At 42.6% G+C, this 288,358-nt stretch overlaps 4 protein-coding genes and 1 pseudogene across 11 annotated transcripts in view; 4 read left to right on the forward strand and 1 right to left on the reverse strand.

Annotated features, from left to right (window-relative positions):
• Positions 1 to 1,419: 1,419 nt before the first annotated feature.
• On the forward strand, positions 1,420 to 61,108 carry Usf3 (upstream transcription factor family member 3). Of its 4 annotated transcripts, XM_085685590.2 has the most exons (7): positions 1,420 to 1,647; positions 31,191 to 31,305; positions 33,182 to 33,246; positions 34,664 to 34,692; positions 37,482 to 37,564; positions 45,160 to 45,256; positions 49,041 to 61,108. In XM_085685590.2, the coding sequence occupies exons 3-7, from the start codon at positions 33,200 to 33,202 to the stop codon at positions 55,484 to 55,486; spliced, it is 6,702 nt and encodes a 2,233-aa protein (XP_085541716.2). In that variant the 5' UTR covers positions 1,420 to 1,647; positions 31,191 to 31,305; positions 33,182 to 33,199; the 3' UTR covers positions 55,487 to 61,108. The 4 variants fall into 4 exon arrangements, with proteins under 4 accessions (XP_085541716.2, XP_085541718.2, XP_085541717.2 ...); XM_085685592.2 differs by lacking the exon at positions 37,482 to 37,564; XM_085685591.2 differs by lacking the exon at positions 31,191 to 31,305.
• Positions 61,109 to 73,335: 12,227 nt separating this feature from the next.
• Positions 73,336 to 165,331, reverse strand: Sidt1 (SID1 transmembrane family member 1). Of its 2 annotated transcripts, XM_085685594.2 has the most exons (26): positions 164,499 to 165,331; positions 133,752 to 133,873; positions 132,545 to 132,715; positions 123,587 to 123,632; positions 120,287 to 120,388; positions 119,601 to 119,684; positions 117,122 to 117,209; positions 115,329 to 115,400; positions 114,641 to 114,734; positions 106,211 to 106,254; positions 100,009 to 100,074; positions 98,256 to 98,401; positions 97,042 to 97,115; positions 95,693 to 95,759; positions 93,563 to 93,636; positions 92,551 to 92,674; positions 92,261 to 92,378; positions 90,305 to 90,441; positions 89,000 to 89,108; positions 87,142 to 87,156; positions 85,863 to 85,939; positions 82,555 to 82,601; positions 77,692 to 77,797; positions 77,498 to 77,608; positions 76,122 to 76,235; positions 73,336 to 74,794 (listed from the first exon to the last, which is right to left on the reverse strand). In XM_085685594.2, exons 1-26 carry the CDS (start codon positions 164,718 to 164,720, stop codon positions 74,732 to 74,734), a joined length of 2,493 nt encoding a protein of 830 aa, XP_085541720.2. In that variant the 5' UTR covers positions 164,721 to 165,331; the 3' UTR covers positions 73,336 to 74,731. The 2 variants fall into 2 exon arrangements, with proteins under 2 accessions (XP_085541720.2, XP_085541721.2); XM_085685595.2 differs by lacking the exon at positions 87,142 to 87,156 and having other exon boundaries at positions 164,499 to 165,330.
• Positions 165,332 to 171,819: 6,488 nt separating this feature from the next.
• Positions 171,820 to 174,863, forward strand: LOC125392710 (elongation factor 1-alpha 1 pseudogene; annotated as a pseudogene).
• A 5,348-nt stretch (positions 174,864 to 180,211) lies between these two features.
• Positions 180,212 to 227,085, forward strand: Spice1 (spindle and centriole associated protein 1). 3 transcript variants are annotated; one of them, XM_048422471.3, is made up of 18 exons: positions 180,212 to 180,318; positions 188,070 to 188,165; positions 188,868 to 188,915; positions 189,801 to 189,944; positions 197,159 to 197,261; positions 198,100 to 198,206; positions 199,154 to 199,269; positions 208,423 to 208,562; positions 208,762 to 208,899; positions 209,245 to 209,507; positions 211,867 to 211,998; positions 215,416 to 215,566; positions 216,697 to 216,921; positions 218,693 to 219,177; positions 221,798 to 221,981; positions 224,274 to 224,376; positions 225,150 to 225,237; positions 226,297 to 227,085. In XM_048422471.3, exons 2-18 carry the CDS (start codon positions 188,070 to 188,072, stop codon positions 226,348 to 226,350), a joined length of 2,577 nt encoding a protein of 858 aa, XP_048278428.1. In that variant the 5' UTR covers positions 180,212 to 180,318; the 3' UTR covers positions 226,351 to 227,085. The 3 variants fall into 3 exon arrangements, with proteins under 3 accessions (XP_048278428.1, XP_048278429.1, XP_048278430.1); XM_048422472.3 differs by lacking the exon at positions 180,212 to 180,318 and adding an exon at positions 180,439 to 180,548; XM_048422473.3 differs by lacking the exon at positions 180,212 to 180,318 and adding an exon at positions 185,446 to 185,468.
• Positions 227,086 to 234,901: 7,816 nt separating this feature from the next.
• The window catches only part of Cfap44 (cilia and flagella associated protein 44), an 84,277-nt gene continuing 30,820 nt past the window's right edge, over positions 234,902 to 288,358 (forward strand). The window contains exons 1-25 of one of the 2 annotated variants that reach the window (XM_048422712.3): positions 234,902 to 234,978; positions 242,633 to 242,719; positions 244,523 to 244,651; positions 245,082 to 245,235; positions 247,843 to 248,005; positions 250,752 to 250,854; positions 252,057 to 252,273; positions 254,469 to 254,583; positions 257,581 to 257,745; positions 259,577 to 259,732; positions 260,043 to 260,090; positions 260,553 to 260,652; positions 261,920 to 262,014; positions 263,133 to 263,342; positions 264,038 to 264,148; positions 266,018 to 266,176; positions 267,071 to 267,316; positions 269,623 to 269,768; positions 271,996 to 272,266; positions 273,482 to 273,537; positions 273,702 to 273,864; positions 275,392 to 275,522; positions 277,080 to 277,276; positions 280,742 to 280,916; positions 284,139 to 284,316. In XM_048422712.3, coding sequence (XP_048278669.3) covers positions 242,638 to 242,719; positions 244,523 to 244,651; positions 245,082 to 245,235; positions 247,843 to 248,005; positions 250,752 to 250,854; positions 252,057 to 252,273; positions 254,469 to 254,583; positions 257,581 to 257,745; positions 259,577 to 259,732; positions 260,043 to 260,090; positions 260,553 to 260,652; positions 261,920 to 262,014; positions 263,133 to 263,342; positions 264,038 to 264,148; positions 266,018 to 266,176; positions 267,071 to 267,316; positions 269,623 to 269,768; positions 271,996 to 272,266; positions 273,482 to 273,537; positions 273,702 to 273,864; positions 275,392 to 275,522; positions 277,080 to 277,276; positions 280,742 to 280,916; positions 284,139 to 284,316 — 3,570 coding nt within the window. In that variant the 5' untranslated portion in view covers positions 234,902 to 234,978; positions 242,633 to 242,637. The remainder of the gene's footprint in view (positions 234,979 to 242,632; positions 242,720 to 244,522; positions 244,652 to 245,081; positions 245,236 to 247,842; positions 248,006 to 250,751; positions 250,855 to 252,056; positions 252,274 to 254,468; positions 254,584 to 257,580; positions 257,746 to 259,576; positions 259,733 to 260,042; positions 260,091 to 260,552; positions 260,653 to 261,919; positions 262,015 to 263,132; positions 263,343 to 264,037; positions 264,149 to 266,017; positions 266,177 to 267,070; positions 267,317 to 269,622; positions 269,769 to 271,995; positions 272,267 to 273,481; positions 273,538 to 273,701; positions 273,865 to 275,391; positions 275,523 to 277,079; positions 277,277 to 280,741; positions 280,917 to 284,138; positions 284,317 to 288,358) is intronic. The other variant, XM_085685583.2, reaches the window with a different exon arrangement.

Raw genomic sequence — 288,358 nt, forward strand, 5'->3', positions numbered from 1 at the left:
CAGTGGGATCCTATCTCAAACACCAAAAAGCCAAGACATTTGATTTTAACTAAGAATTAATGTAGTTCAGTATGTGTACCCTGGATTTGGTATTTGTCACCCATTAAACCTTACATTTTTACTAAAATGGAAATCATGTAGCTGGACATATTAACATTATAGCTTCATGGATGTGTTATTAGTATTACTATTATGACTCTGAGTCACAAAGTCTCTGCTGCGTGAACTTGGGAATGACAAATCCACTCAAAAGCTAATTAAAACTCACTGCCCTGGCCCAGATGTCACAAGGAAGTGAAAAAACAAAATTCAGACTGCTTATTAGCACCAGTTTTGAAGCAACATTAAAGGGCTATTTCATTACAGATTTTCAAAACGCGTGGTAAAAGTAAAACGGACTTGTCATTTACCTTTTTCACAAAGCAAGGTCTGCTTCCATTATGTATTTGCCATATACATAGATGTGACTGTATCTTGTGTAGAGCTCATGAATCTTTCACCACCACTAGGTGGAGGACCCGACACCTGTCTCAGGCAGACTGGCTTGTGAAATGAAGCAAAACTAGAAAAAGATAGTTAGGGACCACGGTTCAAGAGCTCCAAACGCAGCTCAGAAGAGGTCTTGGGTTCTAGATACAAGTGTCTAGTAAGTTTAGGCAAGCCCCATCTCCCAAAGACACACTCCCTCCCTTAGCTGGGACTCCCGGTCATTTCTGAAACTGGCCTTCATGCTGTCTGGCAAATAAAGGACGTCAGCGAGTCTGTAGTATAAATTTCAACAGCCTTGGGGCTGAAAGGATCTTGCACCGAAAGGAAAGTCCGGACAGAACTGAATTCTCCACCACCGTTTCCCGCCTTCTGATCCTCCACAGGCTAAAGGGACCTGTCTATCTCCGAAAGCCTCTGGTAACTTCCTCCTCTTCACTTTTTTCACTTGTAAGCTAACACTGACATATTCCAAAAGCTCAGTAAAGAACAGAAAGCAAGGAAGTTTCTTAAAACATCGCTTCTAGCTTCTCAAAGCTTCCCCTTTAAGGAACCAGGCCTACCTTTTTCTCATTCACCTACTGGCTTTCCTTTCTGCCCGTCACTCTACCTTTAAGAATATTTCCTGTTCTTTCAACCCAACTTGCACACCTCCGCCCCCCGGCCGTGTTCATTGGGCCGCCTGAGGCCTGTTCCCTCCTAGCTTTTCCCTCCGCCTCCTCCCGCCCTCTAGCTTAGCGCAGCGGCATTCCGGCTGCCGATTGGCTGGCACGGCAGCCTCCCCAGTACCGGATTGGCAGGCCGGTCGGCTGGGGCGGGCGCGCGGCGCATCCAGGCTAGGCTGTGCGCGTGCGGAGCGGCGGCCGCGGGAGGGGCGGGAGGGGCGGGGGGAGGGGGGCTGGGAAAGTTGAGGCCGTGCTGCCGCCGGGTCTCCGGCCTCGAGGGCTCGGGCTCGCTGCGGCGGCAGTGGCCGCGAGGAGAGGCGGCGGGGGCGGGGGGAGAGGAGGGCCCGGGCCCGCGCTCCCCCAGCCCCGCAGAAGCAGGCGGCGGCTGCGGACTCAGAGGCTCGCCTGGCCGGCCAGACACCGCTGCCTTCCGCTCCTGGGATCATGACCCAGGCGGGGGTCGCCGCCACTGCGGCCGGGAGCGCGTCGCCGGCGGGTGAGTGGCCGCGGGAGGGGGCGCTGACAGCCTGGGCCGCGGCTGCGGGGGCGGCTCCGGGGGGCGGCTCCGGGCTCAGCTCCACCCACCCCTTCTAAGCCGCGGGAGGTGAGGGCTAAGCTGAGTGCCCCTGGTTCCCGGGGACCCCGGAGTGCCCACCTGGCCCGGGGCGAGCGCCTTCTTCGCCTTGGCCTGCCCGCACCCTCGGTGCCAGGCCCGCGGGGGCTCTCCCCGCTCCGGTTCGCACGGGCGGACAGAGGCCCCATGCTGTCCTGGGTGCATAAAGAACTGGGCTGCCAGATCCTCATCAGGTGGCCTTTACCCGCCTCCTTCACCTTTTGCCATCTCTTCCATCTCTTTCCTGTCTTCTGACTTTCCTTCTGACCCACTCGTCAAACTCGTGCTGCCTGCCTTTGTAACTTTCACCCCTGTGTCGGAGAGTTAGGATGGTGTTTTCTTTTTAGAAGCTCGTCTTTTTGCTTCTGAACAGCCCTGGTCCAAACGAATGGCTAGCTCGTCTGATTTTCTATTTCCTGAACAAGCATGAGTTTTCTGGGCTCTTGCTGAGGTTGGACGCTTTGACTATTGCGTTCTCTCATGGCTTTTTTTTTTATTGACCTCGTCTGCAGATAAGAGATCACATAAAACTAACTGCCAAATTCTAACGAATGTTCGAGTAACATTTTACCCACTAAGTAGAGTAAAGTAACATGCAGTACAGTTCTGGCTAACTTTACCAGTAGCAGTGGGCAGATTGCTTAAGGAAACTATGATGAGTGGACTTTGCAGCACCTTTTCCTCATGGCCAGTCTGCCCTGCTTTTTGCGGTCTCTGCCCTCTCAACAGTCACCCTAGTGACGTTTTCCTTCCCCAGTACTCTTGATTTGCTGTGTAGATACGGTGTTTCCATTTGTTTGGGAAGTACACTGAAAGTATTTGTTGCAAAATAAGTAAGATACATTGTAATCATTCCACTTTCTGAAACCAAGCGTTGTAAACAAAAGCTGTGTCAAGCTTGTCTCACCAAAAGGCCCGTGTGAAGGCCGGTGTGACCCATAATAACCATGAATGTGGCCCAACACAAAGTTGAAAACTTATTCAATACCTTAGGTTTTTTGGTTTTGTTTGTTTTGTTTTGTTTTGTTTTTAATCTGATCATGTGGCTCCCTAGGGTGACTGTGTAAATGGCAAGGTTGTGTCACAATGTCAAAAGGTTGGGCACTTAGTCTAAATAGTATGAGATTCTCTGAGTACTTAAAAGTAGTTTTGTGAAGTTTGGGCATGGATGAAACGTAGGACATTTCCTTGCCTTGTGGTAAAGGCCACTTAGAATAGTTATTTTGTAGCTTAGTGTTCTATGGAACATCACAGAAGTTTTAAAAAAAAAAGTCACTGATTTTACAGTGAGCTGTTTGTGCAGGAAACACTATTTAACTCAGGTTGGAAGAGAAGCTTCCACAGGTAGCAAGCTCGGAACGACTGCTTTTAAACCCAGGCCTTAATGTTATCTCACATCGTTCCTTCTTGTGATCAAGCTCAGTGCTTCCAAAACTGGACTGTTTGTTATAATCACCCTGTTTTCAATTCGTAACCATTACCCTTGATCTGGAGGGAGGTAGGCTGTGGGTATACTTCTTAACACTCTTCAGGCAATTCTGCTCAGCAGCCAGGGCTGAAAATTACCTTAAGCTTGGTACAATGTCCAGACTGTTCTGCTTGTTTTCCAGGGCTTTCCATGGCAAACCTTCAGTTGTGTGTTCAACTGTTGCGCTAAAGCCTTCGGTGTGAACCTTTGGATCCCCTGACTCCCACAGATAATGCAATTTAGATCCCTGCTGTTGCTAACATGGGTGTTTCTCAGGATATGGATCCCTACTCTTTGTAATTCCCTTACCTATCAAAAATTTGTAGCGTAGAGTCTAAGTAATTGTGTAACAGACCTCTTAAATAATGTAATCTTTAGTATATACATGTACATATGTGTGTGTTGGTATAGTTGGTACAGGATCTCTTTTTGCTCCTAGGCTGACCTTGAATTTGCATCAATCCTTGTGCCTTTATCTCCCAGGTGTTGGGATTACGCCCATGCCTTCATACTCGACACCAATAGAAGTTTTAGTGTTTCATTATATTTATTGAGAGAGACAAGAAGGGAGGGAGGATGGGAGAGAGAAAGAATGTGCCCACATGTGTGTGTGAGAGAGGCTTGCTTTTGCCACAGTGTGTGTGTGTGTGTGTGTGTGTGTGTGTGTGTGTGTGTGTATGTGGCTCAGAGGATAACTTGAGAGTCACTTCTCTTTTCTGCTGTGTGGACTCAGATTGCCAGGCTTGGCAGCAGGTACTTGCTAAGCCATTTTACCAAGCAAACAAAAAATTTTGTTTTGTTTTTCAAGACAGGGTTTCTCTGTGTGGCTCTGCCTGTCCTGGAAGTGACTCAGTGGACCAGACCGGCCTTGAATTCTGAGATCTACCTGCCTCTGCCTCCTCAGAGCTCGGACTAAAGGTGCCTGCCAACACCTGGCTAACAACAAAATTTAAAATTTTTAATTAAACATTTTATGAAGTGTCTTCAGAGAGACTACCCTAATTTTTGTTTATTTTGTTTGGTTTGGGTTTTTTTTTTTTTTGAGACAGGGTTTTACTGTGTAGCCCTGGTGTCCTGAAACTCACTCTGTAGACCACACAGTCTCAAATTTATGGAGAATCACCTGCCTCTGCCTCCCAGGTGCTGGGATTAAAGATGTGCATCACCATCACTTAGCTATTTTTTTTAACTGAAATAGAATTTTATCACTTTTTCATCTCCTTTTCCTCTCTCTAACCCTTCCTAGCTTCCTTCCCTCAAACCCCATGTGCTCTATCTCAAGTTGATAGTCTCTTTTTCTTTATTATTGCTTATTACATACATATATTGTGTATATAAGTGTGTGTATATAGTGCACAGTATATATAAATACAACCTTCTGAGTGTGTTTTTGTTGTTGGTGTTTATATAGTTTTAAGTCTGACCACTCTGCATTGAATAACCAGTAAGGGGCTTCATCTCTGGGTGAGGCTAATTCTCCTCCCAGCAGCCTGTAGTTCTTCCTGTAGGGATGGGAACTTTTCTCCCTTCCACGTTAGCATGCCCACTGATGTTGCCATTGTTCTGAGCTTGCTTACGCAGCCATTTCCAGGAGAGACCATATCACAGCCGACTTCTGGGTCTTACAGTCTTTCCTACCCCTTTTCCATGGTGTTCCCTGAACCAGATGAGGAGCAGTGATGTAAATTGTATCCACTGGAGCTTGTTCCCTCCGCTTCCTCAGAGCTGTTGTTCTCTGCATTGTGTCCAGTTTTGTTTTTTTGGTGTGTGTGTGTGTGTGTGTGTGTGTGTGCATGTGTGTGTGAAAGAGAGAGAGAGATGGGGGGGGTCTCCAATGCTGTAAAGAGAGGTGTCTTTGATGAGAGATGCTAGCTACACTTATCTAGGAAAGATGGCTCCCACCTCTCGGCCTGTTTTTATGATAAACTCTCTTTAAACTTTCAAACTACATGTTGTTTACAAGACTCCCTTTGCCGCAGCTGAGGGAGGTCTCGTGACTAGCCGAGCTGGTAGCAAGCAGTTGAGTGGGGGGGAAGGGGGGGTTCTACAACCAAACGTGGGGCGCCAGATGAAGGCGTAAGTCACAGACAATCCCACACCAGTTTGGAATTATGATTAATATAATGGTTATTTATTCAAAGGGGAAAAAACTTACAGATTACCGTCCCAGACAACAGCCCCTCCGCGCGAACAGGAAAGGAGTCCAGGGGCCGGAAACGGAGCCGGAAGACAAAGAGAGAGAGGAGGACAGCCGCTGCTTTTTTTAAAGGGAGAGACCACGCCCCAATGGGCTGGTAACTCAGCGGCGATTGGCTGAAGGAGCTGAAGGAACTCCCACAGCAAACAGATATTCTTGTTTCTTTCTTTTAGAATTCAATGGTAAGGGGCATTTTGTTTTTGTGGCTTATGACCCTCTTGGACTCATTATAGCCATGGTTTTGAGACATTCCTGCTGTCTCTTAGCGGTGTCTTTCCTGGTATTCAGTTACTGCCTGTATGCATGGATGCAAAGGTTTGTTGTTGTCAGTGGTTGGTTTTTGTTTCATTTTGTTTTTTTAAGGCAGTGTCTCTCAAGTAGCCTTGGCTATCCCAGAACTCCCTATGTAGACCAGGCTGGTCTTAAGTACTTGAGATCTACCTGCCTCTGACTCCAAGTGCTGGGATTATGATTGTGTTCCACCATGTCCTGCTTTCAGGGTTTTTTTCCCCCTTATATTTTCCCGATTTTTTTCAGCAGGTTGTTTATTTTCTTTTTTGTGTCCCCAGTCCGCTTGAGTTTATTTCTGTGTTAGGACTTAACAGATGGCCACAGGTAATCTGTTTATTTGACTGCTAGTTTTCAGGGCCTCTATGTTCAAGGGCATGATCTGCATTGTATTCCTAGATGCAATATAGCAGAGCTAGAACATTGCACCCATAGGAACTGTGTCCTCTAGGAATGAATTTGTCATTTACAGACACACACACACACACACACACACACACAATTTTTTTAAAGTGTGTTAAATTTGACTGCCGTATTTTATTATATACAAAGGGTATATACACACATCTTTAACAAAAATTTAGTTGATTCTGGACATTGGTAGCACATGCCTTTAATCTCAGCATTTGGGACATAGTGCCAGGCAGATCTCTGAGTTTGAGGCTAGCCTGGTCTGCAGAGCTAGTTCTGGAACAGCCGAGGCCACACAAAGAAACCCTGTCTTGAAAAATAAAACAAAAAAGGTTGATTTGACATTAATTGACTTTGCTACTACATACTGTCTTAACTTCAGTTATAGATTTTTCATAAAGACCCCTTAAGGTATAGTCTTCCATATGTACATACACCTTGAACATTTTTCTCTGAGCTTATTATTTGTGAAACTCTTGCTAATAAGAAAACTGTTAATTGTTCAATTGGATAATTTTTCTTTTTCTCATTAAATTTTCCATGTGGGTACAATTGTGCTATTTCAGAAGGCCAGATCTTTTAATTAGATCAGTAGGGCATGATAAGTTGCTCCTATTAAAGTGCTAATACTGTGTTTTTAATTCGGTTCATCAAGTATTTATTGAGTACTTACATTTGTGCAACACCATAGGTGCTAAAGCGAACACTGAAATAGTAAACGCTGAGCTCAGCTTGTAAGAAAATTTGGGGAGGCCTGGGGAACATCAGATAATTAAGGGACTCATTGCAGCATTTGTTGGCTGCCAAATTAACTTGTGATATTGTAATAGTATTATTAATAATCATCATCATCATCTAGGAAAAACTCATCATTCTCTTTTGCCTGTTGTGTGGCTGATTGGAGCTCTAGACAGCTTTCCCTCCCATCCTTGGATCACCTGGTGAAAGAATTCTCACATTAGCTGCTGTAATTTCGTAAACAGCAGAAGCCACAGAGAATGGGGAGAGAAGAATAAAAGACGGTATGACTAAGAGAGGTACACTTCCACATTCAGGACTAATTTCTCTTTAATTATTAGCAACAGAATTTAACTTGGACTAATGTCCAAGAAAATAGAGATTTATGGATTGGGAAGGTTAGGAAATGCTCACGGGGCTAAGTCAGCCCCAGCCAGCATTCCTTCTCGTGCAGGGAGACTAGCTGTTAGTGCTGTGCCACACTTCTGATGGCAGCCCACGTTTGAAGTCCTGCTTGAGTTGTAGAGTGGGGTGGAGAAGCTCTTCAAAGGAGGCATAGAATATGCCACCAGACAGCTTGAGCTGCAGGTATTTTACACATGGCTGTGCTTGGCAGTGTTGAGCCTTTGATGAGCTTGCTGTAAGCAGTTTTTGGAATGAAAGTCAGCACTAACTTTAGAGTAGATGAAAAATAAGAGAAAGGGGAGCAAGTGTCAGTTCTTCAGGAAGCCTGGTACTCAAAGAAAAGGAGATAGGCCCAGAAAAGAAATCATCGAAGCCATTCAAATGGAGAAAAATGAGTAAGGAAATATTTTAATGGAAAAGCACCAATAGGGTAAGGAGAGTAAATTATCAAAAAGAGAAAAGAGACATGATGTAAGAGGTTACCAAGTAACCAAGATGTTACCGAGTAGAGTTGTGGAGTCCAGAGTACAGGAAGAGGGTTGGTGTTAGCTAGAAATACTAGGAAACTTTGTCTTGGACAATGAACTTTCCTTGGATTTTGAAGTATTGGTAGGAGTTGGACAAGCCACAAAAGATAAAAAGGTCATTTCAATGAGAGAAAAGCATGAACTTAGGGAAAAAGAGCAAATCTGAGTTGGTTAGGATGGGGAGTAAATGTCTGGATCAGTTCTTCCCCCTGCTCCTCTGTGTTGTGCCTGATAGATGTGGGTAGGTGAGACTGAAAGCCAGGACCCAGGTTTAGATGTGATGCGGTTAGGCAAGAGTCAGTTGTTCTTTGGTATTCAGGTAGAATTTGTTCTAGGGTTCCTCCACAGGTACAGAAATTTAAGTATCATTTAAGGAGCTAGACAGATGGCTCAGTGGTTAAGAGTATATACATTGTTCTTTTGGTGGACTCCAGTACCCATGTGCAGTGGATCACAATCATATTTAGCTCCATTTCTAGGAACCTGGCACCTCAGGTCTTCTGAAGCACCTGCACTCAGGTGTACATACCCTGCCCCACAGATGCACATGATTAAAGAAATTAAATCTTCAAAGTCTCATGCACGATGGCATAGTGTTTTCATGTTTGCATAACCTATGCACATCCTCCTATATACTTTAAATTGTTTGTAGATTTTTTATAACATTTTATATAAATTAAATGCTATAAAAGTTATATATTATGAAGATGGAATGCAGTCTGAGGAGTGTATGAAGGTAATTTTATTATTAGGTGGACATCGTGTGGTGTACTCTTACAAGACCAATAGAGTATAGCCTGTTAAATGTATAAGTCTCATGCTGTGCTCTGTTCTCCCGGGCTATAAACCTATCTACCACATTATTGTCATGAGTATTATAGACAGTCATAACATGGTGGTGCTTACATGTATAAACATGTGCAATCATAGTAAAAGAAGAGGTAATAGAAATCTTCAGCTCCATTCCAGTGTTAGGAGCCACTATTGAATATATGGATGTGAGTGACAAAACCATCATTATGCAGTGCATGGCTATATCTATTAATACTGTGATTTCTCTTGAGGTTTTATTTTGTGGACATCATCTTGCTATGTTAGGACTATCCTCACACTTTTTATGCTCCTGCCTCAGTGTCCCAAATATTACAATACAGGCCAGTATTGTATTTTACTTTAGAAAATAATAACAAGGGTGAAAATCAGTGTGTATATTCAGTATAGCTAAAAATTTCTTCCAATACTTTTGGTTCAAGAATTGTTGGGTTCATGGATATGGAACTCTGTGTATAGAGGGCTGATGCTGCTGTAAATTCTGGAGCATGAGGAACATGACGGATTTTGGTGAATTAGAAGGAAGAATCAGTGGAATGTTGGGATGAGTGTAAAACCTGTGAAGAGCAGGAAGAGGGTTGAGAGCAGACGTGTGAAAAAGGCCTGGACTAACGTGGTAACGAACAGGGAAAGTAAATGGGATAAAGATGACAACACTTGGTAAAAAGATCTGAGTTTATTTTTTTTGTTTTGGGAGTAGAGCCAGGTTAATTGATAAAATGGAGGCTTTGACTGAAGTAAATGTCGTACAGTGTGAGGCAGTCTGCTCCAATAGGCTTCTTCCTTTGTTCTGCATGTTCTAATTAGAGCTTTGCCTGTCTGCAGGTGTAGAGCACGGTGAAAGCTGAAAGGAAGCTTTGTATATATATTATATATATACCTATAATATGTAATATAATATATCATACAATATAAAGGAAGCTTTGTATATATATTATATATACACCTATAATATGTAATATAATATATCATACAATATAAAGGAAGCTTTGTATATATATTATATATACTCCTATAATATGTAATATAATATATCATACAATATAAAGGAAGCTTTGTATATATATATATTATATATACTCCTATAATATGTAATATAATATATCATACAATATAATGGTTTCAGTCAGAAAAAAATCAGTAACCTTTTATGGAAGAAAACAAACATAAAAGAGAGTAGTGAACATGGGAACTCAAATGAGAAAGAGACAAGGATTCCTACTAAGAAACGAAAACACTTAAGTGAGAAAAGAGTAAGACAGAATAGGGAATGGAATTTCAGGAAGATCTTTGGTTTGATGAAATTTGTCCTTGGCCTCCAAGAAAGTATTTCTATTGTCTTGAGTAATCCTAAAGTAAACAGTCATGAGCCAGGAAGGATTTGCCAGTGAAGGAGAGAGGAAGTTCTGTGGAGTGAAATGAAGTGGAAGGGTACACAGAAAAGCAGATTTCTTGTTGAATGTGAAGAAAATCTTTACATTTTTTAAGCAAAAGTTTGAATATAAAGGAAGCAATAAATTGTTGCTGAGGGAAGAGCTGAGAACTGAGAATTAGCTCTGGGGACTTACAGAGAGGTGAAAGGTTTATGGACTTGGAAAATTGTCCAGTGCAGGGACTCAGAGCAGCTCACACCTGTCTTTTCGTGGGGCTTGGGGGAGAAAAAGTTAGCTAACTTGCTGAGCGCCTGCTATGAAGTAGCTGTGGTGCTGGCCTGCTAACTGCACCTGTACAGTCACTGTTGTCTTCTGGGGATTGCGGAGAGTCTCCTGACTTCAAGCATGAGGATCTCGAGAGTGATGAGTGCTTGCTACTAGACTAAATGGCAAATGTCAGCCTTGAGATTTGATGCTGAGTCTGACATCAGAGGCTGTTTTCATGGCACTGTAGGGATCACTCACTGACATGGGTGAAGGATAAGTCCAGGATACATGATAGTAAATTGTATTAGTGAATGCAGTAGTAATGGCTCAGAACCATTTTGGGAGTTGTGGTTTTTTTCTGTGGTTTCTTGTTTGCACACGCCTAAGCACACATATATATGCATCTGAAGACCCAAGAATGACTTGGGGTATTATTTTTGGTTGTGCTCCACTGTTTGTTTGTTTGTTTGTTTGTTTGTTTGTTTGTTTTGAGATGGGGGCTCTCTTCGAACCTAGAGATAGATATACATGTTGATATCTCTCTTGTGCTGAGGGTTCGTGTGTTTTGCTTTTTATGTGGATTCCAGAGACAGAACTCAGGTCCTCATGCTTGCATGGCAAACACTTAAGTGACTGAGCCATCTCCCCAACCATTTCTTTCTTTGGTTTTTGTTTTTTAGTCATGTGTATCTTTGTGTATTATGATAATGCTAATGGAGGCCAGAAGAGAGTGTTGAATTCCCTGGAGCTAGAGTTACAGGCAGTTGTGAGCCACCAGATGTGAGTGCTGGAACTGTTTCTTAGCCATTTCTCCAGTTTCTATTATTTCTTTTGGTTAGGTCTCCCTATATTGTCTAGACTGACTTTGAACTCCTGGGCCCATGGTATTTCTCCCTCAGCTTCCTGAGTAGCTGTGTAAAACCTTTTCCCACATTTATTTATTTATTTAATTTATTTACTTTGTGTTTGTTTGCATGTGCAAACCATGTTGCACATATGGGAGGTCAGAGGGCAACCTCCAGAAGTCAATGCTCTCCTATCATGTGGGTTCCGGGGATTGAACTCTGTAAAAGGAGACTGCTCTTTTGTTTCCTGGCTGCCCAGACCTGAATAATTACACAGAAACTATATTAAATACAACACTGTCCTATTAGTTCAAGCTTCTTATTAACTAACTCTTACATCTTAAATTAACCCATTTCTATTAATCTGTGTATCATTACAAGGCTGTGGCTTATGGGGTAAGGTTCTGTTCTGGTGGCTTTCTCCTTCAGCAGCTACATGGCATCTCTCTGACTCTGCCTACTCTCTCTCTCTCTTCCAACCTGACTATATTCTGTCCTGCTATAGGTGGAAACAGCTTCTTTATTAACTTATGGTAATAAAATATATTCATAGCATATAGAGAGGAATCCCACATCAGAACTCAGGTCATCAGGCTTGGCAATAAGCACCTTCACCCGTGGAGCCAACCTTCCATTCTACAGATGCTTTTGAGTACCCACTGTATGTCCAGCCTATCAGTGAACCAGAACACATCCCGATGTAGCTTTTTAGCTGATCTGGATGTAGATCTTGATAATTCTGATGATTATTCTGGTCTTAGATTCATTGCTCAAAGAGTGATGATAGACTAAGATTGCAGAACACGAACACGACTTCATAATTGGGTTCCCTCCTTTGTACAGATGCATTCCCAGATACCCACTAACTCCAGGAAAATGTGCCTAGAAACTTTGCATTAAGGGAGCAGCATGAGATCGTGGAGTTGGATTTGAATTAGTTGGAGTCGGGTACACCACAGAGGATGCTTATTAATGATTATAATAATTTTTGTATTTGTATAGATTTAGCTATCTCCAACAAATAGTGAGTAACACACTTTAAGAAGTTATCCCTGTTATAAAGGCTCTTGGGCATGTGTGATATCAGTTGATCCATAAAAGAACCATGTGGGCAGTATGAACTAGCTACTCCAGAGTTATTTTACAGTGAGTTGAACAAATCTGAAAACAGCTGGAGACCTTGAGAGCCAAGTTCTCATCAAAGAAAGACACTACAAATCAGTGAGGAGGAAGACTGCACTGAGCCCTATAGTGCTGGGTAAGAACTGATGATATAGGTGGAATCTATCTGCCTTAATATACATGTAGATAGATGAAGAACTGAATATTGGTGTGTGTGTCTTTGCTGGCTGGTAAGCTGACATGTCCCTGAAGCAGTGGCTTTAGTAGAAATGAACACACCCAGCACCCAGGTCATGCTCTCTAAATTGCATTCTCCACTAAAAGGAGCAAAGTTTCCTTGGAGAAGTAGGTCATTCTACATCAGGGATGGAGAATTGGAAAATGTGCCTCAAGCATCTCATAGTGCCAAAAGGGAAGTATTAAGTGTGCATGTGTGTATGGAACACAATAGCCAAAACTTGAGAAATTTTAGCAATAAAACAACTTTAGCATTGAATTATAACTCAGCAAATAAGATACCCATAAGCCCATATTCATATAAACTAATAGTTGGATACATTCCTTATGGAATTCTAGAAAAGATATTTAAGTAGTCTTTTCTCTAAGAGGGAGAAATTAATTCCTTGTGGGTGTAAGCTGGCCTAGTAGTCATTGTTTGAACAGAGCATAGAAAGCAAAAATATAACATTACTTGAGAAGTGTTTCAGGAATTTTGAGGGGAAAATTGATGAAGATAGTATTTTATGATTTAAATCTTTTAGTATTAGCTGAATAATTTATTATAAATATATTTCATTTGTATAAGAAAAAGTGCTAGTTAAGTAATAAACAGAAAATGGAGCAATAAAGATGCACCTTAGTGTTTAAACCCTGGAAAGAGTATTTTGTGCATATTGAAAATACCTGGAATTTTTGAAAATTAGAAAGCGTGCAGATTCAAACTAATGATAAATCTTGCCTTGTAGAGAAATCTGTAAATCTCATTCATGCTTCTTGTAAGTTTTCTCAAATCAACTCTGGAAAAGCCCCAAAGCTAAAGATTGAAATTCAGAGTGCATTAAGGGTGGTGAGAAAGAACCCACTTACTGTGGATAACTAGGCTTCAAAGCAGCTATCCCAGGACCTGCTAAGGTTCTATGCTGGTTTCTTCTTACTGTCAGCTTGACACAAACTAGAGTTCCCAGCTCTTAATATAAAAAATTATTTGGATCATGCTGTACTGCAGGCATGTCTGTGGAAGACTGTTTAGACTGTTAATTGGTGAAGGGAGATCCAGACCTCTGTTGGGGTATATCATCTCCACAGGGGCTCCTGAGCAGAGTAACGAAGGAGAAAGCTAGCTAAGAGCAGCAACAGCCAAGCAAGGCAAGGATGCATTTGTCTGACTGTAGAGGTGATGTTGATGTTATCTGCTTCAAGTTCCTACCTTATCTTCAATGATGGACTCTGATCTGGAACTGAAAGCCAATTAAAGCTCTTTCTTCCCTGACCTGCTAGTTGTCAAGGCATTGTATTACATCAAAAGAGATGAAATAGAACTGGTACCTATTATAGCATGCCAGTATAAATTAGGGACACTTCCAGCATGGGCTTTGTAGAGCTAGATAGTATAGGTAGAAATTTCTGTCCTGCAAGCTGCTCCCAAATAGCCAATATGGAGACATATATGAATTATAAATGTTCGGCTCATAGCTCAGGCTTGTTACTAGCTAACTCTTACATTTAAATTAACCCATATTTCTTACCTATTATTTGCTACATGACTTGGTACCTTTTCTCAGTATAGCATGCCCATCTTGCCTCACTCTGCATCTGCTCTCAGCCCGCTTCTTTCTCCCAGCACTCTCAGTTTGGCTCTTCCATCCAACCTTATCCTGTCCAGCTATTGGCCAGTCAGCTTCTTAAACCAATCACAATGACATATATTCACACAGTGTAAAGGATGGGCTTTGTAGAGCCAAGGGGAACCTCATGGCCATATCTTAGAGAATTCTGATGCCACTGTGATCAGGAAAGCAGAGACACATCCGGCTGCTGACTTCTGCTCACATATTCTTCTGATCACTAAAATGCCTGTACTCAGCATACACATTCATGGCAAGGAGGAATGATTTTCACATATATTAAAACAGTGACATTTCTTCTGCTTCTGGATCCTATGTCACCTGTTTGTTCATGGAGTGTCTTTTCTGGCAGAATGTTTTCTGCTGTAGCTTCCCATCAAAAGGAAATTGATAAGAGAGGAAGCAAGGATCACCCATCAAAATGCACACTTGAGCTTAACTTGATTTTAATAAAATTAAAAAAAAATAAAACAGTGATTCTTGGGGCTAGAGAGATGGTTGTGTTTGCTGTTCTTCCAGAGAACCTGAGTTCGGTTCCCAACACCCATACCAGACAGCTCATAATTGCCTATAACTCTAGTTTCAGGTGATCAAACTCCTTCTGGCTCTGTGAGCACTTACAGTCATGTGACATGTATACACACAAGCATACATACACAAAACATAAAATATTTTATCAAGTGGTTCTTAGTTGAGGGGCATAGGCCTAGGGAAGTTTTTTTTGTTTGTTTTTGAGACAGGGTTTTTCTGTAGCTTTGGAGCCTGTCCTGGAACTAGCTCTTGTAGACCATCTGCCCGCCTCTGCCTCACGAATGCTAGGATTAAAGGTGTGTGCCACCACCACCTGGCTGCCTAGGGAATTTTTAAAGATAGGGTTTCACTGTGTACTCCAGGCTGATTTGAAAATCTCTATCTCATGGCTCAGTCTCCTAAATCTGGACGTTACAGGTGTATTTCGCCACACCCAGGGGAAGTATGCTTTTTACAGCTCAGCTGTAATTGATCACAGCTATGTTGGGAAAACCAATGCCAGTCATTGGTTTGTTAACCAAGAATTATTATGTATTTAAGGAGAAACAACCAGAGACCAAGCCAAAAAGATAAATTAATCTTAGAGAAATTAAATTGAATATAACATAAAGGAATTTTTTGTCCCAAAATATCCTCAGAGGGTTGAGAGACTGCTGTTTCTGTAAATAAAAAAGCAGTGGATTGCTGTGAAAAAGAAGTCTCTAAAAACCAGAAAGTTTTTAGAAACTTAAAGCAAACTTAAAGCAGCAGTGTGTATAGCAAGGCAAGGGATTCTTCCAAATTACTGTTCATAGAACAAAGAAAATACACGTGATCTTAAGGCATGGGCTATAGACCTAGGGGAGCTCTCACATTTAGTACTAAAATCCCAGACAGTTTTAGTGAGTCCCTGGCGGAAGACTGGTGGGCAGTTAGCTGATGGGCAGTAGAGTGTGTTAAAATTTTTATAGTGGCAGGGGAGGAGATTGTAGGTGCAGTTTGTTTATTCAAAAGTTTTGTTGACTTACATGTTTACTTATTTTAAGATTTATTTTTAATGTATGTATGTATGTATGTATGTATGTATGTATTTCTTGTGTGGGTATGTGCATGTGAATTCTGCTGCTCGCAAAAGCCAGAGGTACCAAATCCGTCTGGAACTGGAGGTATATGATTATGAGAACCTAGCCCAGGTCTTCTGCAGGAACAGAATATGCTCTTAATGGATGAGTCCTCTCCACAACATTCTTTTCTTTTTTGAGATAAGTTCTTTTTTTAAAACCTTAAAAATATTTTACTATTTATTTTATGTGCATGTATGTTTTGCTTGTGTGTACACCATGTGTGTGCCTAGTGCCCTGAGAGGCCAGAAGAGTGTTTCCGATCCTCTGGAACTGGAGTTACAGAGGGTTGTGAGACTTCATGTGGGTGCTGGGGACTAAAGGTCTCTGGAAGAGCAGCAGGGCGCTTATGGTTGTGCCACCCCTCCAGCCCCATGAAGACAGGTTCCTGTTGGATAGTGAGGGTTGGCTTGAAACTTTTTGTAACTCAGGCTATACTTGATCTCACAGTCCTTCCAGCTTAGCTTCTTGAGTGCCGAGGTTCAGAGGGTGCTTAGATTTCAGTACAGTTGACCTCTGTGCCTGTGTGTTCTGTACGTGTACATTTGACCAGCCAGTGATTCATCTGTATTGACTATGTATGGATTCTTACCATTATATTATTCCCTGAAACCACAAGACATACATATAGTCCACCTTTACCCTGTCAACAAGCTTGTATGATGTGCTCTAATTCTGAGACCCAGTTGCTGTTATTTGTAAAAATAAGTTAAAATAAAATAAAATCATCTGCCAAGACCTCTCAAAGACTGGTACAAGGAGCTCAAGTGTCAGGTTTTAGAGAAGTACACACCCACATGAGAACTGGGGAATTTTATGAAATAGAAAGAGCTAACAAATCTCCAATATGATAAGGTTTTAATTATTAATGGAATTTTTAATAAAAAGGAAAACTACTTGAGAAAAATAAAGAGGGGAATTTATTAGATACATACCTATAAAAATCATGTGGAAAGGGAACAGGTATATGAGTAAAACAAGAATTACAGTAAGTGTGACTGAAATAAATTCTCATTTCTTGAAAGTGTTTCAGAGTGTAGAGAAACAGACAGAATCTTCCAGATTGTGTCAGTTCGAAATAAACAATGCAGGAAGGTAAGAAATGACGTACATGTACACACAAGCCAGACATTTGTGGAACAAAAGAAAATGCACAGTAACATAAAGAAGTACATGTACACACATTGCAGGAATATATGGAAGGAAAGAAAATCCACGGTAGCATTGTTACCACAAAGCTTAACTTCAGGCAACAGACATTTATTTCTGAAATGTTTACTATGACTTTGTTTCAAGGGAACTAATAACATATACTCATTGCATATGTAACAAAAATATGTACAGTGGCTACAGGAAGTAACAATGTACTTTCCTTCCTATAGATAGGTCTTTTGCACACAATTTGAAACAGTTTCATATAAAATGTTAGTTTACTAGTACTACTGTAACAAAATACTGTAACCAGTGTGGCTTAAATAACAAGAATTATTTTCTCACAGCCCTAGGCTAGCAGCACCAGTCCAAGTATTGACAGAGTGGGTTTCTGATGCTTAACTTGCAGACTCGGCTTTTTTCTGTCTTTACAGCATCATTCCTCTGTTTGTATTGTCTGTTTCCTAATGTCCTCAAAAACAGCACCAGCCATATGAATTATAGTACACTCTGGCTCCATTTGACTACCTTTTAAAGGGCCCCCCTCCTTCCTTTTCTGCTTTTCTTTTGTTTTATTTTGTTTTTTGAGACAAGGTCTCAACTATATATATAGCCTGACTAACCTGACACAGAGATCTTCCTCCATCTGTCTCATGAATACTGGGATTAAAGGCGTGAACTACCTAGCTTGGCAAGGCCCTATTTCTAGAACTTCAACACATTTCTTGAGTAGGGGACACAGTCTAGCTCTCTCAATGGATGATAAATACCATTACATAGGGTCACTATGTTATATGGTAGAAATGCTAGGTTGAACTATCTGAAGCTCCAGTAAAGAAGCAGAAACAGGACTTAGGGGTGTAGCTCAGTGTAGACAGATTTTTCTTTGTTCTGTCAGTTCACCAGAAATGACATGGAGACTTATTAATTATGAAAGCATGGCCTTAACTTAGGCTTTCCCCATTAGCTCTTATAATTTAAACTAACCAATATCTTTTAATTTATGTTCTTTTACATGACTCAGTTACCTTTACTCTGTACTGCCCATCCTGCTTCCTCGATATCTGGCTGGCAATTCCTCCTTTCTTCTTCTCAGAGCTCTCTGTCCAGAAATCCCTGCTATACCTCCTGCCTAGCTATAGTTCATTTTGCTTTTTATTAAACCAATCATAGTGACATATCTTCAGACAGTGTAAAGGATATTCCACAACAGTTGAATGATAAGTCTTTCAGGTAATTTCTTCTCAAAATAATTCAAATGATTCTGTAGTGAATATCCCTGAATAAATGTGCTTTTTATTGTACATATGTGAATGTACTTGTAGGGTGAAATTCTTGGAGTTGCTGCATCAAAGAGAAGATAATTTGTTTCTGTTGATCATTTGTGAGCTGATCAAGAGGGAGCTGGCCTGGACTCTATGCTGTAAGCTTTCCTTACAGAGGCAAGGCTGTCTCATCAGAAAGGATTGGTGCTATGAGACCAGAGGCACAGAAGTTAAAGTCAGAGAGAATGGAAGGAATTGAGTGGTACCCACATCAAGGGAACTGTACCCAGATATTCTGAAGAGGGTTACTGTCATATAATTATCATCAATAAAGAGATTTGAACTGTTAGTGAAAAGTGCCTTATGCTATTTGACCTTTTTTTTTTCTTTTGAGGTAGGGTGTTACTGTGTATCTCTGGCTGGCCTGGAACTTACTGTGTATGCCAGGCTGTCCTCAAACTTAAACGATCTACCTACCTCTTACACATATGAACTTGGATTAAAGACATGCACTGCTACATCGGGCCATATTGCTTTAACTTTATGTGGACTCTTCTTTCAGTGTGACAGCTACTAATATGCACACAAATAATTGCTTGCACATATGTGAGAAAATGTCTGGAATTGATACCACCAGGTGGTTAAGAGTAGAGGGGCATTGGCACCTTATAAGACAGCTGTCTTGTTTAAAAATTTTGTCATGGATAAAATGGTGTGGGAGAATGGTCTGTATTCTGTCAATTATATTTTAACTAAACACTGATTAGCCAGTAGCCAGGCAGGATTTATAGGTGGGACAACCAGACAGGAAATAGAGGCGGGTCAATGAGAACAGCAGAATTCTGGGAAGGAGGAAGTCCATTCCTCTGCAGTCCTGAGCAGCCACAGAAGAAGCAAGATGTTACTGCCTCACTGAAAAAGGTACTGAGCCATGTGGCTAACATAGACAATAATGGGCTAATATAAATTATGAGTTAATAAGAAGCCTGAGCTAATGGGCCAATCAGCTTATAGTTAATATAGACCTCTGTGTGATTTCTTTGGGACTTAATGACTATGGGAACCGGGCAGGATAGAAACCCCAACAACAATAAGACAGTATTTTTACTGAATAAAATACCACAACTGAATTTTTGAAGAAGCCTTCAATTTAGTTCTCTTTGTTTAGTTATTAAATAAGTTTTGAGTTAAAGAGTATTTGTAGTCGCCTTTAGTCCCAGCACTCGGGAGGCAAAGGTAGGCGGATCTCCGTGAGTTTGAGGCTAGCCTGGTCTATAGGAGTTAGTTACGGGACAGGCACCAAAGCTCCAGAGAAACCTTGTCTCAAAAAAAAGTATTTGTAGTTTACAGTGATAAGAATGAGGAAAAGCTAAAATATGTCATACTGTTGACAATGGTTATCCCTGAAAAGTGGAGCTGTATAGCAAAGAAAATTTAACTTTATACATTTCTTCATGCTTTGAAAACATTTTTTTTTGTGTGTGCTGAAAGCTTGTTTGTATAGTTTAAAAATAAAATTTAGAAGTGTATAGAGGAAATTATGCTTTTGGCTTATTTCCTTTTTCTAGATACAGTTAGGTGAGATTCACCATGAAAGGCAGTTCTAGTCTGGGGGCAGGACTTTATTATTCCAAGTTCTTGTAACACGTGTCATAGCAGCTAAACTTTGACATTAATACCAAACATGATGGTGGTGTGATTGATGGGAAAGAGCCAACAGACACTTGAAATATGCAAGATCTCTCTCAGGACTTGAGACAGGCAGCAGTTACAGGAAGCAGAAAAGAGCCTGACATATCAGCCCTTGTGTTCCCTCTGGGGTGCAGAAAACAGCTGCGGGGAGCAGGTGTAGACAGAGGATCCTTTTGGTGGAAAAGCACCACTGCTTTGCACCTGCAGGCAAGGTTATACTGCAGAAAGTTATGCTCCACGGAGAAGTGTGGTCAGTGATAATCACCCAGAGATGAAGCTGTGTTCGTTTGCACAAATACATTTGATGGTGTTTGCTCCATGTCAAAGTCACTTAAGCATTTTAGGGCCAGAGTGTGTACTGGACATTAAGCAATATATGAGTCTATATTCAAAGACTTATAGATGGTGTGAGTTGAACCATGTGGAACTAGTAATAGCACATTCCAGGAAAAGGGTTTTTAACCCAAAATACTGAAGAAGACAACTGCAAATAAGCAGTTGGCCAAAGCATTAAGCTGGATGCTGAGTTAGAGCCTGTGTCTATGTGGGGTTGGAACTGTTGAATAACAGCTTTGAGTGTTTGGTAAAATGGAGAAATGACTTGTGTTCAATATAAGGAAAATGCAGAGTGGCTTATGGACCATGATTTGTGAAAAATTTGGTGCAGAAAAGAAGAAAACTTGCAAAAGAATTCACAGTAATTGTGTTGGGGGATGTGGTAAAGAAAAGTCTGAATGTTTAAGCAATTGATTCCTAGGCATATTTATTATCTTTAGTATAAGAAAAAACTGGAAAAACAAGGTCATCAAAGTAAGTAGACCTCATTTTTGTTATAGAGCAGAAGATTTGATTCAAATTAGAGATTGGAGTTTAGTTGTGACATAATTCCATGAGTTACACCATCGTCTAGTAGGGTAAAGGGATTCACTGAAGAGGAGTAAGGGACATGGGATGCAGGAAAAGACACACGAGAGTAGTGGGTAATTAATATGACTAAAGTACATTGTGTGCATTTGTGAAATGTCATAATGAAACCTACTATATACAATTAATATATGCTAATAAAATGTGTAATCATTCCATAAAACATTTTAAAATAAGTATAAAACCCTTTAAATGAGCTGAGCAGTGGTGGTGCACACCTTTAATCCTAGCACTCAGGAGGCAGAGGCAGGCAGATCTCTGTGAGCTCAAGGCCAGCCTAGTCTACAAGAGCTAGTTCCAGGAGAAACCTTGTCTCAAAAAACCAAAAAACAAATAAACAAAAACCTTTAGAATGGTCTAAACAACAGCAAATGAGAATTAAGTATTAAAGGCTGAAAAAGATTACATTTAAAAGTAAGATATCATAACCTTTATTTATTCATTCATTCAGTCACTCATTTATTTGTTTTTGTTTTGTTTTATTTGAGACAGGGTCTCTCTTCATAGTTCTGGTCATCTAGAACTTGCTTTGTAGACCAAACTTGGCATGAACTGACAGAGATCTACCTGCCTCTGCCTTCCTAGTGCTGAGATTAAAGGTGTGTGCCACTAAATCCAGTTTATTTTAAAGATTTATCTTTATTCTATGTGTATGAGTGTTTTGCCTGCATGTGCACCTTATGTGTGCATTGACCATAGAGACAGGAGGGCATTGGATACTCTGGAACTTTTTGTGTTGGTGAGACAGGGTTTATCATAGCTCCACGTTAATTCGCTAGCCAGGCTGGCCTCATACCCACAGTAGTGCTCCTGTCACACCCTCTAGTGTTGGTTAGCAGGCATGTGTGATCACAGCAGGCCTACTTTCCCTTCCCTCTCCTTCCCTCTACTGTCCTTCCTCCTTCTCTTTCCTTACCCCCTTCCCCTGCTTTCCTTTCTATTATTTATTATTTGTTTACTTATTTAAATTTGGTTTATTTATTTGTTTTTGTTCTTCAAGGCAGGATTTCTCTGTGTAGTCCTGACTGTCCTAGAATTCTCTTTATAGACTAAGCTGGCTTCAAACTCACAGAGATTCATCTGTCCCTGCCTCCCAAGTACTGGGATTAAAAGCGTGTATGACCACTGCCCAGCCCTTTCTATTAATTAGTTACATTTTGTTTCTTTTGGGAGGGTACTCTGCTGCCATGGTGGACATTAGAGGACAACTTGTGGGAGACAGGTCAGTCTCTCCTCCTATCAGGTGAGTCCTGGGGATCTAATTCAGAACTCAGGCACCTTCACCTGCTGAGCCCACCCCCTTCTCTCCTCTCCTTTCCATTTTTGGACAGGGTAGACCTGTGAAGTGTTTATCTAATTATTCTTTATCAATAAAAATTGGGAATCAGATATTGGAGTAAGAACCTGAAAAATCAGAGAAGCAGAATGCAGCCACCAGTTGTCTCCTACCTCTTCCATTCCTTCCTCCGAAATGACTGAGCTCCTATCTCAGCCTCACCTTACTAGTTCCTGTCTCTTATCTGTCTACGGTCCTCTGAACCTCTGTGGTTAACTTTGGTTTTCTAATGGCTACCTCTGTCCTCTGACTCAAAGTAAGTTTTATTTGTCAGAACACAATCAAAATATCACACAACATCTCCGCTTTTTTGTCTAAATAAAAGTAAAGGTTTAAAAAAACATAGTAAAACTATATACAATAAGTACAATGTCTATATACAAATAAATACAGGCAAAAATTATATTAACAAGGTCCCATCCATTTGCATTTGGCAAATTCAGAGTAAATATTTCATTATCTACCCTATCTTGCTGAGTCCAAAGTTTTGTACCTAATTCACTTACTATCCTAACTGACATTACTGACCCCAAACTATCTTTTTGTGATTCCTTATAAACTTTATACCTCTTTTGTGAGTTTCTTTTCTGAATTTGGTTACAAGGAAAACTATAACTATCTAGTTTTCAGCTCCACCAGAGACCCAAGAAGCAAATATTACATGAGTGTACAGGAAGTACAGAGCAAATAACTTCCACATTAAGAAATGGCAGAAACAGTTGGCTGCCTGTAAAGTCACCTAAGGTTCCTCTGTAACATTGGGGCATCCATCTTCAGCCTACAGGCCTATAATATCAGACAGACTTTCCATGAAACAGGGTTTTTAAAGGACTATTCCTCCTTGTCTTGGCAAAGTTTGGCAGTCACTTTCTTTTGTGTGCTGCTTGTCCAATTTGGACATCATACTGTCAGCAGTCAAGGCAAGGGCACTTTCTTGCCCAGTAGATAATGTTTGCAACAAAGAAAGTAAACTCCATATAGACTTTCTTTGTTGCCCATCATCTTCTCTAAAGTAGACTAGTACTGCCAGAAGCAGACATTTCTCATTTTCATTAAAAAAAACCTTATGTTATTGAAACATCTAAATGCCATAATCTGTAGATCTCTGAAGTGTTTGAAGATGACCTGTCTATCAAAAATGTGTCTCTGTTTGACCTTGAAAACTTAGCTAACATGACTACACATTTGATTGTGATAGGTGACTATTGACCTGTATTTCTTTATTATCCTAAATAGTTTATAATAACTTTAAAGGACTAAAAATTTACATTGCATTGTTAAATAAGCTGTATAGGTACAGTACCTTTAACAAGAGTAGATATGTATGTACAGTAGGTTCTAACAAACCCTTAAATTTGTATCAATATGCAAAAATATCTCAAGCAAGAGTAGAAACACATACAACATAACAAAAATAACCTCAAATTTGTATCAATATATAAAAATCCATACCAATGTAAAATATTTAAGATTAGTAGTTGCTCTTTTGGTTTAAATTAGATTCAGTAACCTACCCTTTTATCCTGTCATTTCTGTGTCCCCCTTTTTGTTTTCAGAACAAGATTCCTGAATCTAATCTCCTTTGTCCAGCTTTTTTCCTTACCATTACCAGTAACAACTTGTAGCCCATCCGCCTAAACACACACCCTTACAATTACTTCTTGTTGTCTGGAGTGATGGCATCCTTAGCAGACTCTGAAAAAAAGGGGGTTAATTGTCAAGTCCTGGGAGAGTTATCTTTAGTGTTTGTTGTGCAGGCTCTGTGTGATGGGAAATGAAGGGCTTATCTTAAGTCCTGGGTGGAGTAATCTGTTAGGCTGGATCATCTCAGCTATGCACCTTGAAATTGTCCTGAGCAATTTGTAGTTCAAAGCCATTCTTTGGGTGTTGTTGGTCAGTTTAGTGACGTTACCACAATCCAGGTGGAATCATTGTTGTGGGATTTCATTCTTCTTTTGGAGACTTCAAAGGTCACTGTTAGTCATGGTCATGGTTCATTGTAGAAAACTTAAGTATTTTAAATGTAGTATCAGCAGATCTCAAACAGGTTAAAGGACCATAATTTGTTATATACATATAGAATACAAAAACTTAATTATTAGTTACCTGATAGAGGCCCAAACCCGAAATCATGTACAGAAAGCTAGATGAAGCTTTTTTTTTAGAAATTTTTAGTACTCTATATGACCATTAATATCATGACAAAAAGCTTAAAACATAGATATATTAATTTTTATAAATTTTGAGATAATATTTATACCTTTAAAAAGTTATAAAGAGTCAAAAATAAAACCAAAGAATGATGAGGTTAGTGGCAATAGAATAGTCCCATAATTTTGTTTTTTCTTTTATCCCATATCAGGTGGCTCTTCTGACATGCATGAAACAGAGATTTTAGATTTTTCTTTTAACAAACATGCTTGGGTTTAGAGGAGGAGAGAGTCATGCTCCAACCTCAAAGCCAGCTTTAATTTTTAATTGAACTGGGACTACAAAAAGACCATTTGCATTATATGTCTGTAAAGAACAGCAGAAACAAACATTTGGGAAAATTTATGAACTTTTATTCTGTTGGAGATGTGATCTACCAGTAGGCCAGTTTACTCTTTTTTTTCAGGACATTTTCTCTGGCTGATTTGTGCTTTTTCTTCAAATGTCTCATTTGTCCAGTGATCTTCAGATTCCTTAGTTAGATGTCTTCATTTTCCTGAAAAGACAAAAACAAAACCCTGCCTCAACTCTAACTTTGGGGAATTTCCCTTTTGACAAGTTATATCTGATCAAATGAAAAGCATTTCTTAGTCTTTTAAATTAGTTTAGATTGAATGGTCACAGTCTTGGATGAACTATTGCCTTTTCTAATCAAGTGGTCTCTCTTGTTCAAATCTAATCTTCATCAATTTTGATGGTATCTATAGCTTTTCTTCTAGTGTGGAAACAAAAGCAAGACCTTTCCGGGTGGTGGTGGCGCACACCTTTAATCCCAGCATTCGGGAGGCAGAGACAGACGGATCTCTGTGAGTCTGAGGCCAGCCTGGTCTATAGAACCAGTGCACCAAGGCCACAGAGAAACCCTGTCTCAAAAAAACCCCAATGTAGCACATTTCCTGGTTTCCATTCTGAGGTCAACACATCTTTAATGTATACAAACTGATTTAATTCAGTAGTTTTTTTTTCTAATATCAAGTGTCTGTTCACAGCTGTCATTGTTTTCTCATTAAAATTTAGTAAATTTAAAGTTTCTGTCTGACAGACCTGTCCATTGGTGAGAGTGGGGTGTTGAAGTCTTTCAATATTGATGTGGGGGCGTTGATGTGTGGTTTAAGCTTTAGGAACATTTCCATTACAAATGTGGGTGCTCTTGTATTTGGGGAATAGATGTTCACAGTTGAGACTTCATCTTGATGGATTTTTTCCTTTGATGAATATGAAATGTCCTTCTCCATCTCTTTTGATTAGTTTTAGTTTGAAGTCTATTTTGATAGATACTAGGATAGCTACACCAGCTTCCTTCTTAGGTCCATTTGATTGGAAAATCTTCTCCCAACGTTTTACTATGAGGTAATGTCTGTCTTTGAAGTTGAGGTGTGTTTCAAGTATGCAACAAAAGGATGAATCCTGTTTTCATATCCATTCTGTTATCTGTGTCTGTGTACTGGTGAATTGAATTCATTGATATTAAGAGATGCTATTGACCAGTGATTCTTAATTCCTGTTATTTTTGGGGGGTTGGTAATGGTGGTGGTGGTGGTGTGTGTTTCTCTTCTTTGGGTTTTGCTGTTGTGAGATTATCTTTTGCCTGTGTTTTTGTGGTTGTAACTGAGTTTCTTGGGCTGGAGTTTTTCTTCTACTACTTTCTGTAATGCTTGATTTGTGGATGGGTATTGTTTAAATCTTGCTTTGTCATGAAAGGAGGTTGGGGGAGGTAACCGGAGAAGAGGAGGGAGCAGAAACTGGTTGATATGTAATATAAATTTTAAAAATTTAAAAAGATAAAAAATTTAATATTTTTCCCAGAAACATATGTTAATTTATGGTTTATTTCTAAGACTGGAGGACTGTTAATCTGGGTATTCCATTGCTGTAACAAATCACACCCCTATAAATTCATTGCTATGTTAGCCATGTATGGCTTTAATTTTCCTCTCTGTTCTTTAATTAATTAATTATGTATACAATGTTCTGCCTGCATGTATGTCTGAAGCACAGAGAAGGCACCAGATCTCATTTTAGATGATTGTGAGCCACTATGTGGTTGATGGAAATTGAACTCAGAACCTCTGGAAGAGCAGTTAGTGCTCTACCACTGAGCCATCTCTCCAGCCCCCTATCTGTTTTTCTGATCCTATACATTCTCATGTTTTACCTGATATAAAGGTCCAGTTCATAAAAGTTGAAACATTTATCTCCTCAAGAGGCCAATTTGACTTCAAGATTCTGGTGCAATTATTGTTACATCTGTCACTTTGTCTACCAAACCCTTAATTATAATGCCATTTATTCATATTTTTAACTTTGGTCTTTTATCATTTATAGAAGTTTGCCAAAATGTTTGCTTTGTGATTTCTTCTGAATTTTTTATTCTCTCTTCTTTAGCTGTTCTACTATCCAGAGCAGTATGGTTTCTTGCAATAGGCATTAGGTTCTTTAATTGGAAGAAGTTTCCTCTAGACTGAACTGGATTTGGCATAGGGGTCTGCAAGAGGCCCATCAAGGTGTTTCCCAATGGCGAAGGATTACCTTGAATATTTCTTACCCTGTTTCATTCATGTGTGTATTCTGTATGTTAGTATCGTTCCTTGGATTGCTCTGACTTTGTAGTCAGCTTTGAAACTAGACTCTTGAGCTTTGTTCACCCCCCAGTCTCACTTTTGAATTGTATTAGTACTAGAATTCCAGTTTCAAACTTTAATTACATGTAAAGTAAGTGACTTGAAAATTTTGTTGTACAAAAACAAAACAAAACAAAAAATCCCTAAATTAGATTGCTTCTGTGTTAATATGACTTTGGATTAGCTCATACCTGTAATCCTAGCACTTGGGAGGCTGAGGCAGGAACATCAGTTCAAGACCAAGTGGGCTATATAGTAGGTTTGTTGGCAGCTTGTGCTAGATGAGACGAGAGAGAGAGAGAGAGAGAGAGAGAGAGAGAGAGAGAGAGAGAGGAAAGAAAAAGATTATCGAGGTGTCATTTGTATACCTCCTTCACTCAACACCAACTTCAGTGGTTTAGGATGTCCACAGTGTCATATAGTCATTGTCACAGTAAAGTTTTAGAACACTTTTATTATCTAGAAAAGAAACTCCATACCCATTAGTTGTTTCGGGGAACCCAGTTTATGAGAGTCAGTAACCAAAGACAGCAAATGCAGAGACTGAGAGGCCAAAGAAAACTACAGGCAAACCCAGGATTTCACAACCTACAATGTGTTAGTGACCTACAATGTGTTAGTGATGTAGAGAGCGGAACCTGCCTTGGGCAGCAACAGGACAAGAAGATCCTGGCACCCTCACAGGCAGGAGGGATGGGTCCAAATACTAAGCTAGACAAAGCTATGCAAGGTAGCCTCCCTCAGAGCATGCCTGAGCTTTATTTTAGGGAAGAAATCCCCCATGCAACTAATATGTCCTTTGCTAGTTAGGAAACTGTTCAGATACCATCAACCAGCGCAAAGTGCTCAGCTGGCTGTCTTTCCTTACAGTGTTTATAATTTGTGCCTGTGGCATTCAGTGAACAAAGCGGCAATCCGTCAACAGAAAAATGGATAAAAAGCTAGTGTTACAGGTTCATACACAGTTTAGGTTCATCCTTAGTAAATAAGAAGCAGTGTATACTTTTACATTAAGCTGAGTGTTAGCTTGCTACAAAAGAATTTCAGCTAATACGTCTATATAACATCCAGAGGAGGAAACAGTATCATTACTTTTTAAACTGGGAAGGGGTTGACTAGGAAAAGCCAAGAAGGAACTTTGATAATATCTTTAGTTTGATGAGGATTGGGTCCTAGAAGTGTGTCCATCTGTCAAACCTCACTGCATGGTGTATTTAAAATGTTTGGAATTTGTGTTTGAGTTTTACCTCCTAGATCATGTGATTAGATGCATGAATTCTGAGAACCACCATGTATGAGCCACTGAGCTTGGTTGCTTTCCCAGTAATTGTTTCTTTCCACGCAGATATAATAACTCATAGATTATTAATATAAATTTTAGCATTTATTTTTAAAAATTCATGGCACTTTAACTATTTTAAGGAGTATGTTTATTTAGTCATATAAATATTGTATTAAAAATGCCATTTGGGCTGTGTATGTGACTCAAGTGGTCTAAGGCCCTGAGTTATTTAGCACTAGTGCCAAGAAGTGAAGAAAAGCCATGTCTTCATTAGTAGGTTAATTGGTAAGTAGATGACGAGTTATGGTAATGTAGTCCTTCATTCTTGTTGTTTTTTAATATCAGAAATGTAAATTGTGGAGGGTGGGGAGATAGCTGCATCAGTTAAGTGCTTGCCTTGCGTACTTGAGGAACTGAGTTCGCATCACCAACACCCGTGTAAAAGCTAGGCATGGGGCTCATGCCTGTAATGCTAGTGCCGAGGAGGAAGGGACAGGAGTACACTGGGCCCTGCTAGTCAGTCAGTGTCTGTCTCACAAACAAGAGTGAGGGAGGAAACCACCAGCATCAGCCTCTGGCCCCTCGCTTCTGACTCTGATACGCTCTCTCTATGTAACTCCAGCTGACCTGAAATTCATGGTGCTCCTGCCTCAACCCCCTCAGTGCTGTGATTATATCCATGTAATCACATACCATACCAAAGATTTTGTATTCTGCTGCTTTTCTGAAGTTATTTGTCATATCCAGATTGTGTGTGTGTGTGTGTGTGTGTGTGTGTGTGAGAGAGAGAGAGAGAGAGAGAGAGAGAGAGAGAGAGAGAGAGAACTCCATGGGGTTTTTAAGTATAGAATCATGTCATCTACAAATAGGAATAATTTAACTTCTTTCTTTCTAATCTACATCCCTTTTAGATCTTTTTGTGTGCATGTGTACATTTGTTGTCTGATATATGTATGTATGTGCATGTGTGGACATGTACACTTACCTGTGCATGCGCATATGAAGACAAGAGGTTGATCAAGAGTACCTTCCTCCATTATCCTTGACCGTATTTTAATTTTGTTTTGTTTCCCCAACCAAGGTTTCTCTGTAACAGCCCTCACTGTCCTGGAACTTACTTTGTAGACATCCGACTGCCTCTGCCTCTGGAGTGCTAGGATTAAAGGTGTGCATCACCATGCCAAGCTCTTATTTTAATTCTTTTAATATAAAGTCTCTCACTGAATCTGGAACTGTTGTTTTACTTGGACTTTGACCCTTGAGCCTGTGGGATCTAGCTGTCTTCGTCCGTCCAGACTGGGATTCCAGGCATGTGCTTCTCTCCTAGCTTTTTATGTGTGTGCTGAGAATCAACTTAGCTGCTTATGCTTGCACACCAGGCACTTTGCCCACTGAATCACTTCCCCGGCTCTAACTTGAAGTCTTTTGAGACGGCTCCACATTGATTTCCATAGTGGCTACAATAACACCCTCCCTTGAATACATTTCCACTAAAATCAGGAACAGAAGAGAGTGTCCACTTTCTTCACTCTTATTTAATACAGTTTTCAAAATCTTAGCTAAAGCAAGAAGACAAAATAGAAAGCTATGAAAGGGGGCAATCAAATGGAAAGCGGTGTCCTTCTGTGGCCTTCACAGATGGGTGCACCAGCACACTCATGTGTACACACTGCACACACGAGTGCATGAATATCCACACACATTAACATACAGGAAAAAAAACTAAAGGAGTTTCCATATATGTATGACCCATTCTTGATATATACTATTCCTGGGCATAAACCCAAAAGATTATATGTGCTCTTATTATAGGTACACTTGTGCATCCATGTTTATTGTTGCTGTCTTCACAATAGTAAGGAAATAGAATCAGCCTAGATGTCCATGAACAGATGAATGGTTACTGTAATACACACACACGGATTTTACTCAGTTGTAAAGAAAAATGAAGTTATGAAATGTCCTGAAAATGAATGGAACTGTAAAACATTTTAAGTAAGGTAAACCTAGGCTCAGAACCATAAATCCCACATGTTGTCTCTCACCTGTAGACTCAAAGACATATTATCTATGCCTAGGAAACATTGCCCTAAAACAGAGCTAAGTTTCTTAGACATTCTAAGCATAGAGAAAGAGAAGAAAGGGATGTCATCAAAGAAAATTTAGGATCCTAGACCCTCCTACAGCTCGTCGCTTGTCAGTCTGGTTGAAGCTGTAGAGTGTTGCTGCACACACAGTGCACAGGCCTTCAGCCTGTCTTACTACCTCTGCTCAAGTTTTCAGTCACTCCTACAGAAAAGACCGGGGCAGGAAGATGACTTAGCACTTACTGCACTTGCTGTGGGAGCCAAAAGGACCAGAGTTCAGATCTCCAAACCCCACAAATACCAGGTAGTGGCTCACCTGTAATTCTGGCCTCTGGAGGTAGAGACAAGATCCCCAGAACAAGCTGCCTAAGGAGACTAGCCATGTTGACAGCAAGCTCTGAGTTCAGCTGAGATTCATTGCCTCAAAAAGAATAGAGGGCAATCAAGATAACTGGACACCGGGATGTCCTCATGCATGCTTATTTACACACTCACATGTGCCTACACATACACATGCACATGTAGAGAATAAATAAAATTTTATGTAAGGGAAATAGGAACTGTAAAGTTAATTGTAGAATTGAGGGCTAGTCTTACTATTAGACATAACATGGAGGTCTTTAGAGATCCATGGGTAATGAGGGTCCAAGAGACCATGAGCAAACAGAATAGAAGAGAGCATGTCCACATGCCCTCCCTGTCTGTAAGACCCACTGTTTTTAGGGTAGAACATGGATTATCCATTGGAAAAGGGCTTTTGAGAGGAATTCCATTCACATGTTCTTCATTGGTGGGGAGCCGTCAGGATCACCGTGTTCCTCTCAAACATGCCTGCATGCCATTAGTTGCCAGCTTCACCTCATGCCTAACTGGTGCCTATAAACACTCATTGTTCTTTCTTTCTTATAGTAAGAAGAGAACATAACCTATAGAGGCCGTCTTTTGGCAGAAGATGGTAGATTTGAACGAGAAAGAGGAGTTGGAAGCTAGGAATCCAAAGTGAAGAAACTCTGCGAGCCCTTGGGTGAGAAAGGAAGCGGGTTGTTAGGGTCCTTACGTGCTGACTGCCCCACACCACTGTTATGTGGTTATCCACTGCGAGTGGTTGTCTGTAAGGAGAAGGTAGAACAGGAGCAGGCTGCTGAAGTGAGTTGTTTTTGAAAAAAAAAATCATAATGCTTCTTTTTTTGTGGTATGTGTGCGCGCGTCTATGACACGTGTGTGGAGGTCAGAAAACAACTTGCAGGAGTCAGTTCCTCTTTCTACAGTGTGGGTCTTGGGATGGAACTCAGATCTTCAGGTTTGGTAGCACTCTTACCCACTGAGCCCCCTTACCAGCCCTGGAGAGGAGTTTCGACTACACATTCCCCACACGGCACATCAGTCAGTGCCTTCTTCTTGTCAGTCCCTTGTCTACCTTCCCTCCTGTCGAGGGCTGGTGCTTGTTCTAAAATATCTTGCAAATATCCAGAGCTAACATTTCCTGCAGTCTTATTGCTTCCAGGCCCCAAGGTGTTGTGCCTTCCTTGTCTGACTTCATTCCCTTCTCAAAACAACCCAATTATGCAGATAAAACACCTCAGGCTTCAAAGGGGTAAACAGTTAGCCCATAGCCAAAAGCTAGGAAGTGGCACAGTCAGGTTTTAAACTCCTGCATTCTGAGTTCACCTCTGTACTCAGTACTTTCTTTCCCTTCCCAGAAGAAAAAGGGGGAGTTGCATTCGTACCTCCTCCCCTGTAGTCCTGCAGGCCACCTAGCTTGACAGCCTCTTCTGGAAGGTTGGTTGCCAGTTCCTGAGAGTTAAGCATTAATATTTACATAATCAAACTCTGGAAAAATCAGAGACGACTGAAAGAAATCACAGTAGTATCGCTGACGTTGCATGCCTGCACTTCATGTGTTAATATTTCCACCTCCAGGCCCTTTCCATTCGTGTGTGCATTTCCCTGTAGGACTTCATTTTTACCCGGGTAGTGGTGTAACTACCCAACACTCAGGAAGCTGAGACAGGAAGATTATAAGTTTTGAGATCATCCCTGGACTGTATAGTAAAATATAGTCTTCATATTTTAAATATCGGTAGAGCTTTCACTCCCACATTGTAGTGAAGTCTCCGTTGATAACATTAGACTGCTGGCACTTGGAAGCTAAAAAGCCTCACCGTGATTTGCATCTGCTGCTTATAATAGTGTTCGTCCTCTGTTGTTTCTGGAGGGTGATCTGGCAGTGTGTTCTTACAGTTCATGCTGGCCAAGCACTTCACCAGCCTTACCAGGGAGCGCTTACTGTGAAGCCAGGACTAGTTTGGTGTGGTGGCCTCGTGTTACTACGTGTCCTGTGGGATGGCTCACGAGCCGGGCAAGGGACTGGAGATTGAAACACACACACACACAGACATGGGTCACTCTTGAAACAAGAATGCTCCCTTTATTGTGTTCCCGGGCAGCTTATATAGGACTCTCCTTGGCCACACCCTAGCTCTCAGAATTTTTCAGCTGCAAGCCCACCAGAAACCACTCCCTGCCATCAGGAACTCATGAGGGTCTCGTGCTCAGAGCAGCTGGGCAGTTGCAGGCACAGGAAAACAAGCTGTTCACTGTGGCAGGCAAGGGGTCATAGAAAATTCAGGGTCTGGGGGTCCACAGTCCCCAACAGTCTGACACTTGCCATGTAGCTCAGGCTGGCCCTAAACTCATGATCCTCCTGCCTCAACCTTCCTAGTACTGAGATGTCAAGCATGTATCCTATTTTCTTAAACCCTTTTAATCTATGACAAGTGTTTTGTTTTTGTTTGCTTGTTTAGCTTTTTTTTTTATCAAAATCAAAATTGCCATTTGGTTTCTCCAAACTCTACAATGACTAAATGCCATGGTGTATCTGTCTCTTTATCTCTTTGTAGGTTCCTATTACTGCCACCATGCCAGAAATGACAGAGCATGAGACGCCAACGAAAAAACAGCACAGGTGTGTATCCACAGCCCCAGACTGTACCATGTAGGCAGAGGAGAAACAGAATTAGCTGCTAGTTTGCTAAACAACCCCTAGTGAACCTGTATTTAGATGCCTAGAAAATGATTAATCTCCAAACTATGTGTGGATGGACAATAAAATAGATTTACTAAAGGAGATTCATGGCTAAAATTTAGCTGTCCTTGTTTTCTCAGCAGTCTGACAAGTAAGGATGGTCACCAGTAGTACAACAGCAACCATAGGGGCTCACAGAGACTGAACCGACAGCCAGGGAGGCTGCATCAGACTGACCTAGGCCCTCTGCATGTGTGTGACAGTTGTGTAGCTTGGTCTTCTTGTGGGACTTCTAATGGTGGGAGTGGGAGCTGTCTCTGACTCTGCCAGCTTTTGGAACCCTATTCCTCATACTTGGTTGCCTTGCCCAGCTTTGGTATGAGGGGATGTGCCTAATCTTACTGCAACATCATGTGCCATGTTTGGTTGATAGCCATAGGAGGACGCAGGAGTAGATGGGGGTGAGCAGAGGGGAGGTAGATGGGGGGAGGGACTGGGGGGAGAGGAGGAAAGGAAAACTATGGTTGAGTTGTAAAAAAAATATTTAATTTTAAAAATTATACCAAATTTTTGTTATGTGTTTGCTTCCTAAGGACATTTTTACTGGTATCCTGAAACATCTAGATTGTACTTAGTTTGTAACATTATAATCCATTAATGACAGTATACGCAGCATTACTTTCATTTTCTTATAGCTCCTGTCCTGAGTTTCTAACATTTTAGGCAATGTCTGCTTAGAATTGTGTGGCTGCTGTTTTTCAGTAAGGTTGAAACTACTGTATTCTATTTCCTTACCAAAAAACTATCAGTTAATGCTAATGTGTTGAGTAATTATGCAAAATGGGGAAGTCTTTAGTATAAGTTTTTAAGGAAAGGTAAGAGTTGGAAAATGTGAATACACAGATGAGAAAGATGATGGTATGCAGGGGACACCGAAGGTGCTGCTGCCGCCACATCTGCCTTGCTGGGACTCACCAAGCTACACCTCGCTGTTGTACACCCTCCTACTCACTCCTGCCTGCAGTCCCAGCCACTTCCAGGCACAGCCACAGATAAGGAGCATTTTCAAAATGCTCAAAATTTCAAAATTTTCAAAGGCTTTCAGTGATCAATTCTGTTCTAGCATGTGATTTCTGGTATCAGTAGAGAATTGCTCTTTCTTCCGGAAATGCTTTCTATTGGATTTATTTGAAAGTATCTGCATTATGGTTCTCATGCCGTAATATGAACTAATTTTATTTTCTTTGGGTGTTCTTTATTGCTGCAACAAAGACAGTTTCATAATATTTATTTTTATGGTTAGGAAAACATTCTTTTTTATTATCTTCATGTTCCTATCTGTGTGCTTCTGTTTCAGAAAGAAGAACCGGGAGACACACAATGCAGGTGCGTACTGCAACTGGAACTCTGCTGGAATTGATTGTGCCATAGTTGATTATACATTTTTATGTTGTGAACATAAAACTATTTGTTATATTTTAGAAAGGGCATCTTTATTGTCTCTATTGACAAAATATTCCCAGAGCCTCACAGAGCTGACTGTAACACCTGATTTGCAGCCTACTTTGGATTAGTTATGATATTAGACTATTTGGGGGACCAGTGTTGGAAGGCTTTCACTCAGGACATTGGGAAAAGGTTTTAGAGGGGCAGCTCCCTAAGGAAGAAAGAGATGAGCCATGGACTCTTTGCATGTGCCAGTCTTACTTGTGAAATAAGAGTGGTTCTGTAGACCAGGCTGACTTCAAACCCACAGAGATCCACCTGCCTCTGTCTCCTCATTACAGGCTTGTGCTGCTATGCCAGCTACATGTGGACAATTCTAAATTGTATAGATTTCTATTATAGAAACAAATGTATAAAATTAATATGATCTTACCTCACGTGTTAAAAGTACAGGCTACCTCAGGGACATGTAAGATGTTTATTGTGTATCCATTTTCACTTTGACATAGTCTGTAACATTTTATTTTTAATCAGGGACTGCATTCTCCACTCAGAAAAAAATATATAAATTGCTTTCTGTTAATCTGTATCTGTAACTATAGCTATACATAAAAGATTGCTGGGGAGAGTTTATCCAGAAAGCTGCATTGAACACTGTTGGAATGAATTTATCACCTTTGAAATCCGCTCTTCTATAACAATGAGTACTATTGTTAGAAATTAATAAAGTAAACCACACTTAAGAGCCTACCCATCAGTTATTAGAAAGGAAGCCTTTAAGAGATAGCCAAGAGGAGTGTGTGTGTGTGTGTGTGTGTGTGTGTGTGTGTGTGCGCGCGCGCGCACGCGCGCCCACCGAGGTTTGGATCCCCTAGGAGCTAGAGTTACAGGTGATTGTGTACCATCTAATGTGGGTGCTAGAAACTGGATCTGGTCCTCTGGAAGAGCAATACATGCTCCCAACTGCTGAGCCATCTCTCCAGCTCTTAGGCATGTTTTTACTTTCAGCATCTTATAGAAATTATTTATATGAATTCTTGTGTACTCTTATTTAGTGTTTAGTATGTCAGTCTAGAACATTTTGGCAGTTAATTGACAAGTTTTCAGTAGCATAGTTTCATTATTTCTGTTGCCATGATGAAATGTCCTGACCAAAAGCAGCATAGGGAGGAACAAATATTTGACTTAAAGTTCTAAGTTACTGTCAGTCACCAAGGGAAACCCAAGCAGCTAGTCACATTACATTCAAGATCAAGAGCAAAGAAGCAATACGTTCTTGTTTGCTTTTAACTACCTTTCTCCTTTCTTATACCATTCAGGACATTCTCTTCTATCATTCTGGAGAATGGAGTCACCCACAATGAACTAGGTTTTACTACATCAATTTGCAGTTAAAACAGCCCCTCACAGATAAGACCACAAGACAACCTGATCTAGATAATTCTTCATTAAAATTATCTTTTTTTAAAAGGTGATCTTAGGCTATGTTAAGTTGATGTTATAGCTATCTTGTACTCTGTTTCTTAGATTAAAAAAAAAAAAAAAGATTGTACCTGGCCAGAGTGGGTGTTCCAGAAACTATAGAAAACCAAGCCAATACCTTTTCTTAGCTATCTTAAGACACACCCAACAGCTACTTCTATTTCAAAAGGGCCTAGTCATTCTACACAAGGATCTTAAAATTTAAAGAAAGGTCTCATTTACCCAAAAGAGACAGCTTTTTGGTAACTTATTAGTGGTTTCTTTCAATTTGGTTATTGGGCTGTTGTGATATAGCTCAGCAGGTGAAGTGGCTTGCCACTGAGCAGGGTAACCTGAGTTTGATAACTGGAACAGACATGATGGAAAGAATCATCATCTGACCCCTATGTATGTGTTGTACACATACACGCCATACACGCACACATGTGCACATGCATGCACGTGCACACACACACACACATGTAGTGGCATTTCATTTGTATTTTAATAAATAAAGCTTGCCTGAAGATCAGAGAGTAAAACAGCCCCACTGGTCAGCCTTACAGACCAGGGAGTGGTAACATGCACACTTAATCCCAGTAGCCATAGAAACCAGACAGTACGTGCCTTTAATTCTAGTGTTACACACATTTACTCCCAGCCCTAGAGAGGCTTATAAAACGGGAGGAGACAGCTCTCAGACACAGTCTCATTCTGAGATTCCTGGAGGCAGGATCATCATTTCAGACTGAGGTTGAAGTTAAGAGCCAGTAGCTGACTCTTTTGCTTTTTGGATCTTCAGGTAGAACCCCAGTTTCTCTCTATGAGTTTTTATTAATCGTGCTCTAAAATAAATAAATAATACATGAAACAAGATAAAAGTGAATTTGAAAAATAAATTTGTTATCAGTAAATCTCTACTAGTTATTTTAATTATAATGGAAAGATGACCTAATAATAATTATTCCTTTTTATAATTTAATGTTGTTATTACTTATGGTTTTCTTTACAATGTCTATCATTTTGATTTAAAATTTTTTATTCTTAGAAAGCTTATGTACAACCTTCCTTGTTTTGGGTAAATAATGATTTTTGGCCCAGGGTTCAATTCTCTTTCCATGTCCATGCTAGACAGGTGCTCTGCCACTGAGCTGCAGGACCCCCAGCCTCTTCTGTATTATTCTTTCCTGACAGTTCCTTTACCCTGAGAAGTTAGATACCTTGACCAAGTAGTATAAGGGTTGATAATGTGTTTTTCCTCTTTCTAGTGGAGAGGCACAGAAAGAAGAAAATCAATGCTGGGATAAACAGAATAGGAGAGCTGATCCCGTGTTCCCCTGCTCTGAAACAGGTAGGCGCCCCTCAGTCCTCTGAAATAGGGAGCCCCTCCCCTCCCCCAAACAGGTAGATATCCACTGTATTTCTTTTCTCTACTTGTTAGTAGAAAGTGCTCTCAATTATTTTAGTTTCTAGAATTATTATTGTTGTTCTCTGTCATTTATGAAGGACCAGGGGAGGTTTTAAGTTGATAGCTTTATTTTTCATTAATTTCATTTATCTGTATACTTTAATTTTTCTTGTGTTTCTAATAATCTCCTAGTACAGTTTTCTACATGGTCAAATGTACCATGTGGTTGCTAGACCTTTGTTCCTTTTCCAATTAGTCTAAGGTAGCCAATGATTAGAGTGATATGATCTACTATGTTTTCTAGCATTGCTTTCTGATCATTAATGTTCTTTATGCTTTTAAAATTCTTACCTAGAGTCCTTTAGGGATTTTTGATTTATTCCTCATGCTCTCCACACATGTCCCATCCCCTTTTTTTGAGCCCGGGTATTGCTATCTAGCTCAGAACTCAATATTCTCTTGCCTCAGGTTCCTTCACATCTGGTCTCTTCATGACTTATTAAATCCAATTATTAATTGTAAATCTCAACTTAATACATGATACCTTTCTCTAATGAAGATAATTTTTATTTCTTAAAATAATGAGAATAAAACTCATTGAATACAAAACAAATAATTCAGATAATATGTAATCATGAAAAAATAAACAAAAATTGACATCCCACTTTCAAGTTATGATCACTAATAAAATATTGTACATCTGTCTGGATATGGCTTTATCAGTGAGTGTCAGTTCTGCTTTGGAACCTGACTTGATCATTTCCACTCAGAGTCCATCCTGAGCTTTTAGTTGTAGATAACTTTCTCATATGATCACCTCTCTTTCATGACTATATAGTATTCCTTTGCAGTTGGACTCTGTGAACTTGTAGTAGTTTTTAAACTAATTTAAATTAAATAATCTATGTAAATAAATGTGTATATAGTAAATAGTATTAAAAAATCAGCATCCATGTTCTTCCTGCTTTTCAGCCTTAGCACAGCTTCCATAGACGGCTGTTCTCAGCTCTTCCCTTTGGTACTTAGTTTAGTTTTTCTTAGTTTTCTGTAGACTTTTTAAACTTTTGAGATTGTGCGTGTGTGTGTGTGTGTGTGTGTGTGTGTGTGTGTGTGTGTTGCCCACACCTGATGTGATGGCCAGAGGAGGACATGGGATGTCTTTCTTTATCATTCTCCATCTCTTAAAGATGTGGCATTTTAAGAGAATTTTAATTCTTTGAGAATTTCATTCATCGAACAATATATTTTGATCTTATTTACCCTCAACCCCTTCCCAGTTCCTCCCAGTTCCACTCTCTTTCCCATCTCCCTTTTTTTTTTTTTTATTGCAGGAGAAAAGTTTGCCTTCATGGAAGAGACTGGTGTATAGGTCTATTCGGGTGTGGTGCTTATTCAGTGACCAGCACCCAAACCTGTGCCCACTCATAATTCTTTCATTATGGATCTAGTCTGACTTTCTGGATACAACCCTGAGCTAGACTCCTCCAGTCACAAGGGTAGGATGGGGTGGTGATTCGTCTCCAAGCACTGGACCCAGCCTTCGGTCAGGGAGCTTGCCTTGTGCCTGGTTGTCCTGTCTCTGGCATAGAAAAGGAGCCTCGAGCTGGCTCACAATGGCATCTCTTTCTTTCCATGTTGAAGTTGTGGAGGCCTGTCTGACTTGAGGGACGGACACAACACCAGGTCACACCCACTCAAACGGACTAAAATTCAACCATTCTAAGTCTCAGTCTGAGGGTGTTAGAGATTTGTTCCTAACATTAGGAAACTGGCCTTCTAGGAGATGTCCAGACAGGGTTAGATACTCTAGAGCTATACACAGTATTTGCTTTGCCCCATGTTGACTTAGAATCTTTATCTTGGCTAGTTGTGTTCCACCTGTCCCTGAGGTTGAAATTTTCTAGTTCAAATTTCACAGAAAATAAACATACTTTGTGTGACAAGATCAGGAAGAGAAGTCATGCACTGGTTCAGGATGTGAATGTGGGGAGGTGCTGGCACCCTGCTCAATAAGCCTCTCATGGAGCCCCTCAACAGAGCCTGTACTCCACCCTCCTCCAATAGGATGATGGTGGATGCTTTTCCATGATGACATTGTGGGAATTTAAGGCTGGATCAGCTTGTTGCTCCACACTGCCTTCCATGACAGTTCAATTTCTTTTTATCCCTGCTGGATGGATTAAACTTTAATAAATATGTGGGGTTTTGTTGTTGTTGTTGTTGTTGTTGTTTGGTTGAGTTTTGTTTTGTTTTGATTTGTCTTTTAGAAAGTAGCCTGGTTTTCTTCTTCTGGAAGTTTCCTAGGTGTGCATATTGGGTCTCTATGGTGAATAACTGAAGCTTATTGAATCAAGCCTCTAAATCACAGTGATGGATACATGGGAGAACAATAAAGGATGGGAAATATCAATACTATGACTGGAGTAGAAGTTAGTAACTCAAGACCACATACTTAGTCAGAAGAAAGAAACCAGAAGTAGCCAGTGGATAGCTTAAATGTTTCTTAGTTATAAACTGGCAAATAAAAGGAATACAGTCGTTAGAGTCAGCTAGTCCCCAAATGTGATGTGAAAATGCCTGTAAGATACATCTTTAGTAAAATGTATAGCACGATGTTCATAGCATCCGTGTGTGTGTGTGTGTGTGTGAGAGAGAGAGAGAGAGAGAGAGAGAGAGAGAGAGAAGACAGTGGAGGTGGAGGTGTAGATGTGTACATATACGCAGGTGCCCGACCAGAGGAGGTCCTTGGGTGTCCTCCTTTGTGCTCCACCTTATTCCTTTGAGACAGGATCTCTCACTGAGAGATCTCTCCTGTCTCACTGGAGCTTGTTTGTTTTGTTGTTATTCGGATTTTGTTTGTTTTGTTTTTGTCAAGGCTGGCAACCAGCAAACCCCAGCAATCTTGTAGTTTCTGCTTCCCACCCTCAGCAATGGGGTTGCAGGCACACACACATGGATGCTGGGGATCCAAACTCAGGTCCTCATGCTTGTAGAGAGAGCTCTGCTATCCACTGAGCCACCTCCCCAGCAGCCATGTCTGGGCTTTCAAAGAACATAATGGCATAGATTATTTCTGGAAGGATATGCATACTTCACAAAGATTGTTTCTGGGATTGGATATGGAGAGCAAGTTCATAGAGATTTTTTTTACATTTTTGCCATATGCACATGTTTTTGTTCTTTGTATGTGTATTTTTATGTGATGTGTGTGTTTATGTGTTTGTGTGTGTGTATACATGCACTTGCATGTAGAAGCCATAGGTCAATGTTAGCTGTCTTCCTAGATTGCTTTCCACCTTACTTTTTTGAGAATTGCTCTCGCGCTGAACCCGGAGTTCAGTGACTCAGCTAAACTGACTAACCAATGATTTCCAGAGATCTATCTGTCTCTGTCTCCCAGTACTAAGACTTCAGACAGTATCTACCATGCCCCATGCTGGTGATCAGAACTCAGGTTGTCATGCTTGCATGGCAAGCGCTTTAGTGGCTGAACCATCTTCCAACCCCCACATTATGTTTTCAGTTCTAAAGTTTATTACGACTGTGGCACTAGTGAGATACCATATTGCTCTTGGAGAAGACTCCAGTTCTGTTCCCAGCACTCATGTCAGGTAGCTCACAACGACCTGTGACTCCATCTCCAAGGGATACAGTATCCTTTTCTTCTGAACTCTGTAGGCACCTGCACACAGCGTTTTCTCCCACATAAACACACACATATACACGTAATTGGAAATATAAAATAAATCATCAAAAAATTTAAGAATAAAAGCATGCTTTAATGTAAAAATTTAGCCTTTAAAAAAGTGTAGAAATATCCCTTCTCAGCCCATTCTTTAGGACACTTGAGGTTGTAGAGAATAATCTGAAATCTGACCTTTGACACAGTCTTGAAGACCTTCTGTGACCCCTTCTTCAATCTTTACAATATGCCTCATCAACCATTCCTGTCTTCACACACAAGTCTAGCATGAAAAATAAACACCCAGAGACAGATACAGGGGCTAAAGCTGAAAGATCAGAGAAGCAGAGCCGTACGCTACTAGAGAGACCTTTTACACCTACCAGTGCTCAGACCTAAGGGGTGATCCTCAGGCTGCCTAGACTGCACTGTATCTCCACCAAACCTCAGTCTCCACACTCCAGTGAGTTCCTGTGTCTTCCCCTTTATATTCCAGCCATATCGCTCCTGTCTCTACCTCCCTACTGCTGGGATTAAAGGTGTGTGATTCTCAAACACTGGGATTAAAGGTGTGAGCTACTACCACCTGGATCTGTTTCTGGATTGATTTTGTGTAGCTCAGGGAGATCCACCCACCTCTGTCTCCCTGGAATTAAAGGTGTGTGCCACCACTCCCTGGCCTCTAGTGGCTTAGCTTTGCATTCTGATCTTCAGGCAAACTTTATTTATTAAAATACAAATAAATCAAGGTCAACCCTGCCTAAGTGCCTTTGCTTTTTGACCCCATTGATAAGTATGGATCCCTGGTTATTGAGTATCCTCCACCGATGCAGTAAGCCAATCAAGCCAAATTAATAAGTACAGGTTTAATGAACAGAGCAAAGCAACTCCCAGGTGACTCTCAGAAAGGCGGGAGAGAAAATCTCGGTGGGTCTGACAACCAGATCTTAAATACCCTGTATGTGTGGTCTTGGGCAGCCCCAGGGGAGGAACTGACCCTTGATGGGCTTTCTTTGGGAGGGGTCTGGAGAGGGCAGCTCCAGGGAGCTGCTGCTTGTGTGCCTTTGGAATGGGGCCCTGAGCTGGAGATCCCCAACACTCATGACTTGGTTCTTCTTCCTCCAGAGAGCCTCAGCATATACTTTGTCCTTTCCAGAGAGGCCTTCCCAAAGCTTCCATTTCGAAAAACAGAGTGTCTTAGTACAGGCTCCTGTTCGAGTAACAAAGTATAACAGATCCAGTGACTTTACAAAAACACTTAACCTCACTGTTATGGAGACTGAGGAGTCCAAAATGAAGATTCCAGTCCTTGGGCTGTAGAGATGGCTCAGCAGGTAAAAGTAGGACCTACTCTTGCATGGGACCTCAGCTTAATTCCCAGCACCACTGTCAGGCATCTCACAGTGCCTGCAACTCCAGACCAGCAGGATCCAACAACTCTGTCCTACTTGGGCATTCATGTGCATAAACCCACATAAAGACAGAAATAAAATTAAAAAATAAAAAATCTTTAAAAATAAAAAAATCTAGTCCTAATTATGTACGCACATGGTAAAAAAAGAAAGATTACCACACTTTAAAAAAACTGATTTTTTTAAAAAACCAGTTAATCATTATTTATCTGTATGTGTAGGACACTGAAGAACCCAGAAAGACTATTGAAGCTATTGGAGTTAGAGACAGTTGTCAGCCCCTGTGTGGGTTCTGGGAAACAAACCCTGCTGTGAAACACTTGTTTGCAGGGTAAAAGAGCAAGCGACCTCCTCCAACAAAACCCAAATCTTCTGCTAGAACAATAAGTGACCTTAACTGCCAAGCCGTCTTTCCAGCCTGTCTCTTCATCATAAACGGGTGCTAATCTGCAAGAGCAGACCGTGTTCTTAGCTGCTGAACCATCTCACCATCTCTTTCTTGTTGTGAGGTGCTAATTCCATTCATGAAGGTAGAGCCCTTTCAGAGTTCAGCTCCAAACACCATCACATTACAGATTATAAGTGGTACATACAAATTTGACAGAGGAACCCAAATCTTCCACATACCACCATCACCAAGATCCTTCCTTGTTCTCTTCGATTTTCCTTTGTATTGCTTCCTGTGTATCCTGCAAAATCTTTTCACCTAATTTTGTGTGTGTGTGCGCATGCATGTGGAGGCCAAAGGACAACTTTAGCTATCATTCTTTAGGAACCAAGCATTTTGACTTTATTTGTATTGTGTTTGCAGGCATACGTGTGTGTGTGTGTGTGTGTGTGTGTGTGTGTGTGTGTGTGTGTGTATACATGCCCATGTGAAGGTCCGAGTACACTTCCTGTTCTGTTCTCCTGGGATACAGGTCTTCCACTTACTTTTTAAATCTTTTTTTTAAATTTAATTATTTTTTTAAAACTAAAACAAACTATCTTTTTTTCATTTTACATACTAACCCACTCTCCTCCTCCCACTTCCCCCTCCTACCTCTCCACTCCACCCCGCATCCATTCCTCAAAGAGGGCACATTGCTTTGGGAAGGTTCAAGGTCATCCCTACTATATCTAAGCTGAACAAGGTATCCATTCAGAGAGAAAAGGTTCCCAAAAAGCCAGTACAAGCAGTAGGGATAAATCCTGGTGCCACTGCCAGTGTCCCCACAGTCTGCCCCAGCCATACAGCTGTCACCCACATTCAGAGGGACTAGTTTGGACCTATGCTGTTTCCTTCCCTGTCCAGCTGGAGTTGGCTCATGTAAACTGTTTCAGTGGGTGTACCCATGGTCTTGACCGCTTTGCTCATATTCTCACTCCTCCCATTCTTCAACTGGACTTTGGGAGCTCAGCCCAATGCTCCGCTGCAGGTCTTTGCCTCTGTTTCTATCAGTTGCTGGATGAAGGATCTGTGGTAATATTTAAGATATTCATCAATTTGACTACAGGGAAAGGCCAGTTCACATACCCTCTCCTCTATTGCTTAGGGTCTTAACTGGGGTCATCCTGTGTATTCCTGGGAATTTCTCTAGTGCCAGGTTTCTTGCTAGCCTCATAGTGGCTATCTCAATCAAAAGATCTCTTTTTTTGCTCTCATCTTTGTCCTTCTTCCATCTTGACTATTCCATTCCCTCAAGTCTTTCTCTTCCCTCCTCTTCCCCTTCTGCCCTCCCTTCTACTCCCACCCCCATGCTCCCAATTTTGTCATGTGATCTTGACTATTTCCACTTTCCAGGTGTATCTATGTATGTTTTTCTTAGGGTTCATCTTGTTACTTAGCTTCTCTAGGATCATGATAGGCTCAGTATCCTTTGCTTTACAGCTAGCATCCACTTATGAGTAAGTACATGCCATGTTCATCTTTCTGGGTCTGAGTTACCTCACTCAGGATGTTTTTTTTTCCCATTTTCATCCATTTGCATGCAAATTTCAAGATGTCATTGTTTTTTACTGCAGAGTAGTACTCTAATGTGTAAATGTGCCTCATTTTCATGATCCATTATTAGGTTGAGAGGCATCTAGGTTGTTTCCAGGTTCTGGCTATTACAAATAAAGCTGCTATGAACATAGATCAACAAATGCCCTTCTAGTATGATTGAGCATTTTTTGGGTTTATGTCCAAGAGTGTATTGCTGGGTCCTGAAGTAGGTTGATTTCCAGTTTTCTGAGAAACTACCATACTGATTTTCAGAGTGGTTGTACAATTTGCATTCCCATCAGCAATGGAGGAATGTTCAGGGTCAGATGATTTCAGTGCAGAATTCTACCAGAATTTCAAAGAAGAGCTAATACCTATACTTCTCAAAGTGTTCTTTATTTAAATCTTTTTTAAACCTTTAAGTCCAAAGATTTTTACCTCTTGATTAAATGTTTAAATGTTTAATTTTCTTTTGCAGAGCAAGAACATGATCCTGGACCAAGCCTTTAAGTATATAACAGAATTGAAGCGGCAAAACGATGAACTCCTTCTTAACGGAGGGAACAGTGAACAAGGTAGAGTTGTGTGGAATCTTGCTGTCTCCTGTTTGTTAGACTATGCTTAGGTGTTTGTGTTGCAGTAACATGCACTTGAGGACATAAAAAGCTCCCCCAACCCTCAAATCAAAATAGACCAGCCTTCAAGGAACCCAAGAGAATAGCATTGCAAATGAGATCATTGTATCTGAACTCCTTCCTCCTCTGTGGTTGGTTAATTTCATCTTGTAGAAATACATAACTTCAATTTTGATTACTTCTGTGTTTCATGTTTGCCTAAGTCATGAAGCTAATAGTGTTCAATCTCCTTTGTCCACTTGGGTCTTGCAGTTAGGAAACTATCACAAGGCTCTGACTCATAAAGGAGTTCTGCCCAGTGTGACCTATAAACAAAATCAGAGGGTCAATATGGGCTAAGTTTTAACAATGTATTGACTTAGAGAACCAAAATATTCATTTCATAATTGTTTATATCAATATAAAGTATATATTGAACTTCCAGGTCATTTAACAATGTTTGATTTTTAGTCGTAACTTTCTTGCTGTGGGTTTGGATTTTTCCCACAGTATTGGAGAGAAGCTGAAAGGAGACACACTGCAGGGTAGAAGACTGTGGAGTGGCCACTTACTGTGGTTCTGAAAAGAACCTAGTAGACCACCTGAAATTACCTGGTGTGAGTGAGAAGGAAACATGGAACACACAACAAACCCACTTTGGAGTTTATTGGGGAGTGTGTGTGCAGGCCTGGTGAAGTTCGGTGTGCAGAGAGAGAGAGAGCGAGAGAGAGAGCGAGAGAGAGCACGCTGAAGATGGCGCATCCAGCTTTTAAGGGCTGCCTAGCACATGCATACAGGGGGATAACCTGGTTATATCAGAATCAGATGATGACGCTCATGCATGCACACAAGGACTCATGCAGCTGTGTCAAATGTAGGTGATGCAACCATGCCACATGTGGGTCATGCCTGAGGGCTTGTCAGCACATGCATGGCCCTGGAACCCGGAAGTGTCAGCCATATGGTGGCTGAAATCATAACACCACCTTAAAAGGAATAACGTTTTACTAAAGTTGGATGTGTTCTGCTATGCTGCCTGTAATGGGCAAGAATGGTTTTGGAAGCCATGTCTGGGAGGCCAGCATTCGATTCTTCCTTACATTCAGTTAAACAGTTGCTTTCCTCAGTCAGCCCTCTTGTGATGGTTTAAACCCTCATGGGTTGTTACAGCTGGTAGTTAGATATATTGATGTTTGGGAACATTGTGACGCACCCCTTAAGATGCTCTGAAGGCCAGAATGATCCATAGACTTTTCCCATGATAGCACCTTTGACTCAGAGCACAGAAGCTAAGCCAAACAGTCATGTTACCTTAGAGAAAAGGGAAGCTAATGAAAAAATACCAGATGCACAGGGCTTGGGAAAGGCCAGGGTGGGGCAGAGCCTGAAGCAGCCTCCTCTGGCTCTTTTGTCATCTCTGTTGTGATCTTTGTTTCTCTGGTTCTTTTTGTGCTATTTTCTATCCACTCTCTGACCCCCACATTTTGTTGTTGTTGTTGTTGTTGTTGTTTTGGTAGAAAATAGTTGATTTTATTTAATGCAGAGCAGAGGACAGACAGTGTCAGAGAGTGCTGTGCCGAGCTGTGTTTCAGGCAGGCTTTATAATAAAGTCTGTAGGGGAGACAGCTTTTGTTTTAGAGCATAATTCTGTCCAGAAGAGTTTTTAATAGACTCCTAATGGGACAATGGTATGCTTTGTCAGAAAGCTTCTAGCCAGATAGGAATCTTATAAGGTTTACATGCATACACACACACACACACACACACACACATGCACACACACACACAGAGAGTAATATAATATATATAACATGATTATATATAATATTATAATTTAGTAGTGACCTTCCAGTCACTTCAGAATGTCACTTCTTTACCTAGTACTAGAGATCTGCCCATTTCTTTGGCCAGTAATCAGAGTCCTGCAGTTCTGGTCCTTGGTTTAAAAACTATTGATTAGCTGGGTGATGGTGGTGCATGCCTTTAATCCTAGCAATCGGGAGGCAGAAGCAGGTGAATTTCTGTGAGTTCAAGGCTAGCCTGGTCTACAGACAAGTTCCTGGATAGCCAAGGCTGTCCATGGAGAAAGAAAGAAACTTTGTATCAAAAACCCAAAAAATAAATAAATAAATAAGCTGTTGATTATGAGTGAGAGGCTCATCCCAATGACCTCCAAATATGCTAATATCTATCTACCTGCTTCACATTACCTCCTCAAGAGATGAGCCCCTAAAGTCATTTAGGAGTTAGACATCTAGTTAGTCTGGCTACTTTGTTTGGACTGCAGTGGTTAGAATAATTTAAGGTTTCTGTTCTTGCTGACTTTGAGCTATATGAAGTTAGGATTGCTGCAGTACTGTCTGAGGATGGATTGACTGTAAACAAGAGGAGAAAAAATTAAGATAATTAAGTACACTGTCATAAGCCACATGTTGAAGTGACATCTTTCATGGTCCAGCCACAATGGGTTTGTACGTTCCAGGGTAGGAGTATGTGGACTAGAAATGTTAGACAGAATAGACAGAGATACAAAAGAAATGCAGAGACACAGGGCAGCACTGGGATAGCAACTTAGTGAATACTGAATCCACCTGCATTTATTTTTCATACTTTATATACCCCAATACAAAAGGGGGAGGGGAAGAAGGCAAAAGACTGTTTTAACAGGACACAAAGTGTAACCAGAACAGTTATTTGCTTCAATACTTGAGACATCAAGCCACCATTTCCTGAGTTAAGCATTCTGATGTTTTGGGCAGGATATGCAGTGAATACACCCTAGGCCAAGTATCCTGTAGGCAGCTACTCTCTATGTCAAACCTCCTATTTAAAATGAAGGAGCAGGAATAGGCTTGAATTCTCTGACCTTTGGTCAGAATGGAGCAGATCTACCTCTGTAATGTTCAAAACACCTTCATAATGTTCAAAACACCAAGTAACCACACCCTAGGTCAGAATCTCTTGTTTGTAGCCACACCTGTTGTCAACAACTTTGAAAGAGTAAAAATAAGCTTAAACTCTCTGACCTTTAGTCAAGGTGGAATAGTACTCACACCTGTGGACCCCTGCAGCACACAAGATCCAACTCTGAAAATCCTGAGGTCCCATTCCAAAGCTCTTTGCCGAAAGGGATGATAGTGTCTAACATGGTTTTAACCTGGTTTGTTAGTCAGATGGGACATTAGCAGAATTAAGAATTATACCAATCAGTTTTGATAATAAAACAAGTGTCATTCATGGGTAGCTGTGAGGATATCTATTACATTCTGGCCACCCTTGGGCTACTACATCAGGCTGAAGCCTGTTCAGCTCAGATGTAACCTTTGCATTCTGTATCATTCAATTTAAGAGGCCTGTCAGTTGTGGTAACCCTGAACTTAGAGAGAGCCCTGAGCAAAGAGCTTTCAGCTTATCAAAGGCATGTTCCCAGGAATGAGCCTGTATTCCCCTGTTTCATCTGTTAGCTATCTATGCTACTGGGAAATTTTGGATTGAGAATGTTGAGACTTGTACACTTTAGGAGATTTTTAGTGGTTGACCTTTAAAGGTATAGTTTAAAGGTATATAAAGAAGGCGTGGGGTGTCATTCTTAGGAGAAAACCTCAGCAGCAGAGAGCCCATGGTTCTGCTAAGGCCTTTCAAGGCTAGAACTGGAATTAGTGGCTTAGCACATATATTTTTGCTTAAGTTGTTATAATCACTGACATTCACCAGTAATTTTACATCTTCATTTCTAATATTTTAGCTGAAGAAATTAAAAAGCTACGAAAACAACTGGAAGAAATCCAAAAAGAAAATGGCCGATATATTGAATTATTGAAAGCAAATGACATATGTTTATATGATGACCCCACAATCCACTGGAAAGGAAATCTGAAAAACTCAAAGGTATCTGTTGTTATTCCGAGTGACCAGGTCCAGAAAAATATCATTGTTTATTCCAATGGGAGCCAGCCTGCGGGAAACAGCCAGGGGACAGCCGTTCAGGGAATAACCTTTAATGTTGGTCACAGCTTGCAAAAGCAGACCGCCAACGTGGTGCCAGTGCAGAGGACCTGCAAGCTTGTGACTCCTGTGTCTATTTCTGGAGTTTACCCTTCTGAAAACAAGCCGTGGCATCAGACTACAGTGTCTGCGCTGGCTGCCAACCAGCCTGTTCCCCTTTGTCTTCCCACTGCCATTTCTGCTCAAAATATTCTCGAACTTTCTACTTCCGAAAGCCAATCAAGTGTGCTTGGTGCCACTGGTGGCTCACTGATCACTGTTTCAGTTGGCCCTGACCCTCACCAACATCGTTCCTTGCACACATGCCTAAATGATCAAAATGCTTCAGAAAATAGCAATGGGCAAGAGAGCCCTAAATCATCAAAGCAAACAGTTGTGTGTGTCACAAGCACCTCCTCCTCCAGCAGCTCAGCAATTGCCTCTAAAGTGCATCATGGAACTAGATCTGGCCCGAGTGTGCAGGAGTTCAGTGGAGATTTGCAGAACACCATTGTTGTGTCCGTTACCACCACAGTAAGCCCTGGCCCTCCCAGGTCTACAGGTGATTCTTCTCTGGTGAGCATTTGCAAGGCAGCAGACTCAACAGCTACAACGACAGTGGTGGCACCAGCTCCCACCAGAGTAGTGAAGACCACCCTCCCAGTGAGCAGTCTTTCTGCAAATCCTTTGGACAGTAGTTGGACTCTTTCTTGTTCTTTGCCTTCTTCAAGTGTTAGTGCTTCAGATTTGAAAAACATCAATAGCCTTACCCGTATCTCTTCGGCTGGAAACACACAGACAACATGGACTACTTTGCAAATGGCTGGAAACACTATTCAGCCTTTAAGCCAGACACCATCTTCTGCTGTGACTCCAGTATTAAATGAGTCTGATACCAACTCTACCCCAAGCCTCCATAACCGTGTGGCTACAGCCATCACTTTAAATAATTCCCTTCCAGCAGATGGGCCGCCAATTGAGCAAGTAGTGGTCACTTTGCCTTCGTGTCCACCCTTACCTATGCAGCCACCAATTGCCCAGCCACAAGTTAAATCTCAGCCTCCAAAAAATATCCTTCCCTTGAATTCAACAATGCAAGTGATTCAGATGGCTCAGCCAGTTGGGTCAGCTGTCACTGCGGCTCCAGGTAACCAAAATGTTATCATTCTTCAGCCACCCAGCACAACCCCGTGCCCAGCAATGATGAGGGCAGAGGTTCCCAACCAAACAGTAGGTCAACAGATTGTCATCATACAGGCAGCCAATCAGAACCCATTGCCACTCCTCTCTGCTCCCCATCCTGGTCCTGTTCGACTTCCTGTTAATGGAGCCAGTGCTATAATAGGGTCTCATAATTCAGTGCAAAATGTGCCAGCCCCGCAGACTTTTGGAGGAAAGCATCTTGTGCACATATTACCAAGACCTTCATCTTTATCCACATCTACTTCAACCCAAACTTTTTCTGTCACCATGTCAAACCAACAGCAGCCTCAAACCATTTCTTTAAATGGGCAGCTCTTTGCTTTGCAACCTGTCATGTCTTCATCAGGAACTACAAATCAAAGCCCTATGCAAATTATTCAACCTACCACCAGCGAAGATCCAAATACCAATGTTGCCCTGAACACATTTGGGGCTTTGGCCAGCCTCAATCAAAGCATATCGCAGATGGCTGGGCAAAGCTGTGTACAATTATCTATTAGCCAGTCTGCTAATTCTCAGACTTCTGCAAACAGTCAGCCCAGCCCAGCTAACTGTGTGTCACTAACCACTGTAGCACCTACCATGACAGCAGATAATTCAGCCACACTACCCAGTACGTACAGTCTTGCCACAGCTTCCTCAGCAAACACCGTCACTTGTTTGCCCTCTACCATGAAATCAAAAAGACCGAACAAGAAGCCAGGTGCCAAGAAACACTTAGCAGCTAACAAGCCAGCATGTCCCCTGAATTCAGTCAGAGATGTGGGCAAGCTAGAGGGTCCCAGAACAGACAGTTCAGCAGAACCATCGTGTAATGATGGACTGCTGGACAGCCTCCCTGTTGGCCTCCCATCTGTTGCTGTGTCCCAGGCAAAGAGTGTTAGTATTTCTGCTTCACATTCTTTGGACATTCTGAATTCTGAATCAGTAATCCCCGAGTCTGTGTCCAAACCTAAGTCAGCAGGGGACTGTAGCTCATCCTCCCAAGAATCAGAAACAAACGAACAGTTTGCAGTGGCCCCAGCAAAATCCAAAGATTCTCCTCCCATCTTGCAAGAGACATCTCAGGGCACACCACCAACTACTGTAGCATTGTCCAGTGCTACAAACTCCTGTACTTCAGCCAATGTGTTGAGTCCATCTCCTATCGAATCCCAGATTTTGGTTTCTCAGGTTTCTGGTATGTCATCCACTACAAGCACTTCAAGTGCTGACTGTATTTCTGAAGTAGAAATTGTGGCAGAACCTTGCCCCATTCAGCAGGATTCACTGGACACCATGCAAGCAGCAGGACCTTTAAAGGGGCAAGGTCTAACAATGCTGCTATCTGATCTTACTAAAGAAAAAGACCTTCAGAAACCATCTCTTTCTGTTCAGATGGATCATCCAGATTTTTCTCCAGATAATTCTAAGATAGGTGATTCTAATGTTGATCTGCATCCCAAGCAGGAACTGTTACTGATAAACGAGGACAGAGATCCTCCACAGCACCACTCCTGTCTCCCAGATCAAGAGGTTATTAATGGTTCTTTGCTCACCAGTAGGCAAGCTGACTCTCCTATGTCAACAAGCTCTGGCAGTAGTCGTAGTTTCTCGGTTGCATCCATGCTTCCCGAAACAGCTCGCGAAGATGTGACCAGCAGTACAACAGCTAACACATGTGACAGCTGTACCTTTGCAGAGCAAACTGATATTGTAGCCCTGGCAGCAAGAGCTATTTTGGACCAGGAGAACACTGAGAAGGGAAGGGTTGGCACACAGACTGAGATGAGGGAGGTTACTTCCAAGTCTTCTGAAACCTCTTTAGAGGGAGAACAGCCTTTTAAAACACAGATCCGTAAGGAACCTTGCACAGGACAGGCAGATGCAACACCAAATGAATTTAACTCTCAGGATTCAGTGGAAGTCACAGTCAATAGGCCTCTCGAAAAATCGAGCTGTTCTCTGGGAATTAAATCATCAAATGCCTCCTTGCAGGTGCCAGCCTCTCAGCCACCAAGTCTGACCAGTTTAAGTGTGAATAATCTTGTCCATCAGAGTAACGTCAGCCACCCTCTGGTCAGCTGCACGGGGTTATCGCAGACTTCCGAGCAAACATCTATTCCTGTAACTGTTAATATGCCTGTTGTATCCAGCTCTTATAGCAGCCAGCCTCCTGCACCACCTCTGATGACAGACTATCCCCAGGAACAGCTGAGCAACATGAGTAGTGCTGTACCAAATCCACAGGCTCCAGAGCCCCGCTCAAAGCCAAGTCAAGAGAGCCGGAAAGATTCTGCAAAGCGCGCTGTACAAGATGATCTTCTACTGTCTTCAGTCAAACGGCAAAAGCACTGTCAGCCAGCCCCTCTGAGGCTTGAAAGTATGCCCCTGATGAGCCGGACTCCAGAAAGCATTCCTGATCAAACTCAAATGATGGGGAGTCAGATTCCCACCAACTCTTCAAACTCAGTTGTTCCTGCTAGCAACCCAGCTCATGGAGACGGCCTTACACGGCTATTCCCTCCTGGTAACAACTTTGTGGCACCTGCATTGAGGCAGACTGAAGTTCAGTGTGGTTCTCAGCCTCCAGTTGCAGAGCAACAGCAACAAACTCAGGCAAGTCAACATCTGCAGGCCCTGCAGCAGCATGTACCAGCTCAAGCGGTGTCTCACCTTCACACCAATCATCTCTATATCAAACAGCAGCAGCAACAGCAGCAGCAGCAAGCAGGGCAGTTAAGAGAGAGGCATCACTTATATCAGCTGCAGCATCATGTGCCTCATGCAGACAGTGCTGTCCACTCCCAACCTCATATTGTGCACCAGCAGAGAACTCTACAACAGGAAGTTCAGATGCAGAAGAAGAGAAATCTCGTTCAGGGCACTCCTGCCTCTCAGCTGTCCTTACAACCAAAACACCATGGGACTGACCAGTCGAGACCCAAGAGTAGTCAGCCACATCCTCACCATCAACAGATGCAGCAACAGATGCAGCAACACTTTGCAAGTTCCCAGCCAGAGAAGAGCTGTGAAAACTCTTCAACTGGCCGGGGCCACCATAACCATGCCCAGAACCATATCAGTCAAGAGATTCTGCACCAGCAACAAGATGTTGGAAGCAGACAGCAGGGTTCAGCGGTTTCTTCTGATCATGTATCCGGTCATAATCCAATGCAGAGGCTTTTGCCGCCAAGAGGCTTAGAGCAGCAAATGGTGTCCCAACCCAGTATCGTGACTAGGTCTTCAGACATGACCTGTGCTCCACACAGGCCAGAGAGAAACCGAGTGTCCAGTTACTCTGCTGAGGCTCTCATTGGAAAGTCATCTTCAACTTCGGAACAGAGAATGGGCATGTCGATTCAGGGTTCAAGGGTTTCAGATCAGCTTGAAATGAGAAGTTATATTGATGTTCCCAGAAATAAAAGCTTGGCACTTCATAATATGCAGGGTCGCATGGACCATGCAGTCCCTCTTCCAGATTGTCAGACATTCAAGCCATCTGGAGCCAGCCAACAGCCCCAGAGTAATTTTGAAGTACAGTCTTCAAGAAATAATGAAATAGGTAACCCTCTGCCGTCACTAAGAAGTATGCAGTCACAGGCTTTTCGAATCAGTCAGAACACTGGCCCACCACCAATTGACCGACAAAAGCGGTTATCTTATCCACCAGTTCAAAGTGTCCCGGCAGGAAATGCTGTCCCACCAAGGGACAGTGAGAACACATGTCACCAGAGTTTCATGCAGAGTTTACTTGCTCCTCACCTTGGTGACCAGGTCATTGGGAGCCAAAGGTCACTCTCAGAACATCCAAGGAATACACAATGTGGTCCATCTTCAACAATTGAATATAATTGTCCCCCAACCCGTGAAAGTGTTCATATTAGAAGAGAGAGTGAAAGTCAGAATAGGGAGAGTTGTGACATGTCTTTAGGTGCAATTAACACCAGGAACAGCACCTTGAATATTCCATTTTCAAGTTCCTCTTCCTCAGGAGATATTCAAGGTCGAAACACAAGTCCCAATGTTTCTGTACAGAAGTCCAATCCCATGAGGATTACTGACAGTCATGGGACCAAGAGCCACATGAACCCTCCTCCGGTCACATCCAACATGCATGGGGTTGCAAGGCCAACTTTGCCACACCCATCTGTGTCTCATGGAAATGCTGACCAAGGGCCTCCTGTACGTCAGGCTAACTCTTCAGTTGCCCAGAGGTCAAGACATCCCCTGCAAGACAGCAGTGGTTCCAAAATCCGCCAACCTGAAAGGAATCGATCTGGAAATCAAAGGCACAGTAGTGTCTTTGATCCAAGTCTTCCTCACCTTCCTCTCCCTGCTGGCGGTAGCATGATTCTTGGACGTCAGCAACCTGCTGCAGAAAAGAGAGGGGGTATTGTTCGTTTTATGCCCGAGAGTCCACAAGTCCCTAACGATAATTCAGGTCCTGACCAGCATACGCTGTCACAAAATTTTGGTTTCCCTTTTATTCCCGAGGGTGGCATGAATCCACCAATAAATGCGAATACTTCCTTCATTCCACAGGTTACCCAGCCTAGTGCCACACGAACTCCAGCTCTCATCCCAGTAGATCCCCAAAACACTCTACCTTCCTTCTACCCCCCCTATTCTCCTGCTCATCCTACCCTGTCCAATGACATTTCAATCCCTTATTTTTCTAATCAAATGTTCTCCAATCCTAGCACAGAGAAAGTAAACAGTGGAAGTTTAAACAACCGATTTGGATCCATTTTATCTCCTCCCAGACCTGTTGGCTTCGCTCAGCCAAGCTTTCCCCTTCTCCCTGAGATGCCGCCAATGCATATGGCCAACTCTCACCTATCCAATTTCAATATGACATCATTGTTTCCGGAAATAGCAACAGCTCTTCCTGATGGCTCAGCGATGTCACCTTTGCTCACCATAGCAAATTCCTCTGCTTCTGACTCCTCCAAGCAGTCTTCAAACAGACCTGCTCACAACATAAGCCATATCTTAGGTCATGATTGCAGCTCAGCTGTTTAAATCCAGAGAGACTAAATGCAAAGGTTTGGATTGAGTTGACAGCTGTTCTTCTATGTACACATGTGCATTGAGGGAGTTTGTGTAGGTATGTGTCTTTGTTTTGGATAACCATTTTTCTGTTAGCTTCTGATTATAAGGGAGCCATGTCAGAGAGGATGCATACACCGGGGTTGTCAAAACAATCACCTCTTATTTCTGAGTGATGTGCTTTCTTTGATCATCTAAATGATATACCTTTCCAAGTTTGACTTGTAATCTTTTATTCCCTAAGTACTAACCAACAAGAAGTTGAAGAGATCTTGGCACATGCTGGATGGTAGGAAGGAGTTGAGATTCTAAACTCAGTTATTGTTAAGTTGTAAGATAGATAGTTGAGATGGTTGGGTTGCAAATCCAAAAGTAAAAGCAACTTGAAAAAACATGACTCATCACTCAATGATGTCAACACCTAACAGTTCTCAGCCATGGCAGGTGATAAATTGATAGTGGGCTAAATTCCCATACATAAAATCAAGCAGAAAAAAAATATATGAAGTGTTTGACTCCTGAAATTGGTTACAGAGACTTATTTCTTAATTATAATTTTAATAAACTACCTAAATTTCATGTCTTGTTCTTCAAAATAGAGAGCCACATTATCCTTTAATGTGCCAAGATCATGGAAAGTAAAAGTCTTCCTTAGACAATGAGCCTTAAAATTACAAAGCTAAGACAAAATACAGAAATGTTTTCCACTTAGTACTTGGGTTTTGCATTAGGCCAAAGAATAACAGACATTGTATTGTGGCTTTTCCTAGGGTCACTAGTGATTAGTACTTCATCAGTTGAGTTGATGTAGTATTCTCTCTTCATTCTATTTATTTGGTCTTGAAATAAATTAATTTACAATCATTTAAATATTAGAACTGCTCAGTGAATACTGTGTTTAGAAGACACATTTGAGCCTTTTCAGATACTTCTGAATAGGGGTTTAAGCTGTCTCAGTATTTTCATTTATTGATTATTTATATTAAATATTGCATTGTAAATTGCATTATTGTTCTTCATAACAATTATAATAAGAAAATGAATTCATTATTTTTCTTGTAGGTATGAAATGGTGCTTCACAAAAACACATTCTCTATGTGTATCTGAGTTTATGAGTGTGAGTGCATGTGAAAGCGGGTTCCCAAGTCTAGCCTGTCCTTGCTATTGGAGATGCAGATCATGTTGTACATGGTAAATAGGCATAGTCTTGTCTCAATTAAAAGTGGACAGATTGGAAAAGACAGTAGAACTGCCATCTACAAATGGGAAATTGAGGCTTGCTCTACAGCAGTGGTTCTCAACCTTCCTAACGCGACCCTTAATACTGTGTTCCTCATGCTGTGGTGACCCCCAAACATAAAATTATTTTCATTGCTACTTCATAACTGCAACTTTGCTACTGTTATGAATCATAATGTAAATATCTGTGTTTTCCGGGAGTCTTAGGCAACCCCGTGAAAGGTTATTTGAGCCCCCACAGGTTGAGAACCCCTGCTCTAAAGCATGCTGTAATTTTTTTTAAAGATTATTATTAATATTGTTATTCTCTCATATATTACATCCCAACCGCAGTTTCTCCTCCATCCATTCATCCCATCCCCCCTCCTCCACCTCTCTGATCCTCCAGATCCACTTCTCCATTTCCCCTCAAAAAGGGGAGGGGGCAGGCTTCCCAGGGACATCAACCCAACACTGCATAACACGTTACAATAAAACCATGCAGAAACCCTAATATCAAGGTTGGACAAGGCAACTTGGTAGGAGGAAAAGGGTACTGCTGTAGATGTTTTTTAACACCACTGAATTAATAATGGATTTTAAAGCATATATTAAGTCTTGAGAACATAAAACTAAGAAAAAAAATTTATGTACTGAACTTTTTTCAAAACCATTTAAACTCGTAGCTTCAATTGTTGCTCCATTCTGGTAAAAACTGAATGGAGAGAGAAGGACAGATGCAGAGATGGCTTAGTAGAAGCGAGCCCAAGGACCACAGAGGGTTTGGGTTTTTTCCTTCAGTTTGTTTTCATTTTGTCAGAGCCCTGGTCAGAGCAGTCGCCACTGAATGCCTGTCTAAGGGCCCAGCAAAGGGCTGCTTGTGCCTTGTCAGTTTCTGTTGCCCGAAAATCACCCTTCCTGGTGAACAGAGCAAACCCGTGTTTCCTCCCACATAGTGTTCCTGGGGGGAGAACTTCACAGTTGCATTACTTAACTCATGAACACCACAATAGAAAGGATTCTGAGGAGAAAGAAACATTTATGAATTGCTTTAAGCATTAATATTCATAGTGTTCTTTGTACTTGGAGGCCCAGTTTGCCAAGTTCATTAAGGGTAGTGTTGTGTATGGCCATTCCTCCTCCTTCCCCGCTTCTCTTAGTGGCCGTCTTTCACACATGCGTCCTTACATCATGATGACTCTTGAGTTCAGAAGCGCAGGCTTGTGTTATTGGAACCAAGGTTTCATGCTATGGAGAAACTCCAGTTTTGTGTTGTGTTTCTGAGACAGGAATCTTGCTCTGTTGTCCAGACTGACCCTGAATTCCTGGGCTTAAGCAGAACTTACACCTCAGCCTCCTAGGTAGCTAGACTCAAGGTGCACCCCACCACCCAGCAGAGAAGCTCCATTTGTGACTGCGGCACTAAGTCCTAAGCCTGTTAATACTTTGGGTTATTGTTATTTGGTTGTCTGCAGCTCAGCTCTGTCCTGAGATAGCACTGGACTCAGATGAGAAAGAGTTTGCACTTGGTTTAAAAGTCTGCGTTCTTATTAGTGTTAATAATTAAAGCTAAATGATTTGGGGAGGAAACTTAAATGGTTTCTGGTAATATCAAGATAAAACTTTTGTTGAAGTAATGACAGAAAATGCAGTCAAATTTGGTTATAAGTTTCATGTTGTCCTAACCTTTTAACATGACTTTATAAAGCATTTCCACAGATAACTGTAATTTCTGGACGTACACAAGATCATGTCTGCCTCCTACGTGAGAGTCATTGATTAGCTCACTTTGTTCTGACTGTTGATCATACAGGATTGCCAAACATGCTCCGTTCCTTTGGCATTCCAAAGTTAAATTCTAATGAAGTGAAGAGTCTTAGATTTCTCTTTGTGTACTAAAATGAACTTGTTAAATATGTCAACTATAGATGAAATAAATCTATTTTAATGTTTTTAATAGACACTGGGTTTTTTTAAGTCTTGTATTTCTCCAGGAGTTCTGTTTCTGTTTTCACTAGCACAGCTCTGAGACGGCAGCAGTTGCTCCCCGTCAGAGTGGAGGGCAGGATTCCCAGTGGTGGCGGTGTGATGTCAGAAGGCTGGGGGTCTACACTCCAGCCTTGGGAGTCCCCAGACACTGGTTAGAATTATGCTAAACTGCAATGGAGGTTAGCTTTTTCCATCAGCCTTTTCGCATTTTAAGGAAACTTCTTTTGCCTTGCTCTTGCCTTCTAACGTTAGCCATCTCATGGAGAGGCTAAAACTTAAACTCAAAAAAAATGTAGACATACATTTTAATGGAAACATTAAAATGAGACTGTTGCTGTGCTTCTGGTTTGACCATTCCTTCACACAGGTGTGTAGGCTCTGGCTCTCTTTTAACTGTTCCACATCAAGCCGATGGCAGGCAGCCTGGCTTTGTCCACGAGACAGTTATGCCTCCATGTTGGAATGTGGTTGGGCCCATCTTCTCTATTAGATCAGTGTGTAGTAGTAGGTCCCAGGTTTTACCTATTGGCCACCCCTGTCCCTCTTTCTTAAACAGCAACAGTTCCTCAAAATGTCATTAGTTTAAAGTTGGTAAACTTCTCCCTTAGAGGAGGAACCAAAATAGAATAACTTTGAGACTGTATCTTAATGCCTGAAAGGCACTCCAAGTCTGTCATCTAGGTACTGATTGACTGGAAGAAGTGTGCCTTTGGCTGTTACATCTGGAGGGCAACCATAAGCCAATGACCAGAAAAACTAGTATGAACTTAATCTCTGAGTGGTTGTTTTGCAATGTGTATATGCAAATTAATTTTTTCTAGGGTTGCCTTTCAGGCTGAATGTCAGCATTTTGTTTTCTTTTCCCAAAGTTCTACCAAAAAGCAAGGGGTTTGTTTGTGGGTTTGTTTTGTTTGCTTGCTTGTTTTTTGCTTGACTATACTCTATATTCTGCTCGTGCTGTGCTGAATTCTATAGTAAAATCTAAGCTGTTCTTAGTAGCTCCCATGGGGCTCACAGTGCTCAGATGGAGACAGTCCATGTGAGCTGGGAAACACTGAGGACCTTGGGCAGAGTTTCTGGTTCTGACCCCACACCTCTCTGTTCTGGCACTGCCCTTTTCCTGAAACTGTGCCTCTGATTCCTGAGACCAGATCCCAGAACATGTCACCCAGCCGGCCCTGTGAAGCAGCTAAGGAGCTACAGGGATGGCACATGCCGTGTGACCAAACACCTCCTAGATGATCAGTGTGGCCGATGCTTCTCACTCTTGCCTTACCGCCTCTGAGCCATCGTTGACAAAGTAGTTAGCAAGTTGTGTAGCTGAACCTGTACCTGAGCATGTGAGGCAGGCCGTCCTTCCACATCCTCATTTCCATGTTGGCATAAACTCTACCCGGTAATTGTTTTTGTGGGGAGGGGGGTCACACATATGTCGACAGGTGCATCATAAACATAACTCAGCTTAGGCGAGAACACTGGGCATGATCTGCAAGCTGTTCTGGATGAATGCACAGCCTGTCATTAAAGTTCATGAGAAATAGACAAAACCTCTCTTGTAGCACATTTTTAAACAAAAAAGTTGTGTATACAGCTGTCCATGCAGTTTGTAATAGGAAATTAAAGTTGACTCATTTAATTTTGTCTTCACTCTTTCTGAGACCTCTCTTTCCCCCTGCTCCCAAAGTCTTAAAGTCATTTCCATCTGTAAGGTCACTGGGCACAGGGCTTGATGATAGTGGTAAATTTTCAGGCTGTTGAGCTTCTAAGAAGGGACCAGACAGTGTTGCTTAAGATGCTGCAGTTGTGCTAGTGTGAAGGAAAGATCTTCCACTTTCAGCAGGTTGTGTCTGTGTGTGTGCGCGCATGTGCGTGTGCATGTGTGTGTGTGCATTTTGATTTTTTTAAAAGGTTGAAAATTGAGGAGAACATGATTACTTTCACAGATTATTTATAGATACACTGGTTGTGATGCTTACTGTCGGCAAGCACCAGGAAAACACGAATTTTAGTGCTTCAGTAGTGTAATCTGTGTACCTGTGACAGGCAGCAGTCTTCTGTGCACTGTGTCCTATAACTGTAAACCACTTGGTTTATAATTCTAATGGAAACTAATTTGTTTTGTAATGGAATACAGAGCAGATATGTATAATAGGATCAGGATTGTCCTACAGTTGTAAATAAGAATAGGTCCTGTTTATTTTGACATCTTTTTACAAATACATTGTATTAGGATGTGAATATTCCAAAACATGCTCTTGTTTAAAGTTTTGAAATTTTTATTGTTAAATGTAACATTTTAATGGTTGTAATAATTATTTGTATGGATATGGATATAGTATTTTATTTAAGAAAATAAACTTTGCAATTTTTGCATTGTGAATTCTCAATTTTTTTCCTGGTCATTTCCCATTTCACTGCAGATCACCTTGTCTCACATCTGAAGTAGTATAGTTAAGTTTTTCCATCTATCTGAAAAGATCCCAGGGCACATTTCCGGTGGGCATGTGTTCCTAAGCATTACACCTCAAGTAAATCAGTTATGATCGGGGCTAACTATTAGAGCAAACTGCACACCTGTGCATTCCTTATAAAAAGTAAAATTAGGATTTCACATATGGAAGAGTATTCAGTGATGATTGAGGCTGAACACTCAGCCAAGTAGCGGGAAAAACTAAAGCATAGGAATTTGAGATGAAAGCTGTTATTAGGCCAGACAGGTGTCTTAGCTGAGAAGAGCACATACTGTTCTTGCAGAGGATCCCATGTCAGGTGGCTTACACTACCTGTAACTCCTGCTTGAGGGATCTAACGCCCTCCTCTGGCCTCCTCAGGCATCTGCACCCATGCTCATACCCACTTAGATGCACATAATTAAAAATTATATCTTCTAAAGAAAGTTGGGGGACCATGAATGGCGGCACACACCTTTAATCCCAGCACTTGGGAGACAGAAGCAGCCAGAGCTACATAGTGAGACCCTGCCTTAAAAACAAACAAACAAACAAACAACCCTGAAAGTTGGATATTTTACTCTAACTTTATCAACTGAGCTAAAAGCTTGCCAAGCATAATTTATGAGGGAGAAACAGTGAATTGTACAGTATAAAATATATACAAAACTAAAGTTGTTTTGTATAAACTTACATAAGCTTTAAATTGTTTTGCTTATGTTTTATACGTAGCCCTCACTGGCCCAGAAGCAACTACCCTCCTGCTTATCCTTCAAGCTGCTGCTATCAAAAGTATGTACCATTACATCTGGTTAAAGTTATATGAAGTGTAAGGCTGAAGCGTAGCTCATTGATAGGGGTTATGTGTGAGGCACAAGGCCCTGGGTTTGATTATCTACAGATCAATGTATTGTTTTCAGATGGGGGTAAAAATGATGCAAAATTGATCAATCCCCAATTCAGAACAAATTATATTTAGAAAAGAGCAACTTGCATCATATGAAGAAAAAGCACTTCAAAGGTAATGTGTTCACTTGCATTTGGGCAGCAGATGCTCGGGGGTTGGTCTCATTTATGCTTTGAATATTAGGATTCTTTGAGGATCAGAATTGATTGAATAAATCATGCATAAACACCTATATATGTGTACACACATATATATGGGGTAATTGGGAATTTATCTGGTTAGCTTACATGAATCATGCTTGGCTCTTGCACATCGGGCTGTCGAAAAGCTGCTCGGTCCAAGTGGCTGGATACCTCAGCAGTCTCAGGTGCTGTTAGCCACTGGTCTTCGCAATGGAAAGCAGAAGGGGCTGAGTTCTAGGGAACCAGAAGATGGCAGTAGCTGTGGCAGCCAGAGGGTGGATTCGCTCAGGTAAGGGTGAACAGGGGCAGATGAAAGGGCACAGCTTTTCACCAGAACCTCCCTGTAGCTGGGCCCCCACCAGGAAGTGCCTTCCCCCGCCCCCCGGGGAAGGGTCTTCTTCAGTTGATCATTTTAAGAAAGGTCTACACTAGTAGAACTGGCCAAACGAGTGTCTAATACTGATATCAGATCTCGTCAAGGTGACAGGATCGGCCATCACACCTAGTCTTTTCTTGTCCTGTGTTAACTATTTGTTACCATGACAAGTACCTGAGAAAACATTTTGATGAGCCTGCATCCAGACTGATGCAGAAAACCTCCTGCTTCAGGGAAATCCATGATTCAATTAGGCTAGATCCTAGTTTTTTTATTGATATTATAGAGTGGCCATGAAGATTCACATTTAATACACACTACACGTGTGTGTGTGTGTGTGTGTGTGTATGTGTGTGTTTAAATCTAGAAGATATCTTAATGCAAGAAGATTGGATAGTATGTTCTTGTTCTAAATCAAATTGTGTTGATTTGTTTTTCATCATTTCTGAACAAATTAGAAATATTTTGTCATCTTGCTGCAAATGAAGAAATATGGCTGGACAATGATGGAACATGCTTTTAATCCCAGCACTTGGGAGGCCAGCTTGGTCTACAGAGTGAGTTCCAGGACAGCCAGGACTACACAGAAAAACCCTGTCTCAAAACAAGAAAGAAAGAAGGAAGGAAGGAAGGAAGGAAGGAAGGAAGGAAGGAAGGAAGGAAGGAAGGGAGGAGAAGGGAAGGAAGGGAAGGAAGGAAGGAAGGAAGGAAGGAAGGAAGGAAGGAAGGAAGGAAAGTAATTTTTCCATTGTAGTTATTTCCTCTGCCTAAGTTTTGCTGAGATGAGACCACAACCTTATCGGATTATCGGAGGTGAGGGCAGGACCGAGACACCAATGCATAGATGGTCCCACCATGGACTGGACTTAGAGACATTGTCTTGTCCATTGGACTGACACAGCCATCTCAGCAGTCCTGATGGATGACCTTTGACTCTTGACAACTATTTGAGTCTCTTTTTTTTTTTTCCCCGGAGGTGTGGGGAGATAGATTTGAAACAGGGTTTCTCTGTATAAACTGTCCTGGAACTCGCTCTGTAGACCAAACTGGAGACGAACTTAGAGAGATCCTCCTACTTCTGCCTCCCAAGTGCTGGAATTAAAGGCATGAGCCACCACCCAGCCTTTTTTTTTCTTTTAATTTAGAAAAGCCACTACATTCCTTTGCTTTCTCTCTATTTTCTTTGTTTTTTCGTTTTGTTTTTGTTTTTCAAGGCAGGGTTTCTCTGTAGCTTTGGAGCCTGTCCTGGAACTAGCTCTTGTAGACCAGGTTGGTCTCAAATTTACAGAGATCTACCTGCCTCTGCCTCCCGAGGGCTGGGATTAAAGGCGTGCGCCGCCACCACCCGGCTCTCTCCATTTTCAATTTTACGTTTGAACCAGCAGGCTCCCAGTGGTAACCTGAAACTTTAAAGTGTGTGAATTTTAATTTAACATGAGAGCTTTTGGATCCACAGTTCTTTGCCAAGTATAATCACTGAATTTATATTTTTTAAAAAGACTTTAATTCTGAACTCTATAGGCTCTGTAATGGATGCAGTAATCCTCACATGAGTTCTGCTTTTCCAATTTAGCCAAAAATTTCCAAAACTTTAGTTTCATTGCCTGGCTCTCCAGTGACCTTGCAGGTTCCTTGTAAGCGAGGCTTCTGTAATAGCCACATATCCCTGGGTTTTCAGAACCGTGTTTGCTTTCTGTTAATAAGCTCAGCTGCTCGGCAGTTGTGTTATCCCAGGCTGTGTGTCTCGCACGTGTGGAAATACACCCAGAGAATGGCTGGATCTTCCTGTGGTACAATTGTGCCTACTCTCTTCTGACCCAAGTCACACTTTACAGACTGGAAATTCAGGTTACTGCAGCGGGTCCTTCACCTAGTGGTTTCTCTCAGCATCAGTTTCTCCTTGTGGGGAATGGCGAGATTTCAGGATTTGATCCAGTGATATGTACACTGTTGGCATGGTGTCTGATGGATGGGTGCTATTTGAATCATCTATTCTGCCGCTCGGGCACATCTGGGATGGAGTCAGGAGCTGGGGCACCAGTTGGCAGCGGTTAGGTCCTGCAGTGCTGGAGTGAGTGACTCCCGCCTTGTGTTTGTAGCAGGAGAGAACCTGGCGGTGTCCAAGTCTAGGAGGCACTGGTTTTGTTTATTTGATGATGAAGTAAATGCTCCCCACCCCAGATGTCCCTCTCTCTAGATCTCTGCTCTCTGCTGACACTGAACATGGGCTTTTTTTTTCATTTTTCTTATGAAATACTTGATGTCTCAAAGCATCTCATATTGGTTGTCATCACCCTGTTTGTTTGAAAAGACAGATGTTTTCTTCTGGACATGACATTCCAGGCTGGGAGAACCCAGTGGATGTCAGCTCGTCTGTTAGTCTGTATGTGGTATTTCATTTCTCATTATTTTGAGAGAGGTTCTTATGTAACTTGGAGTGGCCTCAAAATTGCTGTGTAACTGAGGATGACCGCGAACCTTTCTCTTCTAGTGCTAAGGACTAAGAATTATCGTAAGGAATACCAAGATGCAAACAAAAATAATAAACCGCAGAAACACATAGGATAGTATCGGACGGAAATTTCAGTGAGTACTGAAAATTCGTGTTTAATTTCCAAGAGCTTAACATACCCCTGATTTCAAAAGGTAGGAGTAGAACAAAAGGGCTGCATTAACATACAAATTGAAAATCATGGGGTACATTCACCTGCTCATGCCCTTGACTCTTGCCCTAGACCAAACACTCCGCAGGCCAACCACTCCCTGAATGGAATCCAAAATTATTTCCATAAAGGGAACAAGAACTTATTTGGCTTCTTAGACTTTTGTTTTAGGTAGGAACCAACTACTTCCCTATTTCAGGAGCCCGGGGTCTGGCAACTAGCCACACCTGTTTACGGTAGCCCTGAGAGAGCAGAACTCTGATTTACAACTAGGTGGGACCTTTGTTTGAGTTAAAAGCACAATAATCTCGAACAAGTCCCAAAACTCTCTGATCTTTGGCCTCTTTGGGCCTCCACGTACACGTAGTATTTTAAAATGCATCCTGTAGTAGCTGCAGGTCTCTGTACCTTCACCTCAGAGGAACCTGAGAGTCTGCCCACACCCCCCCCCCTTAATCTGCCTAACAAATTGAGACTGAAGAGTTGACTCAGCAGTTAAGAGCACTGGCTGCTCTTCCAGAGGACCAGGGTTCAATTCCCAGTACCCATACAACAGCTCACAACTGTCTGCAACTCCAGTTCCAGGGCATCCAACACCCTCACACAGACATACATACAGGCAAAACACCAATGCACATTAATTAATTAATTAATTTTTAAAAATCTACCTAACAGACTGGAGGTGAAGAGCACTGACTGTTCTTCCAGAGGACCTGGGTTCAATTTCCAGCAACCACATGCAGGCTCACAATCATCTAGAATGAGAGCTGGTGCCCTCTTATGGTGTGCAGGCGTACATGCAGGCAGAACACTGAATACATAATGAATGAATAAATCTTTTTTTTTTTTTAAATCTACCTACCAAACAGGTAAAACCTTCTGCATCAATAGTTTGCTCTTCTTCCTTTGGTCCAGCCACTCTTCCCTTACATGCATACAGCGTTCTCACTAAACATCTGCAGCTCTATCCTTTACTGGCCACTCACACTCCTGTACTCTGCTGCCTGGGAAGTTACAGTTTTTTTCCCTTGCATGTTACCTCTTTCTTTCTGTCACTCTGAAATCGTGTTTCCCTCCATGTCCCGTCTCTCTTGCTTACTGTGATGGCTAATCTTGGTTGTCAACTTGACCACATATGGAAAAACTATAAACCCAAGCAGTTGGCCATGCTAGGGAGGTCGGAAGACCCAATAATTCTAGGCTACACCTTCTGCTGGCACCCACATAACAGGACATGAAAGAAGGGAGACTTGGTTTTCTGCCTACTTGCCCTCACTTTCACTGGCAAGGTCATCTACGCTGTTCCTGAAGCGTCCCTTCACTGGTGTTAGAACCTACATTTTGGGATTCCAGTGTAGGCTGACTGTCAGCAGCTCTCTAGGGATATTCCAGGACTCCAGCACCGGGTTTGGACTGCGGAGACATCCAGTCTCATGGACTGAACAGCTACTAGATGTGTGGCCTTTCTGTCTTGAGAGGGAAAGAGAGAGAGAGAGAGTGTGTGTGTGTGTGTGTGTGTGTGTAAGAGTGTATGTGTGTATTCTATCCATTCTCTTCCTTTAGGCAGTCCTGACTAATACACTAACCCCTTTGTCTAAGGCCACTTTTCACATTGGAAGCTTTAAGGAATGTCTGAAGTTGAAATCTTACCTCCCCGTTAGGCCATCAGAAAACAGTACTTCAGGATGTTATACCTGTCATCTCGGCACTAGGGAACAACCATAGGACCATGAGTTGAAGACCAGCAGCTCTAGAGACCAGCCTGGGCTACATAGTAAGAGCCTTCCTTGAGGGGAAAAAGAAAAAGCAAGAGAACCAAGGCTGTTTGAACCTGCCTTCCGCTGGGCTTCCCTTCATCCTCCAATGTGGCATTTCTTATAGAGAACCATGGCTGCTTGAACCTGCCTTCAGCTGGGCTTCCCTTCATCCTCCAGTGTGGCATTTCTTCTCTTCCTCCCTAGCATTCCATCCACACTCTTTTTACATTAACCCAACACTCAAAAGTCATCCGGGAATTTTCAGGCATATTTGGAACCATTTTAGTGTGAAGCTTATGTCTTTAAATTCCCATTTTTAATCTCTCTCTCCCCACCACAGGGTCTCACTCAACATGTAACCCTGGTTAGCTTGGAACTTGATGTGTAGACTGACTAGGCAAGCCTCAAAATCATAGAGATCTGTGTGCCTCTGCCTGCTACATGCTAGAATTAAAGATGTACAACACCATGCCTGATACACCTTCTTCTCTCTGATGTTAAATACAAGGCACTGTTTTCATCATTTGTGATAGAACTGGGGGGGGGGATAAAGCATGCGCCCCCCCCCCCCGCCCAAAGAGGCCTTTGATGGAGAAGTAGCCGACCAAATAGTCCTTCTTGGGATGGAGTTGTAGAGAGATGCTAATAAGGGCTTTACATTCTATATTGAAAAGTTGTTAAGAATTATTTGGATTTATTTTCTCTTCTGTATGGATGCCATGGTGATTTGATTAAGAATTGTCCCCATAAACTCAGATATTTGAATGCCTGGTCATCAGGGAATGGCACTATTTGAAAGAACTAGAAGGATAAGGAGGTGTGGTCTTATTGGAGGAACTGTGTCTCTAGAGGTAGACCTTGAGGCTTCAAAACTCATGCCAGGTCCAGAGAGTGTTTCTGTTTTTTTCTCTGTCTCTGTCTCTCTCTGTGGATCAGGGTGTAGCTCTTAGATACTGCACCTGCATCTGCCTGCATTCTGCCATTCTCCTTTGGTGTGGGAGAATTGTCTGTATTCTGTCAATCATGTATTTTAATAAAACGCTGATTGGCCAGGCAGGAAGTATAGGCGGGTCAACCAGACAGGAAGTAGAGGCGGGGCAATGAGAATAGGAGAAGGCTAGAGAGGAGGAAGCTCCCTCCGCAGACCACCGAAGAGGCAGCATGTAACTTGCCCAGCTGAGAAAGGTACTGAGCCATGTGGCTAATGTAGATAAGGATAATGGGATAACATAAGTTATAAGAGCTAATAAGTAGCCTGACCTAATGGGCCAATCAGTTTATAATCTTATGGAGTCTTGTGTGTGATTTTCTTTGGGAATTGCCGGTTGTGGGGTACCGGGCAGGACAGATACCCCAACAAGCCAGGCCCTCATGTTACACTCCTTGCTATGATGTAGTGGACTAAACCTCTGAAATTGTAAATGAGCCCCCAGTTACATACTTTCTCTTATAAAAATTGCTTTGGTCATGGTGTCTCTTCACAGCTATAGAGCAGTGACCAAGACATGCTAGGCCACTCTGTTCTTTCACTGTCGCTTGTTTGTAATGAACACATTGTAACACTTTGTCTCTAATCCATCTTCTCTTTTGGATTGTAGAACACAGGGTTAAAAAGTCTGTATTTTTTTACCCATTGCTATGCCCTGACTCCTCCCACTGCCCAGTCCAAATATTTTCCAACTATTGAGTGAAGGGAATAGAGGAGTGGTAGGAAGAAGATAAAGGGTAATGCATGCCCTAAAAAGTAAATCCCCTCACAATTGTCCCATGTTTTAGAGGCAGAGCAAACATAGGCTTGAAGCTCTCCATGGAAGAAGCCTGCCTGGCCACCAGGTGTCCTGTGGAAGTTTGTACAAGCAGTATAATAAAAACCACAAAATGCAAATCAGAATCTTTGTTTGGTGGCAGCATTTCATTATCTGAAAATAAGATACTTTGAATCACTTCAGATAATCTTTTTTTTAAAGGACAGAGAATTTATCCACAAGGGATGTCAAGATTTAGCTTAAAGCGACCCAGAGCAGGATATGTGGAACTGACCACCAGATTTCTCTTCCCCTTTGTGTGATATACTAAGAAATGGGTGGTGGACATTTCCTTTAGCTCTGACAACGGTAGTGTTGCTTCAAGGTCATTGTGGTTACCATTGTTTGTAGCCAGGGAAGAGAATGAGCCTTGGGTCACAGGGACTCTGCAGAAGCCAAAGGATCTAGGAGACCTGAGGAATTTCTGGGTTGAATGTGTAGGTGCAGGAGTGGGTGGGAGCAGGCCACATGGTGCTGGAGGCAACCACCCTCAGAAGCAGGCGTGAAGAGGGTATCAGATCTCCCTGGATCTGGGATTACAAATGGATATAAGATGCCCAAATGTATGTTGGATGTGGCAATAATGTTATTATTAAAACATCACTTAGGTTCTAAGAGACTGAAACTTTTTCCAGACCTCAGAGTCACTAGTACACCTTGTGGGTCACTTCAAACTTAAACTTAATCCTACAGTGTACTCAGCCTGCCTTTATGAGAACAGTGTTGCAAACCTTAAATGATGCTCTACTCCATGTCCCTGATCCAGAGTACCACATGTGTATGTGTGTGTTAGAGTAATAAATGTTGAAAACAGCAAATAGATTGAAGGCAATCTTATGAAATGAATATCCACTATAAATGTTAAAGACAATATTCAGGCATTGATTGAGAGCCTTTGTTTGTTAGTCTGGGTCCATTGAGGATGATTAACTTAATCCCTTTAAAAACCCTGTTAAAGATTTCTGTAAGATACCCCCCCCCCCCATTTCTTCCCTATTTGATGCTTTCTGTGCTGCAGTAAATAGAGTACAAAAGCCCTTTGGTAAGGACACACACAGTCACAGGGACAAATTCACAAGACGGCCTTCAGGGAGGCACAGATTCAGACTCACACATACAACAGGGAGACGCGGAATAACCGAGAACTCAAATACGGGTCCTACTTTTAGTTAAATTCCATCAAAGGGAAATGCTTCTTTTCAAAATATTTCATCTACACTTTTGTCTGTGTGAGGGTGTCAGATCCCTTGGAACTAGGGTTAAAGAACTGGGGTGAGCTGCCATGTGGATATTAGAAATTGAATTCAGGTCCTCTGGAAGAGCAGCCACTGAGATTTTTTTTTGTTTTGTTTTCTCTGTGCAACAATCCTGCTGTCCTGGAACTCACTCTATATACCAGGCTGGCCTCGAACTCGCAGAGATCCGCCTGCCTCTGCCTTTCCGAGTTCTGGGATTAAAACTGTGCACCACCACCGCTCAGCACGAACAGGTATCTTAATTATTTTTCTTGTCTTTGTATCAAAACATCTGAGAAACGCAGTTTAAAGCCTGAGGGATGTGTTTTAGCTCGCAGTTTGAGGGCAGTCAATCTTAATGGGAGGCCATGGCCTCAGGAGCTTGAGGCAGCTGGTCACCCTGCATCTGCAGCCAGGAAGAATGCTGTCAATACTGTGCGCTCAGATCACTTCCCTGTTTTATGCAACTCAGCCTGGTATCCAGCTCAGGGACTAGCGCTGTCCACTATTAAGGTAGGCTTTCCTAGCTCATTAATCCAACCAAGACAACCCCTTACAGGCATGCCCAGAGTCTAACCTAATGTAGATAATCCCGTGCAGGTGTGGCCAGAGGCCTGCCTCCCCAGTTATTCCAGAGCCTGTCAAGGTGAGGACATTAACTATCACCTCGTCCTCTTTGTCTTCAGTCAGAAAATGAATCCTTCATGTCAAGAAGACTACACAGGTATGTGAATGTGTCCTGAGAATTCTAACAAGGAGGACTCTTTTGATAGGAGAATCCCAGCCAAACCAGCTTCTCTGGGATGCTTGTTAAGTTTGCCCAGATTCCCATGTGTTAGTGACCAAGATCCAAATAAGCACTGAGCCTTGTTGACAACGGTGACTTCACAGCAAGGGGACATTAAAGCTTAGCCCTGGTGGATGTCTTGCTTCCTCTAAACAATAGAAGTGAAAATGTCTGTTCTCCCTGCCGGGTGGAGTCATCGCAGAAGTCACTGAGGGAGTCGTCATGACCAGGCTGGGCCAACTGCAGGCTGAGAAAACCGTCTTCACGCCATGCTCTTTCTCCCTTTCAGAAGCTGAGTCATGGTGGGCCACTTGACCCTTGTCCTTCCTTCTAGGACCTGTTTGGGTACCTGAGAGGCTGAGGCTCCCTCCCCACAGGCAGTTTGCTTGCTAGTGGGAGCCCTGGCTGATGGGTAAGGAGTGTGGGGGACACCACACCTGACATTCACTAGACTCCAGTGGTAGCAGCCACTCCAAAGGACAAAAATGGGAGCTTTCGTTCCTCTGAGGCCCGGGGCCCAGATGGCAGTAATAAAAGCCGCTACTCTTTATAGCCAGACTCTCCACTAGGTCCCAACTTTGGAAGCATTAAAAATTTTTCATTGGAATTAAGAGGCAAAATGCAGCAGGAGATGTCAAGGGGCCTAGGATTGGAGGGTGATAATCTGTGCTTTGCCTCTGAAGGTCAAAAGGCTTCCCAACCCTAGCGTCACCTGCAGATGAGGGCAGGAAACTGGACTGGCCGCTGCCAGGAAGGATCTGAAAGGAGAGAAGCAGGACAGCTGAAGGGTATGCCGTTGTCCCATAGCCCTGTGGGTGGTAGGAGGTAGGCCCTGAGGGCCAGCCTCATGCTGACAGCATTCCCGAGCCCTTACCGCTTTGTGAGCTTTGGGTAACACCTGGAGCTGCTACAAAGACAGTCACAGTTTCAGCCGCTTAACCTCGGTCACCCAGCCAGCAGGCAGACACAGGACTAACGGTCTGCCTCTGTGATCTCCCTCACACTTGACCGCTGCTTTCATGAAGGTGTCCCTCGCAAGACCATTCCTGCCTTTCCCCGCAGTCTCCCACAGAGTGCCTGCCACTCAGAATGAGAAGCTTCTGGGCATTATTTGTTTCGCTGACGCACGCATTTTGCAACCCCACAGAACATTCTGCAGGGCGACCGGAGATACCGGGGAAGCAGCTGCAATAGCTTTCGGCACCGGTTGCTGGCTCAGGGATTGCCTTGAGTCATGGAAAGTCCCTTCCCCACATAGACTCCAGTTTTCCATTGGCTTCTCTTGCTGCTAAAATAAAACCAGGCGAATCTCCCAGGCATGCTGCGTGAACAGGTGCAGCTGCCTCCTCTGTGTTTGTCAGAGGCGCAAAGAGCTCGTATTTTACAGACATAGTCTTGCTCCCCTGGCTGTTGAATCTCGGTTTCCTTCCAACTGAGAAGCTCTCTTTACTTGTGAGTGTTCTCAGTCAAGAGCCTCCACCCTCCACTCTGTTACCTGCCAGCTTCACTCGGCCCTCAGAGTTAGCCTGGCCTTTGTTTTTAAGGAGCAAAGCACACGTGGCAGAGGGTTAGCATAAGTGTTGTTTTAGATCCCAGTGATGTTTGGAGGCTCCTGACATCCCCATTGGCCCTCCTCTACCCCAGCGCTCACAGTGGCATCCCAGATGAAGCACAACTAACGTCCAAGACCAGGCTGGCCTCAGACTCACAGAACTCCGCCTGCCTCTGCCTCCCAAGTGCTGGGGTTAAAGGTGTGCACCACCACCGCCCGGTGGAAATTCTATTTTTAAAAGCAGGCTTGGTCTGGGGCTTTTTGGTCCTGCTGCAAAGAACAGAAATGGCCGGGACATACGACATTATAGTACAACAAGACACAACAGAACACAAGAACACGGTGGCACAGTCGTCCTTCCTCTTCCCCTTCCATAGGGCCCTATCTACTGCCCTGTTTTCATTGACTCTCTGCCCCCGAAACAAGCTTCCAAAACAGGTAGTGTAGCTTTGTGTTTATTCACTCATGCCACAGGGCTGTTTGGATGGGCTTTCATTACTGGTTTATTTAGGATGCAACACCGAGAGGACTGCTTTGAAAGAATCCACAGTCTGCCATAAGCAATCAGATTTGAACTTGCTTCCTTTTGTTTGTTTGTTTGTTTTGAGACCTGGTCTCACTGTAGCACTAGCTGGCCTGGAACTCAACTTTGTAGACCAGGTCGGCCTTGGGTCATGTGGCCACCTGCCTCTGCCTGGGCTGGGATTAAGGGCTTTAGGCACAACATCTCACTTGTTTGCAACTTTCTTGCTTCCGAAAAGATGTTTGAGTAGGATGGCCATCTAACTGACAGTGTTCATAGGACCCACAGACACCAGCAAGTTCTGAAGTAATGAAGAATAACAGAAAATCAATTGCAAACATGAGATCGTTTGGGAAAGAAAGACAAAACACACGAAATTATTCATGGAAATTATCTTTCCTTTTTAAAATCAAGAGAACCTTGCCATTTGAACTTTCAAAGCACATGTTTGAACAGTATGCAGATAGTTGAGATAAAGAATAACAACCTTTAAAAAGAGGAATGCCCGATTCGCTTCCTTAATAAGTGATCAAGAACGCACGGATGAGGAGAGACTTCAGTTTCACAAGCAAATAGGCAGGTGTGCCTATTTTCTGATAACACCATACTCCAGGCAACCAGGAAGCCCGGTTAAATGGGGCTTCTCACGGGGTTTGCCAGACGATGTGAGAGAAGGGAACTAGAACGCTGAGCCTTCTACATCTTAGAGAGATGCAGTGTTAGGTGACCGGATCAGCTCTGATCGCTGCAACCCAAGCGGGGGAGGAACATGTGTCCATCCTGAGTGACATCTACATAAGTGACAGGCAGGAGGCTCAGGGGTGGAGGACTCCAGGGTAACATTGCTGGGAACAAGTCATTTCCCTGCAAAGGGCACACAGACACAGGTTGAGCTGTGCATGAGAGGACACCAGGCCCTGTTGCTTTGTTGAATTTGCTCCAGGATCCAGACTCCTTAAGCTGAGGAGAGCTGCCTGCCCAATGCTCAGGCACCTAGCACAGTCTGTCACTGATCTCGCTTCTGCTGTAGTTCCCTCCCTTCCTTATCCATCTTGGAACTGGTAGAAGTCTACGGAGAAAGGGGGCCCTTCTGAGAAGGCCGCACCAGTGTGCTGGGTCACCCTCCAGTGGTAAGATGAAGACACTTGGAAATCGGTGATCCCCAGACCTTGGGGCCAGCATTGTCCATTCGCTCAGAAGTGCTGGTGGCAAAGTCCCATCCTGAGCATTTCCAGTAGTGCCAGGAACCTGGGTGGGTTGTTCAGCATTCCTTCTGAATACTTGAGTTACCAGAAGGTCTGTCTCAGTTGGGTGGGGACTTGGTCCCATTTCTGCACCTTATCTGAGGATCACACCCTCAGAGGTTCCGGGGGAAGTGAGACGGTGCTTTAGGCTTTACAGGGGTGGCAGTGGCCACACCAGAGATTCTAGGTGGGAGGTACAAGTAGCTAGTTTTCCAGCCAATCAGTGAGGATGGAAGCGGCCGAGGCAGCAAGCGGGCCTGATGCAGCTTGTGTCCAGACTGAACTCTAAATTGCAGACAGAGATTCCTGAGCCTCCTGGCTTTGCCTCTGCGCACAGCAGGCCTTCCATTCTCCCATTCTTCTCGGGGTGCAGCTCACCCCAAGTTTGAGCCTTCCTGTGTGAATGCAGACACGGTTGACTCCCCAGAGACCAGTGGAGTGTCTGGCAGTGGACATGCTGCTGTGGTCATATTTCCCACGAAACAGCACCAAAGTGAACTGGGCCTTCTCGCCCTGTGATGCTGGAGGCTCAGAAGACAGGGATCTGGTCTCGGCGAACCACATCCAGGTCATCATCCAGGGTCAGCAACACCTGAAGTGAGAGGGTTGGAGATGGGAAGGGAACAAGTCCTGGCCACACCAAGTTCCCGCTTCCTGCCGTCCACAGACTGGAAATGGCATGGCCCCTCACTTGTTCGCATATTTTTGGCAGTGATCCACAAGGTCTTGCTTTTATCTGGGGTTTAGTATGACTAAATTGCAGCTCATGTGTAAATTTCTTGAAATACCCGTGAAGAGGGTTCTCATGTGCTATGCTTGATACTAGAGACACAGTCGAGGATGAAAACGGCATCCATCCCCTGCCCTAGAGCTCCCATTCAGGAAAGGTCCTTAAACAGGAAGGAAGCACATGAGGCAGGATGCAGTGTATTTCACAGACTATGTGTGAGGGTTACAACTAAACCAGGGAGTAAGTATCGGAGCTTGAGGTGGAGGATGGTAGAGTATTTGAGTAAGGTGGCCTGGGTAGTCATTACTAGAAGGTGACATATAAAATTCATCGGAAATGAAGTATTGAGGGTTTCTGTACAAGAAATGGACCATTCCTACTTCGCCCTAGTCCCTCCCCACATGAAATCACTAGCCCCACTCTGTTATCCCATTGTCGTCCTATCAGAAAAGTCCAAGTCACGGAGATTGGGTGTACTTCCCACTCTGGTCACTAGAGGGAAGCCCTGCTCCACTCTTGTGATTGCATGGCTGGCCTCTGGGGATGATAGGCACCTAATTATTTTAAATTAAGAAATTTTTAAAAAGGACTAAAGGATGCCGAGGATGGTCATCTTAAATTAGCATAACTACTAATGGATTCTGGGAAGGGCACAAGCAAATCCCAGGAACCCTAGATTAGGAACATGCTGGCTGGGTGGCTTCCTGAGCTTCTCTAGGAACTCAATCTTTATAAGATACACAGTGAGTCTGGAGGAAGGGAAGGAAGAGAGTCTATCATGAGAAGCAGCAACCCCACAAATTTTAGTGAATGCCTTAAATGGTTCCTGAGGGAATTCTGAGCATTTGATTCCAATAACCAATTCTGTCCCGGGCACTGTGCAACTCAGGGAAAATAATTTTGTCACTCTCCTGTGTGTGCAGAAAAAGTAGAGGAAAATGAAAGTTGTGGCCTCACAGAAGTTACAGTAAGAGAAAAAAGATACAGGGAGATGGTCAGAGCAGGGAAGTGGTCAGCGCAGGGAGATGGTCAGTGCATTGAACTGCGCAGGGTGGTGGTCAGCGCACTGAATTGCAATGAACAAATGCAGAGCGTAACTGGAGGGAATGGTAGAGGCTGAGGATGGACAGCAGGGAACGTGCAGGACTGCAGAAGGCGGGAGAGCAGCAAGAAGCCCCGAGTGACTCACTAGGAAGGAGAAGAACAGGGCCGTGGCAGAGAGGAAGTGCCAGATGTCGTGGTCATCAAAGAAGTCCAGCAGCACACACTCTTGGTTCTTCTCCCGGGATTCTGCTGGGGTTCCCTGCAGGAAGGGGATGCAGATGTGGGCAAGGTCCCACGGTTCAATCCTTTCAGGGTTTGATTTTGAGGAAGCACCCGGAACGTCAGCTGCTGAGGGTCGTGTCCAGTCGCTCTCAGCAGCGCTACTTATCCCAGAATGGAGACAGCCCAACTGTCCGGAGTGCACTGATACGGTTTCTGAGGGCTCAGTTTTCCTGTCCTACCCCTGCATTTATTGGAGGATGACGGTTTCTGAGGGCTCAGCTTTCCTGTCCTACCCCTGCATTTATTGGCGGATGACGACCACGATGGAAAGGAGGTGACAATATACTAATCAAGCATTAAACATCCCTGGGAACAGACCATAAAAGAATTAGTGAAGATCATATGTGCCGTGCCCCACAATGGAAAAAACCGCTCAGTAATTAGAAGACACGCTGGTGCAGGACCATAGCACGGATGACCTAGGAGTCATTACACTGCACTCTGCATGAATGAAGCCAGACTCGGGGGCCACACGACGTGTGGCTCTATCTCTAGGAAAGCAGTTCTCAACCTGTGGGCCGAGACCCCCACAGGGGACACATGTCAAATATCCTGCATATCAGATGTTTACATTATGATGCATACCAGTAGCAAAATGACAGCTACAAAGTTGAAATGAAATAATTTTATGGGTGGGGCCACCACGACACGAGGAACTGTATTAAAGGGCCACGGAATTAGGACGGTTGAGAACCACTGCTCTAGGAAGTGCTCAGACTGGGGACTGCACAGCCACGGAAGGTAAGTTAAGGCTGCTAAGTATTGTCGCGTCTTTGCGAGACAGAATGGCTGCTCGTGAGTTTTCTTTCTGTGGTCACGGAGATAGATGCTCTAAATTCAGATGTGCTGATACGGCTGTGGTAGAGAGTGGAGACATCCTGTTTGTGCTTCAGACACAGCACTGGTTTCTGAGGGCTAGCTTTCCTGTCCTACCCCTGTATTTATGGATGAACGGTGACTGTGCTGGGAAAGATGGTGACAATATGCTAATTGAGAACAGGCCACCAGAGACCTGGTGAAGATCACATGTGTGGCATCTCCAGGGCTTGCAAGTTCATGTAGCATTACCCTGGTCATGCTGACTACACGTCGCTTGCCTTTTCTCTCCCAAAGAAAGCTGTGAACTTAAACGATGGGGGAAAGATGAGAAGCAATGAATGCAGGGGAGGGAGAAGGTCCAAAAGGTCCAAAAGGCAGGAGGGAGTGAGAACTGCTCAGATCAAAGAAGGGGCCTCTTACCTCCCAGCTGCTGAGGTTCTGAAAGAAAAAGTACAGGGCCGCAGCCCACACCACCGCGGTGGCCACGATGCAGAAGAGTGGTAACGGGAGGATCTTTTCGGAGCTGCGGAGCTGCGGAAAGATGCAAACCACTGAGGCTGCAGCCCCAACTGTGGGCAGGCTCCCCGCACTGCCAGCTCCTCCCTTGTGCTCACCTTCATGATGATGTAAAAAGCCAGGTACAGCAGCAGGTTGAAGATGAAGATGCCCAGCATGTAGGATGCAAAGTCCCTGGGCCGGCAGAACAGTCCAAAGAAGGCACTGTAGGTGTGGTATAGGGTGTTGGCGGTGCGTGAGCGGATTGTTAACCACTGTGGGAGTTTACTAGTTAAAACTGCACTTTAAAATACAATCGTACGTTTTGGGATGACGGGGATACAGTCCGAGACATGCACGGGAGGTGAGCTTGGCATTGTGTGAACGTCATAGAAAAGCCAAGATGGCCATGTCACCAGGCCATACCATCTTTTGTGTACGTGTGGTCCTCTGGTAACTGAGATGTCTTTGGGTGGTGAGTAATAATTACACAACTTAATGAGTGATATGAATAACTTTCAATTGATCACTCTTTGCCAGAACATTCCTCTGCAGTGCCTTCACAGTGGTCTTGTGAGTAAACACAGTTATCGTTCCTCTCGGGGTGCAATGGTTTTCCCAGAATCCTTCAGCGTTTCATGATTACAAACAGCACTGTCAGGAATAAGGGAATGTTCCAGAATGCTGCCTTTGTTTTCATTTAAGTCCACTGGTTCCTCAGAACAGGTGGCTGCCAGTAGGATTACCTCAGTAACCGGCTTGACAACATTACCAAGTTAATGCCAGCTGTCCGTATTTAATTTAGCACTGAAATTTACTTTGACCGAGGGTGAACCTTAAGTCTGTTTAAAATTTCTACTCAGTATAACAAAATATTGATAACTTTTCCTTCCTGAGTCAGGGTTTCTCTGCGTATCCCTGGCTGTCCTGGAACTCGCTCTGTAGACCACGCTGGCCTCTGCCTCCCGAGTGCTGGGATTAAAGGTGCATCAACACCCAGCTGTAGCTTTCTTCATCTCCTTATTTGAAGTTTTTTCTTTAAATAAATATACGTTTAAGACCTACAGTGTGGAGGGTGGGTGGTACACACCTGTAATCTCAGCACTCCAGAAGCTGAGCCAGGAAGATTGCCAGGAGCCTGAGGCTAACCTGGGCTACAAAGTGAGGACCAAACAAGCCAGGTCTAGATAGAAAAACCCTGTCACAAACAGACAAATAAAAACAAACAAACAGTGTAACACAAAAGGAAACAACTATATCATGGCTCCAGGAAACAAAAAGCAAAAATTGACAAGTGGGATTTTACAAAATTAGAAAGCTTCTACATAGCAAAGAGTTCACAGAGGAAAGAGACAAGCATCAGAAAACAGGAAAATAGCTATTAACAATCCTGGATTAGTTAATCTTGGGCTAATATTTGTCCTCGTTAGGTTTTTGTCATTCTAGGGTCATCTAGGAAGAGGAACCTCAATTGAGAAAATGTCCTCATCAGGTTGGGCTGTGGTGTGGGCAAGTCTGTAGGGTACCTTCTTGATCAGTCATTGATGTGGGAGGGCCCAGTCCACTGTGGGTGGTGTCACCCCCGGGGACAGGGTCCAAGGTGTGCAAGAAAGCAGACTGGGTAAGCCAGTGAGCATTGCTCCTCTCCAGAGCTGCTATGTTTCTGCCTCTGGGTTCCTGCCTGGGTTCCTGCCACCAGCTCCTTCTAGGACTTCCCTTCACGATGGACCACAGCAGTGAGCTGACATCAACCCTCCCCTGCTTCCCTTCACGATGGACCACAGCAGTGAACTGATATCAACCCTCCCCTGCTTTTTGTTATGTTGTTTAGCACACCAATGGAAAAGCAAACCAAACAACATCCAAAATAGAAAAAAATTAAAAAAACAAGGAATACAATTTAAAAATGGGCAGATGTGGGAAGGGGATATGGCTCAGAGGGTAAAGTGCTTGCTGCCCAAACAGGAAGACCTGAGTTCTAGTCCCCAGCACGACAGAACACTCCAGTAACCCTAGAAGAGACAGGTGGACCCTGGAACCTCATTGGCCAGGCTGTCCAGTTGAAATACTGAGAAATATGAGGGGTACAATACAGAAAGACAGCCAATGCCTCTGACTTCTGCAGGGAGCTCCCTAGTGTATGCACCTGCATGCGCACACACACACAGACATTGAGGTCATTGGCTACAAGGGAAACGGAAATCAAACCCAAATGAAGGAAGACTAGTGAAGACTGGAAGTTGGGAAGTGGAGGGACAGATAAACCGAAGATGGAACACATGTTTTGAGATATCACACTAAACTACATTTGTGCATATATATAATCATCACGTGTTAATTTTAAGTGTAGTGAAATCTATATTGACATAGTGCTTCATCAGGATTTTTCTTGTCTCTGTTCTGTCTGCTTTCACTGTGCTGGAGGATTGAACCATTTGTATTTTATTAGATGTCCAGGCTGGCCTTGAACTTAGGCTCCTCCTGCCTTCCATCCCCATAGCCGAGTTACAGCGTGCACCAATCTGTTTCCATCCTCCTCATCTGACTCACCGGTTTACAGTTCTAATTTGGGATCAGTGCTTGCCTCGCTCGGTTTTATTTATATTTTAATATTAGATTGCCTTATTAGGCTAGCCTTTGTCAACCCCTGTGGCCCTCACACATGGCTATCTAAATTTAAATCAGTTAAAACTAAATAAAAATTGAAAAGTCCATTCCTCAAACACAGGGACCGCATTTCAGCATCGCAATGCCCACATGTTAGTAGTTCCCCTTAGGACTGTGCGGTACTGAGCATTTGTGTAACTCCAGAAGGCTCTATTGGGCTATGTTGGAATAGTTACTATTTTCTCAGCCCCTCCTTGTGTTAACCTTGCTTTTCAGGGACTGTTCACCCATTTTGTGATAAAAAAAAAAGCTCTAATTTGAAATTCACACATTAACTGGAGAACAGCTGTCTTTCTTCCACGCCAGGCCCTGACATCTCTCTCCAGTTGGTTAAATTTTCTTTTGTGTGTCCTAATAAGGCAATTGCATTTTCAGAAGAAAGACTCTGCCCGTCTCTCAAATTGTATTCCTAAGTATTTCAAGTGCAAAGCTGTTATTAATGGCCGTGAATTTTAGAGTCCAGCTGACTGTGCTCAAGATTATTCATGCAGTGCCATCCTTCCAGATTCTGAAATCCTCGGTTCACTTAAAACTCTTGGGTGGCCTTTCCTCAGATTCATCAATTAGCAATTTGATATGTGTGCTGTTTGGCTCTTTCTCTCTGTGCTGTCTGTGCGCTCTCTCTCTCTCTCTCTCTCTCTCTCTCTCTCTCTCTCACACACACACACACACACACACACACACACACTTACAGACCCCAAAGGTTTTCTTCTTCAGGGCCATGTGGGAATTATTCCTTTAGGGAAAAGACATAAATAAATAATGATCTGTAAATAGATGCTCACATTCATAAATATGGGATCTGTAAATACTGAAGATTGTCCATAGATTGCTTCCACTTGAACACATGTTCACATGTATGGTCTTATTAAGGGAAGTAGCATTCTAATAAGAAGGTAAGCATGGTCTTGGACTGGCATGCAGCTCTATGGAAAAGCACTTGTTTAGCATGCAAGAGACCCTAAGTTTTATCCACATCACCAAACAAACAGAAGGATAAAGGTGAGCCAGACACTGTAGCACATGTCTATGATTCCAGCAGTAAGGCGGGAACAAGAGGCAGCCTGGGCTCCTGTCCGAGAGCTATTCTTTTCAAATAACATTCATATTCAGTCACTCTATATACATACGGAACAGTAGAGAAAGAGATAGCCCCTCTTCCAGGGAAACATGGAATTATATTATGGGACATCAAACCTTATACCTTATTGGACCTGACATCCTACAGAGCTGTGTGAGGAAGACGAGGCCACTGATCTTGTCTTGTGAGTGAATTGTGTCCTTATGTATATCAGGAACGAGGGGGGAAATCAAAAGTCACAGAGCTAGAGAAACATATTAGCTGAGAGTCGTGAGTAAAAACAGCCGAAGTTACTTATTTTTGCGATACCAACGAAGCATTTCATGTGTTGGAAGTGAGGAGACTACATAAGACAATCTCAGCTAGCAGAGAATGCGCATCTGTTGCACCTCTGTTGCATCTGTTCACCTGGGAAACAGGACAGGAGGATGAAAAGGGACAAACTGCAGGAGAATGACATCACACACGCACACACACACACATACACACACCACAAATGAAGGAAAAAGTATTCTTATAAAAACTAATGTCTCCTCAATAGTTATTATGCAAAATTCTACAAGATAATTTTAAATTATGTTTTTTGGACTTATGGGCAAAGTGCCTTTTTTCCCCTCCCCCTTTTCTTTCTTTCCTTCCTTTCTTTCTCTCAGTCATTTATCCATCCATCCATCCATTCACCCATCCATCCAATCAATTTGTCCACATAGATATTTGTCTGGTTGGGCAAATTCTATCAATACATCAATGTTTTTGAAAAAGCCCTCACCAGTACACAAGAGCTTCCTAGTGCATTTATTTAATTAAAATATTTTACTTATTTACTTATTTGTATCTATGAGCATATTATGGTGTGTGTATGTGTGTGTGTGTGTAGGTCAGAGGACAGCTAATGGAGTTGGTTCTTGACTTCCACCGTGTGGGTTCTGAGGATTGAACTCATGTTGCCAGACTTGACAGCAGGTGCCTTTACCAACTGATCCATCTCTCCAGGCTCCTAGTGGGTTTTTTGTTGTTGTTTTGATTTTCCATTTGTTTGTTTATTTATTTATTTATTTAACAAATGGAAGGACTACCTAATACTTTTTTTTTTTAAATCAAGCCTCTGGGACAAACAGGTCTACAGTCTCCTTAATTTCAGATTTTCTTGTAAAAATGACAGTCCAAGAGCCCTAAACTGAGCGTTGCAGATATTAACAATGATAAGAACGTCACTTCTCGTAATTCTACTTACAAGGACCAGTTAACCAGATTCCCTACAATGAGCAGCACCATCCTGTCCTGGAAAAGAGAAAGCAGAGTGTTAGAATAGAGGCCGCTTTGCTATCTACTCACTACTCACTGCGGTGAAAGCGTCCCCCATGGGAAAACTGTGACTTTGTGGGAAGGACACCTTCTGGGGTTCACACTAATACTGAGTCAGGCTGAACACCAAGACCTGACCACAAAAGGATGTAGAGCAGCTCTGTGTAAGAAAGTGTGACCTGCAAAGCAGGGTTGGCTGTTCCCAGAGAGCAGCTGGACCCACTTCTCGGCAGGAGGTTGGTGACATGTACTCATCACTCAGTAGTGGGGATTCTGCTGTCACGTCCCCGTGGCCTGGGCTGCACAGTCAGAACTAAATGTAGGAACTAATTTTTACTCCTAAGCCACAATCTTAACCCTGAAGTTAAAGAATGGGGGTTCGGGAGATGCAGGGGAACTGTCCACATGATTAAGGTTCCTCCGAGTGAAACCTATTCTCCATCTTTTTCTGCCCCTTTGCGACTACTTAAAGCTTCTAGGTATATTTAATTATATTTGCATGTGCATAGCCACTATCTCTCATTTTTACCAATTCTCAGCTTCCCAAGTGAGCCATCCGATATAAAAGAAATGTCTTTTTTTTTAAAAAAAAAATCTTTAATCTGAGTTCTTATGAGGCAGAGGCAAGAGAATTCTGAGTTCGAGCCAACCTTGTTCACATAGCAAGTACCAGGCCAGCTTGGGCTACATAGGGAGACCCTGTCAAAAAATAAAACCAGACAAAAGGTTACTTACTTATTGGAATAGTGAAAATCTAAAACCCTGATTGGAAATGCTGGTGAGGATGTGGGACCATCAGAATAGTTTGTCCCTGATGTGTCGGAATACAAACAGGCTCTGCTACTTTGGGGGACAGCTGGCGTTTTGTTCTGTTTTTAACCCCAAGACTAAATACCTGTTTACCACCTCTTCCATCAATTTCTCTCCAGGATATGCGTCCCAATGAGTTGAAAACATAGGTTCAAGAACCCCCGCCCCCATGACTGCCATATCAACTTTATTTGTAATTGCATGAACCTGGAGGCAACAAGACCATCTTCAGTGGGTGCACAGATCAATACTTGGTAGCACTATAAGACCATGGAGCACTACTCAGAACTATAAAGAAAAGAGCTGTCATGTCATGGAAGCAACAGAGAGGAAATGTGAATGTGTGTTACCAAGTGAAGGAGGTAAGTCTGGGAGCAGGCGTCACATGACTTAAGTCCAGTCCCATGACACACTGAGAAAGGCAAAACAAGAAGGCGACCCTCTAGAAGCAGATCAGAGGTCGGCACTGCCAAAGGAAGGAGAGGTAAACAGGCAGGGTGCAAAGGGATGTTGGGCAAGCCAGACTGGTCTGCAGATGCCAGACTGGTCTGCATGATGCTGTGTACACTTGGAAGCTGCCATTAAGTGTTTGTCAAAACCCAAGCAAAGGACAAGGCAGGAGTGTGTGGCCCACAGATGGATGAAGAGGCCGATGCTGTTCCATGCAACAGCCTGATGAGAATGCTTGTAGTAGAGACAGCTATGCATGTGTAGGAGCCCTCAGCGTGTGGGGAATCTTGAGCCTTCTGTTCTGTTTTTGCTGTGAAGCTAAAATTGTTCTACACTTTAGACATTAATTGCCCCGCCTGGCCCTTAGCCCAGCATGCATAACTCCCCAGATACTTGTTCTAACGGGCTTTATAGTTCCAGCATTGAGAAAACCCCTGCTTCAAGTCTCTCAATTTTTCCTGCCCAAGTTTTGGAGGCTAAGGGGTCTCTGTATTTCTTGATGTAGAAATCCTTCTGGTTATAAGATCATTAACTGGGTTCTTGCTGAATTCTTGTGTTCCAGGGAAGAAGACAGCATCAGATCTGAGCACAGAACCATACAGAGACCAAGTCTTAGGGCTCAGAGGATGCTGGTTACTCTCAAGGTCAATGGCCTGGACTCTGAGGCAGGGCTTTGGCCCCAGTCTCTCAGGTTTAGTATAGACATGGATAGTATGAGAGCTATAGGGGAAAATTTAAAGAAATATTTCCAACCACCAAAACACAACCACAGTTTACCAATGTTCCTGCTGTCAGAACATACGGAGGTGAAAAGCTGGAAAGTTACCAGTTGTGCTGGGCGTTTTTCGTCAACCTGCTACAAGTTTGTGCCATCTGGGAGGAGGGAACCTCGACTGAGAAAAATGCCTCCATAAATGCAAGCAGGTGAGGTATTTTCTTGATTAATAACTGAGGTGGAAGGATCCAGCCCACTGTGGGTGGTGTCATCCCTAGGCAGGTTGAGCAAACCATGCGGAGCAGCCACCGAGCAGCATTCCCCCAGTGTCTCTGTTTCAGGTCCGACCCTGAGGTCCTGCAGTAACTGACTTTGATGAGGAGTACAAACCAAATTCACGCTTTCCTCCACACGTGGCTTTGGTCTAAGTGTTCCGTCACAGCAACAGTGAGCAAACTGACACACTAATGGAATCGGCCAGAAGGAACTTCTTAGAGCCATGCAGGTTCACACCTGCTGTCCTGGTAAAGCTATTAATAGTGTGACATTTTCATGAGGTCACATCTTTGGATTATCCGTAAAGACATCGTACCTCAATCCTCCCCACAGTCATTATCACCATTTAAAAGCTTGGTATATTCCAGCTGACACGCCAATATGGATGGGGTAAATTCCAAATGGTCTCACCCTACATGAAGAGCTATGGGTGGCCAGTGGCTCCCAGAAGAAAGATAACCAGTTTCCTCCACGGAGGAGCTCCCTTACAGGTTTCCAATCCCAAGTGATCAGCCCTGGACACATGTACGTATTGGCAGCACGAAATAGATTGAGTAGGCTGCACATGCATGTGTGTGTCTGTATACATCTACACATCAATGGAACAGTAATATTTGAAAAGGTCATGAATTTGGGAGGGGAGGGACAGAGGCAGTAATGTGGATGAAGTGCTCACGTGTGATGCTCTCAAAAAGGAAAATAAAACTAAACTGTATATACCACTTAAAAAGTTTGGCGTGTATGTGTGTGTGTTTTATATATTTCCTTTATAGACTAGCAAATATTTTTCTATCAAAGCAGGACCATGGTAGCTTGCCTTTTTAAAAGAATAGCAACGTGATTCTTTCCCCACTGACTGGACCACAGCCACCTCAGGCCATCTGGTTCTTTGGCTTTTTGGAGGTCTGAGTCACTGCCCCAAGCCTGGCCCTCCCCTGCCCCTCCGCTTTGGGAGCCGGCCAAAGAACACAGGAACATGCACATACCATATACAGAGGTCTGCTGCACTGCTGGACACAGTCCATGTAGAACACCATAACAGCCCTCCGGAAGATCCCCAGATCTGTGTTGACACAATTACATGATGAAAACACACTGAGAAAATACACATACTGGGAAGTGACGTGACCGTCATGTCTCAGATGACTAGGGGTAAGAAGGGTGCCATCGGCACTCGATCAAAAGGCATGAGACTGCTTTGCACCTGATAGGTGAGCAGTAAGTACATGATTAGGACAGCAGCTTTCAACCCACAGGTCTTGAGCACTTTGGGGGTCAAACGACCCTTTCAAAGAGGTCGCCTAAAACCATCTGAAACCACAGATATGTATATTAAGATTTGTAACAGAAGCAAAATTACAGTTACAAAGTAGCAACGAAAAATAATTGTGTGGTTGGGGCTGACCACACATGAGAAGTGTGCTAAAGGTCACAGCATTGGGAAGGTTGAGAACCACTGCTCTAGAAAACACTGTTGTCTTGGAGGGTGTGTGCCATGCCCGTGGATCATATAACGGAAAGGCTGCCAAGGGAAGTGAATGGCAGGCAGCTGCCACCCTTGTGCTTCCTTCGGCTAAGCTTAAAGGTCACTCTGGTGAGGTGTCTGTCAGTGGAGATGGAGTGGAACCCTCGAGTCTACCTTAAAACATTCGCTCTCCGTAGTGGGGATTGGGGGCCTTAACTTGTAAAAGTTTCAGCCTTCACTTCTCGGTGCAGTCATGAGTTGCTAAGTTCTGAACCAAGAGCTCCCGGGCTGCACGAAGAATGGACAGAAAGAGTACCAGTACGGAAACAGGATGCAGAACTATTAAGGGATGTAAGTTAAGAGGGGGCGAGAAACACAGAAAGGGTTTTGCAAATGTAGTCCTGCAAAAGGCATGGTCAGAATGGAATGGCTTCAGTGTAAGAGTTCTAGGTCAAAGGAAGGCTCTCTTCCTGCGAGCTATTCATGTCTTGACATCAAAAGCGTGACTGAGTGTACCAGAGCCAGCACTGCTGGGAGTGGACGTCCAGCTCTGTCGGGTCTCTCCCCTCCCCTTCCAGGTTAGTCTGTGTGTGAATTAACCCAGGAGAAAGGAGACTAGCCATGTGCTAGCCCAGAAGGGATGGACCCCAGCATGGTTTGTGATGCAGACTGCCTTCTGACCCCACCTTTGAATCCCCCTCCCATGCACTGCTTGACCTGGAAGGGAAAGCCAGGGGGCAGAGACAGTCAGGCAGGATTAGAAACAGTTCAGACCCCTACAAAGGGTCGCAGGGCATTACCTGTGTCAGACACATCTGAATCAGTGGGAAGCAGAGAGGAAAGAAGAGAGAGAGATGCTCTGTAAGAAGGAAGCCACACGGGTAAATCACCTCTCACTTTGTCTGTTTTCCTTAAAACAATGGGTTACTTCGTATTTGTAAAAGTGATGCTTGCTCTCCCATGAAGGACATGGACTCTACCTGTCTCAGACACTCAGAAAGCCCCTCCCTGAAGAGTAGGCAGAGGAACCTTTCTCTACCCTCCTACTTCAGGGACCCGTCTTCTCTTATGAACAACCCACGAGGTCTAACTCCTAGGATATGAGACAAAGGACACAGCAGTGGTCTGGACTTCTGTCCACCTATAACACGCTCTCCTTGCACTGCACAGCTGCCTTCTCTATGAGCTCTCCCGAGAACTGCGGAGAAAGGAATGTGGAATTAGAAAGCAAAGGTGTCGAGGAAATGCGTGGAGAGGTTAGAGATGGCTGAACCACTGTCTATCAAGGCAACCTCCTGCCTGTGGGCCAACTTGAGACAAAATCATTGGCACAAGGAAACAGCTGTTAGGTCACACAGCCCTCTAGTCCTTCCCCACTATCCTCCGGTCAGGGCACAGGTCACCTCTCCCTACAGCCTGTCGGGACAGACAGAGTGGATAAGCAAGCACGCTGTGACCTTCATCCTCCATCCGCCTTGCAGTTGCAAGCCCAGCCTCACCCGTGACAGGTCCGACTTCTAACTTTACCTTTATCTGGTGCCTTCCTGACTGGTAACTCCTAACACATAGGCTGGGTTATATAACATGATCTCCCACTCCCTCTCCCTCAAGCCTGTAAGAGCAAGGCATTTCCTTTGTCCTCTGGAACTGAAGGCCACCACCATTCAGAACCCTGCCCTAGACTCTCTCCTAATGAAATTCTTGGCATCCTGAAGAATCTCTCGCTTTTCAACGTCCCATCATGCTGCCTGTGGCCATGGTCCTGTAGCTGGCCTGCCAAAGCTGGCAGAAGAGCAACCCCTCAGGCCGTTAGACAAACCTGCCACCTGTTAATTCTAACAGCAGGTTTTAACTCTGCTACATCCAAAACTGCCTCAGGATGGTTCTTTGGGTACAAAACTTAAAACTAAACTCTGCCTTCCAGATGCCCTTCCCACTGTCATACACCTCTCTCCAGCACCCTTTGTGGAGGACCTCCCTGTGAGGCTGCATCAGACTGAACTTGTCTATCAATCAAAGTTCCTTTCAGAGGGACTTCCTCTCCGTGACGCATTCTAGGGACCACTTCATCCCTGTCCTTCTAGAAATAAGGACAGTGAAGGCTGCATTGCTATTAATCCCAGGTTGCCTGGGGAGAGACCCCTTAACATACCTCTCACCATGCATGTCTTGTGAATCATCATTTCATGAATAAATCTCCATGAATCTTTGTACGTAACAACTCTTTCCTGCTGTGACCCTCACAAATCACTGCATGGTCCTCACATAAACCAGTCCTTGTGTCTAAGATGTTTATGAGTCAGTGCTATATCACTGTTTGAACGTCACTGCCATTGGAATTACAGGACAGTGACAGGGATCATTACCACCACCTAACTCTGTGCTAATGAATCTGGGAGAAAGGAGAACAAGACTCAGAGTTAGTTTCCTTTTAGCAGTTTATATGACTTCCCAGATTTTGGTCTGGAATGATGAGAACGCCAATCAAATGCTCTTTGGAGCTACACTATCTAAGGCAGGGTAGATCTATAAGGAGGAAGACGTTCTTAGAGACAACCGAACAGCCCATGTTCATGCTGGTGAGCAGCACTGTCGTGGAGGACGAGTGATGATCCCGTGCTGGCTTCCCCGGGGAAGTTAGTGCCTGTGCTTACTCACCTATCTTGAAACGGCCCATGTAGTAGATCTGGGTGCTGAGGGCCAGAGAAGCAAGGATATGGACTGCAGAGAAGATGATCCAGAACCACACATCGTTTTTTCCAAACACCTAGGGATAAAGAAAGGGGTTAGTGTGATCTGGGGTTTCCTCCGAGAACTCTGTACACCCACTGTCTCCTGTTGAGGCTTATAGTAGCAAACCAAACTTCTTTATATGCAGTGGATTGCAGCTAAGGCGGAGACTCATAACTGGCCACCATCTGAAAACTGTGGGCATGCTGGCTAAATGAGACATTCTATAGACCAGCCGTAAGCCTCGGGGAACAACGTGGGAGTGTGTGTGTGTGTGGGGGGGGGTGGAAAGAGCACAAGAGCGGGAGGATGGTGACGAATGTCTTCTGGGCATGACAAGGCCGTTGTAGTCATGAACTGACTGAAGCCGTGGCTGTCTGCTCAAGACCTGCACAAGATCAGGCCAACCAGCCTTCCACTGAGCCTGAGGCGCTCAAGAGGCCCCACCCCTACATGAGGAGTTATTGACAGTTGCTAACTGTTGGGGGAGGGAGAGTCACCTTTTGGGGTGGTGTGTAGCCATCGGTAGTGTTCACACACGGGTAGATGGCCTTATACCCATTCTCATGCATACAGCACCAATTAGACTCAGTAGGTTATAAAAATATAAAACGAAGAAGATGTGAAGGTTTGGGTGGGAGGTGGGAATTGGGGTGGATGTGTTTGATGCATGAAATACAGGTATGAAACTGTCAAAGAATAAGTAAAACTATTTTTAAAAAGCCACCTAGCCCCACGTGCATTTTGTTTTCTTACCTCAAAACGCACAGGGATCTTTCTGTACAGTGGACAGAAAGAACAATGGCTATCTAGCCAAATGAAAACGGAGGAGGGAGAGATGGAATGTAATAGAACAACAATGGATGGACAGTTGGTCCAGAGCTGGGGAGAATGCTCTTCAAATAACCGAAGGTTGCCAGTAACTGCTGTCCACGGACATTTAAAAATAGTTTGTCTCTCGGGTTGGTTTCTCAATCAGCTTAGATTATTGATTCCAGTTTTGACATGATTCAGATTCCTCCATTTTAATATAAAAACCACCCTCAGCCTTTTTTTTTTTTTACAGGCGATTGTCACATGCTTAGAATCCTTCAGCTAGTAACCCAGCCAGAGTGCCATGAAGAGACCCAAATACACACACCCGAAGCCCCACAAAGAGACACAAACAGCAAATCCCCCCCTAAAGGGGACATGTCTCCAGAGCCAGACTGAGGCAGACAGAGAGGGACCCACCACTCCGAGGACCGTAAGTGTGATGACCGCCGCGAAGGAGGCGTAGGCAGAGTAGGCGCTGGCGTTGATGTCTGGGTGGCGGGCCTGATAGAGCTTCAGCATGCAGAGGCCCGCAATCATGTACATGAAGGAAGTGTCTGAGGACCCAAGCCAAAAAGTTCAGTGGGTGACAGGCCATAACACCCCAGGCTCTTCTTCAGCTTCTGCCTGGCCCCTGGCCTCAGTTAGCTGACTATTTGCTGCCATGTCCCCTATTTCTAACCCTTCGCCACCCGCCAATGTATTTTGGTTTACAGAAGGGAAACATCTGATGGGGTAGGTAAGCAGCTGCCTCTCTGGCAAGGGGATGTGCACTCTAAACTTTACATTGGACAACAGTGACAAAACAAAAAATCCTGTAATGGTGATAGTTTAGGCAGAGTGACAGTAATGAGGGTGTGTGTGGAGGAGGAACTGTTCTCAGCACTCCGAAATGTAGCCACGATCACTGCCATATCTCCATGCACAGCAATGCCAGGAGACAGCTACTCACTAAATGAGGCTAAGCTGCTGTCCTGTTATGGGGACAGGAGGCAAAACAATGAGGTGCCCATGCTACTCAGAACTTCTGTAAAATATGGACAAGCCTGTCAGTGGCCAGTGCTAAGGGCAATGTGGGAAATAAAAGCCCTCACACAGCTAGTTCAGGTGGGAATTAACATGCTGGGGAGAAATTTGTCAAACAGAAAACAGAAGGTGCACAAGCCAGGCGATTATGAAGTTCCGTAGGTGGTGGTAGCGGCAGCCTCAGCACCCAGGAGGCGGAGACCGGCAGATCTCTGTGAGTTTGAGGCCAGCCTGGTCTACATAACAAATTCTAGAAGAACCATGGCTACATAGTGAGACTTTGTATCAAAAAAATATAAATTGACTACATAAAATATCATTATATTTGAGCGTGAGCAGGGGTGTGCAGCTTTTATTTTCCACATTTTTATTCTCTTCTTCTTGTGTCTCTTTAGATGGCTCTCACTCTATGGAGTCTAGTAATGGAGGTCTTCTTACCTCAGCTTCCCAGAAACACTAATTTTACAGGCAGAGACCACCACTCTCCTTCATTCTTAATATCATTTTAATACTAACTTGGTATCTGCCATCTTTCCAATCAGAACTATACATCTTTCCAGACTCAAGAGAAGCTAACCCTACTCTTGGAAAGGATGGGTCTGACTGGTCCAAAGTTAATCCAATTTACTTTGCTGATGGATGTAGCAGCCTAGACCTGAGCTAACCATTACCTAGGGAATGATTCAGGAATGTACTATGACCATTAGAAATACTGAGGTATGAGGGAACGTTATCCCGAGGTTTCTTAGGAAGAGGTTTCCTCGCTCTAAGACCCCTGCAGGCCACCTTGAACCTGCTCTGAACCTGGAGAAGGAGACTTGAAATCAGGTTATGCTATGGATATGCTTGGCCATCGTGAGAGAAGTTACCCTTGGGAGAAAATCAACACACAGTATAGGGACATACAAAGGGTCACATGGGGAAGATAGAGGCAGAGCCCTCAAGTGAAGCAGTCACAATGCCCTTCCTCCCTCTGCCTTCCAGACAGAGAGCAGGCAGTGTGATGGCCTAATCGGTTAGTTGACTGTAAATGGAGCGTTCTGTTACTTTGCCCCCAGAGCAGGCTAACTACTTCACTATGTAAGTTACACCAAGGGAAGCCTGAAGGGCAGTGACATTTAGCTTGGCCACTGACACTGTGTTGCACCGTGGCATCAGCATTCAGTGCAGAACGAACAAATTAAAGGTATAGTATACAGAAATCTCACTCAGTGGCAAGGAACACTCGAATCATTTTAGCCCACCTCAAATGCCTTTTAGTTCTTGCAAGTATGAATTTGATGCTTTCAGAAGGGCTCCAGGATAAGACTCCTGTAACTTGAATCTATCACTGATATACGTTCTAATTACCGAACTGGAAGTTGGAGTAATTCGGGCAGACGTGGTAGCAAGCACTGAGGACGCCCTCCATCATCAGCGCAATGCCCATGGCATAGAAGAGACCGAAGTGTTTGGGAATCCCGTACTCCTGGAAAAAGGAGAAGCGCTGTCAGTAGGAAGACAATCCTGAACGGTGGCCTCAGCGGCTCTACACACATCCCCACATCACCAAGCCAGATGTCCCTCCCTTTGGTGGGGCCACTTGAAATCATGGTCCCTCCCAGTTTGTGCCTTTGGTTTGTGCCGCGGTTTCTCCTCACCATGGCAAAGATGTCTTTCGCTTCCAGGGCTTTTCGATGGAGGAGGTCCCGGCGCAGCACTATCAGCAGGAAGAGAAAGCCCAGGAGCACGTGGCCCAGGTTACTGAGGATATTATTGAAGGCACTGTGGAGAGGAGTGAGACATGAGTGTGAAAGCCCTCACGGGGACCCACGCAAAAATGAGCTGGGGACTTCGGCATTTGGTGCCTTTCACAACTGACTTTTCCCTGGGCCTTCAGGCTTGGACAATCGCCAGGAATCCTCTTTAATTTAACTTCTTGATTTGAAGGCGCTCATTTGACTTAACCTAACTGTATCTTCTCAGGGATGCCTGCTCACCATCCCTAACACCCGCCTGATCATCTCTTGTCCTCACAGCCCTGGCCTGAGTCCTGATAAAGAGCTGGTCCAGAGACAGACAAGAATTTATGCTCCACCTGTGACACTCATTGGCGGACCCACAGTGTGCCAACATTCAGGTCGCCAGCTGTGGATTTCAGAATAAGCACAGGTGCATCACTGACAGTGGCTGTATTTCAGGAAATCAAGTCTGGTTCTGCTCTGTAGCAAGAAGTTGGGTTCCTACCTCTCAGGAAGAAATTTTTTTCACCAGGTTCTGGGGGCTTTAGGTTTGTGGATGAACTCTGGCATTACGAAGAAATAAGGGAACCAAAGTCAGGAAACCTTACCTGTCTAAGTTTTAGCATCTTCATCTAAAATGGTGGCACTAATAATGCCTGCCTCTCACTGAGCAGACTGAATGAGAGCTGACCACTAACTCAAGTTCATGGGCATGTGCCACCCATAGCTGGGGATCTGGCTTTTAAAAACCTCAGCAGGCCGCTCTTAGGGATATTGTCTGGGAGAGAAGCGTACTTGGTCTCTACAACTGACTTTAATTCCTCTTTGTCCTGACTAGGGTACTTTCTTCAGTTGTTTTTCATGCTTTCAAAACCTTAAGTCAGACAGAAAGACTCTACTGCTTCATGAGGAACCAGTGGGCTGGGTTTACCTCAGGACGCCCCAGGGGTGGGCACAGAGGAAGTTGTAGTAACAGATGTCCTGGTTGCCAGTGACATTTACCACCTATAAAATCAAGTGAGAGAAGAGGAAATGTGGCTTTTCTCCATCCTCTGAGACGGCCCAAAGTCACCAAGAACAGAACGGGCTCGGAGGAAATGGAGACGTTCCATCCTCCGAGTGCCCCACCTAGCAGCCAGGGAGGAAGTATCTAGTTTTCCTTGTCTAGCTCCTTCTCCATCAAGAACCTACCCAAACCATAGCAAGCTGAGCTTCTGACAGGGTGTCGTGGATGGAGAGACTATTTAGATTATAAACAGTGGTGTTCAAACCTCATAGAGACTTTGTCTTCATTATGTAATGAGTATGAATGAACTAAATATTTTACATCACTGGCTTGGCTATGCAGAGAACTCAGGGGATTTCAACAACTGATGCACGGTTCTACTTCCTGAGGCGCTGATCTACTTGATGTGGGGCACCACCCAGGACCCCGTGATTCTTAAAAGTGCCCCATGTGATTTTAACACATAGTAAAAATTGAGGGACGGTGCATAAAATGTCCTTAACCACATATCATTCTAAATGGACCTTCTCAGATCTTATAATTTCTAGAAAATTTATACTTAGAAATATGGATCTCAATTAAATTTCTACTTTGGTGACTTGGATCCAGAGTTCTATGAAGGAGCAGTGGGCATTCTTCAGCTGTTTTAGTGTGAATTTTTTCATCAAATTTTTAATGTTTTGTTCTTGGTTTAATAATTTGTTAGTTTCACAAAACTGCTTTTAAACCGTTTGGAAAAGATTTATTTATTTTGTGTTTATGAGTGTTTTGCTTATATGTATGCCTGTGTACTGCTCATGTGCCTGACATCCATGGAGGTCAGAAGAGGGTACTGGATTCCCCTGGAACTGGAATTACAGACAGTTGTGAGCGGCCATGTGGGCACTGGGAACCTGGGACCTCTGCAAGAGCTACATGTGTTCTTAGCCGCAGAGTCACTTCTCTCCAGCCCCTTGTGAAGCCTTTTATAGTTTTACAGACTATCCCCAATGAGCAGGTACAGGCTAAATTAGACTTCTGGCCTCTTTTGACAAGTCTGGAGATCTTTTTTTTGTTTTACTTTCTGAAGCAGTTTCATGTTGGTTGCCCAGGCTGGTCTAGAACTCACTACCTGAGATGACCTTGAACTTCTGATCCTCTGGCATCTTTGTTCCTCTTGCTGGGGTCACGGCCATGTTACATTTGTTTGTGAGGTGCTGGAGTTGAACAGTTTCACGCCTTCTAGGCAAACTCTCCCCACTGAGCTACAGTCCAAGTCTAGAACTTTACTCCGCTTACTGTTTCCGGATGGCCACACACTCAGAATGAGAAATAAGAGGTGCTATGGATAGGCATCATGGCTGAACGACTGGTTTTATGTTGGTAAGGTCCAATATAAGGTGCCAGGTCTTTTGCGATGAAATAATTGGGAAATAGGCGGAAAAGGTCTCAGAGATGAAGTAGCTAATGGAGAAGGCCAATTGGAACCGGAATGGGAAATCTCGTGGAGGCTGGTGCATATGTCTTTCATCCTAGCACACGGGAGACAGAGGCAGACGGATCTATGACTTCAAAGCCAGCCCCGTCTATACATTTAGTTCCAGTACAGTAAGAACTACGAAATAGAGAAACCTTGCTTCAAAAAAACAATTAACCAAAAAATATAGCGCTTGCGACTGACGAGTGGCTAAGTTGGCTTAGTGGTTACAAGCACACACTGCTCTTCCAAAGGACTTGAGTTCCATGCACAGCACCATGGCAGGTAACTCACAACTGATTGTACCTTCAGTTCCAGGAGATTCAGTACCTATTGTTTCTTCAGGCATCTCTCTCTCTCTCTCTCTCTCTCTCTCTCTCTCTCTGTGTGTGTGTGTGTGTGTGTGTGTGTGTGTGTGTATCTTGCACTCACACACACACAGGAGATGGGGGAAATTTTAAAAAATCTTTAATAAATTAGTTTTTGAACTGCTCCCAAGCTAAACAGCTCCCTGGAAGCCAGAGTGACGACCTTCCCTAGGGAAGGAAGCTGGCGCCTGCGCAGCACTTACCGGAAGCTGGCGCCTGCGCAGCACTTACCGTCTGGTAGGTGATAACAAGCTGCATCACGGGCAGTGCGTAAAACACGGCGATGGTGATGATGTTCCTGCGACAGAATGAACCATACACGGTGACCCCAGGATAACACTGGACTCTGCTCAGCTTGTCCACCTTACAACTCCACACTTAGCTTGTAAAAGCAACAGAAGCTGGGGGTATGGCTCCTGATTCTGAAGTCTGCCTGTCCTTTCCTGTGCATGTGAACGTTTGGTAGACAGGATTTGGACCAAAGTGGACACAGGGAAGCAAATAAAACTTACCTGGGTTACTGCCATTGGTTTGGTTATAGCAAAGAATCCTTGCACTGTTAACTAAAATCATCGAATCATTCATTTATTTAATTTATTGGAGACGGAGTCTTGCTGTGTAGCCCTGACTGGCCTAGAACTTGCTATTTGACAAAGCTGGTCTTGAACCCACGGTGATTTCAAGAGCTGTGGTTCCGGACAAGCCCCCATGCGGACCTGAAATCAGTATTTTAAACTAACTATTGGCACTCAAGAAGCTAAAGTTCTTCCTCCTCCTCCTTCCTTCTTCTTTGTATAATCATTTGTAAAACAAAATAAAATCTACTTCTTATCTAACCATACCATCTATACAAATCATACCAAACATACATTGTTAGACTAAATATGGTTAGAGTGCAAGGAATCAGCAAGGAATAAATTGTGGGGGCTCTTGTAGACCAGGCTAGCCTCGAACTCACAGAGATCCGCCTGCCTCTGCCTCCCCAGTGCTGGGATTAAAAGTGTGTGCCACCACCCGGCTTGGTGGAGACTCTTAAATAACACTTAGTTCCAAAACATAGCTCAGCTATGAAATTTCATTTGGCTCTCTGACTTCATTCTAATGTCTGCTTCCAGAAGTAGGAGGATTCTCCAGAAAGTAAAAAGGTGTGTGTGTGTGTGTGTGTGTGTGTGTGTGTGTGTGTGTGTGTGACAAAAGACCACAGTTTAGAGCTTTCTAAGCAGAGGGAAGCCCCTCTGTAGGCAGCTCAGCCTCTTGACTGGGCAGAAGGACATGCCATGAGTGTGGCCACATTGCAGGTCTTTTTTGTTACAAGTTGGAGGTGTCGTCATCCACAGCAAGCCTTACTAAACACTAACTCCTCACGATAGAAGTGGTAATAGCTTTTACAAGGAAAAACTTAAATTTAAAGAATGCAGAGGCCGAGCCTGTAGCTCAGTGGTAGAGGACTCGCCTTCCCCAGTAAGTGTGGGCCTGGGTTTGATCTCTAGCACTGTCGTACACACGGGCATCAAAACAAACGGATTTAAGTAATTCAATATTTTTTAAGGAAACCAGGATCCCACTGGTCATCTACTTACCAAAAATAAATCTTCGACTTTTTGCTGACAATTCTCCGATCCTTCCTGGACAGATCCGACAGGTACAGGAATATCTAAGACATCAACAGGAAGAGAGTGCAGAGTTGAGCTTGGCTTTTCTTGTATAGGACACAGGGAGAACCTTAGAAAGTTCAGTGTAGCCCCCTGGGGATTAACATTATTCATCAAGATGTTTCCTTTGGTTTTGCTTTTCTCCAGATACTGCGATAAAAACACTCTGTAGGCCCATATTTCTATATGGTGGCTGCCAGGTGCTAAAGTCATAGGCCCCATCTGAGGTGGTCACATAGCCCTGCAGACAGGCTGTCACTGCCTAACAAAAGGTCAGGATGTTTGTTGCTTCATTCTTTGTAATTTGGAGGATGCCTTATAGAGATGCTGATTCAAGCCTACGTGACAGCTAGCACACACAGCAGACAGGTAGATGGAGACGTGACAAAATGCCATTCACCTGGTTGCCTAGGAGACAGAATGCTGGTGTATCCCCCCCCCCCCCCCCCCCCCCGCTCAGTTTATGTGTTGGTATAAAAGCTGCTTGGAGAATAAACGCGGGGAGATCTTCAGGAGAGAAGCCTGAGATGCCCTTCCATGATGACCGTGTAAGCTGTTCTGATTATTCCTTGCCTCTTCATACCAGTCCAGTTAGGGAAAATAGTAATCTATGTTGGGGCCCACAGGCTCTAACAACACTCCTATTCTTGGCACACCGAGGGTCCGGCTGCTGCAGGAATTCTACCTATCAGAAGTACTGGCGCTCAGCTTTCAGATCTGCTCACTCTGCCATTCCTGAATTGCATATGTTTGAAACTCTGTGATTTCTGGCTCATACCTTCTGGCAGGTAAAGTACAATATATTAAACATAGGCTGGAAAGAAATTGGCTTTGCTCTCACGTGTGGTGTGCACAGAAATGAGGACAGGTACTAGAGCAGCCCTGGGGCAAATCCCAGTCTCCATATGGCTGGGTCCCTGTTCACCAACACTCGGGTGCTGAGGCTGTGGAAGGCCTTGTTCTGCTTCGTCTGACGAAGAGGCGATTGCCTTGGGCTCTCGCTATGTTTCACCTAAATCCTTCAGAAGGTTTGACCTCCCTTCAAAGGAAAAAAATATTAAGGAAACCGAGGCACTGATGGCGTTTACTTCACTACCAAACCTTCTTCCATTTCAACAACTACGGCCAGGGAGCCTTGGTACCTTGGTCCGGATGATGTTTTTGTCGCTTTCAATGTCTGGCATGGTGTCGAAGTCACTCTCCTCCACGGAGCTGTCCGTGTCTGAGTGGCACGGCTGCCCGCCATGGGAGGGAGACATCTGTCTTCCGGGACTGGAACTCGACTCATCTGAAACAGAAAACTCTCTTAATCCGAGAACTGCCTATGCAGTCCCTTCCTCTGCAGAAAGCGCAGTCCTTAGTCCGGAAAATCCCGAGTTGGTCCCAATGAACTCTTTGCCAACAGGACAGGCCGCCCCTCTGCTGCCTTCTAGCGCGGCCTCCATTCTCTCTTTCCTCCCATTTCAGACCTGATGTGTCTATTCTAGGGCTGACTACAAAGAACAGCATGGCATCTGCTCATAGCATTGTGCTTGTGGTTCATGTTTCATCTTTTAAGGTATGAACACAGATGTATAAGGACACACATACAGGGTTATAGATAGCTTCTATCATGCATGTGGGTGAACACATACACATCCAACTGCTATACACTTTTCGCAGACTATTTACCGAGAGAAATCCCCCACATGGCATTTCTATCGTTACGTAACGAAAACAACATTTTCAGGAGGGACTCTTCTGTTCTCAGGAATGTTCTAGAGCAGATGGGCTCTGTGCAGCTCGAGTGCATGGGCTGAACCTACCTTCCGCTTTATTCCTTCTGTTCAGATGGTTTAAAAAAAATCCTGTTTTAACAGGACTAAAAATAAGCAGCCTGCACTGAGCCTACATGCTCAGAGTTCCAGAACAACAGAGCAGTGCGACAGGCCCTCTGGGAGGCTGTTGAAGACACACCATTCGTGGCAGGGGCAGGCAGCCCAGGCACTGCTGCCTTCCAAGGCAGGTGTGGAGGGGTGGTCTGGTTCCCTTTAGTCTGCTTCACGACATCTAGGCTTTGCCCAGTGAACAACTGAGTGGCCCTGAGTAGACTCGGTGTGAACTTAGTCAAGACTGTTCGGTTCTAGCTATGCTGACTCGCAGCAACTGCTTTAGTCTGCTAACGCCCTACTCCACTGACACCTGAGAAGGAAGTGACTCGGTCAGTGACAGTGGCTGGCTGTGTCGTGTCCTTTCAAGTCCTAGACTCAAGGGTAGAGGACGTTCTGTGCAGGCCTGAGGATCTGAGTATGATCCCACATCCCACAGAGTAGCAGAAGAGAGTGAGTTAGAAGGGTCTCTGACCTCTCCACTCATGTGCACCCGCACACACGACAGACACATGCACACACTACAGATAAACAAATAAGAGTTTCAGTGCCCAAGGGACGGGTGAGACGGCTCAGTGGGTAACAGGTGCCTGCTGCCACACCCACTGATCTGAGTTCAGTCTCTGGGGCCCACATGGTAGAAGGACAGAACCAAACACCGCAAGTTGTCCTGTGATCCCCAATATGCACAGCAGCACATGCTCCGTCCCCAAAACAAAGAAATAAAAGTGTAATAAAAAAGTTAAGTCCCAAGGGAGCCTTAGGCGTTGATGGCAACCACTGTAGTGAGTTCTGCTCAAGTATAGCAGATCCAAGAAGCAGAACAATAGAACCTAGAGAGGACTGGAAGGAACTTCCCAGGATACCCAGCCAGTACGTCTTTTAGATGTAAGAGCGGTTTCATCGGGCTGTTCCTCCGTGGGCTGGTTTGCTCATGCTCACAATGATCAGTGGCTAGAGAACCCAGTGCGCTAATCTCTGTAGAATAAGGACAGAGTTCTACACAAGGACTCATTGTAGGAAGTACCGATTGCCCCATAGTTGCTCCCTTCCGGTGTGCTGGCAGTGATGGGATGTGACACAGCCATATTTCCTGCAGCAGGAAACAAAAGAGAGAGAGAGATGGTTTAGTCTCAGCTGCTGAAGTAAAACCACACAACCTGAAGTAGGCGAATCACTAAGCAGCCATCTTTAAATTCGATTTTCTTCCCACTTTAATGTGGGAAATCATCACTGTGGGTTCACAGATCAGATACAGCCTGCCACCACTTTCTGTATGGTCCATAAAAGAAGACTTGTTTTAAAATCTCTTAGTTTGTGGAGAAAATTCAAAGGAACTATAATATCTCATGGCATGTAAAGCTTGCACAAAATTGAAATTTCAATATTCAAGAACAGAGTTGGATCGAAACATAGCCACCCTCATTTCGGTACAGATAGACTTTGGTTCTGCAGTGACATGTTTGGGTAGTTACAGCTTAGATCATCTGTCCCCAAATGTCTTACATGTGAACATTTGACTCTACAGAAGACAAGTTCACTTCGCAGTACAGCAGAGTTGTAGGAGCAAAGGAGTGTGGGTCTAGAATCACCGTGGCAAGTGCCGAAGAGACACAGCCACAGTCGTTTGGGGTTTATTTAAAGCATCCTAACTACAGGTAAGAAGGACATCACACCACTCACTAGAGCCAAGAGTGATGAGCACAGCAGTTGACAGCGTGGGAGAAGCCCACGTTATTTTGAGGGCTCTCAAGAAGGTTGATTAGGTCCATCTGCCGCTGACGGGTGGTTGACAGATTAAAGCAGACCCTAACATTCTCAGTGAAGCCCAGGGCTCCTGGTAACAAGGAGAGTGGCCCCCTGTCTCTGAGAGTCCAGGGGTGCCTCAGGAGTCACCCCACCACATGTAACAGGAAAGTCCCTGCAGTCTGCTCTGTGACTACCAGGAAAAGTGTTATTCCTTACGGTTAATCCGTTTCTGAGACTTAGGAAAAATGGGCTGAGAGCAGAGACTGCAAATTAGCAGCCAGCCAGGCAGCTTCTCTGACCTAGGGCCACAGGGTCTGCTGGAGCCAAACTCATCCCGGGAATCCGAGACAACATTCCTTCCCTGCCCTCGGAACTTTGCCGAGAACTTAGATATTGAACGGTTGGTGGGAGTTTTGAGCAGCCCCTCTTGCTGAGAGTTGCTCTCATCAGTCACAAGACTGACACAAGGGCTCAGAGTGACTCATTCTTTTTCTCTCGCTGCCTCCCTCCCTCCTTTTCCCTTCTATTTCAATATGATTTGGGGACGTGGATCCAGGCCCTTTCATGTTTCATGCAATCTCTCTACCACTTAGCCACATCCCTGGGGAACTCAGCGGTGTCTTACGCTGTGGTAGGGAAGTACTTTCAGTGAATGTACCTAATATTCGGAAACATCTGTGTGCATATATCTCAGTGACTTTACTGAAGACGTCATTTGTCATTACACAAAAGCAACAATGTGCCACCCACGTAAAAAAGATGCGAATGCTCTGAGCACTTCCTGGTCACAGTCAACTTTCCTCCTCCCACTTTCAGACTTTGCTCCACTGATGGACTCTCAAAAAGTCATAGCTTTTGAGGTCAACTCGCCAGGCTTCATTACATGTTTTTTATTTTTAAACTCATGGTGCCCCTATTGATTTCCGCCAGAGAAAAAAAACTAAGTGCCAATATATGTAAAGATTTTCAGACAGGCGACAAATCTGCCAGCCTGGGAGATTGATTTTTCTTTCTCCCTTCAGTGAACGAGCTAAGGGCTGCCTCAGCCGGTCTGTGAGACTTGGAGCTGATGTAGCGTTCTTGCCTGGCCAGGGTGTTTCCAGGGCCTGCAGGATGTAGACTCTGACGTTCAGCAAGCATGCTCCCTGGCATTGTTTCTGGGCTTGATATATTTATTATTTAGAGAGCTCAGGTCTCTGTACTTCCTTGGGTTCACTTAAGAGTACACAGCATGATGTCAACATCATGCATGCTTTATGCCCAAGTTCAAAGCCGAGAAACAATTCTCTTTAGACACATTGTATTGTATGGGGGCCTTGCATGTGATAGGCAAACACTCTCATTGAGCTATATTACCAACATAGCTTCAGACTCTTGAATGTTAAGAATCAAATTTGGCTGTCTCCTTCTCACTTGGGTCAGTTCTGGCTTCACTATAAAGCAGAGTTTGGCTGCGGTTCCTGCTCCTGTTGACCACAAGCACTGCTGTTACCAGAACCACCACCACTCCTGGTGGCCTCATTGCTGTGGCAGATGCTGCCATGACTCCATGCTGACTTTTCAACAGCCCTAAGAGGTAAGGGCTACTATTACCACCATTTTAAAGATGATAAAATAGAGGTGCTGAGAGATCAAGTAGTTTCCCTGGCCAGCCAGAAAATGGACAAGGGGCAGCCCGTTGAGCTGCAGCTACTAAAATTCACCTTCTTTTTGCAAAATTTATTTTGTTGTATATACTTAAGAGGATAACATATTTCTCTCTCTCTCTCTCTCTCTCTCTCTCTCTCTCTCTCTCTCTGTGTGTGTGTGTGTGTGTGTGTATGTGCGTACACACACACAGCAAAATAATGACCACATGCTGGCAAAGTGTCCAGCTTCCCAGCGAGTGGACAGTACAACACGAGAAGTCTCATGGGATTTCTTCCGCTTTGCGAACCTGCTTCTAGCATTTGCTCCGAGCCCAGCCCTCGGAGTCTTTCCTGTTGCTTTGAGCTTCTCACAGACAGTTGGTCTTGCTGATGGGAGAGAAAGACATTTCTGTAGCCTCACTTCCCCCCCAAGGTTCTGCCCCTGAGTGTCCTCTGGTAGCACACGCCTCTCTGGCTCTCTCCTGACAGATCTCACCAGGCTCAGCTCCAGAAGCCTGAAGGTCACGGGACACTGGCGGTGTTGCCAGCTCTGCCTGGAGCTTCTCAGCTCTCTTCCTGTTTCATAGCCCTCTGTGGCAAGCATACCTGTTTTCTACTTCCTGAATGGATGAAAACACCTGTTTTCTTTTATTTAAAAATATTTTATTTATTATGTATATAGTATTATTCTGCCTGCATGTGTATCTGCATGTCAGAAGAGGGCACCAAATCTCATTACAGATGGTTGTAAACCACTATGTGGTTGTTGGGAATTGAACTCAGGACCTTTGGAAGAGCAGGCAATGCTCTTAACCTCTGAGCCATCTCTCCAGCCCCCAAAACACCTGTTTTCTTTGGGTGTCCCCAACCTGAGGTCCGCGGCTGATGTACGCACATTGGTGACTCTCCAGTTTTACCCCAGGACGATATCTGGCTGTGGGTGACCAAGACACTTGTAGTTATCCCAAGGAGGAAGTGTACTTTAATCCAACAGTGTATAGAACATCCCAAACAACAAAGAATTATGAATCTTATAATGTCAATAATGTTGGTGTTGAGAAAAATTATGGTCTGAGAGAGAGAGGACTTAGTAATAATTCTAAAACTACATTTACTTGGCCCCCCTCTTTTGAGAGAAAGTCTCATGCATCCTGGGCTGGTCTTGAATTCACTATGTACTTCAAAGGATGATCTGGAAGACTTCTGATCCCCCGCCTCCACCTCCTAAGTGCTAGGATTACAGGCATGCCCAACTCAACCAGTTTATATGGTGCTGGGGGTTTAGCCCAGGGCTTAGGGGAAGATAGGGTGGTACTCTGCCACATGAGCTACACCCCAGCCATGCAACTATCGCTATATAGTGTCTTATTTATTTGACAATAAGGATACAGCTGGGCGGTGGTGGCGCACGCCTTTAATCCCAGCACTTGGAAGGCAGAGGCAAGTGGATCTCTGTGAGTTTGAGGCCAGCCTGGTCTACAAGAGCTAGTTCTAGGACAGGCTCCAAAGCCACAGAGAAACCCTGTCTCAAAAGAAAATAAATAAATAAATAAACAAACAAACAATAAGGATATGATACACTCTACACCAGGCGATCATGAGAAGAAGTTGGGGGGGGGTCTTCTGACATTGCCACAAAGAATATGAGCCTTGACCTGTCTCCCCCATTATCCCTCAGTGTAAAGGAAAGCGTTCAGGGGCTGACAGGGAAACAGATGCCCCTCGACCGAAGAATGGATAAGGAAAATGTGGTACATTTACACAATGGAGTATTACACAGCAGAAAAAATAACAACATCTTGAATTTTGCAGGCAAATGGACGGAGCTAGAAAACATCATTTTGAGTGAGGTAACCCAGACCCAGAAAGACAATTATCACATGTACTCACTCATAAGTGGTTTTTAAACATAAAGCAAAGAAAACCAGCCTACAATTCATCATCTCAGAGAACCTAGACAACAATGAGGACCCTAAGAGAGACTTACATAGATCTAATCTACATGGGAAGTAGAAAAAGACAAGATCTTCTGAGTAAATTGGGAGCATGGGGACCTTGGGAGAGGGTTGAAGGGGAGGGAAGAGGCAGAGGGAAAGCAGAGAAAAATGTAGAGCTTAATAGAACTCAATAAAAAATAAAGTATCACAGCCATGGACCAAAAAGAAGAAGGAGGAGGAAAAGGAGAAAGAGGAGGAGGAAGAAGAAGAAGAAGAAGGAGAAGGAGGAGGAGGAGGAGAAGAAGAAGGAGGAGGAGGAGGAGGAGAAGAAGGAGAAGAAGGAGAAGGAGAAGGAGAAGGAGAAGGAGAAGGAGAAGGAGAAGGAGAAGAAGAAGAAGAAGAAGAAGAAGAAGAAGAAGAAGAAGAAGAAGAAGAAGAAGAAGAAGAAGAAGAAGAAGAAGAAGAAAGCACCACACTCCCTCCACCCTAGAATCTCCCCTCCCTGGATTTGCAGACTGAGGATCCTCTGGAATAGAAGTACATCCTGCGGTGACCACCATTGCTGTGTGGATCCATGTGAACAGATGGATACACCTTCATCACTGGTGTCTGTCAACTGAAGGGTGCTTCTGCTTCTCAGCTGTCTGCAGTGTGCCTGATTTTCAACAACGATCTGGTTCAGGCCTGAGCCCCACTGATGTATGTTTCACTGTTTAAGGGATCCTTCTGAACATGAATTCTTGTAGTGATTATAGCAATCACAAAATTACATCATTTATACCTTGAAAGAAACAACAAACCTTCCATTCAGAGGGCACCTAACAAAATCGAACCTACTGGATTTAAGCCCAAATTCTAAAGGGCCTAATTTATTTTATATATTTTACATTTATGTTATGTATATTTTGCTATTATTAGCAAAACCTGGGGAATATGGTGGAAAAGATGAGGTCCAGGCAGGCGGACTGAAACGTTTTACAAACAACAGCGGCAGCAGAGCTTGGCCTTTTAGACCGCCAGGAGCAGGTGTTCTTTTCAGCCTTTTATATTGAACAGTTATTCAAACAAAGGGCCTGGGTGCAGGGAGGGGGCGCTGGAAAAACACACTAGCTGTTTCTTAAGGAAGACAAAGGTAAACAGCAAAAAGCCTTCCAGCCAAGGGAGAAAATCCTGCTGGGCGGAGGCAGCAGCCAGTTGGTATCTTTCTAGGATTCTCTGGACTCGTGTGGAAAGCACAGAACTAAATATTGACTACACCTGCCTTCAAATGAAGTCCATCCCATCTGCCATTTTCAATTCTCACTCCTTCTAAACAACCTAGGAGCTTATGGCTATCTGGGCTTTGTCAAACTGAGCACATGTGAAGTCTTAAGTTTCAGTAAAAAATACTGGACAATTAAAATCCTTTGTGGGAATTCGCAGAGTGGAGGGGATGGGTCAGGTAGGTATTTATACTGGGTTCCTCAATTATTACATCTTTTATTGTGCTTGTTAGTCTCAAATATTTTTATTTTCTAGATGCTCAAACAAGTACACAAAGGGAAGGCACACTGCATGAGGGTTGACATAACACATTCTCACTGCTTTTCCCAAGTCAGCTTAGGGATGCAAGCAGGTGTGAGCAGTCAGACTCATCCTAGTGCAGAGACAACGTCTGAAAGAGATGAGCAGTTGGCAAGGGCTCTATGAATAATTGAAGGGAATTCTGGGTACAGATTCTTTGTGTGGTCCCCACATCTCAATAGCTACCAACTATAAAACTGTTTCTCACTAGCCTGGCCTTCTGTAGAAAGCCCGTGGATGAGAGGATAAGAATCAAAGGGGGAAAGAGAAGAGAGGCAAAAGGTGCTCAAAAGGATGTGGCCGCACCTTGCACATCATTCGGGATTAGGAATTAGCCGAGGAATGCTCTTACCATCACTGGAACCAAAACTCCCATCAATGGATTTCCTCTGGAACCTGCAAGCAAGCATAGATACAAACACATCTGTATACACACCTGTCCACATCTGTATACACACCTGTCCACATCTGTATATACACCTGTCCACATCCTCTTAAGATTCAGCATTTTCCACTAACTTCCTATACATTCCATTGAAAATTTGTCTTCCACGATCACTTAAAAATGGCCTTTGGAGAAATTACTGGCAGGACTTTAAAATGGCACAGCCACTTTGGGTGATAGTTTGGCAAGTCCTCAGAGAGCCAAACAGACTGATCATATGGCCCAGTGAGTCCATTCTCAGGCATGTACATTGTTTATTAACATTCACTTATTTTCAGATATAAACTTAACATCACAACATGTGTCTTTCAAACACACAATTCAGTATGTTTTAATATATTCAAATACTTACGCAGTTGTCACCATGATCTAATTTTAGAATATTTTGTGCCTTCACCCCAAAGAGCAGTGTCTGTTACACTTAACTCTCCCTTCTCCGCCGTCCCCTAGCCGTTTTTCATCTGCTTTCTGTCTTTGCAAATTTACCTCTTCTAGACAATTTATATAAATGAAACCATTGTACACATGAACTTTTTTGACTGATTTCCTTGATATAGCACATTTTAAAGGTTAATCCATACTGTAGCATGTATTGGTGCTTCAATGTGTGTGTGTGTGTGTGTGTGTGTGTGTGTGTGTGTGTGTGTATATATATATATTCCAGTGTTTGTGTGTACTGTATTTTATTTGTTTTCCCTCGATGAGTACTTCCTATTGTTTCTGTTTGCTGTGCAGTAAAACAACACCGCAATGACCACTTGTGTTCATGTTTTTTTTCTATAGATACATCTTCACTTCTCCTGAGTATGTAAGTAGGGGAAGCCTGAGGCTACTCTGTGTTTTACTCTCCCGAACTGTTTTCCACAAGGACTGTAGAGAAAGCACCATTTCACATTCCACAGCCAAAGATTCCCACTTTTTTTCTACAACTCTGCCAAGTCTCATCTTCTATTTAAAAGTTTGTATTATGTCAAACCTTTGGAGTTGGACACGTCAATGCAGCTTTGATTTGCATTTCCCTGAGAACTATTGATGAATGGCTGCTCACATGCTTGTTGGTCATCCATGCATCTTCTTTGAAGTATCTGTTTAAATCTTTCACCCATTTTTTTTAACAATTTAATTTTTTAAACTTATGTGTATGTGTGTTTGTCTGAGTCCAGGTATGTGCACATGAGTGCAATGTCCACGGGGGCCAGAAGAGGGCGCTGGATCCTCTGAATCTAGAGTTAACAGGTGGTTGTGAGCCCCTGAACAAACTGGTGCTGGAAATTAAACTTGGGCCCTTTGGAGGAGCTGGAAGTCCTCTTAACTTCTGAGCTATCTCTTCAGCCTCTTAACCCGCTTTTAAATGATCTCTTTCTATTGCTGAGTTGTAACAATTTTTAGTATTGTCTAGATACTAACCACTTACTAGATTAGCTATATGATTTGCAATGTTTGTATCCCACATTGTGGACAACAGTATTACCTTATTGGATGGGATTGTTGAAGCATAGAGTGTTTCATTGCTCATTAAGTTCAATTTAAACATTTTTTATTGTACTTTTGGTGAGTAAGAAAGAATTACCTAATCCAAGACCATAATTTACACCCATATTTTCTCTTTAGAGTTCTATGGTTCTAGCTTTTAAACTTAGGTTTTTGATCCACGTTTGAATTAACATCTGTGTATGGTATGAGGTAGGAGCCAGCATCACTATTTCTTTTGTCATGTGACATCTAGTTTTAATAGCACCACATGTTGGAAGAAACAGCTTTTCTCTACTGAACTGTTTTGTAGAACACTGACCATTAAGAAAGAGGTTATTCACAGAGTTGTCATGAGAGCCCAATGGGCAGCAGCATTTGCTGCTGAGCCCAGAAACTTGAGTTTGGTCCCTTGGAAGCCAGGTCGTGGAGGGAGAGAAACACCTCCATAACTCCCACAAGTTATCCTCTGAGCTCCACATGTGTGACTTGTGCCCAGGCATGTGTGTGCATGCATGCACATGCACACTCAAAATATAAACATTTTCCCAGAAGAGTTTGTTTGTGTCCTCCCTCCTCTAGCCCACGGGGCTGTCAGCTGCAGAGTCTTGATTGTCAAGGCCTTGGAATAAGCTCTGATATCAGGAAGTGTCAAGTCCTCTAAATTTTGTTATTTTAATTCAAGATTTGGTTGTGTATTCTCGCTATATAGCAAAGGAAACAGTTAACCAAGCGAAGAGGCTGCCTATAGAATGGAATAAAACCTTGACCGGCTATACAAACGATGGAGGATTAGTATCTAAAATAAAAAAGAATAAATAAAAGAAAGAGAACGATGCAAACAACCAATCAACCCAATCAATAAATGGGCTAATTAAATGAACAGGCAGTTCTCCAGAGTGAAGATACAAATGGTCAATAAACACTAAAAAAACCAAAAAAAAACCCCAAAAAACCCCAAAACAAAACAAAGCAAACAAACAAACAAACAAACAAAAAAAAACAAAACAAAACTCAGCCTCAGTAGTCATGAGAGAAATCCAAACCAAAACACATTGAGTTTTCACCTGACAAAGTCATCAAGAAAACAAGCTGGGTGGTGGTGGTGGTGTATGACTTAATCTCAGCACTTGGGAGGCAGAGGCACACCAATCTCTGTGAGTTTGAGGACAGCCTGGTCTACAGAGGGAGTTCCAGGACAGTAAGGACTGCATGGAGAAACCCTGTCTTGAAAAATAAAAAGAAAAAAAGAAAAAGAAAAGCAAAGAGTAATAACAAATACTGGAAAAGCGCTGGACAAGGGAAATCATTATACCCTGCAGGGGGCTGAAATAAAGCAGCCCCGCCACTGTGGCGTCATCATGGAGGCTTCTCAAAAAACTGAACAAACAATTCTATCGACCCAATGACCCACCCTTGCCATTCCAAGTCTGTGTGTCCCAGAAACACCCTCACACCAGTCTTTATTGCTGCACTGTTCAAAATAACTTAGTTACAGAGTCAACCTAGGTGTCGAACAATGGAGGAACGGATAAAAAAATTATGAAATAACTTAGTTACAGAGTCAACCTAGGTGTCGAACAACGGTGGAACGGATAAAAAAATTATGACATATATACACAATGAAGAATGAAGTTATGCCATTTACAGGAAATGGATGCAATTGAAAATAATTATATTAAGTGAATTAAGCCACTCTCAGAAGGACACATAGCCTCTATTTTTTCACTTGTGGTCACCAGACTTGAGTAGATACAGAAAATAACATACGCGTAAATGAAAAGCTCTTGGCTATTCCGTGTCTTTTGCATCTTCATGTGTGTTTTAGGATGAATTTGCTAACTTCTATTTTGTTTTGTTTTGTTTTTAAAAAAATAAGTTGGTACTTGATAGGAATCAGCCAGACTATTCCATCCAGAAGGATGCTGTGGGGAAGGTCTTTCTGAAAAAAATTATAATTTATAATATAATATATTTAGAGTCATGAACTTTACCCATGCTTGAATTAGTTCCCTGGAACTTGTAGAGTTTTTCATGAGAGGAGTTAAGTAATTTTCACAGCTAAGGTGAGGAAGGAAATATCTAATTAGTACATTTAAAACAATAAGCGGGAGCTATGCTAGGCTGGCTGAGATGGACGCATGCACACGGACTATTAGTCTGGAAACTGGGCTAGCCTCATGACCCATTCATCCTCCAGGAGGTAAGGGGGAATACCTCTGAGCCTGTAACCTGAGGCTTGCACTTGTGTGCTTTCCTGAGGTCCCACAATCCCAGGCTGGCCTGCTGGAGTATTGAGACCGAGTGCCACTGAGGCCATTCTAGGATTGACAGTTTCTTCGACCTGCCAGCAGGTCACATTTCGTGACCATATCTAGCTGAGATTCCTGAGCCCAACTGGGATAAGACTAAGTCTCTGGATTGTATACTATGAAGACATGAATTGATGGTTTGTGTTGTTGTTTTTTTTTTCTCAAAGAAGTCATTTTTCTAGACATGTCATTTGGAGCTATCAATCAAAACAGAACCATTCGCTGACCCGTGGTCTTCCGCAACTGCTGTAGACTGTACATTTACAGTGACAACATGGCAGTGGGTTAAAGAATCAATGATAAGGATAAGTCCCCAGTACTGGGAGGTCAGACTTAAGAGAGTGTCGGGGGGCAGGGGTGATAAAAAAAAAGAACACATATTCAGTGCTTGACGAAGCCTGCACATCCACGGCAGGGTGATGATACAAGCTGAGACAGGAAGGACGTGGGAAGGAGAGGGTATTTGTGTGACCCTTGGGAAAGCGCTTAGCTCCCCAAGACCTAGGGTCATGTCCTACAAGTGTTTCTTCTGGACTCATAGTGTGGGCTATAAATCCCACGTGTGTTAATAATAAAACATAAGGGCCCACCGAGCAACGGCATTAGGCTAAGAGAGCTTCACAGAGTGGAGTGGAAATCTTTGCTTCACTCAGCCCAGTGGAGGAAAGGTTCTCTTAGCATTTTCCCTCAGTCTATCCCCTGTTTAGAATGCCAAATGGCTCTGTGTCTCCAGGTTTCTATTTCTGTTTGTCTCTATCTGGAAAGTGTCTACGCTTGTGCACTTGACGGTGGCAAAGTCATCTGCTGCGAACTTTCAAGCACAACGTTAGAGACTCTGCTCCCTTCAGCTGCCGAACAACAGCTTTGGAGGTGGTGGCAAACCGCGAGCCATTAGCTCCCATTTCATCTCTTTCCGGGTTGATGGCACATGGTAGCTGGCTAAAGAGAAATAATTCTGTTTCCTCAACCTAAAACATAAGAAGGAAGCCTTGCTGAGAGGCAGAATACTGGCTCTTTACTGGGACACTGGAACTGCGTGAGGCAAAACGGGAATGTTTTGGGCCCTCGTAGAATGATAGCCTTCTGAGGTATAGGCTGATGGTCACATTTCATTGGCCCGGGACTGTCATCAGTCACATGCATATGCCAAGACCCACTTTGATTGAGCCCGTTGAAGACGTTAGGCTCTAGAGCCAGGCCTCCTGAGCTCAGATCCTAACTCCTTCAGGGACTGGCTGTGAACACTTGATCAAATTGCTTCACCTCTCTGAGCTTCAGTTTCATTAAGCTTCCACATATTAACAACCACAGTAGTCCAGTGATAGTGGCTGGGGCATCAGATGAGATCCCCTGAGGGCTCAGCACAGTGTCAGATAGATAGGCAGATATATTCAACACGTTAGAAGTAGTAACTTTTAGAGTAAACTGGTACCCCTTCGTGTATGTACTTTCCAGATATGAGATTTGCCTACATCCCAAGCTTTTGTTTTCAACACTTTTTTCCTCCTTAAAGTCAGGATGTAGTTCATTTAGTCTCAAACAGACTATGTAGCCAAAGACAAATGACTTTGAACTCCCGATCCTCCTGCCTCCAACTCCTGAGTGCTGAGCCCTGGGATCAAACAGGTACCACCATGTCTAGCTCTGTTTTTAATTTTATATTTTAAAATAATTTTAAATTTACAAAGCTGTTTCAAGGATGAGTAGAGAAATGGGATATAGACTATCTACCAATACATCCTTTACCTAGATTCCCTACTGTTAGCCTTTCTGGTCCTCCCAACTCTCTCTCCTTCTCTCCCTCCTTCTCTCTGCCTGCCTCCCCTCCCTCCCTCTCTCCCTCCCTCCCTCCCTCTCTCTCCCTCCCTCCCTCCCTTCCTTTCTTCTTGGAAAGGATCTCACCCGGTAGCTCAGACTGACCTGGAATAATTCACAATCCTCTTGCCTGGTGTTAGCACGCTCTCTCTCTCTCTCTTTCTCCTGTCCTCTCCTCTCATCTTCTAAATGTATACCATGTATTCATCTACATATATGTTAATTTATAGTATGTGGTCATCTACATGTATATTAAATATCTAACATTTGTCATCTATATGCATATTAACTTTTCTGTACCATTTGAAAGTCATTTGAAGTTGTTATAGATTTTACCCTCAATATTTCTGTAGAGTGAGGAAAATATCAAATTCTTTCAATTCTGGGTATTGAGTCTAGGGCTTTGTGTATGTTAGCAATCACTCTGCCACTGAGTTATACCCCATCCCACTGCTTCCTTTTGGTTTGGAGGCAGGGTCTCCACAAATCGTCCAGGCTGGTCTTGAATCCCTCTGTAGCTCCGGCTGACCTTGAATTCAAGATCTTCCTCCTTTATACCCAGAGTAGCTGGGATTACAGGCTCTTTCCTCTACTGTTTGTCTCTAATTTCAACTGGCCTAAAACTATCCTTTATAGCATGCTTTTTCATTTGGTGCCAGAGCCAATCTGAGGTCAAGTGCTGGCTTAGTTTCATGCCTATCAACTCCTCTGAGCACATCCCTTGCCTTCCCTTTCACTCCTTTACCACAGGTTTTGTACCTAATGTTTCCACTTGATTAGATTCAAAATCTACATTGATAGGAAGCTACAAGGAGTAAGCTGTGTCCCTCTCAGGGTGGCATCACATCTGGAGGCACACATTGCTGACCTTGATAGCATTTATATTGATTGATAGGTCAGTGTATTTTATTTCCCCACTAAATACTTATTAATTTTTCCCACATGGCTTAGCAGCTTAGAAAGCCACACAAACACCCTGTTCCTCGTCTGACTCCCCACCTCAATTTAGCATTCACTGGTGACTTTGCTTTCCTCTCTTAGTGTTGGGGTTGCAGCTAAGGTTTAGCATGTGCCAGGCAACTGGTCTACCACAGAGCTACAGCCACGGACTGTTTTGGTTTTTTAACTTTTCATTTTGAGGCAGGGTCTCACTAAGTTGCTCGGGCTAATAAGACTCACTCTGTAGCTCAGGTAGCTCCTGAGTAGCTGAGAGGACAGGCTGTGCCACCAGACCTGGACCTATAGACGAGTCTTAACCTGAGCTACTGTTAGCTGTGATGTTTGCAAATGATTTTCCAACCCCAGCACTTTCTCTGTTTACTAGTCAGCTCTTGGTCTGCTATAGGCGAGATACATTCATTTTAGCATCAGTATTTGCTGGGAATGCCTTTCTCTGATGGACAGCTGTTGTTCTAGATTTGTTGAATTCACTGGATTTTTATTTCTTCCTAAATTTCCATTTTTTCAAATGATTTATAATGCATAAATGCTTAACTATTTTGGTGCTTAAATCCACTCAGGTTTGGCTGGCGGTGGACCTGTATTTGTTTAGGTTTTCAGTTGTGCTGCAGCTAGGACCCAAGACCCGTACACACTAGGGAAGCGCTTAGCACGAAGTCCCATTCCTGCCCTTGGTTTCCTGAGATAGGGTCTTCATGCTGTAGCTCAGGTTGGCCTTGAACTCTCTGTGTAGTTACTTCCCAGAAGTAGTAGTGACACTTCCCAGTCTCCTCTCCCTCCTGAGTGTTGGGGTGCTAGGCATGCTCCCAGGAAGGGAGTGGGGGATTTTGAAGGCAGTGTCTCAACGCAAAGGTTTTCTGAGAGTGTAGAAGAGAGTTGTTTCCGGTCTTGGCTGCAGAGATTGCTGTCGGTGAGTTCTTCTCACAGCTGGTGTGCGCCTTGCCTTGTGCGCATGGCTCCTTCTGCCTTTCTATTTTCTTTCTTTCCGTGCTTAAATCATTTGTTTATTGGAAGTCTCCTGCCATGCTTTTGTAGTTGTTTCTCAGAAAGCATAACAGAAACAGAATCCTCAAAGCTCAGTCCAGCTGAGAGAGGCAAAAAGTGTTGTAACATTTTATTTATTTGCTTATGTTTTTAACCAGGGGCTTCAAATTCTTAGGAAGGGGAATTTCTTTGATCGAATTGCAACATAGTTACTTCTCCCTTTTCTACAGAAGGAACGTTTCTCTGGGAAATTTGTGCACCTGGTAATATGTGTCAAAGCACATCACTCCTGCTACCGACTGTACCTTGAGGTTTATTTAGGCGTTAAACTTACCCTCTACAGAATGCTTAAGTCTGTTTCTAGACTCTATGCTGGGAAAAGCTGATGATTTCCTACAGTCAGTGTGATTGACAGCGAATATTCTCAGGCATAAAAACAATCTAGTTGCTTCATTGAGAACATTCGCTGTAAATCACAGGAGAAAGGTCACGTCCTTTCCAGTGGAGAAGGAAGGCTGCTGTGGCATGACGTTTGTGTCAGTTAGTGCTCCTAAAATGCACCCAATGCTGCATAGTGAAAACCCTACCAGCATGCTATGTGGAACGTTGACTTCAGATCTGCAAGTGAGCCAATTATCACCTCATTTCACAGACAAAAAAACCTTAAGTACGGGTACAAGAGGACAGGCAGCTTGCCCGAGATCTCAGTTAGTGACCAGTCAACGTGTTCCCAAGCCAGCCAGCGCTCTAAGCATCACGTGGAGAGACCAAGGAGATGAAGACACCATGGACCTACCTGACATGATGAAATAACACAGCGAGCAGGTATCCCATATAGAAACCCAAGAAGATGAAGACACTGAAGAGACTGGATTTCACATACACAGATCCTGGGGAGAAAGAAGCAGCTTCAGCCAGCTTGCCCGTGGGAACAGGACTATACTGGGAACAGCACAGCTTAAAAAATCAGCCGCCATCACATCCATTCTTAAGTCCCAATAAGATTTTCACTGAAGGCGCAAAACTATGGGAGGCCACCCTATGGTATCCACAAGCAGCTTCATAGTGATGGCTGTCCTTGGAAGCAGGGGTGAGGTGGGGTGGGGTGGGAGTAGGGGTGAGGGGAGATAGTATACAAGTCTAGAATTGAGTCTCTTTTTTTCTCCTTCTTCCCTCATTTCCTTTATTTCCCCTTCTCTCCCCTCTTCTTTCCCTTCCCGCATCCCTCTCTCTCTCTATCACACCCCCCCATCCCCACTCTTTTCTATGCTGGAGGACCTCATGCAAGTTAGGCAAGCACTCTGCCGCCAAACCACACCCCTAGCCTGCCTCTTCCTCTTCAGAAAGATGTAGTTCTAGCTCTAAGTTAAATAGGCTTTAGTATTCTTAGGCTGGCTCCGTTTGAGTGGAAGATTAATATCTAATTACATGACAGATCTCCTAACACAAGAATCTCTCCACCATACTCCAGAGCCAAAACCAACCTTCGATAGATGGGACAATGGTCACTTCCAGGTTCTTTGATCGTTGTAGATTCCAGGTCTGATTTTCATTTTCTGGTAACAACAACAACAACAACAAAAACCCCAAAGCACAGCAACTCAGATATTAGTCTCTCACCCTCCACCCAGAATGGCTGTGCTATACGACAACCAGAATCCGCTCTGACTGCTGAACAACAGCTGGAGCAAAAGCCATCTGACACCTCTGGGCTCCCTCCGGCTAAGACTCTCAGACTGGCCCTTGGTTGGTTGCATTTTAGGAGCACTAACTGACACAAACGTCATGCCACAGCAGCCTTCCTTCTCCATTGGAAAAGACGTGACTTTTCTCCTGATGTCCACAAACATCTCAAGAAAAATGTGCCCCGAACAGACAGCTATGTCCCCTTTAGCTTTCATTTTTCCTAGCCAGTGAAAATCTGTTTGTTTGTTTGTTTTTAACATAATCATCAAAGGCTCTAGAGGTTATCAAGGAACATTAGACACTGGCAAACCTATAGAACTACACAATTAAGAGAAAGGCACACACAAGCAGAAATGTCACCTGACCCCAAGGGAGCCTCTGTGTTGGTGACATATGACTCAATGGCAAAGGGTCTGTGTTCTCAATTAATGGTCTATTCTCTCTGGGCAACACAAGTATTTTCATATATACTGGAGCTTATGTAACCCCCAGTTACCAGGGTTAAGTCATCACATTTGGCTTTCATTCTGTCTTGTTAGGGACAATTTTGGCAACTGGGATGGCAAATTCTAGATTTTCCTTGTGTATTCTTGTGGAAGGGCTGACTGCTGATCCATATAAGTGTTTCCATATTAGGAAATGGAATTTTAATAATGTTTTTATTGCATCCATTCTCTTTCTCGTGTATGTGTGTGTGAAAGAGAGAGAGGGAGACAGAGCGAGGGGGGAGGGAGGGTAGGAAAGAGGGTGGGAGGGAGAGGGTGGGAGGGAGGGAGAAAGAGAGAGAGAGAGAGAGAGAGAGAGAGAGAGAGAGAGAGAGAGAGAGAGAACTTGTTGGAGCTGATTCTATCCTTCCACCATAGAGTACCCAGGATGGATGGAGGATGGAACTCAAGTCAGTTATCTTGGTTGTAGCCATCTCAGCAGCCCAGGACACAGACCCTTTGGCATTTACATCACAAAAGCAAATGAAATGCCAACTAAGCGAACTCACTCTATGTGGCCTGGTATAAGATTTCTGAATAGCCAAAAAGCTGCACAAAATCAAACCAATCAGTGTTCCAGCATTGGGGGGGGGCGAGGAACCCATGAGCTTCTACTCCTAACTGAGGACTATTGACGGTTGACGACTTTTATAGGAGGGAAAGACAGTTTTCTTTAAAAGTGGGGCCCCTGATAGATCGGCCATACTCCAGAGGATGGTCCTACACCCAGGGATATACAGTCATTAGAAAATGGAATCTCTGTGCTACGTAAGAAGTAAATAATAAAAAGGACGTGAAGTTGGGAGGAAGTGGAGAGGTGGTGGGTGAACTAGACAAGAGGGACAGAAGTAGGGGTTGAACATGATTAAACACATTGTATAAGATGCTCAAAGAATTAAAAATATTATACCAGATGCCGAAGGTACAACATGACATTTTGTAGTACCAATACTACCTTTAGGTATAGAATTATCTTCATTTTATTTTTTTATCCAAGTGTCTCTCAAGTGCCTTGTCAAGTAGCAGCTGCTATGCCCCCAGGAAAACTAGAGAGGAGCTTTTGGCGTCCTTTCCTTCATTCCCGAGTATCCCTCAGTGCCTCTTACCCTGGATGGAGAATGATCCCCCACACGCGTAATCTTCAGGTTTTATCACAAACACCACGAAGAACTGCTCATCTGGAAAATCCTTCTTCTGTGTAAGACATAACAACCTCATGATTCGCAGGGAAGAAAGACAGCCAGGAGGAGAGGGGCAGTAAGAGAAAGGAAGACAAGGAAAGTTCTCCCCTGTCTTCCGACTCCCCTGTCCAGTGGGGTTTCCACAGTCCTACTGTCTATTCCTGATGTGGGAGTCCCCTTTGTGTGCTGTGATCACCATTAATGAATAAAGAAACTGCCTTGGACCTATAGCAAGGCAGAACTTAGGTAGGCGGGAAAAATAAACGGAATGCTGGGAGGAAGAAGATAAAGTCAGAGAGAGACACCATGGAGCCGCCAGAGTCAGACATGCTGAATCTTTGCCGGTAAGCCACTGCCATGTGGTGATATACAGATTAATAGAAATGGGGAAATTAATATGAGTTATCCAATAAGAAGCTAGAGCTGATTGGCCAAGCAGTGTTTTAATTAATATAGTTTCTGTGTTGTTATTTTGGTTCTGGGTGGCCGGGATAAACAAGCAGCCTTCTCCTACATATTCCAGACAGACTGTCCATAAACATTACTTCAGCCAAGAAATTAGTATAAGTGGGTACATGGAGAAATTCAAAGTCTATGCCCACTTGAGGGTTTAGTACTATAATAAACACAATAAACAATATCTTAGATTTAGCAAAGAATATTTGTATAAATGCATGTACATATAAGCACATATATTGAAGATAGTCTGGTTCAGGTTGGCCTTGAACTCTTGATCCTCCTGTCTTGGTATCTTGAGTGCTGGCATTACAAGCACAAACTCAGGAGTGTATTGGTTTTATTTTAAAATCTAATAAGAAATAACTTCTCTAAAAGCATGCCATAAATATTTAATAAATAAATAATGCAGGTTAGGGAGATTAAGGACTTGGGAAAGAGGACTTAGCTATAGCTTTGGCTTTGACTCCTGTCTGTGTCCCCCTCTAGTCCTGGTTCAATTGGGGTTAACAAAATGACAATACATGACAGTTCCTTAACCCAAGCATTTTTGTCATGCTCAAATTTCTGAGATTGTGTTTAGGTTGCAGAGAAAATGTCTAAAACTGAAACACATGTCCAGAAGAGAAGGAGCAATTTATTGCCAGATACACAGAAGGTAGACATGGTGGGTATGGCTATGCCCTTCATTAGCCTGGTTTAATATAGTTCTATGTAAGCTTGACACAAACTAGGTTCAGCTGACGAGAGAGACTCAACTGAGAAAATGCCATCCTAGGATCAGCCTGTAGGTGTCTGTGGGGCATTTTCTTGAGAATGATTGATGTGGGAGGGCCTAGCCCACTGTGGAGAGCGCCCTGGGCAGGTGATTCTAGGTGTATTAAAAACAAGCTGGATGAGCCAAGAAAAGCTATCCAGTAAGCAGAGCTCCTCCACGGTCTCTGGTTCAGTTCCTGCCCCTTTTTTTTTTCTGCCTCCAGGTTCTTGTTTGGAGCTCCTGCCCTTGCTCTCCTCCACGATGAGCTATGGTGTGAAGATGTGAGTTAAAGAAAGCTTTTTTCCCCAAGTTGCATTTGATTATGATGTTTTATACAGCACTAGGAAGCAAATTAAAATACCCACTGCTTTTATTATTTTTGCATTTTATTATTTTGCATCCCCTTTTTAAATTGGGGATCACATCAATATGGTATGCTAAGGAAGAAATAAGCACAGGCAGCAGGACATTTGGGCTATTAAATCTGCGTTGTTCAAAACCTCAAGTTTGACTGACAGAAACTTGTCAGGTCCGATACCTAAATTACACTTAGCTTCTTTGCAGTTTTTGTCTATTTACTCAACAAGCAATGTTGTCTTATGCTACCCAGACCAAGTCACAGATTTCTTCAGTACTAACCAGAGACTGGGGTAGAGTGTCTGTTGGAATAGGATGACATTTTTTTTTTTTTGGCTAGGAAATACCACTGAAGTAACAGTTCAGTCACAAATACCAAAAGGGCAAAGTGTTGCATGAATAAGGCTCGTGTGTCTTTGAATCTGGTATTCTCTCCAGAGTTGAATCCAACTTTTGGTGACGGCTACAGGTAGAAATTATAATATGCTGAATTTCTTTAAATGACTGTAATAAGCTTTACCCTAATAATAAATTAGGAATAAACTGGAACCTCATCTGGACTTATCCCTGTAAGCGATCTGCCAGACATATGTCCTACTGCACTGTAGATTCCTAAGAACCCCCAAGGGGAAAGAACGCCTGAAAGAATAGCATTGCCTACCATGATCCAGGCACCAACTGCAGGCAGAATACTATTCACTTTTAAAATCAATCAGAAAGAAAAGAGTTCCAAGGTACCCGGTGGACAATCATCTCCTTTGGATGCTGGTCCGGTCGGTAAGTGACTGTTGGCTGAGCCCCACTGCTCTTGTGACTTCAGAGGCAATGTCTCACCTGTAGCGTGATGGCAGCTTTCTTGGTCATGGACTGATAGACACCATTGAATTCCACGTCGTAGTCCAGATCGTACACTGGACACTGAAGCACATGAGAGACAAAGAAGAGAGCATCAGTCCTGTGGCATGATGTCACTCCGTACACACGTATCAGGGCTGGGCCACCTGGCCACAGGCCGGGGTGGGAGAGATCTTCTAATCGTGACACCATGGGAGGTTTCTCAGAACAGTCAAGAAATGGTCCTCTTACAATTTGGTCTTGGTCCTAAGATGTCAGAACCACTCTATACAGAAGAGAACTATAAAAAAAGACTGCCTTAAAGTATGTAATATTTCCTAATTTTTTTTTGGTTGCTGTCTTGTGATACAGAAAGCATCTAACGCTGTGACAGCAATCTAAAAACAAAGCAGGTAGTATAAGCTTTTATTTCATTTTTCTCACTGAACCTACAGCTGGATGTTTTCTGTCCTGACGTAGTCTCCATCCCCCACCTTTTCTTTGTATTGATGAGATACGTCTTGTTTCTTAGCAATGTCAGCGAACATGGATTGCCAGTCAGGTGCACGAGATGTTGCTATCATCTGGCTGAGTGATGAATGGGAGAGGATGGCACAGCCCCTCCCCCATCTATTCTGGAACATTAGGATCTTACGTGCTAGAAGGCTGACAGGATCAGAGCTCACCATGATGTTCTGAACCGAGACAACTGAACAAGGATAAGCCTTCTCAGACGCCACCTTAATGATAACGGAGTCCACGTCTTCAGGAAATTTGTAGAGAAAATACTGAGGATGAGAAAAAGGGAGACATGACTTATCAACCTTAGGAAATGTCTATAGAAACACAAACCATGGGTGGGATTGCTTTCTCTACCACGATGTTTGGATTCCAGAGGCAAAGCTCAGGGTATGGCTACAGTCTTCCATTCATTTCGCACACGGTAAGCAGCAAACTGTTCTGCGCAGGTCTCAGTGCCCCACGTGGGAAAGGTAGCAGCGAGGGTGAGTGGCCGTTTACACAAGGCTGCCTTTTCATTTTAGGATTCAGATTCTCATCAGCTCCCTTAGACTGGGCTTCGTTCCTTTTTCCACTTAGGCACTCTGAGTGTCAGCCTCTTCCAAAGGCAGAGGTACACAGGATTTCACGTCAGACAACAGCTTTTGTCTGTGAAATACAAAGCTCCACCTTGAATGGTAGTAGATCCTTCTGTTTCTTAAGACCATCTTGTCAGAGGGAAGAATTAGCTTTACACCAATCTTTCCTCTAAACCTTTTGGCAAAGAATCTTTTCCCTAACTGAGATATTCTAAGAAACTATTTAGCTGAAAAGATTAAGTTTGATGTTGAGCCTTGAAATATGTTTGTGATTTGGGGTAAATTTATTTTTCAAGTATCGGTAGACTCGTGTGTGTGTGTGTGTGTGTGTGTGTGTGTGTGTGTGACATGTGTGTGTGACTGCACAGGCCAGAAGGGGATGTCTACTGAGACCAGAAGAAGGTAAGTGACAGGCATTTGTGAGTTGGCCAAGGTGGGTGCAGGCAACTCCACTCAAGTCTTTTGCAGGAACCACGTGTGCTCATGACCTCTGAGCCATCTTTCCTAACCCATAGGCAACATTGCTAACGGAAAGAGGTGACATTATTTCCTCCCTCACTTACGAATCCATTGGGAAAACATAATGACTCTTAGAACATTTAAATACATTTTAAAATGGGGAAAAGGAGAATTTCGTCCAATAATTTAAAGTGTGGCAGCTGTATGAGAAACATCAAGTTTGTGGTGAAGGCTGGAGACCCACCCTGAGGAGAATGATATCTTATAGACCTAGTAAGCACATCATTTAAAAAAAGGGGGGGGGGGGTAAAAAGTCACAATTTAACTTTGCATTCCAGTACCCCCTATACTAATGCTCTCTTGAGAACTAATTCAGTCTAAGTAGAATGTTAGAATTAAGGAATGGCACTCACATTCCTATTTAGAAATCTTTTCATGCCTTGTATGACTGCATTTTGGAGCAGGATTCAAATGCCCATGAAACAGGGTTATTCCAAAGGAGGACCCTAGAGGTCTCAGGGTGGTTTTCAGGACAGCCATACTTTATAATTCAAGAGCACTACTGTTAGCAATGAATATGTACTATTACCTTATTAACACTTATCAACATGTCCAACTATTATCAACTTTATCTCTAAATCACTACAACCCCAAAGGAATGTTTTAGACCCCTGCCTTAAAATATTCTTTATTCAGAAAGAGATACTATTTATTTATTTGTTTATTTATTTATTTATTTATGTTTTTTTGAGACAGGGTTTCACTGTAACTTTGGAGCCTGTCCTAGAACCAGCTCTTGTAGACTAGGCTAGCCTCAAACTCAGAGATCCACCCGGCTCTGTTTCCCGAGAGCTGGGATTAAAGCCTTGTGCCACCACTGCCTGGTAAAAGCTTTTATTCTTACTTTAGGTACATGCTTTGCCAGCATCTGTGTCTGTGTATTACAAGACACAGTACCCCAGAAGAAGGTATTGCATGCTCTAGAATTAAAGTCAGATATAGGAATGGGCCACTGTGTGGGCACGAGGAAGCAAATTCACGTCCTCTACAAGAGCAGCAGGCTTTCTTAATTACTGAGTCACCTACTTAGCCCCTCTAAATACCATTTGAATTTAAATGGTCCATAGCTATGAAGAAAAACAAATTATGCCCTGCGGCCTTTCTGGCCATTTGGCATCAATGTATAGGATGACTTTCACTGAAAGAAAATTTAAATCTCAGCTTTAAGGCCAGAGATGTGCCTCAGCTGGTAAAGTACTTGCTTAGCCTGTACAAGGTCCAGAGTTCAATCCCCAGCATCACAGAACAGAAGTAGGAGTTCATTTCTATGGGTTTTGGAGCACTGCTCGGTACATCTGTTCCCAACATGACCAGTAACATCAGGTCAGCCATTTGAAATCAGCCATGGTGGAGGAGTTTTTACCACATGCAGGGGAAAAGGTGCAAATCTAGTTTTGCCCTACCCCCCAAGAAGCTGTTAGATATTTACAAGCACATCAGTGATTGTAATAGCATCACAGAGGCCCATACTATTTAATCACCAGTTTACTATATTCAAAACAAAAACTAAGTAACCATTTGTGAGCAAGATATTACTAAAGCCTTCAACAAACATAGGCTATGTATTGCGGCATATAGGTGAGTCTTGTCTTTCTATGACTTGGTATGTAGCTGAAGCCGGCTTGGAACTTGCATGTAGCTCAGACTGACCACTCACTCACACTTCTCATGTCTTGGTTTGGTGTTTAAAGTGGTCGGATGAAGGTGTGAACCACTAAACAGGGCCAAAAACCTATTTTGAACTTCTTACAGCATAGAGTCTTTCAGAAACCATGAAAGGGGAGAAAAAGGTAGAAATGTCATCAGGAAAACAACGTAAAAAAAATAGTTTCGTGTGTCTATTCTGCTTGTGGTTATCTTTTTATGGAGGAACACATAAAACTAGCTAATTATTTTTACTGACAGGGAACACAAATCCAATCTGTCAATATTATGGCAGGAATGGAAATCAGTCTTATTTTTATATTTTCAGAACAGCCATTTGCATATCTGTCTGCTGTCAGCCTTCCCCACTCTGTCTCCCTGCGCCCTCTCAATCATGCAGACGTCTATCATCACAGAGTCTGTGATTGTCGCCTTCTCTTTCCCACAGCACCCAGTCCCATCTAACATCCCTCAGGACACATCAGATGCATGACTTTACTCAATGAAGCATGTCCCACAGAACACTGGAAATAGATATCAGGCCTCCTGTTTCATTCCAATAAAGGTGATAATATTAAATGTGCCCAAGACTTAAGTAACAACCAAGAAAACACAGAGTACAGTCAAGGGCGTTAATACACGTCGACTTTACTCTCCCTGCTCCAAGGTGTCTGTGTGCAGCACCAGCAGCTGGGCTCCCAATAACTGCTGGACATTTTCGCTTACCTGAGGTTGAGAGGGGCTGGCAGTGAAGTGGAAGGCGACATTCGTCCTGAGAAATGTAAGGGGGAAAAGTGAGAGAGAAAAAAAATGAGTTGGCAAGAAGAACTAGTTACTTAAAGGAGAGCCACTTTTTGAAGGACATTCGGTCCTGCGAGCGGATAAGCTTCAAGAAGACTTTGTGTTTTCAACAATAAAGAAGGATGAAGTTGAGGAAGAAGATTGCTTTCACATCGGTAAACATGCATGAGGTCATACCTATATACACACCTCATTTAGTGTTCTGGTTGCTTTTCTCTTTGGACTCTCTTAAGATATTACAATCAAGTAATATAATCAATCAGGCTGGATCATGAGAAGTAGATAGCAAGGGAGGGAATGCAAGCTTAAGTCCCTTTGAATAATGTAGGTATCCCTTCATGATAATGTTAATGGAGAACTGTGCTTTAAAAACAGGGCGGGGGAACAGATGGCTACCGTGGGGCAATCAGTTGGGGTCAGAATACATTCTTTTTGCCCCAAACATCTCCCCAGGCTCCTGCAATACTTGCTGAATTCTCCAAAATTTTCTCCTCTTTTGACTTTAGGCTCTGTCTTCTACGCCCATCTTTAACCCAGTGAAGTTATTCGATCTCGAAATAGAAGCTGACTGTGAATTAGTCTCTCATGTACTAAGAGAGCCAGGATCTAGGCACAACGAAAGGGAGAGAGCTAGAATTCCGTTAAGAAGGAAGTTCTGTAGCATCGGGTGCTGTCTGGTGTGAACATCTGTGCAGTGGTTCAACAGGCCGGAAAACACAGGGATGAGTGGGTTCTCTAGCAGAGCTGCTCCTTTGCACATGCTCTTGGTGGCTCCGCCCTCATTATTAGTACTGTAGACACTCGGTCAAGGTCACCACAGTTGAATCCCCAAGACTGACAAACCGATCACTCTCCCAATGTCCATCCCTCCTGGCATGGCTAAGTCTGAACCCGAACTTTGGGGCTCCTTCACCATCTTCATTCCCTAGAGCTCTCTGAAGACTTTCTTTCTACTCCCAATTTCCCTTTATATAAAAATTAAATGACTTTTTTTATTAAAAATATTTTACTTTTCACTTTTATATACCAACCCCAGTTTTCTCTTTCTTCCCTTCTCCTATCCCACACCTCTCCCTTCTCACCCCCCCCACCCATTCCTCAGAGGAGATAAGGCCTTTCTTCGGAAGTCAACAAGGTATGGTATACCAACTTGAGGAAGGATCAAGCCCTCCCCCTCCTCGCCCCCTTATCAAGGCTGAGCAAGATATCCCACCATAGGGAATGGGCTCCAAAAAGCCAGTTCATGCACTCAGGATAGGTCCTGGTGCAATGCCAGGGCCTCTCCCCAGCAGATCAAGTCACATAACTGTCACCCACATTCAGAGGGTCTAGTTTGGTCCCATGCAGGTTGAAAACAAAACAAAACAAAAAAACCCTCATTTTATATGCTATGAAATGCAAACCTGAATAAAGATTTAAATTTACACGGGGAAAAATTAAATAGTTTAAAACTTAACCATTTCTTTAGAAACGGCAGATCAAGACGTGTGGGCAAGGTGCCTATAATAAGAGGCATTCCTTAGAAGTTATACAATTTGAGTACCGTTTATAAAGATAATGGCTGTCTTTGGTCTGGCCTCTGAAATGAGCTCACAGAAACAGGTGCAATTTTTATATGTTAACTTTTGGCATAAACGGCTACCCATGGGGCTGCTGGCTCTACAGGAGCAAAATAGTAAACTTTTGAACTCAAGTCACCTAAAGACGACAACATCACTGTCAAATGAAGCGGAACATCCACTCTAGAGTGCGGGAGAATTGTCTGTATTCTGTCAATCATGTTTTAAATAAACGCTGATTGGTCAGGCAGGAGGTGTAGGTGGGAAAACCAGACAGGAAGTGGAAATGATGTAAGGAGAGCAGGAGAATTCTGGGGAGGAGGAAGTTGATTCCTCCCACTCCTACCCAGATCACTGAAGCAGCAGGATGTGAGCTGCCCCAATGAAAAAGGTACTGAGCCACATGGCTAACATAGATCAGAAAAATGGGTTAATCAAGATGTGAGCGTTAGCTAATAAGTAGCCTGACCTAAAAGGCCAATCAGCTTTATAACTTATAGAGATCTCTTGTGTGATTTTTCTCTGGGACTAAACAGCTGGGGGGCCGGGCAGGACAGAAAAACCCCCAACAAACAGGCCCCCTCATGTTACACTAGAGTCCACAGCCAGAGGAAAGTCAGGCAGTGCTGTGCTGTGTATGGCCTGGGTAGGGGCATTTTAATGGGAAGTGTCACCTGCTGTTATGGGGCAACATGGAGCCTTCAAACCTCTCAGAGGTCATGACTTTCTAGGTTAGCAACAGGCAGACTGCCACTTCCTGAAGCATTCTGTGAGCTTCGACTAGAAATGTGGATTTTATAAATATCTCTCGTGACTTAGATTCCAATTGGAATACTGGATCAACATAGACTTTCTAGGGGTTTTGCATCTTGTTTGTTTTGGTTCCTTGAGTTTTATTGTCTTTAAGACAGTAACATTTACGCCTTCTGGGTTTTGTGGTGTTAACAGCAGCTACAAAATAAACAGAAGGTGGTTGGGGATGGAGCAGTATCTGCCTGCACGGCCCTGATGGAGGCCAGCAAGCTGTGTTCTATCAAAGGTCTTCCCCAGTCAATGGCACAAAGCTAACTGAAATTCACCGCACCTTTAAGGGTACAGCAAGAAGCAGCCAAGTTTCAATGCATTTGTTTAGAAACTGAAACACAGGAAGCAAATGCTTAAGGCAAGAGGCTAAAACCCAGCTTTGGTCCCCTGCTTTAGCTGTTAAAGGAAGCGGGGAAGGGGAAAGAAAGACACAAGAGAGCCAAGAGAGGAGATCCAGATATGGACGATGGGGGAAGTAGAAGCAGAAGGGTGCTCAGAGAGATGGAAAAAGAGAAAAAAAGAGAAAGACTTACAGAAGAGTAATAAAGTAGAAGGAAGGGAAGATGAGAGGATGGCAGACAGAGACAAAGGTTCGTAGTTCTGAGTGAGGGGCCATAGGAGTCACAGGACCCTACACGGCTCCTGTCGTGAGCTCTTGTCAGGGACAGCTGCTGTTCCAAACCCCACTTCGTTTGCTGAAGAAAATGTGGTTGTATTATTGCTCGGCACTGTGGACTCCACATTCCTTGTTGTCTGCTGCCCGCCAACTGTCATGAGCTCCATTCCGACCACAGCCCTTCCTCCAGCCCCCCTGCTATCTCTCACCCTCCAGGCTTCATCCCTCTGGTGTGTGCAGTCTGCTCCCCCCAACACCTGCACCCGCTCTTTCTTCCTTTTTCTAGGACTTTGTGTCTACAAATATCAACTCTCTAATGAACCAACTTTACCTTTTTGCTCCTTCATTTAATAGGCTCCTGTCTTAATCAGTTCCAAATAACTGACAGATCAGTCCAACCAAGTTCTTCCTCTACTCTTCCCCATTCTCTCTCTCTCCCCTTCTTCCCTCCCTTCCTCCCTCCCTCTCTCCCATCTCTCTCTCTCTCTCTCTCTCTCTGTGTGTGTGTGTGTGTGTGTGTGTGTATACATGTCCATGTGTACCCCCACACATGGGAGACAGGAGGTCAGTCAGTGTTGAGTGTGTTTCTCTATTGCTATCCACCTCATTTTTCTAACTCTTTTATCCTTTGACAGTTTTGTAGCTGTGTACAATGTGTGTTAAATGCCTGCCCCTCACTCTTCCCCTTCAATCCTTGTCTCCTCCCCAAGAGATCTCCCTTCCAGTTTTAAGTCTTCTTTTTTAAAAAGTTAGCCTACCAAACATACTCAGTAATGCTGACAAGCACATGGCTGTGGGGCCACTGGGGCCTGGCCAGCCTGCTAGTGGCCACTCCTCAGGAAGAAGTGACTTTCCCTTCTGTAACAGCCAACCACTCCTCAGTTAGGGGTGGGGCCTCGAGCCTCCATGTTGGAAATTTTTAAAGATTTATTTTAAGTTTAATTTATGTGTGTATGTGACTCTGTGGGTGTGTGTCATAGGTAGAGGTGCCTCCAGAGGCCAGAAGAGGGTGTCAAAGTCCCTGGAATAAAGTCACTAAATATAATAATATAAATCACAGGTGGTTGTAAGCCTCCATGTTGAGTCTGGGACCCAAACCTTGCCCCCATAGAAGAGCGGTAAGCACTCTTGGGCGCTGCTGTAGTTTGAATGTAATTGCCCTCACCCCCAATCTCCCAGGGAGTGGCACTAATAGGAGGTGTAGTTTTGTTGGAGTGAGTGTTGTGGGAATTCATTCAGCCAATAGTCTTTTGGGTACCAGCCCACTAGGGCGTGGTCTGAGTTTCTACGTAGGACTAATAAGCACAGACAGGAAGCGTGCCAGCTCTCTTGGGTGGTAGTTGGAGTTCCGTTCTTAGCTTCCAGCACCCACAGAGCAGAGAACCGCAGCTCTCTATATCCTTGTTGTGAGTTTTTCCCCAATAAATATTTGCTATCCTTTATTCTGGGCTTTCGTGGACTTCCTTAATTACGCCTTCAAATGGATTGTAGCCTTGCTGGAAAAGGTCTGTCACTGTGGGATAGGCTTTGAAGTTTCCTATGCACAGAATGCCACCCAGTGTCTCAGACCATTGCCTGTTGCCTGCAAGGTGTAGGGCTTCCAGCTGCCCCTCCAGCACCATGTCTGCCTGCATGCTGCCATGCTCCCCCTCATGATGATATTGAGCTGAACCTCTGAAGCTGTAAGCAAGCCACTCCAATGAAATATTTTCCTTGTAAGAGTCATTGTGATCATGGTGTCTTTTCACAACACTAAAACCTTAACTAAGACAGGTGCTGACCCATTTCTCCAGCCTACCCATGCTGGAATGAGCACAGCCCTGCTCCCTATGCAATAACAGATTGTCTTGGAGACAGCTGGTAAAAATTGTTACTGTTGTGAGAAAGCAGTATCAAGATTTCTTCTGTATGTATGTGGTTTTGAAACAGGATCTGGTGTGTTCCAGGCTGGCTTCAAACTTTCTATGTAGCTGAGGATAACTCTGAACTTCTGATCCTCCTGCCTCCACTTGATAAATAGGGTTCTAGGCATGTGATTCCACACACTGTTTGTGCAGTACTGGGTGGTTAGCTCTGAGCGTTATGCATCTAGGCAAGCACCCTACTCCAACACTATGTGGCACTGAAATTACAAAAAACTGTTTCAGGTTAAGGCCTAAAAACAAAACAGAACCTACTAAAAACATAAAAGTAGTGAACGTAGGCCTGGGACAAGGCAATATAAATTAATGTCCATAAGACAGACTGGATAGGGAGAACAGGGAGCTTGCATTGAGATCCTGGGGTACAGGATCTGGAGAATGTGTCTGATACAGGGTTTCATGTAATCCAGCCTAGCTTCAAACTTGCTACATAGCTAAGAATAACCTTGAACTTCTGATCCTCAGCCTTTACTTCCCAAGTGCTAGAATTACAGGCATGTACCACCATGATAGGATAAACGTTTGATCATTCAGACACATCGATGAGATCACTAAATTCCTCAAGATGCTTCAAAGTCATTTTCACCATTGGCACTGGTTGTTGTTCTTCGCTGCTCAGACTCTTTCATCATCCTTTACCACTTCCTGCTGGCTACCCTCATCTTCATCACCTTAGGTCCCAGTCCTTAGCAGAGCTGTGTGCAGATGAGCCCCTACCCTGCCCAGTGTCTGCTTTCCTTGGGGAAGCTGTTCCTCTGTTCCTCCTCTGACTCATGGCTCTTCATCTCTGCTACTTTGACCAGTTCCCTTTCAGTGTTCTCGAGAATTCCAGCAGAGAATTTTCCTTTGTTTTATCTGGGTCAATTCCTTAATGGCCTGCAGGCCATCTTTCAGCTTTCTAGCTATAGAAGATCCCTGCTGTCCATTCTTTATTTTGTCCTTTTGCCAGGAGTTTGCTGAGACACCTGGGGTTTAGAGAGCACCACAGCCCGAGCAATAGGAAGAGGAGGAATGCATGCTGGGTAACTGTACCTCCTGTCGCTGTAATGGGGAGAGGTGGAGAAATGCACTCTGGTACCAAACCACACATCTCTGCTGAAGAATGCTTCCCATCTGTTTTTCCTTGCTTATCTTGAGGCTCTATTGCAGTAGGGACTAGATTAGCAGCCTGGGACCCCGCTTGGTCTGGGCTATGTCACCCTCTCCTAATAATGCACCCGGTAGCTTTTTAGTTTAAAAAAGAAACAGTTAAGACCCTGTTTCTGCATTGAGTTGGGTGCACACTCTCTTCCAAACACAAGAGTACGTTCCTCCTCCCCTTAATGATCATCCAGAATGGACAGTTTCTGTTATTCCTTTTGATCTCTGGTCCCTTTAAGGGGCAAGCCACGCCCACTCCCAGCGACTTCTGGCCTCTCATAGCCATCTTTCTTTCTTTCTTTCTGTTCCCTCTCTTGGCGTGTACACATGTGTTTTCTGTCTTTTCTCTCTCTCCTTTTCTCTGTTTCTGTCTTTCTTTCTCTCCCTCTCCTTCCCCCTCTCCCTTTCTTTCTCTGCCCCCTCCCCTTTTCCTCCATAACCCCGAATAAATATTTTAATCTCATTTTACATGTCCATGTCTCTGTCTCCTGCCTGCCTGCCCACAGCTAGCTCTGCCGCTCACTACGGGGAATCTGCACTGCTCTGGCAGCCTCTGCCTGGCTCGCGGTTGCTCTGCGAGCCTGCCGGGGTCACGCAGGCAGCATATTTTTTAAGGAATATTAGTTTCTATTTAATTTTTCTTTAGATATCTCTGAGTATGAACATGGGGTGTCCAATCAGGCCTGAATTACTTTTGGGTGCATGCACAATAAGGCAAACTGTGTCTTCTGAGTAAAGATTTGGGCCAAATCCCCTGTCTATCAACTTGGGTCTTTGCATAGTTGTACATGGTATGATTGAGATCTGATGCATCATGAGAAAGGACATGCACGGTGACCAGAGGCTTACATAGTCTAGGCCTGTCAATAAAAATAGAACAACCTGTGATATGCCCTTATTAACCAAATTCCTCCTTCTCTTGACCCCCATTCGAGCAAGCTCCAAATAATAATTGGGGTCTTTGAGTACTCTCTCACATGGTCTTCGTCCTTTGACCGCATATTTGTGATCTATACTACTTGTTTACTTTTGGATAGTTTTGTTGTTGCTGCTGAGTCTTTCATCTTAATATACCAAACACAGTCAAAGCCCTTAGGAACAGATTGGCCCACAGCTTTGCCATACTTCAAGGGAACCACCTCCACACTGGACTGTTGGATCACAGTGTTGAGAGTCCAATGAATTCATGGGAGTTCATGGTGAGGATACACTTTGTTGGGACTATTATAAGCCATGACATCTGACAGTCCCCATAAAGCAAAAATACGAAGCTGAAGATCAGAAAGTATCTGATTCTAGCAAAGCTCCAGTAACTTATACCCTTCAAGTGCTTTCTAACTCAAGGAGAGAGGGGAGGTGACTAACTGGGACCAGGGTTCTGTGTGAAGTAACTCCTTCTTGAGACTGGCCACACAGTCACAAACATTCAATCTTCATTCCCTCGAACAAAATGTGATGCCTTTCTTGACCCGCCCATTGCCCCCCCTCCGCCCCCGTCTTCAGATTCATTCAAGTTTTGTGCACTTCAACTCTTACACAAGACCCCTTCTCACTTTCACCTTGGCCATCACGGCAGCCTCCTAACGTCTCTGCAGCCAACATTGCCTCTGGCAGTCTGTTCCTCACACAATGAAGAGCGCAACATGGACAGCTGAGTTCTCAATGTCCTACCATGTCCCTCCTACCCCACAATCCAGTGGCCGCCTGTTCCTACAGAGTCCCCCTCCCACTGCTCCCTGCCTACAACTGTGATCTCTAGTGACAGAGTGGCCCATCGCTGTTGGGAGCTGCTGGGAAGATGGTGTTCCTGTGTGTGAAAGGAGCAGGAGGAATGTTTAGAGGCAGAAGCGTCTTATTTTAAAATCTGAATGTGAATAGATAAGTGCCTTGTGCAATTGAGAAGCATATTTATGGAGGATGGATTTAAGCAGAAAGAAGAACGAATATGTTATGAGGAGAAGTTAGAAGAGGAAGCCAGGAGCAGAATCCAGGCTTGATTTTGCCTTTTTCTGTCCTTGTGAATTTGGACATGGACAGCATCTCTGGACCTCAGAGTTGGGTGCGGTGATACATACCCCTAGCCACAGCTTCCTAGAAGGCAGAGATATGAGGACGGCTTGAGCCTAAAACTCCAAGGCCAGCCTGGCAGCATAGGCAGACCCTGGTCTCAGCTAAGAACAACAGAAGCCTCTGGACATCAGCAAAATGTGTTCTGTATGATTCTAGGCTGCCATTCCGTGGCTGCCATTGTGTGGCAGAAACTGCTGTGTCAGAGTTAATTCTCCATAGCTGGAGCCTGGTTCTTACCACAGCCCTCATCTGGACTCCATGACCACCAGCCTCTGGGTTTCTAGGTCACCGGCCAAGTTAGTGAATTGAGAAAGGAAGAAAACACGCATAGCTCAGCCACCATCTCTTTTCCGGGCTGATCTTCATCACATCCAAGCTCTCCTAACTCTGTGTTTCCTACTGTTAGCAAGGTCTGTTTGATGACCCACTGTCATATCACCCAAAGTGAAAACAGAAAACAAACGCGGCAGAACAGATTTGCAAGTCATTCGTTAACACTTTCACGGAGCTGTGACCCAAGGACTTCAGTTTCACAGTGTTCTTTCCCTGGGGACCAAATTACCTCACTCAATATCAGCACTGTAATTCACAGAGGTCAAAGCCAGCTGACAGCAACAGACCAAAGGTACCGCTGGCAAAGGCAAGGCTTCCCTGAAGGTTCCGGTCGAGCTTTCTGTTGAAGCCACGCCCAACTCATATTTAAAGATGGCTGCTGAGCTGACTATCCCCAGGCAAAACAGCAGAAAGCAAAGAGCAATGCGCACTTGCTTACCGGAGCTGGAAGTGTTTGATTTTGGTGACCAGCAGCTGGTAGTGGGCACCGTGGGGAGCCATGGATGCTACGTCTACGAAGATCAGTTGCTGCAGAGGGCCCGTCTCATTGGTTGCTTTCGATGGACAAAGAGTGCGGCTGACTTCCTGGTAGTTGTAGCTCCGCTGGTATCTGCAGAGGTGGTGTGGACAGCATCAGCAAGGAGATGCAGTGAACAGGGCCAAGGAGAATGATACCTTGCTCCACTCCTCTCTAACCTGTCTTGAAGTCCAATTTCAGGCTAAATCTATAGAAGGCAAACCCAGGGCACCTATAGTTGGCATCTGATATCTGACAGGGACATAGGGACTGCTGTGTCCTGACCAGTTTACTTAACAGTTTTACATCACATTCAGCCAGACTCCCAAGTTATTCAAGGAAAAACACCAAAATTCATGGGATGAACTCTCCTTGTTAAACAACCAATAAAGTCTTCTCTCTCTCTCTCTCTCTCTCTCTCTCTCTCTCTCTCTCTCTTTCTCTCCAGTTTCACCTATTTCAAGTTAAAACTATCAGAATTAGTATTTAACCCTCAAATTTTTGAACCTTTAAAAAAAAAACCACATAATAACACCTCAGTAGGTGCTCATTTCTCTCTGCTTTCTGGACTCTGTATTGAGGCCACAATGCTTCAATGAACTCTCCTTGGCAAAACAGGGACAAAATTGTCTCCTCTATGAGGACAGGGACTCCTGGTATTTTTCATGGTGTCTTCCCAAACTTAGCTCTGCCCTGTGGGCACTGCTGAGTGAAGGACGCATGGAAGAGAGGCCTTCTGAAGAGTGGGTTTGGTGCTGCTCATATATGGACTGCTGGACCTAGCCCACTATGGATATGGAAGGATCCGTTTTTCAAAAGGAGGGTGGGAGTAGAACATCATGATATATTTTAAGTAGCATAAGTTCTCCCAGGTGCTAAAAATCTAGACGGAATGCTTGATCTGAAATCCAGAGAGAATGGACATGCTTAGCACCGAGCAGCCTGGTGCAGGCATTCATTGCTTGCATTTGGGGTGCGTTAATCTGACGTTTCCATGTCTGAGTTCCCTTCCAGCTAAGACAACAAACAAACAAAGTAATCATAATAATAGTTAACATCAACCCATCTAAGTCTGAGGACATTGAAGAATGCCAACTATAGTGGCGCCGCTGGAGCAGAGAATACTTACAGTCCTTGGAAGAGCAGAGGAACCTGCCAGGACAGCACCGCTTTCTGCTGGCGGACCACGACGAGGACTGGGTAGTCCAGGTTCTCGGAGGAGCTGTTCACGTGCACCCGCACTGCTGTCACCTGTGAGGCAGGCGAACGCAAGCTCGCTGATTCCCGACGTTTCTGCTCATGACAAGCGACCCAAATGCCCCAGTTCTCCTCGACTTTTCATGTGCTATCCAGAGAGGGCCTCAACCCTGACCACAACTGAAGTTGCCCTTGGAAATTTCTAATAATTGACGCCGGGACACAGTTTGCATAAAACTCTGATTTGATTATGCTTGGATGAGACCAGGTATGGAGCCTTCAAATAGTAAGCTGAGGAGCAGGGGCTGAGCAGTCAGCATAAGGCTTCAAGAATAGCTCCAGGAGGGAATAAAAACATCTCAAGGGACTCTTTTCTTCTTTATAAATAAGAAATTTATAAATTTATAAGAAATTTATAAATAAGAAACTATAAAAGCAAATGCTATCAAAATCACAAACATTTCCCAAACTGCCTCACAGTCTACAAAACCCCCAGCTGATGGCAAACTGGGTATGGTAAATCATTCTGTTTCCTTTTTCTTTCTTTCTTTCTTTTTTTTTTAAATAGCCTAGGAGATGGGCTGCTGCTTCCCATCCAACTGCAGCAAATCCTGTAGGGCTGAGTCCTGCCTGCTCCAGGGTAAGTCTCTAACAAGCCCTTCTACACCAGCAGCTGGCCGCTCTGCCTGAGAGCACACAGTCTCCATCCTGTATGTGGGTGGGAAGCTAAGTCTGCTTCTGAGGTTTTGGTGTTTTCCTTAAAACTCTTACAGTACCATATAAAATACAGAAGATGATAAAGGAAAATACAGAAGAGTAAAAAAATAAATAAAACCTGACCGTCTACATGACATTTTTATGTATGGATGTATTGCCTTTATGTCCTCTTGAAAGTTTCTTTATTGGGGGCCAGTCAAATGGCTCATCAGGTCGTTAAGTGGCTAAGCAACCCCAGAACCCAAGTAAAATTCTGGGTGAACCAAGTCTCCTTCAGGAGATGGAGACAGGAGACCTCTGGGGCAGGCTGGCTAGAGAGACTAGCTAAATCTGTTTTCCATTTGACACTGCCTCAGTGAATAAACTGGATGAGGTATGGAGGCTGTCTCTCATCTACAACCTTACAACCTCCAGGCCTCCAGATACAAACATGTGCACACACACACACACACACACACACACACACACACAGAGGAAGAGAGAGACAGACAGACAGAGACAGAGGCACAGAAAAAGAGACAGAGAGACAGAGACACAGAGAGAGACATAAAGAGAGACAGAGACACACAGAGAGACAGAGACACACACACACACACAGACAGATAGAAAGAGAGGGAGAGAGAGAGACAAAGAGACAGAGACTGGAAAAATAAAAAAGCAAGTCCTGAGTTGAATCTGGCCGACTTGTCACACATTGAGGAAATGGGCTAGCCTGGGCATTGCATTCAGTGCTTAGTTCTCTGGGTTCTTCCCAATCAAGCCACTGCTTTCACATTTTTAATGTTAGCACAGGGGAAGAGTAATTTATTAATTTGGTAAGAAGTGCTTTTCCTGAGGGAGCATTTCCTGTGCCTACACTGTTTCCATGGAAATTGTGTTGCAGCTGATGCTGTACTTCTAGGGCAGCCCTCCTATTTGCTAAACTCTGGGACTCCCACAGGCCTCTTAAACACCACATGGCTGCATGGAATCTCCCACTCCCTTCACTCCTAACTTTATTTTCTTTACTTATTTTAATAAATGGCTCCATCACGCAGCTATTTATCTAAGCTTGAAACCTGAGGGTCCTGCTTGGTCCCTACTTCTGCCACTTCTAACTCCATACTGTTCTTATCCAGGCCTCCCTCCCTGCTGATGCTAAGCTCAGCCCTCACGGCCCTCTTGACAGCCTCCTTTCTCTACTGATTTGAGCCGTTCAGTGCTGCATCCCTTATGACGTCAGTGTCATCTGTCATTGTCCATGTCAAAGACAGCTCTGAAAATTTTTCAGTCTTATGCCAAAGTAACAATGGTGTAGGAGGTCCTTCTGTCTTTGTGTCGCTTTCATTGGAATTAAAAAAAAACTGCTTTGGGCCTTTTGATAGGGCAGAACTTAGGTAGGCAGGGAAGACAGAACTGAATGCTGGGAGAAAGAAGGGCAGAGAGAGAGAGAGCTGCCATAGAACTGCCAGAGTCAGACATGCTGAATCTTTCCCAGGAAGCCACTGCCACGTGGTGATATACAGATTAATAGAAATGGGTTAAATTAAGATGTAAGAATTAGCCAATAAAAAACTAGAGCTAATGGGCCAAGCTGTGTTTTAATGAATACAATTTCTGTGTGGTTATTTCGGGGCTAAGTTACCTGGGTGGCCAGGACGAACAAGCAGTCCCTCCTTCTAATATAACAGGAAAACTATAATAAATAGTTATGAAACATTCAGCTTTGATAACTACTGACAAATGTATTTTATTTTATTCATGCTTTCTATTTCCACACATTCCTTCACTGTATTCTGAAACACACACACATACACACACACACACACACACACACACACACACACACACACACACATTACTTAATCATCAAATAGCTTAAGGAATATCACTAACAGATTAGAGCCTCCTTAACAGAATCCATAAACAGGGCTAGAGAGATGCTCAGCAGTTAAGAGAACTTGATGCTCTTGTAGAGGACCCAGGTTTGGTTCCCAGCACCCACATGGTAGCTCACAACTATCTGTAACTTCATATCCCATGCCCTCTTCTGGCCTCCAAGGGTACCAGGCATGCACATGATACACATACACGTAGAGAAACATATATACACAATTAAAAATTTATAAATCTTTAAAAAAAATGTAAGCAGTATGACCTCACTAACTACCATTTTAATTCATTTAATTTATCTGATATTTATGTGGTGTTTGTAGCTTTTCAATTGTTTCAGAAATTGATTTTTCACGCTTCATTGTAAGGCAGCAATTCTAACCTCCTCTCAGCTGAGGGAGGTTTCTGATTCAGCTGATGAAGAACAAGCCTTATACTATATGTTTCTAGCAAATACTGGTGGGCAGCTGCAGTATGTGGCTTGGGGCCTACCCTTAGGAGGCGCTAGTCCAAGGCCATCTACTGATCTACTGCATGAGCCTACGTGTCACGGTGAGGTGCCCCGCCATGAGCTCAGCATCGCTACAGCAACCTGGAAGCTTTTGTTGTTGGGACTGCAGTGGGCCAGCACAACAGAGGCATCATGGCCGTATTATACCCCTCCAGGGCTCAACCATCTCCAAGTCTTGATCTTCCTGGTCTAGCTTTCGTAATCCACTTACTTTTTTCTCATTATTTAATAATGGCCTTACCAGCCGTGATAAAAACAAACTCAGAGATACTGACATAATAAATTGCACAAAAGATAACAGAGTGGGAGTTGCGCGACACTGGGCAGCTTTGCAAGACGAACAGATAATATATACCCAGAGGAGAGGACCAAGAGCCTTGCTCAAAATCTGCTCTGCCTTTCCAAAAGCTAATGAGCAGCTGAGAAAATTAGATTATGTCTACTGCAGGGAAGTAGGCTGTGTGAAGATAAGGCCTAATGAGGGTGGACACTGACCGTGCTGCATGGACCCTGACACCTTGGAATAGAGCATTCTCAAAGCCTACGATTTTCTCCTTCTGCTTCCACTAGTTTCCATAACAAAAAGAGTACTTTTATCACAGAGATTATGTCTCTTCCTGTATTTGCTACAAGTAGGGAATCACATTACAGGCAGGAGAATTGTGCAAGTATTTCTGCCTCTGATAGTGTATACAGATCATGTTTATGAAAGCTCTCGACCCCCTTTTTAATCTTCTATGTCAGCAGGGAAAGCTCAGATTTGGAGGTGGTACATTTTTCTTGCATATAAAGGATAAAAGTGAGTTTAATTTTAATTTGACTTTGTTTTTGATAAAGTAATGAGACTGCAGCTCTATTGCACAAAATCTCAGATTCAGACATAGAGGCTGTCGGTTTCCATCATTAAACATACCAGTGTATGCCCCTCCGACCTTGAACATCAGGTTCGACTTGTAAAGCGGCTATAGAGTGTTTGTGAATAGTCCTTTCGCTAATGTGTAACTGCTTCGCCAACTCTGTTGTGCTCACCAGGCTTTTATCTGCTGGTGTTTAGCTGCTCCCATTCTCTTGTTCTCTCTTTCAGCCCATGTTCCCACAGTCACTGAGCATTGACACTTGATGTGGAATTCCCCTCTGTATGTTGTGAGTATGTTTTTATTACCATTGGTCAATAAAGAAGCTCCTTCGGCCTATGACAGGGCAGAATAAAGCTAGGCAAGAAATCCAAACAGAGATATAGAGAGAGTGGATGGAGTCAGGGAGACACCATGTAGCTGCCAAAGGAGAATGATGCTAGAAGCTTACTGGTAAGTCACAGCCTTGTGGTAATACACAGATGAATAGAAATGGGTTAATTTAAGAGATAGGAGCTAGTTAGTAATAAGCTTGAGCCATTGGACAAAAAGTGTTATAATTAATATAATATAGTTTCTCTGTGTTTATTCGGATCTGGGCAGCCAGGAAATGAATGAACAGTATCTGCTTACAGACACTGACTCAGGAGCCCCAGTAGGGTCTGGAGATATACCAAAGGAAATCTTTCCACAAAGAAGGCATGCCAGCTCGTCAGAGTGTGGTAATGAGCTATGGGCTCACACAATGCCTACCCAATGGTTAAGTCAACCAAGACTAGAGGCAGGCTAGTCACTTTTGAATCAATGAAGGTGGCTCTTCCACACAAGTTCTGCTATTGCCTGACTGGTGTATACAACTTTTGTGTTCAGTGTTAGAAAACATCTGTCTGGGCAGATGACAGGGAGACCATCTATCCAGCTCTTTCACTTATACCTGAGAATCCTGAGACACAGAGGTGATGTGACTTTGCCAAAGATACTCAGGTGCTGAAGAAGTAACCAAGCTTCCTGTGACTCAGCTGCCACAAATGCTTGGTCAGAATATACTGCCTTCACTGTTTTTAATCATCGACTTCAGCAAGCACCACTGTGAATCTTGTGTTATTCCACCAGAAAACCAAGATGTTATAGAAGAACCATACATGATGCGAAGAGATAGCTGCATGCTAGGACATACATGTACATTGGCAACAGACTGGTATTTTAAGTAAAGAACTCGTAATAAACAGAAACCCTAACAATGGAAAATTGGAGTAAGGTTGTGTGGTGTTTTGCATAGAAATGACCCCATAGCATAAGTTCATTTATTTGAATGCTTGGTTATTAGGGAGTACTGTTAAATGACAGAGGTTAGGAAAGGTGACCTTGTTGGAGTAGGTGTGGCCTTGTTGGGTTGACTTTGGGGTTTCAAATGATCAAGCCCAGCCCATTTCTCTCTGTCTTTCTACTGCCTTTGGGTCCAGATATAGAACTCTCTGCTCCTCTCCAACACCATGTCTGCCTTCATGCTGCCATGATGACAAAGAACTAAACCTCTGAACTGTAAGCCAGTCCTAGTCAAATGCTTTCCTTTATAAGAATTGCCGTGGTCATGATGTTTCTTCATGGCAAGAGAACACTGACTAAGACAGGATGTAAGCAGTTTCTAAAGAAGGAAGAATGCCCTAAGAACATACGAAAACACATTCAGCACTTTTGACTCCTCATGGAGGCAAAACCTCAAATGTATGCCCTTACTAGGCTTGCAAAGCTATCGAGAAAGACAGGAACTCGTGCATGATGCTAATAGAAGTGTTGTGCCATAACAACCACTTCATGAAGCAAGTCGAAAATAGGAATCAGAGTTGAAGATGAATTATCTTCCCACTCCCAAGTTTATAGACAAGAACTCCAACACAAGTGCACACACACCCACACATGAAATCTTGAATAAGAAGGTTCACTGCAAGCAAATGAAACAGAAGTAAGCTATGCAACAGAGGAACAAAAAAATACAACTGTAAGAGGAGACTAGACACTGGTTAAATGTGAATGACAGGAATACAGATCAGCGCGGACAACGCTCACAGAGATGAACTGAGAGAGAGCAGGTGGATAAGGGAGGACATTGCATAATCCCTTTTAGGTGAACTTTGAGGGTAAGAAAAGCTATGCTATATGTTTATAGATATATGCATTTAATAAAATATACCTACATGAGAAGAATAAAGATCAAATGTGAGATGCTAGAATCCATAAACTTGAAAGAATCTGAGACTTTACCCCATTGGCCATGTTCAACAATACTAGGAAAAGACAAAATGTCCCCGTTGGAGATAAACAACCTGTCACCACACACAATATTAGCATTACTGCTCCTTGCCCAGTATTCCGAACGAGACATGAGAAGCCCAAATGGATGCCTATGTGCGTGCAATAAGTTGCTCTACAGGAGAGGAACCCCGTGATTAGAGTGTCTAAATATTTTACAACAGGCAAGAAACCTGCTTGCCTTTGTTTAGCTCTAGAGGGAGGCATTGTGAGCTTTATGATATTGTTTGCTAAGCAAATATCCTTAAACTCATGAAAAAAAGGAGGAAAATTTTCAACCAACCCTTTTGTGCAAGAGACCTACGAAGGACTGTCTCACACAGAGGTTGCTTAAAGCAATGGCTGAAGTGGACAAAAGCGATGATAAACAAAGGCATTCTAGTCTCTGCTGTCTCACACTGAGTCTTCGCACAAATGTTTGTCTTATCCTTTTTCTCTACTTGAATGCTTATCTACTGTGCTTTGTAATAACAGAAAGAAGCCTGACATTCTGGCCTTTGTGTTTGCTTCCCGCTGAGCAAAGGAGCCCCAGATGAAGCTTGAAGTGGATGTAGCAGCAGCGGCTTAGGCTGGATTTGGCATGGTTAGATTCGAGTCCTGGGATGACCACAACAAAATATCGCAAACCAGTTGCTTCAGGTAATAGGGATTTATTCTTTCCCATTTCCGGGGACCTGAAGACTGAAGTTAAGGAGGCAACAGGGCCGTGCTCCCTCTGAGAGGCAGGTAGAGTCCTTCTTTGTCATCTTTCGTTTGCAGCCCAGTGATCTTCCTGCACCCCTCCCCTCAGCTGGCAGACTCCACACGCCTCCGTACCTTCACAAACTGTTTTGCTTTCTATTCACATTTTCCTCTTCTCTAGGGGTCCCAGCCATCCTGGGGTAGGTCCCATCCTAATGACATCATCTTAACTCACCACACAGGCCAAGATCTATTTTCAAATAAGTTCAGGCTCACAGGTTCCTGGGCCATGAGATCACAAGATAATTTTCTGGAACAACGGATCAACCCAGCACTTTAGATTCATAGAATTTAAAAGCAGCAAGTCATTCCTCCGGACTCGACCTTTAGTCCTCACTGTCAGCTTGTCCTCATCCGTTGTTGTAAGAAATTAAAATGGACCCCAGACCTGAAGGAGCCCTGGGCAGACACAGCCAGGTAGATAGTATATGTGACCTTACCCTTCCTTGGTTTGTGAGCTTTACCTAAGCTGTTTGCTGTAGATGCCTAGAGAAAAGAAACAGGAAGCTTAAAGATGATCAATCAAGAGCTACAAACTAACTCATAGAAGAAGTGGCAATCTGTCAAGTGTTTCCTTTCCTTCCTTGTGTCCTTTGACCGAGCACTAAACCATTTCTAATTTGGATCCGGTGAATTGGAAACAGCCATCGGCTTCGATAACCTCTCTAGTCCTGTTTTGGGTCTCAGCTTGCCCAGCAACATGACCAACACTCTTGGAGTGTCACAGCGGGATGATGAAGACAAGACCCCCGAGAGAGTTCGTATGTGATTCGTGTGAGAAGGCTAACTCCAAGTAATGCAGCCTTCAGGCCCAAGTCCTGTTCCCCTAGAGAGTAAAGCACCACCTTCTGAGGGTGTCCTTGCCATGCTTCCCTTACCTGTGGTTGGACCCACTGCCTCAGTCACAGCGTGCTTCAGTATCAAACCGACCCCTGTGACGGTTATATAGGACTTGTTAAAAGTCTGCCAGCCCAATTCAGTTTTGGACCACTATCTTTTCCACTCTTCGGGCTCAGTGAAGAAAGATGCGGAGAGCAGGGTTTTACTTTTGTATTTATTTTTATGGCACTAACATCTGTGTGGCCTTGAACAAATTGCTCTCAAATTTCTGGGTGGGCCTTAGACTCCTCAAATATAGCATGAGAACCACGACAGCCAGACCCTTTACTTCCCTGGGTAGGGTCACCAATCGCATGTCAGATGGTGAGGCAGTATGTCTGACCCATAGGACACCCAGGGAGGAAGAAGGAGGAGGAGGAGCAGGAGGAAGAGGAGGAGGAGGCAGAGACACTCCACTGATGCTTGGGCTCAGACGGCAGAGCAGCCCTGGGCCATCAGTCAGTCACTAGTGACTATCTGTTGCCGAGTGGAGACAGGCTTACAAGCCCAAATTACAAAGGAGAAAGAGCCATCCCACAGAGGATCGCAGTTTCCGTCTATGGCCTGGCTTCTAGGAACAACTCATTCATCTCATTGAAAAGAGCAGTTTATCCCTTGGGGCCCACTTCTTCCACTTTCAAATTCTTAATGTTTTCGATCCAGAGCTCGTCTCTAGGAAGACTGCTGTATAAACCATGTCATTCTGGTTTCACTATGCCATCAATAACCTAGATAGGAAAACATTTCTATAAGCCTTCATCATTTGATTTATGGTCAAAATGTTATATTAGAAGCTTCAGTTCCGCACACTCAGGGAAGCTATTAAAGAGATGTGGGACTGTGGGCAGGCCAGGAATACTGCACAACACAGGCAAGCTGGCAGCTTTGGGATTGTCTTAGTTCATTCTGTAAATATTTGATTCCTTTCTGTGTGAGGCATTGTTTGGATAGCAGTGCAGACATAGTGACCCTCTTCGTGAAGACGGGTGGTTTGTATGTGGAGTGTTAATTCAACAAGTCACTTAATTTACTTGGAGGTAGCTAGGGAAGAGTATGGAAGGGACTTTGGGAAGGATATTTTCTAAAAGTCAGAAAAGTAGGGAGGGAGCAGAGCAGGAAAAAATGGCCAAAAAAAGGGGGGGAATGCCATTGTTGATAGAGGTAAGGGGGGAGAAAAGGGAGAGTGAGAAGCAGAAGAATTAAAAGCAAATTCAGTTGTCTGGGGCTTGAGATGCAAGCAGGGCTGTCACAGTTGGTACTAATGGGGTCCATCCTGTTAAGAAGGTTGGGGCATTATCCTAAGAAGAATTAAAAGACTTTGAAAGGTTTCAAATGTCACTGTCCTGTAGCCACCGACCCCTCTGGAGAACCACTGTTGGCTCTGCTGCTGCTCAAGAGATGGTTTGTAGCAGTCTCAGTTCTCAAGTGGAAGAGTGGGCAGGGCAGAGCTGGCTGGCAGCACCAAGGGTGGGCACATGCAAAAAGAGCCTAGCAGGATGGCAAGGGGGCCATGAGAAGTCGGGTACCTGTCTTCCATTCATGCAGAGGAAGGGCATTTTCCTCTAGATGGGTCTGCCGACAGTGATGGAGGAGGGTTATCTGTCTATTGTGTTATTTTCATTGGTCAATAAAGAGACTGCCTTGGCCCTTTGATAGAACAGAAAATTAGGTAGGCGGAGTAAACAGAACAGAATGCTGGGAAGAGGGCTATGAGGCAGACGCCATGGAGCCAGCCACCAGGTCAGACATGCTGAATCTTTTCCGGTAAGCCACCACCTTGTGGTGCTACACAGATTATTAGAAATGGGTTAATATCAAGATATGAGAGTTAGTCAGTAACTAACTCTCGAGAGATAATGGGCCAGGCAGTGCTTAAATGAATACAATTTGTGTGTTGTTATTTCTGGGACTAAGCTAGTCGTGCGGGAGCCGGGTGAGGCGAAAAGCAGTCCTGCCCGCAGGTCCCTACTACACGACAGAGAATGCCCCAAGCAAAACATGGATGCTTGGTGGTCAGTATGGAGCTAAGTTGCCCTGTACTTGGTACCTTCTTTGCGTGCAACACTAGAACTGTTGTTCTATGGAGCATACTTGGGAAATGGTGTCTGGGTATTTTTCTAGAAACTGGTATCAAAGAAATTATGTCCAGAAGACTGAAACCTGTCATGGGCCACCTGCCCCTCCCACTCCAAGAGCTACACCTCTCTGTCCCTGCCAGGCTCACTCGCAGGTTCTCATGAGTTTCTCAGCTCCAATGGCTTCCTGCTGCTTTTGGCATCTCCAAGCTCCATTTCTGCTTGAGAGCCAGCAGCCCATCCTGGCTGGACATCCTCTCACCGAGCTAAATTTGTTCATCTGCACATGGCTTTTTCGCATCTTCATTTTCCCTGCTCCTTTCTTCGCTTTGGTCTTGTGACAGCGATAAAGAGGTAAAAATAACTATTTTATGGTTTGAGACCAAACCCAGGGATCTATCCTCCGATTTTTTTTTCTATACTGACTGATTGCATTATAGACAAATTCCTTCTAGAACTATTTGAAGGCCTACTTAATTGATGCTCTGAAAACAGGACCTGCTAGAAAATTATTGCTATGATTGTGAGAGTGAGATGCTGATGTTTATCACCTTTTTATTCTATAGTAGAACTGCTCGATGGATGTCATTCATAACTTCCAGTAAGTATTTGTAAATGTGAATATTACTATGGAAATTGACATCTTTCTAAATCATATGGAACTGACCACCTACAAGTAGCTTCCTCTTCAGAAGGGACCTTAGAAAGGCCACATTGAAGAGCATAAATCACTTCTCACTATGCGGCGACATTGGGGCAGAAGTGACACATCATCCTTGGTTTCTTCTCTTACTATCAGATGACAGCCATGTCTTTAGTTGGTCATAGATAAGGTTGTGGCACCTCAGCTCCCTTCCTTGCCATCTGAATCTCTCTCTGTGCTGGGTCCGCACAGTCCAGCAAATGTTCTAGCCTGAACATGATCCACGAGGACTTGTGGTAGAGCCGGTTTCAAGCCAATACAGCATCCCAAACCACTGAGTGTTTTGATGGCACAATGTCGTATGGATTTTGTGGGTTGCCTAGGGTACCTAGGTTGTCAAAAGAGCAGATGCATGGCCCATGCTCAGTAGCCAGATGCATCTGCTTGGTACTTTAACTCTGAGCGAATGATACCATGATGAAGAGAGAGTTTATAGTGTGCTGGTGACAATGACAGCAACAGAGTGCATTGCGGTGACAGCCTCTAATAACAGGGAAGGCCTTGCCAAGCCGAGCTTCCCACTTAAACCACTATTCTTCTTCATGGTGGTTGCTGTAATATCTTGAAGCTTAGTCTTTTTTGGTCTCAAATAATGTCAAATGAACTCAGGTTCATGACCTATTCAATATCGTGTGTGTGTGTGTATGCATGTGGGCTCACACATGGGTATGGAGGCCAAAGGTCAACATTGAATGTCTTCCCCTGTCACTCTCCACCTTCTTTTTTGAGATGGCTTTTTTTTCTCTATACCTGGAGCCCAACAATCGGAAAGAATGGCTGGCCAGTGAGCCTGGGATTTGCTTGTCTCTTCTCCCTCTGGGCCCTGGGCTTTCAGATACTTCCTGCTACCCCCATCCTTCACATTGGGGCTAGGTGTCTGAACTCAGGACCTCATGTTTGTATGACGAATGCTTTGGAGACTGAGCCATTGCCCTGGTCCACCCTTCCTACTAATCTCTCTGCTGTGCTAGCCAGTTGGTTCTTTTCTTTCAGCTAAGAATCGTGCTCTCTCCCTTGTCACCTTTCTCCCATGTCATTCCCCTGACACCTCACAGATTCTTTGGAACTCCTCTATCTATAAATCTCTCCAAACTTCTGTATGCCTGGACTGCCCACTGTTTAGCTCTCTTTATCCCTCAAGCGCGGCCCTTTGTTACCCAAATAAACAGTGCTTTTCTTCTGAAACCTGTAATTCTTCCCTTTTGGTAGTGATACTGTGGAAGCAGAGGGAAGACAAACATGTGCTTCTTTTAACAAGTGGTGGAGAAGAGTAAAATAAAATTGTGACATTCCCATATCAGCGCCCATAAAATGTTCCCAGCCAGGAAGTCAATCAAAATAGACTTGAGGGGCACTGTCCGCAAGGAAGCTCATCTACAGGGATGGAAACACTGGGTTAGTCCTTTTTGTTATGGTTGTCTTCATAGCTGCTCAGTGAGGATCTAGAAATACTAGTTCTTAGGAATAGCAATCATGCTGAAATCACAGACTGAACGCACATGCCTACAACAAACCTCACAGGCCTTCACGGGAGGGGAAAGCCTGGAATGGCTGGAAACTGGCCTTCTAAGCTCTATAGGAGGCAGCAGAAGGTCGCAGATGACGCCGGCCACGGTTCTCTGAAACACTGAAAAAAATCTGTCTTTTGTACAGTTTGAATTAGTGTCTACCCTGCTTGTAGAGGTGTCCAAACAATCCAGGAGGGAAAACAATAGCCCAAAGCCTCTCGCTTCAGGTTCCAGTGAATGCCAGGAAGTCAGACACAAGGCTTTTAAGTTGCGTAATGAAGGGATGCGGAGGAAAGCCTGACCGTGGTATTTCGAAGTTATTTTCGTTGTTAACGATCAGTGTAGCAGCTGCGCTCTTCTGGGAGGTGGGAAGATTCTGTGGAAAGACGCTGAAGAAATGCTCTCAAGAATTCGAGTTACACTCTTGGATTCAAACTAGTTACGTGATTTTCTTTTTCGTTTTTGGAGGGGGTGGTGTCTATATGAAGCCCCAAGTAGCCTCAGTTCTTACCTCAGCTCTCCACGGGCCGGGATTGCAGACATGAGTCACCACAGATAGCAGTTCATTTTGGATAAGAAGTTATTAGTATCTTGCTTGCTTTAGTCTTTGTCCATGTCAAATGGGAAGAGATTGGATGACTTAAAATGTCCTTTGAGCCCTTAGGCTAAATCCTCTTTCTAAAGGTTTTAAAGGATGGTTTTAGTAAGAACAGAGAAATGGTGGGGCTGGAGAGATGGCTCAATACTTAAGAATACTGATTGCTCTTCCAGAGGTTCTGAGTTCAATTCCCAACAACCACACGGTATATCATCTATAAAAGGGATCTGATGTCTTCTTAGGCGTGTAGGTGAACATGCAAACAGAGTATATCATTAAAAGACATAAATAAATTCATGGTTTTTTTTTTTAAAAAAAAAGAAGAGAGAAAAGCCTCAAATGCAAGTCCAATGACATTTCTGAAGCTAAGCATACCTAATAGATAACCAAATTGAAGAAGTACCCATGCATGAAATCAACACAGACACTTCCTGACTGAAAAGGAAAGGTAATTTCCTTCCCCTGTCACCGGTGTGATTGAAACTCTGCTAGCAAATCTCAACAACTGGGAGACCCGCTCTGTTGTAAGAGAGCCATTCACCATGACTGTGAATGAAGAAGGAACAGCCAAGTAGCGCTGGCTCACGCCTTTAATCCCAGCACTCGGGAGGCAGAGGCAGGCAGACCTCTGTGAGTTCGAGGCCAGCCCGGTCTACAGATAAAGTTCCAGGACAAGCTTCAAAAGCTACAGAAAAGCCCTGTCTCGAAAAACCAAAAAAGAGAAAAGGAAAAAAAGGAAAAAGAAAAGAAGCGACATTTATCTCCTGGGATGAGCAAGATAGAAGATCTCTAAGAAAGCCTCACCCACTGGAAAGCACACCCAGAGAAGAGGGGGCACCTCCATGGCTGACCTTGCTAAGGAAAAGTTTAAAAGCCAAGAAGGATGAGCAATATACAGACATAAGACACAAAAGGGAAAAAGAGAAACTAGAGAGTATTGGTGCTCAGAGGTAGCGCAGCAGAAGAGGAGGCTGGGGATGGTGAGGAAGACCCCAAGCAGCAAGTGCTGGTTCAGTATTTTTTGCAGTAAACAGTGTTGGAACAACTGGGCAATGTGGGCCAGGTAATCCAGAGCAGTGTTTCTCAACCTTCCGAAAACTGTGACACTTTAATACCGTTCCTCATGTTGTGATGACCCCCAATAAAATCATTTCACTGACACTGCAGAACTGTATTTTGTTAATGTTATAAATCATAATATATCTGTGTTTTCTGGTGGTCTTAGGCGATCCCTGGGAAAGGGTCGTTCAGCCCCAAGGGGTTTGACCCACAGCTTGACAACCACTACTCTAGACAGAGCCCTTATAATATCTTTCATAAGAATTAAGTCACTTGGGTCACATAGCTAAATGTAAAATACAAAATTATAAAACTTCCAGAAGATAACATAGGATAAAATCTAGGTGTTTTTTGCTTTGTTGACAACTTTTTAGATATGACAACGAAAGTAGGATACTTGGCAAAAAAAAGGTTGATAAATGGTACACCATTAAAATTTAAAATGTATGCCCTACAGATGACAGTGTTGAGAACATAAAATGACAAATAGGAAGAAAATATTATAAAACACGTGTTTATCAAAGGATTGGGGTCTATCATTCACAAAATAAAGCTCAACAATATTGAAAATTTCAGTTCAAAAATAGTCGAAAGGTCTAAGCATCACCTCACCAAAGATGTTAACCATTTAGTAGCCAGGCTTAGAAACTGCTCAACAGCTCATGTTCTGAATTAGCTGCCGATGGAAATGACGGGCAGCACCGCACATCTATGGGAGAACTGGACTTCACAACACTGGCCGCAAACGTCCTGAAGGTGTGAGGCACTGAGGGCTCTTGTTCTACACTGCGGGGAGCACAAAATGATCACTTTGGAAGATGATGTTCACAGATTTTTCAAAGCTAAATATAGTCTGGCTGATCCAGCTCACACGTCCACGTATTTAAAAAAATGAACTGGCCAGCTGGTGGTGTCCGCCTTTAATCCCAGCACTTGGGAGGCAGAGGCTGGTGGATCTCCAAGTTCAAGGCCAGCCTGGTTTATAGAGTGAATTCCAAGGCAGCCAGGGCTACACAGAGAAACCCCCGTCTCCAAATAACAACAACAAAAGCAAAACAAACTGAGCAGAACACTTAGATCTACCCAAATATTTACAACCACTTTATTCATAATTGATCCAAATTGGGAGCAATCAACATGCCCTTCAATGAGACCACAGATAAATGGAGTGTGGTTTATCTAGATAACAGAGTATTGCTTAGCATGAGAAAGCCAAGAAAGACATGGGGAAACCCTCAATGCATGCTGCCGAGTGAAGGAAGTGAGTCTGGAAGCCTATACATTGAGTGGTTGCAACTGCAGATGTCAAAGTCTACCTTGGACATTTTGGGGTCCTGGGTGGGTTCAAGAATTAAATGGATGTATATAGATTAATAGTAGAAAAGCACACAATGTCAATTGCATTCAGTGATGTATGAAGGACCCCATGAATACACGAAGTTCTGAAGACACACTTCCAGCTAAGTGAATAGGTAAACTGAAACTGATTGGGTTTGGGTAGCTAGTCGTTCCAGCAAACTAGTGGATAGGAAGCAAGGGTTTGTCTACAATGTTTGTACAAAATTCTTCCTGCTTCACCTTCCATCCTTGATAATAAAGGCACTATTTTAAATACGAGGAGGGTACATCTCCCGTGGGATTTCATTTCCTGCTTTGACAAAATAGAATGAAGGTTCAGAGTTCAGGTGATCTTGCATCTGCTCTTTCTCAAGGGCCTCTAGCTGAAAAGAAAGGGACAGCATGCCGAAGATGCGTATTTTGAGGTGATGTGTTTGGCCCTCCTTTCAAAATGATGCTCTGGGGTTGTTAAACTTTAGAGATATTTGGGGGAAATATGCCAGTATTCCAGGAGTTTGAAGGAAGAAAAGAAAGCTATAATTGTCAAGACACAGGGGATATTTTTTAGGAGAAAAAAGAATTGTGTGTGATAACACAGCAGTGGATCATGACATTTCGGACTGATAGGAGGGACACTGATGTAAGCCATGGATCGGTGGACAGCAAGTGCAGTGATGTGGCAATATTGGCCATCAACCGGGCAACACATCACTGCAGGTTATTAACAGATGTCAGTGAGAAAGAAACTAGGAAGAATGCATGCGTTCTGTCTTTCATTTTTATGTTATTTTATTTTTGTTGTTGTTGTCCAGACAGGGTTTCTCTGTGTAACAGTCCTGGCTGTCCTGAAGCTCACTTTGTAGACCAGGCTGGCCTCGAACTCACTGAGATCCCCCTGTGTCTGTCTCCCAAGGGCTGGGATTAAAGGCGAGCATCACCACCGCCTGACTCATTTTTATTCTTGCAGGTCGGGGATACAAACTGCAAGTTCCCATAGCTAGAGACGGCTTTTATTCACTAAATAATGCTAGATAATCTCATCATCAACCATTTTTAGAAATAAAATGTTTTACCAAAGCACTTGGCATTTTCTCAAACCATAGGCGATCCGTACCACTTGCTATGGCAATTCTCTCCTAAGCATATGCTGTCACTTCTGACCAGCCTATATAGAGTTAGAGGCTAACTATAGAGAGCGGGGGTTGGGGTGGGGGGGACTGGGGGGAAGTGGGGGATGGGGGGGTCCGAAAGAGAGCTCTTGAAAATGGTGGTCTGAGTATTAGCTGCTAAAAAAGCTTTTCGGTCATCTAAAGAGAAAGGAAATGTCCCCGTTCTGGCAGCCGGGACACGGAAGTGAATCACTATAGCTTTCTTATCAGTAAAGACAGATTGTTTTCAGCATCCTCGGGCCACATTTGCAATAGAAGCCAGCTCCACTCCAGCTCCACGCTTGTTAAACAGTCATCTGAAAAGGCCCTGTTCAATCTTGTACAAGATCAGAATCTCCACGTCCTTCCTCCTAATAGGATCTGTTTCTTTGTCTCTGTTATCACGCAAACAGATTGAAGGGGTAAAAACTTCAGCAAATAATTCCTTTGTTCATCTTATCCCTAACAGTTTGTTGTTTGCCTGGACTTTTGAGACAGGGCCTCGCTCTGTACCCCTGGCTGGGCTAGAACACAATCTGTCGCTGAGGCAGGCTTTGAATTTGTAGCAATCCTCCCGCTTTTAAAAGCCTTTCAAGGATGGAGACTGTATTTAAGCGCTGCTAGAGGCCAGTTAGCTTTTAAAAATAATGCAAATCTGCTGCATAAGACTGCCGTTCAGTTTTACTTCCTCAGATATGAAATACTATCTTTACATTGCTGAGTACATTGATTTATTTGTTTGGTGGTTTGGGCATGCACAGGTTGTAGAGAGTGTGTGGAGGTCAGGGACCACCTTGGAGAGTAGATTCTCTCCTTCTACCATGTGGGTCCCCAGAACTGATCACAGGTTCTCATGCTCAACACAAGAGCCTTTACTTACTGAGCCGTCTCACCAGTGCCAAACACTGAAAATACAGATCTATTGCTTTTGTGTGAGTAAGTTTTATACACATTCCTAGAAACCGGCTTACCTAAGCCAAAGGATTTTACATGGAGGACTTAATAGAATTCGATGTTCTTACTACTGACTCTAATTTTTAAGTAAAATATATTCCCATTTTGCCTCCCCTACCCATTAAATAGCCAAGTAATTCATTAAGAAAAACTTTAAATTTTTCCATTTTCAAAAATTCCAACAAAAACTATAACGTTTATCAAAAATGCTTTTATAGATCTGGTTAAATGGATGACTGATTCTGCATTCCGTTCTGGCGGTCCCGGGAGACGGGTGACACTTCTCTGTGCAGAAGCTCTCTCTCAGGCAGGTCGTCGGCTCTGCCCTGCAGCCATTGCTGCACCACAATTCTACTGTGTACACATGGAACTTCTGTTAGGCCCTGAGCTAAACAATGCAAGAAGAGCCAGCCAACATACTCTGGGATGCTGCTGCACCACAACCCATAATAATATTAACATCAAGGCGTTAGCTCTCTTTGAAAAGGAGACAGAAACACGGGCATCTTCCAACAGCAAAGAGATTTCAAGGTGTCACATGTCCCTCCAGGTCTTTTGGACTGAAGTCAGCCAGGGAGGATGTAGAAAAGATACCGAAAGCAGCCAGCTGAGACCACAGCTGGGGACAGGGCGGTAACTCTTTGCATATTGTTTCAGATGTTTAAAATACGCTCTCAGAAGAGACCATCGCAACAGTGAAGATAAAACAAAGTGCAAAACCCCAAACAAACCCACACCATCCAAGCCTATTGATGTGCTGCTCAGCAGGACTGATAGCGAGAAAGAACAAAGGGACTGGAAGCCAAGTTCAGGCACGGGCAAGTGGCAGGGCCGCACAGAGGGAGCGAAGCGTTGGGAACCAAGCCTTATGGGCAGTGGGAGGACCTGTAGGAAGCATTCCAAACTGGAACACAAAAGTTAGAAAACAGTCAACTTTACATTTGTTTGATTAATAAAACAAAGAGAGGCTTTTGAGGGTAATGAAAGGGTTTATAAAGACGCAGCTCCCAAACTCTATGTTTTCCCCATGACTTTGCTTTCTAGTCACTTATTATATTTAGGTGTAAGTGGAAATATTTTCATTGTTCAATGTCTAGAAGATACATAAAAAATAGCTACAGCCTTAGTATCTCCTAGAGAAAATGCAAAGTTTATCGTATTTCAGAGACCTCACTAATAAAGACTGATATCATAAAAAGAATTCTGAGAATTCCATAATCCATGACTCCACTAGGTAACACCGTGCATCTGAAGTAGCTGGGGAATCCTTGCCTCAGCGGTCACAGAGAGAGGATTACCTGCACTAGTCTGGCTTTCACATTCTCATGGGGGGTGGGGGAGGAAGTGCTTGTCCTTTTAACTGCACATTCAAAACTGAAGCTTACCATGCTAAGTGGTAAACCTCCAAGCCAACCTCCATGCTCAGCCTCCAGGCCAGCTACCAAGTCCCAAGTACAACAAAGAGTACAAGGAGTTACAACTCGGTACAACCGGCAGCTGGCCTGGAGGACAAGATGCAAAGATAATCTCAATGATAACTGGTAATGGGAATCTTCTGGGTGATTCCTTGAAAACCATTGAAATCTCAAAACTGGCACAATGACAAGACCATTTGATAAACCAGCATGAATGGGGTAAACCTGACAAGGCCACATCCCTAGATAAGGAGCTACATACAGACAATTGATGGATGCTTACCAAGGGAGGAGCCCCCTGGCTGGTTATCTAATTCCCAGTGGTCAGCCCTAAACACATACACATGAGCAACACTAACTGGGCTCAGCAGGTTGTATTTGTGTGTGTGTGTGTGTGTGTGTGTGTGTGTGTGTGTGTGTATGTGTGTGTATGTGTGTGTGTATGTGTGTGTGTATGTGTGTATGTGTGTGTGAGTATGTGTGTGTGTATGTGTGTGTATGTGTGTGTGTGAGTGTGTGTGTGTATGTGTGTGTGTGTATACTTATATATAATAATAATTAAAGAAGAGGTCATGAAATTGAAAAGCATGGGGGGGCATGGGAAAAGTTGGAGGGGGTGGAGATGATGTAAATACAGTGCTTATGTGTACAATTCCAAAATAAATTTTTAACTAAAAAACAAACTTTTATGGAAGGTCATAAATTTATACATTACTACCAATGAAGAAAAAGAAGCGGGAGAATGCGCAGAGGACAGAAACAGAAGGCAGTGAATGAAGAAAACATAAAAAGGAAAAGACACAACTGCCCCTAGGTGTGGTGGAGGAGAAGGTTTATTGTAGATAAAGGGGAGAGCATGGCCAGAGGCAGGGACACCTGGGAGAGTCCAGAGTGAACACCACTAGACTGAGCTGTGCCATGTGAGAAGGGGGGGGAGGGGGAGAGAGGGGAGAGAAGGGAACCAGGGGCGATAGCCAGGAGTCCCAAAAGAGAGTAGACAAAAGGGACCAGGTAACCAAAATGATCGGATTACATAGGGAAGAGCAGCCCAGCCCCTGGACTGGAGAAGTTTAGGGGAGGAGATGCCAACCAGGAGGGCTCTGTAAGAGGTTGGGACTGAGGGATGCTGGGCGAACCTGGTAGCCAGCATTCACTTTGATATGTTAAATCAGCACCTCAGCCATTTGTCCCAAGGTTTGAAACCTAATGGTTAGACCTTCACTGCCACACGCTCTACAGATAAAACAAAACAAAAACCAAAACCAAACAAACAAATAAACAAACAAAAAACCTAACAAAGTGAATCAATTCTTAAACTTCACAAAGAGCCTAACACATTAACAGTGCCTCGTCACCAAAAGAACTTGCCGTGTGACCTTCGGCACAGCAGCTGGGTGGTGCTACAGTAGGCTCCGTTTACAAGGAACTACACAAACAGACTGTTCCTAGGAGCTGTATGGTTTGTGGTAATATTAATATCCCTATTTAAAACAGACGCTTTCTCACTGTGGGAGAAAGTGGATGTGTAGCCAAGCATAGCCTGTTAAGAACCGGGATTTGGAGTCTGAAAGGTGAGGTAGATAGGATATCAGTGAGAGCAAATGAAAACTCAGGTTTCCAAATCTGACTCGGACGTCACGATATTGGTCCACGATACAATGCATCCCTTAGAGCTGACTCGGAAGTCACAATATCGGTCCACGATACACTGCATCCCTTATATCTGACTCGGAAGTCACAATATTGGTCCACGATACACTGCATCCCTTAGAGCTGACTCGGAAGTCATGATATTGGTACACAAAACAATGCATCCTTAGATCTTCCCATGGAGAGGGCTTGGAAAAGTTGTTACCAACCGTGGGCAATGAGGAACTCTAGTTCTTGCACGGTGCTTTCTGAAAACTAGTTTTCACTCTGACTTGGCCTTCTTGAGCCCGTGCCTGATGGCAGGTTAAGAACAAGAGCAACTGTCATGAAAGCAAGCAAGAGATCATCCAGGTGTGGAGGCTCACACACTTGGAGCATCAGTAGCTCCAGGTTACTCTTGTCTACATAGTGTTTCAAAGCCATCCTGGGCTATGGGAGACTTCTTTTTAAAAATCAAAGCAACAAGCAAACAAACAAACAGACCTGTCAAAATAAATCAGAATCTAGCTTGAGCTGGCCTTCAAATCCCAAAGGATGGGTTTTTTTTTTTTTTTTTACCTTAAGGAAAAATAAAAGTAACAATGACCAAAAATGCATCAAGTACATCTAAACCAATAACTGATACGCGTGCAACCGTTAAGAGGTGCTAGGGAACAAAGTATTCTCAGTTTTGGCAAGTGAAGAATGAAGCACTTGTCTTGTGCTTTCTTTATAAGCAGCAACTTAAGCTAACCAAACAGCCAACAGAAGCTGCCCATTATAGGCCTAAAGCTTGTGATAAAGAATCTTGTCAGAAAAGAAATCAGGTTACTTGTCTGTGTCCAAAACGCCTTTCCCCTTCTTTCTGCTCCCAGATCATAACCTTTTGAAGTTCAGTTTCCTCCAACTGAACTGCATGCAGGATGTAGGGTTTCTCTAGACCTTAGTAGTTCTTGGCTCAGGGACATCCAATAAAGTTAAGATATGAGATATATGCCTGTTTAAATATCTGCTAAAAGTTGGGTTGAAAAGGCAAAAATGGATAAATGAAATTAACTTTATAAAAGCAATTTATTTGGGGGTGGGTTGGGTTGAGACAGGATTTCTCTGTGTAGCCTTGGATGTCCTGAAACTAGCTCCGTAGACCAGGCTGGCCTCAGACTCACAGAGATCAGCCTGCCTCTGCCTTCCAAGTGCTGGGATTAAAGATATGCACTACCACCGCCTGGCCGATTCAATCTTAAGTATCTAAAAATACTCCCATTTAAACACACACACACACAAATCAGGAAAACATTTGATATTGTTTTTATCTAGTCTTTGAAATCTAGTGTGTGCTTTATATATCAGTTCAGATTAGTCACGCCATCTACACGCCATTCTCCGACTCGGTCTGTAATCAGGCTGTGCCTGCCACAATATCAGCTCCATAACTGAAGTGATGTCAGCCCCTAAGCACTTTCATGACCTACTGATGTCATTTTCACAGTGAAAGAGAAATGGAGGTGATTTCTATGGACTGGATGCTTATGTCTCGCACCTCACTCCAGCTCTTCACAGGTTGAAACCAAATCCCCCCCCCAAATGATGCCTGAAACGTAGCTTTGGGGGAAGTAATTAGGTCACAGGATAAAATCTGTGCCTTTATGAGAAAAGACCTTGAGACCTTGGTTCACATGTGGCTTGCCTCTCTGCACTCTTGCCCCTTTGTGGATGCAACAAGAGAGTGGCTCTCTGCAGGCTAGGAAACAAGCCCTTATCAGACTCCAGATCTGCCAGTGGTATGTGCTGCTGCAGGACCGTTCATCCAGATAATGTGTTAATGAGATAGTCCTCCCTCCAACAAGCAGAGGTTCTGTCTAGGAGACTGTAGGAGGACAGCAAAGGTTTCTTGGCCTCAGTACACAATGAACCAGCATGCCCTGGCTCATTTCCAAGAAAGGAAGAACTGAGGCTACGACATCCAGGTTTTAATGTGTGCTGCAGCTGTGTGTCAGCACCCTTGATACGAATACACAGACCCCAGGGGTACCACATTCTGCAGATGCTTGAGCACCATATAGAAGATCCACACCATTTTCCTACAGCTCATGCGCATCTCTATATGTAGAAGGGAGGCTGTTTGTTCCTTTCCCCCGCTGCTCAGACTCCTGAAATAACCACACAGAAACTGTATTAATTAAATCACTGCTTGGCCCATTAGCTCTAGCTTCTTATTGGCTAACTCTTACATGTTAATTTAACCCATCTCCATTAATTTGTGTATTGCCACATGGCAGTGGCTTACCAGCAAAGTTTCAGCATGGCTGTCTGTGGCGGCACTACATGGCTTCTTTCTAAACTCCACCTCCTTTCTCCCAGCATTCAGTTTAGTTTTCCCCACCCACCTCTATTCTTGGCACAGGCTCAAGACAGTTTCTTTATTCATTAATGGTAATCACAGTATACAGAGGGGAATCCCACATCACATATGTATTCTTGGAATCACTTCTGCATTACTTAGAATCACCAATGCAGTACAAAATATTAATGGACAAAATTATACTAAACTGGAAAAAACAGATAATTTTCTTTAAAATATAGACCTTGAAACTGGTGTCCAGTGTTTTCACCCTTATTCAATATAGTGCTTGAAGTCTTTTCTAGAGAAGAGGAAGACAAAAACGAGGAGTACAAACCAGAAAAGCAAGTCAAATTATCTCTACTGAAGCAATACGGTTTTGTACTTTGGTGAAAGCTTTTAGAACACTTTATCAGTAAAGCTGAAAGAAACGAAATCACCAACAAAATGGTAGTTTTTCTGTATGTCAATAACAAACTTGCTAAGACAAAAAGTGAGAAAATATTCCATTCACCACAGCTTAAAAATACCTAAACAAGAACATAAGAGACCTCTTTACACACACACACACACACACACACACACACACACACACACACGCACGCAATGTAGTTTTAGTGAAAATTATGCTGTTTGTGTTGAAACCCCCACCACTACCACCACCAAGAGCCATTGACTATCTAATAGTCCCAGTGCCTAGCATGGGGGAACCTCCCTTCAAGTCACTGGTCAGGGGACTTGAAGACACTCCTCAAATAATATGGCCCACTGCTGTTGCCCTTGGCTGCCTCCCAGAACTTGAAGGTAAGACTCTAGTGCTGAAGACACCACATACTTTGGACAGGTGACTTGGAGGAATCCAGTTGGAATTGGAACTGCTCTGAAAGCCATCTCCCTGAGGATTAGCTCCATAGCATTAGAAGGTGCTATACAACCTGTGAGGGTAGAAAGAAAACAACAGTTCTACCCAGCCACAAAGTTACAATATGACAATCACAGCAAATGTCCCCAAGGGTACAAGATGGTACTTAATCCTTGGGGCATCTGATTGGACATAACAGGCATCTAAGTGGACTTAGGGTCTACTCAATGGGAGAGAATGTTTGCTTGGCACTGAAAACACAGACAGTTACCTGGTCATGGACCCAGAGGACTCACTGCTGATGCTCTATCAACTGCATTATAAATATTGACCCTTATACTCACAGGTAAGCCTAGTCCTCACCCCTCATGGAAGAAGCTCTTTTCCCCAGCAGATGGAGGCCATTACATAAAGCCACAACTGGTCAAAATGCAGAAAACAACTGACTGTGTCCAGTGTCCCACACTAGTTGATTTATCGACAACACCATCCCTGTATCTAACGGTCAGGAACATTACGGAAAAGGAGGCAGAAAGATTGTAAGAGCCAAGGAATCACAATGTCTACCATGAGGCAGTGTCCTTACATATGACAGGGAAGCTGAACCCGTGAAACCTTTAAAATATAGTCGCCTAAGTAAGACCAGTACAATGACACCATGAATGGATGAACTCTTACAAGGCCCCACCTCTGGATGAAGAGCTACAATTAATGGACAAACTAATTAATTTCTGCTGACAAAAGAAGAATTAGTCTTCTCCTGAGATGAGCACCCCTGGTAGATTATCCATTCCTACGCAGTCAACTCTAAACACACACACACACACACACACACACACACACACACACACACACACCCCAATTAAAGAAGAAGTAATGAGCCAGGTGCTGGCAATGCACATATTTAATTCCAGCACTCAGGAGGTGGAGGCAGAGGCAGGCACATCTCTGTGAGTTTGAGATCAGCCTGGTCTAGAGAATTAGTTCCAGGAGAGCCATGACTGTTACACAGAGAAACCCTCTCTCGAGAAAAACAAACAAACAAAAAACATAGTGAAATTGAGGGGGAGAGGGAGAGGGTATACAAGAGAGTAATTTTAGAGGGAAAAGAAGGGTTGGGAATGATGTAAATGCAGTACTTGTACATGAAATTCTCAAACAACTTAAATATAAAGTATTTCTAGAGTCTTCCTCCTCCCAAAAGTAAGAAACCAAAAAACAAATTGAAGAAGACACTAGACACAAGGTAGATGCTTATGTCTTATGCCTAACTCTGGGTAGGCAGAGTTAACTTGGTGAAAATTGCTATATTAACAATATGTCATCTGTAGAGTCAATAGACTACCCATGAAAATTTCAATGACAGTCTTTGAAGAATTAGAAAAAAATGGTAGAAGTTATGGTAAAAATGGTAAAACAAAAGACCACAGATAACTAAAACAATCCAGTGCAGAAAGAGAACAGCTGGAGGTGTCTGACAAAGAATATCAGATCTCAAATTATACTAAAGTGACAAAGAATACCGAATCTCAAATTACACTACAGTGCCATAGTGACAAAGAATACTGGATCTCAAATTACACTATAGAGCCATAGGACTAAGAATACCGGATCTCAAATTACACTACAGTGCTATAGTGACAAAGAATACTGGATCTCAAATTACACTGTAGAGCCATAGGACTAAGAATACCGGATCTCAAATTACACTACAGTGCCATAGTGACAAAGAATACCGGATCTCAAATTACACTACAGTGCCATGGTGACTAAGAATACCGAATCTCAAATTACACTACAGTGCCATAATGACTAAGAAAGCATGATGCCCAAACAAAAAGAGAGGTGTAGATCAACAGAACATTAGAGAAAACCCAGAAGTGAACCCATGTATCTTATGGCCATTCATTTTGAAAAAGGCATTAAAAACATACACTGAGGGCTGGAGAGATAGCTCAGCCATTAAGAGCATTGCTTGCTCGTCCAAAGGTCCTGAGTTCATTTCCCAGCAACCACATGGTGGCTCACAACCATCTGTAATGAGGTCTGGTCTGCAGGCATACACGCAGACAGAATATTGTATACATAATAAATAAATAAATATTTAAAAAATACAGCTCTTCATGTTGCAGTGACCCCCAAATATAAAATTAAAAAAAAATACACTGAAAAAAAAAGACAGCCTGGTTAACAAATGGTGTTGACAAAACTTGACATCTACCCGCAGAAGACTAAAATTATGTTCACATCACTCACCTTGCACAAAAATCAACTCAAATGGATCAAAGCCCTTGATTTAAAATCCCAAATTCTGAAACCATTCGAGGATAACATAGAGAAGACACCTCCAGACATAGCCATAGGCAAGAACTTTTTGAACAGGACTCTAGTAACAGAGGATAATTCTAAGAATCAACAAACCAGACAGAATTAAATTAAGGTTTCTACACAGCAAAGGAAGCTATCAGCAGAGTGAACAGTAGGCCACAGAATAGAAGGACATACTTGCTGTTTATATTACAGATCAGGGAAAGAGGTCTTTGCATGTAGAGCATACAAAGATTGTAAAAATTTAAACCGACAATGACCCCTGCTAGTCAACAAATGGGCTAATGAACCAAACAGACACTTCTCAAAAGAAGAAACATGAATGGCCAATAAATTGTTTGGCATCCTAAACCATCAAAGAAATGAATATTAAAGCACAGGTTGAGTGTTGTGGAATATTCCTATACACTGTGTGAAAACGTATTGCAGTGATGGGTGTAATAAGAAGCCGATTGGCCAATATTTGGCAGGAGATACAGGCGGACTTCAGGGCAGAAAGAGAACTCTGGGAAGAAGAAAGGTGGAATTGTCAGACATTCAGAGGAAGCAGGACATGCAGGGGGAGAGGTAAAAGCCACAAGCCATGTGGCAGCATGTAGATTAATAGAAATGGGTTACTTTAAGATATAAGAGCTAGTTAGCAACAAATCTAAGCTAAGGCCGACATTCATAATTAATAAGGTGTTTCAGTGTCATCGTTTGGGAGCTGGCAGGACAGAGAAAGACTCGTTACAGTTGAGATTCCCACTTACCCGAGTCAGAACGATTGCTGTTCAAAGCACCAATTCAATGCCTGGTGGCAGCACTCAGGAGGTAGGGACAGGCAGATCTCTGTGAGTTCGAGGCAAGCCTGGTCTACAGAGCAAGTTCCAAGACAGGCTCTAAAGCTATGTAGAGAAACCCTGCCTCAAAAAACAAAACAAAAAGAACATAAATGCAAAGGGTACAAGAAAAGAAGAGCTCTTATCTGTTGTTAGTGTGAGTATATACTGGGCGTCCACTACGGAGATCAGTATGAAGGTTTCTCCAAAAAGTACAAATAGAGCTATCATACAGCCCAACTATACTGCTCCTGGACATATATCCAAAGACCTCTGCAAGTTAGGCAGAGATTCGCTCACATCCACATACATAGATGCTCAGTTCACGATAAGAAAATGGACTCGGACTAGATGTCCATCAACAGATGAATGACTAATGAGAATGAGATTCATACTCACAGTAAAATTTTACTCATGGGCAAAGAAAGATGGAATTATGGAACTTGCAGAAAAATGGGTGGATTTGGAAACTATTACATTAAGTAAACAACTCACTCAGAAAGACAAATACTGCATTAACTTTTCATAGGCATGTCCAAGGTTTTATCTTTTAGATGTGTACTTATGTGGGAGTGGGTGTAGATATAGGTATGAGACCAGAAAGGGGCCATAAAAGAGAAGAAGAGGTTTTAAGGAAGAAGGATAACAGAGTCCATGATCTGAAAGTAGAAAGGGGCTACCGGGGACTGAACAGGAGAAGGGCAGGATGGGGGTGTAGCCGGGAGATGGCGGAGAGGCAGGAGGATGGACCAGCTTTGCAAACAAAGCTAAGTTTGAAACAACACAATGAAACCTATCACTCAGTACGCTAATTTAAAAACGAGCAAACGGTGGGCAGGAATCAAAAGCGGTGTTTCCCAAACGCTGTAGCCCTTGTGGAATTCTGTCCCTGCTGTACACAGGTTCTCCTTTTCTGTATGGGTCTTTGATGGTGAACCAGCCCCAGTGGGCACACAGATTGTTCCTTCCAGTCCCCACGACGGTGTTCTCATTTTCCTGCAGACTTGTGTTTGCGTCCTTGTCCCAGTCAATTTCTCCCCAGTGACTTCCCTGCAAGGTGATTTCCTGTTTGGTGGATTGAGCCTGTGGTTCAGCACCTGTTTGCACAGTGTAACTCTAACTCCCGGTCAAGAGAGTCTTGGGACACTTCCTCTCCAGAGACATGACATGAAGCTTACCTTGCTCAGCCTGAACGTTTAGCCACTGATTCCTTTATTTGTCTAGAAACTGGTCAGTCCATCCTTTCAGTGACTTTTTTTTTTAAATGTCAACTTCATGTTTACACTAGTCCCGGCCTCAAGGCATATCAGACTTTTCCTGGTGCCGAGTTCAGCTAGAGTGACACAAGCCAGATGACATCATCCCATGTGGATCCACGTGGAGACGCAGTGGCTGATGGGAAAGGCCCAGAGCAAAGGCTCCTGTCCCCTCCCCTCTTACTAAAGCCTGAATTTTAGGCTTCCTTCTTCAAGACAAAGGAAAACACAATGACAAACAAGAATGACTTCAAAAGAACAAAAGATAAAAACTTAAACAAACGAAAAACCTGGATCCCCACCCCCACCCCGCCCCATGCGCGCAAACGGGAGGAGGGTAGTGGGAAACAATCCCAAAACTCCTGCCTTCCCAAACAGCCAGGCTTCTCTCCATTCGACCGATCTCTATTTAGCTCCTCAGTAAGTTTGGAGTTGGAAGTGGAGGTAAAAGTTGTTCAATATGGAGCAACAATAAAAATTTAGATAGTGGTGGCCAGCATTTGGGACTGTGGGGATAGGGAGTGGCCAAGATGACCGGTCAGAGTTGGAAGAAAGCCCTCTCCCTGGAATCCTTCCTGCCCTCCATAGGGGATCTCTGGTGAGTTAGTACAATAGCTATCGCTGGTCTCTCTGGTTTAACCCATCACTTCTCTTGTACTTTCTTTCCTAGGACTAGGAACATAAAACTTCTAAGGTTTGCTTACAGTTGTTGATTTTTTTATTGTGCTGTGTGGAGACGTTCTTCAAACTATCACCATTGTTTCATAAAACGAAAAGTGCTTTAATGCACGCATATGCAAAATACAAAGGACACAATGGAATATTTTTTCAAATATTTGATCTTATTTGACTTCATCTTAACTATTCCTTAGGCTTTTATTCATTTTTTCATTTAGTTTTGCAGAAAACATTTATAAAACTCTGAAATACGGAGCAGAACATGATCGTGCTCCTGACCTCAATATCTCAAGCGTCCAAGGAAAGTCAAGCAGATGATCTCAAATACAGACAGAACAACTTGTGTGGGGTAGAGGGACTTTTGCAATAATAAGGGGGAAAGGCAGAAGCAATGTAAAACAGCGGTTTGTACTCCAGAAGGGAAGGTGCATGTCTGTAATCTCAGCATTAAGGATGCTGAGGCAGAGGAGGACACAATCGAGGCCAGCTTGGTCTACATAATGGGACTCTATCTCAGCAAGCAAGCTGGAAAGAGAGCTCAGCCGATTGGAGCACATACTGCCCTTCCGGAAGACTTCAAGTCAGTATCCACCACCTGCCTCTAGGCTCACAGCTGCCTATAACTCCAGTTCCTGCGGGTCTGGCGCCCTCTTCTGGTCTCTATGGGCACCACACAAGTACGTTGGTATACACACACACACACACACACACACACACAGATAAAATAAAAACAAAGAAAAACAAAATCTCATTTGTTTCTCAGCAGAACTGCAAGGAACACCACAGCCTGTCACATTCCTCTGAGCACATGCTATTTGATTTAGGACAAAACTGGCACTATATCTCGGAGACCCTGCAGCTTTCAAGACTCTCATCTAGTTACAGGAAACCACAGGACTAGGGTTCTATCTTACGTGTAATACATCAACCAGCTGGTGGGCACCCCCCAATGGGCAGGCAGGAGTCCCTTGTGTGGGGTATGTGATTGAATGGCTTTGCACACATGTACGAGTTGCAGGAGTCGAGCAAGGCGAAGGCTCTGCTGTCATGGGGACAGTGCCGTAGGATTTGGTGTCAGGTAGGAGATGGGGGAACTTGGGGCACTTTCTCAAGACACACAGCAGAAAGGCACTGGAGAACAATGGCAGTCCTAAGGAAGGAAGTTTCTGGATTGTGACCCTGAATGAGGCTCAGGGACAAAAAGGCACAGAGGTATTCCGATCATCTAGTTCTGAAATGTCCCCAAGGGGGCAGGGAATGCCACCATAGTGAGGAACGCATAAACGTTTTTATAAGGGGAGAAGACACAAAAAGAGGTACAACGGACAGTCACCCCTCCTAAAGGTATCTTATTTGAAGGACAATGTGAATTATGTGCATTGTCTTACATTATATAATCACCTAAGTCAGAGGCATGGTTGATGAATTAATTCTCTTCCCTCCTTGCCCCACCATAACTCTTGTCAAACGGATCTAGAACTTTCACACAAATTTTCACCCTTACGAATAATCAAAGCCTGCACAGATCACCTGAATGAGTATCGCCGTTCCTGCGTCTTTGACTCTCTAAAAAAACAAAAATCAAAAAACAAAACAAAACAAAACAAAACACCCAAGTACACCGTATGGCAGTGGTAGCGGAACGCAGGAGAACTGTCCACTCTGACACGCTTTTCATTTCAGGTTTCGTCCCCGTATGCCATAAAACAGAAGGGTCCGCACCGGATTAGGAACAGGTTTGTCCTCCCCCGCCCTCCTCAGTCCTCCCGCGAACGTAGCCACCCAAACATCCTGGAGAAAGGCCCAGCCTGAGCTAGAATCCGCAGAGGATGCGGGTCTCAGCGCCTCTGCAAAGCTCAAGAATGGCAGCGATCAGGCTGGGGTGGGAGCGAGGAAACCTAGAGGTGCCCGAAGCTGGTGCCGACGCTGGGGCAGGGTAACGATTGCCTCACAAGAGAGAGGCGGGGAGAGGGTTTCCAGGTCTCCGAAGTCTCCCTTGCTTCTTCCTGGGTGCAGCCAGAGGTACCGAGGGGGCTCGGCGATCTCTGAAGTTTGAGTCAGCCTAGGGAGCGAGCTTCTTACCTGGCCAGGGTGGGTGGTGTGGTTGAAGGAGTAGATGTGCTCGGTGCTGAGGTTCACCACCCCGTTGTAGACATGATCAAAGTCGGCGGCCCTGGCGGGGTCGCGGGGATCACGGAGCAGCTCTGTGGACTGGGCAAAGGGCTCTCCGGGGTGGCCGGGGACCGCCGCCCGCAGGAGCCAGGGCAGCGCGCAGAGCAGCGCCAGCCGTGGGCAACCGAGCATGGTGGGCGCCTCGCCCCGGGGGCCCGGAAACACAAGCAGCCCGAGCAGGGGGCGAGCACGGAGGTGGTCCTTCCAAAGTCGCCTGCGGGGCTGGGCTCCGGCTTCAGCAGCTGGGTGGTGTGTGACCGAACGCCCACAGCAGTCTGGAGAGGAGCAGATCAAATACTGATGTGCCACCTGGGGTCTCCAAAGGAGGTCACGCGTATGGAGTAGGGGTACCGCGAGACGTGGGGACCAGCGAAGGCTGCTTTCCCCTTCGGCTTTGAAGTCTTCCTCTCCTCATCGCTGAGAACCCTCCACTTACCAGAGAGAATTTTCACTGATCTCTTCCCTCTTAACCGCAAAACAATAACAAACCCCTCAGAGAAGTAGCTGCTAGTCTAGAAGAATCTATGTGACTGGCCATCAAGGAGGAAATCGGGTGCAAGATATAATGAATATGCTCTCTAGCTGCAGGCAAGCGAACAGAAAGCAAAAGAGTGTGCCCTCTCAAGGGGGTGCCCCGTTTGCCTTTCCGCTCTACCTGCAGGACTCTTGCAGGTGTGAAATGCCTGGCTATGCGCCCTGCTCTCACAGAAGCCCTTCTCAGACACCTGTGATTTCCTTATTACTCTTGCTCTCCACAGAGACTCAACGTCATCTCTCCCTTGCCATATGTGCGTGTATGTAAATATGCACAGCTACAAAAAAATATATATGATTAAGAGAACAGTCCGCAGCTCAGCCTCAAGACTGCTTCCGTAAGGGATCAACCAGGATTCAGTGGCCATATTTAGGCAGATACCTTTTCTTTCCACCCAAACCTTTTGAGCCTTTGAATTTGGCAATATTTTGTTTCCGATTCTGGAAGAATTTTTAGGATTCTAAGTTGCATTTTTGTTCTTTTTAATTTAATTTTTTCTTTCTTTCCTTCCCCCCCCCCTTTTTTTTGGTAGGGTCTTACTGTATAGTCCATACTGGCCTTGAACTCGAGATCTTTCCTCCTCAATCTTCCAAGTGCTGTGATTTCAAAGGTGTGCCAAACTCACCCTCGAGGTTCTTGAGAAACACCGCACAATGAGCCAGAATTGGGGTGACTTTAAACTGCAGCATTGAAAATATTTATGCCACTTCTGCAAAGTTCAATGAAATTTAATCTGAAGGCCTTTGAGGTTCGCTGCAGTAGCCAGTTCAAACAGTCTTTGACTTGAAGACTCCGCCTCAAACTTTATGGGACCTGGAAACAGGCATCTCACAGGTTCTTTTGCGGTCTAACATCTCCTTATTAGAAAGATAATTCATACTTTCAGATGAAATCAGCCTTCCTCCCATTCACTGAGTCCTGCCCTCTAGAGCCACAGGAATAAAGTCAATTCTTCCACATGACGGCTTTGCAGGTATGCAAAGGGAACTATGACCTTTCGAAGGATCTTTCAAGGTTTTATCCATCTAGAATTTGACTTTTATCCACAGAAAACAGCTATGCAGTTAAATGCAACTGAAAACACTCTGTTTTATCCTAATAGAGGAGAATGCGGGTGTGGCCTCTGCACGCCCTTAGCTTGAGCCGCCAGCACAAACCATCACGGTTCTCATTCCACCACATCCGTTTGGACAAACCAGGTAAAATCATCCTTCCTTCTGGAATTTGACTTTGATTCACAGAGAACAGCTCTACAATTAGACGCAACTGAAAAGATCTTTGGATCATCGTATGAAGTTAGTACTAAATAAAAAGTACTTTTTTTAATTAATATAGGTGGTCTGTGTACTAGAAATTGGAGATACAGATGATGTACGATTCTGTACTATGATAATCCTGAGTCTAGCCCTCATCCACAGAAGAGGATCCGTTCTACCTCGACTAAAGGTCAGAGAATTCAGACCTACTCTTGCCCCTTCAAGGTTATTGTCAGGAGGTTTGACCCAGGGTGTGGCTGCCTACAGGATGCTTGGCCTAAGGTGTGGTTGCTTCATTTCCTGCCTAAACAACAGAATACTTAGCTTAGGATATAGTTACTTGATGTGTCGGGTATTGAAGAGGTAATTATTGCTTGTTCTTTGTATCTTGGTAAAGCAGTCTTCTGCCTTCCTCCCCCTTTTGGTTTGGGGTATATAAAGCATATGGAAAATAAAAGCGGGCAGATTCAGTGTTCACTGGGTTGCCCTTCCAACTCTACTCTGTGTCTCTGTATATTTCTTTTGTGTCTCTGTCTTTTCTGCCTAACATTTCTAATCTACACGCCCTGCCCTGAAACATATGAACCCATCGAGGCTGGACCACCACAATCCACTGAATGAGCTAGGCTAATTGTCATCTCAGAGTCACAAGTTATCATAAGGATAAGGAGGAAGAATGCACTTAGCAGTATATTTAAAAAATGGAATGGTTTATGAACGAGTATTAGTCTGTGAATATTATTGTATGAGTGCAGGCTAATAGTTAAAAAATGTATCCTATCAGGCAGTCACTTAAAAATATTTATTCACTTTTCTGTGTTTGAGTGTTTTGTCTTCATGTATGTCTGTGCGGCATGTGCGTTCCTGGTGCCTGGTCTTCTGAGAGTGGAGTTCCAGACCCTTATGAGCAGTTGTGTGGGTGCTGAGACTCAAACCCAGGGCCTCTGGAAGAGTAGACAGTGCTCTTAACTTCTGAGCCATCTCTCCAGCCCCATCACTTTTAATATTAACAATGCTAAAACCTCACAGTGAAGACAGAATGTCCAAACGGCCATTGGCTGTGTAACCTGGAGAATACTTTCTGTAGCAGTCAGCTCAGGAAGCCAGCCTTAACAGCAAACAACCCAGAAGGCAAAAACCATAACCTTGGCAGCAAGTGGTACAGACTCTGGGAACTGGTACAGTGAGTCAGTTGGCTTTTGTCCTGATTTCCACATGGGTTCATCAGAGGCCAGCAAGCTCCCAACATGGTACACTGCTTCTGGCCTGCCCTCAGTGTCTCTGTACCAGGAGCCAATCAGAGCCTTCCAAAGCCTTCCCTTATTTTCATCACACCAGATCAATGCATCAGGGTAATGAACACTTGCAAGCAAAGATGAATGGACTCAATGGGCCACTATAGCTTCCACAACAAGATTCTTCCTCTTCTATTTAAAATTTTATTTTTTGTTTTGTTTTGTTTCATTTTGGGTTTTCTCTTAAATTTAATTTTGGTTTGAGGTGGGGGAGGGGAAGGTTGCAAGGACAAAGGGCAAATGTGAGGAGACAAGGAGCTAAGTGGGATTAGAATGCATGATGAGAGATCCACAAAGAATCAATAAAAGTTTTTGGTTTTTTTTAAAAAATAGGTAAGCTATGCCCAGTGTAATGCAAAACAAAACAAAAACCAAATAAAACTGCTTTTGTGTCTCATTGAAAGAAGTCTTACTAGGTACTGTCATCAGGAAACGCAGCAGTGAAACTCCAGCATGCCATCACTGACTTCATGTTTTACAACTGCAAGTAGCATTTTCTTTAATGAAATGTCTGAGATAATATACACATACTGGTTTTTTTTCTCACCAGTAAAATCTAGAGACCCTACAACAGCAAGACTTCAACACTCCCCTCTCACCTGGTCTTCTGAGAGTGGAGTTCCAGACCCTTATGAGAGGTCGTGTGGGTGCTGAGACACGACCAATTGACTGGACAGGTCAATCAGGCAAAAAATTAACAGAAATAAGGGAACTAACAGATGTTATGACTGAAATGGACTTAATAGGCATCTATAGAACATTCCATCCAAACAGAAAAGAATATACCTTCTTCCCAGAACCTCATGGAACCTTCTCAAAAATTGACCACATACTCGGTAATAAACCAAACCTCAACAGAAACAAAAACATTGGAATAACCCCATGTGTGGAGGGCCGGACCACATTCTCCGTTGCTTCTAGGAACAAAGGTAGAGATTGACCTCTGTGACCCCAAGGTGTGGCGGTACACGCCTTTAGTCCTGATGCCTGGGAGACAGAGGCAGATTGACCTCTGTGACCTCAAGGCGTGGTAGTATACGCCTTTGGTCCCATTGCCTGGGAGGCAGAGACAGGCAGATCTCTGTGAGTTCAAGGTGATGTAGCACACACCTTTAATCCCAGCGCACGTGCTTGACCGCTGCGTCCCTGCCTACTCCCGAGGCATCATCTGGGATAATGGGCAGTGAACCAATCCAAGAGTGACACATCAGAAGCGAGGACTGTTTCCTTTATAAGGGCTGGGTTCCCCTCATTCGGGGTCTCCGCCATGTAAGCTTATGCTCTCCCTCTCAAGACGCATAAAGCTTTACTGCAGAAGAATCCTAAGTGTCCCGCGTCGTTCTTGCGGGCGAGACGGTAGTGCGGGGCACCCATGTATCTTATCAGATCACCATGGCTTAAAACTAGAAATCAGCAGCAATACTAATTCCAGAAAGCACACAAATACATGGAAATTAAACAGTGCTCACCTGAATCATCAATGGGTCAAGGAAGAAATAAAGGGAAAAATTAAAGACTTCCTAAATTTAAATGAAAATGACCACACAACATACCCAAATTTATAGGGCATAATGAGAGCAGTGTTAAGTGGCAAGTTCATAGCTCTAAACGCCTACATAAATAACCTGGAAAAATCCCAGACTAGTGAATTAACAGAACATTTGAAAACTTTAGAGCAAAAAGAAGCAAACTCACCCAAGAGAACTAGATGGAAAGAAATAATCAAATTGAGAGATGAAATCAACAAAATAGAAACAAAGAAAACAATGCAAAGAATCAATGAGACAAAAAGTTAGTTCTTCGAGAAAATCAACAAAATAGGCAAACCTTTATCCAAACTAACCAAAAGGCAGAGAAAGAATATCCAAATTAACAAAATCACAAATGAAAAGGAGGACATAACAACAGACACAGAGGAAATACAGAGAATTATCAGGTCATATTTCAAAAACCTGTACTCCACAAAACTGAAAAACTGAAAGGAAATGGACAACTTTCTGGATGTATATCACTTACCAAAATTAAATCAAGACCAAATAAGCACATTAAACAGACCTATAACTGCTGAAGAAATAGAAACAGGCATAAAAAGTCTCCCAACCAAAAAAAGGCCACTACCAAATGGTTTCAGTTCAGAATTCTACAAGATTTTCATGGAAGAATTAATACCAATACTCTTCAAATTATTCCACACAATAGAAACAGAAGGAACATTGCCAAACTCTTTTTATGAGTCTACAATTATGTTGATACCCAAACCACAGAAAGAAATTACTAAGAAAGAGAATTACAGACCAAACTCACTCATGAACATTGATGCAAAAATACTAAGTAAAATACTGGCAAATTGAATCCAAGAACACATCAGAACCATCATCCATGATGATCAAGTTGGTTTCATCCCAGAGATGCAGGGATGGTTCAACGTATGAAAATCTGTCAAAGTAATCCACCATATATACAAGCTGAAAAATAAAAACCACATCATCTCATTCGATGCCGAAAAAGCTTTTGACAAAATACAACATCCCTTCATGACAAAGGTCTTGGAGAGGGATACAAGGAACATATCTAAACATAATAAAGGCAATACACAGCGAGGAAATAGCCAACATCAAACTAAATGGATAGAAACTCCCAGCGATCCCACTGAAATCAGGAACAAGACAAGGTTGTCCACTCTCTCAATATCTATTCAATATAGTTCTTGAGGTCCTTGCTAGAGCAATAAGACAACAAAAGGAGATCGAGGGGATATAAATCGGACAAGAAAAAGTCAAACTCTCACTTTTTGCTGCTGAAGTGATAGTTTACATAAACCATCCCAAAAATTCTACCAAGGAACTTCTACAACTCATAAATACTTTCAGTAATGTAACAGGATACAAGATTAATTCAAGAAAATCAGTAGCTCTCCTGTACACAGGATAAATGGGCTGAGAAATAAATCAGAGAACATCACCCTTAACAATAGCCCCAAATAGCATAAAATATCTCAGAGAAACTCTAACCAAACAAGTGGAAGACTTGTATGACAAGAACTTTAAATCTTTGAAGAAAGAAATTGAAGAAGACACCAGAAAGTGGAAAGATTTCTCATGGTTTTGGGTAGGCAGAATCATAGTAAAAATGGCAATTTTACCAAAAGCAATCTACAGATTCAATGCAATGCTCATCAAAATTCCATCAAAATTCTTCACAGACCTCAAAAGAATGGTACTCAACTTCATTTGGAAAAGCAAAAAAAGCCAGGATAGCCAAAATAATCCTATACAATAAAAGAACTTTTGGAGGCATCACAATCCCTGATTTCAAACTCTATTTCAGAGCTAAAGTACTGAAAACAGTCTGGTATTGGCATAAAAACAGACAGGAGGACCAATGGAACCGAATAGAAGACCTGGATATAAATCTATACATATTTGAACACCTGTTTTTTGACAAAGAAGCAAAAAAATATCAAATGGAAAAAGAAAGCATATTTAACAAATGGTACTGGCATAACTGGATATCAACATGTAGAAGAATGAAAATAGATCCTTATCTATCACCATGCACATAACTGAAGTCCAAATGGATTAAAGACCTCAACATAAAGCCAGCCACATTGAACCTCATAGAAGAGAAAGTGGGAAGTACACTTGAACGCATTGGCACAGGAGACCACTTCCTAAATATAATTCCAGCAACACAGACACTGAGAGAAACAATAAATGGGACCTCCTGAAACTGGAAAGTTTCTATAAAGCAAAGGACATGGTCAACAATACAAAATGACAGCCTACAGAATGGGAAAAGATCTTCACTAACCTCACATCAGACAGAGGTCTGATTTCCAAAATACGCAAAGAACTCAAAAAAATTGGTCATCAAAAGAACAAATAACCCAATAAAAAGTGGAGTACAGATCTAAACAGAGAACTCTCAACAGATGAATCTAAAATGGCTGAAAGACATTTAAGGAAAGGTTAAAATAAACATGTTTGTATTCTTTCTCAACTTCTTTTTTTTATAAAAGGTTGAAAGTGACATGTTTGTGCTTTTAAAACTCACCTTTTTATTATAAAAGGTTGAAACTAACAAACTTGTGGCTTACTTTTTTTTAATTGAAGACTTCTCGACCAACTTCAGTTGAGAATAAGAAGATGCCGTTGATTCAGTTCAGCACAGCAAAACATCCAGCCAACACGGCTGCATTCGGTAAAGACTCTCAAAGTCAGGGAAGTCAGAGAAGGTACCAGAGCTGTGACTTAGTGGTGTTGGACCCTGAAGTTCAATCACTGAGGAGGAGTTGCTCCAAGAGACCACTCTCACACCACAGTTGATGTAAAAGCATGAGGATTTAATTCTGTCATGACAGGGTCTTTCAGCATTCGAGAAGCAAAAGACCCCAAATGACTGTTACAAGCTATTTTTAAAGCAAAAAGCCATAGAAACAAAGGGGTGAGGAATCTTGGGTTTTTTAAAACTATTGGAATTGGCTTAATCAAAGGGCTATTACCAATAATTGGCTGGAGAGCGGTTGCCAGATCAGGTGAGGTAAGAGGGAACATATGAGGGTCACTTTGCCCCCTTCCCAGGGACTGACTCAAAACATCTGTGGACATCTGTGGGTTATTTTGTCCCAATTCCAGGAATGAAGCTCTATTTGGAGAACACTCACAAGGACTCAGGGAGATGGAAAGTTCCCAACATTCTAGTATGTGCAGGTGCAGTTGTTAGGTTCTCAGTGGGGGAAAACACTAATGCTGAGAGGCCTCAAAAATGGCCTCAGAGTCGTCAGAAATGTCTTCAGGGTTATCCTAGAGTTCTACTGTGGTAGAACACTTATCTACCAGAAGAAAGACACTGAGTTTGATTTCCACAACAACAATAAAGCATGAAAATGTTTAAAAAGTGAAAAAAGAAAGGCTGGAGAGTGGAAAAGTTTTACAGTGAAGGAAAGGGAAGGTGTCAGGGATTTTCTGGTTAGGTATTGGCTGGGGAGGCTGAAGAGGGATTTGATGAATAGCAGGGTGTCTTATGGTTTGGGAGCATAGGTAGATTAGCCAAAGAATGACAAATAAATAACTTGATTGAAGTACAAATGACGTGTATCAATTTTCACTTGTTTAAAACATATAATTTAATGTTTCACACACAACACCTGTTTATATACACATATCTGTGAAGCCACAATTATAGGATCATATCCATCCTTTTTCAAAGTTTCCTTCTTCCTTCATACCAAACTCTTGTATCTCTTACTGACTCCTTTCTGTTCCCTAGCAACTACTTACCTCTTGTCACTCACTCTTGACAGTCAGTTTTCATTTTTCCCAAGTTTTATAGAAAGGGAACTGCTGTGGGACAATATTTTTACCCTGTAAAGATTTGTTTCTTGTACTTGTTTAATAAACACTGACTGGCCAGTAGACAGGCAGGAAGTAGAGGTGGGGCAACCAGGCAGGAAGTAGAGGCAGGGCAATGAGAATTCTGGGAAGAGGGAAGTTTCAGTCTGCAGTGATGACCCAGGCATAGAGGAAGCAAGATATGACTGCCTTGCTGAATAAGGTACTGAGTCATGTGACTAACACAGACAAGAATTATGGGCTGATACAAGTTATAAGAATTAAATAATAAGAAGCCTGAGCTACTGGACCAATCAGTTTATGATTAATGTAGGCCTCTGTGATTTTTTTTGGGACTAAACGGCAGTGGGAACTGGGCAGGGCAGTAAACTCAGCCAACAGGGAACCATAGATTCTACATTATTTATTTGACTTCTTTCACTCAGCATAATAAAATGAGATACATCAAGGCTATTGTAGCAATAGTTTGATAATATTTCTTGCTGAACAGTGTTTCCTTGTGTAGATATACAATAATGTGTTTTTCCATTCACCTGTTGGTGAGTGTTCATCTGGGATAATAGCATTTGGCTATGGCAAATTAAGCTGTTGCATGCATAAATCTTCGTAACCATATATTTTCTCCCTTTTTGGTAAAGATACAGAATTAGAATGATTGGATCACACAGTAGGCTCCAGACACCTTATCTGTTTATTATTGTTGAGTTTTGGAGAGCTCTTAATATGTACTAAAATATAAGTCTTTAATTGATATATTCTTCGGAAAGATTTTTTTTTTAAATCTAGTCTTTGGAGTTTTTGATTTCTTAAGAAAAGGTGTGGATCCCTTGAACCAAGGCATATTAGCACTTGGCTCCAGCATGTTGTCACCATTCCAACCAGAAGTTGGCACAAATGCTACTGTGTCAGGGTTGTAGCCAATTTTCTTAATGTAGGTGCTGACTTCCTTAACAATTTCCTTGTATCTCTTTTGGCTGTAGGGTGGCTCTGTGGAAACCATTTTGTTGACACCAACAATTAGCTGTTTCACTCCCAGGGTGTAAGCCAGAAGTGCATGCCAGATGGTAGTGCCAGTGGGAACACCCTGTTGGAAGCTTTGGATTGTATCCTGCCACCAACTCGTTCAACTGACAAGTCTCTGTGACTGACCCTCCAGGATGTCTATAAAATTGGTGGTATTGGGGCTGTCCCTGTGGGCCGAGTGGAGACCGATATTTTAAAACCTGGCATGGTGATGCCCCTTGCTCCAGTCAATGTGACAGCAGAAGTAAAGTCTGTTGAAATGCACCATGGAGCTTTGAGTGAAGCTCTTCCTGGGGACAATGTGGGCTTCAATGTGAAGAACGTGTCTGTCAAAGACGTTAAACGGGGCAACGTTGCTGGTGATAACAAAAATGACTCACCAATGGAAGCTGCTGGCTTCACTGCTCAGGTGATTATCCTGAACCACCCAGGCCAAATTAGTGCTGGCTATGCTCCTGTACTAGATTGTCACACAGCTCACCTAGCATGCACGTTTGCTGAGCTTAAAGAAAAGATTGATCGTCTTTCTGGCAAGAAGTTGGAAGATGGTTCTAAATTCTTGAAATCCGGTGATGCAGCCATTGTTGATATGGTTCCTCGCAAGCCCATGTGTGTTGAGAACTTCTCTGACTATCCTCCCACTGGGTTGTTTTGCTGTTTGTGACATGAGGCAGACAGTTGCTGTGGACAAGAAGGCTGCTGGAGCTGGCAAGGTCACCAAGTCTGCCCAGAAAGCTCAGAAGGCTAAATGAATATTACTCCTAACACCTGCCAGGCCAGTCTTAATCAGTGGTGGAAGAACAACCTCAGAACTGTTTGTCTCCAGATGAAGGATCTATGGTGATAAGCAAAATATTCATCAGTATGGTTATGGGCCAAGGCTGGTTCAGGCACCCTCTCCTCTGTCCAGAGAACAATCTGGGGATCTCTCCTTGGACCTGGGATCCCATATATAATCAAGTCTCCTGTAAACCCTAAAATGACTCCCTTATTTGAAATATATTCTTCCCTGATCCCATATTCATCCTTCCTCCCTGCCACCCCGGTCCACTGAGCTTTCCCCATTCCTCCCCTACTCCCTTCTCTCTAACCCTCTCCCCTTCCAACAACCCTCCCACCCCCCCATGCACCCGAGGTTACCTGGGACTCTTGTCTATTTCCTATCTCCTGGCGGATAGCTAAATAATCTTCATCAGGTTCATCTTCTTATTTAGCTTCTCTAGGATCACGAATAATAGGCTCAAAGACCTTTAATTATGGTTAGAATCCACTTATGAGTGAATACATACCGTGTTCCTCTTTTTGGGTCTGGCTTACCTCACTCAGTAAAGCGTTTTCTATTTCCATCCATTTGCATGCAAAATTCAAGATGTCATTGTTTTTTACCGCTGAGTAAAACTCTAATGTGTATATGTTCCACACCTTTTTTAACCATTCTTCTATTGAGGGGCACCTAGGTTGTTTCCAGGTTCTGGCTATTACAAATAGTGCTGCTATGAACATAGTTGAACAAATGCTTTTGTAGTATGTTAGGGAATCTCTAGGGTATATTCCCAAGAGTGGAATTGCTGGGTCCTGAGGGAGGTTGACTCCCAGTTTCCTGAGAAACCGCCACACTGATTTCCACAGTGGCTGCACAAGTTTGCATTCCCATCAACAATGGATGAGTGTTCCCCTCATTCCACATCCTCTCCAGCATAGGCTATCATTGGTGTTTTTGAGTTTGGCTATTCTGACAGGTGTAAAATGATATCTCAAAGTTGTTTTGATTTGCGTTTCCCTGATTGCTAAGGAGGTTGAGCATGACCTTAAGCGCCTTTTGGCCATTCGAAGTTCATCTGTTGTAAATTCTCTGTTCAGATCAGTACCCCATTTTTTAATTGGGTTAATTAGAGTTTTAGTGTCTAGTTTCTTGAGTTCTTTGTATATTTTGGAGATCAGACCTTTGTCTGATGAGGGGTTTGTATCACCATAGATCCTTCATCTGGCAATGGATGGAGATAGAGACAGAGACCCACATTGGAACACTGGACTTAACTCCCTAGGTACAAACGAGAAGCAGAAGGAAAGAGAACATGAGCAAAGAAGGCATGACCAGAGGGAACCTTCATCCGACGATGGATGGCGATACAGATGGAGACCCACATTGGAGCACCGGACTGAGCCCCCCAAGGTCCAAATGAGGAGCAGAAGGAGGAAGAAAATGAAAAAGTAAATCAGGACTGCGAGGGATGCGATCACCCACTGATACAAGGGGACTGACCTAATGAGAGTTCACCAAGGCCAGTTGGACTGGGACTGAACGAGGACGTGATCCAACCAGATTCTCTGAATGTGGCTGGATTCTCTGAATGTGGCTGGCCCGGAGTCTTTCTGAAAAGCCATTGACAATGACACTGGGACTTGTTTCCTCTGCATATACTGGATTTTGGGGATCCAGTCTGTTTGGATACTCACCTTCCTGGACCTGGAGGGAGGGGGGAGGAACTTGAACTTCCCACAGGGCAGGAAACCCTGACTGCTCTTAGGGATGGAGAGGGAGGAGGAGAGGGAGTGGGGGAAGTGGGAGGGTGTTGGGAGGAGGGGCGGAAATGGAAACTTTTATAATTTAATAAAATTACTTTTAAAAAAAAAAGAACTGTTTGTCTCAATTGGCCATTTAAGCTTAATAGTAAAAGACTAGTTAATGACAGCAATGCATCGCAAAACCTTCAGAAGGAAAGGAGAATGTTTTGTGGACCATTTTGTGTGTGTGTGTGTGTGTGTGTGTGTGTGTGTGGCAGTTTTAAATTATTCGTTTTCAAAATCAGTACTTTTTAATGGAAACAACTTGACCAAAAATCTGTCACAGAATTTTGAGACCTATTAAAACAAGTTTAATGAGAAAAAAAAGAAAAAGTGTGGAAAGAAAAATTAAATTTTGATGAAATTTAAATTATCTTTCATGGATTATGTTTGCCCAATCCACATATTTTCTTCAATGTTTTCTGACTTACAGTTTTAGATTTTACGTTTAGTTTTTCAATAAATTGTGTGTATGTGTCTGTGCATGCATAACTGTGTGTCTGTGTGCATGTATGTGTGCGTGCCTGTGTATGTGGAGTCCAGAGGTCAATGTCAGACATCTTTATCCACCTTTTTTTTTCAAGACAGGGTTTTTCTGTGTGTCACTGGCTGTCCTGGAACTTGCTTGGTAGATCAGATTGGCCTCGAACTCACAGAGATCTGCCTGTCTCAGCCTCCTAAGTACTGGACGTAAAGGCATGTGCAGGATTGCTCACTGAACCTGGAGCCCTATTCAATTGGACTGGCTAGCTAGCGAGCTCCAGGGGTCCACCTATCTTTGCCTCCCCAGCACTAGGATTATGTTCTAGTTTCCATTACTTTGATAAAATACCCCAATTAAAAGTAACATAGAGGAAGAAAGGGTTTATTTGGTTTACAGTTCCAGACTGCATCTCACCATTGAGGGAAGTCACGGTAGGACTTCAAGGCAGAACCTTGAAAGTTGTCATTCTTGCTCTTCCACGTGGCACAGTCTCAGACCTTGGAACTCACTTTACAGACAAGAAGCACAGCAGGAACATTGACAATGATGCTTGTTAGCTGGCTTGCAGGCTGGTTTATACTAACCTATCTTTTTCATACAGTTCAGGACCACCTGCTTAGGTATGGTGCTACCCAGAGTGGGCTAGGCCTGTTTACACCAATTAGTAATCAAGGCAATACCCCACAGACTGCCAACAAGCAATTTTGATCTACGTAATTCCTCAGTTGAGGCTCTGTTTGTTCTCAGGTAATGCTAGGTTGTGACAAGATGACATTTAAAATTAACCAGCACAGTTTACAAGAGCACACCACTATGCCTGGCTTGGAGATGGAATTCGGGTCTTCATTTCTAGGCAGGAGGTACTTTACTAGTGAAGCCATATCTTCAACCCTATAACTTATTGGCGAATCAATCCCACACCAGTTATGTTTTAAGGGGTTATTTATTTTGGGGGGTAAAACTTACATACACCATAAACCGTCAGGAAGGGAGCCTAGTTGCAGGAGCCAGGAGCAGGAGCTGGGAGCAGGAGCTGGGACCAAGCACTGGAACCAAGAGGGCCTGATCCGGGATCTGTGGCTCTTTTTAAAAGAGAAATATACCACGCCCCAGTGGGCTGGTATTTCGGCGACTATTGGCTGACGGAGCTGAAGGGGCTCCCCACCGCACTGTGGGCTCGTGCTTCAGCGACTATTGGTTGAGGCAGCGGAAGTTACTCCCACAACAATAACTATTTTTCAGGTAATTTCTTGAATGTGGTAGGTATAAGTCTAGTTCCATTTTTTCATATGGAGATAAAACAATGCCAGAAAGATTCATTTAAAATCTTTCTCCACTGTGTTACTTTTGTGAAACAGTAATTTTCTACCTTTGTGTGACTTTGAGTTTTGCTTTACTTCATTGATATATTTGAATTGACTGTCTACCAATATCATGACATTATGATTACTAAAACCTTTATAATAAGTCTTAAATAAAATCAGGCATAGAATCAAAATCAAATTTTGTCCCTTTTATTTTGTTTTTGTTTGGTTATTCTAGGTCTTTCCATATTTTCACAAGAATTTCAGAATTAGTTTGTTATTGTTCTAAAGAAAATGTAATTTTCTTTAATATGTATAAAATACATAAACTCAAGACAAAATTTACTATATATATTATATAGATATACAATTTTGCTATTTATCTACAAAGAAAACAGTAAAACTAAGAAGGAAATAGAATGAACGTTATTGGTCTACTGTCTAGTTTTGTTTCTAAAGAGAAATTGTTAGTATCTTTATTTTTGTCTTTAGGTACGTCTAATTTTTAGATTTTTCTATATCACTGTTTTTGATCAATTTATTATCCACTTTGTAGTTTTCTTTTATGTGTGTGTGTGCTCACATTTCATTGAGTTTCTGAAGCTGAAGGAAAAGATGAAGTCTGTGGATAAATATGTCGGAGGACTGAAGAAGTGATGGAAGCTGATAGAAGTTTTCTTTTCCTCCTCCTTCTTCTCCTCTCTTCCTCCTCCTCCTCTTTCTCTTTCTTTTCTCTTTCTCTCCCTTTCTCTTTTTGTTTTTTCGAGACAAGTTTTCTCTGTGTAACAGTCCTAGCTATCCTGGAACTAGCTCTTGTAAGATCAGGCTGGCCTTGAACTCACGGAAATCCGTCTAGAAGTTTTCTTAAAATTACCAATGAAATAAGAAGCAAGACCATAGGCTGCTATGAGGTTAGAGAAGGAGATAAATAAGAAAGTATACCACAATCATCGAGGGGAGTGAGAGAATTAATGAAGCAGGAACCTGTAACAAAATGTTCAATCAATAGGGGCCTACCTAAAATTAATGGGCACGAATTTAAAGTCAGCACGGGCATTCGCCAGGTGACTGCAGCAATTTGGAGAGGAAGGGATGTTATGTTGACTAACACATCCACACCAAAACAGAGTGGGGAGTCTCCGAGGGCGGTTCCTTGCACCTAGATGACTGAATATACACCTATTGATCCATGTGTAACTCTTTCTTAACAATGAAAAGTCAGGAGCTACAAAGGAAGTTACCAAGTAAAGTCCTTAACACGATCAGCGAAGTTATACACATCCTGGTTCCAGTCCGCCAAGCACAACCATCAAGTTCTCTCAACTTCTACGCATTCGTTGCAATTTGACATACATCTTTGCGGAGCTAATTTCCTCGGTAGAAATGCTCTTTCTCCTTTGATGATCTACTTCTCCTTCAATTTCAGCTTTTCTGAGAAGTAAAAATATTCCTGTAGGGGCATTATCTAGTTTGTATGGTTCTTCCTTAGCATTTGCCACTGTTTCCACCGTAACCGTTTCTGTCAATAGCTTTCTGCTACGGTGCTATAAACTTTCTCAGGGCCGGGTCCGTTCTTAGTTCCTAGTGAACCCAGCGCGTTTGGCACACTGGTAGATGGTAAGAAATATTTTTAAGTAAACGAACAAAAGTGAAAACAAGTAAGTGCGGTATATAGACCCGCAGAGCTCCGAGTGGACGGAAGCAGGACAAGCTACAACACCGCCCCAGTCATTCACAGGCATGGCCTCTGGGACGCCTCCGAGGGGCTCGCCGGATATACGCAACGGCGTGGGGGCGGGGCTCGGTAACCCTGGCAACATCCCGGAAGCCACTTTCCGCGTTCCCCTGTGGCGGGCTCTGCGGTTCAGGAGGCTGAAGTTTTAGTCGGGGTGGAGGCAGCAGTCGGCCAGCGGCAAGGCAGGTTGGGTGAAGGGGGCAGGCCTGACGTCCGCGCGTAAGGCGAGGGGAAGCGGCCGGCGCCTCTGTCTTCCGGGTACTCAGCGCCGCACGGCAGCTCTCCTCGCAGAGCCGGAGCGCGTTTCCGGGGAGGGCCGGGTGCTCCCTCTGCGGGGCGCCCTTCCGTGCGCACGCGCGATCGTTCGGGCGCCCCGCAGGCGGCAAAACCCCGAGGCTGTCCGGTGTTCCAGGTGTTTATTGTCCTGCCAGGGAGTGGCAGAGTACTCGTGGTGTTGGGACAGGGCGTGTCCTTTCAGTACTGCGGTTAGGACTGGGTTTCGAAGAAGGGGCGGCTGGAGAGTTTGGGGCAGGCTTGGAATTGGGAGTCAGAAGTCTGAAGTTGCTCCCAAGGGCGCTTGGCGTTGTGTGAGAAGGTCGGAGCTTCGCCTTCGTATGGGAGGGCCCTTAAGAGTGGGCTCCATTAAAATCTCAGGAGGAAGGAAAATGAGATCTGTCTCCCCGTAGCTGGGTAAAATTGATGGCAGGGACAGTGTTTTGGTTGCCCTCCAGTTTTTCATACTGTTAAGGTGAATCTGGTAGAATTCCACCCCCGTTGCTCCCCCAAAGCCCGGAAGGGCTTCCCGTGGTCTTTAGTATAGCGCTCACATTGCTGTGGCCCTCAGCCTTCTTGACTTTTCTCAAGCTTGCCTCCCTTTCAAGACGTTGCTGTTGAGAGTGAACACAGTTCTGAAAATGGTCTTTCCCCCTTGCACAGAACATTTTCTTTCCACTCCTCTTATTCATGCTTAATCTTCAGCCTCGACTTTGTGGAGGGAATTGAGGAGAGGAGGTAGCTTTTCATCACGTGTACTAGGTACTTGACATAAAGAATCGACTATCTATGCTTACTTTTTCTATTTTTAACAAGTGGTTTTGTTATGGTCCTTTGCGAATCCCACCTCTGTGAGGGTATGGACTGTTTCTCTTGTTTTATTTGATGCCTGGCTCTTAGCAACTACTCTGAAGTTATTTGATGAGTGCAGTGGATGAATGAGGGAAAAAGAAACCTTACAGGAAATTAATAACAAAATTGTTCCTAGTTGAGATGGAGCAGAGTAGATAAGCTATGAATAACTGTAATGTTTTAAATATAATTTGAAATAAAAATTCCCTCCCTCTTAAAGAGTTGCATGTTTTGAGCCAAGCAGAGCTAATCCATTTTTAGTGGTTTAGCATGTTCCTTATAGTCAGTCAGTCACACTCTCAGTGGCAGTTTTCTGCTCTCTTCGTTATTATTTATGTCACTTTGAGCAATGTCATTACATTCTCTAAGTCGTATTCAAGTCATTTGAGAGAATTAATAATTGCCACGGATATCATCAACACTTAAATGAGACTTAGTATGTGTCAGGCGGGGATTTCCAAGCTGCTCCCATATTTAATCAGTTTGATTTTCGAGTCAGTGATAAAGCCCACAGTCGAATCCATACAGTCTGATTGCAGGCTGTACTCTTAGCCACTGTACCATGTTGTCTTTAAGCCAGTGTGTGCCTGGTGTAGCTGTGGGGTTAGTGGTGAGGCTCTTCATTAATGCTGCACATGCGTTAACATCGCTGAGGTTGTGCATGCAGTTCTGTAGACTACTTTTTTACATCGAACTTTTTCTTTTTACAGATGTGTATGCTACATATGTGTGTGTGTGTGTGTGTGTGTGTGTGTGTGTGTGTGTGTAAGTGAGAGTTTAATAACGGGTCAGATTTCTTTGTCACTTTATCTCTTCCTTATATATTGAAGTACGGTCTCTCCCTTGAATCTAGAATTTGCTGATTTGGTAATATAACTAGCCTGTTTGGGGATTGCCTACCTCTTCCTCCTGAGCCCTGAGATTACAGGGCTGCCTTACGTGGGTACCATGGATTAGAATTCGGGTCCTGTACTTTTAAGGCAAGAACTTTACCTACCGAGCCATCTTCTTAGCTCTACATTTAACTTTTTTTCTGTCATTAAATTTTTTAAATATAATTTTTTGGATATATAATTTGTCCGCAGATTCACTGCCATTTTGTATTTCTGCGTAGTATATGGAAGATCTGAGTGGTTAAAATATACCAGACTTCTTTTCTTTGAACAATATTATATTTTCTATACTTTAGAAAACAACAGCTTTGAGATATAATTCATGTGCCATAAAATTCATCCTTTATGTAAGTACATTCACAATTATACAGCCATCATCAGCGAATCTCAGAACATTTTCATCTCTCCTCCCACCCCAGGAGAAAACAAACTATACGCCTGCCTTCTTCCAGGAAGCCACCAGCACACTTGATATTCCTGTGTGTGCACCTAGTCTGTAGATTAAATGGCATCGTGTGATATGTGACTTTTGTGGTTAGTTTTCTCATAGTTAATATATTCAAACTTCATCCACATTGTAGCATACGCCAGTACTTTATTCCTTATTGCTAAACATTATCCCATTGTATAGCTATATCACATACATTTATACACTGATTGGTTAATGGGCATTTTGAAATGTTTCTGCTTTTGTCTATTAAATATGTTGTTATGGACGTTCATTTTCAAATTCTGTGAACTAATGGTTTTAATCTTCTTGAGTATTATGTGGGAGAATTGAGGTCATGTGGTTTAAATTTCTGAATAACTTCTTACTGGTCTTCCAAAATGCCGATATATAAATTTATGTTCCAATCAACAAACACATGAAGATTCCACTTTCTCCATAGTCAGTACTGGTCTGTTCCTTTTTTTTTTTTAATCATCCTAGAGTGATTTTTGACTCATATTTAATTATGTTGGTCATTTTAAAAAACAGGTCCTTTTACTTTGCGGGTGAATGTTTAGCCTGTATGTCTGCATGTGCACCACACGCTGCCTGGTGCCTTTGGAGGTCAGAAGATGGTGTTAGATCCCTGGAATGGAATTACAAGTGGTTATGAGCCATCATGTAGGTGGTGGGAATTGAACTGTGGTTCTTTGAAAGAGCAGCAAAGATTCTTAACTGCTGAGTCATCTCACCAGCCTCTATCTTGATGAACTTCTTATGTGCTTATTGGCCATCTGCAGTATTTTAGTTGAAGATGTCTTTTCAGTTTGTAAATTGGGTTGTTTGAGTAGTCCCGTTATGACGTTTCTTTGTATAGTCTAGATACAAGGTAAATAATTTGCAAATACCTTTGCCACTCATTAGTTACCTTTTCATTTTCTTGATTGTACCTTTGAGTAGTTTTTAAAAATTTTGGTGAACCATGCCATCCTCCCCACATCTTGGTTTCTTGTGATTTTGTCTCAATACTCCAGAAACTGTTGCTTGACCTGAGGTTCACAGTTATTTATACTCAGGTTTTCTTCTAAGAGTTCTATAGGTTTAGCTCTAACATTTTAATATATGACTAGTTTTAAGCTAATTTTTGTACCCTATATGAGGTAGGAACCTGATTTTTTTCACAGAATTACTGAAAATGATAATCTTTGAATTAAATTGTTTTGACTCCTTTGTTGGAAAATAACTGTATTTGCAGTGGTTCATTTAGACCTTTGCCTGTTCCATGTCTTGTTACATGTTGGCTATGCCTACTACAGGTGAGCGTCACAGTTGGTTAGCTCTTTACCCCTTAGTTTTCTCATCTTTAAAATGAATCAAAGTATTAATTTCTTTATGGAGTTCTTAGTTTTTTGTTTGTTTTGTTGTTGTTTTGAGACAGAGTTTCTTTGTGTCGCCCTGGCTGTCCTGGAACTAGCTCTGTAGACCAACCTGGCCTCAAACTCACAGAGATCCACCAGCCTCTGCCTCCTGAGTGCTGGGATTAAAAGTGTGTGTCACTACTGCCCGGCTGAGCCTCTTGTACTAGAGACACTAAGATGCGAAAGAGCTTAGAACTTGCTAGCCTATAGCGAGTGCTCAGCTGTCTTCACTGATGCTTTCACGATCTCCACTGCCGCTGTTATTGCCATCACCATCATAAAACTTAATTGTTGGTGACAGATGGCGCTGAGACGATTGTGTTCATAAGTACAAGACCGAAACCATAACCCCTTTTTTCACATTGTAAAACTTCATTTCAAAATTGAACAGAGACCTTAATGAAAGGCATGAACCTCCTCAAGGAAACCAGGGAAACACAGGATACGGGCACAGGCAAAGAGTTTCTGTATATGACTGTTGATAAATGCGGGCTGATGAGGGGTTCAGTGGGCTAGAGCCAAACCTAACACCTGAGTTTATCCCTGAGGCCCATGCGGTGGAAGGAGGAAGCCAACTCCCGCAAGTTGTTCTCGGGCCTCATACATGTACGGTGGCAAGTGCTCCTTCCTCTCCCCCAGAGGGCAATAATAATGCAGTAAAAGAATTGAAAAATGATGCTACACACTATTAAAAAGCTGCACAGTTGGAACTCAGAGAGTGAAGAAACAGCTTACAGTATGGGTAGAAGTCTGTTTCCCTAGTGTATTTCAGTTATTTAACAAGGGATTGATACCCAGAAATATAAAACTTTAAAAATCTAAACACCAAAAGAAGACATTGACTAATTGTTGGTCAAATGAACTGAACAGACAGTTTTCAAAACAAATACCCATGACCAATAAGTACATGAGAATAATGTTGAGAAGCTAGAGAGATGGCTCAGTCATTAAGACCTGTGTACTGTTCTTCTAGAGGACTGTGTTTGGTTCCTAGCATCCATGTAGGGTGGTTCATGACCACCCATAACTCCAGCTTTAGCAATTCTGACACCCTCTTCTGACCTCTGTGTGCATCCACGCATGTCTGGCATTCTCCCTCCCTCCCTCCGTCCCCCTCCTCCTCCTCCTTCTTCTTCTCTCTCTCTCTCTCTCTCTCTCTCTCTCTCTCTCTCTCTCTCTCTCTCTCTCACACACACACACACACACACACACAGTTCTTTAAAAAAATGTTCAGTATCTTCAGCCATCAGTGAAATGCAAATCAAAGTTACGTTGAGATTCTGTCTCACCAGAATGGCTATGTCATCAAGAAAAAACCAACAAATAATACAACAAATAATAGTGAGGACACTGGGAGCTGGAGAAGAGCTCATATATGTTGTTGTTGGGAATGTAATTAGTGCAACCAGTATGGAAGTCCTTCAATCTTGTGATCCAGCTGTACCGCTCCTGGGTACATACCAAAAGTAAGGATACCACAGCATACCTGTGCATCCATGTTTAATGTGACGCTGTTCTCAGTAGTTGTTATGGGTTCTACCTAGATGCCCATTAACAGATAATTGGATAAAAATGTGTGCAGGGGAGTGTTATTCAGCCACAAAAAGAATGTAATCAAATTATATGTGCAGGCAAATAGAACTAGAAATTATCTTAAATATAGACCCAGGAGGGTAAATATTATGTTTTCTTTCTAGATTTAAAGAAAAAGATGTGAAAGTAGAAGGGAGGTTATTTGTAAAGAGGCATAGGACCAGTTGGAGGGGGTGAAGAGAGGGCAGTTGGGAAGTGATAGAATCAAATACATTATGTACATGAATAAAAATGGTGCACAAATCATTATATATATATGTGTATATATATATATGTTAATAAAACTTGAAATAAAGATAGATAAATAGGGCCTAGTCATGGGAAACCAAGTCCTATTTTTTTAAATATTTATTTATTTATTTATTATGTATACAATATTCAATATTCTGTCTGTGTGCATGCCTGCAGACCAGAAGAGGGCACCAGACCCCATTACAGATGGTTGTAAGCCACCATGTGGTTGCTGGGAATTGAACTCAGGACCTTTGGAAGAGCAGGCAATGCTCTTAACCTCTGAGCCACCTCTCCAGCCCCCAAGTCCTAATTGTTGATCTGGCATAGAGCTCAGTGTAAGGGAATTTGCCTGGCACATATTACGTCTGGCATCAATCTGAGTTCAGTACCACAGAAAAAGACAAAATAACGTGCTGTTTTCTAACCATTTGTGACTTACCTCCTTTGCTGGATTGTAAGCTCTGAAATTAGACACATGCTTAAAGAGTAAATGTAATAGAAAGACAATATAGAGAGCTAGTGAGATTATTGTAGAGAAGCACTGGAGTTTAGATGTCTTTAGTATAGCAGATTATTTTATTAAAAGTACTTAATGAAAGGGGAAGGCGGTGGAGCTTAAGGGCGGAACACTTGCCTAGCATGTGCTAGGCCCCATGTCTGTCTCATCTTCATTGTGGCGATGGGGGAAGAGGTGATAATAAACACTGTGGGCTAGTTGGAAATATGAGGATCAGCCCGAAAGTTATGTAATTATTGGTATGTTACAATTATATACATTAGTGATTGATGGAGTCACCATGGTCACATTAAGGAGAGAAAAGCATTTCTTTCTCCTTGGGATCATTTAACCAAGAGCAAAGACCAAATCTGAATTCTCTGCTCATGGTTTCTGTATCTTTTGTCCTCTGTTGAACGAGTGAATTTGTGCTTGCCTGAAGGCTATCTTGTAAGTCTGTCCCTGTGTTTATGTTTTGGTCTATATGTATGTGTGTGTGTGTGTGTGTGTGATTGTGTTTGTGTGTGTGTGTCTTGTGTGCTCACTTGCATCTGTCCATATTTCTGTGTGTCTATCTTTAACAAAAGGCTTTGTTCTATATTTATTGAACAGTACAGAAAGTATCACATGGGGAAAGAATGGGGTACTTTATAGAAATCTTTAACAGATTTTTATAAGAGTTTACATCACAGGCTCCCAGTGATCCTAACTGACCCAGGTAAAGAAACTACTGCAAACACCCTTGTTTATCAGCCATTTCCATAAATAGATTTTAGAAGGTTGCTTTCAACCTCAGTATTTGTTGCTTTCAGTAGAGGGTACACATTCATTGTTCTGGGTCAGGGGCATGAAGAGTACATAATTTGCGACCATAGCTCTCCGATTAGCTTAGACTGAAAAAAGGTGGTTACGTGGGAAATCCAAGGCAATTAAGGTTGACATTCCATTGTTCCCTTAAAGACAGGATAAGTGTACCCTAAGATAACAATCTTGTAAGTGACTTTCACTTTGACTGTGAGGTCCAGTAAAAGTTCCAGTCTCTTAGAATGTGAGATATTTTCATGTTGCATTGCCACAGTGGTAAAGAGGCTGTGGAACAGAAGTCAGGCTTGTTTTTGTTTTGTTTTCGCAGTCATAATGTATTGATCGCAAAAACCTTGGACTGTGAGTCTTTCCCTAGCTTTTCATGATGTTTAGTCCCATGGTGATTTTGATTGTCAGTTAATGCTGGTGATTTATGAAATCATCTCCATTCGGTGCTGTGTGAAGATTTATTAGAGGTGGAATCAGACTCTCTAAAGGATTTACTCCTCCGGAGTGAGCACGTGTGTGCCTGGTAGTAATGAGCGTTAGCATGCTTAGACCTGCGCTTTCCTTCCTCGTGTTGCCCAGTTCCTGGCATTTTTCTTTTAATTGTGAATGTTGTATCTGATGGCAGATATAACCATTTAAGTTTTCTATTTTAGGTAATAATTTCTATATTTCTAAAGTTCTTTATTAAGAAATAAGTTTTGTTATTTAAGACGTTTTTATTGTGATTTTTGGTTTTACTTTACTATTAATTGTAAAATGAGAAAACCAAATATTTTGATAGCCTACTCCTTTCATCATGATTAAATTCTTCTGTTACTTTGAGAATGATTTTGTTTGTCCTAGGTGTCCCCTTCTCTATGATGCATAAATATTTGTCTGTATTTCTTTTTTTTTTTGTCTGTATTTCTTAAAAAAATATTACTATTCCTAGATGTCATTGATCAGAGTGAATCGTTTTGGTCCCCGGGGAGGTGGAAGAAAAACTCTGAAAGTAAAGAAGAAAGCTGCAGTGAGGCAAGAATGGGATGTAAGTCTCAGAACAGTGAGTAAGGTCTTCTGGGGATGGACGCCATGGCTCTGGGCATGTGGTGTAAGTCTCAGGACAGTAAGTAAGGTCTTCTGTTGGGTAGATGTCATGACTCTTGCATGTGGTGTGATGGAGCGCAGCTGTAGTAGGCCCGGGGGGTTTCTGGATGTGTGTTTGATCTTGGAAGGAAGAGCAGGATATTTGCACCGCCTTCAGAGTACATATACTATGGGCAGTAACTTCTAGTTCCTTCCAGGAATTAGAATTTTAGTGAGATAGAAACTGTGTCTTTGGAAAAGATCCCTCTGCAGCTTGCTGCAGTCACCACACTTTGTAGGTTACCTCGAATATCCTGGTGAGTGGGCATTATAGCTTCAGTTAGGCTGACTTGTTTTGAATATATGCTGCCCTGTTTTAGTCCTTATTTTAAAATAAGAGAGTGCTTTATTTCCTGTATAACACTTAAAAATAGGTTATTTTCTAGAAGATATTTAAAAGTGATCTGTTTTAACGTTATAGAGACAATATTGGTTCCTTAAAAAAAAAGAAAGAGAGAGATTTTTGGTCTTAGGACTTTGAATCAATTTCCAGCTACTAAAACTCAGTAACTATTAATAATTTATAAGGAAATATTTTAAAAGCTCTCTCTCTCTCTCTCTCTCTCTCTCTCTCTCTCTCTCTCTCTCTCTCTTCCTTTAAAAGAATACTGTAAATGATCTAACAGTTCACCGGGCAACTCCTGAAGACCTGGTAAGTTTAACCCTGAAAAAGTCCTGGACTCTATGTTTTAGTTGCACTTTATGAATAACTGCTAAATTGTTTTCCAAAGTGCTTACATGATTTAAATCCCACCAGACTGTGTGGAGCTTCCAGTTTATATTTTAATTCTCCTCGTGGATATAAAGTACTGTCTCATTGTGATTCTGATTTGCATATTCACAATTCTTGATTGCTAGTCTTTTTGGTAGTTTGCATGTTAGCATGATTAAAACTGCATTAGATGACCCAGGTTTTGTTCGTATTTACAGTTCTGAGCACTAACACACTTATAAAGGTAAATGTCCACTTTTCTTCTTCAGTCACCCTATGGATTCTTCCCTTCCAACTGTTTAGGAGCTCTGGCTCCTATCTCCTCTGCCTCGGGACTCTCCTTCCCTAGATAGCATCATCTGTGACCTCACTTCCACATGGTGCCCCTTCAGAGCTATGCAAACAGTGCATCATTGACTTGGAAGTGATGCTGTTATCATGAAAGGGGTGTGCTTTGCCAAAGATGGCTGTGCTGGATTTGGTACCCTTTATATCGTGTGTAAAGTGTCGGCAAATTGATGTTGTAGCACTTGTTGGATGAGTTTTAACTTGTGAATTGAAGATTGGTAGTCTATAGCTGAAGTAGAAGTTAATATTTTTGTGTGGCTTTAGGTTAGACCTCCAAGTTCTAGATATTTCTCTCTTAGATCATTTTTTGAAGACTATCAAAGTTTTAGCCAAGAATGTACACACATGCATGCATACATGCACACACGTTGAACCTGTAAGGAATAAGAAGTTGTGAACTAGTTAAGTGGTCTTACATAGGAGCAGGCAAATTCTTTGTTACTGAAGACATTTTTTACAGTTTTTCCTTCTGTATAGGTACGCCGTCATGAGATACATAAGTCAAAGAATAGAGCACTGGTGCACTGGGAACTTCAAGAGAAAGCTTTGAAGAGAAAATGGAAGAAACAGAAACCAGAAACTTCAAATCTTGAAAAAAGAAGATTATCTATCATGAAGGAGGTAGTACAAAAATTTACTGTTTTTAGAGTTCTTTTTCTCTTGGGTTGACTTCATGAGAGACTCTAGTACTTACTGCAACCTTAACAGTGAGCTCCTTGGGGACTTTGCAGAAAATAGCAGAGTGGGTGGAGTCTAGTGCAGAGAGCAGCAGGGTGGGTGGAGTCTAGTGCAGAGAGCAGCAGGGTGGGTGGAGTCTAGTGCAGAAAACAGGGTAGGTGGAGTCTAGTGCAGAGAGCAGCAGGGTGGGTGGAGTCTAGTGCAGAAAACAGCAGGGTGGGTGGAGTCTAGTGCAGAGAGCAGCAGGGTGGGTGGAGTCTAGTGCTGAGAGTAGCAGGGTGGGTGGAGTCTAGTGCTGAGAGCAGCAGGGTGGGCGGAGTCTAGTGCAGAGAGCAGCAGGGTGGGTGGAGTCTAGTGCTGAGAGCAGCAGGGTGGGTGGAGTCTAGTGCAGAAAACAGCAGGGTGGGTGGAGTCTAGTACAGAGAGCAGCAGGGTGGGTGGAGTCTAATGCTGAGAGCAGCAGGGTGGGTGGAGTCTAGTGCAGAGAGCAGCAGGGTGGGTGGAGTCTAGTACAGAGAGCAGCAGGGTGGGTGGAGTCTAGTTTGCTGCCTTAAATGTTCTCTTCACAACTCATTAGCTCTGTAGCCTTAGATTATGTAACTCCTTGGCCTGGAATTTTTTTTTCCCCATTTCTCCTTCTCCCTTTCAAAAACTAGCTTACAAAGTAGCATGTTTCTTCTGTCATTGTCATAATACTCAGCTGTGGATGGTTAACTCCCACTCCACCTCCCCAATTTCCCCCTTCCTCCTGTTCCACCGAATCTTCTACCTCCAGCATTCCCCTTTCGTTTTTATATCACATGTATTCTTCTCACATTTTTTTCTAGTTTCATAACCTCCATCCACACTTACTCCCACCTAAATACACATACTTAACAATTAGAAGCAAGGGCCCACACATGAGGGAGATATACAGAGCTCATTTATCTGGTCTGGTTTACATAATTTAATAGAGCAGCATTTTTCAGTTCTATTCATTTGTTTTTATAAACTTTGTAGCTTCATTTTTCTTACATTAGCTTGATTTTTTTATCTTTAAAATCTTGGCTGTGTTGACAGGAGTGATGGGTGCATGCCTTTAATAGCACTTGGGAGGCAGGGACAGGCAGGTCTCTGTGAGTTCGAGGACAGCCTGGTCTACAGAGTGAGTTCCAGGACAGCCGGGGCAGTTACACAGAAAAATTCTGTTTCAAACAACAACAACAACAAAATACCTGGCTGTGCTATGAATTTTATTTTTTTTTTTGAAAAAAATTTATGTGTATGATGCTTTGCCTTCATGTATGTCTGTGCATCATGCGCATGCCTGGTTCTTGTGGAGGCCAGAATAAGGTATCAGATCCCTAGAACTGGAGTCACAGATGGTTGTGAGCTGCCAGGTGGGTGCTGAAAATTGAACCCAGGTCCTCAGGAAGAACAACCAATGCTCTTAGCCACTGAGCCATTGCTCTAGCCCTCCAGCTTTCAAAGAGATTACCACAGTCTTTGGCAAATACTGCTCTATATTCAGAAACTGCTGTGATTATGTCTCAGCTCAACAGAATAGTAGGGTTACCTAACAAAAATGAAATAAAATTAATTTTGTGTGGCTGTTGATCTAGATCATCAGCCATTTGCTTCTGGCTTAACCTTTTGTCTGCCTGGGTGTTTGAAGAAGTAATCAGATATGTCCTGTGGGTGGGCTGGGAAGTTAGAAGAAACTATAGCAGAGCGACCTTGCTTTCTCTTTTGAACTGAAGTCACAGTAAAGGAATGTGCTGTGTGTGTGGCTTCTTGACCAGGCTAAGCTTACGGTGTGTGCTTTCTGCATGACTTTTCATGGTGGTTTTAAGTCACAGGCTGCCTTTTGAGAAATCCCTTAGAGTTCTTAGAGCAGTGCTTCTCAATCCCTTTGGGTCAACTGATCTTTCACAGGGGTCACCTAAAACCATTGGAAAACACGGATATTTACATTATGATTTATAACAGTAGCAAATTTTCATTATTAAGTAGCAATGAAAGTAATTGTATGCTAGGGGTCACCACAGCATGAGGAGTAGAACAGTATTAAAGGACTGCAGTATCAGGAGGGTTGAGAGCCATGGTCTTACAGAAGTCTTATGAATCAGGAAGAACAGTATCTGCCAAATAAATGTTTCCATGACTTGAAAAAGGAACAGTGGTTTGGAGAATGTGACATTGCATCTTGTGATCTTGGACCACTCACACACATCTGATGTGTACCAGTTCTCATTGAAAGGCCCCAAAACCACAGATCTGACCTAGAAAACCAGCCAGCCTCTTTAGGAGGGGTCAAACTCAGGAATTTGGTTTTCTTTCTCTAGTTTTAATTTCCTTTCCTTTTCTTTTTTGAAGATTTCATTTTTTTTAAGATTTATTTTTATTTATTTAGTATACAGTGTTCTGCCTCCATGTGTGCTTGCAGGCCAGAAGAGGGCACTAGAGCTCATTATGGATGGTTGTGAGCCATGTGGTTTCTGAGAATTGAACTCGGGACCTCTGGAAGAGCAGTCAGGACTATTTTCATTGTTTGTCTATGAGTATTTGCCTGCATATATGCATGTGTGTCTGTTGCCAGTGGGGGCCAGAAGAGGGTGTTAGAGCCCCTAGAACATGTATGCATGTGTGTATGGTGCCAGTGGAGGTCAGAAGAGAGTGTTGGGCCCCCCAGAACTGAGTCACAGAGTTGTAAGTCACCATGTTAGTGTTGAGACTCCAGCCTGCTTCCTCAACAAGAGCCATGAGCACTCTTAGCCCCTGTTAACCACAGAGCTGTCTCTCCAGTGCTCCTGACTTTTCATAGTAGAGGTCGTGGGGAGAAAAGAGTACTGAGAGGATGGGTAAGGGCCTCAGAATGCTGCTTCCTCCATCTGTAGTGTGGAGATTCTCAGTCCTCACTGCACATGAGACATCATCACGGCTGGCACGCTCCTAAAGAGGCTAGGGAGACACTGTCCCTGGACTCAGTGCTCAGAGATTCAAATTTAGTGAGTAGCTAGGTGTGGACAGCTTCCTTGGCTGCCCAGGGTGTTTTCCTGCATCAGAACCACAGCTTTTGATGAGACTTAGATGTTTCCTTTTTGTAATGAATCTCACTTAGTAAGACTAGTACAGTGATCTTTGGCTACACAAACAATCTGCTCCAAGAAATGTGACAGAGGCTTAGGAGAAGAGGGCAAAGCAGTGGCTTTACTTGAGACCTGATCATAATTAATAGCCAGTATCAACATGATCAGTAATATTTTCCCTTTACTTTCTGCCTTTGTCAGTTTCTGTTTTAGCCATGGCTGTGGTGATCCATTATATCTATATACGTTATATTTACAAAGCTCTTAATTGCATCGACTTCAAAGATATTTCACCAAAGATGGCACTTTGATTCATAAGATAATGTAATATTATTGTAATCACATTCTAAGCAGTGCTAGCATATATGTTTTCAGTATATACACACCCTTCTGCCACTCCTGTTGGGTTGAGGAGTTGCTTAGATCTCTGTTGATATGTGTAACATGAAGGGCCTGCTGTTGGGGTTTCTGTCCTGCCTGGTACCCCACAGCCGGCAAGCCCCCAAGAAAATCACATAGAGATCTCTATAAGTTATAAAGCTGATTGGCCCATTAGGTCAGGCTACTTATTAGCTCTTGTAGCTTATATTAACCCATTATTCTGATCTATGTTAGCCATGTGGCTCAGTACCTTTTTCAGTGGGGCAGATCACATCCTGCTGCTTCGGTGATCTGAGCAGGAGTGGGAGGAATCAACTTCCTCCTTCCCAGAATTCTCCTGTTCTCATTGCATCATTTCTATTTCCTGTCTGGTTTTCCTGCCTGGCCTATACTTCCTATACTTCCTGCCTGGCCAATCAGCATTTATTTAAAACATGATTGACAGAATACAGACAATTCTCCCGCACCAGATATGCCTGCATATTTCAGAAGACAATAAGTAGAAATAAATTTATCTTTTTAAAAAAATGTCTAAGCGGGGTATAGTTTTGACATAACTTGTCTATTGATTATTTTATTTGTGGACACTGATGTTGTTCATTAGAGTTAGTTTAAGCTTCTGGAAAGAAAAGGACTCAAAATACTGTAATTTAAAGAAAGCACAGATGTAGTTCTCTGTGGGAGAGCTCAGCAACAGCTGGTGGAGGCTCTGCACTATTCGTTAGTGTGGGACTGAGTACAGAGCGGCTGTAACGCGTCCTTCGGTTGTGTGCAGCTCATCAGCGAGTGGGCGTAGACAGGATCTGCTGTTCCTTTTGTGCCAGCCTGAGATCTGGATTGTGCTTGTTCCCCAGAACATTATTGCATGGCCGTTCCCATAGTCAAAGAGGGGTGGGAAATTAGCTGCATCCTTGACTAAAATGTAGGAGTTGTGCTTTTAAAGGCGATATTGGGGATTAATAGCAGAGTGTGCCACTCACAGATTGCGTCTTACTTTGCCACTATAAATAATGCAGTGGATATTGAGTATGTTTTTGGGTACAGACTTGTTTCTTGATGAATTATTGACAGAAGTACTAAGTCAAGGGCTTTCGCTCAGTATTAGAGCTCTTAAGATGTTTCAGGGTTTAATCCCAATATTGGGAATAAAAAAAGAAAAAGTTAGAGTCAAAGAGTATGTGCCTACGTTTTTCTGTTTATGGTGTTTGTATGTAAAGAATGTGATAGGACCACAGGCAAATCCATGATGCAGTGGGACAGTATGGTGGTCACGATACTAGAAAAGTTGTAGCACGACTAATAAAAACCCAGAGACAGAAATTGAGGTTCAACCGAAGGTCAGAAAAACAAAGCAGCTAGTCACTGACTCTTACCTCAGTGTCAGTCCAAAAATGACGATCATATCTACAGGAAACCTTAGAATGAGACTGAGCCTGAGAGCTGTCTCTTCCCATTTTATAATATTCTCTAGGGCTGGGATTAAGGGTGTGCATCACTAATACCTGGTTTCTATGGCAAGCTAGTGTGGCTACTGGAATCAAAGGTGTGTGTCATTGCTGCCTGGTCTGTAAGGCTGGCCAGTGTGGCTGGTTTACTTTTCTGATCTTCAGGAAAGCTTTATTTGTTAGAATACAAATGAAATGCCACTGTAAAAAATTATACTAGAACAAATGGAATAAAATTTAAACACATTTCCTAGTGGTAATTTGAAGAGTTTACGACTTTTTGTTTTTAAGATATTATCCTCTGTCAGAATAAAGAACTGACAGAAAGTAGAGGAATGATCTCATTAATAACCACATGGGGGTTGGAGAGATGACTTAGCCATTAAAGGCTGGGCTAACAACCAAAAATAACCACATTGATGCCTGGTGTTAATTATAATGAGATCTCAAATAAAACCCGTGCTGTGTACCATTGACACAGTAGGAAACTAAGTTTAAAGAGGTTGGGGTTTGTTTGCTATTTCTGGTGTGGACCTTGAACCAGTATTCTACACCGTGTGTGCTCTTGGCCTTGTGCAGTTCTACAGTTTACTCTGGAAGGAGCTAGTTCAGTACTTACTGTCAGTAACTGACCTAGCTGACCCAGGTGGGCATAGCAGCAGAAGGGATAACATAAGAATGCAGCTCACTTTTCTCTTTGTATCTTAAGATAGTAATTGATGTCATTATTTCTATGTTATAGAGAAAATCTAGGCAGAGTGTTTGTTATTAGATGCTGACTTGAGTCAGTGTTGGAAATGGAGTTGTCTTGATTTTAATATTCTTTTCAGCTTAAGAATGACATCTGGTGGTGGTAGAAAGAACTGATTCCTCTTTAGCGTATGACTTCGCTTATATGTCTATCAGAATCCTTCAAAAGAAAGTGCGTAATTAGAGGCACGACTGTAATGGTGCTTTCGTGTAGCCATCTCTCTATGATAAAACCCCACCTTGTTTACAAATACCTAACCATAGCATTTTTTGTTTAATCCTTAAACCTATACCTTGTTTTTTAAGTCACAGACCGTGTATGACCTGTTAATGGAGCATCAGAATACTTCAGTGATGGGAACACCTTTGAGTTAATGGCTCAAAGATTCTTATCTTTTTTTTCCCCCGATGATTAAATTGATAGCGATTCTGTATTGATTGCTGATCAATCGCTATGAGCACCAAAGGGACGTGAACCCAGGTCCTCTGGCACAACAGGAGCGTTTGGTGCTCTTAGCTGCTGAGCCACCGCTCAAGCTGCTAAGATTCTTATCTTTTATCTGTGCTTTTTAAAAAATATTTATTTATTTATTTATTATGTATACAATGTTCTTTCTGCATGTATGCCTGAAGACCAGAAGAGGGCACCAGACCTCATTACAAATGGTTGTGAGCCACCATGTGGTTGCTGGGAATTGAACTCAGGACCTTTGGAAGAGCAGGCAATGCTCTTAACCACTGAGCCATCTCTCCAGCCCCCTAATCTGTGTTTTTTAAACTGTATATTATTATTTACTAATGGGTTATGAAATCAAATAAGTGGGTGATAGTCATCACTTAAAACTAGTATGAAATATAACTTAAAGTCATTCTCATGTGGAAATCCTGTGTAAAAATCTCACTTTAAGGGCTGGAGAGATGGCTCAGAGGTTAAGAGCATTGCCTGCTCTTCCAAAGGTCCTGAGTTCAATTCCCAGCAACTACATGGTGGCTCACAACCATCTTTAATGGGGTCTGGTGTCCTCTTCTGGCCTGCAGGCATACACATAGACAGAATATTGTATACATAATAAATAAATATTTTTTAAAAAGAAAGAAAAAAGTCTCACTTTAAGAAGTGTGTATGTCTTGGGAGACAAACTGGCCCCTCCCCTTGCTCATTGCTGTAAGGGGTGAACTAGCCAGGGCAGTGCTGGAGAGCTCATCCTGGTGGTGAGGAGGGAGAATGGGGGAGGGAGGGGCAGCGGGCTGACCAACCCTGCGACTACCCAGGCCCAGAACCACTACTGACTACTGTAGTAGCTCCATCTACTATCTAATGAATATTGCTATTGGAGGGTTTTAGGATGGTCATGGCCCATGGTTAAGAACAAATCCAGCAACCGCAACCAATAAAGATTGATATTTAAGCTTTGAAAACATCGTGTTTGATGCCTTTCCTTAGTCCTTTTCCTTAGTGATTTTAAAGTAAATGTATTTTCTCTGAACAGTATTTTTCTGAACATGTGTGTAGATTCTTTCCGATCAGTACCAGATGCAGGATGTGCTGGAGAAGTCTGATCATCTAATGGCCGCAGCCAAAGGTCTGTTTGTTGATGCTCCTCGTAAGCGCACAGGTGAGCGATCACTCCACTCAAACCTTCTCTTCTGTCTTAAACCCAGCTTGTAAGTGATTAGAGGAATCCAGCCTGTTTTCAGGAATTGTATTCCTGCTACATGTTCTAGCAGAGTAGAGCCATAATTTGTTTGCTCTTCACCAGGAATATGAACTATTTCAAATTATTCATCTAAGGGAATTATCCATTAACATATGGTATAAAATACAGTATTTTGTAATTATAGAACTTGGCTTAATTTTCAGTTTATTAGTATGCCACATAATTAAAGCATGTATTTACTTGTAGTTTGAATAAGCTTAACTTAAAATCCAAAGCAACTTCAGTTTCTTGCTCAAAGAAACTTTGCTTTTCTTTAGTTACATAGGATTATACCTACCCTACCCCCACCCCCAGGGTCCATGTAGCCAGGACTGGCTTTGAACTCGTGATCTTCCTGCCTCTTAACTTCTGAGTGCTGGCATTATAGGCATGTACCACCAATCTCAGCTTCAACATTATATCATAATCTGTATATAACTTGTTTAATCTTTCAGAAACACATGATTTATTTTTAGTAGAGTTTGAATTCCGGGTCAGCCATTTATTAGAGTAACTCTGGACTACTTACTTAATTTCTCCAAGTTTCAGTTTTCTGATCTGTAAAATAATAGACTATGTCTCATGGAATTTTGCAAAGGTAAAAATGAGTTTAGATATGTGTTTGGTTCATGTACATACATGTAATGGAGCTGCTCTTTGAGAGTTCCGTGAAGTGAAGGGAGCTGTGGCAGAACAGAGCTTGTGAAGCTTGTTTAAGCAGATGAAATAAATCATAATGCCTTGTGTCCTTCTGCAGGGTTTCCAAATGTAACCATGGCTCCAGATTCCTCTCAGAGTCCCATTGGAGTGATTCAAGACCCTGTCTCTCAGACTACCCTTAATGAATCTCTCATAGAGCCTCAGGTAATGCATTGCACTCCCAGCCAAGTACCTATGCTGAAATGAAGTTCAGCTTGACCTAGGCTTAAATGTCACCTCCTCCTGTCAGCTATAAAGAGATAGTAGAAAAAGAAAACTGACAGGAGATTGGGAAGACAACCTTGGTGTCATCCTGAGGAATACTGTCTACTTTTGAGACAGGGTCTCTCGTTGGTCTGGAGTTGAACAACTAAGCCTAGACTTGCTGGCAAGGAGCCCCCAGGATCTCCCTGTCTCTGCCTCCACAGTGCTGAGATTAAAAGCATGAACTGCTGTGCCTGACCCTTTATTGTGAGTGTGCTGGGTCTTGGACTAAATTTCTCATGCACATAAAATCCTGTCAGCCGTAGAGGAGGGGAACTGGTGATGGGTAAGGTGTAATGAGTCAAAGAAGGAAAGGAACGGTGGAATTGTCTTTTCAGGAATAAGTGCGCTGACACTGACCTTGTAGAAAGCATTTTGAGTGGAGTGGCAGGACACAGGCAAAGTTGCAGAGCATAGATGGTGCATGCAAAACGGGAAACGATTCCTTAAAGAGATTATGGTGCCAGTGTTGGTTGCTCAAGCGTGAAATGCTAGCACTAGACAGCTGAACAGAAGCAAGTGTGAATTTGGGTCAGCCTCAGGTATGTAACAGATTGAATTAGCCTGAGCTAAACAAAAACAAAAGACGAACAGGAGATAGTATCTCAGGGTGGGCCCAGGTTTAGTTTTAAGAAGGGAAAGGTTTTCTTACCTTTAAATACTGACAGCTGAAGGGAGCAAGGGCCGCTAAAGATGTTAGAAGGACTATTATTAGGGGAAGAGCTGAAACGCTTTGGTATTTAAGCACACATATCAAGGGTTAGCCTTAGGAGGAGAAATTTCTGTCATGACAGAAGGATGAGTTAGCATATAATCAAGTTGTGCTGCTGGTTTTATTGTTGAGCTAGGCTCTTAATGAAGTAGATGATGAAGGAGAAGAGAGCACTGCTCACAGCCAGTCCGAAGACAGCGAGAGCGAACTGCCTGACTCCCTCGGCTCGCAGTCTAACAGGAACACAGAGAGGTATGTGGTGTGCATTCGGCTCTCACAGAGGAGGCGGTACATGCCATGAAAAGTCATTCCAGGCATGCCAGCGTGTATTTTTGTTATTGTTGTTTGTTTTTGAGGCAGGATCTCTCTATGTAGTCATCCTAACTGTCCTAGAACTGTAGACCAGGCTGGCCTTGAACTCACAGAGATCTGCCTGCCTCTGCCTCCTAAGTGCTGGGATTAAAGATGTATGCCATCACTCCTGACTTTTCTGCAAATTTTCTTAAATTTAGGGTGTTCTTGCTGGGCAGTGGTGCCATATGCCGCTAATTCCAGCACTTGGGAATCCAAGTGGATCCTATGTTTCCCTTTGTTAATAAGTGTGGATTTTTAAATTTGTTTTAGAGGAGTGTTTTAACATTTTTCTTAGGTAGGGCTTATTTATTTCTTGCTCAGCTTATCCTTTTATTTGTTTCTGTTAGATGGAATTTTTTCTTTCACTACATCTTGTTTTTCCCTGTGTGGTTAGGGAATTGGGGGCCTTGTGGGAGCTACCCTTCCTGATCTTCCTCCTAGGCACCCTTCCCTATACCTTTCAGCCTGTTGGCATTCATGTTTCTGCAGGCCCGTAATTTCTGCTTCTTACCCCAGTGTCCAGCTATCTCACTGAATCTTAGTAGTGAGTTCTAGAAGCAGTTCTCCAGGTCTGTGTCTTACACCTCCTCTTTTTAGTATGTTACTTATAGGACGGTGTGAATTAGTAGGCATCTCTGCTGTGTTCTTTATCTTATAACAATATGCTTGTTTTGATAGGGTGTGTGTGGGCTTGTGCACTGGACCCTCCCCATCATTTCTTTGGGTTGACCTCTCTTAAGATTGCATTGGTTAATAGTCTATTTTCAAAGAATTGGGCTCCTGGCTTATTAACTTGAGCTAATTTTTTATTTCTCCCCCCTCAGTTTTCCCTTTTACCTTTTTTCCTTTGTGCTTAATTTTTTTGCCTCTCAACTTAGTGTTGTAGTATTTTTTTTCAGTTGACAAAAATAAATGGATTATTTTAGAAACGAGATCATTTCAGTTGATTTTTGTGCTTTTCCCTGAGAGTTACCTATACTTATATAATTAAAGATAAAATAAAACAAAACTGCAGACGCTCCCTGTCATTTCTAGTGTAACCACACTGTGTTCAGGCTGTGGTCTGTCATCTTTTTTCTTGTGGAACTTGGTGATGCTTTCTTTATGAGCTGTCTATGATCACATTTCAGTGAGTATTCCATGTACGCCCTTGAGAAGTGGCTGTGATTCTATTGGAAGGTAAAACATTCTGTGTATACATCATAGCACCTACCTTGCTGAATGTTTTATTTCTTCTGTCTCTTTAGTTAATTTTGCCATATTATATACCAAGAGTGATGTATTAAAGACTCCTAGTTTTGGTGTGCTTCTGTTTTTCTTCATATTTCTTGTTTTAGTATACTTAGTTGAAGTTTAATACATTTTTTGTGGCACTGATTGCTATACTTGTAGAACATGTATGTCTATAAATGCTGTATCATTATTTTGAGCAATGAATTTTAGGATTGTAATCTCCATTGTTATGTTAAATGCCTTTTGGTCCAATCTGTTTTGTCTGAGATTGGGAATAAAACCTCTACTTCTTTTTTCTGATTGTCTCCATTATCTTTGCTTTTTACATACAGTCATTTATATTTAGCCTTTTGCAATTATTTTATATTCCTTGTGTTCCTTGTATTCAGTGGAGAGTGTGTATGGCCTTCCTAGTCAATTTGGAAATTCTAGCTGGTGAAGTAAGCTTGTAACGCTGGTTGATATAGTTGGTGTTAGATGTCAGATTTGCCATATTCTCTCATAGTGCTGTGCATTGCACTGTAGCTATTGCTTTTCCTTTTTGTTGTTGGTTTGATCTTACTGTGAAACTCAGGCTGGCCTCAAACTGTCAACTTAGGCCTTAACCTCCTACCTGCTAGGATTGCAGGCTTGCACACTGGTTTTTTCTACATATTTATTGTTGTTCTTTGAAAGCTTTGGTATTTAGGAAGATTGTAGATGACTACTTTTGTGTATGAACCTTTTTATGGGCCTACTTATTACTGTTCTTACTTATTCTTTGCTGTTAGCCATGTGCTTTCTTGATTTTCCTTTGCACGTTTCTGTTGAACTGAGTTGTTCCGCGTTTCTCCCCGTATTGTAGTTGTTGCATCCTTAGTTCTGAACTGACAGAGCAGAAAGCTTTGCACACTGTGCTTTCCTATATGTCTGGACTTTTTTATCCTACAGCCATGAAATAATTAAGTGATCATCCAGTTCTTTCATGTTTCCTTGATTGTTTTGTAGTTCAATCTTGCTTAGTTAAAGCCCATGCTGTTGGGCCTGTGAATAGAATGTTCCTTGAATTCTTTAGACATTTTTATCCCTCCCCCCATTTTTTTTCCCTCACAGAATACATCCTGTTTACGGATTCTCCTCCCTCCACTCCTCCCAATTGGATCCACTCTCTTTCTGTTTCTCATTAGGAAACAAACAGTCTTCTAAGAGATAATAATACAATTATTATAAATTGTAATATACTGTATTATATGTAATTTAAATACAAAATATATACTGTATAAAATATAATAAGATAAAAAAAACCCGATACATCGATTTGGACAAAGCAAACAGAAAGAAAAGAGCCCAAGAGAAGTTACAAGAACAGAGATTCTTTTTTTTTCATACTTCTTTTTAGTATACTTAATTGAAGTTTGTTCCCACACTCAAAAAAAATTCCATAAGAAAACTAAACTGGAAGCCATAATATATATGCAGAGGACCTGATGCAGACTCATGCAGGCCCAGTGCATGGTACCCCAGACTTGTGAATTCATATGAGTTTTGCTCAAGTGGATTTAGAGGGTCTTTCCACCTCCTGTTTTACAGGGTTCCCTGATCCCTGAGTGGGGGGATTTGGTGGAGACATCCTGTTTAGGTCTGATTGCTCTAAAGTCTCCCATTCTCTGCATAATATTTAGATATTTTTCTATAGCTTTTGTATTTGATGTACTGCTGGCTTTTTTGACAGTGCTGTTCACTCTTGCTTAGCTTTGTATGTTGCTCTCTCTGAAGTCTGATGCCATACTCATTGTCTTGCTTTTATAGGAAACTTAGTGTTGATTACCTTCACCTTAACATTTATTTTTCTGCCTTTAGACTGAAGTGTTGCTAAGATGTGTCCCATAGTTGAAGGTCCAGGTCAGTTTCCCCTTATCCAGCATGGTTTGCCCTTTAAGTTGTAGGCTTGTCGTTCCTGTGCCCATTGCCAGGTGCTAGCAATTCTGTTGATGCCCTGCTTTGTTGTTCAGTGACTAGTTATAGACATGGAGGATTATCTTCTCTCCCATTCATGTTCGTTTTCCTTACTGTTTTGTTGTCTTCCTAATCTTCCATTCTTGTGTTGCTTTCCTTGAGTTTCTCAATGTTCCTTATGAAATTAAATTTTAGTTGGATACTTAGTATTGATCTCTATTTCACAGGTAGATTTTCTTTAAAGAATCTCTTTCCTGCATTCAATAAATCATTTTTTCCTGATACTTATCCACTTAAAAATTTAATTTTTAGGTCAAGTGTGGTGACACATGCCTTTAATCCCAGCACTCAGGAGGCAGAGGCAAGTGGATCTCTATGATTCAAGGCCAGTGTGGTCTACAGAGCTAGATCTAGGACAGCCAAGGCCACTAAAGAAACCTTGTCTTTGGGGCTGGAGTGATGGCTCAGCGGTTAAGAGCATTGCCTGCTCTTCTGAAGGTCCTGAGTTCAATTCCCAGCAACCACATGGTGGCTCACAACCATCTGTAATGAGGTCTGGTGCCCTCTTCTGGCCTTCAGGCATACACACAGACAGAATATTGTATACATAATAAAGAAAGAGAGAAAGAAAGACAGGGTTTTGAAGAACCCTGTCTTCAAAAAAAACAAACAAAATCAAAAAAATTAATTTTTAGAATTTCTTACCCAAAGAATATGTGCACATATGCTTGCACACACACACACGCATACACACATGCATACACACACACACACACACACATACACACACACACACACTCATAACTGTTTACTGTCAGAAGTGTTTAAAAGTTTGTTTATTGTGCTGAGATTTGAACCCAGACTTGAGTTCAAAGGACTAGAGCTCTGCCTCTAGTCCTTAGTTCTTTGAGGCACAGTTTTACCCTGTAGCCCAGTGGATCTCTAGTCTGTCTCAGCTTCCCAAGTGCTGGAATTACCAGCATGCACAGCTACCATGTCCTGCCTTTTTGTTTTTTAACTTTTGTGAAGTAGATACATACAGCTCAGTATGCACACACACATGTAATATCTCCAAATGCTTGTGTGGTTCAATTCTATCTTACATGTTCTTGCAACTTTATTCTGATTTCTTCCTTGTGTTATCAGAGAAAGTTCTTAATTAACTGAACCATTTGAATTTAAACTTTCTATTTATAATATCAGTACTATGTGTATGTATTTTGTGATGTGGTTGAGCACTTCCTAGTCTAAGAGCATACCTTTCTGTCAGTTCTAGTGAAGAAGTCCCTAATCCCATCATTAAATAAATGGGAGGACTCTGTCTACCTTAAAATTCTTTTTCATATGTATTTCTGTGAAATTAGGAAACGTGATCTGCTTTCAGAATACAGTGATGGAACATGTCTGGGATAAGAGACATAGACATTCCCATTTTAAAGAGGAAAAATAATCAAAAGAAGAATGTAACAATAGTTACAAGCAACACTGAAATTCAGACAGACAAATTCCATTAAGTTTCACAGCCTGGAAATAATCATCTCTGGCCTGAGTCTTCATCATCAGAGTCCATAACTCTACCCAGGATTTCTGAGGCTTTCTTCTTTGCCACTGTGTAGTGGGAGGCCACTCATTTGTTCCCGACGGCTCAGACATAAAATAATCATACAGAAACTATATTATTTGCCATACTGTTTGGCCAATAGCTTGCTCTTACATCCTAAACTAGCTCATCTCCATTAATCTTTGTATCGCCACATGGCTGTGGCTTACCAGCAAGGTTATGTCCATCGTCTGTCTCTGGTGGAGGCTACATGGCTACTACTGACTCTGCCTTCTTTCTTCCAGCATTCAGTTTAGTTTTCCCCACCTAGCTCTACTCTTCCCTATCACAAGCCAAGGCAGCTTCTTTATTCATTAACCAATAAAAGCAACACAGGTACAGAAGAACCTTCCACACCATTTCCTCTTTTTTGTTTAAATAAAAAAGGAAGGTTTTAACTTTACCATAATAAAATTACATATAACAAAACAATTATCAAGCAAGAATTACAGTTACAACATTTATATCTACTTTATCTTTTATCATAACTAAGGAAAACTATAACTATCTATTCTTCAACTCCATCAAAGACTCCAGAAGGATATAATATTACCTAAGTAAACAAGAAGTACATTGTAAGCAACTTCTAAAACTCTAGAATTGACAGAGACTCCTTGCTACCTGGACACTCATCCAAAGTTCTTCTATACCATTGGGGCATCCATCTTCAGCCTACTGGCCCATATATCCAGCAGATTTTTCTTGAAGCAGGAAATTTCAAAGACAGTTTCACCTATATTGGCAGTTTGTCAGTCACTTTCTTCTGTGTCCTGCAGAACTTCGAAGGACCATCTCACCTTTACACAATTTCAGCAGTCATTTTTCTGTGGGTCTTGCATGTCTAGTTTATACAGCATACCATCAAGCAGTCCAGGCAAGAGCAATTTCTTGCCCAAATGCCTAACCAACACCATAAGGAGCCTCTTCAGTGCCCATCATCCTCTTGAAGTAGATTGGTGCTACCAGGATCAGATGTGTCTCATTGTCATGAAAGTCTAAGTTCTTAAGACATTTTAAATGCCATATTCTGTAGTCATTGAAAAAATTTGAAGAATAACTATCTATCTGAAATATATCTCTGTACATCTAGATAACCTAGCTAACATGACTACAAGCTTGACTATTATAGATGATTATCTATTAACCTATATTTCTTAATTATCATTACATTTTAAAATGAGCTATACAAACACAATACTTTAATCAAGAGCAGAAATATATATATAACAAAATTGATCTTAAATTTGTATCAATAAACCAAGATCCATACCAGTGCAAAGTATTGATCTCTATAGCACCTCTGTGTTTGTGGATTTAATGTGTACATCTGTCATTATCCTTTTGCCTGAAGAATAGACAGCTCATGTTTATAGCTGACTAGCTTTATCAGCTTATTCCTCTCTGTAGGATTTTAGGGGTCTGGCACCAATTCTTTACTTCATCCTATCAGTCCAAGATGGAGATATTTGTGCTGTTAAAACATTCTCAAGAGCTTTTGTAGATGGTTGTGTTTTACCTAATAGACAAGAAGTCCTCACAGATCTTTCTTGGATAATCTCTTTTTTCGCCCTGACTTCTGCTGAGATCACTGAGGCAATCTAGAAATTGTATCTTCCCCTTCAGAACTAGCTGACACATGGCGGCACACATGCCTTCTTCTCAGCTTGCTTTCTAAGCAGTAGTTCTGCTAATTTAAGTATCTTTTGAGATCAGCAGGCCCAAGCAGTTTTCAGTTTTAAGTCCTAATTACTTATTCTTCTTTTCAGTGCTGGGGATTGAGTTTGGAGCCTCAAGCTTACTAGGCAAGCCCTCCACTACTGAGCTGAAGCTTAACAGTCTGTCCTCAGGTTTTCTCTTTCCTTAGGTTGTAAGCTTAGCTCTTTGTTATTGTTAGGTTTTTTTTTCTTTTGCAATCTTGGCAGCGAAACTTCTTGATTTATCACTTACAAAGTTCCACTTTGTATGCCGCTCCACTAAACTTTCTGCCATCCCACTCACTGGCTGGTTTCCAGTTTCTAGCAGCAGGCTTGTATGTGTCCTTTGGACTTTAGAAGTCCATTGACAGTCATTTTTCTGTCAACTTTCTCTTTACAACATAGGAATTCTCTAAGTCAGTTTGGGGCTTCTCTACAATGCACCTCTTCCTGTGTCTTCATTAGAGGAGTTACTAACATTCCCATTTCTGCCAATTGTTCATTTAAGACAATGTAGGCTTCTTCTGTCATTCATCTAAAATTTTTCAAGGCTTAGCCCTAAACCACTACTTCTGAGCTGTGTCTACATTAGCACTCTACTCAAGTCCACAGTCTGTATTAGTTTTCTGATGATACTGTAAATAAATTAACAAAACTTGGCAGCTTAAAATAATACAAATTAATTGTCTGTAGGTTTGAAATCTGAAATATGTCTCAATAGGCTGAAATCATGTGTGTTTAGAGACATTCCACCCCCAGGGAGAGCCCCAGAGGAGAATCTATTGCTTTCCTTTTTCTCCTTTGGTCGTGGTGACAGTCCCTGACTTGTGGCTACATCTCTCCAGTCTGCCTCCGTCTTCACGCTGTGGAGCCTCTCTATGGATGCTCATGTTTAGCAATTAGGGCACTCCTTAGTAATCTAGGAAACGGCCCTATCTCTTGCTCTTTAACTTGACCACATCCACAAAGTCCCCTTTTTCAGTGTGGTAAGATAGTATTCATGGGTTGTGGGTGTCTTTTGGCAGATCATCTTTTAGCGTACTGATGATATGGCGTTTTTTTTTTTTTTTTTTTTTTTTTTGTGGTTACTGTATAGCCTGACTCCTGAAAGCACGGATGGCGGAGATGGTAATCTAAGTGTGAGATTGTGATGTTTATTTGTCCAGCATGTTGAGCAGCCTTCTCAAGATTCATCCCAAAGGTTGAACTTAAAGCTGGTGTTAGCTTATAAAGGGCGTTTTCTTGTCATCCGTCCTCTTTGTTTATCATGGCTCTTTTTACTAGATGCACTTTTAGTAAATGGTGTTCCAATATGCTACTTATAGTTTACTTGAAATTGCTATTTATAGAGTGGCTTAATGAAATTATCTATTTCCTCTTTAATTTTGTTAACAGTTTGTAGTTCATAGATACACATTTATAACGTAATTATTCAGTATTTTTTGAAGTACATTAACGGTCATTTGATCACAACTGCCATCAATTTTAGGATATTTTCATCACTTCAGAAAGAAAACACATTTCCTCCCAACCCTTTCAGCACTGGATAACCACTAATTTATTACTGCTCTATAGGTTTGCCTATTTAGACATGTCATATACAGATCATGCAAGGCACTGTCTTTTGTGCCTGCTGTCTTTCATGTTGTAGTACATAGTAATACTTCATTCCTTTCTCTGGCTGAGTACTATTTCATTGAATAGCTACACCACGTTTTACACATGCATTCATTAGCTGGTAGATATTTAGTTGTTTCTATTTTCTGTCTTCCCACTTCTTAAACGTCAATTCAAGTCAAAAATAAAATATTTTTTGTTGTCAGTGGCAAGACTGTGGAAAAGGCTGAGGTCTGTCATGAAAGGGCTTTCAAGTACGAAATCCCTAAGCTTCTCTTCTGACTCCTGCCCGTCTCTGGTGCAAAGCATTTGCTTCGATATGAGCAGACTATCTGCGGTGCAGATTGGGTCTCTTGAAGGGGGGAGAAGCCACAGTGCGCAGAACCACGTATACACAATTACTTTAGAGGAAGAAAGAAGGGTGAGACTATACAAAACAACTAAACAGGGACCGGGGTCATAGAAACTGAAAGGCAGGTGGATTGATTTCTTCCCTAAGATAGGAGGCCTTTTTGCTTCCTACCTGTCTGTACTAGCTTTGTTCTGTTGCTGTGATAAAATGCCCAGACACAAGCAGCCCGAGGATACAGTCCATTACAGCAGGGAGGCATGGCGGCAGGGGCAGGAGGCCAGCCTGTCAGTGTGTTGATAGTCTGGAAGCAGAGAGTGAGAGGAAGGAGTGAGCTGGGCTATAAAAACTTCACCCTCAAGCCTCACCCCAGTGACAGACTTCCTTCCGCAAGGTTACCTCTCCTGAAGATTCCATAACCTTCCCAAACAGTACCACTGGCTAGGACCAAAGTGTTCGAATGTGTAAGCCTATGGGGTACATTTTTTATTCAGTAACAATATTGTCAGCTAAAGTCAATAAAGTTGTTTATTTGTGAATTGATAAAAACTTTCAAATAAAGCACATATGCAGGTGGACAGTTTAAGTGATAGTACCTATTCTAATTGTCCGATACTTTATAGGTTTCTTCATCAACTAAAGGAAGAGAATTCTGAGTTAATCAATCAATTGTGGACTGATATTCAGCAGAAAATCGCTACCCAGTCACAGAAAACCCCTCCAGGAACCCCGTCCTCGGTGCTCTCAGCGGAGGAACAGAAAGGCTAGTTGTTGTTCTGTAGTATTTCTGGTAGCAAACTTTCTTAGGTTTTATCTGTTTGTTTTGGACACAATAATTTTCAAATGCTACTTTTGGAGTCTTTACGCATTGATTAAAATTCTGATGAATCTTTAGGTGGGAATGTTTATAGAGACAACTTTCATTCCCTTGAAATGCTTTCTGCTATGTTCTCCCTGTCCAGCTGCTCTGAATGCGACCGATGCTGTCAAGAGAATCCAGGCTGGGCTTCAGCCCGAGGAGTCTGCGGAGACTGTCGACTCCAGCTATGCGGTGGGACAAGTGCTGAACTCAAGGAAGCAAAAGCAGCTGCTAAGTAAAGGTCCGCATTTTCTCAGTTTACAAAGATGAATTGTTAAACACATCCTGTTAAAGCTTTATTCATCACTCAGTGAATATTTTTTCCTGAAGCTCATTCAATTGGATATATTTAAGTATGAGTTTGCTGAGGGAAAGCTAAGAAATCTTTTCTGTCCCACATAATGTGAGAGAGAGTTATAATATGTTAGCTATCAATAATGTAAACTTTGTTTCAACACTGTAGGTTTTTATTATAAAACTGTGGTAACTTTGAACTTTCTGAATGGTGAACAACTAAATGTTTTCTTGGTAGTTTTGTAGTTGTGGTTTTCCTGGTTTTGAAATAGAATGACTTTGTTGTTCTCAGTGAAAAGAAAACCAGATATGCGGACTCTTTCCAAGCAGAAGAAAAACATGTTATCCTCCAGCACAACCTCCACAGACTTGCCAAGTAACAACTCTAGCCTGGATGTCCTCAAACACATGATACATGAAGTGGAACATGAAATGGAAGAATATGAGCGGTGGACGGGGCGTGAGGTCAAGGGGCTGCAGGGTGGTCAGGGGCTCACAGGCTTCACTCTGTCCCTGGTGAGCTCTCTCTGCCGCCTGGTTCGCTACCTTAAAGAGGTAAGAATACAAGGTTATGTGAATCTTCTCTTCAGGCTGGGTACATGTGAATCCTGTATTCATTTATCGTAACTTCCAAATAAGTAAAGTTAAGTTTGAATAGTTTTATTTTACTCATTGTTAATTTATCTGCAATAAAATTGATGGTTGTCGTCTCCCTCTATCATTTGACACTTGCTTAGGTAAATTATTCTGATATTTTAAACTTTAAAAAAATGTATTTAGTAAGAAAATTCTGCTATAAATAAAGTAATATATTATGCTAGTTTCAAGTATTACTATTAGTGTATTTTGGTTTAAATAGCACTGTTAACTGTATCTTTGTTGTGTTGCTTTCCTTGGCTCCCATATTAGTTTAGAGAGTTGCTTTGCTGTAATCTGTAAGTTTTATAGGTGAGAAAACTGCTCATGATCTCTGTAGACTGGGAGTTGTCTAAGTGGAAGATGTCTTAATATTGTGAAAATAACTTGTAGAATAAAGAATTGCTTGCTTATAAATGATAATTGGTCTTTGAGTGGTATAGAATTAGTAGGATCTTTAATTTTCTATAAATCTACTTAAGGAGCTGGGGTGATAGCTCAGTTGCTACAGTGCTTGCTTTGGTAGCATAAGACTTGAGCTTAATCCCCAAAGCTCTTGTAAAAAAAAAAAATTCTGGGTATGGTGGTGCTTGTTTGTCCCAGCACTGGGAAGTGAAGACAGCTCTTCACTTTTTTGGGGGGGGGGCTCATTAGCCAGCTAGTTTAGCTAGCCTAATTGATGAGCTCTAGGTCAGGGAGAAACACTGTATTTCTGAGAATGGAACTTGAGGTGTGCATGCATGTACACCCTCATACACATTAAAAATCTACATACAGTTTATTTATTATGTACTTAAATCTGTTGAACAAATATGTCAAAAATGTTTAAGAGAATTTTACTTTAAGCAATAGATGATCTCTGTAATTTACATGTCATCTGGCTGTGTTTCTAAAACTGCCTTGTAACAAAAGCTTTGTTGTGCTGTCAGGCATGCGAAGGTATTTTCAGTAGATCCTTATCCTGAGATTATTTCATTCTTCATGTACCTTTTATGATGTCAATGATATTGTAGTTAATGAATTTTTCCCCCTTTTATTTTTATTTGACTTGTTTGACAATTTCATTTGTATACATAGTACATTCTGATTACTGTCACCCCCATCCTCTCCTATCTCCCTCCCACTCCTGTTGTCCTCCACCTCTCAGCATCCTTTTTCCTTCAGCCTGTAGTCCTGAAAAGTGCGCTAGTGCTTAGACAGCATTGCAGGCTTGATAATAGTTGGCTTTTTAGCTATTCACTTGCTTTCAAAGCTAAGACATTTAATAGTAGAATAGTCAATTGTAAGACCCCGCACTTTCCGGTGGATTTCCACACCCGACCCAGGCGCGCGCTTTTCCGAACTCGGGCCCACAAGAATGGACGATTGTCCTGAGGGTTAATAGAGACACACACAAAAAGAGACCTTTGCTCATTTACCAGAGTAAATGGCAACTTTATTAAACTCAAGTCGGGTATTTATTCCAGTGGGCAACCAGGATCAAAAAGGCAAGGCCTCCTCCCAACAAAAGCAGGAAGGAGAATAAAGGCCCCAGTAAAGGAAAACTCCTCCCACCCAGAGGGGGCTGGGGAAACTGGCCTCTGTGGGAGTTTTACCCCAGGCAGGTGGTCGAGGGTACAAGACAATGTCAGACAGGTTAGATAGGCCTTGGCGCCTGAGCTTCTTTGAGGCAGGTTGAGAAATTACCATTTTAAAGTAAAATAGATCCCTCAGGCTAATGTACCAGGCTGTAGCAGAACCAAGGATGGAACTAGCAGGAAGCTTAGCTGGTTAGCGTAAACATTATTTGCATCCAGTATTTTGGTCTCAAGGATCAGGGAGGACAGGGTCCCACAGTCAATATAGTTGAATGTGCTTGTTTTAAGTTATATTTAACAATTAATTTTTGATTGGCAGTATATCACACAGCATGAAATTCAAAGACACAGAAGTACTAATTTTCTTTCCTAACTTGTAACTAACCTGTTTGTTTCTTTGTAACCTACTATTATGGCCAGAAATAATGTATCTTTTTAGAGATGGTTTGTGTATTCAGACAGTATTTTTGCACAGCCCTTCACTTTTTAAATGAAAAAATACAGTTCCTTAATTAAATGTACCATTTATAAAATGTGTTACACAAAAAGGTTCATTTTTATTAGTTAAATAGAGCCTTTTAATAAAAGTGAAATTAAATCTCATCATTGCCATGGTTTATGCTTCTCTGTAATTATCTTTGCTATCTTTTTAGAAACAAAGTTTTCCTACTGGTGGGAGTTTTTCTTTTTGTGTTTTTTAGAGTGAGATTCAACTTCGGAAAGAAGTAGAGACAAGGCAGCAGCTGGAACAGATGTTAGGTGATCACCGAGAGCTCATTGATGCTCTGACAGCCGAAATTCTCCTCCTCCGAGAAGAAAATAGTGCCACACAGGTATTCACATGCTCTCCCAGTGGCTCCATGTTTAGTAGTGAGCATGTCTGTATGCACAAAGGTTTCTCCTGGAGCTGCTGCTGGCTTGGCTGTGCTAATGCCATTACCTGTCGGGCTCAGCAGCAGCAGTGGGTGTTGATGGCATTTGTTATGCCAGGATCCCAATTTGAAACTTAAACTGCATGTAGTATGTAGGATAAGTTTGCTGTTTCTAAGAAATATGCCATGGAGTGGAGATAACAGGATCTACATTTAAATAGCTACCGATACTATGGCCTTTCATACACATGTGAAGGAATGTCTGGTAGCCAGTTGTCATTTTAGAGCAGAGGATAGCTTAGCCTTTAAGCCCTGCTGCAGTGACATCAGATGCTACTCATGTTGTTTTTAGCAACTTCATATTTGACGTGCTGCTTGACTAATTGCTTTACAAAAAGGCATACATTATCTTTTCTAGAAAACTGACTGCTTGCGTTCTTTTTATAGTATGTATGTGTGTGTGTTGTGTGACAAGGACAGAGGTTAATGTTGGGGTCAGCCTCAGTTACTCTTTATCTTAGTTTTTGGGGCCACTTTCTCAGTGAAGGCGGAGCTCACCAGTTTGTCTACACTCTGGCCAGTGAATCTACCTACTTACCTGCCTCTGTGCTCTCAGCACTGGGATTATAAACACCCACTGCCATATCTTGCATTTAACATTGGTGCTAGGGATTTGAACTCAGGCCCTCTTGTTTGTGTGACAAGTACTTTACTGACTGAGCCACCTGCCTAGCCCCTTAAGCAGCCTTCCTCTGCATACTTTTGATGCATTTGTATATTGTGTTATCGAATATGCTTGCTTATGTTATTTGTATGTCAGTCATCATCACAGACTGTGCTGCTTGAGGACACGGAAGGTTTTGTTCATCTTGTTGTTGTGGGTAGCGAATACTTGCAGACTGCCAGAAGAGCAATGCAGGCAGAAGTCTTGAGGTAAAGTGTAACTGGGGCTTCACAGTCCTCAAGGATGCTGTGTGGAGGAAGTGAAGTGGAGAGAGAGGACTGGGTGCATGCCTCACCCAGGCAGATGAAATGGGGAACCACTAGAGAGAAGAGTCCTTAGGCTCTGGGCTACTGTGCCTGCACTGTGCTATGTGGGACAATGGCGAGAGTGCTGCCTTTGTTGGCAAACTTAGTGTCAGGTTCTAACAACTGTTTGGATTGTTTGAACAATAATATACTTAATATGTACAAATGCTTAATATATATGTAAGTAGAAATATGTATTATGTACATTATATTATACAATATGTGATGTACAATATATACTTGTATGACAATATATAATGTATAGTATATAATTATATGTAATATATAAGTAGAAATATGTAAGTAGAAATAGTCATACGTTTACTTTGTTGATAAATGACTACAATTATTTATCAGTGAGATATGTGTACCTTCCCGATACTGTTTAACTATCCTACGTTTAGAGTTATATTGAACATCATTGTCCTTATTTCTTATTCCACAGTGTGTTTCTACCAAGACCTTGTGTTTTTATTGTCTTACTGTTTTTATGTGTGTGTATGTTACTGGTCTAGGGTATTTCATTTAGCACTATCCATTTTCTTGCAAATGATATGACTTCATTTGACGCTGACTGCTCCATTGTGTATATGTCATATTTCATTATCTGCTCATCTGAACTTACATTTTTAACATAGGTGCTTCCTGAAACCCAGCCATGAGCAGATTTGATTATTTTTGGTTGGTTTGCCTGTTATTGTTTGAGAGTGGGTCTCACTATATTGTATAATGTGGCCTTGACTTTGTGACCCTCCTATCTCAATTTGTTATATGCTATAATTGCAGGTGTGCGCTGCCATGCCTGTCTAAGCAGATTTGATATTACCAAAAAGAATATACCAAAATCCTATTTAACTGAGCTGCTGCTGGTTAATAGTTGCACAGACTAATTCTCCATAGACGATGTCTTTACTGGTGTCTCCTGAGAGTTGAAGCTGTCCTCTGGTGTCCCTATGAAATCATTGCTGTTTCAGACTGCAGTTTGAGGGCAGAAATAGGAAAGGTAGCAGACCATTAAAGTAGAGCATTACACCTAGGAGTTGTCAGATTGACTCAGACGGGGCATAGCAGCCTGGTCTAGAGTAGAAATGGGAAACTATGAAGATTGAGCAAATTCAGAGTGTGCTTTGAAGGTCAGCTGGTCCCATTGGAAATGGGTTGAAGGAAAGGGTGTAAGAGAAAAGAGCCAAAGGTAACTGGGCAGTTTGGGACTAAGCATTCAAAAGGTGAAGCTGCTGTTTATGTTGTAGATGGACGGCTTCAAGAGGTGCTTGACTTTATATAGAGTCCTAGATGGGAGTACTCAAAAGACCACTGAATACATGAGTGTGAAATTTGGGGAGAACTGACTGGTGATATAAAGGTGCTGCAAGTGCTTTACTCATCTACTCTATTGGTAATATTTCTCATGCCTGGACCATACCCACTTTTATTAGTTGTCTGTTTCTACGCACGTATGACGTGTCTATAGCTGTCATCCTTAGTTTCTCTTACTTTGTCTTTGTTACAAGGTCTTGGCAGTTCCTACAACTCCTCTTTCTTCCCTTTCACTGCCATCGTCTGTGCTCCTAAGAACCGTATGCCAGTATTTACAAAACACCTGCATTTTGTGGTTTTAATCAGATTTATTGATTTCACATAGCCCATTTACATCTACAATATGGAAAAGATAAAGAAAAAAACCAAATCCATCTAAACTTCTGGGCAGTAAGTTGACTTTTAATGTAAGATTGGAATTCTAAAATCATCCAACTATATGACAGAAAGTAAATCATTGGTGTGATATTTTATTTATTTAAAATTTTAAAATTATATAACATTAATAGAGATATGCATGTACATAGACAAATCTGAGTACAAAATAGTTATTGCTCATATAAAAATAAAATATAAAATTGTAATATTGCTACACGTAAAATGTTGTTTCTTTTCCCATAACATTATTTCATTTATATAATTTTATGTTTTTTAGTTTGTCCGCCTAAAATCCCATGGAATGCTCTGTTGAGTTTCCCCTACCTAATTTGTCACTCTATATTGTAGTCAGTCAGTAGAGATAATCTATATGAAAAGATTTTGTAAATTAAAAGCTCTATTCATTAGGTTTAATTTTATAGCAGAGTACTTAGTAACTACTAGTAGTTCGTGATTTATCTAATCATTTCACCATCATGATACCTTTAGAGTATTTATAATTATGAATAACATTACTTTAGAGTGGGTATTTAAAATAATGATCTCTCTCTTTTGCTCTCTCTCTGTCTGCTCTCATTCACACAAACACACACCCACACCCTGTATGGCTTACTCTTTATGCTTGTGATGCCAGTGATGTGTGTTTTTCTTTAGGCGAGACTTCAGCAGTACATGGTCACTACAGATGAGCAGCTTATATCGCTCACACATGCCATTAAGAACTGTCCTGTGATAAATAACTCCAGACAAGAGGGTCAAGCATCAGAAAGGGCAGCTGTGGGTAGAAGGCTTGTGGATAATATAGGTATGTGGAGTCTTATTATTCTCATACTGTCATTAAATGACCCAATGGCCTTAGAGTAGTAGCTAGAACTGATGCATTTGAAGAAGTGGCAGGCTAAAATAACTTAGGCGATCGCTTTCTTCTGGTGGGCTTTGCTATTACTGTCTCATTAATATAATGTTGGTGACTTAAGCTTTGCTACTGAGAAACCTTTAGTTATTCAAGGGTGAGAAACCAAGGGGTTATGGTACCTTATAAGATTCTTGTGAATTTTGTCATTGCCTGGGAAAAGTCAGAAATGCCATGGAGTTGAAAATCGGTTTACATCTTTTTATGTCTCAGCCTTGCTACCTGTTAGAATTGCCAGGAATTTACCACACTCTTAATGATGAATTACCAAGTTACCTGGTTTTGCAATGACTCTTGTGTCTGGAAGTCAGCATATTAAAAGGTTTTGTTGTTGCCTTACTTGTCATGACCATTAGGAAGGCTGAGGGTGGAGTGTGGGGTCTGTAAGTGTTTTCTTTATATAGCCTTGTGGCTTTCGGAGCTCTTCCTACACAAAACAAGAGCCTGCCTGTAAATTACTGGTAGACGAGGATATAACTGAGAGACTGAGGACTCTGGGAACTTTCACACTACTTAAATGCATTTAAAAATAAATACTTGGGCACTGGAGAGATGGCCTAGTGGTTAAGAGCATTTACTGCTCTTATAGAAGACCCAGGTTCAGTTCCCAGCACCCCTGTGGTGGCATGTAACTCCCTGTAACTCCAGTTTCTAAGAGTCTGAAGCCTTCTGGCTTCTGTGAGCTCCTGAAAGCATATGGTGTACATTCAAATTCTCTCTCTCTCTCTCTCTCTCTCTCTCTCGCTGTGTCTCTCTCTCTCACACACAAACACGTGTATATGTAAATAAAAAACAAACAAATAACAATTTTAAAATAGACTAAATGCCCAGCACTCGGGAGGCGGATCTCTGTGAGTTCGAGACCAGCCTGGCCTACAAGAGCTAGTTTCAGACAGGCTCCAAATCTACAGAGAAACCCTGTCTCAAAAAAAAAAAAAAAAAAAAAGACTAAATACCTAAAAGGTACCCATAGTTAATTCCTTTTCGTTTCTTTCAAATTAATGTCGTCTTATCTTTCTCAGAGGGGCCTGTTGTAAGCAGTAATGTCTCCATGCAGTCGATGTTCAGAGGGGAAAGAGCCACTGAATTCCCACCGGAAGAGTTGCCTGTTAAACTGTCTCAGGGGCCAACCCCCACGGAGAACTTGAATCTGGCTAATAGTTTCCCAGCACACATTTTTGAGCCAGCTGTGATGCTAACACCACCCAGGCAGAAGAGCAACTCAGAATTCTCTCCTCTGCAGGATGGTAAGCATGGCTCTTCTACATTTTCATGTAAGCTGTGATTTTTGCCCTTGATTCATATGATATATTATATATATGTATGTATAGTGTGTGTGTATATATTTTAGGGTAGTGTCATCCGTGTCGTTTGTCCGTGTGTCCCCACTTCCCCTACCATCTCTGTGAAATAACTAGGTAACTCACTTTCATTCATGGATTCAGTGGTCCATGGTCAGCTGGCTCTGTTCTTCCAAGCAGTGGTAGATCAAGACACGGTAGAGGAAAGCTGCTCACGCGTCGTGACATCCCAGAGATGGAATGAGAAGAGGGCTCTGGGAAAACACTCTTGAAAGGCATGCAGCTGGTGACCAGCTGTGTATGTGTGCACACATGTACCATGGCACACAGAGGGAACTTGTGGTAGTGGAGTCTCACCTTCCACCATCTGGGTCCTAGGCATCAAATTCAGGTCATCAGGCTTGGTGGCAAGGGCTTTTACCCATAGCTGTGTGTTATTGGTCCTTGAAAAGAACATTTTTAATTATTTTTCTTTATTTGTTTGTTTTGTGTGTGTTTTGGGGGTTTCACTCACCCATGTATACTTATGTGGAGGACAACAATCAACAATATTAAGCATATTCCTTTATCACACTCCACCTCCTTTGTTAATTTTATTAATTAATTTCGAGAGAGAGAGAGAGAGAAGGCATATAGATACCCTGGCTTATATGTGGAGGTCAGAGGACAACTCTGTGGAGTCTCAGAGTGGAACTCCAACCGGTGTTCATGTGACTCTAGTTGCTGAGACAGTTTCCCAGCTCCTTTTTAGAAGTTATTTTCCCATCGCTGTTTTGTGTGGATTTTTATTTCTTTAAGAATTACTAATTTTTTTTAAAAGATTTATTTATTTATCATGTATACACCATTCTGCCTCCATGTATGCCCGCATGCCAGAAGAGGGCACCAGATCTCATTACAGAAGGTTGTAAGCCATCACGTGGTTGTTGGGAATTGAACTCAGGACCTCTGGAAGAGCAGTGAGTGCTCTTAACCACTGAGCCATCTCTCCAGCCCTGCTAATGTTTTCTTGCAGAGCAGTAGATCCTTGCTGCTAGAATTGTACTTCACCATTTGTAAGGCAAATAGGGCATTGTCAGATCAGCCTGGTGAAAATGGAGACAGCGCTGCACTGAGAGACAAGTGCTGGCAGCTTATCCACTCCTCAATGACTTGGTGGGGGAGAAGTTTGGGCTCAGATTCTTCTTTTGGACCCCAGCTTTCTTATTCTAACATGCAAAATTTTTTTCTTTAATGCTTTCTAATTGTATAGTTTAATATTTCTTTCTTGGGGGCCTGGGAAGTTTTTGATTATGTCTAGACTGAGGAAGTGGTGGCGTCTGTCCAGATTAGATTTTTATTCCTTATAGTACTAATCAGTCCCATCCCCATCCCCGTCCCCCCAGTGTCTCACTGTGTAGCCCAGACTGGCCTCAGACTTAAGATCATGCCTCATCATTTGTGAGCACAGGCACGCAGCACTGTTCCTTGATAGGAGTTACATGTGTCCATGTGCACTGTGACACATGATCGCAAGAAGCTAATAAATAGTCTCAGGAATATGAAAGTTTCTGTACTTGATTGTACATATTCCTTCATAAACATAATTTAGGCACTCAGGAGCCAAACCCGTCTACTGAAGTACTTCTCTGACGACCGTGACAGAGCAATGTGCTGATTATAGTGCCAGTTTATTGGAAAATGGACTGCTTATGATTGTCTTAATTCTTGTCCGCAGTGTTGAGGAGAACGGTTCAGACTCGTCCTGCCCCACGAATCCCTCCCACTGTGGAAGTCATAGAGAAAGAACAGAACTGGGAAAAGAAGACCTTGCCTGTTGATCCAGACATTCAGAACTCAAGTGAGGAAAATCGCCTCTTCACTCAGAGGTGGAGAGTCTCTCACATGGGAGAAGATCCGGAGAATAAAACCCTGACGCCATTTGTTAGCCTGTCACAGCCGCCTTGTAGTTCTCTTCCCACCACTCAGCAACCGAGGAATCCTGTGTTCTCAGAGGAGCCCCCAGTGCTTGGAGATGGCCAGCAGCTTAGAACAAGTGAGGCACTGGCGCAGAGGAAGGACATAATGGCCCGGATTGCTGAGCTGACACTGCAGAATTCAGCCATCAAGGCACACCTGAATAATGTTACCGGGCCAGTGGGTGAGCAGGGCGATGGGCTTCGGGAGCCGAGCAAGCAGGGAAGTGCCAGTGACGTGACTGCCGTAAGTACAGCGCGGACTCAGGGTGCAGTTAGAGCTTTCAGTGCTGTGGTAAGCTAAACAGGGACTGAAGGTTTGTTTTTGCTGACGGCTCAGAGGGTCACTCAGGGTGGCAGAATCTGTTGCTCTGGACTTGAGGTTAGGCAGAGCATCGTGGTGGCAGAAGCACATGGCAGGGGCTACTATCTCAGAGTGGCCCAGAGGGCCGGAGGACAAGGTACATCTCTTTAGGATGTGTCCCAGGTGAACAAATTCTTCCAGCTAAACCCTACCTCCTCCTTTTCATGGCCTCCCCATAATGCTGTTATGTTATGGTTACTTCAGTGGCTCAGTCTAGTCAGTAAAGCCCTCAGGAGCCAGTCGCTTCCGAAGCCCACCAGCTGGAAAGCAGCCCCCAGTATGTGAGTTGGTTTCATATTCAAACCATAACAGGCATCCAAAGAAATTTCTTTTCAGAAGTGACTATAGCTTTGACATGTCTTCCTTACAGGATAGATAAAGCTTACGTGTTAGTTCATATTGCACTACAATAAGACAACAGGAAGGAAAAACATAGAAAGTAGAATTAAGGTAAAATGTTTGGAGGGATAAGGATAAGCTAGGAATGGGTGGTATGGAGTTAGGAGGACAGAGGGTGCCTGCTGTGCAGCCAGATTGTAATTAAGAGTAGTTTCACGCTTCACATGACCTGTTGGAAAGTAGTTGACCCTTTACTGATGAATAACTTTTTTCTAGGACACAGAATAGGTTTTGCTATAGAAATTATATTTAAAGAATCAGTTAAACTTCAATATGCATAGGAGTCATCTGAGGAGCTTGCTAGGATGTGGTGCCTGAGTAGGTCTGGGGTGAACCTGTGTCTCTAATACGTCCCTCAGTGATACCAGGACTACTGGTCTGTCACATCCTGAGGAGCATTGCTCTTTTATATAGCAGGATTTTTTTTTCCTGTGTAACTATAGTGCCAAACATGGTGACTCAATGCCTATAATTCTCAAGAGACTGAGGCAGGGTTACCATGGGTTTGAAGACAGCCAGGGCTACGTTAGTGAGTTCTGGGCTATAGTATGAGATCTGTCTTTAAAACAATAACAGCAGCAACAACAAAATCCAGTCAACCCTGTCTGACTGTTCTTAGTCCCCATTGGCAAGCTTCCCTGCCCCTTCTGTCTTTCCCCAGCTCCGTTAACCACTAATCTACTCTCAGCATCTATGAAATCAGCTTTTATAAATATTCTACATGAGTAAGATCGTATGGATTTGCCTTCCTGTCAGTGAAGAAATTTTATAAGTAAAATAAACTCTATGGACTAATATGATAACTTAAAAGCTGTGTTTCGTTGTTTGTGGAGAGGAAAGTGAATCTAGTCCCAGACGGGAGTATCCATGACACATCCTGGTCATGGGGGATGTTTTATTTGACCTTTCTGAGCAGAGGTGACTCCTGTGGATCTGACAGTGGGGGTAACTGCTCCTGTAGTTGGAAAGAGTGGACAGCCTCCAACTACGGGTTTCTGAGGCAGCTGCTGTCTTAAGAGCTTTGAAATCGTGGTTGAAGCTTTGGTGTGGAAAGTGGGAGGTGAGAGGAGGAGCTGCCTCTGTTACCATGGGTGTCAGACGGTGGTCAGCAGCATCAGTGCAGGTGTGCGTGTGTTTGCACAGCAGCATCAGTGCAGGCGTGCGTGTGTTTGCACATCACGTTATGTGTTTATAGGGTTTTGAAGATCATTGGAAGCAGATCACTGTTGCTTTTAAATGCTGAGCCTGTGCCCTTCCTAAATAGTGTAAATACTAGCCTGGAAAGGGAGGTCTGATACTGCTGCTCTTACTAGCCCCTTTCTCTTTTAGTTGGAAATACAAAATAGACTTTGATCCTTACTGGTTTACTTACCTTCCCCGCCCCCCCCCCAAAAAAAAAACAAAACCTCCACAACCTAATAAAGTAGAAATTAGTCATTTCTATCAGGGACTGGTTTTCCCCAACAAAAGGATATATTTAGCTAAATGAAATGATTATGAATGATAAAAGTACATTTCCCTTGGGGCTTTCAAGCTATACTTATATCTCTGGAGTAGTTTTTTGTTTTGTATTGTTTGCTTTTTACTCTCTGTATCTTATGTTTCTTCCTAATCATGGATATTTTTAAATCAGATGTCTGAAGCTAAAAGCAACTGACACGTGGGCAGAAAGACTGGTCAGATTTTTAGAGTCTGTCAGATAATTCAGGACGTGAAGCGTGTTTGAAGACTAAACTTATAAAAACGTATCAGAGATATTCCTGTGTAGTCTGCCCCCGCTCAGACTTGTCACCAGTAGGAGTGTGGCCTTTGGCTCACTGGCGGGCATCTTTCCTCATGTGATCTTCTCTGTCTGGTTCAGCTGAGGCGAGTAGTAAGATATGCAGGAAAGTATTGTCCCAGTAGACTGTACTCGTGCGGCAGTAGCAGTAGAAGAATTTGTGTATCCCTTTAGTTTAGTCTTAATTCTTCAGTTAAATGACTTACAAACTATTTTACCTCATCATTCATATGTGTATATAGCAAATTGCTGGTACTTAGAATAAAAATCAGAATTGGGTATTTGTTTTTTTAATAATGAGTTCATGTGTTTTTTCCCCTGAAGAATTTTCCAGTAGTTCCATCTCTAGTGCCGAGCAGCATGGAAGAACGGATTGCAGAGTTGAACCGGCAGAGCCTGGAGGCGCGCAGCAAACTGCTGCAGCTGATAGAGCAGCAGAAACTTGTTGGCCTGAGCCTTTCCTCCTCGCCAGTGTCTCCCGCTCAGTCACCGCTCAGAGCGTGGGCCGGTGGGTCGCACATTCATGACTGACAAGTGGAAACAGTTTTCACTCTCAACTTCGGAAACTCATCCTGAATCAAAAGAAGGGTATCCGAGCATACTATGCTCTAGTACCCCCAGTTTTGTACCAGAGAAACTGGTTTGGGTCAGAGACTAGGTGACAGAAGTAGTGGTAGAAGGCTGTCTCTTGTTCTATAGCCAGCCTTTGGGATCTAGGGCAACGCCATCCAAGTGAAATATTCATTACAGTATGTTTAGCTTAGGATATATGCTGCGAAAATTGTGTCAAAATTAGACTTAAAAATTTTTATCAACATCAGATTACAAATTATTGTCCTCTTAAAACCAGGAAAATATTTTCCCTCAATTTATTTTTTCCATTATTTTGTTATGTTAAGAGTATGAAAAACTAGAAGGTCCTCTTAAATAATTGAATTGTGACTGAAAGTTTGTTTTATAATAGTGCTATCAGAGAATGTTAATTAAATGAAGTAGCTCTAAGTTGGATGTTAGCCAGAAGTGAACCCATGCCCTCAAGGATGGCGCTGCATCAGAGGTATTGATTGGAGCCCCGTCTGAGGCCCAGATTGTGAGGCACTGGAAGCTTCTATCTGTGGTGTCCCTGAGATGCTCGGGCCTTGGTGCTTACAGGAATCCATGTGTCCCGTGTGCTTGGGTGAAGTCGGGTACCTGAAAGGCACGGGAAGTGTTCACTTCCGTTGGAAATTATTTAGCTTTTGAAATTACAGACAAGAAAGCAGACTCTTGGAAATTACCTTTATTTCTGTTATCCCACCTAGTACTCAACACACCCAAAATAGGATTCTTGGGTTTATAGGAACCTCTGTGGGGTATAATAAGAATAAACAATATGTCACGAATTAAAAATCTTTTGTTTGGTAGGGTAGCTGAATAATTAGTTGGCTTTGTTCTTTGACAGTTCCATACATGTATAGAATGCATTCTGGGTCATCTCATCCTCCTCTCTTTTCTCTGTCTCACCATCAGCACCCTGCCTACAGGTCCCTTTCCCATGCACATAACTTTTTGTTTTGTGACCCACTGATTTTAAGGGTGGTCTGAATGGCCGTGGATGTGGAACTATCCCCTCAGGGCCTGGGATAGTGTACTAAAGATGGTGACACCTCCTCTCCCCATGCCCCAGAATCTAGCATTAGCCAGTAGTTCAGCAGAGAGGGGTACGGCTCCTCAAGCCCCTCCCCACTCCGTGACAGACTGTTGACAAGTTCACCCTTGTGCAGCCCAGGACAGGCACCCACGGCTGCTGTGAGTTCATGATGTCCGTGGCTGGGTCACGCTCAGAAGACAGCCTTGCCTCCCATCTTCTGCTTTTACCTTCCTTCTGCCCCCTTTCCTTGATCTTCCCTGAGCTTAGAGGAGGGGATAACTGTTCCCTTGAGAGTTGAGTACTCGCCCATCTCTTAGTCTCAGCACCGTGAGCAGCCAAGAGTCGGCGTTCACCATCGCTCACTGCAGAACCAAGCTGCTCTGAACCAGGCGAGAGTAGCATCCCTCCGTGGGTGTAAATAGAGGCATTTAGAAGGCAGCTTGACACAACAATTTAGTCAGACAACAGTGGTAAGTATCTTCTGCTCATTGCCTGTGACCCTCCCAGTCATGGGGTTTTGATCAGATTTGTAGTACCAGGCATGGGTTCTCATATGACCAGAGCAAAGTCTAATTATGTGAAACCTCGGGGTTTCGTTTGTATGCAAGCAATCGACAAACATATACTAGCGAAATACTTTATATCCATCATATTCATAGAGGATCCTGTAAATCCTTCTTAAAATTCAGAGATTTCATGACTATGAGGGGAAATGAAGTCCTATTTAATCAAATTAAAAAAATAAAATTTTGAGGTTAGCTCCTTTTAGTTTTTAAATTTAATTTTTTAAATTCTTTGACAATTTCACAAATACATGCATTTGAATCATGTCTACCCCCACTCATTCCTTCCCTCTACCCACCCTCATGCTCCCCGATGTATCTTAGGGCTCACTGTTTCTCACTTCTTGCTCTGTGTGACAGCACTTGTCAGAACATTCTGGCATTCTGTGAACTGGTGTGCAGTGAAATTGACAGAAACAGCTGACGTTTCTTGTCTTAGAAGTTCATTTTTAAAAATCACCTCTCAAGTGCTTCTATGAACTGTCATGGTAAAAATATAAAAACACCTAAATTTATAATGTATAATTTTCAATAGTACTGAAATTGAGCAAAATTGCTACTTTTTTTAGTGAAAAATAATGAAGCTAACATTATTTTTATATTTTAGAAGAAGGAAAGCGAACCATAGAGGTGTCTGTTCCAGGAGTGGAGGCTCTAGAGAGTTCGAAATGCAATACCATCTCTCCTGTCAGCGGGATCAGTTCACGACGGTAGGGCTCCAGGGCCACTGTCCTTAGAGCACCGCGAGTGTCAGTGCCGTTCTCTCTGTGCCCAGCGTCTGCTTAATTTAAGTTCAGGCAGATTCACTCATACAGAGGGACTGACTAGGGGAGAGTGAAGTGAATCAGCTTAACCAAGTAGGCCTGCTTGCTTAGCACAGACGTGGGCTAATCTGTAGGTGTTTATGGCTGTAACATGAGAAAATACTGTGTCCAGGGTAGCACTTCACCCGTTACAGTAAGTGAACAGAAAGCCGATTGGCCCAGCTGAACCACTCGAGTGCTAAGTGGGTCGGGAAAGGGCATCCTCGTACTGTACCATGCTGCTCCAGTTCTCATTATACCAGGCTTCCCTGACCACCTTCCCCACTACTGCACAGCCTTGAAATCTTACCCGAATGGTATTATATGGAAGGCATGTGCATTTATCTGTCACACACAGACAGCCCTGACGGAAACTGGCCTTGTGTTAGCAGTGAGTCAGTGTTGTGTGGGCAGTTGTAATGTGTCCATCAAGACCTTAGAGACGGAGGTGAGGGTATCTGAGAGCACTGCTCTTTCCTCTCTGTCTGTGAGGCTAAACTACTCTAGCAGTAAACTCCTAATGCAAAGTTTTGTGTTGGAGAAGTATTAGGAGTGATCTGCCTCATTTGGACCTGTCACCAAACCTTTTGAATCTCTTGCTAGTATTGGGAGCTGTTCCCATAATTGTTGACGGCTAGTGGTAACACCCCACTCTCTGACCGTGTCTTTCTCATGGATAGATCTTCAGGGGCTACCAGCAATTCTTGTTCTCCACTAAATGCCACCTCGGGAAGTGGGCGATTCACACCTGTTAATCCAAGAACAAAGGTACGTTATAAAATAGGATCATTACATAGGGTCAGGAGGGTGAGGGTGACTCGCTTCACCTGAGTTATTATTCCTGTTGTCTTTACATGATATAAAATTCAAAAAGAAAAGTACTATAACTTATCTCTGTTTGAAAACAATACATTTATTTTGTTTTCTAGGGTAACTAAGAAATAAGTTAAAATTTGATAGGATTCCAAGTGTCTTCCAAGACTAGGAATTATTTGTTTCATTTTGCTTCCCAAGTGCCGTGGTCTATAGCTTGTAGAGATGGGGTGTTGGTCCTGCTGTTGGTGGTGTGACTGGGTAGAGTTTGGGATAGCCAGAGACCTGAGTCTGGTGCTTTACCCCACTGTGCCCTGTCTGAGGGTGCCTTTGTTAGACATGTGATAACACAGAGGGCAAATGAATGCCTTTACATTTTCATGTGTTCTGGTTTGCTCCAGAACTGTCTGGAAGCTAAACATATACGGCTTATCAGATTTTTCACAGAAAACATTTTTGTGTATGTTGATAATACAGAAAAATACAGTTTTCTCTCTGTCATAGAAAATTGTAAGAATATCTTTAGAATTGTAAAAGTTGTATTTTCCAGAGGTAAGCCAGTAACAGATATGGGGAGATCATTATATCACAGAGTGGGGACACACAGCCCAGTTGAACTAACTGCCTTAGTTAGCTACCCCAGTTGCCTAGAATTAAAAATTTGTCCTTTCTGATTCTTAAATTCTGAAAAGCTTAATATTTTGATATGTTCATTGAACTTAGCATCATTCAGTTTACTAAGCTCCAATAACCTTCTTTTCACCATCTTTAAAATTGTTATCTATGGTTGAATAAATGTTGGCTTTCTCCTTTTGAAAGGTAGTTGTCTTTCTAGGGTGCCTGCTGAGCAGGCAGCTGCTTGGTGTTATCTTGGTGGGGCAGGAGCTTTGCCAGGAAAGGTGACACTCCAGAGCCACTTAACACATGGTGACTTTGTTGCATGTACTTGATCTGAGTGTCTGTGAATCTCTAGTGGGCTCGTATCTAACTTCTTTCTGCATCTCTGTCCGACAGACTGAAAAGCAAAGTGAAGAAGGCTGGTTCGCTCTTTCTACCCACATGTCATAGGAGAAGAGCGCTAAGAAGCGTGCTCTCAGTGACTTCTTCCTGCCTTCCCTCCCTCTTCGTGAATCCTCTTTGCAAGTTCTGACATTTTTCTTCAGATAAAAACTGCAAAGATATCTTGTATTAATGGAAACAAGAAAAGAAGAATTATTTTAATATTTTACCTTTTCAAATAGGTTTTTCAACAAAGCATCTAACCTATGAAGTTCCTGTGAATAAAACTTTGACTGTAGGAAAATTTCAGTTTTCTATTTGATTAACCCTGTGAAACTTCTTAGTAATATATTGTTAGCCTTGTCATTGCTGTTGAAGGTTTTATTTTTGTTGTTGTTCTTGTTTAGTACATCTTAAATGTGGATCAGCTTCCCAGGAGAACTAAATTGCTTATGTATAACTTGCAATAAAAATTTTCTGGCTATCAGAAAAATATGGTAATTTCTTTTCTGCTATCCATCATTCCAAATGAATGTGCAGCTTTAAAAAGCAAAAGCCTGAGGCTGTAGCGTCTACCTATAATCCCACCATTCAGAAACTTGAGGCCGGGGGCTCTCTAATATATAATGAGTTCCATGCCAGCCTGAGCTATGTAGGACAGGAGGTGGGCGTAGGAATGTTTGTTTATTTTTCTTAAGCAAGTAACAGTGGCTGTGTGTTTAATAAAATTTTTAATGTGGGTTTTAAGTGTGAAAATTTCAAAAATGATAATGTACATCTAATAAATAATGATACCAACTATAATGTTCAAGTGTCTAAATGCAGTCCATCCATATAATGATAATGTTAGAAAAAGAAATATAAAAACTGTTTTCAATTTTCCTTGCCATAAATTACCCAAAATGAATTTCCTTTCATGAATTGACTGGTTCTCAGTGTTGGCTTCTGTTTCCAGTGGTGTCTACCATGCTGTGATGGGAATTTCCAACCTCAGAGAGTTTTGGGGGTGGGAGGAGCATCACTCTGAAGCTACCCTGAGTCCCCAGAGTTCCCTTTCCCTTACTCTGTAAGTGAGAACCACGTTCTATGAATCTCACTGTGTAACTCTCTCCTGGGCTTCTCAGTTGTAGCAAAAAGTAAAATTATTTTCTTCTAACACTGATGAATTTGCTTTATTTTTTGCAGATTTCTTCTGCTTGTTTTGTATGTTTTGCAACTCGTTACTTAAGTCCTTTCTTTGCCTAAGATAAAACCATTTTGGTGCCACCCCTCCCTGAAAATTTAGGTCACTTGCTTTCTCTGTATTTTTTTTTCATGTCTGTATGGCAATATATAGTAATGTTCTTGTGTGTGTGAACGTGCATGTGTGTGCAGGTGCAAGTGCATGTGTTGTATTGAGGAGCAGCGGGCCACCGCCCGGCTAGCTTTCCACCTGAAATAATTACATGGAGATCTGTATTAATTAAATTGTTGCCTGGCCCATTATCTCTAGCCTCTTCTTGACTAACTCTCACATCTTAATTAACCGATTTCTAATAATCTGTATATCGCCACGTGACTGTGGCTTACCGGGATGAGTCTAAGCTGCTGTCCTATCAAAAGGCCAAGGCAGTTTCTTTATTTGACCAATGAAAGTAACACATAGACAGAAGACCCTCCTACACCACTCACCATTTAGTTATGGTGCACAAAAAATGGCATAGAAATAGTCTGTGTTTGGGGGGGCTTCTGTCACCTCCCTGACTAATATCTGTAGAGGTTATCCTGTGTTGCACTGAGATTAGCATTTAATAACCCTTGCCTTCTGGGAACAGCATTGTTCACCCCAGAGTATGTTCTTTGATACATATTTTCCTTTGTTTTTCTAGTTTTACCCCCTGACTCACCCTAAAACCTTTAAAGCGATTATTCTCAATCTGAACACTTTAGGTTTTTATTTCTCTTAATGTTGCATTGCACAAGTGTGTGTGCACACACACACGCAAATGGAGGAATCGGTCATTTAGCAAGTTAAATAAAAAAAAAATCTGTCAATGTAAGGAGCTGCCAGGATGTCGCCTTGGCGAGATAGTGCCAGCGGTCCTACAGCCTGGAGGTATACAAATCCTTTGATGCTGCTGCACAGGCCAGAGTGCTTGGGGCCTGTGTTTTGCATTTCAGAGCCTTGGTCCTGTGGCGTTGGGCCCTAGCAGAATGGCATCAACCAATCAGCATTCGAGCCTCTCACCCTAGAAAAGCGGCTGCCTTTGGGTTTTTCCGCTCTCTCTCTCTCGTCATCCCTTTTCCCCATTCCCCTTTTCAACCAAGTGGCTCCAATAAATTGTGATTGAGAAGGATTCTTGATTTTGTGATCGTTCCTTCTTGCTGAACAAGGAGTGCGTGTCGCATTTTGGTGCTGAAAACCCGAGACGCTGAATTTGAACAAGTCAAGGAGGGAGCAGAATTCAGAACTCAACACAAGGAGCGGTGAGTGACGTCAGTTAAATCCTCCAGGTAAAGCAGAGGAAAAAGAATGGAAAGAATATAGGCCTAAGAAAAGAAAAAAAAGAAAAAAAAATCAAAGAAAAGGTATCTGAAAGAAGGTACTAAAAGTAACGGGAAAGAAAAATCCCATAAGTTCAGTGCAGGAGGAGCTTGAGAAAACAGCAGCCAGATATGAGTAAAAGCAAGGTAACTGAAGGCGGGACTATGAGGACGATGGGGTACGGGAGACCGCGGCTTCCGCCCCCTCTCAGTCCGTCCCTCCACCTGCATACTCGCTGATGGAGACTGGGGGCTGCAGTCTCGTAGGGAGGCGGGCTTGATCGTGTTTGGGGACTGCCTTCCCTGTTCTTAAAGAGCCACAGAACTTTTTGAGGTGATTTTCGCCTAATTTTGATAGAGAGCTCAGTCTCTGGCTCTCACGTACAGAAAACTTTAATTTTGATTGAGAAAGACAGGCTGCTGGATGGAGTGGGGAGTGCAGGCAGCCGCCGGGCTCCGCCTATGAGCGGTGATGCCTGACTGGGGACACGGAAGTGGCCGGCGCGGTGGCACACACCTGTAGTCCCAGCTACTCGGGAGGGAGACACTGGTGAGTGCTAACTCGTCCGGGAGGTATGGCCATGCTAACCAGATACTGGCGGGGGTTTGCTGGAGTCCGCAGAGGCGTCTGCGGATAGCCAGGTTGCCGTGCGATCTCCGTGGTGACATGGGCGGGCTAATGTCCGGGTGACCTCAGAGGCTATGTGTCCTGGCCTTTTGGCGGGGCTGCGGTTTTTGGCGGACCTTTTCTGCACCTGAGCAAACTTGCCCTGACTGAGGCGGAAGCTGCGGGGTGGGCGGCCGCGCTGCAGAAGGCGTAGAGGGGCCGAGCTCTGAGCCGCGGGCCTTGCGGAAGCCACTGCGGCCGCCATGCGCCCCGCGCGCCAGAGGCGGAGCCACGCCGTAGCGCTCCGTGCATCAGAGAGCAAGCCAGGAATTCACGGTCAGAAAGAAACATTTATCCCCCAAATTACAACATTCCATTTCAGCAGGAAGTAGCCAGACAAGACTGTCGACGCCCATTTTCCCTCAAAGACTTCAGGCAGGAAAAACAAAACAAAACAAAAAAAAGGGTGTATAGCAGTGTCTGTATCCTAGGTAACAAAGGTGGATCAATAGCCTGGGGCAACAGGCGGGACAAACAATGCTACTTAGAGATTTTCCATCTGAGTAAAGGAGCTGAAGAGATAGCTTAGGGGTTAAGAATGCTGCCTGCTCTCCAAAGGTCGTGAGTTCAATTCCTCAGTGACCACATGGCAGCTCACAACTGTTTGGTTTTAGCAATAAGGTCAACTGTGCCAGATTTAAAAAAAAAACTTAAATCTCGACAGTTTTAAATTAGAGATTATAACAAATTCAAAGGTTCCTTAATTATACAGGATTTTAGGTCTGTATTTTCTCATAAGGGTAATAATTATTTTATTTAAAAGTCTAAATTTTCATCATAAATTTGATGGATTTTCAATAATATTGTCAATTTGGCTATATTGGCACTGTCTCCTCAAAAAAAAAAAATAGGAGATCTCTCCATTATCTAATGGCTTAAATTTCTTATAAGGTTGATACATGTTTTTCAAGTTATATAAAGTTACTCAAAAAATATTTCATGGCATTTATGACTATCTCATTTATTGTTTAAAAGCCAGGAAGCCAGCCAGGTCAAGTCAAACCCTGTCAGGTCCTTAGGCCTGGCCTCTGGTGCTTGTAAATGTGGGATAGTGTTCAGGGGCTCAGACGACTTCCTAGTTTGTATCTGATAGCAGGCATGTTAAAGAAATACATTTGGGTTATTTTCAGATTCTATATTGATAAAATAATTCTACTATAAACATGGTTAAACACATGTCCTTGTGACATGGTTAAACATCTTTTGTATATAGGCCCAAAAGAGACATAACTAACTCTTGGAATAATTCATGCCACCCCACTAGTGGGGAAAAAAGGTAACTCATGTAAAAATGCATTGCTTAGAGGCCTGGACAGCTTGGGGAAAGCCAAATTGTCTAATAACCAACAAGGGCCCAGCATATGCCTCACAGGGCTTTAAAGCCTTTTGCAAGCAATTACAAGCTGAACATACCACTGGCCTACCATACAACCCTCAAAGCCAGGGTATTGTGGAAAGAGCAAATAGAAATTTAAAGAAAATTTTACAAAAACAGAGAGGGGGGATAGCTGCTTCCCCCAGAGAAAGGATTTCTCTTGCACTCTTTACACTTAATTTTTTAATTAAAAATATTCCTGGAAAAGCAGAAGCAGACAGGCATGCCCTGTTTGATAGCTCTACGGAGCGAGATTTGGTCATGTGGAAAGATGTATTGATTAACAAATGGTGTGGACCGGATCCGGTAATTACCAGATCCAGGGGTGCAATTTGTGTTTTCCCTCAGAATCGTGAAGATCCAATCTGGATGCCAGCGAGACTGACAAGAGAAATAAAGAAGAAAGATGATCCAGTGGATGCTGAGTGTCCTGCTGTGGAAGAATCGTGCAGAGGCAGCAGAGATGACCCCCTGGGTGGTGTCAAGAGCAGCTGTTTCACAATATTACCTTGAGCAGCACCCTGTGCAGCCTCTTACCCTTAAACAATTTTCTGACTGATTCTATTCTGCCTTTTTTCCTTCCTTAGGAATGGGTGGGAACAGAGATATTCTTGGCATGCTGAATCTAGGTGGAAGTGCTGTATGTCTCTGATTGTGTGTGCCACCTGCTAGCCCAAAAGAGGAGGAACAAGGTCTTTGTGGCACAGGCCTTAGCAGCCTTGGAATGTGTATCCTCACCCCAAGTTTGGCTCTCAGCCTTAAAAGAGCTCATAGGCAATTTGCCATGCATAGCCTTTGCACCCTCAAGGGACTAGATAGTCCCACTGCACAGAGGAAGGTATGCAAAGGCGGAGGGTGTGCAGACACAGCCCTCGCACTCCCAGGGAAGTAGTTGTCCCATTGCACGGGAAGGGTGTGTCTTGCTTTTCTTTTCTTTAATCAGTCCATACATCATGAGGTGGGGACCAGATTGGGAAATAGTTTTGCCTTATTGCTCTTAAAAACAAAAAAGGAGGAGCTGTAAGGAGCCGCCAGGATGTCACCTTGGCGAGATAGTGCCAGTGGTCCTACAGCCTGGAGGTATACAAATCCTTTGATGCTGCTGCACAGGCCAGAGTGCTTGGGGCCTGTGTTTTGCATTTCAGAGCCTTGGTCCTGTGGCCTTGGGCCCTAGCAGAATGGCATCAACCAATCAGCATTCGAGCCTCTCACCCTAGAAAAGCGGCTGTCTTTGGGTTTTTCCCTCTCTCTCGTCATCCCTTTTCCCCATTCCCCTTTTCAACCAAGTGGCTCCAATAAATTGTGATTGAGAAGGAGTCTTGATTTTGTGATCGTTCCTTCTTGCTGGACAAGGAGTGCATGTCGCATGTCAATATTTTAGACCTTTGTTTTCATCTAATCCTTTGAGCTGAAATTACACTTAGGACACAGTTAATGTCTAGTTATCCACTTCCTTTTTGTACTTTGCTGTATGCTTTGAGGACAATGTTTTCTATGTATCCAGTCCTCCCTGGAAGATTGATATCCCCTGGAATGCTCCTGACTAGCACCCCTGTTCATTAGTGCAAAAGTTCTGAAACTGTCACAATATGGTACAGTGCCTTATCCGTACTATTAAGAATCCAGGGGCTGGAGAGATGGCTCAGAGCTTAAGAGCATTGCCTGCTCTTCCAAAGGTCCTGAGTTCAATTCCCAGCAACCACATGGGGGCTCACAACCATCTGTTTTGGCCAGCAGAACAGATGCCCTCTTCTGGCCAGCAGGCATACACACAGACAGAATATTGTATACTAAATAAATAAATAAATATTTAAAAAAAAAGAACCCAGCCTTCTGGGCCCTCCACAGTTTTAGCTTTCTTGGCTCATTGTCTCCTGGTTGTGGTCCAGCTGCTACAGCCCCAATGGTCTCATCCCCATTGAAAATAGAGAGTAGTGTCAGCACTTCATCAGTGAAGAAAACCTTCCCTGGAAGTCTCTAAACTAAGGAAATTGGGGTGGGGTGAGTGGTTTAGTAAAACCAGAATCCAGGAAGTGAAGGAGAGAATAGACTGATGCCTCCGCTAGCTAGATGGTGACGTGTGAAGCCAAGGAGTCATGGACAGCAAGTGAGGCTTCCTGCACAGCCGCGCGTGGGGGGATATGAACTTGAAGGCTCGCTGCGGATGGATACGCAGCCTCTGCGGTCAGACCTTGTGAACTGCTGCGGATGGATACGCAGCCTCTGCGGTCAGACCTTGTGAACTTGCTGCGGATGGATACGCAGCCTCTGCGGTCAGACCTTGTGAACTTGCTGCGGATGGATACGCAGCCTCTGCGGTCAGACCTTGTGAACTTGCTGCGGATGGATACGCAGCCTCTGCGGTCAGACCTTGTGAACTGCTGTGGGATTGCAGCTGGCTCCATGGCTTCATGTTCTGTAAATAAGGAGACTCCTGGGTCACTGGGGACATTCATCACTGAGTAAAGATAGGGGAGATATGTCTGACCCAAAGCATTGCCTCTCTGTCAAAGGGGAAGATAATAGAGAATAATATTTACTCTTAAGTAGAGGTCAGGCAATTTGTTATCAAAAAAGAGTACATGTTATAATAAAAATTAAAATACTGCTGTCTTAGAAGCCTAGTACCCTTTTCTCATGGGTTAATAACTCCTCTTCAATCTTAGTATTAAAATGAGCATTAGCTATTAGAAACATATCTGGCTTTTAAAATTACATGGGTCATTTCTACTCTTTAAATGCTGTAATTAGCATACAATTTATATACAGTGGAACATGTAGATGTTAATTAATCTAGAATGTGTATGAAGGGACAGGACAGTTGTATCAATCCAGCTTACCCATGTGTTCATCTCTGTTAGTCTTCCCCCCTGCACACAGCAGAAAACACTGAGGGCTTGGCTCCTATCACCAAAGGTTATTTAGAATTTCATATAAAAATGCAGTCATTCAGAACATACCTTTATTTTGGCTTCTCACATTCGGCATGATTTTGAGACTTATCCATGTTATGTGTGTCTATTGATAAACCTTTGTATTGCTTAGTAGTGTTTGAGTGTATGACTGTGTCATGGTTTCCGCATTTGGTGTCCTGACACCAAGTGCTTGGTTTTGTTTCCATCTTTAAGCTGCTAAAAATAAGCTGACCACGAAGGAGGAGCAAATATTTTATCTGTCTTGGATCGAAACTACAGTTGGAATGACTGCTTTGCACGATGTGTCTGAATTTTAGGAAATTGTTGTGGTTTTCTGGCATTCCATTTTACACCAGCACTGGCACATGGTCACTCTCTAGTAACTCCTAATCTTACCCAATATTTTATCAGCCTTTTTACTATTTCTGTGGCTGAGTTAGGGTACTAATTTGTGTTTTCATCTATATGGTGAGGCCCTTTTACTTGGGTCTCTTCATTGATATTTCTATCCAAAGAAACGTCAAAAGGTTTTGTTCAATTTGTGTTAGGTTATTTGCTTTTTTATTAAAGGTGGGAGCTTTTTATATATTTTGTATACAACTTCTTTGTCTGATATATGCATTGCAGATTTAAAAAAAAAAACACAAAACCCTGAGGGTTGAGGACAAAACCTCATTTACTCTCTAAACACAACACAAAACCTTATTTACTCTCTGAAAGCCATCAGGTATGTAGCTTTAGAAAATGCTACCTCACCCCTTGGCTTATCTGTCTTCCGTGTTTTTGCAGCTGGCAAGTTGCCTTGCCTCGCTAAGAACACATCCACTTTTAAAAGTTTTGTTTTTAATTGACAAGTAATTGGCTCAAAACCGTGTGGTCACTTTGGAAACGTGGGGCACGTACCTCTGAAAGTGCTCAGTCATTAGGGTCATAAACTGTTGGAATGCTGGGCTTCTGTTTTTTTAGAGAGAGGTGGATCACAGTAGCCTCCCCAGGGTAGACCGGACTCTGCCAACAACACACCTCTGGTCAGTTTGGGAAAAACCATGGGGTAATGCCACGCATGCGCTTCTTAGCCTGTTAGTTCCCTCCCCCACAGCACGAGCCCGGGCGGCCCGCCCCGCCCCGCCCCCCCGTGATGTTGCTGTGGCAACCATAGTAAACGGAGTCCTTGGGCAGGTGTGAGTAGAAAGCAGCTGCGGTGCTGAACACCTCTGGTAAGTGGGCTCCAGCAGCGGGGCTGTCCCCACGAGTTCCCCCTTAAATCTGGTAGCGACCCAGAGAGCAGCGAACTCTGCCTGAACTTCCCTTAGGTGGAACTAGTGTGGTCCAGTTTTCCTGGTCAGTTCAGCGCAAACATTCGAAGCCACCAGTGCAGGTTAGACAGGGACACAGCTCCTGCCTGCAGGGAACTGGTAATGCGGGGCAGGAGGCAGCCAGGCAGCTGGTGAGGTTAGATCACCACAGAGGGGAGAAGGGTCAGCAAAGCCCCTTGTACCCCCCCTTAGTTGTGACTCTTGCCAAGTGGACCCCTCTGCGCTAGTTTCCTTATCTCTAATAAACAAACAAACAAACAAACAAATAAGTAAATAACCGGGCTTACCTCTTGGGGTTTTTGTTAGGACTGGAGGCCAATGCAGGCCAAGTGCGTAGTGTCTAGGGAATAAACTAAACGCTGGTAATAGCGAACGTGGTAGGAAGGAAGCAGGTGTGCAGAGTATCCGGCTAGCCGTGAGTTGTCTTTCTTGCCTACTTGGTAAGACACTTGAGAAGGGACTGAAGAGGAATTAGCAACAGAGTGGGGTGCAGTGATTTAGAACCCCACAATGAAGGGCTTTTATGCCACGTTGAGTGTTTGTACAAGAACTCAGAGTTCTTACATTCTCCTGCGACAGCGACAGAAGCACTCAGTGCTTTACATCAGAGTGGCGCACCGAGACCTCTTTCAGGAATACAAAGGGCAAGGCAGCCAAAGGATATCAGAAGGCTGGCAAGGTGACTCAGTGGGTTAAGGCCCTTGCTTCCAAGCCTGACAACCCGCGCCCCGCCCCTGGCCCCTCTGGTGGAAGGAGAGAACCAGTTTCTACAAAGTTGTCTTGTGATGCCCACATATGCGCCACCCCCACACAAAATATAAACAAATGCAACCAAAAGTTAAATTTTACAGGTTTTATTTATTTTATGTGTAGGAGTCTTTGTCTGAATGTATGTCTGTGTACCATGTGTGTCCAGTGCTCCTGGAGGGCTTAAGAAAGCTGGATCCCCTGGGACTGGCATACACATGGCTCACATGACTGAGCTTCCCCGTGGGTGCTGGGAATTGGACTCTGGTACTCTAGAATGACAGTCAGTGGTTTTTTTTAAAATAAAAAAATTATTTTGGTGTTTTTATTGACCTATACCTTTTTTCCCACTCCCCTTCCTTCCCCACTTCTCCCCTCCCGCTTCTCCCCTTTCACCCTCCCTCTGCCTCCCACACTCCCAATTTACTCAGGAGATCTTGTTTTTTTCTCCTTCCTAAGTGGACCCGTATATGTCTCTCAGAGGGTCCTCATTGTTGTCTAGGTTCTCTGGGGTTGTAGATTGTAGGTTATCCTTTGCTTTATTTATGGCTAATATCCGCTTATGAGTGAGTACATACCCTGTTTGTCTATCTGGGTCTGGGTAACCTCACTCAGGATGGTTTTTTTCTAGTTCCGTCTGTTTGCTTGCAAATTACAAGATGTCATTATTTTTTACCGCTGAGTAGTACTCCATTGTGTAAATGTACCACATTTTCCTAATCCATTCTTCAGTTGAGGAGCATCTAGGTTGTTTCCAGGTTTGATTATTATGAATAATGCTGCTATGAATATAGTTGAGCAAATGTCCCTGTGGTATGAGTGTGCATCCGTTGGGTATATGCCTAAAAGTGGTTTTTCTGGGTCTTGAGATAGATTGATTCCCAATTTTCTGAGAAACCACCATACTGATTTCCAAAGCAGCTGTACAAGTTTGCACTCCCACCAGCAATGCAGAAGTGTTCCCTTAACCCCACATTCTCTCCAGCATGAGCTGTCCTCAGTGTTTTTGATCTTGGTTATTCTTACAGGTGTAAGATGGAATCTCAAAGTTGTTTTGATTTGCATTTTTCTGATGGCTAAGGAAGTTGAGCATTTCTTTAAGTATCTTTCAGCCATTCAAGATTCCTCTATTGAAAGCTCTCTATTTGGGTCTGTACTACGTTTTTTTTTTTTATTGGATTATTTATTCTTTTGATGTCCAGCTTCTTGAGTTCTCTGTATATTCCTCTGTTAGATATGGGGTTGGTGAAGATCTTTTCCCATTCTGTAGGCTGTCATTTTTTGTCTTGTTGACTGTGTCCTTTTCTTTACAGAAGCGTTTCAGTTTTAGGAGGTCTCATTTATTAATCGTTGCTCTCAGTGTCTGTACTACTGGAGTTATATTTCAGAAGTGGTCTCCTGTGCTAATGCGTTCAGGGCTATTTCCCACTTCCTCTTCTATCAGGTTCAGTGTGATTGGTTTTATGTTGAGGTCTTTGATTTATTTGGACTCAGTTTTGTGCATGGTAATAGATATGGATCTATTTTCATTCTTCTAAATGTCGATATCCAGTTATGTCAGCACCATTTGTTGAAGATGCTTTCTTTTTTCCATTTTATAATTTTAACTTCTTTGTCAAAAAAGTGTTCATGGGTATATAGATTGATATCTGGGGCTTTGATTTGATTCCATTGGTCCTCCTGTCTGTTTTTATACCAATACCATGCTGTTTTCAGCACTGTAGTTCTGTAGCAGAGTTAGAAGTCAGGGATTGTGATGCCTCCAGAAGTTCTTTTACTGTACAGGATTGTTTTGGCTATCCTGGGTTTTTTGCTTTTCCATATGAAGTTGAGTACTGTTCTTTCAACATCTGTGAAGAATTTTGCTGGGATTTTGATGCATATTGCATTGAATCTGTAGATTGCTTTTGGTAGGATTGCCATTTTTACTATGATGTTAATCTTACCTATACAAGAACAAGGTCTTTCAGTTTTCTGGTGTGTTTGATTTCTCTCTTCAAAGATTTAAAGTTCTTGTCATAAGGTCCTTCACTTGTTTAGTTAGAGCTATTCCAAGTTATTTTCTGTTATTTGTGGCTATTGTAAAGGGTGATGTTTCTCTGATTTCTTCCTCAGCCCATTTATCATCGGTATATAAGAAATCTACTGATTTTTTTATTATTTTTTATTTATTTATTTTAGTTAATCTTGTATCCTGCCACATTACTTAAGGTGTTTCTCAGCAGTAGGCATTCCCTGGTAGAATTTTTGGGACACTTATTTATTCTATCATATCATCTGCAAATAGTGAGAGTTTGACTTCTTTTCCAATTTGTATTCCCTTGATCTCCCCTTTGTGTCTTATTGCTTTAACTAGTATTTTTAGCGCTATAGTGCATAGATATGGAGAGAGTGAATAGCCTTGTCTTGTTCCTCATTTCTGTGGGATTACTTTGAGTTTCTCTCCATTTAGTTTGATGTTGGCTGTTGGCTTGCTGTACATTGCCTTCATTATGTTTAGGTATGTTCCTTGTATCCCTGCTCTCTCCAAGACCTTTATCGTGAGTAGGTGTTGAATTTTGTTGAAGGCTTTTTCAGCATCTAATAAGATGATCACATGTTTTTTTTTTCCCTTTCCGTTTGTTTATATGGTGGATTACATTGATAGATTTTCATATGTTAAACCATCTCTGTATCTCTGGGATGAAGCCTACTTGGTCACAGTGGTTGATTTTTTTCTGATATGTTTCTGGACTTAGCTTGCCAGTATTTTATTGAGCATTTTTGCATCAATGTTCACGAGGAAGAATGGTCTGTAATTCTTTTTCTTAGTTGTGTCTTTATGTGGTTTGGATCTCAGGCTAATTGTAGTCTTGTAAAATGAGTTTGGTAATGCTCCTTCTGTTTCTATTGTGTGGAACAACTTGAGGAGTATTGGTATTAGTTCTTCTTTGAAGCTCTTGTAGAATTCTGTGCTGTAGCCATCCGGTCCTGGACTTTTTTTGGTTGGGAAAATTTTGATGACCTTTTCTATTTCCTTAAGCAGTTAAAGATCTATTTAATTTGCTTATCTGGTCTTGATTAATTTTGGTATGTGGTGCTTATCCAGAAAATTGTCCATGTTCTTTAAGTTTTCCAATTTTGTTGGAGTACAGATTTTTGAAGTATGATGATTCTCTGGATTTTCATTTCTGATTTTGTTAATTCAAATATTCTCTCTGTGCCTTTTGGTTACTTTGGATGAAAGTTTGTCTATTTTCTCCAAGAACCAACTCTTTTTCTCATTGTTTCTTTGTATTGTTTTCTTTGTTCCTATTTTGTTGATTTCAGCTCTCAATTTGATCATTTCCCGTCCTCTAATCCTCCTGGGTGAGTCTGCTTCTTTTCGGTCTAGAGCTTTCGGGTGTGCTGTTAAATCTCTTCTGTGGGATTTTTCTAGCTTTTCTGTGTAGTGCTTTGAGCATTCCTCTTATGAACATTCCCCTTTAACACTGCTTTCATTGTGTCCCATGAGTTTGGGTATGTTGTGCAGTCATTTTCATTGAATTTTAGGATGTCTATAATTTCTTTTTTATTTCTTTTTTTATCCAGTAGTGATTCATTTGAGCATTGTTCAGCTTCCATGGGTTTGTGAGCTTTCTACAATTTGAGATGTTGTTGAGTTGATGATTCAATAAGACACAGGAGGTTATTCCAGTTTTTTTGTATCTGTTGCGATTGCTTTGTGACTGAGTATGTGATCAATTTTAGAGAATGATTCATAAGGTGCTGAGAAAAAGTTATGTTCTTTTGTGTTTGGGTGAAATGTTCTATAGATGTCTGTTAAGTCCATTTGAGGTATAAGATCTGTTAGTTCATTTATCTCTCTGTTAAGTTTCTGTCAGGCAGATTTGTCCAGTGGTGAGAGTAGGGTGCTGAAGTCTCCCACCATTAGGGTATGGGGCTTGATGTGTGATTTAAGTCAGGGTTGAGAATTATAGCTATTATGCACCTTATATATACACACACAGGGACAGATAGTAAGTGTAGATATCATACACCGTATACATATACACACAGGAACAAATCGTAACTGTAGACATCATACACCATATACATACACACACACACATATATAATATACAGGAACAAATGGTAACTATAGACATTATACAAACACACACACACATACGTACGTACGTACATACACACATACATGTACATATACAAGGACAAAATGATTAAGAACCCTGTTTGTTGCCCAAGCTGGGATGTGAACACAATTCTCTTTGGCTTCAAAACCTCATGGGGTTAAAAGTGTAACCCCAATCTGTTTCCCAATCTGTTTGATCTAAAACGAACCAAACCAAAACAAACATTAAAAGCCCTAAATACCACTTTGCTCCATGTCAGAAGTCCTGTTAATAGATTCCAGGAGACTCTTATACCTGGCCTGTTCACGTACATCTTCCAAATCCTCCATTACCCTGTATTCCTCATGAGAGATAAGAATGATCGTAGGTTGTTTTTTTGTTTGTTTTTTCCCCCTCCCATTATTGCTAGTTCAGATTACTGGATGAAGCCTCTGGGTTCTAGAATTTTCTTCCATACTCTGCACAGCCTGCCACTGACTGGACTTGCGATGCTAACCTTTATTTCGTGGTCATGTTGGCCGTGTGAGGAATGCATGACGCCTGACGGCACGGAAAGCACTGGGGTGTTTCTCTCCTTGTATTTCCCCTTGTCATCCTTTTTTCCTACCTATTCCTACCTAATAATTATGAGTAAATTCACTAGGTTTATGGCCTATTTCTTTTAAAGAATTATCTAGTTTATATTCAGTTATTTCAGTGTTTCTCAACCTGTGAGTCGCCATCCCATTAGGAGTTGAACAGCCCTTTCACCAGGGTCATCTAAGACCATCAGAAAAAGCACAGATACTTACATTATAATTCATAGCAGTCACAAAATTGCAGTTACGAAGTAGCAATAAAATAGTTTTGTGGTTGGGGGTCAACACAATATGAGGAGCTGTATTAAAGGGTCACAGCATTAGGAAGATTGAAACCCACTGAGTTATAGCATATTAAAAACAAATGTAGGAGGCCGGGTGTTGGTGGTGCATACCTTTAATCCCAGCACTCGGGAGGCAGAGACAGGTGATCTCTGTGAGTTCAAGGCCAACCTGGTCTACAAGAGTTAGTTCCAGTACACCCAGGGCTGTTACACAGAGAAACCCTGTCTCAAAAAACAGTCAAACAAACAAACAAACAAAAAAACATGTGCATCTCTCTCTCTCTCTCTCTCTCTCTCTCTCTCTCTCTCTCTCTCTCTCTGTGTGTGTGTGTGTGTGTGTGTGTGTGTCTAGGAAAAGAAAGGCAGCAGATAGAAAGTGACCTCGTGAACCTTTCGGCTAGCAGAGAGCAGAAGAGAAAGCTGTGCTTCAAGTCACTGGGGGGTACTCTACAGTCGACTCCTGGTGTTGCAGAAAGCCATAGGGCTGGAAAGGAGCCCCTGGAAACAAATTCCTTGTTTCACCAGCTTAGAGACTGCATCATGACCGCCTATAGAACAGGTTTACTTTCCTTCCAACGCCTTGAATGTTGATTTTCTTTTTTTCAAGGAAATTATTTATTATCATTTCTCCCCAGTTAGAAAGACTGTTAGAAAGAAAAACATAAAAGCTGGCAAAGGTATGGAGGAAGGGGACTGCTTATGCTGTTAATCAGAATGTATAGTCCTCCAGCTATACAGAACAGTATGGCTGTCCCGACAGAACAGAATGAAACTCCCATGTGATTCAGCAACCTGTCTCCTCTTCGTATGCTTCCCCCTCTTGTGGTGGTTAATCTTGAATCTCCAGGAAACAAACTTCTGGACATATCTGAGAGGAATTTTCATATCAGGTTTGTTGAGGTAGGAAGATCAACCCTCAGTGTGGATGGCACCAATCCACAGACTAAATAAAAAGAACTCAAGCCCTCTGCCTCCTGGTACTGGCCGCAATGTTTCAAGGTCTTGCTGCCATGACGGACTGGACCCGCGAGCTGTGAACCAGAATCAGGCCATCATTCCTTACGTCACTTTTGCTAGGAATTTTGTCTAAACAGTGTGCAAACTGATACATGGCTCCTGGTCTTATTAGTGGGTTAGCTTCAGCCCTTTGGAGGTATTCTCTGCCTCATATGTTTTTTCCCAGCCTGTGCCAACCCACAGTCATCATTCCTGTCTCAAACACCCCTTCCCTAAACCTCAAACGTAAGTTAGCTATTTTATTACACATTCCTAGAATACCTCAACTGTTCATTTCCATTGCTGGTAGCACTCTCTGTATTTCTACTGCTTGCTGGATGCCTGTGTTTCCAAACCATAAGCTCTCTGAAGCTCAAGACCACCCATATTTTTTCCCTGCACCTTGATAACTTAGTGCCTTATGTAAGACTTGAGACAGCAGGTGTGCTCAAAAATATATTTGAAGTGAAACTGATCGGTAACCTGAGGGGGATCAATAACAGGAAGGGGGAAAGGAGATGAAGAACCGAAGGGTGACAGAATTAGCGGGGATGCGTTCGGAGGAAAGGGGGGCTTGGGTGTTATGTTTCACTGTGGAAAACCAGAGCGCACCAGAATGCCAAGTGTGCCCGGAGAAGGGAAGCTGTGCTGGAGGTCTCCACTGTCGTCGAGGGATCTGATATGGGTCCCAGACTCCCGCCGTTTGACATCTCGGATACAGCGCACACACGAGAGCGCCAGCACGCCCTGGCTTGGTGCTTGTGGAATTCATCAGGGGGAGATCTGGTAATTTCTGTGTTCTGGCATTATGCCTCGCGCTCTGATTTTGTGCTTACAGAAGACATGAAGGAGCCGGATGACCAGGACCGTGACGGGGGAAGATCAAGGAGCGTCGGCAAGCAGTCTTCGAGATCTGATTCAAAACGTATGTGAAGACACTACTATTCTCTTTATTGTTATCAAATTTAGGTAAGATCGTTTAGTAAGAGTGCCCTCTGGGTGTATAGACAGGAAGGTTTTGCCTGTTTAATTCCCTTACAAATTCTTCTGTTTCCTAGCAGTAACAGCTATGCTTTGGTTTTTTTTTCTAACCCAGCTCCTAGCACTTGTATCTCAGGATTTAGCTCAGTGGATAGAGAACTGGCCTAGCATACAAGAGACCTTGGGTTTGATCCCTAGCACTGCCTAAAGTGGGAGTGTAATCCCAGACAGTCCAGAGATGGGAGCAGGAAGATCAGGACTTCTGTTCACCCTCAGCCTTAGCAGCTGTCACCTTGAGACCCAATGGGTGACATGAGACCCTGTCACAGAATAGCGAAAGAAATGGCAGCTGCCTATGTTAATAACAACCTGCCTGAATACCTGCTCTTAATTTCCTCCATGAGATCCATGCCTTTGTGGACTTTTGGGTACAGCATAGTGGAAAGAGAGTGGACGTTTGGTTTTCAGTCCTGAGTTAACCGCCGGGAGATGCTTGACATTGGAGAAAAACGCTACACCTTTCAGAGTCTCCATTTTCTAACCTTCTTATTTATTTATTTATTTATTTTTATTGTATGTCTGTGACTCTTTGCCTGAATGTATGTCTGCCCTACATATGTACTGTGCCTGCATAGACCAGAAGAGGGTATTGAATCCCTTGGAAATGGAGTTACAGACAATGTTAGCCACGTGGGTGCTGAGAATCAAACCCTGGTCCTCTAAAAGAGCAGCCAGTGTTCTCAACTACCAAGCCATCTCTTCAGCTTCTTCTAGTTCATTTAAATGAGTTATCTGGGAATTAAATCAGGTGAGATATGGAGAATGTCATAGGCTGCGAATGGGAGAAGTGAGGAAGTAGCCTTTGGTTGTGCCAGTCAGGAGAAAGCACTCAGGTGTTGACAGGTGTCCTCCAGCGGCTCCGTGAGTACAGCTGAGTCTTCTCCGGGCAGGTAGCTTCTTTTCATCCAGATGTATGCATCCTATGGAATTCTGTCTTGCAGCCCAGCTAATTGACTTGGTCCAGACTCTTGCACTCATTTATTAGTCTTGGACCTTGTCCCCAGTCCTTCAGCTTCACCTCAGACCTACTAGGCACTTTTGGGTGTACTTGCTGCTTCTTCCTTGTTCTTCTGAAAGAAACCCAGTCCAGTCTTTCATGTGATTGATGCTATGGAGTTTAAGCATGTCCAAGTTTGGATTTGAACTGAATGTTGCCTTGTGCCTGCAGTCGCTTCTATTCTTGATTCTTGTTCCTCATTAGTTTACTCTGAAGTCAATATTTTAACTTCATCTGATTTTACTTTGGAGGGAAATGATCACACTCAGAGCTTACTCTTAAATAGTATTGGCTATTTAAGTATATTTAAATAGTATAGATCTGCCATGTTGGCTCCTCAACATGGCAGATCCTCTACTAATGGTAGCTGGAGTTATGACAACAGTATGCCAACATCCATGCTAGCCCACTATTTATCCTTTCTTATTAGGATATATTGTTATGATTTCTGATAAGAGAAATCAACTGGGAATGAAGGGAAAATGGAGATGAACCCGCCAAAAGGCCTTTTGGGTTTTGTACAAGTTTAAGACTGATGAAATAAAGTAACCCTAGGAAATTTTGTATTTAAAAATTCATTGCATCTAAGGCACAGACAAGTAAGAGGTTTTAGTTACTTTTGTAAGTAAGAACATTTAATTAAAATTTTGTGAAATTAATAAAACAAATTGTCTTTACTATCTACCAAAGAAGCTCCAGAAGACACCACAGATGACCTATACACTGACGAGGAAGAATCCTATGTCGATGATGACTTTGATTTGGAAGACATGGGACAAAGTACAACCTCATTTCAAGAGTTTCTTCAGATGACCAGATGTAAGTGTGATTAGCTTTCTCCCAGTGCTTGTCACTGCTTTAAGGGCAAGCTGCTCTGACAAATTGAAGAGCTACTTATATATCTAAGAAATGGAAAATCTGCAAGATGTGGACATGTGTTACGAGCAGAAAGAAAAGAATGTATTTCTGAGGACCATGTCAGGCAATCTTATGCTTGATAAGGGGATAAAGTGATCAAGGAAGTGCCATGTCTAAGATCAGTTAAGAGTTCTCCAAGTTTCCCTGTTGCGGGCAGAAGTCAGCATCTCCTACACATGCACAACCTGTCAGCTCTTCCTCCCAGGTCTGGCAGCGTGAAGCACTGTTGAAGCCAGTGGTTGCTTTTACTGCTACTACAGACTGATGATGTGAAATACAATTTTAAGGTTCAATGCGTACTCTTCTTAGATAAACTATTTTCCTGTTTTAGTATCTCAGGAACATCCTGCTGAAATTAAAGAAGAGGCCGAGGAGAATGTAAAGAAGAAGATCTCGGAGAGCTTCTTCTACAACTACGAGGAACTTGCCTCCACACCCTATGTGACTCCAGAATCTACGATCCCACTGGATTTTCTTACGCTTCAGTATCCACTCCAGCTATACATTCATAATGTGGGAGGGTTTCATTTCAAACTACAAACGACAGCTCCTGGAGCAAATGTGGCTGCCAGCCTTTTTGTGTAAATAAAGTTTTATTGCAGCACACACACACACACAATTACACTCTACCCATGGTTGCTTAAGTAGTTGTGATGGAGAAGAACATTTGGTCTAGGCTTAAGATATTTACTTCTTGCCTTACAAAGAAAAAGTTACCAACCTTTGTCTTAGGAAACTATAAAAAGTGTGGCAGGGGTGGGGAGTGGGGGATGGGATTGGGGGGGACAGGGGATCCTAATTTAAACTAAATGTTTTGTTTGATACCAGCCCTAGGGTGCAATAATGCTTTGAGGATGCTCTTTGTACAGATGGACCAGTTCATGAGATGATGATGAGTTTCTTCTCCTTCTCCTTCTCCTTATTCCTCCTCTTCCTCCTCCTCCTCCTCCTCCTCCTTCCCCCTCTCCTCCTCCTCCTATTCTTCTTCTTTTTTTTGAGACAAGTTTTCTCTGTAGCTTTGAGGCCTGTCCTGGAACTAGCTCTTATAGATCAGGCTGGCCTCGAACTCACAGAGATCCGCCTGCCTCTGCCTCCTGAGTGCTGGGGTTAAAGGCGTGCGCCACCACCACCCAGCTTGTGGAACTTCTTACTGCCATTTTCTTCTTGTTCCAGGCTGCTCTTTCTTTGCCAATGCCTGTCTAGTGATATCATTGCTTTCTTATCTCACTTCCCCATCCTGCATTCGAAGAGTTATGGGAGTCAACTCTGAGCTGATCAGCCATGGCATGGCCAGTTTTGATTGGTTTGTGAAGATAGGTAAAAATGGAGGGCCCTGACGAGAGCGTTCTGTTTGTGGTCAGGATGGTAGGTGGGTGAGAAGGTAATTAGAGGATGATTCCCATTATGACGTCAGCTTGCTTTCACTCGGATAGTGGCTGCTCCCACGTGACCCACACTGTGGCTGGCCTTTTAGGAAGGCTGTAGTTTGGACATGAGGTGTTTACCGTCTGGATGCAGCTCTGAACTCGGGTTCAATCCTAGGTGTGACTAAGCTACTTTGCCCCAAATTACCTTCTAATCTAGAATTTCCTCCTTTTAGTTTTTCTCTTTTGTCTTTTGGACACAAGAAAATCTCTTACAAATAAGTGGGTCCTTTAAAATCAATTTCTTTTTCCAAGCAAGTGCTCAAGAATAAATGGTATTCCCTTGGTCGTTAAACGCCAGAGCTCAACAACGTTTGAGCTCTTATAAAGAATCTGTCTGCTTACGCAGGGCTGAGATACTAAAGGTTGTCAGAGATTGCTCTCATCTAGTTTCTTTGTTATTTTGTCTTGTGTTCTTTTAATTCGAGTTTAAATGTACTGGTATAATGTAAATTACAAGGTCTTATGTAACCTAAATTTTTAAACTTCTATTTTGAATTAACACAATTTTACTCTATGACATAAACACATACATAGATTTATGTATATAACAATTTAATCAAAAACCTGAGAAAATTTATATATTTTTGTGTGTCATATATTGGTTGATTAAAATAATTTGTTTATATTAAGGTTTAATTAGAACTTAGTACAGTCAGTATATTATCAAAATTTGGATTAGATTTCCACATATGTCAGAATTTTTAAAAATTTACTTTTTACCTTTATTATGTGTGTGTGCACGCATGCAAGTGCATGTATTCGTGCGTGTGCACGCGTGTGTTCCCATGTGTGTCAGGGCATGTGCACAGATGACAGAGGACCGCTTTCAGGAGCCTGCCCTTTCCTCTCACTGTCTTACTCTAGGGATGAGAATCGGATTATCAGTCTCAACCCAATAAGCCACATAGCTGCTCCAACATACCGGAATTTTAAATTCCTTTCAACATCAACGCAGAGGCCTATAAAATCTTCTTAGCAGATGGATCAGTGAGTAAAGCCTGAGGACCTGAGTTTAGTCCCTGGAACTCAAAGTGGAAGAAGAGAACACACACACACACACACACACACAAGCACACACATATGCACACACACCCCACATACAGACTCACACACACATATACACACACAAGCACACACATATGCACACATCCCACACACACTCATATACACATACACACACATTCACACACATATACACAATGCATACACGCCCCCCCCACATACTCTCTCTCTCTCACACACACACCACATAAATAAAAATAAAAATAATTTTTACTGTTCAATAAACTTGACCGGCCGATTCAAAGGTGAAGATGTGGACTATGTTCCACATTAATGGTATGGTTCTGTTTTTGTGGTACAGAGGAAATGATGACCTCTGTAGAAAGGCTATCTGCCTATCCCTAAATCTCAGGATTGCCTTCATAAAAGTTAAAGTAGAAGCTAAACTGCTGTATAAGCATTTTCACTTAATTTAAAAATAAAATTGTCTTTATGTGCCATAGGAAAATTCCTAGTCTGGAGTAAAGATCAGCTACATTTATTTCAAATCTTTATCATTTTAATAGAATTTTGATTTTAAAAGCGGACTCCGTTGTTTGACACCCTCATCCTGTTCCTAGACGGCTCTTCTGCCTCACTTATTTCCTTAGCGGCTAACCTCAGACATTCTTTTGGCTATGACTGCAAAAAACGAGCTAACTTGCAACTTCTGGACTCCAGTACCCTGTTGTACATCGCTGGGAACCAGCTGGTCCTGCTGGATTTTAAAACCAAGGAGCAAATGTACCTGCAGAGCAGCAGTGGTCAAGGAATTGGTGCCATCGGGGTATGCTAGCATTTAATGACCTGGGTGAGCCAGGGAGGGGCAGAAAAACCCTATTCAGTTTTTCTCTGGATGCCACATTGGCAGTTAGGAACCAGTGGCATGCAGGGTGTTGTGGGAGGTGTCATAAGATGCGCAGCTATCTTTATTTTAAGCCCTTCTCTTTTCTTCTTTCTCTTTATTTTTACGATAGAGTCTTGATGTGTAGTACAAGCTGGCCTTGAAGTCAGTATATAACTCAGGCCTTGAAGTCAGTATATAGCTCAGACTGGCCTTTGTTAGAGCCCATGTAGCTCTAACAGGCCTTGACGTCAGTATACATATAGCACAGGCTGGCCTTGAAGTCAGTATATAGCTCAGGCTGGCTTTACACTTGCATCCTCCTGCCTTAACTTCTTCTAGAGAAAGTGTGTGTGTGTGTGTGTGTGTGTGTGTGTGTGTGTATGATATATACAAGCACATGATACACATACATACACACACATATATATTTATTTATATATGCACATGATAGTTTTACTGAGCTGCATGTAACTGATCATGATGTTGAATTAAGAAAATAATTCAAAGACTCCCTTTAGGAGGAGTTTGACCAAGAGTGAGCCCAAATTTGAATTCTCCACTTCTCTCTGTGTGTCTTCCCTTTCTCTGTAGCTATGGTTACTGATCTATCTGTAACCTGTGTGAGTCTGAATCTTTGTCTCAGTTCCTGCCTGATGTCTGCTTTGTCTGTCTCCAGCAAAAGGCTTCACTCTCTCTTCTATTGAACATAACAGAAAGTATCACATAAGGAGGAATGAGGGACACTTTACAGAAATCTTTAACAGGGTTTTACAAGGGATAAAACTTCAAATACCCAGATGCACTGCAAACACCACTACCCAGAAACCATATTTATATATCTACTGCTTTCAATGTTTGTGATGGATATTTATTGTAACAAGGTCACTTTAGACTTGTTCGCTGTTTTCAGTAAATTATTACCATAGTGTGTGTGTGTGTGTGTGTGCGTGCACAAATACACACACACACACACACACACACACACACACCCCACCTCTGTACATACATTAAGATTACAGCTATGTGTTTGTATAGATAATGTAGGAAATCCACAATAAGTAAGGTTAGACTGCATTGCTTTCCTAACAGCAGGTTGAGCAAATGGGCTGGCTACCCAGCAGAACTGTCAGTCTTACGTAACCCTAAGCTGTATTGTTAATTAGGCTGTGAGGTTCCAATCTCTTAGAAAGCAAGAGACATATTTTCATAAAGAGGCATCACCATGGGATAAGAGGCAGCTTCCGTAGGAAGTCAGCCCGTCTATTATAGGTCTTCTGTCCCCAGGAATGGAAGAAAGGAGGGAGCTGAAGTGTTGTTTGGGTAGCAGGAGCTCCCCTCAGTTCCTAACCCAAGCTTCATCTCCTAAACTCTGCAGTTAGGAGCTGAAAACAGGCACGGACTAGCGCAGTGTGCGCGAACAGTCTCTTCTAACAGGAGCCTTCTTTTATTTTATCTTTATTTCCTTGGCTCCTCATGCTTTCTGCATATTTGCCTTACCAATTAGCCAGTAACAAAGGAGTATAAAACTCTAGCCAGTTTCTATCAATATAAACACTGACACAAAGACTTCATCCACGCCATACTTTCTTACATGTTATCCTGTGAGTAAGAATTCTCTTACTTCTTACGTTTGTTGTCATGTCTGGCAAGTTTGTTCAAGGTGTATTCCATTTATTTATTTACTTAGCAATTTTTGGATGGCTATAATGCCCTCTGGGACACAAATTCCACACTGCTGAGGCTTGAACATGTTTCCTCCCACGAGTTTATACACTGTAAACTTAATCCCCAATGCACTACTGTTGGGAGGTGGGGCCTAATAAGTGTGATTAGGGCCTAAGTGGATTCATCTTATGGAGGAAACGTGTTAGCTAATGATGGGATTTTACGAGAGCAGATTCAGCACGCACGGACACAGACATGTGCACACATGCACGGGCACACACGTGTACACACATGCATGGACACATACGTGCGTGCACACACACACACACACACACACACACACACACACACCCCTCATATACATCTCTTGGCTCTCATTCTCTCTTGCTCTTTCAGCTTCTACCAGGGGATGACGCACACAAAGTCCCTTGATAGATATTGTCCCTGAGTTTTGGATTTGCAACTTTTCAGAACAGCTAGGAAAGTTAATTCTGTTCATATAAGTAAGCCTGTCCTCAGGTAGTAAATGGGCTGTAACATACATCCCGTGAATGTTTCTGGTTGCGACTACAATGACTTCCACAGGGGTTTGGCATCTGGCCTGCTTAGCTCTTCCCACACAGCCATCCAGGTGAGCAGTAGCTTAGCACTTGTTAATAAACATAAATGTGAATTCAGAAACACTGGGTAGGGGGATTTCAGATCCACATTTTGAAAGAATCTGTCAAGAGACCCTGACACGTTGGAGATTGAAGTCGTCATTCTCAGTATGAATTCAGTATTCATAGCATGAAAAACGATTGCTTTAATCAAGGCCAACCTTATTATTATTTTTTTACTTTCTTTTAGTTTTCAGTTCAAATCATATCCATCAAGTGTTTATCAGATGTACATTTTTTAAAAAAATTAAAGTACAGTCCAATTGGCCAATTATATGATAACAGCCACTAAGTACTGCATAGATAGGATTATCAATGTGAAAATTTCCTTTTAATATTTTAGTGAGATTCTGTTTTGCTAGGTTCATCCGGATAAAACTTACTTCACAGTCGCTGAGAAGGGCAGTTTCCCAAAGATTATTATCTATGAATATCCCTCTCTGAGGCCCTACAGAATCCTGCGAGGTGAGTCCAGGGGGATCTTTAGAACCATCCACATGGAGGTGGCCGGAATGTGGCCGAGACTCAGGAATTAGCTAAACTTTAGCAAAGAAACAACAGCGAGAGGTAGAAGAGAAATCTATTTGATGAAATTGGCTTATAACTGTCGAAGCTTATAAGTCTGGAAATGGGGGATCAGTCCCACAGGTTGGAGATCCCTGGGGAGGAGTTCATGGGCAGTCTCCAGGCAGAATACCTCCTTCTTCAAGACCTTTCAGCTGCTTGGATAAAGTCCACCTAGGTCTGCAAGGACACAGTCCATAAAGTCACCTGATCAGAAACAGCAGCCCTGTTGGTGGTGTCCGCACAACAGCGTCTGCACTACTGTTTAACTGAGTAACTGGCTGCTACAAACCAGTGAAGGTGACACAGAGCAGTAACCGAGCACTAACCGCCTGTCACCTTGCAGCTGGTTCTGTTTCCTGTGTAATAAATTTCAGGAGTCAGTTGTCACCTTGGGACTTTTTCAGTGACAAGTTGAAAATTGTAGATTGAGTTCTATCCACAGCAAGTCTTTCTCTGTACTGCTAGCTCCCAAATAGTGACACGGAGACTTATTATACATCATGAAAGTTTGGCCTTAGTGAAGGCTCGTCCCTCTAGCTCTTATCATCTAAATTAACTCATTTATTCTAATCTACAATCTGTTGTGTGACTCGTTTCCTCAGATCTTTGTACTGCTCATGATGCTTTTGCACATCTGGCTGGTGACTCTGTCTTTTCTTCTTCCCAGAGTCCTCGTTGTCCCCAGAATTCCTACCTAATTCTTGGTCATTTAGCTCTTTATTAAACCAATCAGAGTGTGCCTTGACAAAGACACATCTTCACAGCGTGTGCAAATATCCCACATTTCCCCCTTTTGTCTAAATAAAAAGAAAGTTTTTTTTTTTTTATAAAATCTCTAATACAGTAAAACTAATATACAATAAGAACAATTACCAAGCTTGGTGATTCTGGTACATGCCTTTAGAGGCAGAGGCAGGAGTCAGGAGTTTGTGAGTTCAAGGCCACCCTGGTCCTCAGAGGGAGTTCCAGGACAGCCAGAGATACACAGATAAAACTGGTCTCAAAAACAAAGGACATGTCCTCCAGTGCTAGGATGACAGGTGTGTCCCCCTGGGCTCAGATTTCTCTCTTACTTATCAGACTCCCATTCATCCTTACAGATGGGACAGAGAAGGCCTATGCGTATGTAGACTTTAACAGTGAAGGGACCTTGCTGGCTTCTGTGGGGAGTCACCCTGACTACACGATAACCATCTGGAACTGGATGGAAGAGCAGCCTACCCTGAGGACAAAAGCATTTTCTCAGGATGTCTTTAAGGTCACTTTCAATCCCGAAGATGATGAGCAGCTAACCACATCAGGGTCGGGCCACATCAAGTAAGTCTGGGGCCCGACAAAGAAACCAATAGATATCGTAAGGCGTTTTCTAAGAGGATCAAAGGCTTGGGGACATTTTTTTTGCTACAGCTAAGGTTACACAGAGAGACCCTATCTTGAAAAAACAAACAAATAAATCAACAAACAAAACCCCCAATGAATTGTTTTTAAAATGAGATTTCATTAGAAAACAATCTACTTCATGACCCAGCAATATCACTTTTGGGTATATATCCAAAGAATGCTCAATCATATCACAAGGATGTGTGCTCAGCTATGTTCATAGCAGCATTATTCATAATAGCCAGAACCTGGAGACAACCTAGATGCCCCTCAACCAAAGAATGGATAAGGAAAATGTGGTCCATTTACACAATGAAGTACTGCTCAGCGGCAAAGAAAAAAAAAAGACATCTTGAAATTTGCAGGCAAATGGATGGATCTAGAAAAAATCATATTGAGTGAGTTAACCCAGACCCAGAAAGACAGATGTAATATGTACTCACTCATAGGTGACTTTTAGACATAAAGAAAACCAGCCTACAATCCACAATCCCAGAGAACCTAGAAAACAAAGAGACATACATGTATCTACAAAGGAAAGAGAAAAAGACAAGATCTCCTGAGTAAATTGGGAGCATGGGGGTCACAGAAGAGGGTAAAAGGGGAGAGGGGAGGAAGGGAAGGGAGTGGAGAAAGATGTATAGCTCAATAAAAACAATAAAAATAAGAAAACCAAATATAGATTTACAGCTATTTAAAACATGGCACCAAAGACTACATTTACTACCCTCTATGTGTGTGTCATGTAACCAGAAGTGTTCTCAGAAGATGGAGTTGTAGTCTCTAAAAGAAAAAAAAGAAAAAGAAAAAAAAGAAAAGAAAAGAAAAGAAAAAATTAGGAGATTTCACATATATTTTTAAAAATACTTATTTTTTATTTTATGTTGTCTTGATTATGATTTTTATATACCATGACCAAATAGCAAGTTGGGGGAAGAAAGAGTTTGTTTGGATTACAACTTCAGATTCTACATAAAATAATAAGATCAAGTTAGGATAGAATCTCAAGCATGGCTGGATTGGAGGTGGGAGCTGATACAGAAGCAATGGATGGGTGCTGCTTCCTGGCTGTGTCTCATGGCTTGCTCCACCTGCTTTCTTATAGAACTAGGACCACCAGCCCAGGGATGGCACCACCGTGGGCTGGACCCTCTCCCCATTGATCACTAATTGAGAAAACACCTTACAGCAGGGTCTCATAGAGGCATTTCCTCAACCGAGGCTCCTTCCTCTCTGATGACTCCAGCTCATGTCACATTCACACAAAACCAGCCACACTACACAATTCTATGAATGTTTTGCCTCTGTGTATGTATGTGTACCACATGCGTGCAGTACCCATGGATGCCAGAAGACCTTGTATCCCTTGGAACTGGGGTTACAGGTGGTGGTGAGCCGCCATGTGTGTGCTGGGAACCAAACCCACGTCCTGTAGAACAGGGGGTGCTTATTCCTGCTGAGCCTTCTCTCCAGATCCACATGTGCTCTTTTTCAAATTACGCAATAGCTCACCTTTCCTCTATCCCTCCCCCTCCCCTTTTCTTTTAGTGCACCCTTTGCATTCTGATATAGGGGACTGGTCTCTAAAAGCAGCGTAGGTAAGACAAGGGCTTTACATTCAGAGTGCTGCCTTCTCATAGGCTCCACCTAAACCAGTTCACAGTGTCTCTGACACTCATACTGTAGGCTTTTCCAAAACCACGCTGAGACCCCAGTGGTGTTTCTTACTTACCATCCTAACAAGCAATGTCTACCTACTCCCGATCTCGTCTGTGACTTCAAATCCCATTGCACCTTGTTCTATTTCCTCGATGGAATAATGTAGACCATCTTTATTCATCTTACTCCCATGCAGCATCAATTACTTTCAATCTGGTCAAAATTTTCACTTATGGCTGGTAACTGCTGCAGCAAACAGCACAACCCAGAATTCAGGTCTTGCAAAGGCAGAGGATCCCCCCTCCCGCCCCCCCCCGCAATGAGTCTATGTTCCCTGACAGGAAGTAGACCCTACATGGTAGTCCGATGAGTCAATGCCATTACAGGTACTTATAACATACAATTTGGGGTCAGATGGAAACGAAAAGGAGCCAACTGACGGATCCACCTGACTTTTCCTGTCTCGTTGGCAGGTTCTGGGAGATGGCCTTTACTTTCACTGGCCTCAAGCTGCAGGGATCTCTGGGGCGATTTGGCAAAACCACCACTAGCGACATAGAGGGTTACACCGAGCTTCCGGATGGGAAGGTGAGTCTGGCTGTGGCTCCTCGGTTGTTAGACTGCGTGTGAGTGAAAGGAGCATTGACCGCATAGCCTAAGACTGTCGATGATAATAGATACTGTAATTATCAATATAGTGCAGACCTCATCTTACTTTTTCCCAACTCTCAATTGAGATAAAGCATTTTCCCTAAAAGTTTTGTAATCCATATGTATGCCCCATTTCCTGGTTTTGCTAAATATTCTATGCATATGAAGCATTAACATAGTGACATGCCTGCTACTTTTAAATGATGTCATAGAATTGTAATGACTTATATTGTCTTTCTTGTTTTTGTCATGATATTCCAAGGGACTTGCAGGGCCAAGGCTTTACTCAATCTTGTGTCTTTTGTTTCAGTGTCAGAATGTCATTCAGGAAGATGACATCATCTTACAGAGATATCTACAACACTGTAGAATTGTAAAGCCATTTGCCAGTTGATTTTCTGACATTGTTCACTTTTCTTTTGCTCTTACAGTTCTTATGCCATTTATTTATTTATTTATTTATTTATTTATTTATTTATGCCTAAAATGATAGGCAACTGGGATCCATTCTCCTTTAGCATCTTATTGGACCTCCAATTAGAATGAGTTACATTGTGTTACTTGCAATTGCTTCTCTTATAAGAATATGCCAGCACACAAATGATACTCTAAGAAACCAAATTTATTTGGTTTGGTCATTTATTATCTGGTCATTTAAATGATGGACTAGTGTCAGCTAGTACAATGCATAGGAGGAAGTGAAAAACCCTAGGCTACTCAGCCTAGCAAAGTCAGCGAGTTCCAGGCTCAGTCAGGGACTCTGGAAGAATCACAATAATAATAAAGGTGGGAAGGAAGACGCTGGTGTTGATCTCTGGCCTCCACATGTACTTGCATGTACACAGGCACCTACACATGCATGTACCACTCACTTTCCTCCTCTGCTACATGCTTTAGGTGCTGGTTAGATTGTAATCCCAAATCTATACAGCAATCTTAAATAAGTCTGTCTTCAGACTCTGAATACTTGTTAAGGTAAACATCGGCGTCGCTTTTCTTTAGAGCATGGCATGAACTGTGTCTCTGGAAGCTCCGTAGAGTCTGTGTAGAGGTGAGGGGGAAGGAGCCATTTTAAATGATAGAGCCACAGAAGGAAATATTCAGGGCCAGGAATGAATATCAGGGATCTAGGGTGGAGCAGGTTAAGACATGCTGGGAAAGAGTGGACACTCTAGTTGACAAGCGTGTTTGGGCACTAGAGTGTGTGAGGAGTCTAACAAACCAGCAGAATCATTGCACGTCTGGAGAGCGTTAGAAGTGGGAGAAGCAGTAGATATATATGGTCATAAGATTCCTGGTAGACTGTCAGGAGGGAAATCTGGAATCAAGATGATGAGCTAGGAAGGAAACTATTACAATCATAGAAATAAAACAGCTGATGGGGGCGAGGACGTCCTGCTCTGAGGACCAATGAGAAAGAAAGCTGGCTGTGCGTGACCAATGGTTCAGAAAAAAATGCCTTGTGAATTTAGTCATTTTAGGCGACTGTAATCATTGAACAGTTAATTTCATCCAGGTTGAGGTACAAGTCTCCGGGGGCCCTGGAGGTTAGCAAAGGGAGGGAGACAGAGGCAGATTGGACAATGGCAGTCAAAGTACAAATACACAGGAGAGCTGTCTTCTATTGTGCACAACCATTTCTTGACTGTTTAGTGAAGAACTTGAGACAGGCATGCAAAGCTTCCCCGTGCACACATATGATGCATGTTGACGGAGAAGGAAATGCTAGTAATCCTGACCTGACCGTCACACAGTGTATATGCGGACCGAGTTATCACATTGCAGGAGTAAATGCATACAATTTGTGCTCATCAAAGAAAACACTCGTATAAAAAACAAGCTCAAGACTCCACTGCTGTGAGCTGAGGTCAAACAGCAGGCACATAGGCAAGTGGGGCAAGATCAGGGAGGAAGACTGAGCTAAAGCCATCAGTTCCTGCGGATGAGAAGGATAGAGGCTCCCCCAGAGTTCCCCATCGTGCCTCAGTCCACACTAAGGCTCTGCGGAAATCAGGCTCTCCTAGGCTAAGATGCACAAGGATCCGGGAAATAAAAATAAACGTGCTTGCCAGTTTCCTTGGCCTCCTGCTTCTCAGATAGTATTGTCAGGGCGGGCACTTCTGAGTGACAGTCCTTGAACCAGAATCTTGGCTCCTCTGGGAAACTTAAGGGCAAGTTATTTAAGTGTTTGTGTTTCAGTTTTCTCTAATTTTTCTCTTGTGTAAAACAGGGAGATAAGGTCAGAGTCATCCCTGGCTCACGCGATTCCCTTGTGGAACTGAGAGCAAAGCCATAGCTAGAAAAGTAAAGCAGTCACATGCACAGCTGCATGCGGTACCTAGTACACGTGACTTTGGGCACTAAATACCAATGTCAATAAAGTATTCGGGCAATACTTGGCACAAAGCCCATACACTGTAAGCGTTACTTATTATCACATTCATTAAGTCTTCTGAGAACCAGTGTTTGATGGCATGTTTTTTGGGAACTGTTGAATTACACAGATTAATTTGGGGGCAGTTCCAAATATTTTCCTTTTTGAAACTGAGCTATAATCTGCTCAGTTCTTTAATGACCTTGCAGCTTAGCAAGGTCACACTCTACACTTTGAATCTCATCTATGAAAGACTTTAAATATCCACTTTGGATCCAGTCATTTAACTCCCAAATCTCACCCTTAAGAGCTGGATACAGAAATCTACCACGAACCCTTGTGAAGAACTTGCCACTCCCATACCTCCTGGTCACAGGGTGCTGGAAAGAAGCACATCGAGATGTAATTGGAGGTCAGATCTGTGGTGCTGGGGTTTTCTTTGTTTCCATGCTCAAACTTTACAGTTAAAAAAAAAAGAATCTGAAAGCAGCTCTCGCCTGTTTGAGGTCCACATACAGGTACTTAGTTCTTATGCACGCTTCTTTTTCCATGCCTGCCAGGTGCTCTCGGGATCGGAGTGGGGCAACCTGCTGCTTTGGGAAGGCAGCCTCATCAAGGTGGAGCTCTGTCGAACTGGCATGAAGTCTTGTCACCAGGGTCCCATTAACCAGATAATGCTGGACGAGGGGGAAGTTATTACCGCTGGCTCGGACGGCTGTGTCAGGGTAAGACAGCAGCCCTTCACTTAAGACTTGAAGATCACGTGGGTGGTTTTGTCTTATAGGCTGCTTCGTGAAGGGGATCGATGGTTGCTTATTTCCAAGACTGACTCATTTTAAAGAGTGCTTCTCACATAGTAAATAGTTGCGTTCTTGTCAAGATTACTTGAAACGTTGTGAAGGGATTTCTTGCTCTTGCGCTTCAGGTGTTGACATAGAAAGAAGCCTCAGAAAATGAAAGCTCATCTTAGCGCCATATAAACAGTGACCACACATCCTTTCAAAATGCCCACTGGGCATTTTCTAAGGAATGAAAATGCTGAACTCTCTTTCCGAAACAGGGTCTTACTCTGTGGCCCTTACTAGCCTGGAACTCACTGTATCAACCAGACTGGCCTGGAACTGTTAGAGATCTGCCTGCCTCTGCTTCCCAAGGGCCGGGATTAAAGGTGTGCATCACCAAGCTGGTAGTGAGAATGCAAGTTGGAAATAGTCTCGGGAGGTGTGTGCATGGGGTTGCTGTGTGTCCAGCCCTTTCCCAAGTCCTTATGCTAGGGAACTCATTGATATCACTATGAATGCTGTCTTACCTAAATGGAAGCTGAACCACTGCTTCAGGTACTAAGTCTCCCGGGTTGCTGTTCTGTCCTACGCTTCCCAATCTCCCTGTGTGGCACCTTTTGTGAACCATCACTGTTCTTAAACTCTGTGATTTGCCTTGCAGTCCTCTTGGTGCATGGTTTCCTGGGGCCTTCTAGCTCTTAAATTCCTTGAGACCAATTTGCCCTGTCCATATATTCTTGAATGTATGGGCTTCCCCTGGAGGGTGGTCAACTTAGAGAAAATGGTCTCTCCCTTTCCCAAAAGCTAGCAACTGCCAATAGCTTTGTGGCTTGGGGTGGAATTGTGTTCCTAACTCCCCTCACCACGTTGGGATTTGGTCTGGCTTGGGCTTGTGTGGGTTCTGCGCATGTTGTCCCAACTGCTGTGAGTTCATATGTGCAGCTGTGCTTCTGCCCAGAAGATAATGTTTCCTTATAAATATACACCACCCCAGGCACTTACTTTCTCTCCATCTTATGTTCTGCAACAATCCCTGAACCTTTTGGGGAGACAGGGACATATGAGTTTAATATGTTTCATTTAGGAATGAGCATTGTACAGTCTCTTACTCCCTATACCTTGGCCAGTTATAGGTCACTGTGTGAAGATTGAGAGATGCACTGATCTATGAGTGTAAGAGGGAGTCATTTGGAAGTTGATCTAACACTATGTCCAGTTGACATAGTAGTAGGTGCTTTCTTAGAGCCTATAACCTCTCTAGGCATAGATTTTTAGCCAGATAATGGTGTCAGGTATGAGTTTCTGTGGAGTGGGACTTAAATCCAACCTGAAAGTTGGTTACTCCTGTGATGCATGTGTCACTTCTGCACCAATGGCTACATCTTCCCAGGCCAGTCATTGCTATAGCTCTCAGGGTCCACAGCTGGGTGTGACTGATGCTTGCTTTTCTCCTCCAGTAGCATGGACAACACTTTCCAGCACTACGAAAGCTAGCCTGTAGGGATGAAGCTCCCAGATCTGTACCAACTTGATTTTGCCGTGTTATGCGACTTAAGCATATGGTATCTTCAGCAACAGGGTCTCACCATCAAATTCTCGGGGTCCATCAAGGGCAATAGCAATAGCCTGTGATGTTGGGTGGTCTATGGAACCTCCCTGGCCAACTACTCCAAAAGGAGTCACTCTTATCTGACACCTCTTATTTATTCACCCCTGGGCTATAGGATGGGCATTGTTGTTGTATTATCAACTACTTTCTTGTTGATTTTGTAAGATATGGGACTTTGAGACAATAGATACTGCTGACATCATAGATGACACTGGATTGTTGGAGATAGAGCCTATTAATGAACTTCAAGTAGACAAGAATGTCAACCTCTTCTCAATGATAAAGATGAATGAAATTGGAAATAACTTTTGGCTAGCTCAGGTATGTTACAGTCTTCTGTTTTGGCTTTTTAACTGTACCAGGACATGAACTTAAAATAGAAACAAAATTGATGGTTTGGACTAGAGTGCTCCAGAATGTTAAACATTCTGTGATTGTTTTGCTTATTATATATTTATAGTTTTAAATATGTAGAAGATATTTTTACTATATTTCAATCACACAATATAATATATGTAAGCACTAGATGTTGTTAGTATTGGTCCTCATTTTAACAAATCACAGAAATAATAATTTTAATTTGGTGAATGTTAAAAAGTGATGAAATTTTATTAACTATTTAATTTTTTAGGATGCCAGTGGAGCCATATGGAAGCTTGACCTTAGCTTTTCAAATATTGTAAGTGCCTATTTTCCTTATTTTCTTCTAAATGCTATAGTCAAAATTCTTTGATACTTTTAAAATATGCTCCACCTTTCTCCACGTTAGATCATCGTTTCTACCAGATGAAAACAGGACTATGTCGTTCTGCATTACATGTCTCCTAAACACGTGGACTCTTCATTCATATCACCTCGTGTGATCCTCACACCTGCCCTACTGAGCAGGCGGGAAGACCTGGGAGTGGCATTTGATGGGATCTGTGTAAAATCAGTCATTAACTTTAGAGAAAAGACTTCATCTGGTTTTCCTAATTCCAAAGTTCAGCACTTTTTCTAATCTATTATACTTTAAAAGATTCTGTCTTAGAGTAACGCCACACATTGTGTTACAGGATTCTAGTTACATTTCTTTAAAGTTGGCTTTAATTCTATATTTAATTCTGTATTTGATATCTGCATGCTCTTTGTCTGTTCTCAGACCCAGGACCCAGAATGCCTCTTCTCTTTCCATTCTGGAGCCATTGAAAGCTTGGCTGTTTCTCCTCTTACTTATCTCATGGCCACAACTGCCTTGGACTGTAAGCATGAACTACTCCCCATCCCTCTGTGTGTGTGTGTTATACATGCATGCGTATTCATGCATGTGTATATAGTATGTGTTTTTATGCATGCATGTATATGTGCATGTGTTCTGATGTATGTCTGCATGTGTTGTGCATGCATGCATGTTCAAGTATATGTACATGTGTTCTGGTATGTGTGTGTATGTGGTAGTCAAAGAGTTACCTCAAGTGTCTTCCTCTATTGCTTTCTACCCTATGTTTTGAGATGGTCTCTCACTAAACCTTGAGTTCACCAAATGGTTAGACTATCCAGTTAGAAGCTCCCGGGATTCTCCTGTCTCTGCTTCCCCAGCTCTGTAACCCCAGGGGTTACAGGCATGTTCCACCTTGCCTGACTTTTTCATAGATACTGGGGATCCCAGATCAAGTCCTCATGTTTGTGCAGCAGGCATTTCACCATCTGAGCCATCTCTCTAGTCTTGTAAATGGGAACTCTTACTGATAATATATCTGGCCTTGTTTGTATGTAAATTTAAAATATGTGCTATTTAAAGTATTTGAGTACTCTTCCAAAAAAGAAACCAGTTGAATATAAGCAAGGTTGATTTTGGAGAGGGAGGTGCACAGACAGCAGCAGACACAATTAGAGAATAGAATAAAGACATAATGTACCCACAGGCACACCCTTTCTGTTCTCATCACCTTTCTTTTCTCTTGACTTTGGGTGTTTATGATCTTGTAGACTATGCAAAGAACCATGTTTTGTTGGTCAGTCACAACCTGTGCCTCTCCTCAAACTATCAGAGAGCCCATGAGATGGAGAAAAAGAAGCTCTAAGGGAAGAGATGGAGAGGGCGACAGGACACATGTGATGTGGGCATGAAAGGACCAATTCTGGGGATAGGTGGGGACAGTGGGGCTGGGGAGGAGAGCAGATGGCGTATGTGATGTAGAAGAGAAAGGACCAGTGCTGGGGAAAGGTAGAGACAGTGGGGATGGGGCTAGGAGATGAAGGAGAGCAGGCGATGTCTGTGTGTGGGCGAGAGCAACTAAAACTAGTATGCATGAGCGTGCCACAAGGAAATCTGCTACTATGTGTGTTCGTCTAAAAATAACTAAAAAGAAAAAACTAAATATAAATTTAAAAAGTGGTTAGGCTATCAGTTGATCTCAGTTATGGCATTTAATCCTGTGAAAAGTGAGCCAAGATTGTTTAAACAAATAATATGACTATAATTTGTTTCTTTTAAAAATGTGTGTGTGTGTGTGTATTTTTCTGTAGGTTCTGTTCGTATCTATGATTTTGCTAGCAAAACTCCTTTGGTTCAAATGAAATTCAAACAAGGAGGTACTTCGCTCACTTGGGTGCCCACAACAGTAAGTCTGTTGTTTTAATCAACTTCTAACAAAAACAATGAAAAAATACTGTATTAGAGATATTTTATGATATATAGTTCTTTTCTAGCTCAGAATTTTAGAAGTATAAATGTTTATTATACTAAACTATATTATCAAGTTAGTTTATTTTACCTAGAACATTGCAGAAATCATTTCCTGATTTCACTGTTAAGGGTTCATTTGTTTTGATGAAAATCTATTTTTTATGCCAGCTGTGGCATAAAACAGCTCTGTTTTGCAAAGAAACCATGCAACTGCATCCAAGCCATTGTCTGCATGCAACCATGCTTTTTACACAACATGGAACTGTTTGGGGAGTGATTAATTATTATTGTTTGGGGATGAAATCACAGAGAAATTGGTTCAGGCATGCTGCAGATCTGGCTTTCCGTTACTGTTTGGATAAAGACTACTTTCAATGTACTGTGTAAGATATCCTGTGTCCCGGTGTCTTCCAGTTTTCCCCTCCAGCTCTTATGGTAACATGGCTTTTCTCCTCTAGTCTGGTTCTCATCAGGCTGATTTTACTTTGGATTCTGCTTTCTCCTGACACTGGACCTTTGCACAGGCTCTGTCCAGTCTCAAAGGTTCTTGCTCCTCCTTCCTGCATCTAGTTAGTTCGTGACCAGGCACCAGTCCAATCTCAGCTCCACCATCTTTGTTAGGGGAGTCCTCAATCTAGGTTGGCTTTATTACCTAAACGCTCTAAGTAGCTCTGCTTCTTTCCTTTGTCATCTATGTTAGCTCATATTTCATACTCATTTACATGTTAATGGCGGACAAGCAGTCTATTTGTGTTTACTCTGAACTGCTGGTGACAGATGCCTCTTACCCAGGAGGCAGACATGCTGTGTTTGCTCACTGGAAGCTTGGCTTGCCATAGATTGCCCCACTTGTGGTTATAATAGATGAATACCCTGGAATTGATGGAAGTTGCCATAACATAGAACTGAGAGTTGCAGAGGCAAGCCAGCGCCACGTTATCAAAACTGAAACAAGATGTGGACGTGTGTGTGTGTGTGTGTGTGTGTGTGTGTGTGTGTGTACTGAGGATTTCCTAATTAAATCCAGGCCCCTGTGTTTGATTGTCCCCCAAGGTGAGCTTCTCTGCTGCAGAGATCATCATTGGGTTCCAAGATGGTGTTGTTCGGATTCTTGAAATTTATGATCCGAAAGGAGTTACACTTTTTGCAGGACGAAAGAAAATCTTAGACGCTGAGTTACATCTGAAACATGTCTTCAAGCCCCATACTGCTGAAGTCACGGCTTTAGCTTATGATCGTGATGGGGAGATCCTAGCCACTGGGGTAAGTGCAGGATTCTCTCTCATTTCCTATTGGAATTCCACATCTAGCTTCCCTTTGGAGCCCGCCTGCTCCATCGTGCCTTCTTTACCAAAATAAATTCACATTTGTTTTCAGTGCAGTATGTATATAATACATGAGAATAATCTTGTAAGTTGCAATGCTTATTTTAAATGAGTAGAAAATTTCAATTGGAAATCACTTTGACAAATTCCTTCCAATCCCTAGTTTATAAACATGGATGTGTTCTTACAGAGGGCCGCCTTAGGTGAGGGTATAAGTTCGGTGAGAGAGTTCTTATCTAGCATGTAGTGGGCTGCTTTGATCCTTTATACCCCCTAAATGCAACCTGCAACAAAAGCCTGCTTCAGATAAAGGAAACAACTCTACAATCTATGGGATATAAGAAGTGAGCAGAAGCACTGTGGAATTATTTTAGGGATTACATATATGTGTGTGTAAACACATATATGTGGTAATCACATTTCTAGAACTATGAACTGAAACACTTGGGCAAATGAACAAACATTTGATATCATATATATATATATATATATATATATAATATTAATTTGGACTATGTGACCATTGTGTCTATAAGTATAAATCAGATAGACCACATGATATTAAATCTTTGTGCTCTATGAACTTGCTGTCATAGTAATATATATTGAGTGTACATGTCTCTTTTTTTCTAGAGTAAAGACAAAACTGTCTTCTTTTTTGATGTGGAAAAAGATTATAAGCCAATTGGTTATTTTAATACCCCTGGTCCTGTCTGCCAGCTGATGTGGTCCCCAGCCAGTCACGTAAGTATTGGTCCTCAAGAGTAAATCTCAGTGTCGTGCAGCTAGAGGCACTCCTGCCCCCCACCAACTTTGGGCTACTCTTTCTCCATTACTATGTGGCAAAAACCCATCCCTAAGTTGCCGCAACTAATTTGCCACCAATGTCAGCCAAAGACTGCAGGAGATAATCATTTGTCACGGAAGATTACTAGCCCCCTCAGAATATAGTGATATAAGTGAATTCTCCAAAGCTCTTGAGGTGACTCTTATCCATGCCTTCTCCCACACAAGATGGCCGCCTTGAAACGGCAAAGCTTCATTCCTGCCACTCGTGTCCTGGGCGTCACTTCCCAGGAAGGTCAGGGCTCTACCAGTCTCTGCTACTTCCGCCTCCCTGCTCTTCTTCCTTTTACAACAGAGAAGCTGCCCCTCTTCCTACTTAGTGGTCATTCCGAAGCCTCTTGTCTTTGGATTAGAATCCCTCCTTCAATATTTTCTATTATTTCTCTCACTTTTCTGGCATATAAATTCAGTGTTACCCGTTGCTCACTGGGTAATTTTCAGCGGTAGTCTCCACCACTTACAGAAAGTAAATCCACTGATCCTGTGTTCTGCAGCTATTGCTGGTCTCCCTCCTCAGCACCTAAGGAGGCCTGACCGTCCCAGGACGCCCTGGCCTTCCATAGGGCTCCACCCTTCCGTGGCTCCTGCCTGCCTTCTAGTTCTCCGATTCCACCAGGCAGCCCTTCTGAAGGCACTGCTAATACCCACCTGATTTCTGGTTCTTATCTTCCTTGATATTGTAGCATCGTTTGACCCCATTGACCTTTCCTTCCCTTTTGAAATATCTTCTTCATCTAATGCTAGTGCTTCTCTGCTCCCAGCTCCTGCAGCTTTTTCAGCCAGTTGGTGTTCAACCCCTTAGTGCTGCACCCTGTCTCTCTCTCCTCCTGCCATTTTGCTCTACGTGATGCTTTCCAAGTCCGTTTTCCTAAAGCTCAAACGTACCACGGGACGTTGGCCACAATATCTCCTCTTTACAGCACGGTGCTCACACCTCGACTCATTTTATACAAATGTCTTATTTAGCCACTCCTTTCAGATAGATACCACCTTCTCGGGAAATCATGTACAACCTGGCAGTTGTGGTGGTCACTTGGCAGGACTTTTGCGATTACAATTTACTTTAATCTGTGTGAATTGATAACTGACAGGCTCCCCCTCTGAAGCCAGATTCTGTAACGGGAGCGCAGACAGCAGCTTTTCTTACAGTCCCGTCTCTAGCAGGTAGCAAAATGCTGAGTATGTGGTAGATAAGCAACAAATTATATCGAGATGGGGGATTTGCCAGATGTTCAGGGCAAAAGAAAGTTCTGTGCTGGACAGATCAATCTGGGACCCATTTTGTGGGAGTGGATATCACAGTTTAAGACTTCCTGAAGCGCACTTACAGAGAGAGAGAAGAGACCTGGAAAGAGGGCAGAGGCCTTGAGAGCATCCACATTTAAATTAACTTAGGAAGGCAGAGATGGGTTGTCAAGGGCTGAGAAGTCATCCACACCACAGATTTCCTCAGCATTTCCAACTAGAACATTCTGCCCTTTAGGCTGACAGGTTTCACAACCGTGTATTTGGCTAAAGAAATAAGTTGTGGTATCTTTAAAGGAAACAAATATAAATCTAATTTTAGTAATTAGGTTAGTGATTAATAATTAAATAATAATAACTAATACTAATGATATAGTGATCATTAGTTACTAGGATTTTTACTAATAACTACAGTAGTGTATTGTCTTTTAAAATGATCGTTATATTTTCCCTGGCTTATTATCTTTCTGAACTTATAAAATTTGCCTATATGTAAATGATATTCATAACTTTCTGTTTAAGCCTGAAAACACCTTGATGACCATCTGCGAGAATGGCTATGTCCTTGAATGTCTGAGTCCAACCATTAATGACGTGGATGACGAAGAAGTCGTCTCCTATGAAATCCATGACATGACCCTCAGATGTTTCCACTTCTCAAGTATCAAATCGAAGATTCTGGTATGAGATGTCCTTGAAACATTCTCTCCCTTCTTTTCTTTCATTTGAAGATGCAGTACCCTATGTGAGACTCTGGGAGAACACACGTGAAACAAAGGAAGAGAGAACCTGGCCTGAAGGAGATTTTACTCTGGCAGGAAGGTGGCTAACTGTAGCAGAAGGCAGCAGCATGGATAAACAACTAAAACCCGAGTACAAAGAAAGAAAGGAACTTCAGAGTGTGGAGGAATGGGGGGGTTAAAAATGGCTGCCTAAGTGGAAATGAGTCTTCAGAGGATGGGAAGAAGACAGAGAATGAGAGGAGGAGAGGGATAATAACACGGGAGACTAGAGAGGCACCATGCAGACAGTTCTCAGCGTTCTCAGGAGGAGAGGAACGGTGAAATGGCAGCATGCAGTCTGTAGCAGATGTCGCTGGACCAGAGTTCAGGTCTCTTTAGATGCCAGCTAAGCCACACCAGCCTGAGTATAGGAGGTGGTGCCGCTAGTGTTGGGGGACTCTACATTGGACAGTTGGTGATATTGAGTGCCTACATCACAGGGGTCCAGGAGCTGGAAACAAGTTTCTTCATTGCCACATGGTTCCTGGTTTGACAGTGATAGACTTTGAGAAAAAAAAAAAAAGACAGCACTTTCCTCCTCCTATAGGAAGAATGGCAAAATAATTACAATAAAATGGGCACCAAGGAGATTAAGCAGAAATGATGCTCATCATAAAGATTTGAATGTTAATGATAAAAATATATCGCCAAAGGGTAGGTAATTATGTGTAAATGGTATTGTTCTAGCTGACCTCTGGGTGTTTCTAGAACCCATCTTCCTTCTACAATTTTTTTCTTGCTCAATCATAGAATAACATTTTTTTAAAAAAATGCCTACTATCTTTTTAAAAAGAGATGGATGGAAATTGAAAGGAGGGCAAAACAAAAGGAGTTGAAGGAGAAGGAGAAGGAAGCGAGGAGGAGGAGGCTCGCGGAGGAGAGGGAAGCATCTGGAGAAGAGGTATTACTGGAGGAGGAGGAGGAGGAGAAAGAGGAAGAAGAGGAAGAGGAGCCGCTGCCTGAGATCTTCATCCCACCAACCCCCTCTCCCATCCTCTGGGGCTTTTACTCAGGGCCAGGAAAGTTCTGGGTATCGTTGGTGAGTAAAAATTCCAAGACTTTACCTCTGTCCTTTTCCAGTCCAGGTTATTGTCACTGTTTTCCACCACACTTATTCTTGCTCAGGTTGAGAATTCAATTTTTAACTTTTGATGTAGCTGTGAATTTTAGTATTTTTAAAAAATATCATCTTAGCATCGCTTTCAAATATGTCTTCCCTTTGTCTCTGTTGTCACTTAGCTCTGAACTCACCTACTCAGGAATACCAAAGGGGGAAAGACTCAAGAGTCGCTGGACCAAGGGGTCCTCCCCCTGGAGCTGCTTTGTTGCTGTTGTTGTTGGTTTGGTTTTGAGTTTGAGAACAACAGCTTTTGTGGCAGGACTGTCCAGTGTCCCTCTGCTAATGTGTATGCTGTGTGGCATTTGATTGACAAGAATCTGTATGTTTTCAGGTGGCCTCATTCCACCCCAATCAAAATCAAAAAGAATAATGGACGCCACAAAGACTGATACAAGAGAGTGTCACAGTGTGTGAGGGTTATGTGTCCTCCACTCATGTACCATATAGTCTTATCATGAAACTTTTTCCCAGTTTATTGCAAAGCAAGATTTTCTACACACACACACACACACACACACACACGCTGCCCCCTCACCCAAAGTAACTGGCTTAAAATTATATGGGAAGATTAGTATTAATTCATACTTGGTCCTAGTCTCTTGAAACCAAGGCGTGTAGTTCTTAACTGACACCCCAAGGTCAGTTAAGCAATAAAAAGTGGAACTAGGATCTCTGAGAACCTGGGTCCATAGTTCATGCTCTTGAGCATTAAGCCCCATCATTAGGTAAAACAGATCACAGAGCGCTCACCGTGCTTGACCCAGTCACGTGCTTACTCTTCCTCGAGCCAAGCAGATGCCATAGAAAAGCTGGCTTCATTTGGAAGTCATGCTTCCAGGCCTCAAATCAGGACTCTTGTTGCTGGTCAATTCTACTGCCCAGCCGTGTTTACTTTACAAATTATTATTTTTCTCCCCACAACCACTTTGAAACTTGCCCATCTCCCCAGACACTCATATTTCACAGAGAAGTAAAGGGAGTCTTTCCCTGTCTCGAGCATCCTGTAGAGATCGAGCTGTGCTCTGCTTTGCCAGTCACAATTGGTGTGTGATGCTTAGCAACTTCCCAGGGCGGCGTTCCAGAAGGCCTCCTGGGTCTATTCCTTCTTCCTCGTACTCTATGTGATTTTGCTTCTGAAACAAACTCCTTAATGTGAATCGTCAGCTCCTGTCCTTTCAAATTCAGTTCTTACCACCAGCGCATGAAGTTCCTGTCATTTCTGACCCCTCCTCCACTGCTCCTTTAGAGGAAAATGTGAAAACATTGTCCGGAGTCATCGACTCCTCTTCACCTTGGGTGGAAAGAAGGTTGATAGAGATGAGTTGCCCACACCCGAAGACACATAATTACTGGAGCACATTAGACTAACCACTACCCATTGCCAAGACAGCTTTCTCTGAGCAAAGCAGAAAGTAGTTCAAATTTCTGGGTAGAAGCAAATATCTAGAAAGTAGTTTGGCAGCTTGACCATGAAGCAAATTAACGGCAGCTCCCGCAACCGCCCCCCCCCATCCCTATCATCTCCCTAGCAACGGAACTCTAGGGTTTCAATACAGTCCAGAGGAAAGCATATTAATAATGTCCCCTTCTCATTGGCGTAGGAAAAGCTAGCCTTGCAATACGCCCAAGAAACTGCAGGTAGATTAGTTCAGCTTCTTTGCCTCTGATCTCCCGCTTGATCTGCTTCAGGCAGAAAAACTGCACTGTGTGGCTTACTCTTGATTTTCCCACGTAAAGAAAACAGGTGAGAACGGTGTAGCTGCTGCACATTATTAGTACTCTTCTCCTTGTGTAGTGACATGTATTTTTCCCTAAATCGCCTTTCCTGAAAAATTAATAGTGTTTAAAGTTACTCCAAAGTAACTTTACTTTTAAAAACTTCTGCAAAGTAATTGTGAAAATAATGATCTACAAAGCCGGTAGTTTGAAACACTTGCTTATGTGGAATACCACTGCAAGTTGTAAAATACAGTTCACTCAAGACTCAGAGGTGAAATCTCTCTTGTGCTGACTTCTAAATAGAAGCTAATCATCATCATAATTACATAATTGAATATTAATGGGCAGGGGAGACGTAGAAATAATACCTACCGCTAACCACTGAGATCGTGTAGCAGAGGATGCTTTAAAGCATTGTTTGTTTTAAATTAGAAACAAACTCACCCCACCAGGGACTCATGTGTGCTATGCGCACAAAGCACCTTTTGCTCTCTTCTGTCTTCCAGGGCAACTATGATTCTGGTTTTCTATATCACTGTCAGTTTCCCCCTTTGTGCCCTGGCAGTAATTTCCAGAAGCAGGAGGATGAACCATTTGATTTCCGCCTTCTTGAGGACACAGAGGACAATCCCATCCAAATATTCACTTTCAGGTGAAGAGAACTTTAAAGGGGGATTTTAGTGCCTGTGTCTTTGTGTATTCCGGATGCCTGGGTTTATTTTCCCGTCGCTGTAATAAAGCACCCAAAAACACCTCAAGAGAGAAGGGGTCTATTTTAGGTCATATCCAAGGTACAGAAGTCATGGTTGAGACGTCAGGCAGCAGGATCCTATTATGTCTGAAGTCAGGAGAGCCATGTATACAAACTAGTGTTCAGCCTACCTTCTCCATTTTATACACTCAGACTCCCCTGTCATGGAAATGGTGCCACACACAATTATGCTGGATTTTCCCCTCCTCCATTAAAATGATCGAATAATCCCTTACAAGTATTCCCTACACCGTCTCCCCAGAGATACTATTCTTTCAAGCTGACAACGGTAACCATTGTAAATGGAATTGTCACTTTTTAAAGATCTATTCATGTGAAGGGAAATGCACATGGTACCTGGTTAAATCAATCAAATGAGCCAAATAGAATCAAAGCTAGGCATAGCCCTGAGACTATTTAAACCCTGCAGGCTTGGTGCCAGGTGTTACATCACTGTTTCTGTTTATCACATGGATCTGTCTTCATTTACGTAGAAAGACGTGTCTGCATGGTAAGCTAACAAAGGACCAGGCTTGCAATGATTCTGAAGCAATGATAAATTGAACCGCTCTCCACTTAATAATTGAGAACTGAGCACAAACGCCAGTCGTTGTTCTGAGGCCTAGAGACTAGCTCCAGTTTTCAAAACGGCTCTTCCTCCCATCCTTTTGCGTTAGCTCACAGCAGCGCCTGTGACAGAGCCACCCCACATTGTTTGGCTCAAGTGGCAGAAACTTAACATTCTCACAGTGTGGAGCCTGGAGTTCCAAGTTCAAGGTGTTGGCAAATGCAGTTCCTCACCAAGTCGATCTGTGGCTTTTTCAAAGCTGCCTTCTTCCCTCACTGGGCCTTTCCTAGGCACAAGGTATCCCTAGCGCCACTCTGTGACACTGTTTGCAAGGACAGCAGCCAGACTGGATTAGGATTCATCCTGATGCTCTCATTTGAGTTCACTTGCCTCTTTACAAGTCCCTAACCTGCAATTTAGTTACAGTCTGGAGTCCTGGATCTCAGACTTGAGCATATGCATTTTGTGGTGCACAGTTTAGTTCTTAACATCATTGTTATTTAAAATTAAACATGATTTGGCGGGTGGTCTGGCTCAGTGGGTGAAGATACCAGTGGCCAAGCTTGACGACCAGAGTTCAATCCCTGTGACCCACATTTGTAAAGAGAAAACCAACCCCCACTAGTTGTCCTCTTGAAGCACGGATAATAAAAACTCAGGGTCAGAAATTGGGGTTCAACCTGAAGATCCGAAAAGCAAAACAGCCAGCCACTGGCTCAATCTCAGTCTGAAATGGCCATCCTGCCTCCTGGAATTCCAGAACGAGACTGTGTTTGAGAGTCGTCTCTTCCCGTTTTATAATCCTCTTTAGGGCTGGGATTAAAGGCGTGCACCGCCTGGTTTCTATGGCAACTAATGTGGCTACTGGGATTAAAAATGCCCATCATTGTGGCTACTGGGATTAAAGGTGTGTGTTACCGTAACCTGGTCTGTAAGGCTGACCAGTGGAACTGTTTTACTCTCAGATCTTTAGGCAGTCTTTATTTATTAGAATACAAATGAAATGCCACTACACCCTTCACAACCTAACTAACTAAATATGCTGTGTCCTGCCTGGCTTGGGTCTTAGAACCCTGGCAGGAGATGGTAAGGGAGCGAAGAAAGGACAGACATGTAGATCAGATGGGATTCTCTAAGGCTACCACTACCAAGTAAACTTGGGATGTCAACATGTTTACTAGGTCTAACACCAGGAGAGAGAGCTCACCTTAGTAGGATCTCTATTGACCAGCAGTCTCTAGCTGCAAATACCTGGGGGAGGAAGCCCAGATGTAGGTTTTTTCCCCCCACACTGATCAGCCCTTCATACATATTCATCCTCAAACTTCAAGCAAAGCTTTGCCATTCATCTTGAGCCTGGCCAGTGTGGATAAGGGCTTTGCCAATTTCCCTTGGGTCAATGGGCCTTGTAGTCCTCAACAAGCCATGTCCATGTCGAAATACACACCACCTCACAACTTCACTCATCCAGGGCTTCCTCTGCTCCCTATGAATAGGAAAAAAAAATAAGGTAATTTTCCAGTTTATGAGAATAATTCTTTACTCTTTTCTGTCTCCTAGTTCTAACCAGACTATGATGTTCTGTGGAATGAGAAATGGAGCGATTCGAGTGTATGTCCTAAATCAGGATGACTCCTCCCTGACCAGTTTGCAGGATTACTGGCACTTCAATGTGCATGACAATAACTACGGATGTGTTAAAGGCATTGTTGTCAGTTTTGATGACCAGTACTTGCTGACTGCTGGGGCAGATGGTAATATCTTTGTCTTCAACATTTCTTCTCAGTTTATAGCTGAGAAAAAAGCCAAAGCCAAAGTACCATCTCCCAGGGTATGTATACAATTAGCCAATTAATTAGCGAATAATAATAGCTGACATTAAAAATAAAGTGATGATATAATGTTAAAGTCTTTAAGTATTGAGAAAAATTTAGACACATTAACCTTTTAATATAATCTTCTTGACAATAATCAATAGTATCTGTAACCTATTCCTTATAATCTAGTATTCTCACAGTATTATAATTTTGACTTTTTGTTGCTTCTGTATCAAAAATTAATGACATTGAATTTTTCTTATTATTAAAGTTATACAGCTCCTTACTGCATCAGGTTTTCTTTATCGATCACTCTCTTAGACAGTGTTTCTTTTTTTCTTCAAAATGGGCAATATTTTTCAGATATATATTTTCTTTTTCCATTATTTACTTCTTAATAAGCTCCAACAGACTTCTAAAATTTTCAGCAGTGCCTTCAACTTCCTTTAACATATTAATCAGAATTGTCCTGAAGCATATTTTAAAAACTAACTTATTGATATCTCCTGTCATTCTGTTTCATTGCTCTGTCTTGATTTTTTTCAATCAAATTCTATCCCTCCAGCACACCTAGTTATTCTTTTATTGAGCCCTAGACATTTTATGTGAAAAACTCAAGGGTTACCTTGATTCTTGGCGTGTTACTATTACCTCCCAAAGGTTTATCTTTGCTTCTAGAAAGCAGGCAACAAGCCTAAACCACTCTAGTCCAGGCAATAATAGATATGACTTGGAATCAGGCTTTACTTCCCAAGAAGAAATTGTATTTTCTGTTCACTCACACACCTAGAACATAGCATCCCAGGATTGTTTTTTTTTCAAAAAATTTACGTTTATTCTTTGAAACCTTCATGTACTTCTATAATCTTCATATCCATTCATCACTGCCTCCCTGAAACCCTTCCATTGCCCCCTTCCTCTCTCCCTTCCAATGGCATGTCCTTTTAAAACAAATATTGTTATTAATAACCCCCTGAGTTCATCTAGTGCTGCCTGTATCCACATGACTTTGGGGTCATCCACTGGGGCATGGGCAGCCTCCCATCAACCAAGTCCATACAGGAGAGTCAGTCTCCATCCACACATTACCAGGAGCTCCTCTGCCAAGGGTGAGGCCTTGGGGGCCCTTCCTCCAGCCATGATGGAATTTTGACTGACTTGGTCTTAGACAGGTTCTGTGTAGTTGATCTAACCACAGTTGTTGCAAGCTGATGTTTTGCCTTTTACAGTTTGGGATTGAGTCAGAGCCCATTCCAGAAGACATTGAAGATCCCAAAGCTTACAGGTATGGAACATTTGACAACTATTAATCAGATCTAGGATTTTACCAAACTGATCTTTTGCAGAAGTTGACCGAGACAAATGCATTTCCAAGTTATTGAATACTAATTGTCTCTTATGCCGTTTCTGTAGCTGAAATGACTGTTGTTTTACATTTTTTGCTTTAAGTATTGAGAATGCCAGAAGGAAAAGAGAATATGATAAGTTAATGAAGGAAGTAGAAGAAATAAAAGCTATGAAGAGAGAGAAGATCAAAGCTTTGAGGAATGAATATTGGAAACTGTTAGCAATGAATAAAGAATTACCGGTGCACATGCAGTTTCAGCGGAAAGTAAGTCTCAGTGATTGGCTTTTGTTTGAACATGTCATTTTGGGATTAGTACTACTGTTTTGTTAGCAACAATGGATGCAGAGAAATCATTTGCCCTAGTTAGCGGCCATTGTCAACTTGGCACAGCCCCAAGTCATCTGAGGGCGTTCCAATTGAGGAATTGCCCAGAAGAGACTGGTCTGTGATGCATCTGTGGGGCACTGTCTTGATGGAGATTGATGAAAAAAACCTCAGTCCACCATGGTGGACTGGCACCACCATCCCTAAGCAGGTGATCTGAGGATATATGAAAAAGCTGGCTGAGTGTGAGGTAGAGAGTCAGCAGTAACCAACACCCTGCAATTCCTGTTTTGCTTTCTGCTTGAGTTCCTGCCCTGACATCCGTTACTAATGACCTATGACCTGGAAGTGTGAGCTAAGTCATCCTGTTCTTCCCCCAAGTTGCTTTGGTTGTGGTGTTTGTCAAAGAGACAGAAAAAAAAATTTAGGACATCATCCTTAGATCTTCTTTTACCTTCCAGTGAATGTATTTTCACCACCTCCAGGGCTATAAAACTTGACACAGTTGGGATGGAAGCCAATGAACCTGTGCAACACAAAAGTTGATTGCTGGACTTGTCTGCCTCTCTGATGTTCTTTTTCTGTATTCAGTAATATGACAAAATAAAAACACTGGCTGGACTCTGGCTTCTCTGTTGGGAAGGTGCATGTAGAGTTTGGTTCTGTCATTTCATTTTTAATAACTCATTAGCTCTGTGGGAAATATTGCCTGGGTTGAGACACAAGGCTTCTAAAAGACAGCAGTATGAGGGCAATCACAGAAGTGTGTAAGTCAATTTTGTATTCATTATTTATTTTGTGACTTTTCCATAAAACTCCTGCTGATGATTGGGCTATGTTTTCATTTTTCAAAAGTTTTATTTTATATCTATTGGTGTTTCCTTGCCTCCATATATGTACATCATGTACATGCCTAGTGTCCATGGAGGCCAGGAGAAGGTTTCAGTTCCCTACAACTGGAGTTACAGATGGTTGTGAGTCAAGATGTGGGTGCTGGCAACCAAACCCAGGTTCTCCGCAAGAGCAGCAAGTGCTCTTAACCACTGAGCAACCACTCCAGCCCCTTTATTTCATTTTCAGCTATTTCCTAAACAGAATTATTGTTAAGAGTCTAAGCAGGGGGTTAAAGATATCCATCTTAGTCAGTATGAGAACCTGAGTTCAAGCCCCAATATTCTCATAAAAAACAGGCATGGTGGGGCATGCTTATATTGCCAGCACTTGGTAGACAGAGACCGACATACCTGGGGCCTGCTGGCTAGTCAGCTTCATCAGCAAGCTCCAGGTCCCAGTGATTAACTGTCTCAGGAAATGAAGTGGATGACTTTTGTGGAATGGCATCTGGCTTCCACATACACACATAGGTATGTGTACACACACGCACACACACACACACACACACACACACACACTGTAATTTAAAAACAAAATAAGAACCTTTTCATGAACAGATCAATTTATCTGCAGGATTTCAATATTGATGCCACAATTCATGCTGAAATCAATAAGAAAACAATTCTCAAAATTCAAGAGGTGGAGAAGGAATTAGCTTGGGAAAAACAGAAATATGAACTCGGCCTGAAGAAGCTCCAGAACAGGTACATCTTTCCTGCAAGCTAAGATGTTTGAAAGAGCACTTTTAGGGTTGTGTGTAGCGATGCCTGAGAGGTGCTCAGATGAAGCATCTCATGAAGTAGCCAGTGAGCGAGCTGACACCTCAAGCAGCCCCCCTGGTGCTGCTGGGTCTTCCTGTGCTGTGGGCTCACTCCTAGGTATATGTTAGGAATTTGAGTGACAATTATATTTTTAAAATTTACATAATGACTATTTCATTACTATTTTGACAAATTATTTGTTTTATGCCCAATTAAAACGTGCACATGCCAGTTCAGCATCTCAGAAGATAGCATGCTCCTGTGCAGCCCCCTCCTGCGCAGCCCCCTCCTCATGCCAGTTCAGCTTCTCAGAAGAAACATCTTTTTATTCAGATTTGATTCATAGACAGTGAAGTGCACACATCTTAATTGAACAGCCTAATACTTTCTCTAACATGACATTATTACATAGATCTACAATTCCCATTAAGATAGAGAACATTTATATCACTTTAAGTCCCTCATGGCTCCTTTCAGCTAATACCTTTTCTCTGATAAGGAATCTTTATTCTCATAGATCAGTTTTATCTGTGAACTCCATATAAATGTAGTACTAAGTATGATTTTTTTTTTGCATCTCGTTTCTCTCAGGCATTTATGTCCAAGATTATCCATAATGTAGCTGTCTTTCTTCTTCCTCTTCTCCTCCTTTTTCTTCATTTATTTTAGTTTTAAGTGTGTGTGTGTGTGTGTGTGTGTATGTGTGTGTGTAGACCAGGGAAGGGCATTGGATCCCATACAGTTGGTAGTTATGAGAGCTTGTGAGCTGCCTATCGTTGGTGCTCAGAGTTCAGCTCCAGTTCTCTACAAGAGTAACGAGCATTTTTTAGCCATTATGTCATCTCTCTGACTTCAGAATTCAGCCATTCTGTTGGTAGGCATTTGAGAACTACCCTTATAGTCAGCCTTCCAAAGTCTGCTCACTTAATAGTGACTGTGTACAAACAAATCTCATTAGCACATGTGTATGAGCACACACCACAGAACTTAAGAAAACAAAATACGTTTTAAATATCTTAATGAAGTAAAGTTTCTCATGCCTTTGGTAGGTAAATGTTAGGGTTTTTTTTACTGCTTTTTAGCTTAGGAATTCCTTCCTAGCACACAGATATTTACATTTGTATACAATCTATATATTCCTATTCAATTAATTCCTGCATAATACATAGGCCTTGTTATCTAGAATGCAGTAGATTACAGATATTCAGTTTGTTGTGATCTGCTTTCCAGGAAGCTGGAACCTACCTATAATTTTTTATTTAGCACATATTAGTAAAAATTTGACGTTGTACTTATTAATAATGGAATGTTTAGTACTTTCACTATAAGCATTTTTATTGCCCTTTAATCAAGTCCAGCCCAAATTTCATAGCACCCTAATGCCGTAGGTATGGCTAAATTTTGAGCAGTGCATGAACATATTGGTGTAATATGTGATCATTGCAAAATGATCAAAATAGTAACATTTGCAAATACCAGTTCTTTTTTTTTTTCTTTCAGATTTCATGATCCACTGGAAAGCGATACTGTTGTGGTTTACGCCATCCAGAGTGACCACCAGATAGCGTCTTATAGACTGGTGAAGCCCTCTAAGTATTCCAAGTTAAAAAGACCAAGTCAGGCGGAGAGAAGAGCGAGCAAAATGGAGAGGTTTGAAAAGGAAGGTCCTGTAAGGAAGGAGAGTCAAAAAGATGCAGGTGGGCGTCCGGATGACATGAGGTTTTAAATCCATATTCCAAAGATTTCAAATCAAACTTCACTTTTCATAGGAAGGGACTTTGACCCTGCTTTGGTAGCTGGAGCTCAGTTTGTTTTCACTCTTCCTCGATTTGTAATGTCGCAAGTCGGGGTTCTGCGGCACCGCTAAGGCCATGGACTCCGCCCATGCTCAGTACCTGTTTTCTTATTGGATGCACGCTGCCAAAGCCAACCCACCGTGCCTGTGCTACTTTGACCGTGGACGTGGGCAAGAACGTGGGAAGCTACAGCTTTCTTGCTTCGGATACCCAAGTATCTGTAATATGAGGGGCTGGCTTGTTGGGGTATCTGTCCCGCCTGGTACCCCACGCCGGCATGCCCCAAAGAAAAAAATCAATCACACAGAGATTTCTATAAGTTATAAACTGATTGGCCCATTAGGTCAGGCTTCTTATTAGTCCTTGTAACTTATATTAATCCATTATCATTATCTATGTTAGCCATAATGGCTCAGTACCTTTCTCAGTGTGACAGCTTACATGTTGCCTCTTCGGTGGTCTGTACAGGAATGGCAGAGGAACCTCTCTGCTTCCCAGAATTCTCCTGTTCTCATTGCATCACCTCTACTTCCTGTCTGGTTTTCCCGCCTATACTGCCTGCCTGGCCAATCAGCATTTTATTAAAATATGATTGACAGAATACAGACAATTCTCCCACATCAAGTATCCTCAACTGTGAACTTTCCCCAGAGGCTGTTTTCCCCCCTACTTCTGGCTCCCGCCCCCCAAAATGTAGAGCTAAAACACTGTATTTCAAACTGTTTTCCAAAAACATAGATTTAAACAGAATGCAGGTGTGAAAATAGTACGTGTTTGGTCCCCATCTCCAATGCCAGCAGAAGCCTCCCTGCAGAAGTTAGGTGGTGTGCCAGGGAGGAAAATGTGATGTTTATCTGTTTGAGACTGATTTAAGTAACTTAACATAATCACCTCGATTTATAGCCATGCTTTTGCAAACAGCATAATTTCATTCTTCTTTATAATTGAAAAAAATTCAATTGTGTATTTTATAGCACGTTTTGTTCTGATTACTGTTTGTCAAGACGGGGTATTCTGTAGCTCGGGCTAGCCTCAAACTCACTCGTAGCTGAGTCTAGTCTTGGACATCTGTTCCTCCTGCCTCCCCCTCCCAAGTGCAGTGATTACAGACATGCGCCATCACACCTGGATTATTATTTATTTTAGTGTATTTCTAAATGTGTATCTATATGTGTGTTGACCATGGAGAGTAATTCTTTATTAGACACTTGTTCATTGACAAAGTCAATTGTTTTAAAATTATAGTTTTCGTTTTAAGTGCTTCTGACAAGTTTTTAACTTTTTCTTTTATTTTTGTATAATGAAATGTGATCTCTCACCCAACCATGCCTTAAAAAAACCAACTACTAAGCCCATTTGGTTGTGCCCGTATGTGTTTGTATCTGGGCCATCTATTAGAACATAAGACTCCTGCAGTGGCCATGTCCTCCAAAAAACAAACAAAATAACTTTTTTCTTTTGTTTTTTTTTAAAGTAAATTTTATTAAATTATAAAAGTTTCCATTTCCGCCCCTCTTCCCAACACCCTCCCACTCCCCCCACTCCCTCTCCTCCTCCCTCTTCGTCCCTTAGAGCAGTCAGGGTTTCCTGCCCTGTGGGAAGTTCAAGTTCCTCCCTCCTCCCTCCAGGTCCAGGAAGGTGAGTGTCCAAACAGACTTGATCCCCAAAATCCAGTATATGCAGAGGAAACAGGTCCCAGTATCATAGTCAATGGCATTTCAGAAAGACTTCAGGCCAGCCACATTCAGAGAATCCGGCCAAATTCCGAGAATCTGGTTAGATCACTTCCTCGTTCAGTCCCAGTCCAACTGGCCTTGGTAAACTCTCATTAGATCCGTTCCATTGTATCAGTAGGTGATAGCATCCCTCGCAGTACTGATTTCGTTTTTCATGTTCTTCCTCCTTCTGTTCCTCATTTGGACCTCGGGGGGCTCAGTCCGGTGCTCCAATGTGGGTCTCCGACTGTATCGCCGTCCTTCGCCAGATGAAGGATCCCTCCACAGGATCAGAGCCCCTCGCTGGTCAGAGGTGCCCCTGCCTGCCTTTTCTTTTGTTTTTAAATTAGATTTTTATAATTAGCTTTTTAAAATTTCACTTGGTTATGACACTTCACATTATATGTCAAATGAAGACTCACTTCATCCCGTCCCTAATGTGATATTACAAACACCAGTCTTTAGTTTTCTCAATCTGCCAGTGGTCCATCTTTATTTTTACCATTCTGTAAGTAGTTGGTATTGGTTTTATTTTGCCAATTTTTTTTATATTCAACCATGAAATTTACTTAGTTGACATTTGATCTCTTTTAAAATTAAAATCAGAGGATTATCTTATTATACTTGTTTGTATTTTTAACTTTCTTTTACTTTTGAGATTATAATTTAATTATATCATTTCTCCCTTCCTTTTCCTCTCTCAAAACCTTCTCACATATCCCTCCGTGTTCACTTTCAAACTCATGGCCTCTTTTTTCATTAATTGTTACATACATTTATGTATGTATATACATATAAATGCAACCTGCTCAGTCTGTATGATGTTATTTGTGTGTGTGTTTCCAGGGCTGACTGTGGTACTGGGTTATCAATTGGTGTGCTCTTCCAAGGGGCAGACTATTTCTCCCGTTCTCAGATTCCTTAGTGGCCTGTGGCTCTTCTTGCAGGCTTGAAGGCTTGTGGTTTGTCTCCATTCTCTTAGTGTGTCTTTTGTCCGTGTTCAGTGTGCTTAGATTGTGATGGCGGGGAGACTTCACAGGTGTAGCTTTTGTCATTCGTAGGAGAAACAGTCTCATAGCAAACTCCCTGATCCTCTGGCTCTCACAGTCTTTCTACCCCCTCTTGGGAGTTGTACTGTTATTTTGCCAACTTTTAAAATAAAATTGCTTAAGAGCCTATTTTTGACTTTAATCTCCATTCTGATTTTTCACAGTAGAAACAGTAGACAACTTAGTCATTGCTCAACTTACATTTTCCAACTCTGGAGTGGTGTGAAAGTGTACCCACCCAGCCAATCTATTTTCCTCTGTCCGCACAGTATTCCAAAAATTGCATGAGATATTCCACATCTTACTGTCGAATAGGCTTTGACTGCTGTGTGAGTTATAGGTATTCTGAGCATGGTAAGATATGATATGCTAGGAGCTAGATTATAATAAACGTGTTTCCAAATCAGCCACTTTCATTTTGCAGTGGTTTGATCAGGATGTGGCCCTGGATCAAAGGTCAAGGAGCATCTGTGCTATGGGGGTTGAATTCACGCTTAGTGGCTTCCATATTTTCTCTGGATCTTTTTTTGTGAATGAGTTGAAAACAATATTTGAGTTATTTTTCTGTCTCAGAAGTATTGAAAAAGTGATTCTTTTTACAGGTGGTGCTGTCAGCCTACAAGAAGAATCACTAATAGAAAAAGGGAAGAAATTTCGGCCTAGAACCTTAAGCGAAATTATGGTAGAAAATCAAGTCGAGAAAACAAGGAAACTTATACAGAAAGCTGAACGGGCCCAGCTCAGGATTCTGCAGCGCAAAAAGGAGTGGGATGAGCTGTGAGTGATGTTTAACCTGTCTTCTCACGCTTCTAATACATGATCCACAAGTGCAACTTTATAAATTTCATCTTTGTTGACACAGTTGCTACTTACATGAAGAAGTTAAAAAACACAAACCGAATGGAATGTGAAGGAGCAGTGGATATCCCTCTGAATGGGCATGCACTTCGTTGGTTCACCTGTAATCTTTAGTTCCTGCTTCAGAACGTCTATTGTGTTAATATAGTCAGAAGGTCTTTTAAGGACTAATGAATTCTTTTCACACAGTATCATAGAGACTGTGATGTCAGTTGTACCCAGGCGTCATATTGGCAGGTCACATGACTGTTGTAGTTCTCATCTCTTGGGATTTTCATCTGTGCTCTATAATGGGTGCCATTCTTTCATTAGACTGTAGTGCACAGGAACTCTCCACACTTGCCCAGTGCCTTCCCTCTTTGATGTTTTGATTGTAGCCACCCTGAAAGGTGTGAAATGAGCATCTTGCTATGGTGTGGATTTATATTTTGCCAGCAGCTAGTAATGTTGAGCTTTGTTGTGGTTGTTGTTGTTGTTTGGGACTTTCTAATAGCCCTAGTTGTCTTGGAACTCACTATGTAGACCAAGCTGATCTCAAACTCACAGAGATCCGCCTGCCTCTGTGTGTGTGTGTGTGTGTGTGTGTGTGTGTGTGTGTGTGTGCGTGTGCATGTTTCTGTGTGATGCCTTTCCTGGGTTACTATTAAAGGAGTACGGATTTTGCAGAAGCATTTGAGAGGCGTTTGCTCCTACTCTGCTTTCTGAAGGTGCTTGGGTAGGTTTGCCATTACGTCTCTTCTATGCGTATGTTTGATAGAAGTCACGAGGAAACAACCTGGTTTTGTAGTGATCCTGGAGGATGGCTTCAGATACAAGTTCAAACTTTTTATTGTGATAGTGTTTTTCAGATTTTTAAATTTCTTCTTGGGTCAGTTTCTGCAGTCTGTGTCTTCCAAGGCGTTGATGCATTTTACCTAGATCGTCCCTAGGGGGCGGCTTCTTTGGTAGCTGTTTCAGTCACTTGCCTTTAGTCCATGGGAATTTAGTTTAGATGCTAATTTAGTTTTTTGACCATTCTAGATTATCATTTATTAGTCTTATTAATGCTTTTAAAAAGCTAACTTTTGCTTATAGGTATTAAAATAATTGCCCCTTCCTGTGTGGCTGATTTTAAAACCGATTTCTGTCCTTGTTTTAACATTAATTGGGTTTTTCTTTCCTCTTACAATGTAAAGCAAGTGTGTTAGCTTTGATTTCATGCTTTTCTCCTTTCCTAACATAAGTCTGTAAAGCGTAAATTCCCCTCTAAGCATGATCTTAACCGTGTTTCATACGCTTTCATATATGCTCATTGTCCTCCACTGTAAAATGTTTCTATGATCCCTTGAGATTTCCTCCATTATTTCTGATTCATTTTGATAACTGCTGCTTGTTTTGTAAGGTATGAGATTTAAAAAATTAGATTTTGGATTCGATTGCTTATTTAACTTCTAAGAAATATTATCCTAAAGAGAAATTGTGTTAGATCTGTTGAAAACAAGGCTGTGGTGCTTCATTCAGTCTGAAAGTTCAGGTGTGCTGGATAAATAGTGTGATTGCTTGCACTGTCGGGTACAGCACTCTGTGACAAGAGCAAGAGCCGTGACAATGCTGTTCAGGGTCTTAGGACAGGGTTGCTCCTAGCTGTGCCCCATATCCAATGGAGTCTTTCAACTATCAAGCAAACTTACTCCTAACTCTTTGTGAACGTCATCAGTGATTGTATGTTTCCAGGGATCTGTCCTGTTTCCCATTACACATGTATCGATTAGTAGCCATCCACAAAGTCCCATGTCTCCATTAGAACCACCCTCAAAACTGAAGAGAGCCCCATAGATTTCTGACAGTGTTATTTCATATAGCTCTATATTCTTTCCACCAAGGACCGAGCTACCTTGGTTCCTCTGTCTGCTTGACTACTGAGTTCACTGGGTTATATTTGGGTCAGTAGGATTCTGATCCTACCTTACACTGTAATCCAGTGATTTCTTCTGTGCCAAAAGTCAGGCAGAATTATTTCAGCTAGAATTACGTGATTTTATTTCTCCGAGAAATTGGTTGCATATTACCTAAATTCTATGTCTATTGATGATGTTTATATGTCTGAATCTGTTTCATATTTTTTTGGTTTAAATTTCTAGTTGCTTACATCATAAGGATGGCTATAGGCCATGTTTTTCTCTTCTCTGCCTCTCCCTTTCTTCTTTTTTGATCCTTGTGACCATTCCTTGCTTTAAAAACAGCAGTATTTTTTTTTGGTGCAGATATACGTAAATGAATGATTGTTGTTGAATACACAGTTTGAATGGACTAACATAGTGTGAATGGACTAACATGATGTGAATGGACTAACACGATGTGAATGGACTAACACGGTGTGAATTGACTAACACAGTGTGAATGGACTAACACGATGTGAATGGACTAATACGGTATGAATTGACTAACACGGTGTGAATGGACTAACACGGTGTGAATGGACTAACGCGATGTGAATGGACTAACACGGTGTGTTGGTCCACACTATGTGTTCCCAAAGGGCTTTTCTCTTCAAGGAAAATGCTGACTGCAGACTTAGAATACATACATACCGGCTGGCAGAGTTCACTTTCAAAAATTGTGGGGGAATGTTGAAAAGTCCAAGTTAAATACCGTGCAAGAGACACCCAATGAAACCTTAGAACTCCCTAAACCAGGAGTTCAGTTTCTTTAGAGAGCAATTCTTCATTTTTGGTTGGTATGAAAGCTCCATTGGTGTGGAGATGGGAAATCCATGATGCAGCAATTTACAGCGCATGCACCAAATACATCTAGCATTCCTTTTCATTCTCTGCTCTCTGGAGACTCTACCAAGAAAATAATGGTCAAAACTTTTTGGCACCTCCTCCAGAGGCACCTCTCCAGAATGAGACATTCTGGGCTATAGATTTTTCTAGTCTTATTTATTCGTGAATATAATTTCATTTTTCTGCATTCCCATATATGTACCGATGTAACTGGTTTGCTAATAGTTTTCCATGCTATTTTCAGCTTCCCTGATGGTTTGTCATTGCTTTTTGTGCCTCTCTACAGTTGTTTCCTTGGAGTTCTGGGAGGAAACAGCGAGTGCACATTTAGAGTTTCCGGTTACATTTATGTCTAAGTTATCTATTTTTCTGATAGTTACAAGAGCAAACCTGATGATGACTATGAAGATCCCAAAGATGTTCAAGCCATCAGAGAAGCGCAGACATTCATGGGGGATTTCAATCTGAAGACAGCCTCAGACTACAAGATCCCTGAGCACATGAGGATAAATGCTGCCAAGAAGGAAGAGGAACTGGGGCACCTTGACACAATGGTACTTAACCTCAGATGATGTCATGGCGAGGAAAAGCACCCTGCTGTTAATTAGAGTCTGCTCAGCCACCTGTTTAATCTCATCGATCCACAAGTGTATATGTATATATATGTGTGTGTATGTATGTACATTATATATATATATATATGTATAAAAAATCATAGATTTTTATGGGAGTCTAGACAATTCCTCCTTTTATAAATGATGAGACAGGGACCCAGAGAGGACAAGAGATTTGTCTATGAGTGTAGCAATTCACATGGCAGAACCAGCCTTCACATCAATTCTATGGCTCGATACCATTTTGTAGGGGAAAGTACTATACTGTCTCTGTACACTGAACTTCTGAAATTCAGTGAAATCCTTGGTAGCTTTGCTTCCTGGCAGTTAGGAAGAAGGTCATCACTTAATCTTTTCTTTACAGTCCTTCCATCTTCTGTCAGAAACTAAGTACCAACCAACAGGCTCCTCTCTAGTTTTCTGAAGTGTGGCTGATCACACTAGCTCTTCTCCATTTTCTTATCAAATGCTCTTCTTCCTTATTCATTCCTTCATTTCTGAGGAATTCTAATTCCTTGGGAAACATTTAAGCCAGCATGTGATTGATTCTTTACATTTATGGGCCCAGAAATCACCTAGCTACTATTTTTTTAAAGAAAGATTTGCTACTTGGTTACCTACTCTTCTTGTACAGGCTACACAGTTCAAGGTGTTATGCAAACAAACGCTGTCCCATTGATAGTGTATTTGAACTTTTTTTTTTAGCTAGTTCTGAGAAATGGAGGTAAAGTATACTGAAGAAGATTTGTCTTTTTCTTTTTCACAAAAGATATTATTTATGCCAGTGATATAGATATCTTGGCATACTAGTTAATACCCACAAATGAAGGGTCATAGACTACAACTTTATCCTCCTGCTTACAATCAGCATTTCAGACATCTTATTAGTGACTATTTAGACTATTTTTTTTCTAGCTATTTTTTGCCTAAGGTAACTCAGTATTAATTATTATTTACAAATATATATTCTTATGCTCACATTATTTATTTTATGTATAAGGGTGCTTTACCTACATGTATGTCTGTGTACTGTGTACATGCATGGTACCCACAGAAGCTGGATGAGGGCATTGGATCCTATGAAGCTGGAGTGACAGATGGTTGTGGACTGCCATGTGGATCCTCTGTAGGGGCAATTCATGCCCTGAACCAATGAGCTATGTCTCCAGCCCTGACCACACATTTTTAAAGAGACCTTTGTACCCTCTTATTCAAAAATTTATTTATTTTTATTTTACGCGTGTGAGTGTTTTCCTTGCAAGTATGTATGTGCACCATAAGTATGCCTAGTGCCTGTGGAAACCAGACGAGGGTGTCAGATCCCCTGGAACTTAGTGATGTTTGTGAGTCCCCATGTAGGTGCTAGGAACTGAACCTGGGCCAGACGAGGGTGCCAGATCCCCTGGAACTGGAGTTAGTGATATTTGTGAGCCCTCATGTAGGTGCTGGGAACTAAACTTGGGCCCTCTACAAGAGCAGCAAATGATCTTTGCTGCTGATCCATCTTTTCAGGCTTTTGACCACAATTATTTTTCCTAAGACAGAGTTTCTCTGTGCAACAGTCTTGGCTGTCCTGGAAGTTATTCTGTAGACCAGGCTGGACTTGAACTCACAGAGATGAGACAAAATACTTGGTTTACCACCACTCAGTCACAGTTTTTATTCTAAGTTCATTTTAAGTTGCTTAACTAGCTATTGATCATTTTTTCATATTTCACAATCTATATTTTACTCCACTGTAACTTATTAGTCATCCAAGCCAGAATTAATCTATTGTAACATGAGGGCCAGCTTGTTGGGGTTTCTGTCACAGCTGGCAAGTCCCAAAGAAAATCACACAGAGTCTACATTAGGTTATAAACTGATTGGCCCATTAACTCAGTCTTCTTATTAGCTCTTGTAACTTATATTAACCCATTGTTCTTATCTATGATAGCCACATGGCTCGGTACCTTTCACAGTTGGGCAGGTTACATCTTGCTTCTTGGTGGTCTGGGCAGGAATGCAGAGGAAGCTTCCTGCTTCCCAGAATACTGTTCTCATCGCCCCACCTCTACTTCCTGTCTGGTTGACCCACTTATACTTCCTGCCTGGCCAATCAGTGTTTATTCAAAATATGATTGACAGAATACAGACAATTCTCCTGCACCACTTCCCCCTCTTTTAAAAAAAAAAAAAGGAAAATACCCATAGTCCAGTTTTTGGGAATGTGGGTGTAGTAGTATTCCAGGCTACTTCTGGCTGGTTGGGGGGGGGTGATGATAATCTTATGGGGACCTAAAGAAAATTTAGAGTTATGATAAATTACTGACTGGATTATCCTGTGAGTCTTGATCATCTCAGGCAGCAGTCTAGAATCTGTTCTGGATGTAGAACTCAGACATTCAGGCTATCTGTTCCTACCGGAGATTTCTCCGGTGGTCTTCCTTGATCGAACCTGATTTTTCTTAATTCAGAATAAATCCACAGCCTCTCATTTTCTATGGAAACAAAAGCAAAATCTCTTCTCCAAAGTAACATACCTTTTGACTTCAATTTTGAAGTCAAGGTATTTTCAAAATACCTCCTGGATTAGTTCAACAGCATTTATAAACAAATATCTTTTAGCAGCTGATGCTCTTTCCTCAGCATTCAAACAATTCAAAGAGAGCACAATAACATACAGTATCAAGATTCTCTGTGTATTTTCCATCTTATGCAGCTTTATTTTAACCTCTATTTCTTTTATTTTCACTTTTAATTTTTGAGACAGGTTCTCTGTATATCTTTGTCCTGGAATAACTCTGTAGACCAGGTTGTCCTTGAACTCACAGAGATCTGTCCATCTCTGCCTCCTAAGTGCTGGGATTAAAGGTATTTTCTACCACACCTTGAAGTCACAGAGGTTAGTCTACCTCTGCCTCCCAAGTGTTGGGATTAAAGGTGTGTACCACCACACCCAACTACTCTCTTTCTTTTTTTAAGGACTTTAACCACCCCTTTTAAAGCCTGCATATATTTTTAACACACTATGAACCATTTAGAGGTTTTCTTCGTCTTTGAATCTCTCTTTACTGTATATCTCTCTTTTTATGACCACATGAGTCTTTATGGAGAGGATTAAGGCCATGGCTTTGATGGTTAGATGCAGTCCATTCCTTAACTTTCCAGCCTCATGGAGGAGGTACCAATTGTAGCCATTTTTATTGCCACAACTCTATGGTGTTTCAAGATCCCTACCAGCAAGCAAGCTGCAGCACTCTGCTCACAGACCACACTCAGTCGGACTGCCAGCCTCAAAGAGTCAGAGTTTGCCCTGGCAGGACAGCCCAGAAAGCCAGCATTTTAAAATGGCATAGCTTTTATTTTTTTGCTACGACTGAAAACTGAAAAGCATGCAATCAGCTTTTCATTAACACCATTTAAGTGTTTCATGGTAGAACCTCTTAAAGAGCTGCAGAGTTTTGCAGCTAAAGCTGAGTCAGAAAGCCTCTCTTAGATGAGAGCGCTTGCTTGCCTCTAGCAAGCAGAGCAGACCTGAGAAATTGCTGCTACCAAGAAAACATGCTTTACTCTATTCATTCCCAAGCTTTCTCGGTCTTTCTGTGGATGCAGTTATCCACGTGGGGCTATTTGTAGTGATAGGAACAGCGGGCTACGTTCCCGCCCAGATTCCAGCTAACTTACCCCCAAAATAATTACACTGAAACTGTATCCATTTAAACACTGCCTGGTCCATTATATCTAGCCTCTTCTTGGCTAACTCTCACATCTTAATTAACCCATTTCTAATAATCTGTATATTACCATGTGACTGTGGCTTACCGGGACGAGTCTACCTACGTCCATCTCAGGCTGGAGATTCATGGTGTCTGCCTGACTCTGCTTTCTTTCTCCCAGCATTCTGTTTGGTCTACTCCACCTATCTAAATTCTACCCTATCAAAAAGCCAAGACAGTTTCTTTACTAACCAATGAAAGTAACACATAGACAGATGACCCTC

Source organism: Myodes glareolus, chromosome 2, assembly GCF_982192425.1.
Source record: "Myodes glareolus chromosome 2, mMyoGla1.1, whole genome shotgun sequence".
NCBI classification, from domain to species: domain Eukaryota; kingdom Metazoa; phylum Chordata; class Mammalia; order Rodentia; family Cricetidae; genus Myodes; species Myodes glareolus.

Bases quoted from the DNA above. Each gene is read 5' to 3' on its own strand.
- Usf3 (XM_085685590.2), top strand. From the start codon at position 33,200: ATGCCAGAAATGACAGAGCATGAGACGCCAACGAAAAAACAGCACAG. The intron at 33,247-34,663 runs GTGTGTATCCAC...CTTCTGTTTCAG, and splicing joins CCAACGAAAAAACAGCACAG to AAAGAAGAACCGGGAGACAC. The intron at 37,565-45,159 runs GTAGGCGCCCCT...TTTCTTTTGCAG, and splicing joins GTTCCCCTGCTCTGAAACAG to AGCAAGAACATGATCCTGGA.
- Sidt1 (XM_085685594.2), bottom strand. From the start codon at position 164,720: ATGCTCGGTTGCCCACGGCTGGCGCTGCTCTGCGCGCTGCCCTGGCTC. The intron at 95,760-97,041 runs GTAAGTAGATGA...ATTCTGTCGCAG, and splicing joins AAGTCGAAGATTTATTTTTG to GAACATCATCACCATCGCCG. The intron at 77,798-82,554 runs GTAAGTAGAATT...CCACACCTACAG, and splicing joins AATCTGGTTAACTGGTCCTT to TGCCTTCTTTGGACTGTTCT.
- Spice1 (XM_048422471.3), top strand. From the start codon at position 188,070: ATGTCATTGATCAGAGTGAATCGTTTTGGTCCCCGGGGAGGTGGAAGA. The intron at 189,945-197,158 runs GTAGTACAAAAA...ACATGTGTGTAG, and splicing joins GATTATCTATCATGAAGGAG to ATTCTTTCCGATCAGTACCA. The intron at 197,262-198,099 runs GTGAGCGATCAC...GTCCTTCTGCAG, and splicing joins TGCTCCTCGTAAGCGCACAG to GGTTTCCAAATGTAACCATG.